The sequence below is a fragment of the Podarcis cretensis genome (assembly GCF_951804945.1).
Source record: "Podarcis cretensis genome assembly, chromosome: 15".
Lineage (NCBI taxonomy): Eukaryota > Metazoa > Chordata > Lepidosauria > Squamata > Lacertidae > Podarcis > Podarcis cretensis.
This window is the reverse complement of record NC_137185.1, coordinates 21,561,884-21,850,241: the sequence shown is the minus strand read 5'-3', so window position 1 is coordinate 21,850,241 and position 288,358 is coordinate 21,561,884. Positions and strand designations below refer to the sequence as shown.

Below are 288,358 nucleotides of genomic sequence, written 5' to 3'. Positions count from 1 at the left end.
TCTTAAGAACCAGTATTTTCTGACCCTATACCCAGGTCCATTTACCTACCTAAACAGCATCTACATATATTTGTGTATCTTCCTGTGCAGCACTCATGTTACAGTAATTCTCATGCCACAGTGTAACACCCCAGCTTTCAGAACGTACCTTATATATCCTGTTTTGGATTCTTTCATTACATTTTGGCCACATTCACACGATCCATTTAAAGCAGTGGCATGACACTTTAAACAGTCTAGCTTCCCCCCTTCCCCGAATTCTGGGAGGTGCCGCTTGCTAAGGATGCTAAAAGTTGTTGGGCAACCCCTATTCTCCTTGTTGAGCTACTGTTCCCAGGGTTCCCAGTGAACAATAAGTTATTGTAAACCACTCTGGGAATTGCAACTCTGGGAAGGAAATAGGGGCCTCCTAACAACTCTCAGCACCATTAACGAACTACAGCTCCCATAATTCTTTGGGGGAAGTCATGACCGTTTAGATTGGTATCATAGTGCTGCTAACGTATAGGCTGAATGTGGTCGAAGTCTAGTTTGCTGTTAGTGAAAACTGAGACTATGTAATGTGGAAAGCGAAGAGGACTGGAAACCACATGTTCTCCAGAAATTATTGATTCAAATAAAACCTGGGGTGGGGGATTGGCAGAACTTCAACTTCTTTTTCTTGCACACAATAAAAGTTGCAGATTAAAAACTAAACCTTTGCTGCTGAATATTTCTGCAAAGAGAGCAGAATGAGGCAAGAGGGTCACCGAGTGACAAAACAGAGCAGTCTGGCTTTCTTGGGGCTGATTTCATCATCTCTGCTTCTGCAGATTGGCCTCTCTGCCTTCTCCCCCCCCCCCCCACAGCCCCAGCCCCAGCCCCAACACAAACGCTGTCCAGCCACTTTTGCAGTACAGGAAACATCTGCTGGAAGGAAGGACTGAGGCTGGGTTACTTCAGGGCATTGGCCCACAGAACAACCCTGAAACTTAAAGCGCGTGCAAGTCATTTCAATATCTTTTCCCCACCCGCTGCTCCCACAAGAAAAGTTAACGAGAGAGCAGAGCTGCCTTTTTGGAGAGAAGAGCCTGAACGAGGAGTGTCCGGGGCAGGCCCTGGACAGGGTTCAGAAACTGCTGTTTCGTGCACGCCTTCTGGGAGGGAAAAGGCTGAAACCAGCTCTCACTGCTCCAGAGATGCCAGCAGACTCTTGAGAATCAGTAGAAGATTGGAACCTGGAACTGGACGCCTTACGTGATGTGGAAATCATTGCTGCCATGCCAGAGCCCAAGACGATTTGGACAGTGCCTACGTGCTGAGATGCAAATCCTGCCAAGAGTCCTGCAGACTGGGTGCCTGCATGTGTGACATTGCTGTAGTCTGCTGCGAGCAACATTGTTGGGATTTCTCCAGCTGAAGGCGCCACTGCAAAGCCGCTGGGCAACAGGAAGGCAAGGCAATACGTCAGTGAATAAACTTTTCTGAATGAACTTGTTTCTCCCAAAGCATCCTGCTAGAAGATTGATTATTCTTTTCTCTTTGCCTCCCCCTTCCCCTCCCACATGTGAGGTGGGAGTGGATAGTATTAATGCGCTTTTAAAGCAAGCATCTACTATTATTAATAATTTTGCTGAGTCCTGAAGGGAAAGTTTTGTTTTGTTCCTGAAATCCATGTACCCCTAAAGACTGAGAGTGAAAGGTGGCAAATGACATCATGGATTCTCTGTCGGAATGCGGAGCAGTTTGGAGTCTTCTTCTGGACCTAGAGGACAAGAGGCTTCTATGGTACCTGGAGCGCCTTCATGAATTCGCCGAAGATTATGGCAGCTCTGGATGGGAAGAGATTCCAGCTGTGAGTGTCGTCTTGCCAAAGCCATGCCTCCCTCTCACATGGATGTTCTTGTGCTAACTTCCCTCTGCTCACTTAGGTTTTGCTGGCATGCAGAATCTGCCTTTGCCAAATTTATTTCCCCTTTTTAATTCCACGTGTTTTAATGTGTATTTTGTATTGCCTTGTGTGTCGCCTAGAGGCATCGTTGCATGCAGTGATTGATGGATGCAATGAATAAATTTTAGAACTGCTTATCCTAATCCATCACAAACATAGGGAAGGTTTGGAATCCAGTAGTAACAGCCTTTATCACCCCCTTATGCGCCTCAGTCAAGTCACACTGAAAATGAAATCCCGGTTCCTTTAGCTTTCTCTGGGTTTTTGCAAAACTTTGGGTCTAGATTCCTCCATCTAGTTTACTTAGCCTTCATCTAAGGTTAGCGTCAACTAAAAACCCATTCTTGGCCTTTTGATAATTGTTTACCAAGCGACAACTTCAGGACATTTGTAGTTGTCTAGCGTATATTACTATGGAAACATAATGCGTGTGCACATGAAAACACGCACGCACACACACACACACACACACACACACACATATACATATATATGGAACACAGTTGTTATGCATTCAGCCTTTCCAAAATGAGATACAGCAATTAAATCCTTAAGGGCTTGACAGTTTGAGGCGGAGGGGGGCTCCTTCTGTGTGATTATGTGGCTGTTTTTATCTGAGCTGAGACCTCAGAAGTTTTTGTAATGCGTAAGAAGGTGTGTAGCCAGCTGGAATTCCTGTTCCTACAGGATTCCTACTTTATCAAAAATAAGAGAGATTTAGCAGGAATAATTCAAGTTCTAGCTGGGTTCAGGATGCATTGCTGCTTAGGACTACAGCATCACAACAAAGTTGCAGTATGCTCACTACCTTGAAACTTGCAAATTGGGTTCCGTACTGACACACAGGAGCCGTACCCCTTGTACATTCTTCCCAACGAAAGAACAGCTAGGATGCAAAAACAATTACAGATTGATTTCGAACTCCCAGCAGCAGCCCAGTTTTGAGCAAATGAGCTTTTTTTAAAAAAAAACAAACAAACCAGTCATCGTCCTGTAACCATTCATGGCTGCTTCTTGGGTCTGTTAATCCATTCACAATCGTGCGTTTCCTCCTGGCTGAACCAGAACTGGTCTGGGCTACCCCTAGCCATAAAAATGGTTTCTTCATTGGATTGATAGCGAGGATATATCTGGTCCCACCAAGACTCAAGCTGTTAGATTTCAGCGCTAGTTACACCAGCCTGAGTTGCCACCAATGTTGTGGAAGTCCCTTCAAGTTTTCACTTTTTGAGCATGTGTTTGTATATACTATATACAGCCGTACCTTGGTTGTTGAACGGAATCCATTCCGGAAGTCGGTTCGACTTCCAAAAATGTTTGACAATCAAGGCATGGCTTCTGATTGGCTGCAGGAGCTTCCTGCATGCAATTGGAAGCCACATTGGATGTTCAGCTTCCAAAGAACGTCCACAAACTGGAACACTCACTTCCAGGTTTGCAGCGTTCAGGAGCCAAAATGGACAAGTACCAAGGCATTCTGGATCCAAGGTATGACTGTACGTGGGTTGCCAAATAGCTTCCATTTCCCCAGAACATTCCAGATTAAGCTATCCATTTGCCATTATTCTAGTGTGACTACTTATTTATTTGATGGGAAATCCTATCCCATAATGTCTCCTTGCTCCATAACATAAGACTCCATCAATTCAAAAATTGCCTCCTGAGGATGCTATAAATGGGAACGTCCTGCCACATTTCCCATTATTTTATCCCTTATTTTATTATCCCTCCTTAACATGAAGTTTTATAGAACACCTATTATGACTCTTGGTTCAAAATAAAACCTGTGGCCACAACTGTATCCGTTTATCATATGAATGCTGTCCAGTATTCCACCTACAGATCTGATTAAATAAATCGCCTTGATAATATAAAGTAAGCCTAGGGCAAGACTATTATCTCCCCCACACCTTCTGCTGGCCTGTCCTCCTTTCTTGCCGCCTTGGTCCATGCCAAAACAAATTTTGAACCCTTGATAAAATAACATAAGGTTGTCCTGATTAAATGTCAAAAAACAGTACCTTCATTTTTAATTGTTGCTTGAAAAATGTGGATCCCTTTGATTAAAATGTTTGGGAGGCTTCTGATGCAGACTATGTCCTACCCTCTCCTATGGTGTTGGGACTCTGCTGTGATCTAGACAGAATGGAAAATCCCCATTTTCTTCTTCTACTCCTACAAGTTGTCACTCTCTCCCATATCTCCTATTGTTCCCCGCCATTATAAGCCCTCTCCCAACTAGCTTTCTTCTTCCCTTCTTCCTTTCTGCAGCGTTCTGTAGTGGGACAATATCTTCCTTCACCACCCACTGCCTTCCCCAAGCTTAGTTAGAGATGTTAACGTATCCTTATATAGTGTACCCTTCTTGCCGCTTTCCCTCTGATCTTCTTTACCTCCCTTTCTTTCTAATGAACTCTCCGCCATTCGCAGGTGCTGAGCCCAACCTACAAGCAGCGGAACGAAGACTTCAGGAAACTCTTCAAGCAGCTCCCCGACTCAGAGCGCCTCATAGTTGGTGAGTCCCCCCCCCCCCCCAGTATTTCCCCCCCCCCCCCCGTTGGTGAGAGCAGAGGTTTCGGTTGTGTTGTAAATGTCAGCCTTTCTAAGTCAGGATGCAGAAAGTTTCATCCCTGGCAAAGGTTAAGTATCTCCGAAAGAGAGAGAGGCCAGACCCTGGGTACCTGCTTCCCTTGTAGTAGAAGTTAAGATTTTTGGGGACATCATTGAACTTGGTACTCGTTTTCCTACCTGTCTGACTAATTGTCGTCCTTGGAATATACCTGGCATCAGTTTCATGGTGGTTCGGGGGCAGATGGTATGGAAGCCAACAGGTATTGAAGAAAGTAGCTATTCAAATTTTAAAGTTCGTCCTTTGCGCTCGTTTCACTATACTTTGGGTAGCTTTCTGTTGAACAAGTTATCTGCACCTACAGAGATGTTAGGAAGGGCAATTATTAGCAACTGTAAGAAACAGTCTATCTTAAAACGCTTGAAAACCTCTTAGTATCATTTTTCTTATCTAGCTTTCAGTTGGGTTCGTTAGCGAACATTTGGTAGTTGCTACTGTGACAGAGATGAAAACAAAACCTAGTATAATTTTTCCTATATGGATGAATTTTCTATATGGCAAACTGTTTTTCAATAATTGAAGATGGGAACTATCATAATGGAGAAGTGTATTTGCATCAGAAGGCTTTCTATGTGCAGATCCTCTTAGTCGACACGTAATAAATAATATAATATCTCAGATCTTTTAATTTTGAGGCAGATATAATAACTAACAGCAAGTAGTAGTGAAAATTAAGTACTTCTTGTATCCATGGATTGATATTTTCTCTTGTGGGACTATTTTACTTTTCAACTTGTTTTATTCCTTGTCTTGGACCTACAAAGTGTCTCTCCCTCACAAGGGACAATCTTGATACATTACTGGGAATAGAGGAGTTTGTGAGATTTCCAAAAAATCATGCTAGATGTACCCACTCCCCCTTTTTAAGAATTATTGCAGAATTGCTGTGCATCCTGACAGGGCAATAAATTAATAAGGAACCCAGGGGCATTCAGAGTAGATGGTGTCTGATAATGAATAAGTGCTCCTTATATTTAATTATTTTGATTGACATTTCACCAAAAATATCCAGGCTTGAAAGTGATAATGGACAGAGAGATAAACCTGTTTGCAGAAGTACTGGAGATCAAAAGAAACTGGGTTGAAAAGTGATCAGAACTGGAAACTGAATTAAAGGAATTTAACGTGAGCGTAAAAGTAGAGAAATCAGCTAAGATGAAAGTGGCCTAAATAATCTTGGTTATGTAAGGAGAATTCTGCTTACAAAATGTTTTAATTTGTGGATTTGAATGTGACTCGCATATGACTGATTATTGCTGTCATCACCCGATTGTTCACAAAGACAGATGCAATAGTAAATATATTGCAACATTTTGAGGACTTGAATCAGTGGTCTCCTCACTCGAAGAAGAAGCTTACGTCCTGGGTAATGGGAAAGAAACGACAGAAATTAAGTAGATAACTTCATAGTTGGTAACTATTAGACAGATTGTATGTGGGGACGCATGCCTTAATAGAGGGTTATCTTTTGTTCCTACTCTGAAACATGATCCAGAACAAACAAGAGTAGATCTTTATCAATTTATTAGTATTCTTAGGACCCAAACCCGATGGAAAAGTCCCCTTTCCTTGTGCTTCTCTGATAAGTCTCCCATATCTCCTGTCGTTTCCCACCACCATAAGTGCTCTCCAAACTAGCTTTCCTCTTTCATTCTTTCCTGTTTACACATTTAGCAACTGTGTGAATAACTTTTAAAAAGGAAATAGCAGTCATGGAAGCATAATTTGAATCAAGAGCCTTGTGTGAGAATGGGGGGCTGGCTTTAATCCATTGTCCCATTGGAGCTAACCCAAGTGATGTTTATTACATTTATATACACCTTTTCTCCCTGGAACTCAAGGTAGCACAGATGGTTCTCTCCCCTCCCCATTTTCTCCTCACAACAATCCTGTGAGGTAGGCCAGTGACTGGCCCAAGGTCACCCAGTGAGCTTCATGACCAAATGGGGATTTGAACCCTGCTCTCCCAGCATCTCTAACTTTGCTGGCTCTCATGCTGGATTGAGGCACCTGCTAGTTGCTTCAGGAGAAAAGTTTCCAATCACACTAATAGTGTCTTGTCCAGTTTGGCCTTTAGGTTGAACACACCATATTTTGAAAGCATAGAAGAAGACTTTGATCCTTGAGCCAACCCTTTGAGGATGAGGTCATCTTTTGTTCCACTAGGTCAGGACCTGTTTATCCTGCCACCCAACTATTTCAGGAATTAGTTTTCACAGTTCTTGAGGAAATGGAACAGAACCCTCCCCAGGGTACAGAACAACAAGATGGCTTTGAAAGGGATATCTTACATTAGGACAAGGGTCAGCAACCTTTTTCAGCCGTGGGCCGGTCCACCGTCCCTCAGACCATGTGGTGGGCCGGACTATATTTTGAAAAAACCAAAATGAATGAATTCCTATGCCCCACAAATAACCCAGAGATGCATTTTAAACAAAAGGACACATTCTACTCATGTAAAAACACACTGATTCCTGGACCATCCATGGGCTGGATTGAGAAGGCGATTGGACCGCATCCGGCCCACAGATTGCTGACTCTTGCCTTAGGATCTATCTAGGAGGCTGGTTAGGGTTGGATTAGTATAAGTATGGATAGTAGTAACTGCAAGGTAGAACAACTAAGAGTACTTTTGCTGCCTCCATTGGACACCAAACAAGATGAACTGAACAGAAATTACCAGTAGAGCTTTTCTTTGAGAAAGGAGAACAGTGGGATAGGTAGTAGTGAATACCGGGTTTTGAATAACATCTCTTCCCAGGAACTTCTATTTTCTGAGTTGCCTCATACAAGAACATTTAACCCTCACCAGGAAGAGCCTTTGTTTCAGTCAATAACTTCACATTAGAGCCATTCATCTTGATGTGTGGACCTTTTGATTTAAATCATTACATCTCAAGCAAAGAGTATTTATAGGCTTCTGGAGACTTCATTGAGAAGTTACAGTTGGTTAATTAAATGGAAGGAAATGCTGTATTAAAGTTTTTGGCACTGGAGTCTTCTACACAAGTATTCTACAAAGGGATACACTGTGTGTGTGTGTGTGTGTGTGTGTGTGTGTATTGCACTTCTTTATAACCCTTGCTGAAATACTTTCGACCAAGTATTACTTTAATCAACTAATACACAAATACACACATTCTCTCTCTATTTTCTTTTGGTAGGAGAGCAATGTCAACATGGGATTTTGCACGGCCCTTAGATGGCAGAATTTAAGCATACATTTGCATCATTCACATTTATTAGGATCAGCCACCACAAGCTCTTGTGAAGAATTAACATGCCAGGGGAACAGAGTGCATACTCTCTAACCAGTGAATGAAAACTATGAATTCACATCCCATAATTTCCACAATCATTACATACTAATAAATCAAAATTTCATTTCTGCATGATCTTGTTATGTAGTGACAACATATTTCAGGGCATGTTTGCAATATTGGGTGATGGGGGGGGGATTCTATTTATTTCCGAACAATTCTGAACATGTTGATCTCATATTTGAAAGTATATTTCTAATGAAGGAAGGTTAATTTCCTGTTTTAATGAAGAAAAAGTGATGCAGACTAACACCCATCTTTGCATAAAAGCCCAATGGAATCATGGAGTCATAGAACTATAGAGTTGGAAGGGACCCCGTGGCCATCTAGTCCAACCCCCAGACAGCTCGGACAGGCAGCCAGACAATTCAAAAGGCACAAGCTCCCTTTGTTCTCTGTCTTCTACCAATCCCTTGTAAACGTCCCTGTTTACTTGCCCTGTTCACACTCCTGATCGTGATAAGAATACACTGCTTCTGTTATGACAGTTTCCCATCCCATTCTCAAATGCACTCCTTTTGGCGCTTGCTTAAAACATTTTTGTTTTGACAAGCCTACCCAGAAGTACAGAACGTTTGTGGGTGTTTTGATTTTAGTTATTATTTGAATGTCTTAAATAACTGCACATAACTGTCTTTACTGATAGTTTTATTCTTTTTATAAACTTGCTTTGAGCTTGTTTCTATAATATATAAATTTAATGGGGAAAATATATAAAAATAATGTATAAAAATAATTTATCATACCGGCAGTTTTTATGTATCAGAAGGAAATAATGCTTACATCTCGTATTTTAATTCTAAGGCAGAGATGCAAAGTCAGCAATTTGTTCATCATGATCTATTTGGAAAGTACTGTATAGTAAGAACAGAACAAGATAAGTTTTTTAAAAAAACTTCTCTACCTCATTTTGAGCATTTTTTCTTGGGGTGTTCTGTTTCCTTCTATCTGTTGCTGGCTTCATTACTCAGGAGGCCTGCACCTCATTCCTGATATCTTTTAGGGTCATCCATAAAGTACATCCCACATCAAGAGGAATAAGGTAGAGGAGCAAAATAATGAAAGAGGAGGTACAGTGGTGCCTTGGTTCCAGAACGGCTTAGTTGTTGAACAAATTGGCTGCAAACCTGGAAGTAAGTGTTCTGGTTTGTGAATATTTTTAGTAAGCCAAATGTCCGACGCGGCTTTTGCAGCTTCCAATTGAGTGCAAGAAGCTCCTGCAGCCGATCAGAAGCCGCACCTTGGTTTTCTGACGGTTCCAGGAGTCGAAAGGACTCCTGGAACAGATTAAGTTCGACAACCAAGGTACCACTGTATAGACCATCGAGAGGAGGGTGCAAAGTGTGGCTGGGTAACATTTTTGAAAGGCAATGCTCTTCATCTTTCTCTCCCCCCCCCCCATTAAGCAGCCTCCCCAGACATACAGTGGTACCTCGGGTTACAGATGCTTCAGGTTACAGACTCTGCTAACCCAGAAATAGTACCTGGGGTTAAGAACTTTGCTTCAGGATGAGAACAGAAATGGTGCGGCGGCAGCGGGAGGCCCCATTAGCTAAAGTGGTACCTCAGGTTAAGAATAATTTCAGGTTAAGAACGGACCTCCAGAATGAATTAAGTTCTTAACCTGAGGTACCACTGTACTCATTTTTCACTTTATTCTGACAAATCTCCCAGGCGCCTTTCCTTTCAGTGGCTTCCCTTCACTATTTATCACATTTATTAGTCACCTCATAAGCAGGAGAATCCTCTGGGCAGCAAACAGTTGAAACAATTTAAAAACACAAGTCCAATAAAAGCAGATGAGTTTTCATGTTGCCATTATTTAGACTGTAGCGTTCCTGGCTGTGCTGTACTTATTTTATACCGCGTGTGACTCCCAGCTGTTTTTAGATTCCTAAGAAGTATGTATTGTTTCTGTTGGTGATGGCAACACCCTCTTACCTCTCTGCAGATTACTCCTGTGCACTTCAAAGAGACATTCTCCTGCAGGGCCGACTCTACCTCTCTGAAAACTGGATATGCTTCTATAGCAACATTTTCCGCTGGGAAACACTGGTGGGTGCCTTCCTTAGCCCCTCTACCAACGGGCTCATTTCAGGACTGTTCTGAAAATGTGTTTGCTAACACTTTCCTTCGTCTCTCTCTTTTTTTTTTTTTTTGCACAGTTGACTGTCCGTTTGAAGGACATCTGCTCTATGACCAAGGAAAAAACTGCACGGCTCATTCCTAACGCTATCCAAGTTTGCACTGACACTGAAAAGGTGCGTGCCAGAATCCTCGGTTCTTGATGCATCCGAAGAACTGAGTGCAGAGGGCTCTGCTGGTAGACAGAACTATTGAGTTGAGACAGACAGAGTTGGCCCCAGGAATTGACTGACATGGTGCAGAACTCCTCGGGGTGCATTTGGCAGCTACAAAAAGAAAATTTACTAGTAACATGAGCATAACGGTAGCCTGGTGGATCAGGTCAATGGCCCATCTAGTCCAGCATCCTGTTCTCATGTACTGGCCAGCTACATGCCAGTGGGAAACCCTCCAGCAGGACCCAAGCACAAGGGCACCCTCCCTTCTTGCGGTTTCCAGCAACTCGTAGTCAGAAGCATAACCACCTCCAACCATGGAGACAGAGCCCAGCTGCCATGGGTAGTAGCCACTGATATCTATTCTCCTCCTCCGTGAATCCAAGTGTGTTAAAGATGGGCCAGTTCTCAGTTTGGAGTGAGACAGTAAATTTTAAGGATGCTTCCATGTGAGGCCTAAATGGGTCATTCAGACCCAGTTGTCCTGTATATACATTTGGCACATTCACTTTCTCTCATTCCTGGTTTCTCAGTTCAGGCTGGCATTTTTGAGACGATGACAAAGTGTGGGTGCTACGAAAAGCATGTGTTCTTAACAGGGCTTTGCAGAGCCAGGCAGAGACCTGGGCCAGGTAGATAATGTGCCCCCCCCCTTTTTTACCCTGGACTTTTGCGCCTCCGCGTTCCCCCCAGTGCATCCCCTGCGATTGTGAATATGCTGACTGAGGCCCCCTTTGGAATCGGAGGCCCAAGCCAAGTGGCCCATATGGCCCCCCTCTGTCTGGGCCTGGTTCTTAAGTGGCACCAATTCCGCAGTAAGCTCCCATCTGGAAGAGAGTTGAAAGTGGTTTTTTGCTTCTCTTGAGAGGCATTTTGCTTCTCTTGATATGCTTTCCACCAGGGTATTTATATTTGTCTTGTTGTTCCTTGAACCAAGCAAGTTTTTGCAGAGTTTTGAGACAATGCAAACCACTGCAGGATGTGTTTACTGTAGGTAAATTTGGGGTGTATTATATACAATGAGCAGTGATCCTTCACTCAGTTTTAAAAAAACCATCTAGGCTCATTTGCCCCTATGAAGCCCTTAGCAAGTTCCCCTTGGAACTAATTCTTGGTCCTTGAAATGATGACTGAGAGTGCAGTCCTACAACCATATACCTGGGAATAAGTCCCATTGAATTCAGTGGGCTATATGTCTGAATAGACATGTATAAGAATGCGCCTATGCCTTTGCTCATTCTCCATCACTGTCTTACTGTTCACATTTCAATTGTAGATTCCTTGGGTAGAGGCTTGTTTCTCTTGCTGATAAAAACTCTCTAAAGTTTCACTTATGGCGCTGAATACCTTAATCATAATTTAATGATGTGTGCTGAGGGTGGTGTATCACAGGCTGTCGGTTTGGCAGAAACAGTTAAATGCAGAGGTCAACAGGTGAAAAGAACACTTGGACCAGCTCTGTGACATGCATACTGTTCCCTGGACCACCCTAGCTGTGGAAAAATAAATTCAAGGCTATGAAACGGATAGTATAACAAAGGGGTGTTATGTAAGTAGCTTACTGAGTCTAAGTTGCATAAGTAATGCATTTGCTCGTTTTGCCTTACTACCACCAAGCTTCTCAGTTCTCATATAATTTGCTTGGAAAATAGGAAGCTCTCTGCTTCACTTTGCCAAATCTCTGTTCTCCAACAGCACTTTTTCACTTCCTTCGGCGCCCGAGACAGGACATACATGATGATGTTCAGGCTCTGGCAGAATGCCCTTCTTGAAAAGGTAAATGGAGATGTGGGGACGATCCTCACATAGATATGAATGTGTTTATTTACAGGAAAAGTACAAACTCTTCCTTTTTGCAATACTTTATCAAGGAAGCTAACAATCAGTAAAAATCGCACACTATAACGGAAAAGCAATTAGAACAGTATAGGTAAAAAGGACACTATAACCACACATCAGCATTCTGAACATGAGGTACCACAGCAGAAAAGGCCCTGATACTTTGAGTTTACAATTTTTGAATGCTCCAAATACTGTGTCTTAGCGATGCTTACAGCACTCTTATAAAGTTCACCCGTATTGCCAGGTGTGATGTATGAGAGGCGGTAAGTTGATTAAGAGAACCCATTGATGATAATTGAACTGGGTACATCCTTGCTCATGGCTCTTTGGCTTTTTTAAAAAATAAAAAGGCTACACTGCACCACCTCTTTAATTAAACTTTTCCCATCTGAACTTTGCATTGTCCTGGACTATGAGCTTTGTCAAGCCTCACCAGAAGTTCATCTTGTTCAGGAAGAATGCACCGGGTTTTCATTTTTTAACAAATGGTTTCTTGTTATCACCCTCTTTACACAATCTCTCCTTTCCTAGCCTCATGGTTTAAAAACCGCAAGCTTCTTTCTGAATTCCAACACTGGTTAGAAATTTTAAGGCCCTGTTTTGATGATGTGATTATGACATGCCTGCCTGCGCACATCCCAACAGCTGTTTGGCTTGGCTTTCAAGGACGTCTTTCTCTTTTCCATCTCCCTTTTTTAGGGCTACCAATGCATTTGACCCTTTCACATATTAACTTTTGAGAATCCAGCTCTTTGTGTACAAGGCTTCCATTGTTTCAGTCTAAAAGCCTCAAGGGAAGTATATATACATGCATATATGCATAGATAGCTACCAGAGACTGTAGCCTGCTTCAGATCACTTTTTCTTTAAAGTATTGTTGGTGACGTGCAGTTGGTTTGGTTTTTTAAATAAACTCAAATCATGATGTTATTGACAATGGCTCCCTATTCTATGTTTGTCAACATGGGAATTATCTGCACTGTGGCTTCCAAACCAAGGCATCGGTCGCAAGAGCCTTGCATGATTTTCACATGTGATGACACATACAGTTTTTTGTTGGTGCATTTACTACAGATCTTGTGGCGAAGAAAATAGGTAGATGTCATAATTAGGTTTGGAGCCATAAGCAAGCGTAGTTCGCCTGCTTGGGTTTTGTCACCTTCCTATGGAGGGGTCCCAATCCACAGTGTTTCTCTCCACAGCCCCTGTGTCCAAAGGAGCTCTGGCACTTTGTGCATCAGTGTTATGGTAGTGAACTAGGGCTGACGAGTGATGATGAAGACTACGTGCCTCCTGACGATGATTTCAACACGATGGGGTACGTTGAGCTAAAGCGTGCGGAGACGTGTCAAACAAACTTTAGCGCACAAGGGTCAGAAGCTGGATCTGCCTCAGGCACTCACGTGGGCTGGGAATGCTGGATCAGGCCAGGGTGGGAAATATGCTTCATTTCTGTCTGACCTCACTATGTGCAATTTGCCACCCCCACCATGTATGCCTGTAACTTCATGTATCTGAGGAAGTAGATGGTAGTCTCCAAAAACATGCGCCACAATGCATCTGTTAGTCCTTAAGATTATAGAATCATAGGATTGTAGGGTTGGAAGACATCATCTTCCCCAACCCCCTCCAGCACAGAGATCACAGCTAAATAATCATTGACAGATGGCCATCCAGCCTCTCTTTAAAAACCTCCAATGAAGTAGAGTCCCCACCTTCCAAGGTAGTGTGGTCCAGTGTCAAACACATCTTACAGTCAGAAAGTTATGATCTCCTTTCTTGTAATGTGAATCCTTTGCTTCAGATCCTACCCTCTGGAGCAGCGGGGGGGGGGGGGAGCTCGCTCCATCTTCCACGTGACAGCCCTTCAGATATTTGAAGACGGCTATCATATCACCTCTCAGTCTTCTCTTCCCCAGGCTAAACGTGCCCAACTCCCCCAGCCGTTCCTCATAAGGCTCGGTTTCCAAACCCTTGATCATCCCGATTGCCCTCCTCGATGAACCTTTCAGCTTGGCAATGTCCTCCTTAAACTGTGGTGCCCAGAACTGGACACGGTACTCCAGGTGGGGACAATGATGTCACAAGGTTTCTTTCTTGTCCTGGCTGCAACAGACTGACTGAGCTCCCCTACGGGATTTTTTTTACTCCTTTGGTTTCACTCTCCGGTGCTTTTAGCAGCTGACTGATGTGAGGGCTGGCGAAATTCAACATTCGTCTCTGCTTCTTCTTTTAGTTACTGTGAAGAGATCCCCGTGGAAGAAATTGAGGTGAACGACAGCTCCTCGAAAAGCAGCATGGAGGCCAAACCGGAGGCGAGCCCTCAGCTTCCTAAGAAGTCTGTCACCAATAGTAGCACATTGACACCGACAGGAAGCAGCGAAGCTCCAGTCCCAGTAGGCATTATTTCCTCTTGCAGAGTTGCATCTTTGATCTGACCCAGTGCATTGGTAGGCAGGGGACTGCTATTTAACGTAGCTTCCCCAAATTAATTTCTGTCTTTCAATGTTGTTTTTTAGCCTCTAAATGCAGGGAAAGCAGTAACTGCCATGGTTCTTCTTCCCTAAATAGAGAAGGAATCTGGATTGTAATTAATCTAAATATTCAAGTTCCCAATGGATTTGGGTTGGAACACTGATGGTGGCTCTCTTGTAATCAACCTGGTGTGTGTATTTTGTTTTTAAAGCTGTAGATGGTTTTCTTTGTAGATAGTCCTTAATTGGTTTATAGTGGTGGATTTGTTTTTGTTTTTTTAAGTGTATTTACTTTTTAAGCATCGGTCTTACTATCTTCCACATACAAGTTCTGCAGCTGGGCAGATCGCCGTTCTCATTCTAAAGCTGGGTGCTGAAACATTTTCTCACGAAGGCCTGCCCACATCCTCAGAGCGCATTCCTCAAACGGCATGGCCAGTTCCTTCTCACTCAATTGCCTTCTTAGCACCATAGTCTCAGTGTTGTTCAAAACAATGTCCTCTCCCTAGACAGTCTTTTCCTTTCCTAATGTAAATTCAGGGCAGATGAAGTCCTTCCTCCCGCAGCGTATAGTTAAACTATGGAACTCGCTCCCACAGGATGCAGGAAAGGCCACCAACTTTGATGGCATTAAAAGAGGATTGGACAAATTCATGGAGGGCAAGGCTATCAACATCTACCAGCCACGTGGCTATGCTCTAACTCCACTGCCTTCTGCCAGGGCCCGGCTTGCCAGTTTCCCATGGGCATCTTGGTGGCTACAGTGGACTGGATGAGCCACTGCAGGGCTCTTTGTAGGTTTTTATGATCTTACTGCTTACCGTATTTTTCGCCCTATAGGACGCACCGGCCAATAGGACGCACCTAGTTTTCAGGGGGGGAAATCAAGTAAAAAAATATGATTCCCCCCCCCCCGCAGCTCTGGGAGCAGTGGACAGGCTGCACGCAGCCTGTGCGCTACTCCAAGACCTTCTCCCTGCTTTTGTGGGAGGTGGAGGAATTCCCCCACCTCCTGCAAAAGCCCACAGGAGCCCAGCGTGACTCCTGCGGGCTTTTCGACCAGGAGGGAGAAGGGACTGAAACGGGCAGTCAGTCCCTTCTCCCTCCTCGGGGAAAAGCCCCCAAGAGCGGCTTGCTCTTTAAAGGGTGCACGGCTCCTGCAGGCTTTTCTAGGAGGTGGGGGAATTCCCCCCCCCCTTGTAGAAAAGCCAGCAGAAGTCGCAGAGCCCCTTTAAAGAGCACACGGCTTTTGCGGGAGGTGGGGGAATTCCCCCATCTCCTGCAAAAGCCCACAGGAGGGTTGGAGAGTAGCGGGAAGGCGTCGCACGCCTTCCTGCTGCCCCCCATCCTCTGGGGCTGGCGATGGGGGAAGCGCTGCTTTCCCTACCGCCAGCCTCAAAGGCAGGTTGGAGAGTAGCAGGAAGGCATCACACGCCTTCCTGCTGCCCCCCATCCTCTGGGGCTGGCGATGGGGGAAGCGCTGCTTTCCCCACCGCCAGCCTCAAAGGCAGGTTGGAGAGTAGCAGGAAGGCATCGCGCGCCTTCCTGCTGCCCCCCATCCTCTGGGGCTGGCGATGGGGGAAGCGCTGCTTTCCCCACCGCCAGCCTCAAAGGCAGGTTGGAGAGTAGCAGGAAGGCATCGCGCGCCTTCCTGCTGCCCCCCATCCTCTGGGGCTGGCGATGGGGGAAGCGCTGCTTTCCCCACCGCCAGCCTCAAAGGCAGGTTGGAGAGTAGCAGGAAGGCATCGCGCGCCTTCCTGCTGCCCCCCATCCTCTGGGGCTGGCGATGGGGGAAGCGCTGCTTTCCCTACCGCCAGCCTCAAAGAGCAGACTCTCCTGGCTTCAGCGGAAGCAACGCGAAGTCTCCGGAGCGCAGGCTTCGGAGGCTTCGCATTGCTATCACTGAAGCCAAGGAGCCTGCATTCGCCCCATAAGACGCACACACATTTCCCCTTCATTTTTGGAGGGGGAAAAGTGCGTCTTATAGGGCGAAAAATATGGTACTTTTCTAATTTTATTTTTTAAAAATATTGCTCTCTTCTCTCATTCCCCACTTGGGAATCCCCCATACATTGGCCAGTATGGTTGAAGCTAAAGGGACTTGGAGCCCAAAACATCTAGGGGGCTTCACATTTCCCCCATCCCTACCATAAGTATACAAAAGGGAGGTGCCCCAATATAAATGGATGTAATAAGACCATCTTGCATATAGTGTGATGGTTGCATATGTTTGTACCCCAGTGTGCATAAGAGTACCAGAAGAGTTCCAGCTGAAGGTCTGCCAGGTCCGCCAACCTTCTTCCCACAATGGCTGATCAGATGCCTCTTGGAATCCCATCAGCAGGCCGTGGAAGTCAACAACTCCCCTCTCCTGTTTTTGCTTTCCAACAGCTGGTATTCAGTGTCATACGGCCTCTGAGCATGGAAGCTCCAATTATCCCCTTTTTGCTAATATCCATTGCTGGACCTTCCTTGAAGGATTTATCTAATCCCCTTCTAAGGACACAAGTCAATATAAGTAAGAATTGCATTTGGCCCCAGGCTCTTTGAAACTCGTGCCGTAGTCTCACAGGTTGCAAAACCATCTTAGTCCACATGGAAAGGGAATCATGCTAATTTTTATGGAGCAAGCCTAGGTCTTTCTGTTTCCACAGGGAACAATGGGAAATCGCTCACACTGACCCCATAGAGTTTCAGCCATGTTTGACAAGCCTCAGCATTGCCCTTAAGGCAGCAGTAACACCCTGATCTTTCTTGCACCTTTCCAGTATGAAGGAGTAGTTCCCGAGGAAGAGGAGGTCATTGACGTCCCCTCAGAGAAGGAGCTGACAATCGCAAACCTTATCGGAGACAAGATTGAGATCATTGCCCCCATTAATTCCCCCTCCCTGGACTTCAATGACAATGAGGACATTCCAACTGAACTCAGCGATTCCTCGGAAACTCACGATGAAGGTGTGTGACTGGCGGCTGCAGGTATTGTGGTGGGTTTAACACAGGCATCTCCAAACTCGGCCCTCCAGATGCTTTGGGACCACAATTCCCATCATCCCTGACCACTGGCCCTGTTAGCTAAGGATGATGGGAGTTGTAGTCCCAAAAGATCTGGAGGGCTGAGTTTGGGGGTGCCTGGTTTAACAGCTCCTGTAAGTGTCCCCTGCCCCCCATCTTGAATACTACAGTGGTACCTCGGGTTACAGACACTTCAGGTTACAGACTCCGCTAACCCAGAAATAGTACCTTGGGTTAAGAACTTTGCTTCAGGATGAGAACAGAAATTGTGCGGCGGCGCGGTGGCAGCAGCGGGAGGCCCCATTGGCTAAAGTGGTACCTCAGGTTAAGAACAGTTTCAGGTTAAGAACAGACCTCAAGAACTAATTAAGTTCTTAACCTGAGGTACCACTGTCTGACAACCAATTTGGAAGGCTCAGGACTTCCAAGCTCAAAATCCATCTGCTGGATTTCCAATGATGTCTAATATTCCTTTGTTCTTCTCTAGGTCGCATGTATTGCTTGATTACTTTTAGAGTTTGCATCATCATTAGGTTAATGGTTAGACAGTCCCAGCACTGTCCACCAAAAGCAACTGCCAGACGAGTCTGCATTGATTTCAGTAAGGCTTGTGCAGGAGATGTTCCTAGATTAGTGGGGGGTGGGATTCACATGAGAGTTTTAAAATGGATTTTAGCAATATTTCATAATATAACCAGATAAGTAATAACATAAAGTCAACTTAGTGTATAAAAGCAAGGCAAGGCATACAAAATTATAAGCATGAGGAATAATTACACCCAGAAGTAACTCAGTACAGTCATATTTCTCTAGATGATGCAGGGAGATGTTGTTGCATATCCAGATCTGAAACGTAAGAAATAAAATACCACCAAACAGAATAGAAATATTCAGGATTAGCCTTCTCTTTGGAGACATGTAGTTCACATGAGACTTTTGACTACTCAGGAACCAGATCAAATGGCAGAGATGTTAGAGCTCATTGAGTCCTCCTGAAGATCTCCTCTCACATTTTGCATTCATGGATCACTTTCGGAAGGGATCCCACAATCTTTTCCTACATGGAAATGTGACATCAGGTTTACTTAACTGTTTCAGGGATGAATCTGTGAGCAGGGTCAGCGTTGCCTTTGGGGTCCTGCTTGCGGACTCATCTCTGGAACTGACAATCTCAAAATCAGTGTCATGTTTGCAGGCATCGTAAGTGTTCCCCTGAGCCCAGACTATTGCGTCCAGGTGTGTCAGGTGAAAGACTGCAACATTAAGCTCTCTGCTTCTTTATACAGGGGAAGTTCAGGCCTTTTACGATGATCTGAATGGACGGCAGTACATGAACGAAGTCTTCAATTTTAGTGTGGATAAGCTGTATGACCTGCTCTTCACAGACTCTCCATTCTTGAGGGACTTTATGGAGCAGCGGCGGTTTTCTGGTAAGCTTGGGAACTCCTTGCCTATTTACATCAGTCAATAGTACTCTTTGGCACCGGCTAACATCATTTTTCTTTAGTCAAGCCTATCCAGATACGTGAAATGTTGACACTTCTCTCAACCTGTTTTTAGCTTTCTGTTGATTTGATTTTTTTTATTTCATTTTAATCTGACTGTTTCTAACTGTTTTTACTGATGATTTCATCATTTTAAACTTTCTGTAAACTGCTTTGTGGTTGTTGGGTTGTTGTTGTTGTTTACAATCAAGGGCTATATAAATTTTAATAAATAAAATGTTGCACATCCACACAACCAAAGGTCTTTGAGGATTTGTAGTTCTACAGCAGTTGCTCAAGATCACCAGCAAACCATTCCCTATGCCTCTCACAACATTGTAGTTCCCAAGATTTGGGTCAGAAAATGTGGCGGGGAGGGTGATCTTCCTGAATTCATTTTGTAACCTTAACCCTCAGCCAAAGTAACAATGAGGGTTTTTGTTCCATTGCCTGAGTTCTGTATCATGGTTTTTATTTTTTTATGACAATGGAAAACCAAGAAGAATAAAATGTTCTTGCTGGTGGGAAAAGGACAACCCCCCCACAATTCTTCCACCCCACCCTGCCCAGCACCTAATTTGTATTTTATTTGGATCATTGATATCACACATTTTCCTCCAAGCAGCTCAGATTGGGATATTGAGTCGGACGGGACATTGCCACACCTTCAGCAGAGATGCTCGTGATTAGTGGGGTTCTCTGGAGTTGTTCAGCTCCCCTGGGCAACTCCACCAGACTTTATCAAAACTCCTCCTAAGTTCTGCCAAACCCCTGTGAGAACATGTGCAAGTCTAATCGAAAACCTCCCTGAAAACAGTTCCTATAGAGCTTCAGCAAACCTCCCCAGATTCCCTTTGAAAATTCACTTAGATAAACTACAGGTACCTGAAACCCACCTGAGGACCATCTGGCCGGTCTCATCAGATTGCAGCGCCTCACAAATTAGAGGGGCCTCAGTGTGAATCCAGCCGTGGTTTGGCTCAAGTAATGTGAACTTTGGGCCTGAAAGCCCTGGGATGAAATCCCACCCCCTTCTCTCTCTGTGGCCTTGGGCAAATTACTATTTTTTGCCCTCAGTTTCCTGTTTTAAAAATGGGAACTTTTAATGGCCCACTTGATCAATGGAAGGGAGAAAGGATTTAGGATAAAAGGCACCACATGCATACCAAACAATAAGCCTTCTGTGTCCACCCTGCTGAGTCTGCCAGCTGGGGTGGAGGTGGGGCTGTGGCTTGACTTTGGTCATGGGAGTCGTTTTTATTTTCCCCTGGGAACTGCGTTGTGCTTTGCATTCTCACCCATTGGCCTTTGTTTTGAACATAAGAAGAGCCTGCGGGATCAGTCCATTGGCCCATCTAGTTGCACGTCCTGCTCTCACAGTGGCCAACCAGATGTTGTGATGGGAAACCCACAAGCAAGACTTGAGCACAGAAGCCCTCTCCCCTCCTGTGGTTTTCAGTAGCTGGTATTCAGAAGCACTGCTGCCTCCAGCTCATAGCTGTCAACCGTCCCTTATTTGGTGGGAAACTCCCTTATCCCAGCGCCGTGTCCTGCTGCTGTCCCTTATTGATAATGTCCCTTAAATTTCCCGGGTTTCAAAGGAAGCAGCTCCTCTCCCTCCCCCCCTGCCGGCCAGGGAGGAGGGAGGCTCCAACTGTGTTGCTTGGCTGCGTTGCTCACCAATAAGGAGTCTAAGAACAACTGGGGGGTGGAGCTTGCATGCCTTGTGCCGATTAAATTGGCCGCATTGCCTGGGGACTCGCCTTTGCTCAGTGCTTCCCAGCGGAGAGGTGATGGTGGTTTTCCTTGCTGCATCCCCTTGGCCGGGTTGCTGCGCTGTGGGAACCACCGCTTGAGGCTTTGTTTGGCTGCTGGCTGGGCTTTCTGCCTTTGGCTTGGAGGGGCTCAGAAGCTGAACATACCTGTGCCTGGAAAATCCCTTATTTTGGCTGCTGATCCCTTATTTTCAAGGCTGCTGGTCCCTTATTTTCAAATCTGTAAGTTGACAGCTATGTTCCAGCTGTGAAGGAAGAGTTTGTCCATCCTGGCTGGTAGTCATCAGTTACCTCCTCCTCCTGCTCCATGAATTTATCTAATCCTCTTTCAAAGCCATCCAAGTTGGTGGCCTTGAGTGCCTCTTGTGGCAGAGAGTTCCAGTGTTTAACTGTGCGCTGTGTGAAGAAGCACTTTTCTTTCATCTGTTCCTCTCTCTTTTCCCAGACATTGTCTTTCATCCCTGGAAGAAGGAAGAAACTGGCAATCAGAGCAGAGTTATCCTTTATACCATCACCCTCACCAACCCTCTAGCCCCCAAAACTGCCACTGTCACTGAGACTCAGGTGAGAAGCCCGAAGCCTGCACTGGGCTGTTCAGCTTGAAGTAAGGATGGTTCAGTTAAGGCTGCAGAGGCCCCATTCACATTATACATTTAAAGCACTACGACATCACTTTAAACAGTCATGGCTTCCCCCAAAGAATTCTGGGAGCTGTAGTTTGTTAAAGGTTCTGAGAGTTGTTAGGAGACCCCAATTCCCAGAGCTGCAATTCCCAGCGTGGTTTTATCAGTCAATCACTCTAAACTACAGGGAGCTCTAAGCTACAGGGAACTCTGTATGTAAGGGAACTCTAAGCTACAGCTCCCAGAATTATTTGAAGGAAACCATGACGGTTTAAAGTGATGTCATAGTGCTTTAAATGTTTGTTGTAAATGTGGACATAGACTCTGAGTGCATTCAGACACGGTGTATATTGTATTAATTTCCCTGATAATGTTAGCACTCCTGTCTTGTTTTCTAACGTTCCTTTCCTGCCGCAGTACCTGTTGCATTATGGAACTATGGCTTTTTTACCGATATACCAGCACATCACACTAAATTTCAATCACACGTGGTGTTGCACAGCAACTAATGTCATTGGACAGCATTGCTACTCTCCCGCCCTGTCCACACATGCCTGCTTCTGTTCCCCCATGATTCCCCCATGAAAATGTCAGGAAAGAAGTGTGTGTTAGTATAGCATAATTTTATGAAATAAATTATGAAATACATATATTGCCCCAAATTCCGACACTTTACTCCCATGATTTTCCAGGTTAAAGGGGTTGCAAACTGATTTTTTTTTCTAGAATCGAGTAACACTGAAATGAGCACCAAACCCATGCTATACCCCATTAGTTTTCCAAAAGCGACTCTTACATCATGTGAAAGCTCAGATCATAGAACCATAGAGTTGGGGTCATCTAGTCCAAACACTCTGCAGTGCAGGAATATTTTACCCGACGTGGGGCTCAAACCCACAATCCTAAGAGTAAGAGTCTTATGCTGTATAGACTGAACTATTCCATGTGATCACAGCCTCTGTCTGTTCTCTCTCTGCTTTCTCCAGACAATGTACAAAGCAAGCCAAGAGAGCGAGTGCTATGTGATAGATGCAGAGGTGCTAACTCACGATGTCCCCTACCATGATTATTTCTACACAATTAATCGTTACACATTGACGCGCGTTGCCAGAAACAAATGCCGACTCAGGTGGGTATGGCAGGGCTATAGCTTTGCGATATTAGCAAGGACTGTGATAAACGGAGTTGAATGACACCTGCCCAGATAGGTTGCTGCTGCTCATATTTCTAAGCTTGGAAATACAAGTCTCAGAGGCTAGTAACACTCAGTTTACTCTAAGCCAGGAGGGTGGGAGACATTTTTCAGCCAGAGGACTATGTTGTCTCGAGAACTTTCCAAGAGCTGCATGCCAGTGGAGGGCGAAACCAGAGGCAAAAGCAGATAGAGTGACACATTTAGGATTATGATGATTATATCGTCACCATCAATGATTTATTAATTGTCTTCTAAACCATCGTCTCAAGGCAATTTACACTTAAGAAAATTGAGAACAGCTGAAAACAAAAGACAGCAATTTAATACGTTGCTGAAAATGGCACAAGGCCTTTTAAGAAAGACAGACAGACAGAAAGAAAATTCCTTGAATTTGGAGCAAGGAGAGTATTAAATGTAGTTTCAGAGGAATACCATGTTTGGAAAACGTTTCACGTTGAAAATCCAAAAGCAGGTAATTGGTAGTAACAAATGCTCATGAGGCCAAAGTTACAGCTCTTGGAAGCGACCTCTTCTTTCTTTCTTTTTCAGGGTTTCTACAGAGCTACGATACAGGAAACAGCCATGGGGGCTGGTGAAATCTTTCATTGAGAAGAACTTCTGGAGTGGCCTAGATGATTATTTCCGCCATTTAGGTGAGATCTCGCTAGAGCAAGGGTTGGGGAAATTTGGCCCACCAGATGTTGTTGCAGACCAACCCCCATCAGCTTCAGCCAGCCTGGTCCAATGATCAGAAATGATGGGAGTCATAAAACAACAGCATTTGGACTGCAGACCACAGATTTCCTGACCCTGAGCTAAAGCATCTAGTTATGTTTCCATTTGTTTGTTGTGATGGGATGTGGCATATGACTGAAACTCCATAAAACTCAACCAATGGAGTAGATAAAACTAAGCCTTTGAAACATTTCGGATTGTCAAAAAGTTTCCTTTTAGTATTTTAGCCCTGCATGCTAATACTAAAGGTCTCCATTATTATCCTAATATTATTATATTATACCTGAAGGAGCGTCTCCACCCTCATCATCCAGCCAGGACACTGAGGTTCCCCAGTGCCAAGGACCTTCTGGCGGTTCCCTCGCTGCGAGAAGTGAGGTTACAGGGAACCAGGCAGTGGTTCTCAGTAGTGGCACCTCCCCTGTGGAACGCCCTCCCAGCAGCTGTCAAGGCAATAAACAACTATTTTACTTTCAAAAGACAACTGAAGGCGGCCCTGTTTAGGGAAGTTTTTAATGTCTGATGCTGTATTGTTTTTAATATTCAGTTGGAAGCCACCCAGAGTAGCTGGGGAAACCCAGCCAGATGGGTGGGGTATAAGTATGTTATTATTATTAGTAGTAGTATTAGTATTAGTATTATTAAAAATTGGTATACCACAGATCTCAGGGAATTCCCAACATAAAATTACAATATAAAAACCACAAAATACATAATAAAAATAAGAACAAAAGCAAATCAATAATCCCCCCTCTCCCGCATTTAAAAGGGCACCAGATGTCAAACAGCCAAAGGCCTAGTTAAAGCGGAATGTTTTCACCTGCCACCTAAATGGTGAACCAATGCAGAAAAGGCCTGTTCTGATATTGCCTCCCTCTGGACCTCTCATGTATTAATAATAGTATTGGTATTATAAAATGTATTGCCCACCCGTCATCAGCAGGTATGTTATGATGATTTAAAATTCAGAACTAAAAACAGTTTAACAGATTACAATCGAAGAAGTAAGAGTGGGCCCCTGAAAACACACATATCAGGTGTCAGCGAGGTGTGTTTTCAACATTCCCCAAAAGCTATATAGTGAGGGTTTGGGGCACACCTCTGCTGGGATGGAATTCCACAACTCAGGGGCTACCACAGAAAATGCCCTGTCCTGGGCCGTCACCACTCCAGAATTCTGAGGGAGTGAGAGGGTTTCTACGGAAGGAGGTGGTGTCTCAGATATTTGGGGACTGTGTTATTTAGAACTTTAAACAATTTAAACACCTCAGATTAGGCCCTGAAATGAACTGGCAGCGTATATGTACAGAAAAACAGCAACTGGCAGTTCTTCGGGTTCATTATATGTAAATGTATTTCTGTCCCTTCAAGCTACTGGCTCGATGGGGTGGGGTTGGGGAGGCTGAAAACAGGCGCTGTTGTGATGATGCCTGTGCCCCTGGCCATAACCCCCATTGTGGCTGAAGTGAAAGCGGTGCCTTCTCTCCATGACCGATACCTGCCCCCTCCCCCCGGCTTTCCCTGGCAGAGAGTGAACTGACCAAAACAGAGAGCACATATCTAGCCGAGCTCCATCGAGAATCCCCCAAAGTGAAGGCAAGCAAGCAATCCACAGTGCGCCGGAGGAAGCGGCCCCATACTCACCTGAGGGGGCCTCACCTGGAGGAAGTGCTGAGCCCTGTAACCACCCCCACAGACGAGGAAGCTGTAGGTCGAATCAAGCGTGTGGCAGGTAAGGAGCACCATGTGCAAATGGGGGCGGGGTGGGGGGACATGTTTAGGCTTATGGGATGGGCAGAGGCCCAGGTCCCTCTGAGGTAGTTTTGTTGAGGGTGTGGAATAGGGGTCCCTAAGGGGAAGTGGTTTTCCTAGAGTAGCGCTTCCCAAATTGTGGCGCAGGGTACGCGAAAGGGTTTCAAAAGGTAAATGGCACAGTATTATTACAACTATCCCGAAATTATCTTTGCCTGAGAAGGGGTACCCCAATAAGACTAAGTTCAAAATGGGGCATGTGGTTATTGTAAGTTTGGGAAACACTGTCGTACAGCGTTGTTGATATTAAACCATAGTGTGGGCAACCAAAGGAGGATTCTCTTCCCCAATATGTGTTTATTTTATGGAATGTATAGACCACTTGATTGTAAGGGGGGGGGGGGAACCATGAAATAAAACTATGAAATTATCAGACAAAACAAAACCACACATAAATGACTATTTAAAACATTTTTTAAAAATTTAAATCAGTGAGAAGCTAAAAACAGATTTAAACAAGTCTCAGTGTTCTACATTTCTGGATAGGGATTGCCTTAAGCAAAAATGTGTTCAGCAGGCCCCAAAAAGAGTACATGGAAGAAGCCAGCTAGGCATCAATAGGCAGGGAGTTCTGAAGCGTAGTTGCTGCCACGTCAAAAGATTGATTTATTACAAATGCAGAATGAGTATTATGTGGCATCTGTAATGATGACAGTTCTGCAGATCGAATATATGGGACATATGCCTTTGGGTGTGTTTAAGGGAAGGGACTTTACCTCTTCAGTGTAAAACGAATGCTGCTTTCCAGGTTCCACTCAAACACGGCATATCCCTGAGGAAAGTCCCAGCGGCTTCCACCTGCAGAGCGTCTCCAAATTGCTGCTCATTATCAGTTGTGTGTAAGTGATTCTTCGACCTGGTTTGTCAGTTTCCTTGTTCTGTTACTGCGCTCTATCTCTCCCTCTCTCTCCCCCTCCCTCCCTACATTTTAGTCTGCAGTCTAGTAGGATTATAATGGTGTTAAGAATTTTATTTTTTATTTTTTGGTAAATTGATCCCTCCCACTCATAGATAGTACTTTATTCGGCTATAAGCCCACAAGGTAAAACAAATCAATAGATAAAAATAGCATTTAACATTCTAAAATATCAACTAAAATATTTCAACGCATAATCTCCATCACACTACTTACAATCTCTAGATGTACCATATTATGGCCTTGAAGATAAGGATGGTGCATAGAGTTTACTAGGTTTTTAGTAGTCATGCAGCATTCCATGAAGTCTTTTATATGAAAGAACTGAAATCAGGAATCTGGCATCCTGTAATGTCCTATAAGAGTCAATGTCCTGGAGTAGATAAGCTAGATGTAATTCAGGTGGTTTAGCAACAATTTCCAGAATGATTGAACTCAAAATCCCTCCCACCCAGATTTTGAGGTATCCCAAGTCCATTCCCCTCACCCTGAATCAGGTTCGCATTCCTGGGGATCCTAGGAGGTGTTTTGGCATTAATAGATGTTGAAGAGGGAGTGGTTGTTTATGTGGGCAGGGGAAGAGCTGGGGCAGGGCAGATGGGGAAGGAGACAAAGCCAAGAAGCAACTGTGGAGAGGATTGCGGAATGAACTGCTTCTTTGCCAAGAGTCAATTGGGAAAAGACCCAGCATGTTTGGAAAAGAGGAATTCAAGGGTTGAGAGGGTTCAGGCTTCTGCGGAGCTTGCTTACGGTTTGCGATGTAATTGTGTGCCTTCCTCCTCCTCTCCAGAGAAAAATGGTGTGGCCCGTTTTTGCACAGGAAGCAGAGGAGTATAACTCTGCAACACATAAGCATTTAATGTGTTGTGACGATAATATGTTTTGCTCCGTTTGTGGCGTTTCCTGTTTTTGGTTAAGTTTGGGGACCTTTTAGCTGTGGACTGGTCCAATTTTGGAGGCAATAAGTTGTACCAGCTGAATTAAAAACAAGGGAAACCACAGCATCTATCATCTCCCCAGCTTCAAATTCACCCATCCAGCATTTTAAAATGCTGTGCCTGTTGGTTGGTCTGGAAGAATGTTTTCATTCATTTTTTAAAAGCAGAACTGTGTTTTTTAATAAAATAAAATAATGCCAGATAAATTGAACTCTACAGAGTTTTGGAATGACTTGACCATTTGCTGAATAAGACTCTGAACAAACACACACAAATGTGTGAATCTAGGAACTCATCTGCATTATACATTTAAAGCAGTGTCCTACCACATTAGAATGAATCTTTATTTGCATCAGCCATTGGCCATAGCAATAAAACAACAATACAATACACAAAGAATAGAAATAAAAGGTCAGTTATATAAAATACATTTTGGGGTTTTGAATCAATAGTCAAATGCTGGATCTTATTCTGATTGCCCCAGCTAAAAACCTTGCAACCTTTGCTGTCACCTGCTCATCTTGATCTGCCAAGAGAAAGGACACTGTGGCAGTGGTTTGGTGACCCAGAATGGACAATAAAAGAGGGGTGATAACCTCATTCCTCAAGTCTTTATAAAGAGTGCAAGCCAGAAGGGCATGCGCCACCAATTCGAGACTGCCATCTCCACAGGGACATAAGCAAAAAAAATGAGAGGCACAAATACAAGATGGGTGACACCTGGCTTGAGAGCAGTACATGTGAAAAGGATCTAGGAGTCTTGGTTGACCACAAACTTGACATGAGCCAACAGTGTGACACGGCAGCTAAAAAAGCCAATGCAATTCTGGGCTGCATCAGTAGGAGTATTGCATCTAGATCAAGGGAAGTAATAGTGCCACTGTATTCTGCTCTGGTCAGACCTCACCTGGAGTACTGTGTCCAGTTCTGGGCACCACAGTTCAAGAAGGACACTGACAACCTGGAACGTGTCCAGAGGAGGGCAACCAAAATGGTCAAAGGCCTGGAAACGATGCCTTATGAAGAACGGCTAAGGGAGCTGGGCATGTTTAGCCTGGAGAAGAGAAGGTTAAGGGGTAATATGATAGCCATGTTCAAATATATAAAAGGATGTCACATAGAGGAGGGAGAAAGGTTGTTTTCTGCTGCTCCAGAGAAGCGGACACGGAGCAATGGTTCCAAACTACAAGAAAAAAGATTCCACCTAAACATTAGGAAGAACTTCCTGACAGTAAGAGCTGTTCGACAGTGGAATTTGCTGCCGAGGAGTGTGGTGGAGTCTCCTTCTTTGGAGGTCTTTAAGCAGAGGCTTGACAACCATATGTCAGGAGTGCTCTGATGGTGTTTCCTGCTTGGCAGGGGGTTGGACTCGATGGCCCTTGTGGTCTCTTCCAATTCTATGATTCTATGATAAGCGTTTTTTGTGTGGAATCTGTTGGAATCGTCCCTCAAGTACAACCAAGGGCAAGATATTCAATCTTGTGAGCGTAAAAGCGTGTCTATATTTTAGAATTGCTAGGTTATGCAGATAGGGTGCCAGAGAGTTGAAATGGGAAGGTGGAAACTAGTCATACAATTGTGTCCAAGTTGTTCTGATGCTCAATATCAATAAGGCAGCAACAAATTAGACTGTTTGCTTTACTAAAACCCAAAGTGAGTAGCTGTTGTGGTGATAACCACAAGAGTAAAGTTTTTGATAGACAATTATAGTCCAGGCGCTCTTAAATTTTTGTGGCTTCCTCCAAACAATCCTGGGAACTGTAGCTCAAAGACCCCTACCCCTACTCCCCTCCTGGAGCTACAGTTCCCAGAGTGGCCTATCAACCCCTCTTTAAAGAGATAATTGGGAATTGTAGCTCTAGGAGGGGAATAGGGACCACCTCAGTGCCCTTAAAAAATGACAGCTCCCAAGGAGTAATAGTACCACTCTTATTCTGCCTTGGTCAGACCACACCTGGAATACAGTGTCCAGTTCTTGTTGCCACAATTTAAGAGGGATGTTGACAAACTGGAACGAGTGTAGAAGAAGGCACCAAAGATGGTCAAGGGTCTGGAAACCAAGCCTTATGAGGAACAGTTGAGGGAGCTGGTTATGTTTTGCCTGGAAAAGGAGACTGAAAGGAGATATGATAGCCATCTTCAAATATCTCAAGAGTTGTCACGTGGGAGATGGAGCAAGCTTGTTTTCTCCTGCTCTGGTAGATAGGTCTCAAACCAATGGCTAGCTAAAAGTCTAGCTATAAGACTGATTTGTCTGTTATGCTGTACAGCCTTAGGTACTTTGTTTGGTTCAGTTGCAGTTTGTCTCTACAAGCTGATGACTTAAACAGTGGTGCCACCTGCTGGTGGAAACCACAACCATTAGAGGCTCTGCCATCTAAGTCCACATACATAGCCTTTTGAAAGGGGGGGGGGGCAGGTTCTGCAAATGAAATAAATCAGATATCTATCCTTAATTTGCATACCAGGTTTTGATTGACATAAAGACTTTATTTCTGTACGTGCAAGCGGTTGTTGTTTATTGGTTCTGTTTGTTTTTGTTTTTGATGGTGCTCAGGAATTGGGGAAGAGAGTATTTATTTTCATTTACCTATTATCTTTCTACCCCACCTTTTCTCCCAAGGGGCTCATGGTGAAGGCATACATGGTTCCCCCTTGCATTTTATCCACACAACAGCCCTGTGAGGTAGTCTAGGCTAAGAGTCTGGCCCAAGGTAACCCAATGAGCTTCATGACTTTAATATAGATTCAAATTCTGGTCCCAGTTCCCTGTTCCAACATGCTAGCTACTACGACACATGGAAACCATGTCCTTGTTTTTAAAGGGTAGACCAGTGACCATGCAGGAGAAAGGGTCCTAAGGCTACTGGATAGCAGCCGGAAACTGCTCCTCAAAGATGTCTTAGTCTCACCCTTGCCCACTGTTGCACAAAGACCCCCTTCCCCACTCCACATGCCTAGTTTTTCTTCTCATTTTGCATCAACTCCCCAAGGAACTCTGTGGTTTTGCCTCTTGACACTGAGTGCTGGTTACATCCTGCCTTTGCTATCCTAAGCTTCTCAGGATTTGGAGTTAGCTGTGCCCTCTGGTACATGGCATGATGAGTGCTGTGCACCTCCCTGCCCCTTGCCCCACTGCTGCATCACCAATGTTGGGTGTCTTCTTCTTCTCTCCTCTTCGCTGCTCTGCAACCCCTCTCCCCAATATGTGTCTGTTGTGTGTCCTTTAGAAGAACTACCCCCCCTTGCGGTTTTCTCCTCTCTCAACTCTAGTTGTGTTTCTAACCTTCGCCTCCTCCCTCTTTTCTCTTCCCTGCTCCCATTAGGATTTGTTTCAGGTACCGTCTCCTCCTACTTCTTCTTCACCTTGATTTCCTCTCACCTGTCTCCTTCCGCCTCCCAGCCTGCTGGACTTTTGCTTTTTTTTAACGCTTTCTGTCTGTCTGATCTCTGCTCAGATCCTCCTGGGCTGTGCTTCTTTTTCTTCCCTTTTTCATGTCATTTTGTTGCTGCTCCCCAAAACTTAACAAAGAACCCCTCTTTTCCATTCAGCTCTCAGGTGAGGGTGGCTCTAGCTGTGCTGCGTTATTTCTGTCCTGCTTTAGAAAGCTCATGCAGCTTTTTCCACCTGGGCTGAAAGAAGACCTCCAGAAGGTGAAAGGAGGGGGCAGCAAGAGAGGAGGGGGCCTCCTATTCTGGCTCCTGAGCTCCCCCTGCTCCATCTGTTTCAGAAAGGAGGATGGAGGGGAGCAAGTCAGGTTCAGCCCAGGGACTCTTGACTTGCCGAGCTCCCAACACTGTATGCATGTTGCGTCAGAAGGGTGGGGACTGTGGGCTCAGCATCTCCTACAAGGTGGGCTTATCCCCACCTTACTCCCAAATCTGCTTTACCCACAAAGCCTCAAGGTGGCTTACAATAAATGCTGGGGTGTCAGGCGGACCAGATGTTTCTATAGTAAGTGAATACTTTGAAACTCTTCTGCTCAGGGTGTCCCCTCAATGTTGAAACTTGGGCATGTCCGATCATGAATAAGATATCCACGGTGAATCCATAGAATGGGTTCAGCATGCACAAATGCACAGGGCTTCATTTCATCACATAAAAAGGACAGTGAGTATCTGTCTGAGGCTTTTCAGAAAAGGGGTCCTCCTAGTTGTTGGGGCTTTGTGTGTGAGTTGGAGGAAGGGCCCCAGTCCAGCTTGCATGTCTTTCATTTTTCTTCTTTCCCTCTCCAGTCTGGTGCTTTTGGTAATCCTCAACATGATGCTGTTCTACAAACTCTGGATGTTGGAATACACTACTCAAACCCTCACAGCATGGCAGGGTCTACGGTTACAGGAAAGGTAACACACCCTACAAGCAAAATTTCACTCTGTCCCTCTTGTGGACAAACCACCATTGAAACCCAATAATGTAAAAAAACTCTGCACTGCCTCCCAGGGCTCATCTTTCCTTCTCTGCCCTGACAGGTTACCCCAGTCCCAGACTGAATGGGCCCAGTTATTAGAGTCCCAGCAGAAGTATCATGACACAGAGCTTCAGAAGTGGCGGGAGATCATCAAATCATCCGTGATTCTCCTAGATCAGGTGAGAACTTGCACCTAGAACCCTGGTATGGATGTGACTGACCTTTTTCCCTGCATGCCACCAGTTGAAATCACAAACCATTTGCCAGAGGCACAGGGGGATGAACATGGTTCATGTTTTCTACAGCACTGTGGAAGAGCTAATTACTCGTGGAAGGGAGATTTGAACAGAAAATAAAATGCTTCAGAGTCAAGAAGATGGGAAATCATTATTTTTGAACTTTAGTTAACTTGGCTGCTGATCTTGAAGCACAGATTTCCCTTCACCCTCCCCAAGAGAGCCTTGCACACTTTTTTAAACCGAAAGGTGCTATCATGGGGCTTCTAGCTTTTGCCTTGGGGGTTGCTAATTGCTTATCCTTTTTCTAGCAAATTAGAATACATTTGTGTGGTTGCAGACTCCCCACCCCCACCCGCTGGGCACCCATATGTCTTTCTGTGTGCTGTAACTCCCGCACTAAATGCACACAGCCAGTGGCTCTGATCCACCAATTTGCTTTCTCTGTGTGTAGAACATATCCCAGTGTGTGGTGACTTGGAGAGCCATATAAGTGAGACGCCTAAAGGCATCATTCACCTCAGAGCAATCAGCAAGCAGATATTTGGCCATCATGCTTGACACATGTGAGATGACTGGACCCATGTGTGTGTGAGGGAGATAGCTATTGTTTTTAAGACAACAAAACTGCGTAGTACCCTCACTTGGCAAGCTGTAAGGAAATGGGGTCTTGCCATCAGGAAAGGAAAGCCCTCAGAAAAGTGGGTACTTCAGGGAACCTCTGCCTACAGAGCAACATCAACTGCAGGAGCTATTCAATTTCAGTTGCATCTCCCTTTGCTTGTGTGGAGTTTCTTCCGTTAAAATGAACAGGGAAGTCTATATATGCAAGTGTGTTTGTTTGTTTGGTTTTTATTTATTTATTTATTTATTTCTGCCCCACTTTTTCCCAGAACTGGGACCCGAGGCAGTTTATGAAAATTAAAACGGAATGCTAAAAAATCACGCAAATATGATAGTTAGAAAGTAACTGAACTATAATTGAATTAAAACAATGTCAAAAGCAAATCTGTTAAAATATGGATTGAAAAAAACAGCACAGCAGTATTTGAAAGCTTCCCTTCCCATGTTTTGGTCTTGCAGATGAAGGACTCGCTAGTAAACCTCCAGAATGGAATTGGGTCCCGTGAATATCGGCCGGAGCCAGACGAGAAACGGAAACGGTTCCACTAGCAGACAGGAACCCAAGTGCGGCCAGAGGACTGTGTGCAATACATGTACATAGAATATATAAATATATATATATACAGAATATAAATATATATATATATATATTATATACAGATTTTAAAAGAGAGAGCGAGAGAAAAATGAAGCCTACGTACTGAGAAGAGAGAGTGGTGTGTTGATCTGACCTCCAGCACTGGATGAAATGGAGTGTCATCTGGGATAGGGGCAGGATGCGGCCGGGTTGTGCTCTCCCGGCACTGAGGCATTGTGGGAAAGTGCACCCCGTGCCATCCTGGGGCCCTCCCCCACACCTCTCTTAGTATCTGTTTGTCCGTCCGTCTGTCTGTCTCCCTCTCTCTCCGTCTGGGGTGTGTGTGTTGAGGGGTATTTCACCCAAAGGAAAGAATCAGAAGGCGTGAGATCCCACCCACTCACCCTCTCCTCCACATTTTACTGAAAGCGAGAAGCTGCTTATAGGAGATACTGTCTACTCTGGCTCTCAGGATAGTCGCTGAGGCTGGCAGGATGAACCCTCTTAACTGCTGCTATCACTTTTTTTCCTGGCAAGCTCTGTTGGAACGGCTCTGGGTAGCCCATCAACCAACTGTTTGCTTCACAGCCTCCTTTTTACAGGGTTATCCTTTTAATGCTGACCTGGCTTGGTGCATGCTTCCCGTACCCCTTTCTGCAACTCCAGTGGAAAATACGTGCCCCCCAGGAGGGCGTAGCAACCTCATTGTGTCCTGGAGCGAGTTTTGCAATACAGGTAGCCAGGGATTGCTTCTTGAACACTCCCAGGTTCAGCTCAGTCCTTGACGCTCATTCTCTTCAATGGGAGGAGTTAGGTGAATGTATACCCCCCTCGTTTTAGTTTGACAGTGTCCCCTTTTGGTGTCGGAGACCCCTCTGATCATTGTGCTTTTGCATTTCCATCTATGTATATCGTAGGAAACTGCTGCTTCACTGCAAGGGCTATACACATATATCCTTACCGGAGTGGGGGTGGGTCCCAAAGCAAGTTTCACATAAAGAAAAACCATCCCCCCATTTCCCTCTTCCCGAAAACAAATGAATTGATGGTACCGAGCTTGGATGCTTGGAAGTCCTCAACCCGGTTCATGAGCTCCTTTTGCATGGATTATTTGCATCTTTTGTGTCCCGCTGCATCCAGGAGAAGTGCAGAAAGAAAATCAGCCCCTTATTACTAAATGAGGAAATTGCTACTGCCTAAGCAGACAAATGGATCTTTTTGGCAGATGCAGCTGCTTCTCAAATGCATGACTGTCTCTAGGATAAGTTATAGGGACCAAGAATAGTCTTGGGGTGATGTTTCAGGGTGGGCAGGTTGGTAGGCTGCTGACGACTCTCTTTAATCAAGTGAAGCCCTCAAACACCCTTTGGTAGCAGAATCAAGCCCAGTGTTGGTGACCTAAAGCAAAACAAATACAGGAGAAATACAGAGTTTAGACCATATCCTGGCCACTGCTTTGGGGAAATAACATGCAAAACATCCAGTTTTAAGATGCTGGGAACTTTTCAAACAACAAATTAGAATGATCTGGAATTAGTTGGAGTCAAATGGCAGTTCTATATTTTAAAAGCTTTCTTTTCTTTTTAAGTGGCAATTATAGAAGTCAGGGCCCCAGAAGATTAAGCTCCTGTAGGGTTTACTTTGTTCTGCAAGAAGAGGAGGAGGGAAGATTGTTTTTCCACCAGTATAGACTTCACAAGAAAGTGTGGTTCACTGGTTTTTCTAACATATCTTTGTCAGCAAGAATCATTTCTGGTGGTTTGAAGGACAGGTTGGAAAGGCACCCCCCACCCCCTTTACAGGCTAGGTCCTAGTTCAAGGGCTGTTTTCCCCTCAACTGAGCACTGATCCAAAATGGCTGCCTCTTTATTTCAGTGAACAACGTGTCAAACTCTTTAAGAGGGTCAGACTTGTTCTTCCAAGATCCCACCTCCCGCCACTGCCCCCATGGTTGGACTGTGTGTTTTGTGAACAGAGTAAGGCACATGGAAGGTGGGGGGAGGGGAGTTTTACTTTCCCCCTCTCTCTGGAGTAATGGCCACATTGACCCCATAGAGTTTTCCCATGGCTGGGGATCTTTGACTTACCGACTGTGCAGGAAGGCAATAGATATCCCTGTCAAAGGGCACTGAACCTGCATGCATATCTCCTGTGTTCAGAACCACCCTGTTAAGTTTTGCAGAGCAAGCAGATTTGCAAGGACGAAGGAATATCCCTGTGTTTCTGCATGGTGCTGTCTTTGCAGCTGGAGGAAAGGCTTCTGCTGCTCTGGGGAGACAGGATTAAGATCCTAATTCAGTCTTACTGAGGCACATCTAATTTGGATTTTTTAAGGGATGGGGGATCAGTTACCCTCTAGGCATTGTTGGGACCTCATCTCTTATCAGCTCCAGCCAGCATGACCAGGGATGATGGGAGTTGCAGCCTGACAATATCTGGAGGGTCAAAAGTTTCCCCATCAGAGACAGGAAAGATGGTGTTTTCTCCCTTTGAACTGAGTTGGAGCATATAACTACCCTCCCTGCTGGGTTGCTCATTGGTGTTGCAAGGTAAAGATGTGCTGCCTTCTCTGTATTCTTAAGGATGCTACAATCTGGTTATCATTTATGAGTTAAAGGTGCAATGAGGATGCAGGATCTGTTGTACCTGCGCTCTTCCTGCATCCCACCCACTTCCTGGCAAACCATTCCTTTGAGGAAGGACATCCTTAGAGGACACTTGCTTTGCGACTGATTAGTTGCATTCTCCTGCCCCCAGTTGATACTGCGATTTCATCTCCACCGAGTTCAACATAGCTGCAAAGGACGCCAGCAGACCTATAAAGCAATCACCCTTGGGGCACAGATCAATTTGTTGTTCTTTTCTCAGGCCCATTGTCACCTTCTCAGTTTCATTAATTGGACTGACTCAAATACTTTTCTTTTTTAAAAAAAAAGCCTAACAAGTTATTGTGGAGGAAATGCTAGAGCTGAACACCCAGCCTGCACAATGGCCTTTCTGTTGCACAAGTGGGGGGTGGGGGTGGTTGGTTCTCAGATTTTGTTCTCCATGCCCCCCCCCTCCTAATTTCTTCTCTCATTCTCTGGCATCTCCCTCATGCTTACCAAAAGCACAGGTGACTCTTGTTTTTGTGCCATAACACCCCCTTCCTAACCTCCTCCAGATGTGCTAATCAGCCAAATTGGAGTGTTGCCACTCACCCTGACTTGCTGTGCTTCAGCCACACACCTTGTTGAGAAAGAGAGAGAGTGTGACCATTTCATCTTTAGCAGATTCTGCTAGGATATATTCTCCCCTCACCACTGGAAAAGAGGCGAAACCTGGTAGCAATTCACCTTTCTATGCATTCTGCCCTTATTCCACTTCCTTTTCTCCCCTTTCCTTCGAGTTCCCAGGCTCTTGGCACCCTCTAGGGCTGGCCTGGTGCTGCCCCATGCTTTTCTTTCCTCCCCATGACAGCAGTGTCTTCTGAAATGAATGCGGCTAGGGAGGCAGACTCCCTTCCGAAGGAATCACATTTGCACATGGCTCAGAGTATCTTCTCTCTCTGACCCATCTTTATTATTATTATTTTTAATTACCTCACTTTATTTTGGCCAGTTTTTGTTGCTAAGGTTTGAAGGACTGGCTTCCCAACCTGAGCTTTGCATTGGATTTTTTTTTTTTTTTTTTTGGGGGGGGTGGCATAATGTAGCAAAGGATTGGAAGCTGCTTGGGTGATTTCCCCATTGTTCAATCTCCTCTGGAGTTTGGGAGAGTGATTTCTGTGACTGCTTCCTTGAGAAATGAGCAGCCACTTCATTATAATGTTCCCTGTGTGGTGGTGCTGATGACCTTAAACCCACCTCTCTTCCTCCCCCCCCCCCACCTTAAGCATGAACATCTGGCTTAGTTACTGACAATTGTTTCTCAGATGTGCCAGTTTTCCTGACTACATTTCAACACCTTTATTGGTGGAGGGGTGGGGGTGGGGAGTGGGGTGGGGGGGGAGACATAAAGGGAACAGACCAGAGGCCCTAGCCCTTCCTCACCTCCCAAATATTTCCCACAGCTGGAAGGGTCTGTGGTAGGAAGACAAAATTCTGGCTGATGTGCAGAAGGACACCCCTGGTTGTGTCTGTAGGAGTTGTCTGGCTGTGTCTGTGTGTCTGACTCTGTAACTATAATAAAAACTTTGCGCTGTGCGCAAAGTCTAGTATACAAATTGATTTAAAAGGAAAAAAAACAACAACCACAAACTTGACTGCTAGAAACTAGGAGTTTAAAAAAAAGGCTACAAAGCCAAAATCTTAATGTAAAGTAGCTAGGGGGGGAAATGGAATAAGAGTATGAATAAAATATAATGAACAAAAGAGAGAGAAAAAGCATCATGTGGGTTCTTTTGCTTTTTATTTTGCTGTCTGTTTTCTACATCTCCTGTGCCTTTTCCACACACATCACAGACAGAAGACACAGTCTACCTTTTGAGTTGAAGACATCGTACACGATTACCTTTGTATGCCCATGTAAGGCATCCCACCAAGGGAGGTTGTATTCACCGTCAGAAATCCCATATGAACTACTGCATTAGAAGGCAGGCGGAAGAAAGTGTTATTTCTTAAAGAATTATGGAAGTAGTTGTGTGGGAGAGAAAACGTTAAGGGGTTTATCTTTATCATTCATTCTTCTGAAGCTTTCCTGGTTCCAGAACTGCTACTTAATTGCTCCACCTCAAGAGCTGAGGGTGTTACCAGATTCTATTATATCAGGTAAAGAATGCAGAGGCTGGATTTAGACTCAACTGGATTAGGCTCGGATAACTTCCCAAGGGTTAAATGGCAAATCATGGGCAAAATCAAGAAGGAGGCCCTAGTGCGAAGAAAGCTCCTCCATTGTTACTTTCTGCAGGATGTGATGGAGTGCGCTTAAAGTGGCCATGACAGCTGGACCCTTTGCCATGTGGAATTATGGGTGCTGCTTTGGTTCACAATTTGAGTAGCTCCATGAAGCGTGACATGTTGAAGAAGGTGAGTTACAGCTCTAAGCTTCAGATATAAGCTTCATAAATAAGATTAATGAATTAGTACAGGTATATGCTTGCTGAGTAGCATCAGCATTGCTATCCCTTTTTTTTGGGGGGGGGGGAGTAAAAAAAAAGGCTTACAGGGTTGCTCCAAAAATTACTGAGACAGGGACCTGGTTCACACACAACACTAAGCTAAACCATGATGTGGTTTGAATGAACCATTGTGGGCTCCTAGAGAGGAATCGTAGACTCATCAAATTTTAGAGCTGGAAGGTCCCCCACAGGTCATTTAGTCCAACCCCTAACGAAACCCTGGCACATGGCCACGCAACATCTGTTCAGAAACTTCCAATTGCAACGCTGCTCATTCTGCTGCTGTGACGATCTGGGCTCATGGCTTAGCTCTCCCCAGAGAAATGATAAGCATGCCAGAGGGAGGGAAGGGAGCATAACCCTGCCACTCATATTTGTAGCAACAAACCATGGTTTGCCATTAAGTCTACAGTGAGTCTTTGTGGTGGATTGTGGTCTTTAACTACAGCAAAGTACTTTGCTATTCATGCTTTTTCTAATACTGTCATTTACTGTAAAAGAAAATAATGCGAGTCTAGGCAATACAGTAGTACCTCGGGTTAAGTACTTAATTCGTTCTGGAGGTCCATACTTAACCTGAAACTGTTCTTAACCTGAAGCACCACTTTAGCTAATGGGGCCTCCTGCTGCTGCCACACCGCTGGAGCACGATTTCTGTTCTCATCCTGAAGCAAAGTTCTTAACCTGAAGCACTATTTCTGGGTTAGCGGAGTCTGTAACCTGAAGCGTATGTAACCCGAGGTACCACTGTAATCTGATCCTACCAAGCAGCTAAGCTTAATATTTGCCCCCCTGCACAGTCTTCAGATTCCTTTGCTGAAAAGAAAAATTGTGCTCAGTGTTATACCCCAAAACAAACCATTACCAGATAGAAGTTTAGATTTTATTTATGCAGACCTTCTAATGGGTGGGTGGCCTTTTACTGGCCCAGGGGAAGAAACCCACCTTGGCCCAACCCTCCAAGGACAAGTTGTGGCTGTGACCACCCCATGCTGTCTTATGCACAAAGGCAGACAGCCTTCCTCTTCAGCTGATCTGTGCAGATCAGTTAAGGGTGATGGCAGTGGGTCTTGCTTCCTCTTCATTAAAGTTGGTCTGATGACCAGGAAGTGAGAGATTTGCACCCCTATCTGGGTGCTGGGCTGGCCCTCTGTGTTATTTCCCCTCTTTCTTTGCTGCTGCCAAAATTGGTTGGGTCTTGGAAGAGAGGGCAGAAAAATATGATAGCGGGGGCAGATCAGGCCTGTGGACCTGGAATTACATCACCCCCTGCCTGATAATAAAATAGTATATGGCAATTGGAGGGCATAACATGGTACTGGCAGTGGCAGGCTTTGTTTGAGATTGGAATAGCTGAATAATTTTTTTCAGTGCCGTGCGGTTATTAAAAGCACAGTGCTTCTCTTTGAAATGGAAGGTTCACGTTGCCATCTTCCACCGATCCTTCAATTAGAATTGTCCATCCTGCTTCAGTCTCTCAAGTACATGAAAGGACACCTGACCTGACTTAAAGCCCCTACAATTCTGGGCATCTCGGCCACTGCGTCAAACACTAAGCAGAATTTAAACTTTCATCACAACATCATGTTTTGCAAAGTGGTTATTTGCCACTGCCCTCTGAATCCTGCTGGAAATTATTTTAGAAGTTTGCTGCTTGGGTTTGACTAAATCACAGAATGCCCAAGTTAACGACTCTTGTCCTATTTACACATAGTATATGACATACTATGGAGTGTTGCAACATGGAAATCACATACGATGCAAAGGGAGGGTGCTTCATGGCCACACTCCTACCCCAGGGCTCAATCTAGTATCTGTATAATATCACCACTCTTTTAGCAGTGCACTATGTACCTCAGAAACATCTCTGGCTCGAGCATTTCCTCCTTCTGTGCCACAGGTTCATGAAAAACTAAACAGTTCAATTACTGTATTGCTTCTGCCTGGCTTTCCATTTGCTCCTGGAGGTATTGGCCAAAACAGACCCACTGTTATCTGCTTCCCTAGGAAAATCTGGGGCATGTTCTGTGACATCTCTGGGGCATCATACTGAAATTAACACCAAAAGCAATGATGACTAAATGAATGCCACTTAATGCTGAGGAAGCTGTGATGTCTGAATGCACCCAAAGAAAGTCTGTGCTAGCGAGAGATGAGTGAGTATTTACAGAGTCATTGAGGTGATGGGCAACAGAGGAGGTACTGCACCTCTCCCCCCCCCCCCCGACTTTGCATGCCTCAAAGGAAAGTCTTTAACAAATGGGCTGATTGCTCAAGGAATGAGAGCCATGAAGTCAAAGCAGTGCGATGTTCCAGACAAACGGAAACAAATGTACACTTCCTCATGGTTCCTGGTCTTGGGCTCCTGCAAAACCTGGCTGCAGTGACTTAACTCCTTGTGTCTGCCGAGTCCCTGAAAACAAGGAAAAAGAGCTAGACTGTGATTCACCTTCCACTTTCAGAAGATTAGATGAAAACCTGCATGAGCAAAACACACACCCTGCTTGTAGAAGTCACACGTAGGAGAGGAGTTTTAGTGCATCACCAATTACCTACCTTTTGGATCCCCTAATTTTGTTTTATGTCTCTTGTACTTTGAATTCTCTATCAGGAAGACTGCTTTGGACTCTTACCTTCAGCAAAATATGTACAAGGGGGGAAATCTCAAGATGGCACCATGTCTTCTACTCCACAATCTCTGGAAGAGTTCTTGCTGTTAGAGTCACTTGGAACTATTGCAGACCTGTCTACGGCAATCCACATTCCACCCACAGATCATATCTGAACATTTTCAAATATGCTCAGTAGCTTCCTTGGGCCTTGAGATCATGAATGACCCCCATGGTGGTGCCTGCACACAGATTTGGATTTGCTAGGCAGCCAATGCCCTCCCCTGCTGCCATGTGATTTGCACAGAGCTTTTTCACCTTTTTTTTTTGCACACTGTATGCCTACGTGGTTTCATCTTCTACTCCTCCTCCACTGGCACAGCACAATTCTCCTTGTTTTCTGAAGGGATGGCGAGGTAGTCAGTCCTGGAGAGCAAGGTGAAAAGTGTACTTCAAGGAGAAAGTCCTGAACTGGCAATTTTAAAAAGAGGTTTATATGGGGAAGGACTTTAGCAAAGTAGGAAAGCACATGTGTGGCATCCAGAGCATTCTAGGTTTGAGCCTTGCTGAGCTCTCCAGTTAAAAGGGGAGATCTTGGGACAAAAGATCTTGGGACCAGACATCACCATCATCATCATCATCATCACCATCATTATTCTCCACCCATCTAACTGCTACTCTGGGCAGCTTCCACAAAATATAAAGGAACACAACAAAACACCAAACATTAAAATCTTCCTGAAACAGATGTGATGCTGATAATGTAGCTCACTTTTTGTTTTGTTTTTTTAAAATCCAGCATGGGAGATGAGGAGTCAGATTTGGACTGTGGTGTGTATGTGTCTGGGGTTAACCATTTGCCTCTGCCATCCGATAGAAATAGAAATCCTTACTGCTGCTACACCTGCTGTTTGAATGAGAGAAAATGGCTTTCCTCCCATTGCAAGTAGCTGGGCCCTAGGATGTGTGACTGGATTCAGATTCTGATTTGGCAGGGGCAAAGTTTAAAGCTCCCCCCGCCCAGTTCTAGTTCAAGGTACCTGTATCAGCTCCTGGATCTATCTTCTTTTGGACAGAGATGACTTTGCCACCATTTTAAAATCTTAGTCAATCATCTGGCTGCTGCATGTTGGACCAGCTGCTGTTTGTGAGCATCACGGAGCAGAAGGCTATCAATGGCTGCTAGCCACAACCCTATGCTCTGCCTCCACAACTGGAGGCAGCAATGCTTCTGAATACCAAGTGTTGGAAACCACAGCTCAGGTCCTTCTTGCACGCTTCCCTTGGGGGGCTCTGGATGTCAACTGTGAGAGCAGGACGCCGGACTAGATGGGTTCTTGGTCCGACCCAGCAGGGCTATTCTTACATTCTTATGTTCACTTACGCATTTTCCTGAGCAACCTCCTCTGCCTTGGCAACTTTCCTGTAGCAGTAGATCATTTCTACCAGCAGCCACAAAGTGAGGAAGACTAAGAGAATATACATCATTATTTCAGAGATGACAGATGTGAAGTCTTCTCCAGCTGTGTAGGGGACAAGAAAGGGAAAGAGCCACGTGAGCAAAGCCACCTTGGTGGGCCACAGAGCATGGTGTCCTGCTTTGCAGCCATCTTTTGGAAACCTGTGAGCTTGTGTGGTTTTCTATATCTTCCTATATGGAAGTAATTTGCCATGCAGAAACTGAGCGGCTCTCTTTTCTGGCTTGGACTGTAAGCTCTGTGCCAGCCCAGTAGGCAGTTGCATGCCTATCGGCTCATGGAATGGATTGTGCCAACTGGAAAATTACTGGTATCCTGCAGCCAGGAACCTAAACACACACAGTTCCCATTCGCCAGCTGGTGGTTGCAAACTGAGCAAGGATCCCACTGTACCACCACCTCAGTAGAACAGTACAACCTCAGGCTATTTGCAGAGCAATGTATAGAATTTCTTTTCCATAGACCATAGTGCCCCCATGTCATTCTTTACAATCTGGATGAAATACTCATGCAGAACATGATGTAATGCACATTATAACCAAACACTCCCAAGTGTTGGGAGGATCAGAGCTTTTGAGTAAGCAAAAAACGTTGAGAGGCTAAATGAAATGAAAGCAGGATCACCACTAGAACTGGGTGAGACAACTGAGGTTCTACCGTCTCTTAGAAGACTTTGTGGTGCCACCCACTGCACCATTGGCAATAAGGCTGACATTTGCACATGCACTTTAGGTGCAATTGAGGGGGGTTGGGCTAGATGACCCCTGGGGTCCCTTCCAACCCTATTATTCTACGATTCAATATGTTCTCCTTAGCGCATGCGCAAACGTGCAGAGTCGCTCAGATGACATACTTTGCTTGGGACAAACAGAGCTACGTCTGTGCCCATCCTGGAACCCTGACAGGCTCTCCTTTTGTTTCCTGTTTCTTTACTTCCCCATTTGCAGATGTTCTATATTGTGCTGAAGACAAGGAAACAGAACCACCAAGAAACTCAGGGAGGGATCTTCAGCAAGGGAAGGAGACAGAGGAAAATAAGGACACAGAGAAAGGGGTACACAGCTGTTGGCAGAGGGGGAGAGAGAGAAAAAACAATATAGACACAGCGTAAGGAATGAGATGCAACAGGAGGGAGCCATATTTAGTTCAACAATCATTTAGCGCTGCTTCTGTTGAAACTGGCAGTCTCAGCAAGCCATTAGAGAACAGCCTATGGACAACCCTTTCCCCCCAATGAGCCCAGTTTTGACGACTCATTGAAGTAAACTAAATGATGATGTGATTCCCTACAAGGACTTGGGACTTTTTAGTTCAGAGAAAAGACAAATAAGAGGTGACATAGTGGGCATTTATAAAATTATGCTTGACATGGAGAAAGAAGAGCTAACACTAGAATTAATGGACATCCTGAATGTTGAAAGATTCAGGATAGATTTGAGAGAGAGAGAGTGGGAGAGAGAGAGAGTAACTTCCTCCAACCAGAAGCAGTTATGGTCACCAATTGGAATGACTTTAAAAGAGGATTGAGTAAATTCATGGAAGAGGAGGTTTTCAATAGCCACTAGTGACCTTCATGGGTGGAAGCTGTAATACTTCTTATGCATATGAGATGCTGGAAGAGGAGAGCGCTCCTGCGCTTGAGGGTTTTCCATAAGCATCTGTGAGCACAGGATGCTGGACTAGGTGGGCCACAGGCTCTTCTTACATTCTTATGATAAACACTGTGGTGAACTGAGTTCAAATCTGGGGTGACTGGAGGTGGGAAAGAACCTCTACTATTTTTGCAGGTAAACAGACTCTGAACTAAAACTATAGTGCCATATGGAAGACATGAGTTTCCTAATGACCAAAAAGTTTTGTGGGAGTGGGAGGATTCTGTTTTAGAGGGTAGACAGAAGCAAAAGTCTATAGTTTTGAATTAAGGGACTATTTTAACATCTGGTCTAAAACTTGGCCAGTGTGGAATACAATGCCATATACATATTATTACACCAAGTCCATCACAAGCCCCATTTCATTACATTCTGCCTCGGCTCCCCAACAGTCCCTCGTGGGGAATGGTGACAAAAGGATGGTGAGATAAAGCTCCAAAATAAGCTTTGGAACCAAGTTTTCTGAAGGCAAAACTGTACACATGCAAATATTGCTGCTCGTTTGTTCAGCTCACTAACATGGAGTGAAAATCATTCAAAAAGATTTCAGGCCTAATTCTTCCACTAAATGTATACCTTGTATTTTAAAGGAAGTAAGAAATGAACAGGCCCTTGCAAGTTTGAACTGTGTGTCCCTTCTATGGATCAGAGAAAATGTCCACCTTTTCTCCCCCCCTCCCCCCACATAGTAGTCAGAGTAGTTTAAGGGTTATTTGGCATCAAGGCTATAAAATGCCATCCATGTTTAACCAGCCCCCACAGCGAGTGTCTCTGGGTCACCTAGGAAGTCATCCTTCAGCCTGCTTTATGGAATGCAGGCTATGTGGGAGAAACTGCTTGAAACTTGAGGAGTCTCTCCCCCTTCCTTACACAAAATACCAACTTCTGCATCACCATCTTGTGTGTGACTGCAAGAGACCCACTGCCAAGAGGCACCAGAATTAAGGGACATGCCCGTCATCCTTCATACCCTCCTCCACCACCGTGAGACGGATCAGTGTAGAGCGGGTGACAACTGGTCGATGAACCTCGAAGTTGAATTCCCGAGTGACATTGCAGGTGTAGATCCCCGAATCATTCAAAGAGATGTTGAGCACAGAGATGGACACATCCTGCATGTCTATGCTCCCGTCCCATTGGAGCCGACCACGGAAGCGGCTCCCAAGTTCCTGCTTCTCATTTTCGTACTTGTAGATCTGTAGTAGGGAGCAGAATAAGGAAGGATGCTGTCATTTTCAGACCTTTGTGCTGTCTTCTGTTGCAAGGAACAAAACCAGACTGCTGAAAATGTTTCTTTGGAAAAGTCTTCTTTTAAAGATCTTCTTCAGAGCCCTCGCTAATCTTAAACTCTTCTTCCCTGCTCCAATGGATATGGAATACAAAGAAAACATGTGACAAATGCATGTGTGGATTGGCATTTAATACTCTCCCTTTGAACAAGAAAATAAGGTGGCAATAGTGCAGAGCAGGAGAGAATGACACATGATCCCCAAGAATAAACATGAACAGATAGTCTCTTTGGATTATGCTACAGGGGCATCTCAACAGTAGTGTGGCCAACACTGGGTGCTTTGCCAGGTGTCATAACTGAGGTCTAAAAACAGCTGTCCTTGTGTGTCAGAACAGAAAAAGAGGAAGCAGTGCAAAAGCATTTATCACACCAATATGTTTTCTTCAGCTGCTCTGTGAATAAACTGGAGTTTAGCACTTTGTTTTGCCAGGATGATGAGTTCCCGGACCAGTAAATATTTTGGAGAGCTTCTGAAAAGATGTGTGAACAGCATTTAAGCTCTCAGGACATTTAACCTTTCTGATCTAGCCTGCCTGAAGCTGATGGTTGGTAAGATTCCTGCTCAGTCCTTGCAACTCTTTTAGGAAAGGAGATCTGACCTCCTCGCAGCAAACCCTCCTGTGCAGATCACCTAATAGGATTTGAGGACCCAGATGAGAATCTTGTTGGGAATAGCACCCTCATCAAAACATCTATTAATAAATGTCTAGTTATAGGCGAAGACCTATGCATTTGCAAATGATCCTCATTTTGCTGGTTTTCCCTGCCACCCATTACCTGAGATTTATCCTTTTCACCTTATTTCCTCCCACCCTTTATCAAGGAAGAGAATAACGTCTCCTGGTCCCTTTTTCCATTTCTCATCTCATAGGCTCATAGCTAGAGGCACCCAGTGCAATACTTACAGGCTCATCTATGCCCCCTTCGGTCTTATAGTACCACTGAACCAGAGTGTTGGCAGAAACCTCCTCTCGCTTCATGCAGGAGATACACAGCAGCTTCATGCGTGACCCTTGGACTGCCTCTGTCTCTGACGGTACTTCAACGCAGACTGAAGAGCAGACACCCACTGGAAAGCCATGGATCAGCAGCCCAGTTTGGATATGTGAGCATATAGTGCAATTGGGAGAGGGACCCATTTCCAAGATGGGAAAAAGACAGAGGAACACACAAACACATGGAGAGGGGGTGGAGCGACACAGAGAACAATCTGTTATTCAAGGCGCTTCTGATTCTCAGTGAAAATAAATCTCTTAATTCAACACTGGCATTCATTGAGAATGGATTAAATATCAGGATTTGCAAAAAACCTTCCATCCTATGCTGATCTCAACCAATAATCCACATTAAATAATAACTTGGTGCTGAATTTACTAGTGCTTTGCAGATTTATGCAGTGTCCCATCTCATTCCTCCAACACAGAAATCTGAATTGTGAGATTTCAATGTTGCTTTGATTATTTGGGCTACACTTGAAGCACATGTGACATACAGTCAACCAACCAGAGGTTATATAACCCAGAAGCGCAAGTTCTTTTTTGAATCAGAAAGGCAAATGTCACCTTTCTTTTTCCCCTCTCCCTCCCAGGTTCTTTTTTTAATATTATGTTCTTCACATTTCCCCAGAGACACTGCAAAACACATTATGAAAACCTATATTTCTATACACATGACATCTGTAAAAGGCTACTTCATCCTAAAAGCTCACAACATTTAAAAAAGGCAGAAGCATAAAATATGAATGATAAAATCCCCCCCTCAAAAGTCCTATCCCCAACACAGTATTGCAGTCTACCAGACTCGACAGAGCTTTTCATCACCATTCTTATGTGAGAATCAGGATGCCAGAATTAGTATCATTCTGGATCTCTTATACATAGCACAATTTGCGCAAGTTCATGTGAACAGCTGGCACCAAGTCAGATCCTACTCAACAGTTTGAATGTTTCCCTCTTAAGTGCTACTAGCCAAGCATGTAGATAATGCTTACTGTACCCTTTCTAACTGACACTGAACAACGACAGCTTCTTTTTGCTAAGCAAACAGTGCCAGTGTTTCCCCAAGAGACATGGGGTTCAGGAAAAACATCTCCAACTTCCTCGAGCCAAGAAGCCCGCACATTGCTCTGGGGTTTCATTTACATTACTCTGAAGAGCATTTTTGCACAGAACTCTGAAAGCATTTCTGAATCCCCTCCTGTACCATTTCTGTACACCTATGAGAATGTTGTTCAGGGAATGTAGAAAAGACAGCCATTTTAAAACTGAATGCACATTTTAGCCAAATTAGGAAATTAGGACACTTCCAACACCTGTTTATCCATTTTTACAGGCTTCATTCCCAGCTGTTCCTCTGTTGCCTTGGGATCCACAGTTTAACTGGGTGGTCTGACAAGGGACAGATCCACAGTCTAAGGGGTTGTTTCTCTGTAAGGCTTTCCAGCCAAACTGCTGTGTTCTAAGATACAGCATGGAATCCAAAGTCTTGCCTGAATACTGCTGGATTCACTATTGCAGCTGTATTTTGGAGGAAAAATGTAAAAAGAAGAAGAAATGGTTGGAAGCCCCTTGAAAACATCTTTGAAACTCAGTTTTGACATGGGAATTTAAAGGTACTTGGGCTGTTGCCTCCTTTTCTAAAGACTCCCTAGAGAGAAAGCAAGCTCCAAGTTTAATTCCCAGCATCTCCACCAGCCAAGCAGAGCTGGAAGAAACTCCTTGCCTGAAACCTTGGGACAATATTGATTTAGATAGACCAGCGATCTGACTGGTAGAAGGCAGCTCCCTAAGGCCCTCCTTGGGGTGGGGTGGGGGGAAGGAAAGTTAATATGAAAGTCATTGCAATTTGCAACCAATTTTCCTCCGGCTTCACTCCATATCGTGCACGTGCAGATCCAAGTGCACGAGGCCCATGGTTGCGCTTTGACTCTGTCCAACCGGGAAACAACCACAACCCTCCCCTTACTTAATTAAAGTGGTGCACAATAGCTCGCCATGGCAACCCTTCTCTCTCTCGAGGAGCTGCTCAGGCCCCCGGGGCAACTCGGCAATTAATGACTTCATAGAGGACCTTCTCAGGGATCCTTCCCACTGAAACGGAACCCCTCTCTCTGGCTGTCTCACAAATACACACGTTTCACATGGTTTCCTGGACCGCAGGCGGGAAGCACCTACCGCAAAGGACCACCACCAGCAGGGAAGAGGCGGCGGCCACCTTCGTTAGCGCAGCCATGGCTCCTGGAAAGGCAGACTCGGCTGGGTCTCCTTTCTCCACCAGATCTAGTAGCTTAGTCGCCGCGCAACTGGATCCGGGCGGGAGGGGGAGGAGGCGCTGGGCTGTAACCGACCGATGGGAGCAGTCGGGCCAGGAGGAGGCAGGGATCAGGGAGGGCAAAGGTGCACCGTTCAAAGTCACTTCTTGGCGCTCCTCCTCTAGCAAGGCTTTTCAGCACCAGGGAAAGAGTCCGCGGGTCGCCGCCCTCTTTGGACAGCTCCGCGCTGGAGGAGGCGCTGGGCTGGAACTCGCCGATGGGAGCAGATGGGGTTCCCGGAGGGCAGCGGCGCACTTTTAACTGACGCGGCTCCTGCGTAGAAGGTTTCAGCACCACGGACAGCTCCTGCGGGTCTCTGCCCTCTTTGGACAGCTCCGCGCCGGGCGGACAGGGTCGGGGTTACCTGGCGAGGGCGCCAGCGCCGGCTGACCCTCCCCAGCTGTGGGCATCACCAGCCCCTTGGAGGCGCCTGCGCTGCCCTGCCCCCGCCTGTGCTCAGCCCAACGGTTCGGGGGAAGGGAGGCGAGCGACGGAGGACAGCAGGGGTCTTTAGAGAGCCGCTGGGCCCGCTTCCTACAGCCCCGCGGCGCGAAGGGAGACGGGGAGAGGCCCGAGATGGAGGGGCTCCGCAGCCACCAACCCTCGCCGTCGCCACCCTCGCCGCCACCTCCAGCTCCGAGCCTCCCCACAGGAACAATGCATCTCAAGCCGTGTGCTGGAGCCCAGCCTCCTGCGCCGGCTCTGCGTGGCTGGGACGGCTTGTGCCCGCCTTACGAGAGCGCGAGGGGGGTGGAGGAGGAGGAGAAGGAGGAGGAGTGCCGCCGCCTCCCTTCTCCGAGCCGTGCCTGGATTGGGAACAGCCCCTCAGGACAAGCATGCGCAGACCTCTCTTTGGCAGAAGCAGGCGTCCCCCTCCCATCAGGAGAGCGAGACTCCCTTTTCCCGAAGAATTGGGGGTGGGTGGGGCGTTTCCTGCCTCTTTTCAAGCCAGCTGCTCCCAGAGCCTCTTCACATCTACACCACCCTTTCAGGGTTGTGCGTGGGGGTGGGGAAGGAACCATGTGCCACCTTTATTTTCTTGGATAAAAGGTGGGATATAAATCCAGCCAATCCATCACTAATTTAAATGTGCTTTGAATGTATGGTGTGGACGTAGCCAAATCCAAGGTTCACTTTCTCTGCTGAAATCTTTCATAAGCAAACAGCAGCAGGCAAAATGGAAAAAAATAATAATACCCTTTTCTGGAACAAAATGAGTCTGGCAAGGAGAGCAAAAGAGAAAGAGAGGGAGGCTGAAGGGACTGCTGCCTCCAGAGCCCCAAAGTGCTCATCGTCCTAAATGATTTCCATGCAATCTGATGGGATGTTCTTCAGTGTTTGAGTGTCAGTGCCTGGCATCCTTTTTTTTTTTTTTAAATATTTTTTATTCATTTTTCAGATAGATAACAAAAACAATACAAGACAGTATAATTTCAATCTCATCATTTCATACCCTTCTTTCTTTTGACTTCCCCATACCTCCCCATCCCTGCATCCTTGTTTAATAGTTCTTTAGCAACCCTTAGGTCCATTATCTTAATTCCCTTTCATAAAGATTCCTTTAGTTTTTTTGATTACTGCTGCAATTCTTTACCTCTTACCCCCTGACATCTTAACATTCCTCAATTTTACAATTATTTTTGAGATATATTTTAAATTTCTTCCAGTCCTCTTCCACTGTCTCTTTCCCCTGGTCACGGATTCTGCCCGTCATCTCGGCCAGTCCCATGAAGTCAATCACCTTTGTTTGCCATTCTTCCAGAGTGGTGCCTGGCATCCTACCAGTGTTCCCTGGCAGGGGAGCCATGCTTCTCTGCTGTGGTTTCCTAAAGGTGGTAGCTAGTCTGGAGTGGCAGCAGTGGCCTGTAACAAGTCCATGTGACTGCCATTGGGAAAGCTCCAAAGGTCACTCTTACAGCTGGAAATGCTGAGAAAGCCTCTGTTCTCATAGAGCCGGCTTGTGCCCAAAGGGTTTAGTGGCAGGAGCTGGCTGGGTCTTTTCCATCTGGAGAGGAGCCACAATTCCCATCACACGCATCTCCAATGCTGCAGGGCAGTCTGTGGTCAAACCTGAATGGATTTAGAAGGAGGGGATGCTCATTAGATCAAGCCAGGGTAGACGGGGATATACTGACAGATTGCTGGTTGATTTGCAGTAAATTGGCAAGGACTGCAGACTCTCAGTTGTTTAAGAGCAACAGGAACTAAATGACCTGCTCCCACCCAATTGCATTGCTGGAATGAAGAAAGATGTTGATGCTGCTTGTGGTTATGAAGGTGGCGAAAGTGGAGTGGGCATTTTGTGTGCTCAGTTCAGTTTTAGTACCCAAATCATATTCCTGGGCTCAGAACTATTTAATTTGTTAGTAAGTGTTTATCTTTTGCATCCAGCTTCAGCTGATGGATTTGGCTTGGGGGGGAGGGAGGGATCCCAGTAAAAAAGACACACACAAAGAAAAGCCAACCAAAGCCATTAGATGATTTTGCAACCATGTATTTCAAACCCCCCTCTCCTGCTTTCATAGAAGTAGAAAGTTCCCACCGCCTTGTCTCTGGCAACAAGAAAGTGCAAGAAGGGCCACTGGATGGCTGGCCTCCAAACTAGACCTGGCCAAGAGAGAGGGCTATTCTCAGAAACCCTAAGCATACCCAGCTGTCGTGTCTCTTTAAGCCAAGCCTACACATCAAAAGCAGTTCTCAGAATAAATGTATTACGCCGTAAATGTTACTCCCTTCCCTGGAAAGCAGTTGCTGCTATCTGAAGCAAGCAGGCTAGAAAACAGAGTTATATCCCTGCCTGGGGTTGGCTTTTAGAAGGCATCAATCAGCTCTACATGCCTGTCCTCAATGCAATTTCCACTTCTTTCGTACCTGGTTGTGTTTGTGGGCTTCATTGCATCTCAAGGCACATATTTACATAAGAGCAGATATGTGCTAAATACAAGGGATCATGTTTGCTTAAACAACACATTTTGAATTAATGTTACATGGCACCCTGTTCTTCGGTTATGTAAGAAAAAAGGCACATCTCCCTGAACATCTGCCAGGGGTGCCATAATTACTTGGTTGAATGCTGCCTGCTGATCCTGAATACATTGTCCATGATGGCTGGGACTGATGGGAGTTGTATTCCTCAAGAACTTGGAGGGCTGCAGATTCCTCATCTTCTTAAGCCCTTTCAACTCTGTCATTCTATTAGTATTATTTACAAATTCTTAATCATTTTATGCATACCAATTACATTTTTTTTTAAAAAAAAAACAAACTTCCATTTTTTTCTTCCCTTGGAGATATCAAAACTAAATAAAGCCTGGGAAACATGTGATCATCTATTTATTTGTTTTTTCTCTTGGAGTCATCTGCATTTTGTCTGCAGTTCACCTCATATAATCTATCCTGGGCCTAGTGGGTGGATATTGCTCAGCACTGCTTTATATAGATCTTCAGAATCTGTTAAATCAAGAGGCTTGCACTTTTGTCTGACAGCCATATGCTCACAGAAGCACTGTGAAGTCATGTCTGTTTGCAGCAGGCCAGGTTCCTGTCAGGAAATGCAAGCCCCTGGATGTGAGAGAGGATGTGGGCCAGCAGAGAGCATTCATCACAGAGCAGGAGCCGTTAAGGAAAGACAGGCTGTTTTCACCTGTGATTAAGAAAGAACCTGGATGGAACACTCTGACTCAACTCCTATAAATGGCCTACTTTCGCTCTCAGGAACATGGCAAATTTTGGCTCTCTGGAGTAAACCGTTCTGTCCCCAAGGCCAAGGCATGGTGAGTCTGTGGGTGCCAGGCAAGAATATGTTTCCTGTTCAAGATGTTCATGGCAAACGAAGTCCAGTAGGAGTTGTTTGTCTGTCTTACACCACCATTTCAAAAGGTGCCCAGTCATTGTGAACAAGCAGTGATGCTTTGGAGGGTCCTTTGACAATAACTTATTCATGATCCACCTTCTGACCACCATTTTAATCAGCTCCACCTCTTCCTGGCCACCACAGTTTTCTGGGCCTGAGCAAGAGGCAGAGCAAAAAGTAGCCATTTATTTATGTACAGCATTTGTCATTACATATCTACCCTCCTTTCATCTTAGAAGGCATACATGGCTCTCCCCCACCTCTCCATTTTATCATCATGACTGCCCTGTGAGGTAGGTTAGGATGCTGGACTAGATGGGCTGCTGGTTTTCTTAAGTTTCTATGTGCAGATTTTTTATTTTTTTTGGCTGATTCTCACTGTTTTAATACAGCGATCGCACTTGCTTTCATTCCATCCGACTGACATTCTGCGAAGAAAGAGCCAGAAGCTGTCATTAAAGTCACTGCTATCCACTCCCCATTTCCTCCAGCCTTCTGTATTCTCATTAAGCAAGTGCTCTTTTGCAGGAGAAAGTTTCCCCCCCACCCCACCAAAGGGCAAGAGGTCCCTGTATGGCTGGTGAAGGCTCAGCCCTCTTTGGTCTTTCAGCCAGAGATAGCACACACACACTTACACACACAGAGCGCACTGGAAACATTGATGAATATGAATTGTGAATGCTACAGAGAGCGGAACCGCTCTCTGTGCAGGGGTTGCTATGGGAACACCATCCCATCCAGGGCAACACAGGCACACAACACACACACACACACACACACACACACAGTCTGACACTTCTGTAGCAGAAGAAGAAGAGGGGGATGATCAAAGATGCCCAACATTTCTGCCTTCAACAATTCCTCTGATTTCTCTGTGATGCCTTATTATAGGCTAGAATCAAGAAGGAAAACCTGAGCAGGGATGCCTGGGCCTCATGCGGTTACTGGCAGATGGCTTCCCTGCCATCCATTAGAACAATTGCAGAAATGCCATTCATTGTGCAAAGAGAAATGTTAGCCATGCCTTGCCACTCCTGGCTGCCAGGGGGTTGAGAGAGACCCAGATCTATCAGCAGCTGCTCACCATTCATCATGTACTGGTGGGTTACTCTTTCAGCTGCTTAAATCTGGGGATAGGACTGTCCTGAATAGAGTCTGCCTTCTTCAGCAGAGGTCTCCAGGGGGCAAAAAAAGTACAAGGGCTCCAGCAGCAGAAGGGATGCAGTTCAGTGGTGGAGGATCTGCCTTAGCATGTGGAAGCTTAGTCCCTGACAGCAACTCTAGGTAGGGCTGGGAAGAGACCCCTGCCTCAAACCTTCTACTGGTCTGACTCAGTAGAAGGCACCGCCTGATGCTGCTCTGTACTAGACCAGGGCAAGAGCTCAGTGAGAAGGGCAAAGAATAAAGGGGAAGGCTACTGTGCCCCACCTTCTTGTTATTTCCTATATCTTTCCAATAAAAAAATTGCAGATCATTTCCACAAAATAGTGAGGGTGCTTTCATACTGTGGCTGTTTTCTAGTGGTATTTGGCCACACAGTAGCAAATTCAGGGCACTCTTTTAAAGTTGATTTGTGCAATAAATCAGCATCCCCAAAAGATGGGACTTCTTGTGAGATGATTTGTTTCAGGTCACCTCTTCTTCGCTCTTTCTCTAAACTAAAAAGTCCCAAATGCTGCAACTGTTCCTCATATGGAAGTCACTCCATCATTTTAATTGCCCTTTACTGAACCTTTTCCAACTCTACAACCAGAACTGTACACAGTATTCTTTCACGACCCCTGGCCTCAGAAAGTTGTGGGTGTTATTTGGAGGCACTCGCTGCCAAAAGAAAGGAAGAGAACTCCATGTTTCTTCTCTGTGTGTCTCTAGACAGATGGACCACTGGGACTTTCTCAGAAATATACAGAGAACAAACACCACATCCCATGCTTTGAGGAACAGTTCCATATGAAGCCATCTGTTAGCATGGCTGATCTTAGCCCATTCTTCCACCTATGGAGACTACAGGTGCTGGAAGGACCTAGTGGTGGCTATGACACAAAGAACAATCACATCTGATGTGTTTTATCAGTGCAGCTCTGCATTTCCATCCATAGAGGGTGAATGAAGACTCAGCAGGTGGCGCTGTCTCTTCCATGAAGCTTCCTTTGTCAGGCAGGATGGCTACAAAGATATGTAGTGAGCCTGATGTGAGTCATCAATAGTGCTCAGGTCAGGGCAGGTCTTATACCTTTCAAATTTCAGTGGTGCCCTGTGCAAGGCCAAAATTCAATACACCCCCCCCACTTCTTGTATTTTCTTCTGTGCATGCTCTACAGCATCCCTCTCAGTGTGATGCCCAGTGTGGGGAAACTCCTCTAAATCTGCCTCTGCTTATGTAGCCATCAGCATCATGTGAAAATGTGCCTGAAGATTGTCAGGCAAAGTGAGCACATTGAAAACCCAGGTACAATGAAACATACAAACAGAAAGCCTCTGCCCCACCAATGAAAAAAACATCACTTACCAACAACCAGTCTGAACAGAAATACCTTTCAGAGCCACAGTCTCTGCACTAATCCAGGAATTTGCCTTCCGAGCACAATATTTTCTTTTCCCAAAAAGCCAGTGGGGTCCTCTGATTCATAACAGGAGGACCCTGCACTCAGGGGGGAAAGGGACTGTAATTCTCCAGCCCATGCAGTGGCCCCTTGTGTCTCCATCTCCTTAGGGATAAGAAGCTCCTATTGAAACAAATTGGGGCTCCCCCCAAGGCCAATAGCAGGTGTAGAGGAGGGAAAATCTGGAAATCTGGGGGACTAGATTCAGAACTGGGCCCCCCAGATAGGCTATTTTTGGAAGAGTGAAAGAAAATCTTACATTCAAGAGAATACCAAAAAGTACAAAATGCTGTGACATTTCTTTGTAGGGGAGCTGCTGCAGTCCCTTGATCATTTTGGTTGTGCTTGACTGATTTAACCCATCAGCGTCTAGATACCCTACTGTACCAAAAAAGGTGAGGTTTTTTTAACCCAGCATCTAAAAGGTTGGATTGAGACACACTTCAGTGAAGAGGTAATTTCACAGGCAGGGAGGAGACACCCCCTAAAAAGATCATTCATTGACAATTCCAGGAATTCAGAACTGCCAGATCTCCTATCGATGAGGAAATGCCACTTATTTTCTCTAAATATTGTGTGAGAAATGTGCTTCATTGGTTCCTTAGAGATATTAAATTTAACAAAAGATGGGAATAGAGAGATGGCAAGAGAAATGATAGCAGAAGGCAGTGTGTGTGAGAGATCATAGGCTCAATTTGTGCTTCAGGTAAAGAACGTGATGGGGAGTGGGGATCAGAGATAAATTTGGCTCTTCAAAAACACGAAAGATTCAGATTCCAACGTGGGATGAAATCCGCCCATAAGTATTATAGTAAACAGAAAAGACAAGAGAGGACAATAACAGCAAACTCAAAATCAACGTTCATGGTAAACTAACGATTCCTAGCAGCCTAATACAACCTGGAAATGCTTCGATGCAAGTGAAATTCAGCATTTAGCCACACAGAGGCAGCAAGGAGCAGCATGAAAGGATTCCTACGGGCAACCATGGGTCTCATGCCATTGTCAGGAAGAATGCGGCAACAAAAGGACAACCTCTGGTCTTTTAGCAACAATTCTCAAAGGTTTATGGTATCCTTCTTCTGGGCATGTTTTTTAATGAGACTGGACTAATAAGACAAGCATTTCCTGATTGCAGCAAAAGTTTGTGCATCTCATGAGTGCTGAAATGAGTTTTTTTTAAGTGATCCCTCTTTGGGAAACTCTAACCTGAGAATGTGATGTGCTTCTGCAGCACCGACTTCTAAACATGTTTATAAAGGTTACAGCAGCTACTCGGAGAGCTAGTCTGGAAGATTCATGCATGCAAGGAGGGAGGGGCTCATGGCTCAAGCAGATTTTTAACTACTCCAGAGTGCTTAAAATCCCACCAAACAGCTGGCTTGAAACACTTAATAAGAACTTAAGAGCCACCTGCTGGATCAGGCCAAAGGCCCATCTAGTCCAGCATCATGTCCTCACAGTAGCCAACTAGATACCTGTGGGAAGCCTGCAAACAGGACCTAAGTGCAACACAACGTTCTCCCCACCTCTGATTCCCAGCCACTGGCCTTCAGAGATATTCTGCCTCCAGCAGCTGACAATGGATTCTCTTCATATTTCCTTCAGTTTGGGTAGCTGTTTTCTTCCTCTTCCTCTTCCTCTCTCCCCTCCCCAAACTCTACATTAATCCAGGGCTTCAGAACATCTGCTGCTTCACCAGCTCCAAGGAGTCCCAGGGATCCGAAAAACCCTCTCATAGGAGTGTTGAAGTCATGGTTGGGAGTGGGGGGGACCAGCTCCTACTGACTGCTGCCAAGATCTCAGTTCTCTCCTGACTCTAACAATTGCTGACCACATTTTCAACTGGCCTATTGACCACTGGGCCCTCTCTCTAATACACAGTCAGCTCCCATTACATTCTGCTAAAGGTGATGCATTACAAATAGACAGATCACAGATTCTGCACACACTGACTATTGCTGGAGTGTTAAATATTGGGGTTGAAAAAAATGACTGTAAAACAGATAAGTGGGATATGGTCAGAAAAATCTGGGAGTGGTTAAATTTGGTTCAGTGAAGTGAGATGCTGAAGAGCAGAGAGAATCATCAGGTGCAATTAGATAATTGGTGCCTGTTAACAGCTTATGGAAAAAGAGAACTGGAAATAACAGTGTTGGAATGGGTGACCTATTTTTTTCAAAGATATAATTTGCAAAGTAGGTATAAAAAGGGGAAAAATGCTTCCTTCCCCTTCTTAGCTGTTTTGATGTTAAAACAAAGGTATGTGTGGAATTGTTACTATTTGGTAATGTTATAAGCAAATCTATTTTTGTTTGTATGTATTTTTTATTTTTTTATTTTTTTATGTGTATGTGTGTGTATATATATATATATATATATATATATATATATATATATACTTTAACTTAACCATACAATGCACAACAGCTTAAATAGGTAAAGGGACCCTTGACCATTAGATCCAGTCATGGCCGACTCTGGGGTTGCGGCGCTCATCTTGCTTTATTGGCCAAGGGATCCGGCATACAGTTTCTGGGTCATGTGGCCGGCATGACTAAGCCGCTTCTGGCGAACCAGAGCAGCGCATGGAAACGCCATTTACCTTCCCGCCGGAGCAGTACCTATTTATCTACTTGCACTTTGACATGCTTTCAAACTGCTAGGTTGGCAGGATCAGGGACCGAGCAACGGGAGCTCACCCCGTCGCAGGGATTCGAACCGCCGACCTTCTGATCGGCAAGTCCTGTGGTTTAACCCACAGCACCACCCGCGTCCCTATGCACCATACAATGCACAACAGCTTTCTACATGTTAAATGTAGAAAATACACAATCAGGAAATTGTGTATACACAATCAGGCTAAATACATTCATTTAGCAACCACCATCAGGGGCTACAGATACCCGAGACACCTTCTTGCATTATGTGGCTGATCAGCCTGCTGTAATACAACTGCCACTTCTACATAATTTTGGGAGGGCTAGATTTATTGTGCAATGAAATTATTTTTTCTAAATAAATTTAAATGCCACTGTTTGGGATAGCTTAGTCATTAGAGCATGAGACTCTTAATCTCTGAGTTGTGGGTTCGAGCCCCACACTGGGAGAAAGATCTCTGTATTGTAGGGGGTTGAACCTGTAGATGACCCTTGTGGTCCCCTCCAACTCTATGATTCCCTGATTACACAGACATACAAATACCAATACCCATTGGAGGGTATTGGAGAGGGACACGGGTGGCGCTGTGGGTTAAACCACAGAGCCTAGGACTTGCTGATCAGAAGCAAGATGACCGCAACCCCAGAGTCAGTCACGACTGGACCTAATGGTCAGGGGTCCCTTTACCTTTACTCTTACCCATTTGTCTCCCTTCTCCACTGCCCTCTCACACCACCCCAGCTCATTCTGCAGGCTCTCACCTTTCACTGCTCTTGTGTCTCCCCTTGTTATCACCTTCCCACCCCCCACTGCCCTTTTATTTCTCCCGGCCATTGCTCAGGTCCCCCATCTCTCCCTTTCCCCTCTGGACTCTGACCTGTAGTGCTTCTCTCTGCCTTCCCTCCTTCCATTATCCCACAGTCCCAATGCCTTATTCTCTCTCCCCCCCCCCGCCCTTCTCTTACTGCCCTCACTAACCTCCAGCCACACCCCTCACTTTCTTCTTTTGTTTACAGTCATACCTCGGGTTACAGACACTTCAGGTTGCGTTTTTTTTGGGTTACGGACCTGCCGAAATCCGAAAATACCAGAATGGGTTACTTCCGGGTTTCAGGGGTTGTGCATGTGCTGAAGTGCTAAATCATGCTTTGCGCATGCACAGAAGCACCGAATCACAACCCGTGAGTGCATAGACATGCCGCTGCTGGTTATGAACACTGCAGGTTGTGAACGTGCATCTCGCACGGATCACGTTCGCAACCCGAGCGTCCACTGTATTTTTTTGTTTTTGAGTATTTGCACCCCTCTCTCCAGCCAAAAAGGCTCCCAGAGCAGCTTACAAACAATCAGAACAAGACAGCCTCTACCCTCAGGCTTACAATCTGAAACAAGACAACACATGAGGGAAAAGGAACTGGGAGGGAAGAGGAAAATCAAAACTCAAGCACCACTTTCTAAACAGTTGTCTAAACAGTTTTCTAAAGAGTTGTTTCAGGGGCAGGCCGTACCAGGTGGAGCTGGGCTTCTGGCAAAGCTGATGGAATGAGTCTTCTGCTTCCCATCTTTCCCACTGAGGCTGTCTGAGGCAATGGCTGTTCCCAGGTGAGGGTGGAGGGAGAGCTGATTCCATATCCGTAACCAAGGGGAAAAGAACTCCCATTTTCACACAAAAAGCACACTTCATAGCCCCCTGATGACTCTAGCAGGCAATATACAAATCAATATACAAATCAATTTGGACTTAAATATGACAAGCCCAGTCTAGAGCTGGAAGAAGCCAAGGGGAGGAAAGAGGCACATCTAACTGAAATATCTGGGGATGGGGAAGGAACTCGATTCAGATTGCATTTAAAGGTGAATCTATCAAATTCACTCTTGCAAAACAACATGAGAATTGAAAAACTGTCATGCTTCAAAATTCACGCTTCTCTGACTAACGTTTACACAAATGAATATATTAGGGTGTGCATAGAAATGACTATATTAGTGAAAACAATATGCACACAATTGAATTATATTAAAAGCAATTGCCTGCAAAAAAAAAAAAATGTGTACACTGGTGACCACTGCAATTAGGTGAAATTTGCAGTAAAATCCTGATGAATTTTCATGAGGATTCTCCTCCTCCCCCCTCCAAAAAACCTCAAATTGCTGCAGAAATGCGGAAAACTTTAGATTGGAGAAATAATGAGAAAGTGAGAAAAGCAAAATTGACAGAGCCTCCCACTCTTGACAAAACATTCCATCCCTAACAGCACAGGATAAAAAGGGACATCATATCTTTTTCCCACCCCCTCATGGCAAACCAGCCCCAGAGGTGAATTTAGGGGAGCACAACCAGCTTGGGTGCACTGGGCACAGAGCCTTGGGGATGTTGCAGAAGACTCTATCACTATTATGTAGAATTGAGTGTGAGAGGTGGGGGGAAGCTGAATTTTGGTGTTGCACAGGGCGCCACTGAAATTTGAGGCCCCAAGGACTTCCACTGCCAACCGGCTACTGCAAAGTCAGAAAAAAGAAGCCCATGCCTACTGTCATGCCTACTGGTGGCTGCATACAAGCAGCAGGCAAGGGCAGAGGCCCAAAGCGGGCAAAGCAAATGGATATGGCTCTTACCTTTGTATGGTAGGTGATGTCCCAGCCATGCAAAAGGCAATGAGGCTTCTCCATGCAAATCTCTCCATCCACACAAGCAAGAGGCACCACCCTGGTGAAAGGACACCTTCTAGATATGCAAAAGCACTTGAAGAGGGAGCCACTGAGAGGCATGGCTTGGGGAGATGGGGGTGTGGCCTGGGGGTAGGTCCTGAGGGTCAGTCAGAGAAGCCTGGAGGGCCAATTTCAGGCCCCTTCCTGAAACTGAGGATTCCCACCTGTAGGCTAGATGGGCAAATATCTCACCTAGCTAGCTTACAAATACACAGTGAGAAGCATATCTATACCTATATAATTTCAGGCTTAGTGTCATTACCCTCTTCCTGTCTCCCAGTTGTTCTTTTCGCAACCTGCATTTGCTAGGAAGATGCTTGGTCTCCTGTCCCACTGCCTGGGGAGGATGCTTTGTAATTGCATTAAAAATAGATTGCAGGCTGCGTACATTTACCGAGCAGCACGAGCCACACCTTTCAACAACGAGGCTGGCCAGCCATGTAAAACATTGTCTTTGGCTACAGTTAGGCAACTTGACGCGCTGTACGGAGTGAATCATTCACTGCTGATATCCAAAAGCCCTTTGTTTCCTTGAATGAAATTATCCACTTTTCTCTCCCCACACCCACCCTTTCCCTGGTCTCATGCGCAACATTTATTTAGGGCTGATAGTAGGGCAAGATCTGCCTCTGTGGCAGATAAATGGAATTCAGACGTGACACTGCTTCCAGCATTCGCAAGGTATAAACAGGATGGAGATTTTTTTAAGTGACTCATGATTGGCAGCCATCGATTTTGGAGGGCACAGGCAGGACAGTCAACGGTATTTAGGTCATTAGTCCAGATCAAATGCATTTAGCAGGAATAGACGACCATTCTTATTTGTTGGCATTATGTGGCCTACATTGTTTTGGGTCAGTAGGTTCTGCTGGGGCAAGGAAGCATTCGTCGTTTACCCTCAGTGAAGCAAGGGGTTAGGGAGACTTATTCAAGCCAAGGGCTGCAGTCTCTCAGGGAGAACCTTCTGGAGGGTCACACGACAGCATGGGCAGGGCTAGAGGAAAAATGGGTGAAGTAATGGGTGTGAGGGGACGCTGGTGGCACTGTGGGTTAAACCACTGAGCCTAGGGCTTGCCGATCAGAAGGTCTGTGGTTCAAATCCCCGCAACGGGGTGAGCTCCCATTGTTTGTTCCCTGCTCCTGCCAACCTAGCAGTTTGAAAGTACATCAAAGTGCAAGTAGATAAATAGGTACTGCTTCGGCGGGAAGGTAAACAGCATTTCAGTGAGCTGCTCTGGTTCACCAGAAGCGGCTTAGTCATGCTGGCTACATGACCCGGAAGCTGTACGCCGGCTCCCTCGGCCAATAAAGCGAGATGAGTGCCGCAACCCCAGAGTCGGCCACGACTGGACCTAATGGTCAGGGGTCCCTTTACCTTTACCTAATGGGTGTGAATTTCCTCTTCTTCTTCCTCCTCCTCCTTCTCCTCATTCTCAGCCAAGTAAGATTGTCTTCCATAAACATAGTCTTAGTGAGTACATAAGTGACTGTGAAGGCCAATTCTGGATCCACACGTTCTTCCACATTGGGGACATAGGTTTCCAGGTGGGAGTTGATCATGGTGAGGGTTTGCCGAGCGTGCCTTCCTCTTAGCATGTCCTGAGTTTGAGTGTCTTCAAAGCCCATGACACCTTTGGTAAAGGCTGCTCTCCAATTGGAGCGCTCGCTGCATGTGAATTTCCTCTGTATGCTTCTGTTTACACACCTCCATCCAAGTAAACATTAGGCCGTTTAACTGCTTAGACACATTTCAGCAGATCTGGTGAGGGGGTGTGACCTAGGAAGACTTCCGAGGGCCAGCTATAGGGGCCCTGGAGAGCTGCAATTGGCCCACAGAGGAGAATTTCCCCACCTCTAAGCTACAGCAATGAACCAAGGTTACATGGAATTCCCTTGTTGCAGTAAAACCCTTACTATGCTTTGATTAACTTTTGCAAATGACAGAACAGTTATTATAATTAAATAAGTTAATACCAAGAAATCAGAAACGTCTAAAGATGGCCGTTAAGGAAAGAAAAGAATAACTCAAATTGAGGTGGTGGACAGAAGTCAACACAAAAGGCTAGAGTGCTTAGGTCTGATAATTCAGAATAATAACCATGGGTTAATGGTGGAGGGAAAGATATTTAGTTATTATGTATTTTTAATTCTTAGTTTTAGTTTGAATTTTGGATGGAATTTATCTGTGTATGTATGTAAAGCAAAACTCAATAAAAATTATTAGAAAAAAGAATTCCCCTGGGAAAGTTCACTCTAATTGGCAACATGCTCTTGACTTATCTTGAAATTCTGAAGACATTTTCCTTGAATTTGGTCCTACTTTTGACCAAACCTGGGTGGTGCTTTCGTGGTCTGTTTTAAAACAGGCACAGCAGTGGCTAACGTGGGCAGATCAATGATGCCAAGCCAGCTATCAGAACTAATATAATCTTGAAGGGCTTTGCCTGATGCACCTCAGTGAAAACTCTTAAATAGATGGAACACATTTTATTCAGTGTCGAGCGACCAGTGACCAGCAAATGTGGGGATGACACAAAGCAGTCAGTTGCAATGCTCCCATGAAGGATATTGTTTGCTGAGGCACAGCCGTGACCTTATGTAAGGTGCAAGGCAAGCTATCAGTCTAATGGGATCAAGGCACGGGCATGTCTGCCTGTCAGTACCTGCTCCTTTAAGTGGCATTGGCTTCCTGTAATTCATTCATTGCCAGATGCTCAAACAATATCCCTACACAGGTCTTTCCCCTCTTGTTAAACACATAATCGAGGAAGGAGAATGATTAGGAAACCTAAAAAATTTCACGGGAGGAACGAGCAAGCATTGAGATCACCTTCTGAGGCCGTCCTTCATGTGCCCCCTCCTTGAGAGGTCCGAAGGGTGGCAATATGAGAATGGGCATTCTCTGCAGTGGCTCCCCATCTGTGGAATGCTATTCTCAGGGAAGTTTGCCTGGCGCTTTCATTATACACCTTTAGGCGCCAGGCAAAAATGTTCCTTTTTAGCCAGGTCTTTGGTTGATCTGATTTACATCCTATGCCCTTTCAAGATGTGGGTGGTTTTTTTTTTTAGGGGGGGGGCTAGTGAGTTGTTGTTTTTATTTTTATTATGTGGTCTTATATCTGGATTTTGTTCTGTGGGCTGTCCTGGGACCCCCAGGTATTGGGCAGTGTATAAATTAAACAAACAAACAAACAGAGAACTTGTATTAGTTATGATATATTCATATATTTTCTGTATTTTGGAAAGTGAAGACAGTTTGGCCGTTGCTATTGTTGCTGTTGTTGCTTTTTACCCACCCTTTACTCCAAGGTCCCAGGGCAGGTTACAATGATTTAAAATACAACATTAAGAAAAAATATGAAAACAACTGAGGGCTCATCCACACTTTTTTGCTTGATCCACATTTTGATCATAGCGTGTATCAATGTTTCTTATTGTTCCATGTAAAAATCCAAAAATCAGTGAAAATGCTCAATTGGTTCTTTATCAGAAAAGCAGAAAATCTGAGAAAAGATTTTGCTTAACCAACCTTCAATTCGGCGGGTAAGATCGTATTTTTTTTGCAACGTACGGCTGCAGAACTAGGAGAAAAGCCCTTGTATCCAGTAGAATTAACTGATTCACAATCTGATCGAAATACAGATTGTAGGATGAGTCCCTACAATCACAGAAATAAGATGGGTGCTAAAAATATGCACCTTCCCTTCAAAGCAGGGGGCTGATCCAGCAGAAGCAATCACTGAATTGCTTTTTATAGAATAGCACCACACACTAGGACCCTCGTGCCTATGGGACCACCTCTCCTGGTATGCACCACGGAGGACCTAAAGGTCCACAAATAACAACACTTTGGAGGTCCCAAGCCACAAGGTGGTTAGATTGGTCTCAACTAGGGCCAGGGCCTTTTCAGTACTGGCCCTGACTTGGTGGAACACTCTGTCACAAGAGACTAGGGCCCTGCGGGACTTGACATATTTCTGCAGGGCCTGCAAGACAGAGCTGTTCCGCCTGGCCTTTGGTTTGGACTCAGTCTGACCCTTATGTTTCCCTCCCCTTATGGTTTTGATTTATGGGCTACTACTAAATTGAGGCTGCATTTTAAATTGTATTTTAACCTGTATTTTAATAAACTTTTTGTCTGTTTGTTTGTCCCCCCCCCAATTATGTTTTATTGTAATTTTATTGGTGTTAGCCACCCTGAGCCCGGCTCTGGCTGGGGAGGGCAGGGTATAAATAAAAATGTATTATTATTATTATTGAGTAATAGAAACATAGAGTTACAAGGGACCCAAGGGTCATCTAAAAGGTAAAGGGGTAAAGGGACCCCTGACCATTAGATCCAGTTGTGACCGACTCTGGGGTTGTGGTGCTCATCTTCCTTTATTGGCTGAGGGAGGTGGCGTACAGCTTCTGGGTCATGTGGCCAGCATGACTAAGCCACTTCTGGAAAACCAGAGCAGCGCACGTAAATGCCATTTACCTTCCTGCTGGAGTGGTACCTATTTATCTACTTGCACTTTGAGGTGCTTTAGAACTGCTAGGTTGGCAGGAGCAGGGACCGAGCAACAGGAGCTCACCCCATTGTGGGGATTCGAACCGCCGACCTTCTGATCGGCAAGTCCTAGGCTCTGTGGTTTAACCCACAGCGCCACCCGCGTCCCTTAAGGGTCATCTAGTCCAACTCAAATCAGTGGTCAAGTAGCGAGCATCTCTTTTTGCCTGGTGCCTGGGTGATGGACTGCTGCTTTGTGCATCCCATCTGGAGGCAACCAGAAGCAGAGGAGGAGGTCAGGGCACCTGCACCTCGAGGGTGTTCCTGCAGGGAGGATGCTGGCAGATGCAGTGTGCATGTGATAAAAAAACGGCGTGTCAGGGGCTCAGGAGCAGAGGCACAGGGGAGAGAGGAAATGGAGAGTGAAGGGGAAGAATCTGAGGGCAGCGTAGGGGAGTATGACAGTGGCACGAGAGATTCCATGAGCTTCTCCAGCGCCGAGGGCCAGGGCAAGGGGGGCGCCGAGGGCCAGGGCAAGGGGGGTCCCAGGGGGGATGCACCAGAAGCAAGGGGCCAGCGGGGACTCCCAAAGCAGCAGCGGGAGATCAGGACCAGCTCTCCCACCAGAGCGTAGTGGGGGGAAAGAGTCCCATGTATCAGGGCCAGCGTCTCCTCCAGCAGGGAGAGAAGATGAGTCAGGACTGACCACGCCTCTATCGGAGAGTGAGGGAATGGAGGGGAAGTCAGGTCCAGCTAGCCTCCCCGAAGGGGGAAGCAGTGACAGGAGCAGTGTAATGGTCAGGAGAAAGGTTGCCGGCTGGGCGCGAGCACCAAGTTCGAATGTACAGGTGCGCGGGACGGCAGAAAACCCGGATTGGGAACCAGGTCCTAAAGCCTGCCGGAGGGAGGGGGAAGACTCAGGGGACTCAGCGTCAGAAGAGTCTAGAAAGGGCAAGACCCCAGCGGACAGGCGGACCCAGAGGAGGAAAGAGCAAAGGAAGAGGTGGAGCAAGGCTAGGGTCTTAAACTGGTGTCTGGGGGGGGAGGAGATTCAGACGGAGCTTCAGCAGTCTAGAGTTTGAGACGTAGAGCTGCGCGCCGCGGTTTTGAAATCGAAACTGAACTTCAATAAAGACTTTTGTATATAACAACGAACTGGCGTTGGTCCTTTGTGAGCTGGGACCTCGGGCAGCTCTGACACGGCGCTTTGCTGAAACTCCCTGGGCCTGTCTTCCTCTGCACCTCCACTACCCTGATTCACAGCTCAAGCAGCAGCAGCAGTCTGGAAGCCTGGGAAAGTGTAGGTTGTGCTAAGAATAAGGCCAGGATGGCCGGGACACTGCAGAGCAGGAAGGGAGATCAGCTGCTCCCGTTTGTCCCACTAGCAGCAGATCCCACTATTAGCCTTGGCACAGGAAAGGGAGGTTTGGAAAAGAGGAATGCTTTTTCCTGCCGAAAGGAGGCCAATCTGGGCCTGGTTTCAGCTGGCATTTCCGATTGCAGCAGCAGCAGCAGCAGCCCCGAATGCAATGTTCCCAAGCCCAGCCCTGCAGCGATCAAGTTCTTGCCTCACGTGTGACCTCCTTTTCTTTTTTCCAGGGTGAAGATCTCTGGGGAGGGGCAAGAATGGTAAGCCGGCACACACAGCTCCCCTGATCAGCTTCCCAGCACGTTGCAATTAGGTGATTGCAGCCGGCAGGCTGGATCATGCACCTTTCACGTGCCTCACAGCAGCCCTCTTGGAATGGGAAAACAGGCGCTAAGTGGGGCACCCACTTAGAGGCGAGATGTGGAGGAAGAGGAGAGGGCAAGGAATGTATCATTATTGGGATATATTGTTTTCCTGCTCACATCCCTCTCTCAGGTGGAGAATGCTCACTTCCCCAACCAGTTCCCTCCCCTGATTTTGCAATTAGCACCAGAGGGGAAAGGGACAAGATGGGAACAGTATTGCAGATGGGTCCCAGAATAGCAGAAGCAGGCAGAGCTTCTGTTAGCATTGGATGGAAGCATGCAGCATGTGAGAGAGCCGTCAGTGGTGGCCAGACTTGGCCCCCCCAGCTGTTTTTGGACTACAACTCCCATCATCCCTAGCTAACAGGACCAGTGGTCAGGATGATGGGAATTGTAGTCCCAAAACAGCTGGAGGGCCGAGTTTGGTCACCACTGTGCTAGGTGGATGGGTGGACAGTATTGGTGGAAGGATATGCCTGGGGAGAGTCCTGACTCCAAAATGCCTGGCTAAAAGGTTTATATTTGCCTCTTGGGGAGCATTCAGTACATTGAATTCAGGGGAACTCCAGTGTTGGCTACCCATCTTGGGCTGCAAGAAATGTGACACCTTGTGATTTTCTGAGGGTTGTAACACTAGGTTTACTTTCAAAAATACGCCAAGGACTAATGCTGCAGGCATTAATTCTATTATACATTCTTATGGTTTTTTTGTTTGTTTTTAATGCTATGGTCAGTTTACTAACTGACTGAAGCTGCAGCAGGACAAGGTCTTGTGAAGTACAGTCGTACCTAGTTTGTCGAACGCCTTGGTACTCTTACGTTTTGGCTCCCGGACGCCGCAAACCCAGAAGTGAGTGTTCCGGTTTGCAAACATTCTTTGTAACCCGAACGTCCAACGCTGCTTCCGAGGCTTCCGATTGGCTGCAGGAAGCTCCTGCAGCTAGTCGGAAGCAGCGCCTTGGTTTTTGAACGTTTTCAGAAGTCAATCGGACTTCTGGAACTGATCCCGTTTGAGAACTGAGGTACGACTGTAAAAGACTTCACTGCCAAGGCCACAGAGACAAGCCTTTTTCAATGTGCAGTGAAGCAAGGCATGGCAGTGGTCCTCAAATGCCCACCCGGTCTACAATTGGCCTCTTGTTTTCACCTGTGAAGTGTTGGATCCCCCTTGTTGCTTCACAGTGACCTGGCGTTGTTCTGGGTCTGTTCAAAGGAGGGCATGCCTCATCCATCCTTTCCCCTCATGTATAGATTTGTGGAGGCTGGCATTTGCTATTTATGAACATGCTGACACCAGAGAACTTTAAATATAGGCCAACTAGTCATGCTATTGTGATAAGAAAGCAGCATGCATTCCCACTCTCCCTTCCCTTCCTGAAACACACACACAATGCTTGGCTTCATGGACATGACACTGGTAACAAAGATGCAAACCTCCATCCTTGCCCACTTCAGAAATTCCCTTAGACAGTCCCATGGCATTTGTTGCACCATCGGATTGTTCAAGGATGTGCACAGCCTTCACCTCCCTCCCGAGTGACCTACATATCAGACCCAAACAAATTAAGAGCTGACTAATAGTCTCGTTGACCGTAGGAGGTTGACTTGGTTATTTTGAGCTTAAGAAATTGTCCTTGTCTGCTTCCTGATGGATGAACCTAAATGAGCTGCAAGCAATATAGGCTCAGTAAGAAATACATACAGCACTTGAAATGAGCTCCGTAGTCCATGGCAATATAGAAATGGATTCTGACTTTTTTTCCAGGCTTATGCCTGTGGGGTGACATCACGCTCCTTGTTTGTTTCAATCGAGCCAGGGCTTTCCCATCAAACAAAAATTAAAAAAGAGAAAATTGCAAAAAAAAAAAAAAAAGAAAAGAAAAAGAAAAAGTAAAGGCAGAAGAAAAACAGGTTTGCTGAGTTACAGTCATGGAAGTTGAATCAGCCGCGTTTGTGTGGAGCCTTAGAAGTGCACAAGGGTTTTTGACATTCTGCAAACTCATTTAAAAAGTCAAGTTTATTTCTACAAAACAATACAATATAAAACATAAAAAGGATGGAGAAATAAATGACAAGAGCAGTGCAATATACAGGGAACACTGAGACTTCCTCAAAGAATAAAAAGTTCCAGAATTCATGCTACATATATTGCCAAATATCTATAACTGCCAGTGCTCTGTGGTTTTGTAAGTCTTTGTTGAGTGCATATGCAATAAAGTTTTGCCAGGCAGTATGAAATGATTGTGGGTTCTTTTTTCCTTGCACAACTCAGATTTTCTGTGCCATTTCTTCTGCTTTTGCTGTTCAAATCATTCTGCACCATGCTGTTAAGTTTAGGCTATCCAGATTTTTCCACTGCCAAGTGATGGCTTGCTTGGCCAGAATTAGCAACTGTGAAATCACTTCCTTCGAACTGATATCCTTTTTAATGTCCTGTAAACAGAGGAAGCAAAAATAATTCTGCAATAAATTCAATATCATAGCCTGTCATACTAATCAGTTTCTTACATACATAGGATGAAAACTTTCATTTCGGAGTGCATTCGCACTGGAAAGGGACATTCTGGAAGTTCATTAAAAACAAAACAAAAGCCAAGACCATCATTTGATAATCTAAATGGGAAATGCTATAGAAAGATAACATTTAAATCAGGGATGACTAACCTTTGCCAGCCATGTTTAAGGTTAGGCAACTCTCTGAGGGCTACAGATCATGCACATACTCTTACACACCACGCACAGACACTCACCAAACATATAGCAAGCACAAACCCACACACAGGAACATAAGAAGCTGAGTCAGGCTACTGGCCCATCTTGCTCAAGGCTGTCAACACAGACTAGCATTAGCTTTACATTCCTAGCCCTACCAGGAGATCCAAGGACTGAATCTGGGACCTTCTCCATGTAGCTCAAATGCTCAACCACTGAGTTACAACATACACATACATACATTCTCTCTCACCTCCTCCACCCTGACCTTCATCCTAGCAGAGAGCTAAGAAGTTTAAACCTCTCTTCCGCTCCGTGCTGGGATTCGAACACAGGTCCTCTCCCCACCCATTCAACAGGTGATGGATCTGGTGATCATGCAGTGGATCGATTTCTCTCTTCACAAGGCCAGGATTTCATACTGTGCAAAATAAATAAATAGTGTGTAAGACGCACAAGACACAACATGGCATTTGCTCACCCCAAGGTCATGTGGCTCAACTGGTAATATGAGAATCATACAATCACAAAATTGTCAATTTGGAAGTGACCCCAAGGGTCATCTAGTCCAACCCCCTCTAGCACCACCTGAGTTTCCTGTGCATCAATGAAGCTAATCAGTTTAATTTGAGCTTCTGGCTTGGTTTTTCTGACCTGGTATATTAATTTTATTTCCTGGTTGTGATGTGCAGTCCATACTGTTGTAAGGGTTGCATTTGCTTTTGTTCCCTGGGTAGACCCTTGACCTCAGGATGGTGCATAATAACAGTGGATTTCTTGTGGGGGACAGGGATGAGGAACGTCAGAGAATTCTGATGAAAACGGAAGTGGAAATATCCAATGTTCACTTACTGTATTTGTCCCCATGTCCAGAATGGAAATCAGTCCAGCAAATATGATAAGTATTTGCTGCTGCTGCTGCTTTCAGTCTGCAAGCAGTGCACAATCGGTCACATCCATCCACCCCACCATTTGAATAGCATTTCCTTTGAACTGAAATGAGTGGGGTGGAACAATGTAACAGCAATATAACTTACATAATTTATGTAATCACGGAAGAGGGGTAATTTTCACCACAGTTGACAGAGAGACAAATAACATGGTTTTGGCAAAAGGGGAACTGCAGCAGAACGGAACCCTCGCTGCATGCGGCTCATGTGGGGCAGAATGGAAAGTGATGCCTCCTTACATCCCTAGGAGGGACTGGCTTCTCCAGCTGTGGGGAGAAGGGTATAGCTCAAAAATGATGGAGCTCAGATCTGATGCCGCGATGGGTAGGCTCAGCCTGGCCCCATTCTGAAGGTGCACACGGGAAAGACCAAGGCTCAGTGGAAGAGCATCTGCTTTGCAGGCAGGATCTGGTCCCAAGTCTCATCTCCAATGGCATCTCTAGGTAGAGCTGGGAGAAATCTCCCCTGGAAACGTTAGAGAGCCACTGGCAGTCTGGGTAGACAATTCTGAGTCAGATGGACCAATTGACCTGACTTGGTATAAAAGCTAATACTTCCTGTATTCACATGCCATATTTGAAAATGATGGGGGAACGCATGTACAGTGGTACCTTGGGTTACATACGCTTCAGGTTACAGACTCCGCTAACCCAGAAATAGTGCTTCAGGTTAAGAACTTTGGTTCAGGATGAGAACAGAAATCGTGCTCCAGCGGCGCAGCAGCAGCAGGAGGCCCCATTAGCTAAAGTGGTGCTGCAGGTTAAGAACAGTTTCAGGTTAAGTACGGACCTCCGGAACGAATTAAGTACTTAACCCGAGGTACCACTGTATATACCACAGTCATGCAAATGAAAACAACAACTACATTTGAGCTGGTGTGGTGTAGCAGTTAGAGCAGGGGTCAGGAACCTTTTTCAGCCGTGGGCCAGTCCACTGTCCCTCAGACCATGTGGAGTGCTGGACTATATTTTGAAGAAAAAAATGAATGAATTCCTATGTCCCACAAATAACCCAGAGATGCATTTTTATTTACACATTCTACTCATGTAAAAACACGCTGATTCCCGGTCTGTCTGTGGGCTGGACTGAGAAGGCAATTAGGCCGCATCCGGCCCATGGGCCTTAGGTTGCCTACCCCTGAGTTAGAGCATGGGACTAGGACTTGGGAATCCAGGGTTCTGGCCCTTGCTCAGCCACGAACATCACTGAGCGACCTTGGTCCAGCCACTGCCTCTCTCCCTAACCTACTTTGCAAGGTTGTTGTGGGGATTAAATTGGGGGAGGGAGAGCCACGTATGCCAGCTTGAGCTCCTTGGAGGAAAAGGTAGGATGTAATTCAGACAGATAGCTAGATCAAGCAAAACAAACAAACAAAACAATAAACTTAGCAAAATATTGCAGCTTTTTTACCCTGTCCATTGCCTGCGAAGACCAGCCACCCACAGGAAATCCTTGCGTGCTTCCAGGAGAAGTCTAGCTTTGGAGAGGGATTACCTTCATGGAAGAGGAACACAGAACAATGTCTATAGACATTCTCTCAACTTCAGCGAGCCAGGATTTAATCCACAATAATCTGAATCCTTCAAAGATTATAATCCAATGATTATATACTGCGCGCGTGCACACACACACACACGATTCTTATGACACCTTATAAAACCGACTATTAGGCCATGGCACTGGTCAAACAATATTCCAATCAATACACAAGGCACGAGGTGGGAAGGCAAACAATGCTGGGTGGAGTGAGGAAATGACCAGACAAAGCATCTTCCAAGGATAGGAGGGTGGATGAGCATAAAGCAAGGGGAAATCCTAAGCACAAAGCTTGACCCCATTGTAAGGTCAGAGAACATTTTGAAATCTCATGCTGGAAGATCAAGGCTGAGGCTCTGCCTTTAAAGGAAGGACTGATTTATTATTTAAATGTACCCAGTCACTTTCCCTGGAGAAATCTGCCTTGAGGTTCTGGATCAGACCTCCATGCTCATCCATGCACCGGTGATGGCTAGGCATCTTTAGCATGTTTACATCAGCTGTGGATCACATCCCTACACCATCACCACTGTAGATGCAAATCGTGAGTTCCAGGAACCAAGCTCACCCTTCCCATCTTGCTGGCTGGGGCTGATGGGAATTGGTGTCCAACAACACCTGGAGGGCTGCAGGTTCCCTACCCTGGTTTACAGGAAGCACTTAGGAATTCTCTGAAGGATCTGACCTCCTTCTGGCTCTGTTCTGCCACTCTGCGGAGGATGAATTCATGAGCCTGATTCCTGGAGCTAACAATTGGCACCTGCACTGGGAATGCCACAGTGACGCAATCCATAACTAATAACTTCATTATACAGGTTTCTGTGTCAGTAAGAAAACCAATGCCCATGTTTATATAGTACTCTGGGCACCTAGTTTTATTCTGAGACTGTTGTTCCAAAGAGAGAGAGAGAATGAATTTGCCATATGCTGAGACAGACAACCATTGGTTTCCAAGAGGATCACATGGTCTCACCTTCTTGGCTCCACCAGGTTCTAGCCAATGGTTCACCCTGCTATGTTTATCTCCAGATTCAATGCACAGCATGTGGGTTGTCTACAACAATTGCTGGAACAGCTCCTGAGCCAACAAGCCAGATGAAGCAAAACAGAAGGGCTTCCAGCCAAGGAACTACACATGACCCAACTTGTACACCATGCCTGCTATCCAGCAGAAACAAATATGAAGTTCTCATTTAACACACACTTTCATGGCTAGTTTTTGGGAATGATGAGCAGCCCCATAGTAGTGAGTCCATCTATTCTGGAGTAGATGTCTTCTATAAACACATACACCACACGAAGCTGTAGTTTCCATGGAGGGACAGGTGGGTTTCTGCCAGGCCTAAGAAGGCTGAACGTGACCTCAGAAGGTCAAGATTTGGGCTGCAGCACTGTGGATCCCGTGAAGTCAGTGCCGTGAAGTCAGTGCCGTGAAGTCAGTGGATTAGAAGGACTAGGCTAGTACCCTAAATGTTCCCCTAGTGCAGCCTTTCTCAACCTGTGTGTCCCCAGATGTTGTTGAACTACAACTCCCATCACCCCTAGCTAGCAAGGCCAGAGCTCAGGGAAGATGGGAGTTGTAGTCCAACAACATCTGGGGACCCACAGGTTGAGAACTGCTGCTCTAGTGCCTTCTTCTCAAACCCAGGAAGCTTCTGCCAATCTTAGGGAGGGAGGTGTGTGCTCTGATGGGTTCCAGAGACCTCCCAACACCTTCCCAAAGTCTACCCAGCTTTGAGAAGGAGGCAAGAGGGTGCCAGCATCCTGTTAGAGCCTTGACACCTCCTTCCCAAAGCCTGGGAAGCTTCTGTCTGGCTTAGAGAGGAAGCACGATGCTCACATGTACCCCATCCCCAATCTCCCTAACTGTTCCCCTATGAAAAATGTCACCACACACCACTGGCCAAAAATATGGTCTCTCCATGGGGTAGAAGTAGGAAGTAAGCTGGGTTGCTGTTGTTTCTTTAAAGTCTGGCACCAGGGCATTAGCAGATGGAAACATCAGGAGATACAGCTGAACGTAAGAAGAGCCTGGTGGATCAGGCCAATAGCTCATCTGGTCCAGCATCCTGTTCTCACATAGACTGGCCAGTTGCCTCTCATGAAATATCAGGGTGATATATGACAATATAAAAGCATAAGACAATCACAAAGATGACTTACTTTTCAAGAAAATTTTAAATGACTGTGCAGATCTGTTGGCATCCGTGTGCATGAACAATTTCACCAGAACATGAACTACTAATTTATGATTCTTCAGTGGAATATCAGGAGGGATAAAATCATCCCCTGATCCCCACCTAGGGTGGTGGTGTTATGACAGGGTTGCCATATTTCAAAGAGCAAAAAAGAGGACAACTTCTTGGCAACTTCTACTTTTAACTACAGATTGCTATGATGACTCTCATTTCACATACTCATGAAAAAGAGGATGTTTCCTGGAAAAACAGGACATATTTGACCCATGGATTTGAAATGGCAACATTTCAGTTGCAATTAAAACTATTAGCCAAAACGCTAACAAGTTATGTAACGTGTTATTTCACGTAGCTGGAAAATCAGTTATGACTCTTAACAAGTGTGAGTGCAAAGAGAGGTTTACTGGTCCATGTTTTTTTGTTCTTGTTTTTATCATGTATTTTGTGTTTTATGGATGAAGAGCAGTATACAAATTAATTAATTAAAAGTTTTTAAAAATGCTGTACCAGTACTGGTTTATTCCACACACTTGGAACTTGTGATGAAAGGAAAGCAGAATTGCTGTTTCCATTTTGCAGGTTAGGCAACTGAGGCAGGCCAAGAGAAAGGATTACTTGAGTTTCCTTCCTGCTGTTTAGAACACTGGTTTAACAGTCCTATGAATAATCTAAATCTCTTGCAAATAGTTGTTAGCAACCATGAAAGCAATAGGAGAGTATGATGCTGAGGCTGCAGATGTAGCCAACATTACATCTGACCGACTGAGCATCCCAGAAATGACTTTCGGGAGAATTTAGTGTAGGGATGGTCAGCATTCTAAGCCAGGGGTCAGCAAACTTTTTCAGCAGGGGGCCGATCCACTGTCCCTCAGATGTTGTGGGGGGCCAGCCTATATTTTGGAAAAAAAATATGAATGAATTCCTATGCCCCACAAATAACCCAGAGATGCATTTAAATAAAAGCACACATTCTACTCATGTAAAAACATGCTGATTCCCGGACCGTCTGCAGGCAGGATTGAGAAGGCAATTGGGCCAGATTCGGCCCCCGGGCCTTAGTTTGCCTACCCATGTTCTAAGCAAACTGAATCCACACCTTTTTGACTGCTCTATGGGTTGGAACCAGGGCTGCCATATTTCAAAAAATAAAAACCAGGACACGCCAAAAGTTCTTGAACTTTTTTTAAGGAAAGTCACAAAATTGATGAGCTTTTTTTAGGGAAATGCCAAACAAAAACACACAGATTGATGTGGAAATGGGGCAGAACAGACTCTTGAATGAACATGTGGAATGGACACAGACCAGAAATAGACTGATGATCTACAATTCAGAGTGATACTCCTCTGTGTGTCACAGATAGGTGAATGATAAGCCTCACCATTGGGGGAGAGCCATTTTACCACCCACTTTTACGAAAAAAGAAATGAAAAAATCTGATGTTGTGCACTCTCACCCAAAGGCTGCACAACAGCAATGGTACCTTAAGATACAGTCTCTTAAAGAGGCAGTAGTGAAGCCACTGTTATAAAAAAACAAATTTAGATCCAGTGGTTTGGGAGACCTACCTCCCACTTTCAAATATTCCGTTATTGAGCAAGGTAATGAAGTGGGAGGTGAAAGAACGGCTCCAAGCCGTGTTGAATGATACTGGTTGTTTGGCTCCATTCCAATTTGGCTGCAGGCCCAGCTCTGGGATCATAACCTGATGACTTACATTGAAGAATGGATTGGGAGAGTGCAACCCTACTGATTCTCCTGGCCCTCCCAGTGACTTTCAACACCAACAACCATGTCCTAACAACTCTCAGCACCCTTAACAAACTACAGTCCTCAGAGGGAAACCATGACTGCTAAAAGTGCTATCACACTGCTTTATGTGAATGTGGTCTTGCTTTTGCTCATCTGATGTTGGCTTAAACTTTAAGCATTCCACCAGGTAGCTTACAACGGGACTGTTAAATGACCATGTGAAACTACTCTTCTTCCTTTTGGCATGGAGTTATCATCACATAAAAACAAATTAATTGCCATGTTAAAAGAAGCCTGGTCTGAACTTTGCCCTACTTCCCCCAGTGACTTGGAAGAGCCATTTCAGTTGTGGCGGCACTTGAGTGCTTTGGGCTAGGATGTCCATGTGCTCTTCTCACCTGTAACCCAAATATGGATTGTTATATGCCATGCCAATCTCTGAATGGTGTGAAATTCCATGGGTACCAGGCGTTTTGCCCAGGACTGGTGGTGTCTTTATGATATATGGTGGTTGACCTTTTTTTTTGACAAAGTTGTTGCCACACATCCAGATTTTCCCAGGCATTTTGCAAATAACTGCAATATGTCCGGAAAATTCCAGATATATGGCAACCCGAGTTTATGTACACATATACAACCAGGGCCTGGAGGAAGGAGAATACCAGCATTACACTCTAAGAGGGCCCTCTGCTTCTCTTATAGGTGCAGTGTGCTTGGGTCAACAAATTGAGAAATCAGCCATGTCCTCTTGTTCGCCTTTGTCCCAGCCATCCCACATGGTGCTTAGACCCCTGCTTCCTTTGCTTGCCAAACCAATTGCAAAACTGACACCTTTCTCCTGTTTGCTTACGATTTCCACTCTGAGATCCTAAACACCAACACACAGCTGGAGGAGGGTCTTCATCCCTCCTTGTCCAGTACATCTTTGCCCTCTTGGTGGCTTCCTGGAAGGGATAATAGCTGGCCATCATCAGGCTTTGTTCTTCCAGTGACCCCCATCCATCCACCTTAATTTGCTGAGCTAGCCCGTCTCATAAGCATGAACTAAATCCAGGGTCTTCCATGTTTAGCACAATTGAATCAAACCTTGATTAATTCTAATTTTTACTAATTCTAGGATTTATGGGTGACTTGTACCCACAGACTCTGGCCCCTAGAACATATAATAAAATATACAAAAAATAACCACAGAGAAAACAATGCACATACTTTCTTTCTTTCTTTCTTTCTTTCTTTCTTTCTTTCTTTCTTTCGTTCGTTCGTTCGTAAATGCTTTAAAAACATTAAGTCATCAAATGCCCCTGTGATTTCTTTATCCACCCTCTATCGATTTCAAATTCCTCCATAATGCCAGTGTGCCATTATTCTCTATACCTTTATCTATGCAGATTAATAGCATATGATATTACAGCTCCTTTAGCCATGCAGATTAATAGTGCATGATATTGTAGTTCCTTTAGCCATGCAGATTAATGGTATATGATATAATAGTTTATACAGGTACTCTAAACACAGTTGAGCAACTTGTCGAAGTTGGGTAACTTGTGATAAGATGGAACATGTTCAACACAGTGAGAAAAAGCAATCGGTAGTACTCAACTAAGAATCACTCCAAGTAGACCCATTAACATGAATGATGTTTGGTTCTTTAATTTCAACAGGTCTACTCTGTGTAAAACTTAGTTGAGTGCCACCCAATATGACCACGTATGTATTTCATGCTTTTCCACTCAATTTGCATTTAATAAGCACCTAGACTGGTTCTGAGCAGCAGTTGCTGATAACTGGAATAAATCAAATTAGAATTTGCCACCAAAAGGAAGGAAGCAAAAGGTCAGCAGCAGCTAATTAGTCATCATTGTGTTATTTAACAAGGCTGAATTCCAGAAAGATGGATGGTGCCAATCAAGGGCAGAGCAAATGAAACTTTGGTGTCAACTGGGCACAACTGCAAGGAAATAAAAAGCCTTCCAGAATGCAGAATCCTTTTTGAATGTCATTTGGCTGAATCTCACCCTCAATGTTGACCTTCATTTTAGAGGACAGCAAACTTTGCAGGCAAAAGAGTCTGTATAGGTGACCTCCGCTTTCCTGAGCTCTCAAGCAGAATGTCTGAAATCTCACTGATTAAGTTCTTGTAAACATGCAAAAGGGCTCCTGAAATTTCCATTGACACCTGTTGCAAAACTAAGAGGCAGCATTTTGGAAGTCCCAGCTTCCAGGCAGAATGCACAATTCCCATGCCAGGGGATTGGCAACTCGAACCTGCCAAGCCACAGGGTTCAGATTGCAACAACAGCAACTGGAATGTGATGGAAAAATTAATCGCCTCTTTCAAGTTTCTTTATACCTCAATTTGACTCCTCCTTGGCCGCCCTCTAATAGAGGCCAGGAAGGCAGTCAACAACTGTCTGCAATTAATTAATTATCCTGCAGAGATTGGCACACATCCACATGTACAGTATCATATCAGGGTTCACAATGCCAATCTGTTTGAGAAAATGGAATCTCAGTAAACAGCTCGAGTTCTCCCTCAGTGCTTGCCTGCGGTGTCTTTTACAGTCAAACAGACACAATGAATCAGGCTGGGAAACGAGAGGAAAATGTTAAGGAATAGCTACATCAAACACATAGTCTTCAGGCGATTGTTCTTGTTATTTTCAGGCTCCAGACATGTGTTGAGGCTTGCTCACATCTGATGCTTGCCCTCCGTTGCAAAAGTACAGGGTTTATTGTTTTGCTTGGGCAGCTTTTTTGGAGTGCGGAAATCATTTCACAGCTCTGTTTCATTAGTTTTCCTGCAAATAAACCCCTCTGCAGGACAGGGCCAGAATAAGGAAGCCAGAAGCTTCAGGTGTCAGATGATGGGAGTTGTTGGCTGGCTGGGTGGGGGGTGGGTGGGTAGCAGCTGCAGGGTTTTCAGACAGCAGCAGGGGACACTGTTCTGTCTCCAGTGCTGAAGTAAGACCACTGGACTGGTCTGCTTCTGGAACACTGGGATAGAGGTGCCATCTCATCCTTTTATTCAGAACATGGATCTGAACCGAGTTGTAGGATCTCCATATCTCAAAGATTTCTATTTCAGACAACTCTCTGGGTGGAAAAGGGTTCAGAGAGATAGCAGGACTGTCTTGCCCTGTGGTGACATGGGTTGCAGAAGAAGAACAACTATCTACTTGATCAGCTGTTGGTGCAGAATCCTTCATCCCTGGACAGCAATGGTGACAAGGCTGGAACCACAATAGAAGAGATGCAAGTAGCTGCAACAGACCATCATAACATACGCTGAATTAGCTGTGGTGGCAGATAGGGATGGACCGAACTCTCATGTCCAGTTTCTCATCTTTCCCCCAGTCCAGTCTTAAATTCAGTTCTCCATATTTCTGTGTTTGTTTGGTGTGGTTTTTTTTAAAAAAATCCTCCTGAAAATTTGTCAGCATTTGAGTGAGAATTTCTCCTAATCAACACATTTTCGTATGTGGTTTTGACCAACGTATACAATTTGCAAGCAATTTCTCATAATATAACACATCTTGGTATGTTCTTTCCCTTAGTATATGTATTCTTGTATATGTTGGTTGGTTGGTTGGACAACCGCATCACAAAATTTGGAAATGTGTGAACTTCAGAGGAAAGATATTTGTTCCAGAATGTGAATTAGGTAGTTTGTCGTTTAAATGCAACCAGAATCAAGTTTCTCCCACATCCCTACTGGCTGCCTATGTAAGGCACAGGTCAAGTAGCTTGGCTAGGCTGCCTGCCAGTTGGAATTCCAGAACTGCATTCAGGGCTGATCCAGACTTCCATTCTTCCTGTGGGTTTAAAGCACTGGTCAGTTAGGTTTTTTTCCTTTTGTGATGCTACTTTTCCTGAGAAAACCCACTGTTCACTGCTGAATCAGAACAAATGTCAATCTGCAGAAACCTGGATTGGCATTTGTTCCAATTCAGTGGTAAACAGTGGGTTTTCCCAGGGAACAAGGCAGAGGACAAAAGAAAAGGCTGCTTGGCCAGTGCTTAAAAATCATGGGACAAGCCCTCTGTTTTCCCTTTTCCAGCAGGGGTTTGAAGGTTTATGGTATTTCTTTTAAGGTTTTATTGTGCAATTTTCAGTAGGTTGCACTTTATGCATACTGCTTAGAAATGCAAACGATCAAATGGCACATAAATATCTTAAAGAAATAAAATAATAGATAAATTATTACACTATTTCAAGGAGTTGCTCAGGTATCAGCAGTACTGACTCTTTGTGGTGTTGTAAAATAGTGCAAGACTTATTGCTAGTCCTACATCTCTCTTCTCATACTATATATTTTACTAATTGCATTTATAGCCCACCTTTTCCTATAAGGAGCTCAAGGCAGCATACACGGTTGTCCCCCTCCTTAGTTAAGCCACACAATAACCCTGTGAGGTAGATTAGCCTGAGAGGCAGTAACTGGCCCCACGTCACCCGATGAGCTTCAGGGCTGAATGGGGTTTGAACCCTGCTCTCCCATGTCCTACTCAGACACTCTAACACATGGGTTAGCAAACTAAGGCCTGGGGGCCGGATCTAGCCCAATCACCTTCTAAATCCAGCCCGCGGATGGTCTGGGAATCAGTGTGTTTTTACATGAGTAGAATGTGTGCTTTTATTTAAAATGCATCTCTGGGTTATTTGTGGGGCATAGGGATTCGTTCATTCCCCCCCCCCATATAGTCTGCCCCCCCCCAAGGTCTGAGGGGCAGTGGACTGGTCCCCTGCTGAAAAGGTTTGCTGAAAATTATATCAGACTGGCTTCTCCTCCTCTTCCCTTTAGGGTGCCTCCCTCTTCATCCAAGGAGGGTGGCAGGAACCATTAATCTGCAGCAGTGCAATGGCAAGGGCTGTACTGGCACAGCATTGTTTGAGCCCATTTCTTAAGAACTGCAGATGCTCTCCCCCCCCCCCCATTCCTTGCTAGCTTCCTTTCCAAAAGGTGGTGATCATTTCTTTATTAACTGAACCAAGTGGCAACAGTGCTTCTAAGCAGCTGCAGAAGTCTTTGTGGGTCCCACCCACACCTTATGCAACATCACCGGATCCTTGCCAGCTGTGCTAAGGGATGCACAGTGGTGCCCAAGATGCTTTCTTCTTCCAAAGCAACTGCTCAGGCTGCAGTTTCCAGTCCTATGGGGGGTGGGGTGGGAACATGCCTATATCTTTTGGCCCATTGGGCGAAAACATCTCAGATTCTTTGGGCCTAAATGGCCTCTAGGAAGAGGTGGCAACTACCCTCATTCTTTGTGTTGCAACTGCAACTCATGGTAGCAATGAGTGCAAGGTAAATTGAGGAAGGAGGAAGCAAAGGAATAGGCTGCCTTTTTATGGTTAACATGATTTCCACACCAGATTGATACTTGGGACTGTAGATAATTACATAATTAACTCTTCATGCAAAATCATATTGTGACTTCTTTTGCTATGCCTTTTGCGCCTTTCTAAAAATATAGAAACTGAAAACTCTCATGATTCCAGACCTGGTGTTTATCTAACAGAATAAAAGGTGCTGTAGTGATCAATCCCTTCCCCCAGGGAACTCTGGGATTTGTAGTTCTTGGAGGTGAATAAGGGTCTCCTAACAACTCTCAGCACCTTTAACAAACTACAGATCCCAGAATTCTTTGGGAGAAGCTGTGGCTGTTTAAACTGGCATCAGACTGATTTAAATATGTGGTGTGGATGTGGCTCAGTGTCTGACCATGCGCTGCATGGTTGGCATTTGTGAGACATAAACTCTGGCCACTCCTGAATTAGTATGATCCCCAGGAGATCTTTCAGCTCCGTGCTATCCTAGCACCTTGGCTTCCTGACTTTGCAAGTGCCTTGTGTCCATTCCCCCAGCCACTCACACCAAGATGTTGCCCAATGCAGCCTTGACACCCTGATGCAGTGGTGCAAGGTCTCCTGCAGCTGGGATTGGCACAACGTCCCATGCATCATTGCAACATGATGACTCAGGCCACTCTCGAGGTGTGCCAACCCTAAAGCCTAATTTTACCTGCCTTTTGGCTTGTATGGGGGAGGGGTCTAAAAGGCTAGCTCAGGAGACTGCAATCCTGCATCTCAGTGCATGTGCAGATGCCCCATTGAAATCAGGGGGATGATGTGCTTGGAGGACAGTGGCCAAAGGTTGGTTTGTTTGTTTTAAATATAAGCCCCCTTCCATCTGCTAATCTATTCAAAGTATTGCGGGGGGGGGGGGGGGGACAGACACCAAACAAACCACTGTTCTGCATGCTGTCCTAAATGTTTCTATTGGGATAGCATGTTCCATTACCTATTGAAATCCTTTTGTATGCACTGTTTAGCTAGTGAATCTTTGTTAGAGAATAGATGTTACCTGTTCCAATGTCACATATACACAGATACTTGATGGTAAGAAAATAATAAAGTTGTTTATTGTAGGAAATGCGTAATTTGAATAGAAAAGCTTCTAATCTAACTAACTAGTCTAGAGAAAAACAAGGCCGTCATGCTGGCACCTTTGATCTCTCAGAGGCAGATGCACACTTAGGGGTTGGCGAAACTGGCACACACTGGGGGTGCAGACTCAGGCGGGGGGAGACATGAACTAGGGCTGCCATATTTCCATTAGTTTTCATTTTGGTTAAGTGTGTTCATTTTAAATAAGTGTGTTTACAGTGTTATGTATTGTTCTTTGTTTTCTTTGTTTAATTTCTATTTTTTGAAAAAATTAATAAAAATTTAATAAAAATAAAAAAGTGACCAACCAGACACAAAGGTTTGAGTTGTTTTTTTGCAAAATCTCAAAATAAAAATGAGTTTTTGAGCTATTCTTTATGAAATTCCACCAAATCTACACTACTGACATGGGCTGCCATATGTCTGGGTTTTCCCCGACATTTCAGCAATTTTCGCCCAGACGCTGTTTGCGAGGGCTGAGTACCAGGTATGACCAGGAAGTTCCAGAAGTATGGCAACCCCAGGTGAAGGCACATAAAAACCACCCCAGAAAGCTGTCTCCAGTTATGTGTGTAAGGTTTTGAGAGGCACAAATACAAGATGGGTGACACCTGGCTTGAGAGCAGTACATGTGAAAAGGATCTAGGAGTCTTGGTTGACCACAAACTCGACATGAGCCAACAGTGTGACGCGGCAGCTAAAAAAGCCAATGCAATTCTGGGCTGCATCAATAGGAGTATAGCATCTAGATCAAGGGAAGTAATAGTGCCACTGTATTCTGCTCTGGTCAGACCTCACCTGGAGTACTGTGTCCAGTTCTGGGCACCACAGTTCAAGAAGGACACTGACAACCTGGAACGTGTCCAGAGGAGGGCAACCAAAATGGTCAAAGGCCTGGAAACGATGCCTTATGAGGAACGGCTAAGGGAGCTGGGCATGTTTAGCCTGGAGAAGAGGAGGTTAAGGGGTGATATGATAGCCATGTTCAAATATATAAAAGGATGTCACATAGAGGAGGGAGAAAGGTTGTTTTCTGCTGCTCCAGAGAAGCGGACACGGAGCAATGGATCCAAACTACAAGAAAGAAGATTCCACCTAAACATTAGGAAGAACTTCCTGACAGTAAGAGCTGTTCGACAGTGGAATTTGCTGCCAAGGAGTGTGGTGGAGTCTCCTTCTTTGGAGGTCTTTAAGCAGAGGCTTGACAACCATATGTCAGGAGTGCTCTGATGGTGTTTCCTGCTTGGTAGGGGGTTGGACTCGATGGCCCTTGTGGTCTCTTCCAATTCTATGATTCTATGACAAGAACTGGGAGCTGAGCAGTAGAAGAAACATCAGGGCGGTATAAAGGTGGACTGCTGGAGACTATGGAGGAGATGACGTATATTTGTGTGGCACAATCTACTTTTAACCATGAATTGCTTTTTTTTAAGGCACCTGGGAAAGTCCCCCTCTCAGAGAAGCATCTAACTCTTCCTGCACCCATCTGGCAGCATCCTCTTGGCTATTTGTTATCAGCCAAGATGAGTAGAAAGAGTGAACATGCTATCAGCTGAGGCTAAGCTTACAGGTGATAGGCACTGTACAGGTAACTTTGAGAAAAGGTGAACTGCTATCAGTTCAAGGCTAAGATTGTTCCTGGTCTATGAAGTGGTATTAGGATTTCTTATCAAGCAATGTTGTCTCCCTCTCTTTCCAAACCTAATGTACATAATGCTGCTCTTGTTCAGTGTGAAGTCCTCAGAACTGATGAGGCAGATAGAAATGATTGACGGCATCTGGCTCTTGGATATTCGAGCTGATTGCTGATGGTTATGACTCACTGTCACCCAAGGCAAAGTGGACTCTCTTCTTTCTCCATGAAATATACAACTTCCTTACTCCTCTAAGAGCAGCTGCAGAACCTGCTGAGATGGCACAGCTAAAATGTCAAAGCGCGGATAATGGTTACCACGATCACAGGGGTTCCTTTATCTCTGCAAAGTTACAAAACGCTAAGATTCCTGGTTTCCTTTTTAATCAATTATTCTTACTGCTCAATAGACTAGACTAAGGCATTTGCTTCTTTCTCATTCATGTTCGGAAGGCTCATTTGTGCAGAAGACACCTTTCTTCATACAGCACACTCCTAACCATGTCTACTCAGAAGTAAGTCCTACTGAATTCAGCAGACCCTCCAAAAATTTATCCGATGAAAACAGAGATGTCCCCCCCCCAACATTTCTCTGATGAAAATAGGGATGTCCTATTCCATACCCTCCAATGAAAATAGGGACATCCTAAGGAAAAGTGGGACATTCTGGGATCAAATCAGAAACTAGGGACACTTGGAGGGTCTGGTTCAACCTGGCTTATTCCCAAGTAGGTGGGGATAGGATGCCAGCCTTAATGATCAGTTTACAGATAGTATGTTGGTTTGATTGACTTGCATTCATATCTGTGCTGGTATGTCAAGCTTTAAACCTTGCAGAAACTCCTCTGTTAATCCCAAAGCAACAAGGAAGTGACATCCTGGGACTTGGCCCACAGAGTATCCTCTGACATCAAGGATTTCCTAGTTATTGAATACCTTAGCTGCTTTCTCCATCCAAGGCAAAGAGATGATGATGATGATGATGATGATGATTATAAACCAATAATATAGTTGCCTACAAAGCAAAGATCAGTAACAACAGGGAGCAGAAGAGGAGCAATAAACAAAGCAGAATGAGTCATTAATATGTTCAATGATTAATTACTTAATCACCAATACAGTGGTACCTTAGGTTAAGTACTTAATTCATTCTGGAGGTCCGTACTTAACCTGAAACTGCTCTTAACCTGAAGCACCACTTCAGCTAATGGGGCCTCCTGCCGCTGCTGCGCCGCCAGAGCACGATTTCTGTTCTCATCCTGAAGCAAAGTTCTTAACCTGAAGACTATTTCTGGGTTAGCGGAGTCTGTAACCTGAAGCGTATGTAACCTGAAGCATATGTAACCTGAGGTACCACTGTAATAAATTTCTGAAGGTCAGCTGAAACATGCATGCATACATAGGTAATTTTATTTTCATGCCGCTTTTCCATAGTTTAAACAACGCTCAAGGAGGCTTGCAACATGAACGTAAATACATAATCGCAACATAACAAAAGTAGTCACAACCTATAAATGAAACATAAAAAATAGTAGGCAAATAACAAGATTCTGTCATCCCAGGGCCGGATTTAGGTTTAACGAGGCCCTAAGCTACTGAAGGTAATGGGGTCCTTTATATGTACAGCTGTCCTTTGTCAACAACAAATTGTCGCTGTCTTTTGTGTTGAATATATGGTATATGGTAATTTATGGACCTAATAGGTATCTAAAGCCATTTGCACATAACAAAATATGTATTTTATCAAAGGAATTGTTGAACTGAAATACAATTAAGAAGAAGTATATTTGGGGAGGGGCAAGAGAGTGGGGCTCTAAGCTATAGCTTGTTTAGCTTATACGTAAATCCGACACCGCGTCCTCCCTTTCCATGCACAGTAACTGACAAGACTGGCCACTGAATCTTGCTTTAATGCGAGCAATGGAACAGTATCCTTTAGGGCACCTGCAGCCAGCAGACTTGTTCAGGGGTTAGAGGTCAGGCATTTGACATATTTAGTTCTGATCTCTGACAGAGGAGAATGGCAGGGAGCCTCTAGGGCAGCTGGGGGACTGCCTTGGAGCATATTCCACTTGAAGTGCTTGCATCACTGAGGACAGGCCGACACTATGCACTAAAAATATATTACACTCACATTTAAAACATACGGCATCCCCCAAACAGAAGGAATGGCCTGCTGTCTGGAGGCCTCCTAGCACCTGCCACCTGAGGTAATTGCCTTACCCTGTCTAATGGTAAAGTCAACCGTGTCCAGTTATTCCGTCTTTGTGCAATCCAAAGTAGGACCCATATGAGTTGACAACCTAGCACCTAATGTGTTTTACACATTTTGCCCTGAGGCAACAATCCCTTTCCAAATGCTTACTCACTGCTGGAGAAGCCACGTTGCCATCTGATTTCTCTGACACATGTCAGTATTTGTAGTTCTTTGAAATGACCCTTCTGCTCTAACAGATATGCAGTGGTACCTGAACCATTTGCAGCTGATGTAAGGGGCAGGCAGTTTCAGCTATGCAGGTACTTCCTGGTGGCAAATAATTGCCGTTGCTGTGTTGAAGCTGGTTGTCCACTCTTTGTCCCATAAAACAACATAAAAAGACAACATAAAAAGGAACAATTTTACTGTGACGTCTTTTCCTCAGTGTGTTGCAATGTGAATTTATTTATTATTTATTTATTTATTTATTTATTTATTTATTTATTTCATTTATTTTTGCATTTATTTTTGGCAGCATGCTGTGCTGAGCCTCCATGAAGAAAAACAGCCACAACACCAAGATACTGGATTTATGGGTGAATATGGTGGTGGTTTACCTTGGGAAGCTTCCTTGAGTTCCTAGCAAGGCACAAATGGGTTGCACATAATGCATTTCTTGAGGATTCTTCATATGGGGCAGGCTTGGAGCCAGAGTGTTGAGAGTGTAAGCAACAGAACCTAGCTTTCGTTGTAGAACCATTAGGTGTTCTTTCACCTCCACCATTTCTGTGGCTCTTACTCATACCAGGAAGTGTGAATCTCCAGGTGATATGAGACTAAAACTTCCATCATTCCCAAACACTGGCTATACTGGCTTGGGATGATGTGAGTTGCAGTCCAGCAATAACTGGAGAGTACCAAATTGGCTACCTCTTGATTTTGCAGGGATGGGGAACCTCCAAACATTGATGGATGCCCATCTTCCCATTGGCCATTGCTGACTGGGATCATGAGAGCTTGGATCCAATTACATCTGGAGATCAACAGGTTCTCCACCTTTGACGAACACACACACACGCACACATGTGCAGATGACTGTGCTGGAGCAGAAAGGGAGAAAAACACAAAAATGCCGCTGCAAAACCACCCACCAGCACTCCATACTCGCCTGGAGCAAAATACCTGTTGTAGCAGTTGTTGGAGCCAAGCAGGTGTTAGTGGCAACCAGCAACAGTGAGATATCTGGATGCTGAAGGGATCACTTAGAGACACACATTGGCTAGGTCACCTGATAAGTGCTGCCCATAAACAATACTACAGATTGACACAGTTGGCATAATAATAATAGATGTAGCAAAGCACTGTACCTGTAAATATTGTAAATATCTGTTGATGTCTCCAGATGAGAGGTGAATCAAATGCTATTCAGAAAGTCTATGGAACTTGCTGGGTCTGAAAGGTTACTGCTTTGCTGTTCCTATTGATTGCTTCCTGTTCCTGAAACTAATTAGTTATCAATTTCCTGTTGTGCTCTTCTGTTTATTCTCACTGGGTTTTAAAACTCCATTTGGTTAATGCTCATATTATCATGGATTTTTAACACGTGGATTAAAATGTTTTAGGGATGCAAATGTTTTAACACATGAAAATAACACATGCTTGGGGAAGAGTTTATTTTTTCTAGATAGCTTGAGAGTTGCACATCCAATTTCTTGTGAAAGCACCCTACTTCAGCATCACACGCTGAGGACCCAACTTAATCCAAATAAGTTATGTTAAACTGCATTCATTCATTCATTCACCCACACATTTTTCTTGCATCATCTCTGGTAAGATTTCAATAGTAGCTGAATCATACTGAGGGATTTAGAAAGTGTGAATCAGGTTTTGGGAAGTAAGAAATGAACACTAGCTCATTCATATACCATTATTCATGCATACATAATTTGCATTTAATTTGGTTTTGGCTAATTATAGATCCAACTTGATTTCACCAAGATCAATAGGTGTTTCAGAAGTGAACCGAAACTCTATTTAACAGCAAACAGGAGGATTCAAGAGAATCACCTAACATTTCCTTCCCATATTACCTCTTTGTACCTCAGCATTTGTGAAGAATACACATAAGTTTATTTTGCCATATGTACATGGAGAAAGTCAGCTTGTGAGTTCCTTACAAATAATAGCTAATGGGTATAGCTTTAAAAGTTAGCTTTGGTTTGCAAATGTCAGCTTCCGGTATTTTATTTTCAGTTTTCTAAACTTTTTATCTGATTCAGAGCATTTCTTTTATATATGCAGTCATATATTCACAAGGTTCCATTTATTATAAGTGCACACCTGGGTATTATTAAGTTGATTTGGACTAACACTCCCCCCCCCCCCATTTCACATCCATATTATCATGGTTTCATGCAAAGCTGTTGCGTTCGGAGAAGGAATTAGCAACCATTGTATAGATCAGCCTAGCCATTGAACATTATAATCAAGGGGTCCTGGAAACCAGTTTTAGGTTGCTAGGTAAAGGGTTGAAGAAAAGACCCTTCAACATAGCATTTTCGGAGCTATCACTTGTTTCGTGTGCAAGACCAACTAGTCAGGAAGAGCCACAAGATTCCACTGCCAAGGACAAGCCGGTGGTACCAGGATGAGGGATCTAGATTTGCTAGGCACTGGAGAACATTTGGGGAGCAGGCTGTACAAAGGACAGATGCTTCACCTAAACCAAAATGGAACCAGGCCATTGGTGCTTAAAATAACAACAACAAATGGATAGAAAGCAGCTTTTAAACCAAATTGGGGTGGGGGAGTCAATGGGAACTGAGAAACATCTGGTTTGAGATAACTGATCCTACAGAGATGGGGTTCTGAAAGCGTATACTCTCAAGGAGGAAGAGGATAGAGGGGAAAAGACTGTCACGATTTTCAGATACACTAAATGACTGTCCTATTTATCTACCTGCACTGGTGTGTCTTTGAATTGCTAGGTTTGCAGGAGCTGGGACAGAGCAACGGCAGCTCACCCCACCATGGGGATTCAAACTGCCGACCTTTTGATCGGCAGGCCCAAGAGGCTCAGTGGTTTAGAACACAGTGCGGCCTGTGTCCCACTGTCCTATAGAACACTTAGCAAGAGGAGATGGGCATTCATTTTATAGAGAGTGGTATCCAGGCTCCAGTTATTAGAGATGTAACTATTGAGCTGGAAACCACTGGGAATCACCATTAATTCACCACTAGGAATTACCAGAAAAGGGAATATTAAGGGGAAATGTCAGAAGATGGGATTTCTCTAAAATAAGGTAGTGGGTTAAAAAGGAGTTGAAGGAGAAGTCCAGAGTGTTGAATCTCTTCAGGAAGCCAGGAGGTTATTTAAAAACAGTATGACAAAAGCCTTGATAGTATGAGTAAAAAGGGCACATGGATACCAGCCAGGGCTGGATTTACATATAAGCTAAACAAGCTATAGCTTAGGGCCCCACTCTCCTGGGGCACCCCCAAAAAAATTAAAGGAAAAACAACAACTGGGTATACATTTCCAAAATATAAGATAAAAAACAAATAAAAGAAAACCTACATACAGCAGCAGTGTTTTGTGTTGTGTAGGCTTCTATGATGTATGTATTTTGTTATGTGGCTTTAGATACCTATTAGGTCCATAAATTACCATATAGCATATATTCAACACAAAAAACAGAGACAATTTGTTGTTGACAAAGGACAGCTGGACATATAAAGGGCCCTATTACCTTCAGTAGCTTAGGGCCTCATCAGACCTAAATCTGGTCCTGATACCAGCATAGCTCAATAAGGAAGCTATAAAAGGCTGAGCTTTTGTTAAAAAAGTATGTTTTGTACAAATGAAGGAAATTAAAAAGAGCAAGAATTCTGGCCAAAAAAGAAAAAGAAAGGAAGATAATAATAATGAATGCGAAGGAAGACTCTGAGGAGCAAATTGCTGAGGGTGTGTTTGTGTGGGTAGCAGTGAGAGTAACTGCTCCCCTCTGTGTGGCCAACACTGTGACCCCTAAATCAGTCTGCTGCCCTTGCAGATGCCGGAGGACATGGTGATGTCACTACCATTGATGTAAGAGTCAGCTTCTACTCCAGTTGGCTTCTGTACATGTAATGGAGAAGTGATACCATCTTTTCCTTTGCTTAAGGCCGCAAAATGTATTGAGCTGCCCAAAGCTTCCCTGGGAGATATTTTTGCAAGCAAGGTGCCACAACTGGAAAGGTAATGGTCTCTGTAAGCCCCCACATGACTTAGTGGGGCACCAAGGGGATGATCAAAATCAGTTTCCATAACAGAGGACTAGGAACCAGGAAGCTACAGATCTGTTGAGCTAATCTCTTTCCCAAGTAAATTGGTAGAGGTTGATTATATAGCCAACAGGCAATGTTTACAAAGGAGGAAATGAAGCAGTAAGGGTTCCCAAGTATCATCAGTGGGGTTTTTTTTTAAATGATCTGGAGTCAAAGGTGAGCAGTGAAATAACCAAATTATCATGATGTGAAGTACTCCACAAGTTGTCTCAACACCATATAAATGAGCAAACAGAAAGGTAAAAGGGAATCAATGTATGGGAATGAAGAATGAGACTTATTTCTTATATATGAAGTATATAGGGAAAATCCTCATTTCATACATTTCTAGGGTCTAAATTGGACATGTATATTTCCTGCAAAAGAGATTGGGGTCATGGTGGACAGCTCAGAGAAAAACACCCATGCAGTTTACAGCGGAAGTGAAACAGACAAGGATGGAGTTTACATTATGTAGTTATTAATGAGGATATTGATGGTGAAAGTGATAGAACTATTGATGCTACAATACCTTAGTATAAATCCAGGAATTAATTCAGCTCAGCTCACATTTTAATGCAAACCTAATCTGCTCTTCCTGAACCAATACACCAATGATATATTGAATATTTGGTATAATTTTAGTTGCCCCATCTCAGAAACAGTGCAGAGTTGAGAAAGTCACAACTGAGGCTACAATCCTTCCCTGGGAATAGGTTTCAGTGAACACAGTGTCTTCTGCACAAATATGAACATAACTGAATTGTGAAATGATTGTAACAGTGAAGAACTTTCCCTATAAGTAAAAGCTAAAGCATTTGAGGGCTCTTTAGTTCAGACTAAAGAATAAGGGGACCATGAAGGCAGGTGTAGATAACATGATGCTTATCAGATGTTATTCATTACAAATCCCAATAGCTCCAACTAGCATGGTCAATGGTCAGGAATGATCAGAACTGTAGTCTGACATCTGAAGGGCACCATGTTGGCTACCCCTGTGAATGAGGTTTATAAAGTTCTGAATTTGGAAATAATGGACAGAGACATATTTTTTTCTCCCTCTGTCCTAAAATTTGGGGCGACCCAATGCAACTAATCAGCAACAGATTGAGAAAATGCAAAGGAGCCCCAATTCACACAACAAACAGCATTTTTTGTTCTATAATCCCAGTAGGTATACACTGAAATAAGAAATAAGGAAATCTGCTAGACTCTTCTTTCCCACTGATTGCCCTGTTGTGAACAAAACATTCATTACACTTTTACTTGATTTCTCTTGCCTTAGCATAAATGCCTTAGACTTTAGGAAACTGATCTTTCCTGGTTTGCTGATAAACATCACTCAGTTTTAAAATAAGTAATAAATCTTCCCCCCACCCGGAGCAGGTTCCATTCCTCTTAGAGAACTGCTGAATACTACAACATCAACCCTGAAAAAAATATATAACTCTGCCTTGTGATTGCTTGCTCTTGTAAAGTCTTGTGGCTTGCATTCTTAAGATTTAAGGGCTGCAAAAAGAATCCTAGCATTTTCTAAGTATCTTGAATTACAATGATGCAGATGAGCCCAACTAGGTGTTGCCAGACCTATGACAGTCCACAAATTACTTTAAGCCATCTCTCCTCTCTCCTTGTACTCCCAGCACATCTGGAAAGGAAGGCAATGAAGTGTGGGGATTGATTTCCTTTAGAACAAAGCAGGGAGTCAAAGTGATGTCTTGAAGGAAGCTCATGAGTAGATCAAAAGATGCTAAGTTGCCCTTGCTTCCTCGTGGAGGAAAAAGTATTGCCAAAGCGTAATTAGAAGCCCTGACCTGGAACTCATATGCCCATTACTGAGGTATTTTTCCACCTACTATTTGATGAAGCAGAGAATGGGCTGGCCTCAGACAGCTAAAGAGGTGTGGCTTGGCAACATTCATAAGGGCCAGCAGGCAGCAGTCTCTTCCCACAGGGCTCTGGAAGGTGAGCCTGTCCTGTCTAGAGGATGCTTAAGTGTGGACAAGAAGCCAGCTAACATTAACTCTCCTGGAGGCTACAAGCCCTGTGAGCTTGTGTTCCAGCATTGCTCCCTCTCAGAGCTCATTGGCTCTTGACTTTTTCACCCAAGAGCCTTCACTTGGTACATTTATTTGGCTGAGAGACATCCATTGCTCCACCAGGTCAAAGAAAGAGGAAGTCTACCATGGGGAAGGTGAGTAAATAAGGGATAAAGACAGCAGATATTCCATAGCTGGTTTCTCTTCAGTTCTGGGAGCAGTTGGCTTCTAATAATTGAAATATGCCTGTCCTCTTCTTTCCCAATACTTTGGGAAATTTTTAAGAAGAGAAGACAATTTCTTGATTAAGGTCAGGGATGTATCCACTCACTCACTGAAATTAATAGGCTCATTAACTTCAGTGAGTCTATTTTGAGGAGAACTAGCATTGGAGGCAACTTTTAGGCTGCAATCCTAATCCCACTTACCTGGGACCTCAATAGGACTTACTTCTGAGTAGACGTGAGTCTTGCAACCTTAGTTCTGTGGCAAACGGAAAAGTTATTTCATATGGAGATGTAAGAGATTAAATTCTTCTGCATCTTTGTGTAGAACTTTAACCTTTATAATTGGATGGGAGGAGAGGAACAGGTTTGTGTGTATTTGTAATTTACTACACATACACAGGATTCTTAGTGAATTTCTATCACAGATTGCTGATCAGGCTGATAGCAGTTTAGCACCAGAAACCCTACAAAATCTGGTGTTCTCAAGTTGTTCACCTGCTTGCCCAGTATTTTGTATTCTGACTGGCAAGTGGCTCTCCAGGACAGATGCATTTCACATCACCTGACTCTTTTAACTGGAGGGGTTAAGGATTGGCCATGGGATCTGGAAAGCACATGTTCAGATGTTGAGCTTTGGTCCTTTTCCTGAGCTCACTAGGACTTACTTCTGAGTAAATCTATATGATTCTGCTGCATGTCGCATTCCAAAACCAAGAGTGCTTAAACTGATTTGTTTTCCCCAGCAAGAATCAAACTATCAGCAATGTTACTGAGGTGTCAAGTTGAAAGAATCCTCATAACTTATTCCAGAGATTAAAATACCAAATAGGGTTTAAAGGGCCATTCAGCTAAGTTGATCAATTGCAAAAAGAGAGAGAGAGCCCACCTTAATACAGTGGTACCTCGGGTTAATAACTTAATTTGTTCCGGAGGTCCATTCTTAACCTGAAACTGTTCTTAACCTGAAGCACCACTTTAGCTAATGGGGCCTCCTGCTGCCGCCGCACCACTGCTGTGCAATTTCTGTTCTCATCCTGAAGCAAAGTTTTTAACCCGAGGTAATATTTCTGGGTTAGTGGAGTCTGTAACCTGAAGCGTCTGTAACCTGAAGAGTATGTAACCCGAGGTACCACTGTAGTGGGAAATATCCCACAGTGCACAAGGTTGTTGATATGTATCCCAGGTTTCCTCGATCTCGGCCCTCCAGATGTTTTGAGACTACAATTCCCATCATCCCTGACCACTGGTCCTGCTAGCTAGGGATCATGGGAGTTGTAGGCCAAAAACATTTGGAGAGCCGAGTTTGAGGAAGCCTGATCTATCCTCTGCTAACTAAATATCAAAATGGCACCCACAGTATACCAGGAGCTGTAGAACACAGAACTGGTGCTATCCAAGATCAGCAAGTCTGCAAACTTTATTCTGCAGGCAACATGGAAAGAGTCAGAAAGCAACAGAAATAGATGAGAGTCAAGTGGCTGGGAAGGAGCAGCACCAGAAAATTACTTTCAAATAATGGAAATAGGATGGCAGTTAAGGATAAACAGATACCAATGTTTTTGCTGGTTTCTGGAATGCCAAGAAAACCCAAACAGAATAATTATACTTGCATAAATCGAATTACTTGTGTAATTCTTGCTGTCATTTCAGTTCCAATTTGGTAGAGAATCCTGAGTATTGGAGCCTTTTCATACCTCAGTTTAATGTGGATTGTGAACTCCTTGTGTCTGCTTAAATTTCCCTTCACCCATGTGGTGTTCTCCTCCAACTATGTCTACCCCACACTTCCTCCTCCCTAGATCTGGAGATTCCCCATGCAAATTTTGTAGCTCTCGTATTCAGTTTTTAAAGCATAGAGAATCTCTGGAATTAAGAGGAGGCAAAAGTATGGGCCACCAGAAGTTGGAGAAGAATGCCACTTGGATGAGGGGGAATTGAAGGAGGGGCTCACAAAGCACAATAAGCCAAGGTATGAGTGGGCCCTAAGTTTATAATGCAATCAGGACAGGTCTAGCTGATAGACACATAGGTTTGGGAAAACAAAAACAAATTTGATTTATATTTTTAATATTGTTACTAAAAGTATGTTATCTGAAGACATTGAAGTGCACACATGTTCTGAGCTCAGCTCTGTGCCAATAAGCAAGCTATGACCTGATCCTCAATCACCAGGTATGACTATGCCTTACAAACTCAGTAATAGATAGGTAGCCGTGTTGGTCTGCCATAGTCAAAACAAAAAAAAAATTCCTTCCAGTAGCACCTTAAAGACCAACTAAGTTAGTTCTTGGTATGAGCTTTCGTGTGCATGCACACTTCTTCAGATACCATATCTGAAGAAGTGTGCATGCACACGAAAGCTCATACCAAGAACTAACTTAGTTGGTCTTTAAGGTGCTACTGGAAGGAATTTTTTTTTTGTTTAAACTCAGTAATGTAATCCTCAAAGAATCTGCTAAGGAATGGGGTCAGCCAATAAGCTGGCTATTCTACAGAACAGCATGCAGTTTATGGGCCAATTATGATCTGGAAAGCTATGTATATAAAAGTTGATGAGCTGAGATGAAAACAGGAAGCCAGTCTTTGGAGCAGGGCAAGCTATTGGAAAAGAGGTAACAGAGAACAATGGCATATCTATACATCCAAATTAATTGGAATGGGTGGGGCAATGTCCATTGCAGAATAGAATGGGTGGGGCAACTACCAATAGCTTGTGTAGATTGACAAGAAGGGTTGGGTCAATGGCTCAGTCAGGAGTTATCTGGAAGAGGTAATACTAAGAAGTAGCCAAGATTTGTGATTTGAAACAACAATGTTGTGGGCAACGCACACACATTGCAGCCTATTCTATTGGCGACCAATGCCTCTTTCAAGACTGATTTCAGACAAAGGGAAGCTTGTGGGTGCCAGGGAAGGCATCTGTAGGTGAAGGGGCACCACATTGGTGACCCCCCCAAACTATCATATTTAATAATGTCTACACTGTTGGTCATAGATATTTTCTACTTTAAAACTAAACAAAGCATCTCCTCTGGAATCTGACTCTGAATTTCTCACTGAGATGGGGGTCAGCATTATGATAATTTTAAAATCTCATGTCGCTCATTATTTATGGCTAAACATATCCAAATTATTAAGCATTGCTTATTGACTTTGTGGAATAAGTTCAGTTTTAATATAGATGACTTCTTCAATTTGGACCATTTCTTATTTCAGGCTCTGCAGAATATTTGTAAAGTTGTGTGCGTGTTTATTTGAGAGGGAGGAAGACATGCGACAGTGATGGTTAGCTTACTGGGAACTAATGAGAATATCAGTTAGAAAGCAACAATCTGAAAAGGTTTTTTGTGTTTTGCTTTTTTAAAAAAGAGGTTAGGTTATTAAAAACATGTCCCAAACACTCTCTGGATATTAAGGAGCCAAATTACCTGGTCTTTTCTTCAGAGAGGCACCAATGCCTTAGGAATGTACCATAATTCCATTTTGATTTCTGAGCATATGCATGGCTTGCCACAGCTTTTATTTCCTAACCTTTGTTCTTACTTTTTCTCCCCACTAGTTTACTGATGTGTGCATTGATAAAACATAGCACCAAAGATCATATTGATGCACCCAATGGGGCGCATCTGAGTGCATGCACTATGTTTCATCACATGTTCACTTGTGCATATCAGTAAGGCAGATAATAAAAAGGCTGACAGTGAAAAGTTTCAGCTTAACTGCACATTCCAGAATTAATTTTAGAAATGCTCCATGTTAAATCAGAAGGGAGGTTGAAACACTGGAGTGGAATTGTACCACTTGCCCTGCTCCCTGACTGTTGGGTATTTCTGCTGCCCCCTTATGACAAACCCATAATGCTAAGTACGTTTCCGAGCACAATTCAAAGTGTTGGTGCTGACCTTTAAAGCCCTAAATGGCCTCGGTCCAGTATACCTGAAGGAGCGTCTCCACCCCCATCGTTCTACCCGGACACTGAGGTCCAGCACCAAGGGCCTTCTGGCGGTTCCCTCACTGCGAGAAGCCAAGTTACAGGGAACCAGGCAGAGGGCCTTTTCGGTAGTGGCGCCCTCCTTGTGGAATGCCCTCCCACCAGATGTCAAAGAGAACAACAACTACCAGACTTTTAGAAGACATCTGAAGGCAGCCCTGTTCAGGGATGCTTTTAATGTTTGATGTATCATAGTATTTTAATATTCTTTTGGAAGCCGCCCAGAGTGGCTGGGGAGGCCCAGCCAGATGGGCGGGGTATAAATAATAAATTATTATTATTATTATTATTATAACTCAACCCATCTCTGCTCATTTACATTTCAGAAAAAGCTTGACATCTACTCTATTGAGATCAGTGGAGAAAAGGATTTGGAAAAAGCAGACAAAGGAGATGAAAAGTACAAAGATTTGAAAGGGAATAAGAAAAAGAAGAACACCGAGGACCTGAAAAAAGAATTGGACTTGGTAAGTGACTTCAGGCTGCTCCATACTTCCTTGTTAAGCTGTCCCGGGACAGAGCAGATAGGCTGAAACCAAAGTCCTAATCAATAGTTTTCTTGGGGAAATCGGGACAGATTGTAGTGCAGATCTTTCAGTCTTGAATGGGAAATCGTTAATTACCTTTATAAAATACATGCTCCAAAGGCCAACAAAGGCACACTGTTTTGTATTGCTCTACCAGCAGTGTTCCCGTAGTGCATTTAATCTTTCAACACTGATTTTATGAACACTGACTAATTGCATTTCAATTAGGTAGGCAAATGTGGGTCATTGCCCTTCTTTTATTAAGCTGCCACCTCCAGCCAGCTGGAGGATCCTGGAGTTTTAGGGATCCACTCCCTTGCTCTGAAGCTATGTTGAAAAGGAGAAGAACAGTGGCCCAGTGGAAAAGGCATCAGTATGACAAGGAATGGGCCACTCAGCTAGAACAGCCAAAAGCCCCTTCCTGCCCAGACAACATGCATGTTAGATCTGCATATCAGGAAAGGGCGCAGTGGCCCTCTCACTACAATATCATGGATTTATGTAAAGTCAGCCAGTCAGTCAGTCAAGGAACTGTCTTGTTTGTCTCTGAAAAAGCTGTGCAATCCCTCCTCTTCCTTCTGCTATGGAGAAATTATCAGTGGAATCTCTACTTTTCTTCTTCCTTCATGCCAAGTCCCGTCTTGTTAAGCTACACCCAAGATTTAATCAGAAGGCCAATACCATTTGCTTGAAAAGTGAAGCAAGTCGGAAGAGATGTCAGTTCTTGGTTTCAGCTCTCCTGACTTTTCATACTACTGCTTTGAACCTCTTATTTATCAGAAGAGGGTGAATGCCATGTCAAACTGAGTAACAACATACATGATTCTTACCCTGACCTTTAGCTCCTGGTGCACCAGTGCCAAAGTTCTTCCATTACAAGTACATACCTGTGTGAAACATTTTCATTGTGCTTGTGTCAGTCCATGTGATGCTGTAAGTTTCACTGCAGTGGGGGGTGGGATGTGGGTATGATGATGTACCTCTAGTGCAGCCTGTGATTTGTAAGCATTGGTTTTCCCCCAGTTGTGCTAAATGCCATTTGGGGAAGGGCCATAGCTCAGTGGTGGAGCATGTGCTTTGCATGCAAAAGACCCTAAGCCCAATTCCCAGCATCTCCAGGTAGGACTAGGAATGACCCCTTGCTTGAAACCCAGGAGAACCCCTGCTAGGGAGTGCAGACAGTACTGAACTAGATGAACCAGTGATCTGACTCGGTGTAAGGCAGCTTTCTAATTTCATCTCTGCATATCTTAGGGATTAGTCATGCGATCTGAATGATGGGCTGAAGCACTGAGCAATGACTTGCCTCACAGTTAAGTCATAGCTAGCTTTATTAAGAAGTCTTCCTTAATCCCTGTGACACATTATGTTGTACAAAAACAATGGAGGAGCCTACAAAAAACAACAACAGCTGTGGCTCTCGTTCAGTGCTTTCCAAGAAAAGATTGTACAATCAGCTGTTTGAGATGCTTATATAAAAAGATATCCTTTCAGATTTGCTAATCCAATGGTTTTCCTTACATTCCACAACTAACTGGATGGCGTTAAATCTTAAAGATACAAATGGGGCCATTGTCCTCAAATGCAATGCCTCTTTAAGCCAACAGCTCCACATAGGTTTACAAGTATGTATTAAAAAATCAATCAATCACAGATTAACTATGGATCTTCTTCTCTTGATGAATCTGAACAGGCAGAGTGACAAGTTATCAGCCAGCTCATATTGAGCAAGCAGTACGGCTAGCTTCCACTGAATTTTTCCGAAAGCAAAACACAAGATGAACTCAAAGGTTGCTGCATGGGCAAAAAGCACAGCAGAATTTCATATTAAGCTGAAGAGTTTTAATAAGACTAGAAAAAAATTATTTGCTGGGTTTCAAAAAGTTTAAGCTGCACCCAGTGCCTGAATGTTCCAATGTGCAAATAAAGTGTTGACTGTGGCATACAATTTCTGAAAGCCCCGTGTTGTTCTTTAAAAAAGCAAAGCTTGTTAATCTCTCTCTTTTTTGCTGCTTTAGGATGATCACAAACTCAGCATTGAAGAACTAGAAGATAAATATGGCACAAGCATCACTAAAGTAAGTGAATATGGGCAAGAGGCAGTCATCAACAACAGGCCCACATATAAGTAGGCAGCAAGCATTATAATTCACTTAATTCAAGGATGGTGCCGGAAACAGTATTTGTGCTATTTCTGGGAAGAGTATTGGTGTTTTTGCACCAATAGTATTTACGCAGTTGCATGCTTCATGGGGTATATTGCAACCATCAGCTGTAATTATCTGGTCTTAGTCTTCAGGATGAAGCAGGGCATAAATTTACGTAGACTTTAACATTTAGACTGCTGGGTACATCAACCATTTTGTCAAGTTTTTTAAAAAATAAATTATGGCACTTAAAATTCACTTTTGAACATAGGCTGTGCTCTTTCAGGATTTCTAATTTAAACTCAGAATGGACTGAATGACCTAATAATGCCACCCCTTTTCAGTTCTGCTGGCACTCATTCAAATGCCCATTTAGTACCTTTGTGTGTGTGTGTGTTAATGAAGGCACAAAGAGTCTGTGTTTTGTCAGAAATTATACACAGATGCTTTTTATTTTCTGAAAAATGTTGCATTTTATACACACTTTTAATGCAAAACACACATTTCTTTGCTCCCTTTCCTGCATTGCAAAACCTGGGGAAGTGTGTAATGTGTTTCCAAGGACAAGCATTTGGGAGTGTCAGATCTGCTGCAAAAAGTTGGCAGAGCAGAAGATCCTCTTCCATCCCTAATCCCAACTATGTGCTTTGTGTCTCCTACAGGGTCTTCCAAGCTCAAGAGCTGCAGAGGTTCTGGCCCGAGATGGCCCCAATGCACTTACTCCTCCTAAATCTACTCCTGAAATCATCAAGTTTCTCAAGCAGATGGTAGGAGGGTTTTCCATCCTCTTGTGGATTGGAGCTATACTGTGCTGGATTGCCTTCGGGATTCAGTATCTTCATCATGATGCCGGGGCATTTAACAATGTAAGTATTATTGCAGGTTTATTGTGCTTTATGTAATTCTCATGGGTGTCACCCGTGGTTCTCTTTACCCCCAAGTCAAGGAGCATGGTACCCAAGGCCACTCAAGGAATTTGGGCACCTGAGGTGGAACTCCTACAAGAGCCAGACTTGGACCTGGGAGACCCTGGTTCAAATGCTGACCCAGCCATGATGCTCATTGGGTGACCTTGGACCAATCGCTTCCTCTCAGTCTAATCTATCTCACAGGGTTGCTGTGGGGATTAAATGAGGAGAAAGAAAGAGCCATGTATATGCCACCTTGGAAAAAACCTGTGGGGTATAAATGCAAAAAAAAGAACAAACCACAATAAATTAACTAACAACTTACTGCCCTTCCATGACACTTAAGCCTCATTCCACCCAATGGTAGGGGACTGTTTTCCCCCTCACCACCCAATGGAAAACCATTGCAAAAATTAAGAAAAACCACACTTTCACATTCCTGATTAAATAGCTGTCTGGAATTCTTATATAAGCTTTGGCATTTGTATGGTTTTAGCACAATTTCAGCAGGTGGCGCTGTGGGTTAAAGCCTCAGCGCCTAGGACTTGCCGATCGAAAGGTTGGCGGTTCGAATCCCTGCGGCGGGGTGCGCTCCCGCTGCTCGGTCCCAGCGCCTGCCAACCTAGCAGTTCGAAAGCACCTCCGGGTGCAAGTAGATAAATAGGGACCGCTTACCGGTGGGAAGGTAAACGGCGTTTCCGTGTGCAGCTCTGGCTCGCCAGATGCAGCTTTGTCACGCTGGCCACGTGACCCGGAAGTGTCTCCGGACAGCGCTGGCCCCTGGCCTCTTAAGTGAGATGGGCGCACAACCCCAGAGTCTGTCAAGACTGGCCCGTATGGGCAGGGGTACCTTTACCTTTACCTTAGCACAATTTCTAAACCAATGTATCTTGGTCAGAATTGAATGACCTGGTGCAGACCCTGAAGACCACCTGTTGTCATTCAGCTATATGTGTCCTCCGTATGTTTGTGCAATACGTCTTGCCTATAAATCTCTGAAGCGTTTCGCTGATAATATGCTAGGTATTGCTCTTCTCCTTGCTGTTTAAACAAGTGCATTCACACTGTTTCTTGAGTGCAGTTACAAAATTATTTTGCACCAAGTGGGAAATGGTAAAAGTCTTGCTGTTTTTAAGCTAACTTGAATCATCTTTTAATCATTCAGCTCTACCTGGGAGTGGTCCTTGCGCTGGTGGTTGTCCTCACTGGGATGTTTGCTTATTATCAAGAAGCTAAAAGCACGAACATCATGGCCAGCTTTGGTAAAATGATCCCACAGGTGAGTCTTCGGTAGTGCTCAGAATATCAATGTATTTAAAAACCAGGTAGTCATTGTAAAGAGTATTTGCCACCATATTAGAGAACATACCAATGTGCAGACAAAATGGTAGAATTAGGGTGGCCACATTGCTTAAAGAGAGGAAATGCATGACCCCAACAAGGGGGACAAAAGAGAACACAGGTTTCCATAAAATGCATATAGATGAAAAATTAGAAAGTATTACCATAATTTTAATGGGAAAACAATACCAGCATAGCGGCGAAAACTTTGACTAGGTCCTCTGTGCGCCTGCTCAACCTGTTGCTGTTCAGCTGCTAAATGTCAAAGGGCATCTTCAAGCTCCACTCTTCCTTCCTGGAGTTTTTAATCTTCAAACCTGACTTAGATCAGACAGCCCATCAAAGAGGGAATGTCTTCTGGATAGTCTTCCATGCAGAAGACTTCAGTGTAAAGTAGGACATATAGGTTGGAAGCAGGCATCACATTCTTCCTCTTGTGTTGTCAGCACAAATATTTCAGGTTGCCTAATGGAAAGATCTCCCCTCTCTTTCTCTTGTGGACTGCTCTGGACGTTCTCCAGACACACACCCAGCTGTTTTTTTTTGGGGGGGGCAAAGTGGGGAGAGAAGCCCCATTGCATTTGGAGGAGTCTATGTGCTGGCTCCTGCTAGCACAATTGTTTAATTGAATCCTGCTCCTAGTTACCATATGCAGATCTCCAAGTAGCTCAGACCACTGAATATATTCCAGCAATTGCATGTGTACAATAATCAGTCTAAGAGTTCCACCTGACTTTATCTGTTTCATTTTGTTTTTTTCTTACCAGCGAGCCCTTGTCCTCAGAGATGCAGAAAAAAAAGAAATTTCGGCAGAAGAACTGGTAGTGGGTGACATTGTGGAAATCAAAGGTGGAGACAGGATACCAGCCGACATCCGGATAATCACCAGTCAGGGCTGCAAGGTAGGAACAAAACAAAACCCAGTTTTGAGCCAAAGAAAAGAGAAAGAGAAAACCCAGCCTCTTTCTACACACCAGGGACGTGAAGAGGCATGTTCAAAGAAAGGATAACTCAACAGCTAAGTGAAAAAGAGTCTAAAATTAGACACTCCTTTTGAATTTGTATGAGAAATTGTCCTCCCACAAAGAGCTTGATCATTAAAATTATGGCAATAATCACTGCTCGTTGTATGGGTTGTTTACGCAATCTTGCAGTGATTGTGATAACAGCATCATCATTTACTTAAAGTTTGGTTTTCCTTACGTGTCAGTAGGTAAATCCCAGGCAGAATAAATTAAAGGGGGGCAGCGGGAAAAGCAGCTGCATAATGAGTAATGTATTATATGCTTGCTATTATCCCATTTTGCAGTGAATACACCTTAATCTAACAATGTTAGGTGAATAGGATGCGTGGCGAACATATCTGGGATTTCTTACCAGGTCAATAAACCTAAAATCAGTCTGTTCTTTATGGATGCAAATTGTCTGAATTAATAATTTGCATATTCATCCTCATGAGAAAAAGGTGTTATGGATGAGATCCTGCATGAGACCCAGAACAAAGGGATAGGGATGAGACAATACAATAATAATGTGATGATGTGAATGTTTGTGACTGATCCACAGGTGGATAATTCTTCCCTCACTGGAGAGTCAGAGCCACAATCTCGCTCCTGTGAATACACTCATGAAAACCCACTGGAGACCAAAAACATTGCTTTCTATTCCACAACCTGCTTGGAAGGTACGTATTTAAGTGGCTCCCCCAGTGGTGCCATTCCATCCAAATTCCACATATTTTGTGCCTATGTAAAAGCTACTTCAGCAGGAGTTAACATCAATATTTTCTCATTCCTTCTGATATTCCACCATTTAGTCCTCATCACCTTCTGAAACTAAGCCTATGTGTATAATGGAAAGCATGGGCATACTCTATTAAGACCATTTTCTTGACTTTCCTTTCTTTTCTCCCCATTTGTTGAATTTTAGATTGTAAGATCTCTGGGGAAGGGAGCAGGTTCAGGTTGACATCCTGGAAATAACTGTGTACATTGATGGTGCCCTATTAATACTAACAACAACATGCTAACATTACCCTCCAAATATGCAGTTATGTGGAGCTGGTGTACAACGTAAAAACATTGTCTTGGGTCCTAACATTGGCTTATCCATTCACACCTGCAATGCAACCCCCACAACCATATCCTACACCAATCACCACCTTGTCTCCTAAAGGAAATTCCCTGCAGAAGGAATGGTGAGGTGGGAAAGCCCTGCTCCAATAACATAAACTGTTCATGGAAAGAAAATTTGGATTCAAATCAATGATTTTATTTTAAAATATGACACACACATGCCCACATTGTCTTGTTTAGTCAGAAATCCAAGCAGCATTTGACCTCCCCAAAGAAAAAAAGCTATATTTTTGATTGAACTAAGACATCAAGGAGAGTAGAAGAGGGGATTATCAAAAAGAGTCAGGAGTATTAATTGGAAAGTTTGGGGGGGGGGTACAATTATTTTTTTGTTTTTTTTAAATGGCATTGGTGTTCAAATGAATAAAAATTATTTTGTTTGTTGATAATCAATATTTTACTTTCTCCTTAGGAACTGCTACTGGCATGGTCATCAACACAGGTGACAACACCATCATTGGACGCATTGCTTCGCTGGCTTCTGGTGTTGGGAATGAGAAGACGCCTATTGCTATCGAGATAGAGCACTTTGTCCATATTGTGGCTGCTGTCGCTATATCCATAGGGGTGGTTTTCTTCATCATTTCCGTCTCCATGAAGTACACTGTCATGAAGGCCATCATCTTCCTCATTGGCATTATTGTGGCCAATGTGCCCGAAGGGCTGCTAGCCACAGTCACTGTAAGTACTGGCTCACAACAGCCACCAGTATCTTTGTACTCATGCATAACAATTCATGACAGTACATGCTACTGAAAACGGGGTGCATAGGACCTCTACCTCTCCAACACATTATTAAAAGGGGGTGCATAATTATTAATGGGCAAGGCTGGCACTATCTATTGGAACTATGGTGGAGAGTGACTTTGGGTTCCTGGATAAAAACACCTCCATTGTCTAAACCCACAACTTATTCTGAATCTCTTTGGTTATATATTGATCACCTCTCAATATTTTTGGCTAATTTCTTGCATTTCTTTGTTTTGTCTCTATTTTAATATCCATTCAAAATACTTGTGAATGCCTTTTTTCCTGGATCTGCTACTGATGAATCTTACTAGGATGCTGGATTAGATGGGCCGTTGGCCTGATCCAGCAGGCTCTACTTATGCTCCTTTGTATTATATTATGTATTTTGCATTATATTATTCTGATGAATACTGTACATGTGAGGAAATCATCTAGCAGTGTTATTCATGTAAGAGTGGGCCCCTTGGACATACTACTGTTACATGATAAGAGTGTAAGAAAAGCTCTGTTGAATGAGGACCATCTGGCCTAGTATTCTGTTCTTATAGTGGCCAACCAGGTGCCTATGGCAAGCCCATAAGCAGGGCATGATTACATTAGACCCTCCTGCTTGTTGACATAAAAGCAGATCAACACTTGCTAAATAAAATGTCATGTTCTGATCCTCTCATCCATGTTGAGTACTTCTGCAGATGTCAGCATTGCTGAACTGATATGTGCATGGGTGTGATCAAGAATAAAATGTGTACAGGTGGGATTAGCAGGAAGAGAAGCCTACCATCATCCTTTGTATGGAGCTGTATGAAATGCTTCTCTGCTTTTATTTATTTCAGCTATTAAAGTGCTGTGCTTTCTCCCACATTTTTAGGTAGCTTTGTCCCTAACTGCAAAGAGAATGGCCAAGAAGAATTGTCTGGTAAAGAACCTGGAAGCTGTTGAGACACTGGGCTCTACCTCCGTCATCTGCTCTGACAAGACCGGGACCCTTACGCAGAACAGGATGACAGTCGCCCACCTTTGGTTTGACAATGAGATCTTCTCCGCTGACACCAGTGAAAATCAAACAAGTAAATAATCAGTCAAGAGGCTTTGGAATGGGAGGAGTAACAACATGATTGCTTCCTATTTTAGAATGTGGGGCAACTGTCTGCTGAAACGTTATATAATTTTTACCACTTTCTTTCCAGCCCAGACTTTTGACCAAACATCTGGCACATGGACGGCGTTGTCAAGGATTGTAGCCCTTTGCAATCGGGCAGAATTCAGACCAGGACAGGACAGTGAACCTATCATGAAGGTATTTACTAATTCAATGAGAGCTGCTTTCTTAAGAGGATTATCTGATGGGTTTCCAGGGTTTTCATCTGGAAACAGATGTTTTATTGTAAGTTGCGTATAGCATCTGCCCTGTCCTGTTTCCTTCTAAAGTGACAGAAATAGGTATGGTTACACCACTATTGGGAGAAAACAGGCTAGCACAAGAACTTTCAGGCATTTAATTTACAAGCAATAAACAGGCCTCTGGTCCAAGCAAACATAGCACATTGCGCTCTCATTCTTTATGTGTGATTTCAATAATGTAAACAGCTGGATCAAAAGCATTTTCTCTATTTTAAAATCAGTTCATACTCCAGTCAAAGGTCCGAGATGAGAATTCTCATACAATGCATTTGTTGAGATAATTAATCTACAGGTAGAGCATGAGGACTCAGCAATCAAGTTATTTTATTTTGCTGACAACAATCAGTTTTAAACCAAGAAAATAAATACTTAGTGTCATATTGCTCAAGAAGATCCATAAAAAGATTAGAAATTTCTCTACTATAACAACAATATTAGGAGACAATTTAGAATACATTACAGCTATAGATCTCTCATGGATTACAGCCACTAACTCACTCTCTTCTGAGAGTCTCAAGAATCTCAGCTTTTATTTACATGCATGAGTCCCTGAGGAGAAGGATGATTATAGCAATCTTGCCCAATTATTGTTCTTCTTATGTAAATATGATAGTACTTTGCTACAATGCTATAGAATGCAATCAGAGGAGCAAGCTATATAACACAAAGTGACCTAAGTAATGTCCATTGGTTAGAGACTGAGCAACACTTTTGCTGAACTGAATTTTCAAAAATGTCCCCCAGAGAATTGTGGTTGGAGATGCCTCAGAAACAGCTTTGCTGAAGTTCTCCGAAGTTGTTATGGGCAATATAATGGACATCCGGAAAAGAAATAGGAAAGTGACTGAGATTCCCTTTAATTCTACTAACAAGTTCCAGGTAAGCTGTATGTCTGAGAAGAGACTGGTCTCTTAAGAGCTGTTAAGAGAAAATGTTGTGCCCCATGAGCTATCAAGATAAAATCTGAAAACTGGAAGGACCAGTCTGATGAATTTGTGTCTGTGGTGGAAAAAAAATATTGCTGCAATACTCAAGTAGAAGTGTGTTATTAATTTCACATAATTCACTGTATGTTCAAAAATAAGATGTAAACTCCAGTGGCAATCCCAGAGGCTAATCAGCACAAAATCTCTTCTTCTGAAGTGGATTTTTGTGATTGCTATTCTACACAGCAGAAATAACAACTGCCTTGAACATATGCAACATTGTGAAGATGGGCCATATTTAAACAACTGTACTTTAAAGCTTGGTAGAATATTTACCATAGGAAGGCTGTCATAGACTAGGGCTAAATTCATATGGGAGTTTATTTCATTTACCCGATGTTTCCTTAACTGTTAATTTCTGCATTATGTCTGGGCTTTCGCAACATAAAGGCATTTCAAGAAATATAGCAGAATATAGCTCAAGTTGAGCACTCATTGCCATGTTAAATGCTTCCAGAAAAAAGTAGATTTGGAAATAACATGGAGTTGAGCACGAAACTAGTGCTATATTCCACTGTTTTTCTGGAAGTGGCTTTTATGTTGTGTGAATGCTCAAATATACAGCAGAGATTACCAGTAAGGGAAATGTCAGGGAAACAGAATAAATTGCCATGTGAACACAGTCTAGAATTATATCTGGTGGCCACCTTGGTTTATCAGATCAGTACAATCCCCCCCCCCCATGCCATTCTTCCTCTGGGAGCATTAAATTCAAAAGGCGGGATTAGATCCAGGCACTTGTTTCAGCGTTTGCATTTGCATTGCGTTCCAGCTTTCCATCCACGAGACTGAGGACCCCAATGATAAACGCTTCCTGCTGGTGATGAAAGGGGCACCCGAAAGGATTCTGGAGAAGTGCAGCACCATCATGATTAATGGAAAAGAGGAGCCCCTGGATGCAGAGAGAAAAGAGGCATTCCAGACGGCTTACATGGCACTGGGAGGCATGGGGGAGAGAGTCCTAGGTGAGCCGAACACTTGCAAAAAAACATGCACAGAGAGCAATGCAGCAGGCAAAACATTAAGTGCAACAATCCGGTGGGAGGGTGGGTTGGAACCACAGTGATACTAGAGAAGCAACCCCAACTCCTTGGCCATTCTGCTTGGTGGCATTTAATTATGAGAATGTGCTAAACGAGCATGGGAAGTGATATATAAACTGTTGTTGGCTTGGTGCATTTTCTTGAGTTTGATACAGGGGTCAGCAAACTTTCAGCAGGGGGCCTGTCCACTGTCCCTCAGACCTTGTAGGGGGCTAGACTATATTTTTAAGGGGGGAAAATGAATGAATTCCTATGCCCCACAAATAACCCAGAGATGCATTTTAAATAAAAGGACACATTCTACTCATGTAAAAACATGCTGATTCCCAGACCGTCCGCAGGCTGGATTTAGAAGGTGATTGGGCCAGATCCGGCCCCCTGGCCTTAGTTTGCCTACCCATGGTGTAGGGACTAAACCTGCTATTTGTCCTCCTAGTGATTGCTTCCTAAAGTAAAAGCTTAGAACCTATACATCTTCCTACTATAAATTCTAATTAATGGTTTTTCATATGCATTCCTTGCATGCATTGCTGTGTTAGCTACTATCCACGATACAGTAAATAAGATAGCTAGTTAGGAAACACAATGGCTTTAACTTGCTTTCTCATCAGTAACTCCCATTGTTTTGACAGCTGGCAATCTATTTAAAGAGACAGGATAACGATCATTTGATGGTCAATTAGACCTAATAAAATCCTTTAGTTATCGTAGGATGGTATGTCCTTTCTCCCCTCTCGCTTCTTCTGCTTAATTATTTTGTTGTGGCTGTTATTATTTTCAACTCTAGGCTTCTGTCACTTGTACCTGCCAGAGGAGGAATTTCCAGACACCTATCCATTTGACACTGACTCCATGAACTTCCCCACTTCCAATCTTTGCTTTGTGGGGCTCTTGTCAATGATTGACCCCCCTCGATCCACTGTGCCAGACGCTGTCATCAAATGTCGGAGTGCAGGGATCAAGGTAGGCTTTCCAAAAACCAGCACCGTTGGAAATGCTGGATTGCCAAAATGTCTGTGGCACTTTCCCCAAAATGCAGTGCTATTTTTCTAGAAAGAGAGGTGCTGGATCTCGCTGAACACCTCCCTTCTTCTCTTATAATGGTAATGGCACCCACCTGAGAGGTGCCAGAACTGAGTTCTGGTGAGTTTGTGCTAAAAAAGGCCCCACCCAAATGTATAGTAAGTTAAAAAGAAATTAAGGATGTATGTAATGTCAATGCACATTAGCAGATATATGCATACATTTCTGAAAGAGAATGTCCATGCAAAATCTTTATGTACAAGCAGTGGGTAGATTTCATTCAGATGTTTCTATCTCTTCATTGCTGATCATAGAATTGTAAACCTGGAAGGGACTCTAAGGGCCATCTAGTCCAACCCCCTGCAATGCACACGGTTTTTTGGAGTGGTTAAAGAACCATGGCAGATGCTACAAGCCGTATCTTTAATTCGGCTCCTTCTGATAATGAATCCTGCTTATTTGGCCCTTTCCCCCCCCCCAGGTGATCATGGTCACTGGTGATCATCCAATCACAGCCAAAGCCATTGCCAAAAGTGTAGGCATCATTTCAGCCAACAGCGAGACGGTGGAAGACATTGCCCAGCGCCTCAAAATTCCCGTGGAGCAGGTGAACAGAAGGTAAGGATGGCATAGACCCTCTCTGTCTTCTTAATACATCACACTATGTTCCTATGGCCGTGGTGGTCGCCAGCTTGATTGGCTTTAAAAGAGAATTGGAAAGTCTACCAATGGCTGCTAGTCACAATGGCCATGCTCTGCCTCCACAGCTGGAGGCAATAATGCTTCTGAATACCAGTTGCTGGAAACCACAGAAGGGGAGAGGTGCTCTTGTGCTCATGTCCTGCTTGAGAGTTTCCCACAGGCATCTGGTTCACCACTGTGAGAAAAGGATGCTGGACTGGATAGGCCACATTCTTGATCCAGCAGGCTCTTCCCATGTTCTCATGCTACTCTGTTTTTAATGCACAGTCGATGGTATAACTCACAACAGGGGTGGGGAGCCTCAGACCTAAGGGTCAAACACAGCCATTCAAACCTCTCTATGTGGTCCTCAGGACCAGACCCACACAGCACACCCTTCCCAGCCACACACACCCTCTCCCTGGATCATGCCTCTCATCTGCACCACTGTCCACCTCCATTGAGTGTCTTTGCCTATCTGGGATGTGTTTGGGAATGCCTCTTGCTCAGATGGAGGGCAGAGAAGGGTGTGTGAATATGTAGAAGCTAGCCTACCATACAAATGTAAACTTGACATGTGCTGCTCCACCCACCTTTGTCTCTGGTCCCACCCACCACTAGCAAGTGGCCCCTGAGATGTTGCCTAGAAGGAAAAATGGTCCTCAGGCTGAAAAAGGTTCCTGATCCCAGACTTTGAACAATCTATCCCCTTATCCCATTTGAATGCTCCCAGACCAGTCAGTGGCCATCTGCCGTACCACATTTTTCAGGAGTAAGGTTTCCTTCCTATGCTGTGTAGTAACTTGAATAAATGAGCTTTTTGCTGTTCCCTAACACACCAGTTTAGATTTAGTAAGATATGTACGCATGCCATTTTTGAACTCGGGGCTGCAGCAACTTTAATTGAGACTGCCTCTGGTTTTTGCAGCGATGCCAGAGCTGCTGTAGTTAATGGCATGGAGCTGAAAGACATGACTTCAGAACAGCTGGACGACATCCTGCGCAACCACTCAGAGATAGTCTTTGCCCGAACTTCACCCCAGCAGAAACTAATTATCGTGGAGGGCTGCCAAAGGCAGGTGAGTGACTCTGGCGAGAGCAGAAGATGTACTTTTGGTACCAAAAGGTTGCATCCGCATGATCTTCCCCTGGAACACTTCTCAGTGGAAAACATATATAACAGCAAAATACAGTTCCCTAGTTTCAATCCTGCATGGAAACAAACAAAGTCCTATATTTAAAAGGCACAAATATTTTTTCTCCATTTTGCCGTTCATTAACACCCACATCCAAAGTAATATTTAGCTTTCTAAAGGATGAACAGTAGAAAAAAGGAAGTGTGCTGTATGCATGCTCTATATTTAGTTACCAGAGCCTATAAGCTCTTAGGCACAGTATTATTTATAACGAGTCTCAATGCACTAAGTCCCCCGAGAACAAGATCCCCAGCATTTGCCTTAATCAGGTTTTCCGGGTTTTCTCTCTGCTTAATTCAGCTCACAATACTCTAAATTCCCTTACACTTAGACGCTCTGACCTTTCCTAATAAGGACGCTTGGTTGCATAAATCTCACCGAGCAGATATGGATTTGGCCAATCAGCATATTTAGCTTTCTGCATAAATCCAATCTATGCTAGCAAGAAGCAAAATGCCACAGTAACAGATTGGCATTAAAAGAGCTGAAGGGAAGGGGATCCCTTGATACTGCAAATTTTGTAGTGTCTGAATTCTTAGTTATCTGAAATTCCCAATGCTGAAATCATGTCTTGACTGCATAATGTAAGCAAGCAAATAAGCCTTGATTATCTGAATATATTGGTTGTGCTCTGGATGTCTGGACAGTTGAAATTTGCCCTGTACAAATATCCACAACCAAATTGCAACAAGAAATGGCACTATTGCTCACAAAAGACAGAATAGGAATTGACGTCTGGCTTCATTCCTGGAAGCAACACAGGCAGGAATAAGAGAACTTTACAAGGCAAGGTCAGAGGGACGCTTGTGCAACTAGTATTTATATTTTTGCTCAGTCGCTGGAATGGCTGTGCCTTCTGAGCTGCCCACCCAGATCCTTCCATCAAGTTGTTTTTGAAAGAGCAACATTATTGTTCAGAGTAACTGTACACAGACCTCGACACTGTATTTAGGAAGTTCAACATAGCAGAAGTCAAGCAAGGGCAGGGCTGTGAGCACAGTTTCTATAACCTCCTGTGGTTCCTATGTTCTCAAGGATGCAGTGGTTGCCGTGACTGGAGATGGTGTCAACGATTCCCCAGCTCTGAAGAAAGCTGACATAGGAATTGCTATGGGCATTGCTGGCTCTGACGCAGCGAAGAATGCAGCTGACATGGTTTTGCTGGATGACAATTTTGCTTCTATCGTTACTGGAGTGGAGGAAGGTAAGATGAGGCCTGTGGCTCTGATAAACAGCCTTAAAAGTCAAGCAGCATATGTTCAGGGAGAGGTGAATCACATGAACGCACAGGTGATCAGCAGAATTTGGATGCTCTTGGGGACAGTTTCTGCAAATCTGGAGAGGATTTTGCATTCAATCATAAACAGTCTTTACACAACACATGAGACTTGTTCTCCGTTCCCCTCTGGTTCCCATAACCTCTCAGCCTATCCGAGCTCATGCTGCAATGTTCAATCCCAGAAATGTTCAGAACACTGGAAAGCTGTTGCAAGATTGGACCACTTTTCATAGCATTCCCATAGACCTGTCAGCTCTTCACCACTATCAATATGTGGAACTGGTGTCTCAAGGTGTCCACAGCTGAAGTCCACCTAATCTTCACTATTGTTGTGGCTCTTTCAAATGGAAATCCTATTTTACCAATGCCAATGATAATTTAATCTTAAAGCCTGCTCATTTGCTGTAACTGATGCCAGGAAAAAGGAAATGGCAGCCCTACGAAAGGCTTTTGCAGCAGAGCACTCCAGCACTATGTTCTTCATAATCCATATTTTATAGCAGGAGCAGATAAATTAAGAAGCTCTGCATATCTCCTTTCCTTTAGCATATTTTGCAGCACTGCATGCCACATTTACCAAAACATGACAGACTTATTCCCCTTTCTCTCCTACAGGTCGCTTGATCTTTGACAATCTGAAGAAAACCATCGCCTACACCTTGACCAAGAACATTGCAGAGCTCTGTCCTTTCCTGATTTACATCATGGCCAGCATCCCACTACCCATTGGCACCATCACCATCCTTTTTATTGACCTCGGCACAGACATTGTGAGTCCTTAACATCTGGAGAACAAACATTTACAGGGTTCAGTTTGTACTGCAGCTTCATTTGCATTTTGCAAAACATGAGGGTTGCCTTTCCTGCTCTCTTTGCTTTGGGGAAGGAAACTGAAGGCTTACCAGAAGCGTTCCTTAATCCTAACCAAAGTGTTCCTTATTTGATTGTTAGATTCTCCTGGCAGCATGAATTGCTTTTTTGTGCAATATTCAGTAATCAAAAAACATGAATTCCAGAATCTTACAGGATACTGACTGGGACTTTCCCCTCTCTCTCCTACAGATCCCATCTGTCTCACTGGCATATGAAAAAGCAGAAAGTGATATCATGAAAAGGAAGCCACGACACAAGAAAAGGGATAGGCTGGTCAACCAGGAGCTTGTCACATACTCCTACTTGCAGATTGGTACGATGGGCATATTTGCAAAAGTGGTAAACGGGGAGTGGTTTTGAATCGGTTTATGGCTGATCTCTGATATGATCTTGGAGCAAATCCATAATTTTGTTAACCGAGAGGCAAAAGTCTCCAGGAGAGCTATTGTGATATACATTCAGCCATTCGTTTTTGTCAACTTTTTTATCTCCTACAAACTCCACTCCCCCCCTCAAACCATCTTCTTTTCTTCTAGGACTGGTGCAGACCATCGGGGCCTTTCTGACCTACTTCACAGTTTATGCTCAGCAGGGCTGGCTACCTCACACACTGCTCCACATCCGAACCAGCTGGGAAGATCCATTTATAAATGACTTGGAAGACAGCTATGGACAGGAATGGGTAAGGCAACTTAGCTGAAGACACCAGTTAGAACTTAGCAGGACTGACACCAAGGGTCACCATAGCTGGGCATGCACCAAGAACTCACACTACCCAACAGGGAGCCCCCTGACAAGAACCCCCTTGTCGTCTTGCTCCACTGATGAGATAGATTCTCTAAGGGAATGAGGCCATGGGGGTTGTTTTGTGCAAGGGCCCTCAAGAACATGGAGCTGACACCAAATAATCTTTATCTAATTTAATTTAAACCATTTATATACCACAAAACTACAAAAATCTCTTAAGTGGTGCAGAAAAACCAAAATAAAATGGTGAAAGTCAGTTAAAATTTCAAAACCAGGTTTCAGTTAAAATGTATGCTGGAATAACAAAATGTATTCAGTAGGCACTGGAAGTTCAGCAGAGCTGTTTGACTTCAACTGGAAGGGAGTTCTGTAAAATTAGGCCCACAGTTCTGAACACATGACTTTGTTGCAATAGGGCAAATAGAGCCACCTCCTAATTTATATACATAAATAGCCTTAGTGTTGCATGCTATTTTCTTTCTTTCATTTTTTAAAAAAACACTTTTATAATGTTTGTTAAAACTGCTTTAAAGCAGATTTAGCAGACCTGCAGAATTTTTGACTCTCATCCTGGTTTTGCTGTCTGCCTGAACTGCAAAGAAAAAAAAGGGAAGGCTGTCAAGCCTTTTTCTATCAAGCATGGCTTGAGGGATGTGTTCAGCTTGCTGGCTTACAGATTATCTATCACTTACTTAACACAGATGTCTCTCCCCACCCACCCACCCCAAATTTATTGTTCTTCTGCAGACATTCGACCAACGGCAAATTTTGGAGTACCATGGCTACACGGCCTTCTTTGTCAGTATCACTATTGAGCAAGTGGCAGATCTGATCATCAGGAAGACGCGAAGGAACTCCATTTTCCAGCAGGGGCTTTTCAGGTATAACTGGAGTCTCAGATGATAGGATGACTTTGGAACAAATCTCCACCTCTTTCCTTCACTACTGACCACTGTACTCTTCTTGCGGTAGCCATTCTGTAGAGCTACAGATAAAAAGAACCAGTGGTCAGATTATCCTTTTGGAAATAAGGAAGTTGGAATTTAGGATAAGTAAATGGGAGAATAAGATGCATCTACATACGTCCCCTTCTGTTTTTTTGTGACCAACAACCTCTAATGGTTTTGCTACATCAATTTTTAAAAAGTCTTAATTGATTTATTTAGACACACATGCTCTCATTTTGGCTCATTTTGTCTGACACTGAGAAAACGTAACAGCAGAATTAGGGTCGGGGGAAGGTTTTATTTTTCTTCTTCCAAGAACATGTTCGCTACACAAATTGCTACAAAGCCAATAAGAACTGAAGGCAACTCATGATGAAACCCATTATGGGTACACAATACCTGTTCAGTGACCTCACAGTGATAAAGTCAGAAGAGACAAACGTTTCAGCTGAACCTAATAAGGCGAACAATTTGGCTTCCTAAACTGAAGAAGTTGGAGAGAAAATGATTTTGGTCGTTGCTAAAGTGTAAATATCACAATGGAAAAATAGATCCAGTAGCAAGGTTGTAAACCTGGGTGATCAGAGAAGATAAACCAGGCAACTCAATTTCACACATCAAAGGCCTGGGTTATTCCTTTGTGCACCCATTTCTAGGACACACACTCCACATCTGACATTGCACTTATGCATTAAGATAGTCTGTACTATTATAGACATAGGTGAGGACAAAAAGTTAAAATCTATTGTCATGAATAATGACAGTTCATGTTCATAGCATCTAAAACATTTAATCACTGAATGTATTTTTTCCCCTTCATAGGAACAAAGTAATCTGGGTTGGCATATTCTCCCAAATAGGAATCGCTGCAATTCTCTGCTACGGTCTTGGAAGTGTTTATGCCTTAAACTTTGCACCCCTCCGGTGAGTTCATTTTTGATCCAGCAAGGGGGGTGTGTGTGTGTGTGTGTATGTATGAGAGAGAGAGAGAGAGAGAGAGAGAGAGAGAGAGAGAGAGATACCTTGGGGCTGTATTATTAGGACAAGAACACCAACCTTACTGTGTTCTTGTTCTTATAATATATTTGCTCTGTCCACTGCCCAGCTAGGCTCTCACTGGCAGGGTGGCAGTGAGAGCAGAGGAACACTGTTGCACTCCTCTTTTGCAAGCCCCTAAAAACACACACCTATTTGGGGAAGGAAATAAATGGGTACCAGCTCCTGAAGTGGATTAACTGCTCTTTGGACTTGTGGCAAATTAAGGAGCGTGGAAGGCTTAACTGCCCCAGCATGCCCTGGTTTGGCCCTAGTCATGAGTTCTGACATCATCAATAAGCATGAGGGTTATGGAAGTTGACATGGTGGTGGGAAGGAAGGACCAGTGGCGTAGCGTGGGGGATGCAGGGGGGGCCGGCCGCAACATCTGGGGGTTAGGGTTAGGGGGCGCAAATCCATGGGTTAGGGGGTGCAAATCCATGGGTTAGGGGGCGCAAATTACTTGCCTTGCCCCGGGTGCTGACAACTCACGCTACGTCACTGGGAAGGACCCAACCCTGGATGTCTCCCTCTGAGGCCAGAGCTCTCACTCTAAACTCAGAAAGAGATCTGTGATAGCCCTTGTGAACTGATGTCTCCTATAGCCCCTGTTATGCCCTTCCAGAGACCATATGATGGAAGCCTAAGTCAGCTGAATAAAGTCCTAAATAAGTGTTGAGTCACTCCCTGGTCTTGGGTTCCTTGAAAGACCTATGCATGGTTTTTGGTCATGGTGAGAGTTTTAATCCTACAACCATGGCGCCATAAGCACTGACCACAATGCCAGGGACATCATGACCGCAAAAAGGGTGCAAAATCCTAGAGCCATGCCACAATGTCAATTGCTTTGCAGAGATGTTATAATAATTGAACTGACTGTATTTTAAAAGCAATATCTGATGCCTAATACTTTGCTTTCTAGGTTTCAGTATTGGTTTGTTGCTGTTCCTTTTGCCATCTTGATCTGGGTCTACGACGAATTCCGCAAGCTGTTCATCAGACGGTATCCCGGAAGTAAGTAACATAGCATTTTAGAATTTCTACACTCGTTTACTGCAGGTAGCATTGCATTTGTCAAAATAAAAATAAAAATAACAAAAAATCTATGAAAGGCACCAGATGTCCCCTCTGGTCAGGAATTCCACTTTGTGGTACATGAATCACAAGTTAGATTCATGAATTACTGCAGGACCTCCTTTTATATTTTAACCAGCAATGTACAGATTTGGAAAGAATTCATAGAGGACATTGGTTGGTGGACTGGTGGAAATCTAGGAAACCATACCATTTTCAAGGACATTCAAACCATGCTTTTCTAGTTGCCCTAAATACATTTGGGAGACTGGGTCAGGCAAGGCACTACATGCTCTGGATGCCTTCATTCTGTGCCACCCATAGGAAGAGGAGTGGGAGAAAGGGGGAAAGCTCTCATACATGTACCATATGGAAGCCTTGGAGTCTCCATGATCTTTCTCTTCCAGCATTGGTACTAGGGGTGGAGAACCCCAGGTCGGTGAGGGGAGGCAAATGTGGCCCTCTGAACCTCTCTGTCTGGCCCTTGGTGTCTTGGTGTGCTCCACACACACCCTTCCCAGAACATGCTGCTCTCCTTGAGCGTCTGTGTTTGTCTGGAATGTGTCAGATTCTGATAAGGCCTTTTTGCTTGTTTGGGTGAAGAACAGAGAGGCATGAGAATTGTGTGTGTGCAGAAAGCTAAAGGGAAAATTCACATGTGGTTTTTTTCTGTCCTTCCGTTACAGGCTGGTGGGACAAAAACATGTATTATTGAAAGCGTCTCCGTCACTCGTTTCTCCACCCTGGAGACGGCAACTTGGTTATCTCTTCTGGCAGCGGCTGCTTGAAGGTGCTTGCCTGTGCAATATCAACCAATTGCGAAGGAATCTCATCAGAATTGAGAGAGAGAAGTAGGAGATCCGAAGCAGATCTGAACTGTACTGTAAAAGCTTACCCTTGGGTTGCCAACTTGAATGCTATCTATTTTTATAACACCTAACCCCTTCTTGTTTAAAGTGTGCAACTGTCCAAAGGAAAGGAAACCCCCTTGTATATAGAATGAAAGAAACCGCCCGTTTGTCGCAGCAATAATATAAAGGCGCTGTCTTGCACTAGGTTTCTTAAAAGTTGCATTTTTGTTCATACGATGTCGCCTACAGCAGTCCAACTGTGAGCCTGCTGGTGCAAACCAGAGGTGGGGTTGCTGAGGTTTATGCTGTACAATCACAATTTGATAATAAAAATAACTTTTTACAAAAAAGCTCCTGCTTCTTCTGTCTGGGTCTTGATTTATTTATTATTACATTTATACCCCACCTTTCTCGCCTCCTCATTCTTCATGGAAAAGGCTACAAATGGCTACTCACCAGGCTGGTGCTTCACAGAATCGCATAATTTGTAGAGTTGGAAGGGACCACAAGAGTCATCCAGCAATGCAGGAAAATTTTGCCCAGTGTGGGGCTCAAACCCACAACTCTGAGATTGAGAGTCTCATGCTCTACCAACTGAGCAATCCCAGCTGTCTAACCCCCACCCATAGTGATCACTGCAACTGCATCATCTGCTGGAACACAGCTTGCCCTTTTCTGCACAAAGAGCTTAATCCCCATTAGGTGGTGAAGAGGATATATTCAAGACCTTTCAAGTTCTGCTTTTATTGCTGTCTGTAATGAAGGCAGCATTCCAATCTGAGACTTGGCACTGCAGCAAGTCTGAAGCAAAAGCAAGAGCCATGATGAACAGTGTCTGTACGGCTACCAGGAGTTACATTTTTGGAACTCCTAAGTCAAATGCCTTTAATGCCATTCCATACTAAGTTGTTATGGAAATGGCCCAACCAGTCCATCCTGCTTTCCTTTTTCAATTGCTCACATTTGAAATCCTTGGCTTTCCACCCTGCCCCGCCCCTCCTGTGCTTTTATAAAGTGTGTAGGAGTCGTTGGTGTAGTGTTTTTTTTAAATTGAAAGTGCAAGTTTCAACTGGCACATCCCAAGCTCCTCTCTTCCCCTTCCAAATGTTATGGGAATTCATCTCTAAACTCTGATTTGCAAATGAATGGAAAGTTTGCAACTAAGAATCTGGCTTCAAGTAATGCATTCTCCTGTAACAATGGGCTCTTATAGATGTGCCTTAACGGGCATCTGTTTGTCATTCATAAATGTCACTGTTTTTATGTGACATGGGAACATAGCTGTCAACCTTTCCCTTTTATTGCGAGGAATCCTATTCAGAATAAGGGAATTTCCCTTTAAAAAAGGGGAAAGTTGACAGCTATGCATGGGAAGGCTTCATAGTACTGAAATAAAGTACCAAAAACGTACCCATTATATTAATCAGAGCCAAATGGCATGCGTTGCTGATGCAGTCAGCCTGGGGAACACATCTTTTCTGAACACTTTTCAGTTAGGTCTCCACCTTGGTAACAAGACCACGGCTGAATCTAAACACATATAAAAAATGTTGAGAAAATGCTTTTTAATTTTTTTAATATATATGGAATTTGCCATTAGCTCACCAGCGCAATCTAGTGTCACTTATGTACAATGCACTTAAAGCACTGTTAAAATGTTATATTTGCAGCTGTATAGCTGAGTCCCAGCATGGCAAAAGTTGCTTTGATGCTGGGGTTCCCAGTGTGACACACTTAGATTTTGGTGCATTCCAATCTTCTCAGAATCTCCCAGTATTTTAATTTTAAACATTTACGGTTGGGGGCTTGTTTTCAGTGAGTAGATGGTTTTTTGGTCTATGTTTTGTTTTGGGGTGTGTGCAGGTATTTTTCCTGCTGTATGTGTGCGAAATCAGCAGATTTCCTTCTATTTGTGGGATCCCACAATGTTTCTTTTTTAGATTTCCACATATGACCCAGGCTCCAATGAACAATCTTTGTGAATATGGTGGAAATGATTTAGACGGACATCGTTTTACACCTAGGAACCACACAGACACATTTGGATGAATAATTCCTATTCACAGCAGCAAGCAAAAGTTCAAACAAGGTGATGGTCACCTGGCTTCAAAGTTGGCAAAGAAGTGGCTTTGTTTTACTGTTTGTCAGCTGGCTCCTTTGCTGGATAATATCCTAACCTGCTCTGTGCTGTTGCCCACTATGGGCCCCTTTGAAATTAAATGGTCTGGTACGTTCCCAAGAAACACTTATAAACAGAAACACCACATTCTTGTGAAGGAACAAAGGGAGAGCACAGTTCACTACTTTACCTGAGGATACTAGACCTTTCACATGGAAAAAATGCCTTATCTTCATCAAGTCTGCATGTGGCTGCTCCATCTGCTCAGATCAGAACAAGATACAGACTTGTTTCCACCGAAGCTAAATCAAAGCAGTATTGAAAACCGCAATGCACATTTACAGAGTTTAAATCACCCCCAATTTAACTTTCTAGCAGCCTAATTGCAATAGAATTTGTGTGTGAAGATGCCGAGGTGTCAAGTGCCATTTATTTTTGAGAGTGCAGGTGAACAAAATGTTCCAAGGAAGTCAGAGAGTATTGTTTCGTGCAACCCCAATCTAAGCAACACATCCATTGTTCCTTTGTGACTGACAGTGACTGTATATTTCATCAACATAGCCCCTTAAGGCCCATGTCTGTATCAGAAATTAATTCCATGACCATTCCTGGCTCATTTATGTTATGTAATGGTATTGTGAGCCACATGGAGTGAGCTATGCCCCCAAAAGGCGGCCTATGCATTTATTTAAAAATAAATAACAATCAACTTACAGGCCTCTCCTTTCTCAGCTGTCATACAAAATGGGGAAGGTTAGGCTACTATGATGAATTTATTTATAACAATGAGAGGGATCTGCAGCTTCTCTTATTAATGCAACTCCATTCTATATTCACCTACTCTTAAAACATTGGCAAAAGAACAAAGGGTTTTCTCTGGCAGGTCTTGATAGACCAGAGGATTTGTTGGCTGTGATTCCTGCATTGTAGGAGTTTGGACCAGATGATCTTGGGGTCCCTTCCAACTTTACAATTCTGATTCAGTGATATTTTTCTTAAAAAAGAGGTGCGGGAATTCACCATGAATGCCTCCCTGGTTCTCTTAGAATAGCAATAGAACTCACCTGAGAGATGCCAGAACTGAGTTCTGGCGAATTCCAACTGAAAAAAGCCGGACTGATTCTATGATTTATTGTAAACTTTCTCTTCTACTTCAACAAGCACACCACTTGATTACAGCAGTTGAGGAATGTCCTGATCTGAAGCCTATCTTGATAACAAAAAGGCAGAGAATGATTGACACCTGTTTTTCCACTCCATTTACTTAGAAATTACCCAGACAGCATTTGTTCGATCACTCCCAACTCCAAAGAGAAACAGATCTCTTGGAAATTAACCTTGTAAACCTTCAACTTTGAGAAAATCCACTGGAGTTTTCTAGTTTCCTCTTAAAAGAGGGCCTCTTTCTCTCTCAACTTTGATCTTCAACATAGCCCCAAACTGTTTCAATGCAGCATGCTATACAAAAGAGAGAGAGAGAAACAAACCTTCCAGTTCTGATGATTGCAAACAAAAGCATTGCACGCGCAATGTTGCCAGTGCTGAATCAAGCTCTGAAACCCAGATGGAGTTGGGCAGAACTTCATATAATTATGGAGATAGGGTTTCAATGAACAACCCTTTATAATCTACTAGTTATCTAACCTCCATTCTCCAGTCATGCTGTTTGCAAGAGGAAGCTGCTATGCACCAAGCCAGATTGCTGGCCCATTTAGCTCATGATTGCCTACACTGACTGGCAGCTGCTCTCCAGGGTTTTAGAAAGGGGTTTCGTCCAGTCCTACCATGAGATGCCAGGAATTGAATCCGGGACCTTCTGCATGCAGTGCATGTGCTTACCACATTCAGCCAGTCCAATATTATTTGCAGCCAATGTTGGTGTCATCCATCTTCAGAGACAATAGAATGTGCTGCCAGGGGTGAAATCAAACTGCTGTGTTAGCATCACTGAAGTGACCTCCCTGGGGTACAAGCCTGGACAGTGTGTATGGAGGTCCTGGATTGCCCAGATGACAAGACACACCCTCTCAGCCTCACTGATGTGGTCCAAGGGAAAGGATAGCAATACATTTGGCACCAGCTTGGCTGCAGGAGTTACTGGAAGAAGGCGTACAAAGTACCATCCAACCATCTTAGGAACTCCACTCTGGACTTGTGTATGGTTTTCTTCTTAGCCTTTTCTTCTCCCGAAGATATCCCACAAGGCAGCAGACTGGACACACACACACACACACACACACACACACACACACATATATATACAGTGGTACCTCTGGATACGCACACCTCTGGTTGCATATCCTTCAGGTTACACACACGGCAAAACTGGAAGTATTTTTCTGGGTTTTGCCACACACGCATGTGCTGAAGTGCTCTACGATGCCACGCGCATGCACAGAACAGGCACCTTTGGTTGAGAATTCCTCGGGATCTGGCTGGAGCTCCAGAATGGATCCCATGTGCAACCGGAGGTACCACTGTATCACTACACACCCACACACCCACACAGCCAAAAAACCTGCACTAAGGTATTCCAAGAGTGAGATGAAGCACATTGATTTTCAGAAGTGCAGATTATCAAAACTTAAAATTCAAAGGTTCCTCCAACTACTTAGATTTTTAAAAGTCCCTTGACAGTCAACACTGCTTTGGGTCAAAAAGTAGCCTGCAACTCCCATGCTGCTATAACCAAAGTGGTGTAGCAGTTAGGACCTAGAAGACCAGGGTTCGAATCCCTACTCAGCTATGAAATTCACTGGGGCCACCTCGGGCCAGTCATTGCTTCTCAACCTAACCAGCCTCATGGGTTGTCTGGGGAATTACTGTATTTTTTGCTCCATAAGACTCACTTTTTCCCTCCTAAAAAGTAAGGGGAAATGTGTGTGCGTCTTATGGAGCGAATGCAGGCTGCGCAGCTATCCCAGAAGCCAGAACAGCAAGAGGGATTGCTGCTTTCACTGCGCAGCGATCCCTCTTGCTGTTCTGGCTTCTGAGATTCAGAATATTTTTTTTCTTGTTTTCCTCCTCCAAAAATTAGGTGCGTCTTGTGCTCTGGTGCGCCTTATAGAGCGAAAAATACGGTAAATGAGAAGGGGAGAACCATGTACCAGCTTGGTCGGAAAGAAATGCAATACAATAAACTAATTTTTTTTAAATGTCAACATTAGCCAATAACCATTTAGTTTCAAAGTCATCTGACTGACCTAAAAGAAGTCTGGATGGAACAGAGGAATTTATTCCTTGGTGAACTGTATTTTGGATTTTGTTGTATTATTTCTAAAAATATTATTTATTAATCTGTTCTTTGGAGAAGGTCATGACCTGGTTTCTCACATCTCCATACATCATTCCTTAACAGTCTTGCACCATCCTTGGTATAGCAGCTTCCCTTGACTGTGAAATATCACCAGTGTGCTCAAAAGCACCATCTCTTTTTATTACTATTTCTAGGAGGAGTAAGATTGGAAACAACTCTCAGAAATAAGCCTTGGGGAATTCTGGTGCAGAATGGCTGTAGCACTGGCTGACTCACAAAATTGTTCCTACAACGGTTGAGGCAAAGAGCGAGAAACATAGTGGAGAATGCCTTTTGTTGAATTAACCTTAGTCAAACTTGTACATATTGAGACAAAAAGAAACATCTGGAGGATCACAGGTTCCCCAACCCTGTCCAATCAAGCACATCTACAGTACAATGTTATAATCCCTGTTTACTCAGAAGTAAGTCCTACAGCATTCAAGGCACCTTATTGTCAGGTAAGGTGCCTAAAAATTCACATTTGCACAAAGAAACAGAAAAAGGTATACGTAGGGACTCAGCTAGATTGGTAAAGAAAAAGCAATTTATATGTGTTGTATATGCAATATAACACTGTGCCACCAGATGGTGCTGTGGAGTCCCGTTTTTACCTACCGGATTTCCCTGTTTAAATGTACGCGTTTAACTGAAACGCTTTTTTGATGTGTCTAGATCCAGCTTTGGTTCGAGCGAGAGGCAGCATTTCAGCTTAAAGGCTTTAGTAAGACATCAGAAACAGATTGAGGGAAACAGGGGACAGGATCTGATTTATATACACTTCAGCCAGCCCCACCTCACACCTGATTGGCTGTTTTGTGCCAAGGCAGCGAATTATAATGCAGGCTTCAGAATCCTGGCCTGCCTTGTTATGTGGACTCAAGCTCAGAGCAGGGGACACGCTGGAACATACATGAACAGGTGCATTTCCACAAACTGGAAGAGATTCCGATTTCAGATCCAACAAGAGATCATAATTTTCTGCTTTGTTTTGGAGAAGCAACAGGCGTTCTTGTCCTGCTGCCGTGAGGCGAATGATTCCTTAAGCCTACAGTGGAAAGAGACAATAATCATGTAAGCACCAACGCGTCTGTGAACAAGGTGGTGAAAGCAAATACTTCATGCAAATATGGACAATAACGTGAGATTTTTGTCAAGTTTGGTCTCTGTATGTAAAACAAACCGTACATTCAGAGAATGGTCATTAAATACTTATTTATTTATTTAATTCATAAAATTTATATACTGCTTGATGTTAAACAACAACAATCTTCAATCTTCAACTAGCATTAAATGATGACATTGAGGTGATACATATAACCCTTTAAAATCTGGTTGTGACCATGTTAGGGGGAAAGCAACCCATTATTCATTGAATATGTTTTAAGCTTATATCTCAACCCAGCAGTTCACCTGAAGCAACTTGCAGTGCCTGGCCGTTGTTCCTTGACTGCCCCTGGACAATGAAAAGACTGGCAGTCCTCAGGGAAGGAGCTGCTAGTTTTGAAATTCATATGCTATAGCTGGGTTACAATAAGTAAACCAAGTTGATTATGGATTCTGAAGGTGCTTGTTAATCTCACTTGGCTAAAAATGTAATTCCACTTCTCCATATTTAACACATGCCATCTTTCCTGAATTGCTCCTCTGAATCCCTTCCAACTCTACTCATTTTATGATTCTATATTAGCCATCAAGACTCACAAAAGGTCATAAACTGGAGGTTCTCTTTAATAATTATAAGCTCACCTTCAGCAGCTGGGATATCCAAGGTTGCTTTTTTGTTGGTCTTTCTGGATTTTACTCTCGGAGAGGGGACTTTGCGCTCTTGCCAGCTCTCTAGCTTAGCTTCAGGTAGGAGAAATATATAATTCACCAAAGCAATTCAACGGTGCAATGAAAAAGCGAGATAGAGGATCAGCAATTATCTAACTAAGGGAGCAGTCTTCTGCCCTCTGGCACAGTGGCTGAAGGTCCTCATGATGCTACAGACCACCCTCTGTGATGCCACCAGAAGTTTCCACACAGCAGTGATGGAAAGCTCTCAAACCACTGCTATTCTGACAGCAGTATAAAATGTATACATAAAAGTTTCACTCACCTATTTTCCACTGAAATCAAAGGGGCATAAAACCCTTTACCCCTTCTTGGTTGCATCTGAAGGTGGAAGATCTAAAAAGGGACATGTGCATGCAGAGTGTACAGCTGGACCTTTTACAAACCTAGTTCCCAGTTCCAAAGAGGCAAGCCACATTTCTGAATAGTTATTGTCCTACATTGAAAATGGGCATGTCTCTTTGGCATGGGAGGTGTATTTTTGTCCAGAGGCACCGATCCATCTTTGACAGGGCCAACTAGGCTCAGGGACAGACAAAGCTTAGCTTCTTTCACTGGCAAGTGCACACAGTTGTCAGTCCCTGGGCCCTGATGGCAATTCTGGCTGACTACTGACATTCAGTGGCGTAGCGTGGGTTGTCAGCACCCGGGGCAAGGCAAGTAATTTGCGCCCCCTAACCCGTGGATTTGCGCCCCCTAACCCTAACCCCCAGATGTTGCGCCCGGTGCAGCCGGCCCCCCCCTGCACCCCCACGCTACGCCACTGCTGACATTTGCATGAGAAGAGAAGACTCCCTAGAAAAGACCCTGGGCACAAGGAGAAGGGGACGACAGAGGACGAGATGGTTGGACAGTGTTCTCGAAGCTACCAGCATGAGTTTGACCAAACTGCGGGAGGCAGTGGAAGACAGGAGTGCCTGGCGTGCTCTGGTCCATGGGGTCACAAAGAGTCAGACAAGACTAAACGACTAAACAACAACAAACTGACATTTGAAGATGCTTTTCAAATTGCATAGATAAATGGAGGCAAGTTCACCCACCTACCTAGGAACTTAGCATTAATGACGGACTCATCTTTCAACAGAGGTGTAAATACTCTCTTGGAAGGCCTTTCACCTCCTGGAAAGGGCAAAAGTAAAGAACAATTATAGTGTGTGGTTAGGGGTAGGGATGGAATGTCCTGTTTAGCAGTCAGAATAAAGCGCAAGAGTTGAGCTATCTGGCAAAGACATGGCAGAACAGCTGCCCATCACAGCTGTGGCTAGCATCGTTGTTCTAACTAAGCACATTCTATTAGAAGCAAAACTTATTTTCAGTGGGTTCTCACTCACAAGTAGAGCTGGTTGAAAAAATGGATTTCCACAAATTCTCACATGAACCAATTTGATTTTCATCTCTTGGACTAGAGTGTAGATCAGAACACTAGATTTTTCCAAATTTTGCAATACTGTTCTTGGTTAATTTTTTTTTTAACCAAAAGGAGCTTTAAAATGTATATAAAATCGGTTTAGAAACACGGGCATTGAGATTCGGTTTAGAACACGGCATTGGAGTTGTCTCAACAAACATGGATAAGGCACAGAGACAAGTGATCTCAAAAGAAGGGAGACTACCAAAGATCTTTTTTGAAATGACTGAAACTCTGGACTTGATTGATATTTGGAGAACAAGGAATCCTCTAGAGAGAGAGGGAACTTTCTTCTCTGAGGCAAAAATGACATGGACAAGAATAGACCAAATTTGGATTTCTAGTAGTCTGGCGTCAAGAACAAAAAAAGTAGAAATATGCCCAAAAACTTGCTCCGACCATAATGCGGTGAAGATGGAGATGAAACTAACAACAACTGGATCCTTTAGATGGAGAATGAATGACACCCTATTTAAGGATGAAGAGATCCATAAGAAGGCCCTTAAAACATTAAAAGATTATTTCGAGATTAACAGGAAAACAGATGTGGAGAAAAGAATAATTTGGGACACAAGCAAAGCCGTGATGCGAGGTTTCCTAATTCAACAGAACTCTATAAAGAGGAAGCAACAAAATGAGAGGAAGGAAAAAATCCTAGAAAAAATAAAAGAAGGAGAGAAGAAATTGAGGTCCAAACCAAAGTCTCATGAGATTCTGAGAGAAATAAAGTTTTATCAGATGCAGTACATGGAGCTTATGAACCAACAAATAGAATGGAAGATAAAGCAAAAGAGACAAAGAACCTTCGAATCAGCGGACAAGTGTGGGAAACTTCTGTCATGGCAATTGAAGAAAAGGCAGAAAATGAACACGGTAACCAGTTTAGAAATGGATGGGAAAATTATCCACAAACCTAATGAGATAAACAATTGCTTTCAAAGCTTTTTTAAGAAATTGTATGCACAAGGGCCAATTAATGAACAAGAAATAGAAGAATTCATCAGAAAATACGGCTTACCAAAAATTCCAGAACAAAGTAAAAGGACTCTAAATGAGGAAATAGAACAAGAAATAGAGGGTGCCATTCAAAATATGAAATTGGGAAAATCACCAGGACCAGATGGCCTGACGGCTAAATACTACAAGATGCTGAAAGAATGTTTAATACAACCATTGAAGGAAGTTTGCAATGAAATCCTGAAGGGGAAAAAGGCACCTGAATCGTGGAAAGAGGCTTTTATCTCACTTATACCGAAGACAGAAGCTGAGAAGAACCAGGTTAGAAACTACCGCCCTATATCTTTGCTCAATGTGGATTACAAATTTTTTGCAGACATTTTGGCAAAAAGATTGAAAAGAGTGTTGATAGAGGAGATTCATAAGGACCAAACAGGCTTTCTCCCAGGGAGATATATGTCAGACAATGTGAGGAACATTATAGACATTTTAGAATTGCTAGATGTTGACATTAACAGGAAAGCAGTCCTGATTTTTGTAGACGCGGAGAAAGCCTTTGACAATATCTGCTGGACTTTTATGAAAAAAAATCTCCAAGGGATGGGGGTAGGTCAAGGTTTTGAAAACGGTATAGGTGCAATATATTCTCAACAAAAGGCCAAGCTAATTGTAAACAATGTGGTTACAGAAGAAATACCTATAGAAAAAGGTACACGGCAGGGATGCCCAATATCCCCTTTGCTTTTTATATCAGTCCTGGAGGTTTTGTTAAACATGATTAGAAAGGACCAGTTGGTTAAAGGAGTTCAGGTCGGAGTTAGACATTACAAGTTAAGAGCATTTGCAGATGACCTAGTATTGACTTTGCAACAGCCAGACACTAGTACTAAAAGAGTATTAGAATTAATTGAAATATTTGGTCGAGTAGCAGGTTTTAAATTGAACAAACAAAAAACGAAAGTGTTGGAAAAAAACTTAACAATGGAAGAAAGAGAGAGTTTTCAGAATGAAACAGGCCTGGAAATAACAAAAAGGGTAAAATACCTGGGGTTAAACTTAACATCCAAGAATGTGAATTTATTTAAGGATAATTATGAAAAAACTTGGGCAGAGGTTAAGAAAGATCTGGAAATATGGTCAAGGTTGAAACTTTCCTTGTTAGGCCGAATTGCTACTATTAAGATGAATGTATTGCCTAGAATGCTGTTTTTATTTCAGACGTTACAGATTTTGGACAGGATGGATTGTTTCAAGAAGTGGCAGAAAGACATATCAAAATTTGTCTGGCAGGGCAAAAAGCCCAGAATTAAATTTAAGATTTTAACTGATGCGAAGGATAGAGGGGGGTTTGCCCTGCCGGACTTAAGACTTTACTATGAATCGGCAGCTTTCTGCTGGTTGAAACACTGGCTACTTCTTGAGAACACTGACATTTTGGACCTGGAAGGGTATGACAATAGTTTTGGTTGGCATGCATATTTATGGTATGACAAGGTAAAGGTGTACAAAAGTTTTAAAAACCATATTGTGAGGAAAGCATTGTATAACGTTTGGATTAGATATAAAGATCTGCTGGAAAGTAAAACCCCTAGGTGGGTGTCACCAATGGAAGCTAGGGAAGTAAAAAAGCTTAATATGGACTCTAAATGGCCAAAATATCATGAAATTTTAGAATATGATGGTGAAAGGGTGAAACTTCAGAGTTATGAGAAACTAAAGCCTAAGGTTCGAGATTGGTTGCATTATCATCAGATAAATGAGACATTTAAACAGGACAGAAAAATAGGATTTCAGAAAGAGAAGTCAAAATTAGAAACAGAACTGTTGGAACCCAATACTAAGAATTTATCAAAAATGTATAACTTGCTGTTGAAATGGAATACACAGGATGAAACGGTGAAATCAGCTATGATTAAATGGGCACAAGATATCGGTCATGATATTATGTTTGCTGACTGGGAACAGTTATGGACCACCGGTATCAAATTTACTGCATGTAATGCTTTAAAAGAAAATATTATGAAAATGATCTATCGGTGGTACATGACCCCAGTCAAGCTTGCAAAAATTTATCATTTGCCTAACAATAAGTGTTGGAAATGTAATGAGACTGAAGGCACTTTTTACCACCTTTGGTGGACCTGCCCAAAGATTAAAGCTTTCTGGGAAATGATCTATAATGAAATTAAGAAGGTCCTTAGGTGGAGTTTTCCTAAGAAACCAGAGGCTTTTCTCTTGGGCATGGTTGGCCAATTGGTGTTAAAGAAGGATAGGATTTTCTTTATGTATGCCACCACAGCAGCAAGAATTCTACTGGCAAAGTATTGGAAGACGCAAGAACTACCTACTCTGGAAGAATGGCAAACAAAGGTGATTGACTTTATGGGACTGGCCGAGATGACGGGCAGAATCCGTGACCAGGGGAAAGAGACAGTGGAAGAGGACTGGAAGAAATTTAAAATATATCTCAAGAACAATTGTAAAATTGACGAATGTTAAGATGTCAGGGGGTAAGAGGTAAAGAAATTGCAGCAGTAATAAAAAAAAACTAAAGGAACTTTTATGAAAGGGAATTAAGATAATGGACCTAAGGGTTGCTAAAGAATCACTAAACAAGAATGCAGGGATGGGGAGGTATGGGGAAGTCAAAAGAAAGAAGGGTATGAAACGATCAGTTGGAAATTATGTTGTTTTGTGGTACTTTTGTTATCTGTTTGAAAAACGAATAAAAATTATTATTAAAAAAAAAAGAGATCCCATACATGCTGAAATACATGTTTTCTAATAAAATACTTTACATTGTTAAATATGTTTTTAAATATGGTTTTTCAGGCAGATTTTTCTTTATAAAATCATAGATACATAGGAAAATGGGGTGGAATGAAAGCATGCAAAATTGACTCAGAGGTAAAATAGACAGATCCACCTATCCTTGCCTCTGAGTGACAGGCATAGGATTGGCTGCAAAGAACACTAGAAGTAGCTACACTTTGTGGACCCAAATGCAGAATTGTAAGCAATAGGGAACTGCTCACCTTCTTGCAAAGTGTTTCAGGGCCCACAGCAGCAGACCTTACAGGCAAAACTGTGCATTTGTGCACATATCTGTACATGCACAGGTAAAGGTCTAAACTTGCGGTCTAAACCACTAAGTCTCTTGGGCTTGGGAAGGTTGGCAGTTTGAATCCTTGCAACAGGGTGAGCTCCCATTGCTCGGTCCCAGCTACTGCCAACCTAGCAGTTCAAAAGCACATCAAAGTGCAAGTAGATAAATAGGTACCGCTCTGGCGGGAAGGTAAACGGCGTTTCCGTGCACTGCTCTGGTTTCTGTCATGGTGTTCCGTTGTGCCAGAAGTGGTTTAGTCATGCTGGCCACATGACCCAGAAAGCTGTCTGTGGACAAACACCAGCTCCCTCGGCCTGAAAGCGAGATGAGCGCCACAATCCCATAGTTGCCTTTGACTGGACTTAACCATCCAGGGGTCCTTTACCTTTTACCTTTACATGCACAGATAGTACCGATTCCAGTGTGCATAAATTATCATGAGAACTGGATTCAGACTTCCTTGGTTTTAGGTGCACATTGTGCAGTTGTACTGCCATACCTGTCCACATGGGAGTCTAGAGATTTGGTGCAAGCGACCTACTTGTAACACCCAGGAGCACATAGGCCTCACGTTCCCCCAGAAGCTCAGTTGCGGAACGCTGCTTGTTCTGGAGTAAATTCTTCACCTGCCCACTCTCGTCTGCTAACTCTATATCATCTGAAACACATGATTCAAGAGCTGACAAGTGTTATTCATTCACATGCTATCCCTGTTTTTTTCTAACGTAAATTTTGAGCTTTCTGCACGTGTTCAATTTGTGTCAGGCCTTCTCTGAAGAATGTGCTTCTACATACCTTGGAGGCTTTAACAGAAAGGCAAACATGCTCACAAGGAGACTGGATGTCTGTGTCAGAGCACTGAGTGCTGTCTCAATTAGCCTCCACACTCCAGGATTTGACAAAGTCTCTGCTGGATCAAGGTGCTTACTATCAGTGAGTGTAACCCACTGAAACATCTAAATGCATGGATACACACTCTCCCCCCCCCAAAAAAAACACATACAAAGTGCACAAAGATTTTTAGCTACTGTACCTTCGTCCTCACAGCCACAGCGGCGTTTGATGCCGTCTAGGAGACGCTGGACTTCACAGTGAATGTTAAAAATGTCTGCCCTGTTTTCTACCATGTAAAAACAAAATGCTAAAATTGATTTCATTTTTTGAAGAAAAATAATTTTAACCATTTATATGCCACCTTTCAGTAAAACATCTCCCAAAGTACCTAACGATAATGAATTTAAAACATATGCAAGGTTAAAGCCAAGGGAAACAGCTGTCATTCACATGCTTGTAACCTCCAGGTTAGACTAATATAATGTGCCCTTGAAGATTGCAAGGAAACTGTAGTTTAGCTGAAAATACAGCCTGTGGGGTTGCTAACTGGGTCCAGGTGCTGGAAATGTGTATCCCCCTGTGTTTAGACAATTGCACAGATTCCCAGTCTATTTCAAGATGCTGGCTCCCACCATCCCTGGCCATTGGCCGTGCTTGCTGGGGCTGATGGGATGTGTAGTTCTGCAAACCTTGGAGGGCAAAGGTTCCCCACACCTGTTGCAAGACAACAAAGGTTCAAGGCCAGAAGGTCACTTACCACCATGAAGCACAGTTACAAACATTTCTGCTGAAAACCTGAAGGGGAAAGGAAGAAATGTGCCATGAAGTCAATATATAAAAGACTGAGCTTGATTATGCTGTTGAAGTCTCTGACTCCTCAGCAAATGCCCAGGAATTGAGAACATGGAGAGGGGAAAACATGCTATTCTTCTATGCAGCATTAGAATGTAGCAGGACAACCCACAAATGCCTGCTGACCCAAGCCATCACTTACCTTTCTGGATGATGTGACAATGGCAGGCTGCTATCAGTAGCCCTAATCCAAAACTGGGATGGACTGATGTAGCTCACGGAGCCAGGAAAACGTTGGATGGTCAGGTGTAAATTGCCACCTTTGTTCCCAAATTCTGCACCAGCCTTGCAAATGAAAGTGATATTGTAGCTGTTTTCCAAGCAGCCTGAAACAGCATGCATGTGTCTTTATTGCTGAGTGCTGCTTGGGTTTGTTTCCGTCTCCATGGGTGACATGTTGCCCTAACAATGAGCCTGGTAAACAGCAGCAGAGCCAATGAAACCTTCTCTCTTTTCTACCAGTCATGTAAATATTACCTCATCCTCCACGAGCAAAGAACCTGCCTTAATGTACTTCTATGTGGATGAGGATCTCAGGAAATCTAGGATAAAGGAAGTGCTTGGTTATCCGAATAGGTCTGAAATGAACAGCATTAGCATACTCTCCAACATTTCTCCAATGAAAATTGGGGCGTCCTGTTCAAGAGCTGGACCATAAAGAAGGCTGATCGCCGAAGAATTGCTTTTGAATTATGGTGCTGGAGGAGACTCTTGAGAGCCCCATGGACTGCAAGAAGATCAAATCTATCCATTCCGAAGGAAATCAGCCCTGAGTGCTCACTGGAAGGACAGATCCTGAAGCTGAGGCTCCTATACTTTGGCCACCTCATGAGAAGAGAAGACTCCTTGGAAAAGACCCTGATGTTGGGAAAGATGGAGGGCACAAGGAGAAGGGGATGATAGAGGATGAGATGGTTGGACAGTGTTCTCGAAGCCACAAACATGAGTTTGACCAAACTGCGGGAGGCAGTGGAAGGCAAGAGTGCCTGGCGTGCTCTGGTACATGGGGTCACGAAGAGTCGGACACGACTAAATGACTAAACAACAACAACAACATCTAGTAGTAGTAGTAATAATAATAATAATAATAATAATAATAATAATAATAATAATAATTTATACCCTACCCATCTGACTGGGTTGCCCCAGCCACTCTGGGCAGTTTCCAACATATACAAAGACATCATAAAACATTAAACACTATATACCTTCCCTATAAAGGGCTGCCTTCAAATGTCTTCTAAAGGTTATATAGTTACTTATCTCCTTGGCTCAGAGGTTGCACAACTCCATACTGTCCAGCATTTCTCCAATGAAAATAAGGATGTCTTGCCATACCCTCCAACATCTTGCTGATGAAAATAGGGATATTCTAAGGAAAAGTGAGACATTCTGGGATCAAATCAGAGACCAGGACAGTTTTTGTAAATCTGAGACTGTCTCTGGAAAAGAGAGACACTTGGAGTGTCTGCATTAAAGCATGGGGAACCCACCCAAGGGGACTCACCCAATTAAAGTACAGGATACCCCATTATGCTACTTCGGGTGTCATGTTTCTCAAACATAAAGTGTGTTAGGCCCTCTTAGTTGTAGCAGGAGGCACTGAGGCTGCATCCAGAGGGCAATTTATACTGTTTTCATTTATTTCCTTACCTGATAATTTCCAAATTTCACATGATCTCTTATACAACATAAAAGCCACTTCTGGAAAAATCTAGCAGAAGTTTAGCACTCATTTCCACAGCATTTGCTTCCAGAGGGGGGGAAAAACTGTCTCCAACCCCGGTTACCCAGAAAAGCACGGGAGTTTTTTGTGTGTTGCAATTTCACTTGACCTCTGGGAGGTATTCCAGCACACAGCTCTATTCCCGTCATTGAAAATTTAGTGTGAAAAGGCAGTGTAGCAATAAAAAAGCCACAGTTCCATAACACAATGGGTAATGCAGTGTAAAAGGAATGAACATTAGAATCTGGGATAGAATCTGAGGCGCTAGCATTATAATCAGGCAAAGTAACACAATAATCCCCACATCCGAATGCTCTCCAAGTAGTGTCTGCTTTGTCAGGTGGTTCGGCTGTTATAGATGCTCATAGTGACTATTGTGATACTCGTTACAGGATCAAACAGAATTTATTTTCCCACTGAGAACATGAAGCATGAGGCACAACCACAATCCTGATTCCTCTCACATTTTGAATATTTACATGATGATTTTCAGATAAACTACCTAACAAATATTTCTCAAATGTGGCATTATTATATTTGCATTTTTATCTCCCATGGAAATTAACATTTTTGCTCGACTTTACAACATAATGCACGTATTTTTCAACTGCATCCATCAGATTAGCAGTTATGGATTCTGCAACCTTTCAGATGTCCACCCACTCTTTGGGTGTGTATCAGATTAATTCAGAACTGTCATTTTGTCTCCTTTGAAGACAGAGGTCCTCTGGCTGGGACGGGGCGATATGGGATTGAGGGGGCAACTCCCATCTCTTGCGGGGGTGCAATTAGTGCCAGCATCATCCGTTAAGAGTTTGGGTGTAATCTTCGATACCTCCCTCTCTATGGAGGCGCAGATTACAGCTATAACAAAGGCGGCATTTTTTCATCTCCGCCAAGCTAAGCAGTTGGCTCCTTATCTCTCTCGCCCTGACCTAGTCACTGTGATCCACGCAACGGTCACCTCCAGACTGGATTATTGTAACTCGTTCTATGTGGGGCTACCCTTGAGACTGACCCAGAAACTCCAGCGGGTGCAGAATGCCGTGGCAAGACTCCTTATGGGGTCTTTGCTGCGAGATCACATTCATCCGATACTATACCAGCTGCACTGGCTCCCGGTGGAGTACAGGATCAGGTTTAAGGTGCTGGTTTTAACCTTTAAAGCCCTATACGGCCTAGGATCCTCGTACCTACGGGACCGCCTCTCCTGGTATGTCCCACAGAGGAACTTACGGTCTGCAAATAAAAACATCTTGAAGATCCCAGGCCACAGAGAGGTTAGGCTGGCCTCAACTAGAGCCAGGGCCTTTTCGGCCACGGCTCCAATCTGGTGGAACGCTCTGTCACAAGAGACTAGGGCCCTGCGGGAGTTGACATCTTTCCGCAGGGCCTGCAAGACAGAGCTGTTCCACCAGGCCTTTGGTCAGGGCGCAGCCTGACCCCCCTTCTCTGGCAATCTGCACAGAATTTTGCTTAATGGTTGCCGTCAATTTGATTTTAATTAATTTTTATAATGAAATGTTTTTAGAATCGTTGGATTATTTTGATTGTTGTTAGCTGCCCTGAGCCCAGCTTCGGCTGGGGAGGGCGGGATATAAATAAAATTTTTTATTATTATTATTATTATTATTATTATTATTATTATTATTATTATACTGTAAACAAAACTGCCATTTTTCAAACTTCCTCTCTGTGTGTACACATTCCATACATACCTTCTCTTTCATGCAAAGTCATCTTGAGCCAGAACTAACCACCTTTCCTTCTGTTCATTTTTGACACCTGCAATGACCAAACCCTGTTTTTGGCTTCCCTTCTCCTTTGAAAAAGTTATTGCCTATTTTCATTTGAAACTGGCAAGTACAAAGAAAATCATGTGCACATTGGATTATAACTCTGTAACTGCACAATACTCACATGATATTGCTCACAACACATCAGTAATGCACATCTACTGAGCACTTAAAATTTCCTTCCTAGATACTAACTGGAAAGGAAGGAGCAGTAGCAGGCAAACTGGTGAACTTTTGAAAGTTACAACAAAAGTTGAGAAATCCCCTCACTGCCATTGAAAGCCCCTTCTCTCTGATCCCAAATATTTTAAAAAGAGAAATGATAAGAAGACCCCAGATTGTAATCCACATGCCCTAAAACCATTTGGTATCCAAAACAGTTGCCTCCAATTTGCTACTTGGATTCACCCCTACTGCAATACTTTAGGTCCCAAGAGATTTAGGTATTTAAGTAAAGAGTTGATCACTCCAGCAAGAAATAAACACAGTCGACTAAATGCTCCCTGCTGGTTCAGAGTTTTGGCCAGTCTCCCCTCAGCTGCTGAGCTGACCACCATGATGGATTTTCAGACAATGAGCCAGTTCCGATTCAACGTCTTTGATTTTCTGCGCAATGAGACTTCTCTTGATTCCCAGCAACACACTTTGGTCTCTCTTGGCAGCCCAAGATTCAAGATGTTCCGAGAAGTGCTGTGCTTTCTCCTCAGGAAGACAACTTGCAGACTGTACAATGGGTGGGGAGGAAGGAGAGGAAGTGGGAAACAGGCAGAAGAAAGCCAGTGAGTTGTCCTGAAGCAATTACTGGAATAGTGGTTGAGGAAAGATGCTGTAAACCAGGAGATCTGGGTTCTCATTACTCTGGTGCTACTCAAGAAGAGCAAACCAGACTGTGTGGCCTCCTTCCTCCAGTTCTGATGCCTTACAAAGCACTTGCTTCAAGTTTGTGACTGAAGAGTGTTCAATGAAGGCAAGCCAACCTTCAACCAACTGGATGCCCTCCAGATGTTTTGGATATGCTGGCTGGAGGCTGATGGCGGTGGTAGTCCAAAACATCTGCCGTGGAACATCTGGTGGGGAAGGCTGATGTAAACAGATTATCTAGTAGATGTTGAGTGAGGAACTTCATCATAGAATGAGTGAGATCTGTCTGCCCAGCCTCACTCTCTTGGGCACTAACTTACAATTTCCTGGTTTTTGTCCACCACATGCCCCAGAGTGTTTCAATAAATGTTCCTTTGCATTGCCATTTTTATCATTGTAGACATAGGGATCCATGCAGCAAGCACACTTGTCATATGATGTGTGTGAAGTGAGTTTGAAAGAGGGATGCGAAATTACTATTCCCTAGTTCATTCCTAGTCTTAAACCCAATGCCCAGCCTTATGGGGCTGTTGTGTAGATGTTGGGTTGTTGAGCACTTTGCATACAAGGAGCACTGTCAAGGCATATTCACCTGCATTTAAAATAATAGTCATTTGCATCACTGCCCCCTGCAATGAAATTGTGGTATGCACATACTGCAAATGAGGGTGACTCCTCTTGTGCTCTGAGTTCGCGGTCCAGATGTTCCTCTTCTTCTTGGATTGTTAAGGCCTGCAATGTCAGCTGGAAGAAGCCCTCATTCAAGCCATCCAGCATCTCCTCCAGCTCTTCAATCTTCACCTAGAAAATGGAAACCATTAAGAAGAAGGAGGCCAAATGCAAGCGAGGACACAGCTGCTTTTGGAACAGTTGTGTAGAAGAGAGACTTTCATCATTTGCAGAAGGTCATTTCTTACTGCTAAAAAGGCAAGAGTAGCCCTTCTGAAAAGGACACAAGAGCCCTACCCTCTAATGCACTTGGGCATGCCACACAGATGCCCAAATTGCACATCATTGGTAGATCCATGGATGGAACTGACCTATGCTTCCCTCCCCGCATCATGTCTCTTTGATAACATGTTGATGTTATCCACAATGCTGTTAAACCACAATGCTGTGTCATTGCAATAGCCTTATCCTGTCCTCAGTGAGTGACAGTCTATGAAACATGAAGGGTATTGTATCATATTATATAGCAGGGTGGGGAACTGGATCTGACCAGCAGGCTGGATCTTGACCCCCCCCCCCAACACCATGGGCTGTTTCCATTCAGTGGTCAGATCTGCCCATGAGTCAACAACCTATTTCACACACATTATGTCAAGTGAAGCATTTTCTTTTGCCTGAATGATCTGAAATCAAACCATGCAGGCAAAAAGAGGTTCCATGGGTACTCTGGTCGGCTGATGGGAGGCTCCTGCAAAACCCACTTCCACAAGGAGCCTTTGCCTGCCCTCCACCTGATGAGATCGGTATAGTCTGGGTAGGCATGGCTTGGGGAAGACAGCAAACCAGAACCACTGCTAGGCTATATTAGGCCTGCAGAAAGGAGGTTCTCCACAGCTTTCACAAGTACACAACAGAGACATGGGCCAGTGTCACCCATGTATCTCCCTTAATAGGTAGTCTGGGGTCCAGAGCCTTCCAGTCTTGGAATAACAGCTCATCTAGAACCAGGGGTCATTTTGCCCATCCTTTTACCTTTTGGCAAGCCCATTATTGTTTTGCTCAGAATGGCCAAGTGCCAGTCATCGTATAAATAACCCCTTCCCACCCTATCTGCATAAGGGGGGTATGAAAAGGCAGCCACCAGAAAACAACACATTTCCATAAAAAGGGTCTGCACATCAGAGAAAGACTCTTCTAGAACTGGAAGGGTCTTCTTCCACTGGTGGATGGTGGACAAGCCTGATTTACATGGCCCCACCTACTAGAGCAAGTAGGAGGTGCAATGGGACAACTCATACTCCTTTCCACTGTAGAAAAATGATATTGACACAGCAGACATAAACAAGTCTTGCAAGGGGCTGAACTAGATGACCCTTCAGATCCCTTCCAACCCTACAATTCTATTATTCTAAGTTACAGGAGGTTGAGCCAAGTTGATTTAAGGTCAAGTGAGCTACCTGAAGGTCAGAGGAATCTCCTGCCCAAGTCTTCCTCTCACTGCTGTGTGCTCTTTCCTCAAGTTGCCCTGAAGTTTCCATTATATTTTGAAGCTCTGCTTGCAGCAGGAAACTTCTGTAATCTTGCAATCTGAGACACACAGGAAGAGAGGGGGAAAAAGGAAAGTAGGATTTTCTGTGTGTTGCACCTGCCTGCATCCAGAGGGCTAGCATTAAGCTCTCTGTCCATGCTTTGAAATGATGGAAAGAGGAGAGAAAAGAATTGACCTGGTTAGAGAGCCCTCCTGGAGCAAGGCATCCATTAGGTTCCCAATATCATCTATTGTGGCTCATTCCTTTATCGGAGGGAAGAACCACATGACGGAGAGGGTTATATTAAACCAGTGCTGTACTCCCAGACCAAATTGAGTTAGGGGTGGAGTGCAACTGCTACTAACTCATTCAAAAATTGAGAGATTCTACACTTGCTACTACATCAGAGCTATTTGCAGGATGGGCCTGTTTAGAAAGTGAACAATCTGGTTCCAGAGAATCTAGCTTGCCTGAAATGGCTGCTTTGCTTCAGAAGGTTATTGAGCCATTGCAGACATCCTGGTGGCCTAAATCAATCACTGAGGCAATGGAGGACGCTGTCTCACTGGAGCCAGTGGACCTTCAGCTAAAGCTGAATGTTTGAAGATTCAGGTCAGATTTTTTAAAAAAGCACTTTTTCACACAGTCCATAGTTAAACTATGGAAGTCACTCCCATAAGAGGCAGTGATGGCCACCAGCAAAACAGGCCTGGACAAATTCATGGAGAAGACCATCCATGGCTACTAGCCATGATGGTTGGATACATTAATGCATCTGAATACCAGTTGCTGGAGATCGCAGGAAGGGAGAGGGCTCTTGGGCTCAAGTCCTGCCTGCAGCTTTCCCACAGGCTTCTGGTTGGCCACTGTGAGAAGAGGACGCTGGACTAGATGGGCCACTGGCCTGATCCAGCAGAGCCCTTATGTTCTTATGATGTGTGTTGGGCCTGGAACACCCTAAGGAGATTCCTTTACCCATGGAGGTTTTGTTAGACATCACCTTCCTCCTACCTTGTCCACATTTTCCCACTGCATGGCTATTTCTGACTGCTTCTGCCTTCTAAAGAATAGGAAAAATGCTACATGTGTCCAATCTGACCAACCCACAGATGGATGAGGAAGAAAAAAAACCTGTCCCCAGTTTAGTTTTGATGGAGCTCAGTCAGCACCCAGCTGCTCCAAGCTAAGCAGAACCAGAACTGGAGGCCAGTTATACCTCCAACTGCCAAGCATGAAAATTCTAATACTAATTTGCATACAGCTGACTTGTTGCTGACAGGTCGGCAGGTGCAGGCTGCACAGAGCAATGAGGTCATAACAAGATCGGCCAATGTGGAGTGTTTTCAATTTACACCATTGGGCCAGCAAAAAACGTAAGAGCATGTTTTCTTAGAAACTCTTTCAGCCACAACATCGTCTCTTAATCCTCTATCTATTGAGGACATAATTGATGCATAATTGAAGACTGAGAATAATTTCTGAGAACTATGAGATATCCCCGTGGAAAAGAATGGATGTTGCACAACTGCACTGCTGGGTTGATTGCCTGTATTTGGTATCAGGATATTACCCAAGGGCAGAGTCTGATTCATTGCTTGTAAGGGAAGATGAGATCCTGTAGATAAATGAATGAACGGTTTTTGAAAGGCATTTTACTGCAGGGATATCGCCCTACATAGCTCCAGTTATCTAAGCGATTCTTCTGAGCAAGCTTATGTTGCATATGGTATGTGCCTCTGGCATCATACTTATTTATTTACACAGACAATCCTCAGATGTTGTCTATTGCAATTCTGTACTCCCAGAAGCTGCTTCAAAAAATGCAGGACAGGGCTGCTGGCAGGCTGGTCCTGGGTCCTTATAGCATGGGACTGGCCCACCCATGAGGCAATATGTGATGAGACCATGTTGAGTGGCAGGATCCAGAGGGGCAGCAGAGCATTGCCTGCTGATGTTGCCAGAAGTAAGATCTGGCTTCTCTTCAGTAGCACCTCCAATGGTGCCTCTACAGCAGCTTCTTGTTGAATTAGAGACAGTACTGATCTCCTCCTATCCCTAGGGAGGAAATGGGCAGGGGCTGCCCTTTCGGGTCTCCTAGGATCTGCACCTATCCAGCATGATTCAGAGAGAGCCCTGTGACAGCCTTTGTTTCCCACTTCAACCACCAGGTGAAGTTGATTTGATTCCCCTACTTTCCCAGTGTAGATCTTTATCCCCCCCACGCCCATTCTTGATGTATATCTTCTTGATGTATATCTTCATTCACCCCTTCTTCCCTAGTGTGTGTGTGTGGGGGGGGGGGTTGCACCATTTTGTGGTTTGCCACAGGTGCCGAAATATCTTGCCCCAGTCTTGTTACTGCATCACAGCAAACACTGTTTCCAAAGTAAAATAAATGATAAACTCTTGCCTTTGCAATTTGAGACTCTTTGTCTGGCCCTCCAATGCACTTGCTGCCTGTGCCTGCCAGGATCTGACCCAAGCCTGATCCTGTCAGCTTACCACTTGGATCCCTCTAGCCAATATTTCTACAACTAGGAAAGGAGAAGATGGCTGCACACATACACCATACATTTAAAGTGTGTTTTCCACTCCCAAAAGAATCCTGGGAACAGTTTATCCAGGATTCTTTCTGGGGGAGGCAGAGAAGGTGCATGGTGTATATGCAGCTGATACCCTTATTCACTGACTCTGCCTGGCACATAGAAAACTATAGTGGTGGTAAGGTTTCTTTCGGACACAAATCTACAAGCATGGAGTCAACTAATGGACATTGACAGATGCCTCCTTTTTCCAAGAGTCTTCTGTTCCTTGTCAGTAGCCCAGTTATCAAGAAATGGGGCTCCCACTATTAGCAGTTTACTCCACACAAACCCTTCCTTGAAGGAGATGTCAATAGAATTATCTGAGCTCAGTGACTGTTCTCAGAATTATCTCTAAGCTCAGTAATTGTTATCAGTGATGTAAATGAAAAACAGGACCATTTTCAGATAATATATATGTACCGATATTAAATACACAGACAAAATTCATTACAAAGGGCTAGCTTCCTCTATTTCGGTGAGATAGGGAAGAAGGAATTGGAACATTATATAAGCTAAATAATCAATTGTGCAACTGAAAAATGCCCTTGTTATTGGAATATATGCACTAATATTGCAACACAGCAATATGACACGAGTACAATTATTTGTCTGTCACAATCTTGGATTACTTATCTAGTGAAACCAACATCAGCTACCTTTCCCGTGGGTGTTGCTCAAGGAAACGAGAGTCAGGCAACATTCGGAGACTCAGCAGTTCTTCAAAAATCGACCGAGCAGCTAAACAAACAGGCGAGCAATTTTTCATCGGATTCTGAAAGAATCAGCACAGAAGGCAGAACTTTTAGAGGTCCTAATCAAAGGGTCTATTCATCAGAAATATCGAGCGCCCAAGATTTTGCTGACATCGTGGGATTATTTTTTTATTTTTATTTGCATCCAGCTGCTTTGAAATTCAGGCTTTTGGGTTTTTCTTTTCACAACCCAAAAGCTGGGGGTTGAAAACAAAAGAACAGAAAGCATACACAGAAGTTAAAAACTTCCAACTCACATTCTGCAGCCTTTTTCTGTAATTTAATACTTCTAACTTTTATTTCTGATTGTAGTAATAGGTAGGGATGCCTGAGAAATTAGATTCTGTGAATCCTGATCTGAATTATTATGTGTTGTTGTTGTTGTTGTTGTTGTTGTTGTTGTTGTTGTTGTTGTTGTTGTTACATTATATCCCACTTTTCATCTAAGGAGAGCAAGGTGACGGGTACAATTTTCTCTTTCTCAATTTCATCCTCTAAACAACCCTGGGAGGTAGGTTAGGCTGAGAGATGGCGACATGTTCAAGATCACCCAGTGTGATCTTGGAGATTTGAACTTTGGTCTCCCAAGTCTTAGTCCAGCAATATACTGTAACCATTACACCACACTGGATCAATTGGCCTGATTCTAAAACTTCTATTCAGGGGTCAGCAAACCTTTTCAGCAGGGGGCTGGTCCACTGTCCCTCAGACCTTGTGGGGGGCCGGACTATATTTTTTGGGGAAAATGAACGAATTCCTATGCCCCACAAATAACCCAGAGGTGCATTTTAAATAAAAGCACACATTCTACTCATGTAAAAACACACTGATTCCCAGACCATCTGTGGGCCGGATTTAAAAGGCAATTGGGCCGGATCCGGCCCATGGGCCTTAGTTTGCCTACCCATGTCCTATATCATGTACAGTGGTACCTCGGGTTACATACGCTTCAGGTTACAGACTCTGCTAACCCAGAAATATTACCTCGGGTTAAGAACTTTGCTTCAGGATGAGAACAGAAATTGTGCACCGGCGGTGCAGCGGCAGTGGGAGGACCCATTGGCTAAAGTGGTGCTTCAGGTTAAGAACAGTTTCAGGTTAAGAACGGACCTCCAGAACGAATTAAGTACATAACCAGAGGTACCACTGTAATGGATAGGAATTCGGGGATAGAGAAAAGAAACTACCTCTTTGTGCAGCGCTTAGTTCAACAATGGAACTCACTCCTATATGGGACAGTGAAGGCCACCCACATGAATGGTTTTAAAAGAGGATTGGGCAAATCTATGCAGGACAATGGCTATTAGGCATGATGGCCATACTGCACCTCCACAGTCAAAGGCAGTAATCCTTCTGCCTACCAGTTGAGGGCTCTTGTGCTTAGGCCCTGCTTGAGGGTTTCCCACAGGCATAGAGTTGGCCACTGTGAGAACAGGATGATAGACTCATTGGCACAATCCAGCAGGTTCTCCTCATGTGCTTATGAATTCAACTATCCTTCCGATTTTGTGCTTCTCTGAATTTGGCAAGATCATTTGCAGCTCATGCTCCAGAACCATTTTAGAAAGTGCCATTTACAATTTAGAGCCACATTTGTAGTGCTACAGCATGCACATCTGGCCGGAACACCTGAAAACTTATTACCTTCCCTGCTGTCTCTTCTGCTCCCCAAGAACACTGGAAAAAGGCATCAGCTAGGGCAGCCACTGCTGTGTTGAGCTCTTTCCAAAAGCCAACGTTTGGAGGAATAGCTTCCTTAGAGCCTGGGAGAAAGATAAAAAGACCGATCTGTGTCATCAGAATTCTTTGAATCCTCCAGATGTAGCCTCACTCAATGTGGAAGCCCCTTTCCATTAGACACTCCCATCTGGAGATTCAGAGTTTTGTTCAGTTCACTGTCCCTTGCCACAATATTACACCTTTCTGCATGCAACCATCCAGGCCAGATGAGATGTAGTTCAGGAGAGCCAAGCTCCAGACAGATTTTTTTTAAGCTAGCTAAAGTTTGAACCACAATTTTGTCCAATTACTCATAGCAGTCAAGCGATGAGACTGTTTTGAAGATTCAGTAAGCTAAACCCATCTTCAGCTCGCCCTTTTGGAAGCCTGTCTGCATTATTAGGCAGGGCTTGTGTGATGCAGATTTAGAAATAGGCAAAACCTTCAGCAGAGCATCTCATAAGCCAGGAACCCACACCTCCATTGTGCTATTGTTAGCATAAGGCACAAACAAGGAAGAGGCCAGACTCTCTCCTGTAATATGCTCTGCAGATCTAGTTCTTGGAGCTGATGTTTCTCTGCTTTCCTCTGCCATGATCTTGCGCAATGAAAGGTTAAGGAAGGAAGTGAAGAGACAAAAAAGATCTGCAAAAGGTCTTTTTGTCCTTGCTTACAATATTACCCAAACAGCAGAAGAAGACCGAGAAAGGTAGAACATTATTGGGGAAACTATCACAATGAAACCAGGGACGCAGGTGGCGCTGTGGGTTAAAGCCTCAGCGCCTAGGGCTTGCCGATCGAAAGGTCAGCGGTTCGAATCCCTGCGGTGGGGTGCGCTCCCGCTGCTCGGTCCCAGCGCCTGCCAACCTAGCAGTTCGAAAGCACCTCCGGGTGCAAGTAGATAAATAGGGACCGCTTACCAGCGGGAAGGTAAACGGCGTTTCCGTGTGCGGCTCTGGCTCTGGCTCTGGCTCTGGCCAGAGCAGCGATGTCACGCTGGCCACGTGACCCGGAAGTGTCTCCAGACAGCGCTGGCCCCTGGCCTCTTAAGTGAGATGGGCACACAACACCAGAGTCTGTCAAGACTGGCCCGTACGGGCAGGGATACCTTTACCTTTACCTTTATCACAATGAAGGAAGTGTTGTGACAAATACCTGCTACACAAACAGGATAAAAAAAAAATTCCCTGCACCCAATTATGCGGAAAGGATATCATTAGATCACAGGGTGTAGCAGCCTTCTTTGCATTTGACATGGCAATTGTCAGAATTTCATCATTATATTCCAGGCATTCAAATCAGCCTTCAGTACTATGAAGTACATGCTTTTGCATGCAGAAGATCCCTGTTTCACTCCATGACATATCTACAGTTAAAGGAGACCTGGTATCCTTTAGCTGTAGATATCATGGAGGGAACAAGGGACCATGTGAAAAAATACAAACACTGGGGATTGTTGGGAAAAATGGCAGCCCCATGTCAAGTTCTACCTCCCCTTGAATAATGTCTGAACATCTTGGCAATACATAGAATCACACTCAGAAAGGACTCTGAAGGTCATCTAGTCCAACCCCTGCAATGCAGGAATCTCAACTAAAGAATCCATGACAGATGGCCATCCAACCTCTGCTTATAAACCTCTAAGGAAGGAGAGTCCACAACCTCCTGAAGGAGACCATTCATTTCTTTCACTCCTATTTTTTATCATTGGGTAGAGGGGACAGAGAAATCCACATCAGAATGACATTAGGACAGGCAGTAGTAATACTAATACTAATACTAATACTAATACTAATACTAATACTAATACTAATACTAATAATAATAATAATAATAATAATAATTCATTATTATGGTCAAAGACCAGTTCAAGAGGACAGGCAGTAAATAATTGAATTAGATCATGGGTAGGCAAACTAAGGCCTGGGGGCCGGATCCAGCCCAATCGCCTTCTTAATCCGGCCCGTAGACGGTCCGGGAATCAGTATGTTTTTACATGAGTAGAATGTGTCCTTTTATTTAAAATGCATCTCTGGGTTATTTGTGGGGCATAGGAACTCATTCATTATTTTTTTCCAAAATATAGTCCGCCCCCCCCCCCCCAAGGTCTGAGGGACAGTGGACCGGCCCACTGCTGAAAAAGTTTGCTGACCCCTGATCTAGATGTTTCAGAGCATGAATGTTGGCACAAGGCTGTCATTTTCATTGCACTGCTAAATTCTGCCACCAGGTGGCAAGTATATATATAAAAAAGAACATGTCTGGCACTTTTGAATGCCTCTGTCAGTCAGAGTTGACAGTGCTGGGTTGGATGGTCTGACAGCTTCCTTCCACCTAACTATACCTGCTTTGATGTGTGCCATGGCATTCAGCAGCACCGTCACAAAACCCCCAGCACTCTCCAGGTGTGATGAAAGTATATACAGGAACCTGTTGGTGGCATCATAGTAGGAATCTCTGGCAAACTGAACCTCCGTAGGGCCTTGCTTGGGTACTGCTTGAGCCAAGAGGAGAACCAGCGCTGGCAAAGAGAAGGCTCTTCCCAGAAGGCGTGTGACAGTGCAGGCAAAGCGGTAAACCACAAAATGGCGAGGTGAAAGGCTGGTGAGATCAGTGGGGACCACAGCATCAACAGAAGGTCCTGAAGAAAGGCAGCCATTATCTATGTTTTCTCCTGGAAAAAGGGGACAGAACAATGGAAAGTTGGCACTGAAAGTCATTCTATAGTCAAGGACAGTGTTTCCCAAACTTGGGTCTCCAGCTGTTTTTGGACTACAACTCCCATCATTCCTAGCTATCAAGACCAGTGGTCAGGGATGATGGGAACTGTAGTCCAAAAGCAGCTGGGCAACCAGGTTTGGGAAACATGGGTCTAGGATCATGGATGAGGAACCTTTGGCCCTCCTGATGTTGCTGAACTACAGCTCCCATCAGTCCTAGCAAGAAGGCCGATGGTTAGGGATGATGGGAGTTTTAGTTCAGCAACATCTGCAGAGCCAAAGGTCCTCAAGTCTAAAAATAGCATTATTCTGAAAGTATGAAATTGTTCTTTATTTCTGGATTACCTCAGTCCCTAAAATAGCCTTATCCCTGTATTTGTGAGATGAATAGGGATGTTTGTAAAATGAATAGGGATGTTTCAGGAGTTAGGTTTTTCTTAAATGGTATATTTAGAAACATATATATCTCTGACAATGAAGGCAGAGCATTGCCATCATGGCTAGCAGCCACTGACAGCCTTATCCTCCATGAATTTGTGTAATCTTCTTTTAAAGCCATCCAAAGTTGCTGGCCATCACTGCTTCCTATGGGAGAGAGTGCCGTGTTCATTTATCTGTCCTGGGAGCTTTCGAAGTTCAGCTTCACTGGACGTCCACAAGCTCTAGCATTATGAGAAAGGAAGACAAGCTTTTCTCTATCCACTATCTCTGTGCCATGCATAATTTTATGGCTCCTATCACATCCGCTTCTTAATCACTTTAAACCAAAAAGTCCCAGATAGCATCTTAAGGGTTAGCTGCCAGAGACAGTCAGATATAATATTAACAGCCGCCAGCGTGCACATGAGATTTGCTTCCCGTCCCCCCACACGTTTCCTGCTTAAACCCCCATAGGTAAAGGTAAAGGGACCCCTGACCATTAGGTCCAGTCATGGCCGACTCTGGGGTTGCAGCGCTCATCTCACTTTACTGGCCGAGGGAGACGGCGTATAGCTTCCGGGTCATGTGGCCAGCACAACTAAGCTGCTTCTGGTGAACCAGAGCAGCGCACGGAAACGCCATTTACCTTCCCGCCAGAGTGGTACCTATTTATCTACTTGCACTTTGACGTGCTTCCGAACTGCTAGGTTGGCAGGAGCAGGAACTGAACAATGGGAGCTCACCCCGTCGTGGGGATTCAAACCACCGACCTTCTGATCGGCAAGTCCTAGGCTCTGGGGTTTAACCCACAATGCCACCCGCATCCTTTTTAAACCCTGGAGATTTAAAGATGGAATGAAGCAAAGGGGAGGAATCACCAAATCACTTCAATGATTTGCATGTGTTTCTATGCATCATTCCCACATCCTCTCTGAGGCAATCCCAAGAAACACAGGGATGAAGGGTATCAGAAGATGCAGGAATCAGCTCTATCACCTGGAGAAGGAGGCGAGTGTGGGGGCTGCTGGGATGTCTCCAAAAACTGCTTGATCTCGCCCAGGGTCTTGGCAAGGGGGGACGTCGCCATCAGGGCCTCTACTTCCAGCTCACTTACGCAAGCAAGCATGCTGCTTTTGCGAGGCTGCAGGTCCAACCCTGACAAATACAGACAAGGCATATATCAGCTGAAGGTGCTGCTTGTAGACTCAGAGAGACAAGGATGAGGATGATGACTTCATGCAGATTACTAAATTCATGCAGCGGGGAGGGGCTGTTATGTAACATACTGTCACAAGGGTCACTTGCATGGCCTGAAAAAATGACCTGTACATAACTGATGCTCTGAAGCTTGCAGACCGCATGCGGCTTATGTTTCCATCTAGTGGCAGCTCAGGAGAACTGCACCTCCCAACAACCGCAGACAGGGAGAAACTAGACGGGCAATTAGGATTTCCTGTGGTTTTGTGTGTATTATTTTAAACTAAGCCACTGCTCTCAAGATTCTGCACGCTTTGAAAAGCGGTGTTTTCAGAAAGATTGTTAACCATTTCCTCTCTTACCCTGATCTAATTGCCCCTTCCTGCTGTTAACACATGCACTTGTTTTGTTCTCTGAAGCCAACAGCAGCTTCGGAGGAGCTTCAGCAGGGAAAGGGTATGGATGTTTAGGATACCAGATTCAAGTGCCGATGTTTGCAAGAGTCCTTTGTGTCTGCAATTTTCACAGGAAGGGGGGGTGGGAATCACTTTTCAGGGGAGCAAACGAGAGTCCCACCCAGCCACGCAAATTGCATGTGTGCACTGGGGTCATCGTGTGTACCTGGGAATGGACAGATATGTCAGTGGATTGGGTATGTGGATTAGAGAAAGGAGGTGGGATGGCTCTATCGACTTTTGTTTCAGGCCACAAACACATTACCCCAAAGGGAATGTAGCCCTCAAGGGAAGTGGGAGGTTCTCCTTCCCTGTTTTATAGCCAGGTAAAAAGGCTGCACACATCCTTACCTTGGTCTTCACAGCCACGAGAGCTAAGTGAGGCCCGTTTCCCACCAGAGAGCACACGCTGTGTCAGGGAGCTAGTACCCTACACAGGAAATAATGTTCAAATATCACAGGAATGAGAGACAGAGATAGAGATAGAGAGAGAGAGAGAGAGAGTGCCAAAGGGAGACCTTCATTCTTACCGGGCATCTTTGCTGAGTTCCAGCTTGCTCTCGGATAGCCAGGCCAGATCCACTAGCCCCATTGTGCCCCTGTGCCCCTTCTGGCTTCACTGTCACCTTCCCAAAATGGATTTTTCGCAGCAAAATCCCCAGGACTTTCATTAGCTCTGTTGCCTCCTGCCACTCAGAACCTAAAAGAATTCAGCAAGGCATTAATCAGTTAATACGGCTTCCTTAACAGCCTGTAAGCAGCTGTTTTCATGCCTCTTGGAGATTTGCTCATGAACACAGCTACATTCGGAGCAAAGAAGCAAGCTCCATGGGTCACCACAAGTGTCACAGTGAAATATCCGTAAGAAAAGAGAACATTAAAAGGTACAAAGGAGAATTTTAAAAATGAAAAACACACCGTTATTTGCTTTCACATTTTGGTCAGTTCTAATGGGTGCCTGGCACTTGTAGAAAATCCCTTTTTAAAAAAATGGCAGGGAAGTGTTCCCAGCTCTCTCACCTGAGTAGCCCTTTGCTTGCAAGACTCCAGAAAGCTTGATGGAGGAGCTCTCACTTTCTTGGGTCTCCTTGGCTGAACTGAAGGTGACCTGGGCTCTATCCCTGGCGACTGTGGACCTTTCCATGCCCTTCAATGCATCCATATCCAGTGTCTGTACCAGATCCTACAAACAGAGATCAACAGCCTTAATGCTTTACTGATGTCTCAGATTTTATGACCTCGTCAAATTGCTTTTGCCTTCACTGGGGAACATTACATTGCTTAGGAAAATAGGAAGCTGCCTTATGGAAAGGTCAGACTATTGCCCATCAAACTTTTGAGTGACAGGGGCTTTCTAGGGTCTGAGGCAGAGAGAATGGCACTGGGCCCTGTAAACCAGGGATAAAGAACTTCAGTCCTTTTTTTGCCAGGGGTGCGTGGCAAAAGTGGCCCTCCACTCCTCTCTATCTGGCCCTCGGGACTCTCCCCACACCACACCCCTTCCCAGCCAGCCACACCCTCTCTCCATAGGCCACACCCTTCAGGGGCCCTGCTTCATTTGTTGCTCCACCCACTTTATCTCTGGTTCTGCCAGCCACTGCATGTGGCCCCCAGAAAGTGGCCCAGAAGAGACTGCTACCTTTGGATTGAAAAAGGTTCACCAGTCCTGCTACAAACATTTCCTAGTGAGCTGCTCTGGAAATCTGAATCACTCATCTCCTTAACCAAGACTTTCCCTTGGTATGTCTCACCAAGCCTCACACCAGACCTACCCTGTCTCACCTCAGTAATCCAGTCTGCTGTTTTCCCCTGCCAGCCCATTCACGACTATGCCGCCTGTTCCTGGCCCACAAGCCCATTGCCACATGCCAGGGCCCAGATTTCATGGTGGCCTGTTTCAAGCCAGACCCCAGGCCTGACAGTCCCCTAATTCCCCATGCAGCCATCAGGGGGGCGCCTCCTTTCAGCTTCAAGCTTATTGTAATTTAGCCACATCAATGGCGCTTGTAGGTGTGCATTAATATATGCTAGGGCAGAAACATTTAATGAGGGCCAGGGATCTAAAACCTGCCAATGTTGAAGGACCTTGCCTGAGCAGACAGACTCAGGGGCAACACCTCTTTGTTGCCCAGAAGTGTGAAATTTATTGCTATATTCTGCCCCAGTGGAGTTTTGGTACCTACATCTAGAATGGCCACCACCATGTGATTGGTCAAGAGTCATGATCTAGCTAATCTGGTCCATAGATGGGCAGGTGCATTATACCGGTACCTATTAGTAACCCATTCAGGGGAGTGCAGTGCTCCAGTTCGTTGGAAATAAAGTGGGGTCAAAAGCAAATGAGCAAATATATTTCTACACATATGCTTCCCTCCTCACAGCACTGACCAAAAGACTCTGGATTTTCTGGCTGATGCCTCGGTAGAAGGCCAGGACATCTGCCCGGTGTTTTGCTAGCTGCGATGCCAAGTGAAGGTTCTGGTCCTCCAGCTTGTCATACAAAGTGCGGACGCTGAAATCTTCCAGGTCTTTTGTTGCAAACTGGTCGCCTGAAACAAAGGCAGCTTATCCATTTAATTGACTAAGACCTTCGGTATAAAGGAAAAAAAGCTTTGCAGTCCTTATATTGATTTATTTCTTTGTGGTGGGAAGGGAGAAAAAGAAGCTCAGAAATGGAGGGGCTCTTCTGGTAACTCTCCCTTCTTATCTTGTCTTCAAAAATGGCATGGGATGAATGGTTGGGACAGAAGAATCCAGGTTCAAATGCATGCTCAGCCACATAGCTTGCTGGATATACTGGAACAATCTCTCTCCCCCCCCCCCCCCTTCTCTCTCAGTCTAAACTACTGCACAGGATTTCTGTGGTGAAACAACAACAACTGGATAGACTCCATGAAAAACCATCCTGATAAGAACATAGGGAAAACTCAGTTGGATCTGTACAAAGGCCCATTGAGTCCAGCTTCCTGTTCTTACAGCTCCTACCCAGATGCCTATAGGAAGACAAGAAATAGGATCTGGGTGCAACCACCACCGGAATTCCCACTTGTGGTTCCCAGCCAGTGGTATTTAGAGGCCTCCTGCCTCTGGCAGTGGAAGCAGAGCAGCCATTGATCACTTTATCTTGACCTTGGGATATGATCTTGCCAGCCTGTCTCACCTGATGCTGAATCTTGTTCCATTCCAGCCCCAGGTGAAGACCTTTTTGAATCCCTTGAAGATCCTCCCTAGAAGTTGGGGACTGCACACAAATGTGTTCAGACATCCTTTCCCAAACTGGTGTCCTCCAGATGTTGCTTGACTACAACTCCCATCAGTCTGAGCAAGCATTGGCCTATATGGTTTTGCATGTACAAAACCATCTGAAAGGCACCAAGTTGGGGAAGGCCATGTGAAAAAGAGAGTGTGTGACACATCATTGAATGAGAATGAATAGAAGTGGGAACAAGCTTAACCCCCATAGAGCTGTTTTAGGGTTTCCGTTTACCCCCTCCTTTTAAGGTTTTCCCTGCTAAACATTTGATGCTGCCCGTTTGTACCTGGGTGATGTCATGTTAGCTACACAACCAATGCCATTCACAGCCTGAACTTCAGGAATACAGGGGAGTTCCTGCAGAACTTTGGCTAAGTGGGTCAAAACCTGAAATCAGTCCCCAGAAAACCACAAGGGTGGAAGCAAATATTGACAGTTTTCACAGCGTCCCTAGTGAGGTGCCCTAGATACTTCCAAAGTGTTAATTATCAGCTATTATTAGTCTGGTATGATGTGCGCATGACATTCAAGCCTTTCAGGGTGCAATATATGTATATTTGTGTGCTCATTTAAATCCTCTTTATAGGTTCAGAAGTTACTCTTGACCACTCACAATGCTCATAAGAATGGTCTACCAGTGTGAATGGTATTGTGTGAACTAGGAGCACACAAATTTCAGAAGCAGCAATGGCCATTATCACTAATCCTTCAATGCGTACTTTTAATTATTATTTGGCTGAGATCTGCAAATTCACAGAGGGCACCACTTGGGCATTTGTAGTTCTTAGGTGAATTACAAAAGTTCCCAAGGTGGCCTTTTCATACATCAGACTTGTTTGGAAGCCTGATCCTAGGTCCCTAATGAGTTCATGTGCATGACACATGTATTTGCAAGCACAATTTTGCCTCCACTTTTAATTTTCAGGTGTACACATCAAACATCCTACATCTACAACTTAACTGAGAGAATTTAGTAAACGAACTGTCAGGGTGACAGTGGCAACTGAAATGCCCTGCCTTGATTTTTTTCAGTGATTTTTTTGTAGCGGAACCACCCCCAAAGAGTGTAAACACTGCCATCTGCTGGACATAGCTCCACCTGCACTATTATCAGTAAACGCTTCCGCCTTGGAGATCTCACAGACTTACATTTTCATCTGACAAAAACAAAAGTTACTGCGCCGTGGTGAGTTATCTGGAGAACAGGCAAGCATGATCAATATACCTTTGCCAAACCTGTGCCCTGCAAATGTTTCAGACTACAACACCCATCAAGCATAGCAATTGTTTAATTTGGTCTGGGGATGATGGGTGTTGTAATACAAAGCAACTTGAGAGCTCCAGGTTGGAGTAGGTTGGTTTAGAGGGAACCAGTGGGGAGTGCTAATCCATACCCACATCAAATAACCCCACAAATTCTGAAAAAGTCCAGGAAACCAGCCACCAGTGCTTATGTGCCATTGCTATCAAGCGACTGATGTTCAGTTTTAAAATGGCCCTTGCATGTGCAAATGAACAGTATTTTCTCTTCTCTGAGAGGCGTGGCACCCCCAAAGCATCCCATGATGGATTATAGCTTCAATTACAGCACATGCCTTGCTTCAGTGTTTTGTGGTTGCTTTGGCAAACTTGTTTTGGGTCAGAGATTTCCCATGTCAGGACTGGTGATCAAAATCGCTTGCCAGCATTTGGGTGTCTGTGTGGGAGGGGGGAATATGCAACATTCACCTGCCTGTTTGTGAGAGCACCGAGCCTAATCTTCCAAAACAAAGTCTTACCTAATCCTGGGAAAGTTCCCTCTCCTGCATCAGGTTCTTCTCCAGATCCCTGGGAGCCAAGAGCTTCATAGAACTGGATGCTACAAGAACAGGGGGAGAAATGCACACGAGAGCTTGAGAAAGTGCCTCTTTTAAAAAGGCTGTCTCTTGTGATGAGACTAGGGATGGGAAGATCCGTTAACTGGGATTACTCTCCGTTTCTTATTTCCCCCCTCACTCATTGAGGAGAAGGCTATCCGTGGCTACTAGCCATTACAGTGGTACCTTGAGTTAAGTACTTAATTTGTTCCTGAGGTCTGTTCTTAACCTGAAACTGTTCTTAACCTGAAGCACCACTTTAGCTAATGGGGCCTCCTGCTGCTGCCGCTCCGCCGGAGCACGATTTCTGTTCTCATCCTGAAGCAAAGTTCTTAACCCAAGGTACTATTTCTGGGTTAGCGGAGTCTGTAACCTGAAGCATATGTAACCTGAAGCGTATGTAACCTGAGGTACCACTGTTTGGCTATGCTTTGCCTCCACAGTTAGAGACAGCTGAGGTAGAAATTCTGCAAAACCCATGACCAGGAAGGCCATTGCCACTATGCAAGTGTGCAGCCTGGCCACAAAACTGACAGTAATCCATTTTGAAGGAACTTAACTGTCCACTGGAGTAGAAAACAATCCCAGATAAGATGCAAGGAGGGTTATGTACAGCAAACAACAACAACAACACCATAAGTTGAATAACTGTTTTTAAGAACTATATTTGGGTGAAGTGTTGAGGTGGCAGAAGGTGGCAAAGTGTGGTTGAACAAACAGCCAAGATTATGTACATTTCCCAAATAGGGGGTGTGCTAATGGAATGCTCTCACAGACTCTTTTGGACTCTGTCCTGTAATACATGACTGAATATAAGAGTCTGACTAATTGGGAATCTGGTCTGAGCCTCTGTATTGAATCTCCAAAGAGAATTTTCTCCCATGCAGTAATGCTGCTGAATACCACTTTCTGGGAACTGCAGGATGGGGTAGTCCTCTTGTGATTGGGTCTTCCTTGCAAGTTTCCCATGGGTATCTGGCTGCCCACTGTAAGACCAGGATGCTGGACTAAGGTGGGCCATTCGCCTGACCTAAAAGGTTCTTCTTATGTTCATTTATTCACATTGACACGTCAGTTTATCATTTTTAGTTTTATTTTTTAAAAACACACAATCTGCTCTTGTTTGTTTTAGGAACTAAATTTCTGTTTGCTGCCCCGAGTCAGGATGGCAGGAGAAATTCAGTTCAGTTTGCTTTGATAGGTGAACCTACCTAATTTACACTTTTCAGAACAATGCATGAACCAATGCATACAGGCGTCTTATGAAATTTGCACTTTTCCTAATTTTGCAGTGTACTTTTAAAGTCAAGCAATGTGTACAAAAAGGTATGGATTGGGCTAAAGTATGCATAAAGCTGCACATATTAGTGAAAAAAGCCTGTCCAACGCCACTCGACGCACCCTGGGGCCGCCAGGCCTGATGGGGGAAGGGGCAGGCCGCGCGAAGCGGTGCTGTCCCCCCATGGCCCACGCCGCCACCAGAGGCACAGGGGCGCAGCCAGAGAGCTCCCCATGCTGCCACCCGTCACCCTGGTCTGCCCAAGGGAGGGGATCCCCTTTAAAAGGGGATCCCGAGATCTAGTGCTCCCCACCATCCCTTTGAGGCCCTGTGGCCGGGGGGGGGAGGCCAAAGACCCTAGGCCTACCTTTGGAGCAAGGAAGTCCAGCAACGTCCTTTCTGAAGAAGCTCTGGAGCCAACTGATGATTCCCAGATAAGATCCTCCCCCTATTGTGTGGGCAGGGTGGTCCCTCCCCCCTATCTGGCCTGATCACCTTGGCAATACCTCGCCAGGCAGGATTGGGCAACTGGCTGAGGTAGACGGAGACCTCCAGGTATCCCACCTGGGGAAGGCAAAGCCAAGCCTGTGCTAATGGTGCCGCATAGGGTCCGGGGGGCTGCGGCTGCACATGAACATGCAAAGGGCGTCCCCCATTTAATGTGGGGAGTGGTCATGGGGGGGAATCACAAACTGATGTGGAAATGTGAAGAACTGAAGACTGAAAAAAATAGAATCTGAGAGACGCTAGAATTGATGCCCAAGGTGGCATCGGTGATTAGGCTTCCGTCACTCACCTCTCTTTAATGAGCACATACTCCGGGGGGATGTGTGGCTCTCCCAAGCTCCTCCACCGCGGCTTCCAGCTCTTCATTGGGTTTGGAGCAGAGCTGGGATGCCTCAGGAGAACAACTAAGGCTGTCAACACCACAGTGAGGAACCCCAGGATGAAAAGCACAGCTGAAAAGGCAGGAGAACACAGTGGTGATTAAACGAAGGGAAATAGGTCACTACAATTTCTTCTCAGAGGCCTGATGGTGGTCTAAGGTAAGTTCTTGAGTTCCCTTCCACTTTATCCAGGTGGCATCCATTAATGGTTCACTGCTCATGCTTCCACCACCTGCTTAACTCCCCCCCCCCAGCGTCCCAGCAGGCATTTCTCTATGGTTCAGGTGCCTCGTGCTAGTCCACACAGCTTCTTTGGCTGAACTGACCATCCTTCAGAGGCAGCAGGGCTAAGGCTGAAGAGGAAGAGTTTGCAGCAGAAATGGGGAACCTGTGTCCCTCCAGGTGCTTTTGGACACTGTGGATTTATTTGAATTAAGTTTTAATAGGCATTGCGTAACGTGTTCTGACATTTGCATTGCAAAGTGCATTGTATTTGGTGTATACTGTATAGTGGTACCTCTGGTTAAGAACTTAATTCATTCTGGAGGTCTGTTCTTAACGTGAAACTGTTCTTAACCTGAAGCACCACTTTAGCTAATGTGGCCTCCCGCTGCCGCTGTGCCGCCGCCGCACAATTTCTGTTCTCATCCTGAAGCAAAGTTCTTAACCCAAGGTACTATTTCTGGGTTAGCGGAGTATGTAACCTGAAGCGTCTGTAACCTGAAGCGTCTGTAACCCGAGGTACCACTGTATAGGAATTACAGCCCAGCGACACCAGAAGAGACAAAGGTTCTCTTCTCTCATAAGAAGAACCTGCTAGATTGGATCATCTATGTCAGGGAACTGCCATCGGAGCCAGAGGTGGAGGGAAGGCTCCAGAGGGATGCCGGAGAGGGTCCCAGTAGGGAGAGAGGCAGCCCATCCACTGGGGAAGGAAATCAGCGTAGCACCAGTGGAGGAGGGGGGGCAGATGGGGGAATCGGAGAGAAGGCTCCAGGACTCCTTGCCGGAGACCAGCGGGGAGAGCACAGGTCCTCCACTGCCCACACCCTCCCTGTGCAGAAGACTTCCGCGCAGGGAGAGTAGGAGGAGACTGGGCATCAAAGAACCTCTTTGCTGGAAGAAGTTCAAGAAACACCCACTGACGGATTCTGCCAGCGATTGAGACAGCCACGGATGGGTGGCTGTCCGGACAGAAAAGGTAACCCAGCCAGGTGTGGTGCCAACTTACGCACAATCAACCCCTAGAACCATTACAATCTACTCCTGCATTTTGTTCAATTATTTACTTCTTTCCATCCCGTATTTTATTCCGTGAGCTGCCCTGAGATCTTATGATGAAGGGTGTTATGTAATAAATCTAATAAATAATTAAATAATCCAGGTGCCTGTGGGAAACCTGCAAAGGCATGACCCGAACACAAGAGCACTCTGCCCTCCTGTGGTTTCCAGCAAGTAGTATTCAGAAGAATTACTGCCTCTGGCTTCAGTTCTTATGGAGTGGGACAGATCTGTCTATGGCTAGATGGGAGTTATAAGTCGAGTAACATCTGCAGAGGCACACGGTCTCTCTCCACTCTGGGTCTTTCACTCCACTTTGTCTGCTGCGACAAGGCGACCCACAAACTAAGGCCTTTCCTTCCATGCAGAAATATGGGTGTGGTTCAGTTGCGAGAGCATTGGAAACAATGCTTAAGTGTCTGGCATATTTGAGGCACAGAAAGGAAAAACAAGTCATCCTTAGAACTCTTGGACAGAGAATACTTCTTGAGATCACACTATGCCTAGCTCTACTTTGCAATCCAGACCAAAGCAAATATTCCATGGTGTGTTTATTTTGACACCAGCGCATGCTGGAAACCATGACGTTTGCTGCTCTTATGTAACAAACTGAATAAAGCAAAGCCACCTATTACTTGCATTCTTAAGGCAAGGTGTGGCATACCTGGGCTGCTCCTCATTGCTAGCTCCACCTGCTATTGCTATGCAGCAAAGAATTGCTTACACAGGAGGAGGAGAGTTGCTGCAGCAGAGGATGGGAGACCAGAAGTCTAGAGACTCTGTCTTGTTCCTCTGCTTGTATAAGCAGATTAACTGCTACAGATAATTAATATGAATCAGTCACCTCAAGTCACCTTCCCAAAGGGCGTCTGCTTTCTCATGATGCATGTTGCAAGAAGTCAGCTCTCCTTACCTCTGGAAAAATATGCCAGAGGGGCAACTGATATTATAAAGGTGAGCGGAGAGGCCAATATGGGATGGACAGCTGGTTAATTGCAGCCTAGTTGTGTTGCTTTGACTGAAAAGGGCAAAGTCCACAAAAGTTTAAGGAGCACATACACAGCACTTTGCAAGAGCCACACTATAGACCTAAAGCACATCTGACACACATTTAAAGCACACGACTTTCCCCAAGGAATTCTGGGCACCATAGTCCCCCCCCCCTCCTTTCAAGACAAACTACAGAGTCATTGTCATAGTACCTGCAATAGCTGCCCAGTCTGGGGCGACATTCAGCACCTGGTGCTTCAAGACGCCCTGCCGAGCCAGCTGGAATGGAGATGAGGGCTGGAAGGGAGCTGCAAGGGGGTTGCAGCTCATAGTCTCCTCATTCACCACCACGATCAGCATCCGATCTTCAATGGCATTATCCCGGAAGACGTACGTCCCAGGCTCAAGGAACACGTGGGAGAATCTGAGGAAGGGAGAGGTGTGCTGTCTTAAACAAGCCCTTTTGCTCTACTGCATTCCGTCAATATTTAATATTACCCCAAAACTAAAGGTATCAAGGGGGAGGAAAAACCTTCAAGCAGTTTCAGTTTTATTCACAGCATGATCTCAATGTCGCTGAGGCCATGGAGATTCTGATCTACTGACTGCAACAAATTATTTCTTTGATTATTGCTAGATTATTCTCCAAAATGATAGAGCTCCCCTAGGAAGAAGATGGGAAACATTGTTCCTCAAGCTTTCTTCCTTGCAAAAGGCATTTCATGCCTCTTATCAGTTCCTTGAGTGGAGGTCTTATTGATTCTCTGAGGGTTGTCAAGTGCATCAGAAAAGATTCTGTAAAGTTAATGGAGGCAAGAGAGATGTAAAATCAGAGATCACTCGTGAGCCAGCTCCAAAGAGAAAAGACATATTGGAGAGATGAAGACGTATGAAGTACCGTATTTTTCGCCCCACAGGACGCACCGGCCCATAGGACGCACCAAGTTTTTTTGGGGGGAAATAAAGAAAAAAAAAATTATTTTCCCCCCAGGCGCTTGTGGGGCCGGCAGCGGGGAGAAGCGCTCTTCTCCCCGCAGCCCGCCTGCAGACCAGGTCCGGGGACAGCGGGAAGACGCGCTGCGCCTCCCAGCTGTCCCCAGATCTTGCGGGGCAGGCAGCGGGGAGAAGCGCTCTTCTTCCCGCCGCCCACCTGCAGATCAGGTCCGGGGACAGAGGGAGGACGCGCTGCACCTCCCAGCTGTCCCCGGAGCTTGCGGGGCAGGCAGCGGGGAGAAGCACGCGTCTCCCCGCCATCAGCCTCCCCGCTGTCCCCCGACCTTGTGGGACTGGCGCTGCGGCTCTCCTGAAGCCTGGAGAGCGAGAGGGGTCGCTCTCCTGAAGCCTGCATTCGCCCCATAGGACGCACACGCATTTCCCCTTCATTTTTGGAGGGGAAAAAGTGCGTCCTATAGGGCGAAAAATACGGTATATGTCATCCATGCAGTATTTTACATGGGTAAATTAGAGATGTCAACAAAATTAAGCCCTGATTTCTACAAACATGGCAAAACTGTTACTGGACTGTACAGCTTCAGACTGCTGGTGTGGACTGTGTGACTGAATGCTACCCCACAGTGGAGAAGAGCTGTAAGCTAGCCTTCTCACTGATAATCTTGTGCAATGCCTGAAGTTCTCAGCTGTAGATAAAGAAAAGCAGACTGAGAATCACTCTGGAGCTTAAGGAATATGAACAATATTTCCTTAGCCTATAGATTTAAAGCAATTAACACAGCCAATTAAATTAACAATCCAATCAGTGAATGACTTTCCCTGACTCCCTTCAAAACGGAAGACCACAAATGACCAAACCAACACCATCATTGGTTAACGTGACAACCACATCAACAGAAGGGGAATGATCATTTTCTTCAGTTTATTTGCTGCCGAATTCAACCCCCTCAGCTGGCAATGCGCTGGCAGAATATTCACTGGATTCTTGGAATGTGTGATCCACAACATTGTATGGCAATGTACTCGGGGTGACTAATGTGGTTTTTTTTTTAATATCACAAAAAAGTAAGAAATAACAGCTAATATTCACATGCATATCAGTCCATTATTTTATTTTTTTTAAGTTCTCTCCCCCCTTAAAGATCAAAGAGTTGGCTAGCCTGTCAGACATCTCTGGGGAGAGAATTTTACAAGGAGAAGGCTCTGCCTCTCTTCTGCATTGGTCTAACTTCAGAGGAGAAAGGGGCTATGAACAGGACCTCCTCTGAGGGTCTTGGTAGAAGGGAAAGCATTCCTTTGGTAGATACCTGGAGATGTTGAGATGAGTTTCTCGAATGAGGTGGTCCAGCCTTCTGAATGCACCAAAATCCCAGTGGGGGTTGCTGTTGTAGAGGTGCTGCTTTTGATAGACAGGGTAGTGACTTGTAAGGCGGTCTGGTAAGGAATGGGCACAGAGTCAACACCATCCAAGAACTCAAGAGTGGATACAAAGCCAGACTAAGGATGCATAAACAAACATGCTTATCTCTTGAATGGCAAGCCCTCTGTGGATCTGCATTTTGATAAGAGAACTGAGCTCAGGATCAATTTGGGTCCCCTCTTTCTAGCAGAAACAAAATGTGAAGTGTAGGTGGTACATGACCCCAATCAAGCTTGCAAAAATCTATCATTTGCCCGATAATAAATGTTGGAAATGTAAAGAAATTGAAGGTACATTCTTTCACCTTTGGTGGACGTGCCCAAGGATCAAGGCATTCTGGGAGATGATCTATAATGAACTAAAAAAGGTACTTAAGTACACTTTTCCTAAGAAACCAGAGGCCTTTCTCCTGGGCATAGTCGGCCAATTGGTGCTAAAGAAGGATAAAACTTTCTTTATGTATGCAACAGCAGCAGCAAGAATACTCATAGCAAAGCATTGGAAGACACAAGATGTACCCACTCTGGAAGATTGGCAGATGCAAGTAATGGAATACATGGAGATGGCGGAGATGACTGGCAGAATCTGAGACCAGGGAGAAGAATTGGTGGAAGAAGATTGGAAGAAATTTAAAATTTATTTACAGAAATATTGTAAAATTTTTGAATGTTAATGGTACTGAAATGAACAGAAAGGGTTCCAGCGATGAGGTTTAAAATAAGATTGGACGGATGATTAGACAAATAAATTGGACAAGAATTTGCTGATATAAGTTTTAACAGGGATACAAAAAAGGGAGATGAGAGGAAGTCAAGAAAATAAGTTAACTAAAGTTGCGGATTAAAAAGAGGGATTTTTTGTGTTCTTTTTTCTTCTTTGTCTTTTTAAATCTTTTTAAAGATGGTTTTGTTTTTTAAACTGTTTGTTAAACTGCCTTTTCTTTTTTCTAATGTATTATATAGTTTGGTGTTTCTGTGTATCTGTTTTTGTTCTTTCTTATGTTTGTTCTCTTTTTAAAACTCAATAAAATATTTATAAAAAAAAAAGAAATGTGAAGCGTAGCAATTGCAAAGCCAAAACTGCTTCTTCTTCCGAAGACCACAGCTGACAAATTCATAGAGGGTACAGCAATGGATGCCTATTCCAGTGTTAGAGGCAGCAATGCTTCTCAATACCAGTTGCTGGAAGCCCCAGAAGGGGAGAGTGCTCTTGCACCTTGTTCCTACCCTAGCCCTCCTCTCCCCACCCCCAGCCTTATCTGGGACAGATCTGTGGGCAAGGAGGTGGAGTGAAGAGAAGCAGCAGCCCAGTTCTATGAGCCCACTTATGCTGCATTGGATCTCACCCTTCATCACAGGAAGCAATTGCATATACTCACCATAGGGATTGATGCTGAGCTGGAAAAGGATGGCATCCCCAACAGCCAGACATGCAACAGGGTTTGGAATTGTGGGTAAGAGTGGAGCATGTTGAGATTGTGCAGCCTCTCCTTCCCGCCGATGTCTATGCCGCAGGGGAGGCAGCTCTGAATCTCCTGGATTGGAAAAGTTGATGGAAAGGGGAGGAGCTAGTCAAGAGTTAAGGAAAGATGCTTATTCTGTGGGTAGGTGGGAGGACTGGACCACAAGTTCTTACAGAGATGGGAACCCACCAATGTTGTGGGTGAGGAAACCATCAATGTCCAGTAACACACTTCTATATTCCCTTCATTTCTGACTCACAGGCCATTGCAATGTATCCCTTTTCAAAATATATGAAGGTTTTCTCATGTGATGTTTGATCTGGGATTGACCATTCACACATGCACGTAACAATACAACATTGTTGTGATGAGGAACAAGTGTAAACTAGCTGGCTCATAGATCCAAAGTGATTTTAGTGGGGGAGGGGGAGTTGCACAGTCTGTGGGTTGCCTGCAAAGGGTCCATCTCACACTTACTATTTTCAGGCATAGTGCTTATGGAAGACCTAGACTGCAGATGCATAATTCAATGCACTCCTGTCACTAAACTGTGGCGTGAGACATCTTACCTGCCAGGAAAGTGTCCAGCATGTCTGGGCTGGAAAGCAGGAAGCCAAAAACTCCACTGGGACCAAAGAGAGCCAAATGCACCTGCTGGCTTTTCTGCACATGTTCATCAGGTCCCAAGGTATTTGGTAGCTCCTGCAAAGCAATATGGTGTTGTTTGTCTTACAGTCTGCTATTTATCTTAAGTTATTTGTTGGAATTCTCTGAGTTCCCTATATAGTCCCCAGCAGAGTAGTCCTAGAGAAACTCTAAGCCTTAGGTCACACTCAGCATGTATTTAAAACAGCATCATACTACTTTAAACCATTCCCAGAGTTTAACAACAAATCCCTCTTCAAAAGGAATTGTAGCTCTGTGACAGGAAATAGGGGTCTAGGACTTGCCGATCAGAAGGTTGGTGGTTCGAATCCCTGCGACGGGGTGAGCTCCTGTTGCTTGGTCCCTGCCAACCGAGCAGTTCAAAAGCACGTCAAAGTGCAAGTAGATACTGTAAATAGGTACCACTCGGTGGGAAGGTAAACGGCGTTTCCGGGCGCTGCTTTGGTTCGCCAGAAGCAGCTTAGTCATGCTGGCCACATGACCTGGAAGCTGTATGCCTGCTCCCTCAGCCAATGAAGCGAGATGAGCGCTGCAACCCTAGAGTCGGTCACAACTGGACCTAATGGTCAGGGGTCCTTTTACCTTTATCTTTAACAACTCTCAGCACCTTTATAATAATAATAATAATAATAATAATAATAATAATAATTTATTATTTGTACCCCGCCCATCTGACTGGGTTTCCCCAGTCACTCTGGGCGGCTTCCAACAAAGATGAAAAATACACTAAAATGTCACATATTAAAAACTTCCCTGAACAGGGCTGCCTTCAGATGTCTTCTGAATGTCAGGTAGTTGTTTATCGCTTTGACATCTGATGGGAGGGCATTCCACAGGGTGGGCGCCACTACCGAGAAGGCCCTCTGCCTGGTTCCCTGTAACTTGGCCTCTCGCAGTGAGGGAACCTCCAGAAGGCCCTCGGAGCTGGACCTCAGTGTCCGGGCAGAACGATGGGGGAGGAGACGCTCCTTCAGATATACTGGACCGAGGCCATTTAGGGCTTTAAAGGTCAGCACCAACACTTTGAATTGTGCTCGGAAACGTACTGGGAGCCAATGTAGGTCTTTCAAGACCGGTGTTATATGGTCTCCGCGGCCGCTCCCAGTCACCAGTCTAGCTGCCGCATTCTGGATTAGTTGTAGTTTCCGGGTCACCTTCAAAGGTAGCCCCACGTAGAGCGCATTGCAGTAGTCCAAGCAGGAGATAACCAGAGCATGTACCACTCTGGCGAGACAGTCTGCAGGCAGATAGGGTCTCAGCCTACGTACCAGATGGAGCTGGTAAACAGCTGCCCTGGATACAGATTTGACCTGTGCCTCCATGGACAGCTGTGAGTCCAAAATGACTCCCAGGCTGCGCACCTGGTCCTTCAGGGGTACAGTTACCCCATTCAGGACCAGGGAATCCTCCACACCTGCCCGCCTCCTGTCCCCCAAAAACAGTACTTCTGTCTTGTCAGGATTCAACCTCAATCTGTTAGCCGCCATCCATCCTCCAACCGCTTCCAGACACTCACACAGGACCTTCACCGCCTTCACTGGTTCTGATTTAAAAGAGAGGTAGAGCTGGGTATCATCTGCATACTGATGAACACCCAGCCCAAACCTCCTGATGATCTCTCCCAGTGGCTGCATGTAAATGTTGAAAAGCATGGGGGAGAGGACAGAACCCTGAGGCACCCCACAAGTGAGAGCCCAGGGGTCTGAACACTCATCCCCCACCACCACTTTCTGAACACGGCCCAGGAGGAAGGAGCGGAACCACTGTATGACAGTGCCCCCAGCTCCCAGCCCCTCAAGACGGTCCAGAAGGATGTTATGGTCGATGGTATCAAACGCCGCTGAGAGATCCAAATTAACAAATGACAGCTTCCAGAATTCTTTGGGGGAAGCCACAACTCCTCAAATGGTATGATACTGGTTTAAGTGTATGATGTGAATGTGGCCTTAAACATCCATCTGCATGCAGGGAGAGCCATTCCCCTTCAGCCCTGGCATTCTCCACTCACTCTTTCCTGAGTCCCGTCAACACTTAGAAGCAGCTCCCTCTCTGGACCAAATCTCAGGGAAATCTGTGGAGCTCTCAAGAGGCATAGCCGATCACATAGCTCTTCAGCGGAGATGTACTGCTCACAGTGGCACCTGGGAAGCAGAGAGAAACCGTGCTGCTTCTGTCTGAATTGCCATTCCAGGAAAAGAAGCTTGAAAGACTTACTTTCATATAAGCTGGGAGTCAGCTGTGTCTGCTAGTGCCAGAACTAAGAAATATGCAGATCTCTGTGTTGTGAGATGCAGGGGCCACAGGTGAAGAATTATGTAGGCAGTAAGGCAGAGTTAAGGAACCTGGTACCCTTGAGGTGTTATTGGAGTTGACCATTGATGGTTGGCCATTGACCATGCTGGCTGGCACTGTTGGGAATTGGAGTCTCAACAACACATTCCTGCAACAAAGGGTTCTTAAGCTCTGTCCATTGGCTTCCCCTGACCTGGGTCATTGTGGAACTCCGACTGAAAACAGTGACAACAATATCCCACCTTTCATCCCAAGGTCCCAGGGCATATTGCAATTAAAACACAATATCAAAAACAGTTTGAAAGTAACTTAAAAATCCAGAAATGAGGCAGGTCCTCACACTGGCCTCCAAAACAATCCAGGGACTGGAATAACTCCACTATGAGGAAAGGATATGATGTTTGGGCTTTTTAGTTTAGAAAAACAAGATAATTATAGAGGTATATAAAAATCATTAATGCTGTTGAGCAGAGAAAAATTCTCCTCCACTAGTAGCTAATGGGGTCATCCAATGATGGGAGATTCAGAGAACTTATCCACATACTGCATAGCTAAGCTATGGTAAGGTTACTAGACATCCCCGTTTCCCGGGGACAGTCCCAGGATTTACAAATCAGTCCCCTGACAAAATCCTATCATTCCTAATGAAGTTGAAAAGTGTCCCCGGATTCATTGAAAAAAAAATCTGGTAACCTTAAGCTATGGGATTTGCTACTACAAGGTGTAGTTATGGCTACTCACATGGGTGGCTTTAAAAGGGGTTTAGAGAAATTCATTCAGGGTCTGGGCCAAGAGGGCTTCCAGGGAAAGTTTGGATAGCCAGAATCACCAGTGACATCAGTGAGGGAGTAGGGAAACTCCATCAAGCCTCTTCTTATGAGAATTCCAAGTGCCACCAAGCCTGATGAAAGGAAGGCAGAAAGGAGCAGCCCTGTCCTCTTGGACCTGACACTGGAGGGGGTACCAGTGGTGGATGTTGACATGGTAAGGCTGCAAGAATGATCTGGTAACATCTCCAAGCAAACAGACATGGAATTTGGGCATGAAGTTTACGAGACTGAGATGAAGTCCATTCCATACATATTAGGGCAGAAAACATAGGTTCTGCCATGGTGTGGGGATCTGCAGCCAATTCTGGCTCTCTAATGGGCACATCTTCCTCCCTCTGCTCCTTTGAAAGGAAGGAAGGAAGGAAGGAAGGAAGGAAGGAAGGGAGGGAGGGAGGGAGGGAGGGAGGGAAGGAGATAAATTTAATTTGAAAAAATAAAAACAATAAATCTGTCTAAATGTATCTGCTTCCAGATGTACTTTTAGGGGGAAGTTATTTGTAAATGTATAACCTAAATGTGGAAATGAAACATTTTTTTATTTCTGTCTTGCCTTCTATGCAGAGGCTGCTGACAAGGGGGAAGAGGCCAGAGTGCTGATGTCTGTCACATCACACTTAATCCCATTTGAAAAATCTGAGCAATGGTAAAAATGCATAAGAATTGGCCGAGATTTACACTCCCGATTGCTGAGGAGAAGAACTTGTCTCTCTGGTACCCAGTAATGCTTTCCTGTAAAGATGGTGCTTACATGCCAAGTTCAGCGTGGAGCTCACCACTTGCTGGACCACAGACCAGAGAGCAGTTATAGTGCTCAGGAGACACACACTTGCGGGTGGATGCTAAGCGAACCTCCCAAGGAGCGCAGCGCTCCTCTACCTGTAGAAGGGGAAGAAAAGGGGCAAGTCAGACTGGTATAATGTTTATAAAAGATGCCTCTACAGAGCATCACACATGCAACAACAGCCATTGTGCATCACCTGGGGCTGGCAGTCCTGGTCGCTGTTGCTGTCAGGTGTTTTCTTCCCTCTCTCGTCAAAGTAAAGGTATCCCACCTGGCAAATGCAAGAGCCATCAGACTCCTGGAAAGCCCGATTCAGACCATGGCAGGTACAGCTGGTAGCACCTTGAGGAGGCAAGTTGAGGTTCAGAGGGAGGTTGACTACTCATCTAAGAAACATGGCAGCGCATGCACTCACTCCTTATCTGCAGATGTTTGCACATTGCAGAAATGAAGCCCTTGTGCAAGCAGCTCCAAATGATGCTAATGAAAGGAACTGAGCCAGGGAACAGGTGGACTCACCTGGATTGGATGTCGATGAACTGCCGCAAGGAAAACACCCGGTCTGAGCTGGGAGGTGATTGAAAGAGCCAGCGGGGCAGGGGTGGCATTCCTCCAACTGCTTGGCTAGGCTGCTGTTCCCATAAGTACCAGGAGGACATGGCTTGGGGGAAGAGGTCAGGTCTGGGCAATAATACCCCTGGGGGCAAGGATGCTGGAGGTAACTTGCAGTACCTGGGGGGAAGAGGAAGAACGGGAATTTCTCACTCTATAAACAGCACCAGCCTAGACAAAACCAGTGGTATAAAAATGATGGGTTGTCTTCAGTGCTTGACCTACAGACTCGTTGAAGTTAATGGAGGTGACTAATGGAGGTTCATTCATTTCAGTGGGTCTACTCTGATGCAACCCAATGTTCTTTGGCTTCTGGCTCAGATTTTAAATGTGGCATTTCTTAAAGAGATGCTCAAAGGATGCTTTCTTCTTGTGTCCTCCCCCAGCAAACCTTAAAACCAATTTCTTAACCATAACCATCTCCCTGTTCTCTGTGGTGTCATGTGGAACAATCACCTTCAGGGCAGCTGAATCCCGGTGGGCAGGGCCGGCAGGGTGGAATGGTGTCCAGGTTGCCACCATAGGTTCCAGCAGCGCATGCCCTGCAGCTCTTCTCAAAGGAGTCTCTCAGGCCTGTCGTGTTCAGGGCTGTGTAACCAGATTGGCACAGGAGTGGATGAGCACTGCCAAGAGGGCAGTAGTGGGGATAGACACACCTGAGAAATAGAAGCAGGGCTGAGGATGGTCAGAGAGCAAATAGGATTTCCTGTGAATAGTTCACATTTCTGCTGCAGATGGAAAGTATCCCCCAATGGATTTATATTTTCACTTGCTCATTCAAGGTAATGGAAGATAGTCCATGTTTAGTACTCATTTCTGTCTTAGTTAACACTGATTCCAGAAGAAAAAAAAATTGCAGACCCCTTAACCTGGAAAATCACAGGAATAAAGGTATACAGGTATACTGGAATATAGTTCTTCCCTGCTATTTCAGAGGACAACAGAGGCACACATGCATGGAAAGGGTGGCTCGCATTTGAGTAAAAATGTCAACAGGGGTGTGGAGCAAGCCTCTTTCTATTACAGTGGTACCTTGGGTTAAGTACTTAATTCGTTCCGGAGGTCCGTTCTTAACCTGAAACTGTTCTTAACCTGAAGCACCACTTAATCTAATGGGGCCTCCTGCTGCTGCCACGCCGCCAGAGCACGATTATTGTTCTCATCCTGAAGCAATGTTCTTAACCCGAGGTACTATTTCTGGGTTAGTGGAGTCTGTAACCTGAAGCGTATGTAACCTGAAGCAGCTGTAACCCAAGGTACCACTGTAGTTTTGTGTGTGTGTTTTTGTTTTTGTTTTTGTTTTTAAAAAAACCTTCTCCTGTTAAATAAAGCTTTTTTTGGGGGGGGGGGGGGTTGATGCTGCAACCCTATATACCTTGAAGAAAAGCCCAGTAAAGACAGGGAAACTTATTTCAGAGTAAACAAGCACAGGGTCACAATGTTAGCCATACTGAGATGGTCCCCACTAGGAAGGCTATGCTGAACGGGACACCCAAATTACGTGTGTGGGATTTTGCAACTCTGAAGCAGCTTTACAGTATTTATGAAATACACAAAGTTTTTGATGGGTAGGGGGTCAGAAACCCCAGAACGATATGTTTTGTTTTAAAGCATGAATTTTCCAGAGGCGTGGAGACTTTGCCTCCTGTGAAATATACTCACAGCTGCCCCGGAATGTTGTATGTGGATGACCCTTCTGGACAGTAATACCCAACTGGACACAGGGGAGGAACCCCTGTGCGGGGTCCGCAGTAAGAGCCAGGCCTGCATATCTGAGGACTAGGTGAACCTATAGGAAAGGAAACACAATAGATGTCCCACCTGCGCTATGCATTTAAAGAAGTATCCATTGGCTTCAAGCAGCCACAGCTTCTGCCAAAGAACCATGGCCAGTTCCCTCACTGAACTACAACTCCCAGAGTTCCCATGGAGGAGGTGTTGAGTTTACCCCTCACAGAATGACAGTTCCCAGCAATCCTCAACAAACTTCAGATCCCAGAATGATTTGGAGGAAGCTATGTGCTATGGAAGTGAGAGCTGGACCATAAAGAAGGCTGATCGCCGAAGAATTGATGCTTTTGAATTATGGTGCTGGAGGAGACTCTTGAGAGTCCCATGGACTGCAAGAAGATCAAACCTCTCCATTCTGAAGGAAATCAGCCCTGAGTGCTCACTGGAAGGACAGATTGTGAAGCTGAGGCTCCAGTACTTTGGCCACCTCATGAGAAGAGAAGACTCCCTGGAGAAGACCCTGATGTTGGGAAAGATGGAGGGCACAAGGAGAAGGGGGCGACAGAGGATGAGATGGTTGGATAGTGTTTTCGAGGTTACCAGCATGAGTCTGACCAAGCTGCGGGAAGCAGTGGAGGACAGGAATGCCTGGCGTTCTCTGGTCCATGGGGTCACGAAGAGTCGGACACGACTAAATGACTAAACAACATGTGCTTTAAATGTATGGCATGTACACAAGAGTATTGTTTCAGCCTACTTGTCATGGGTCTTTGCAAGTACAAAACACCCAGAAAGTATCACGGGGAGAATGCCCAACTAATTACTGAAACCCATATTGTCAGCGCCATGATGCTCAAGAGTTGATGCATGATAACATCTCACCTGGTGGGCATTCATAGCCTGGTTCGCAAGGTATGCCCTGGATGTTTGGTACCCCCGACTTGGCTGGGTCTGGGCAGTAAAACCCAGAAGGGCAGGTGTTACAGTCCTCCAAAGATGTAGCACCAGGCTGGTCCCTAAAGGTGCCAGGTGGACAAAGGAAAGCCTCTCTTCTTCCTGGGCACCAATGGCCAGGAGCACAGGGATAATCTCTAAAAGCAGCAGCTCCTGTTGGACGAAAGGCAGGGAAACAATTTAAGGTGGAAGGGGGCAGGAAGAGAGAACCTCACTATAACACCCCTGCTCAAAAAACATGGTTTGCTTGTGGGGCAAGCTTAACAGTTCTCAAGGCCCGTTTCTCAAAAACCACAGGGAAAACATAGGAAACTGTCTTATACCAAGGCAGACTATTTATCTACTTAGCACAGTCTACTCAGACTGGCAGGAGCTCTCCAGTGCAGAATTCCTACAGAATCACCAACTGAGCTGATCCTTTCTAAATAGAGGTGGCAAGGATTGAACCTCAACTCTGCCGGTTGGTCATTATAAGAACAATTATTTCAGAATTGGCTCTTGAGTTTGATTTCCTTCTCTATCCTCCCTGTCTTTTCCCCCTTGTGTGTTATGTGTTGATTATTTTATTTTAAGATTGTAAGCCTGCGGGCAAGTACTGTAATGGAATCAGAGTTAGAAGAGCCCACAAGGGCCATCTAGCCCAACCCCCTGCAATGCGGGAAACTTTTGGCCAACACAGGGATTGAACCCATGACCCTGAAAATAAGTCTCATGCTCTCCTGACTAAGCTATCTTATATTTTAACAGATTGCATGTAAGTCACTCTGGGAACATTTTGAAGAGCAGAGTACAAATATGCTAAATAAAACAACAACAATGAAGTTCCTACAGGTTCCTACTGTTAACATTTCTGTTTCATGTCATTTAACTTGAAATTTCAACCACTTCCTGGATGGGGAATCTGCTCCCTCATGCTTGAGCTGAACAGGAATTTCGCAGATGGAGTTCAGAACTGGGCCTCATTGGGGGCTTACCTGTGGCTGCACACAGATGGTCTGATGAGCAGGGCTGGCAATCGATAGGGTTCTCAGTCCCCATTTCTGTTCGGAAAGCCTGCCTCGGGCACTGAGGGAGAGCCCGGGGTCCACCGAGTGTGGTGTGATTCATTCCGTGGCAGTCGTACCCATAAGGACATGGGTGGGCTACTGGATCCCCTGAAGAGAGAGGGAGAGAGAAGGTCTAAAGGTGTTCAAAGGGATAGACTTGCAGTGCTTAGGGCAGGGATGGGGGACCTGCAGACTACAGATGTTATCAGAGTACAACTCACAATAGACTCAGCCAGCACAGCCAATGATGTGAGTTGGAATCCAATGACACACAAAGGCAGGCAAGCTTGTTGTCCCTGGTTGGGTGTGCATGATATTTGAAAGGAGAGGGGGAGGGAGGGGATGCCTCCCACAGGTGTTTTGGGAAGGGGATTCCAGGAATAAATTCTGACCTGCTTTACACCAGCGGCCTGGTGGGCAGGGGAGGCAGTTTTCTCTTTGTCTTGCACCTGGGGCAGAGCCAATAGTGTCATCTGGACAAGGAATGGGTGCCTCTGAGCCTTCTGGGCAGTAGAATCCTGGGTGATAGGTAGGAAAAACCCCACAGTTTAATGCCTTGTGGTAAAGATTAGGGCCGAGAGATCCATCAGTTTCAGTTACTCCTTTTTCCACTCTTGAGTTTGGTTTTTCACATTCCACATTAGTTTGTGATCTTTTTTTTTTTTTATAAAGACCTCAAGAAGTTTCAGCAACACTTTTGTGTGAATTTCTCCGAATATTCAGACACACACACCAAAAAGCAGGGATGGATCTATATTTTAAATTCCTGGATGCCAATATCACATTATATTTGTGCAATCCAAAATAAGATGAAATTACATTTAGCCTGAAATCCTACCGCACAAAGGAGTTCAGTGGTGCTTACTTCTGAGTAAACATGCTTAGGACTGGATCCATAAACACCAGCATCAAAACTTTCAGGAGCTGGTGATTTTTAAATCCCCATTTCTCATTGTGTTCTGCCTGGACTGAATTTTGAATCACATGTGCTTGCTTCTTGGCAGACTGCTTAGTTACCTGCTGGGCAGGGTCCTGCACACACCTGCCCCCAGAGACAGTCTGCCAGGGGGCTCCAGGTGAAGTTATGGCCCTGTGGGGTGGCATCTGAGCTCCCTTCTTGGCAAAAGAATCCGGCAGCACATCTCCCCTCCACTCGTCCTCTCCTAGTGCAGAGAAAGTGGTAGGAATTTATTTAGATGGCAAAAAGGTATAAAACTATACCTTTTCAATGCCACTTTTCAAAATTAACTCACAGAGCAGTTTACAGTATAAAACCAGGGTTGCCAACATGCCCTCTGGCCCCTTCCATAACACCCACAAAAGGTCTCAGTAAATATGCCGCCAAAGATCTACACAGTGTACGAGAGACTGTTTGCTCTTCCTGCTTGCACTTGCCTTTACTGATTGTGTTACTGATGCTTGACCTTATTTACATCCCTGGCTTTATAGCTGTTTTCATGGACTGTTTTGTGGGTGCAAAGAAAGGCAGGATAAAAACAAATGCATTAAGTAAAATGAAATGAAGCTAAACAACAAGAAAGAGGAAAGAAGCAAAGCAGCACAATATGGCACAGTGGAATTTGCTGAGCCAGTGGAAAGGATTCACCACTACCTGCAGAAGTGACCCACAGGACAGGGAAGACATCCTCTCTCCTCCTGAAGGCCAGACATATCCACAGGAGTAAACGTGCCGTCGGGACATGGATAAGGAAACAAAGTACCTAAGGAAAGGGGGCAAATAAAAAACACAGATCAGTGAAGTATGCAACAACTTAAGAAGAGCTCTGCCAGATTACATCAAAGGCCCATCTAGTCCAGCATCCTGTTCTTACAGTGGCTGGCCAGATGTCTATGGGAAGCCCATAAGAAGGACCTGAACACAACAGAACTCTCCCCAATTGAGACTCCTAGCAACTGGCATTCAGAATTTGTGAATGAAACTTTAGGTGATGGGTCAGTGACATCAATCAGTTAAAGCTTGTGACCATCTGGTTAGTGTGCTGCCATTTGTACCTTCAGGACAATAGGAATGTGGCGGACAGCGTCTCGGCTTCCCTGTGGCAGCCTCATGGCAGTAGAAGCCTGCTTGGCAGGGGAGGCAGTGTTCTGAGCCCCGGTTTGGTTGGTATTCACCAATAAGGCAAGCGGCTGGATAGGCAGCCCCAGACCGGCAGAAGTGCCCCTGGAGACCAGAGAGAGAGAGAGAGAGAGAGAGAGAGAGAGAGAGAGAGAGAAAGGAGGGGGGAATGAGACAAAATAATTAACTAACTGCCCACACACAAACACACAAGCTGTCTTCTGCTAAGCCAGACCATTGGTCCATCTAGCTCCATAATGCCTACACTGATTGGCAACAGCCCTCCAGGGTTTCAGGCAGGGGACATTCCCAGCCCTACCTGGAGATGCCTAGGGTTGAACCAGGGACTAACCTCATGCAAAGCAGATGCTCTGCCACTGTACTGTGACCCTTTTCTTAAGCTATAAGACCATAGGAAGCTGATCAATACCGAATCAAGTCCATTTACCTCAGCATTGCCTACACTGTCTGGCAGCAGCTCTCTGGGATTTCAGACAAGAATTTTCCCCAGCCAATAATTGTTGGATAAACATTGTAAACAACATAATAAATGAATCCAATAAACATTGTAAAAACATGGTAAGTTGAATCAGACCGTTGGCCACCTTATGCAGTATTGTCTACACTGGCTGGCAGCAGCACTCCAGGGTTTCAGGCCAGGGTCTCTCTCAGCCCTACCTGGAGACACCGGTGCTTGAACCTGGGACTTTCTGCATGCAAGTAAGGTGTTCTACAGTTGTCCCACAGCTTCAGGTTGAGCACAGGGAAAGGCTGCAGCCGGCATGGCATATTCAGGGAATATTCAAGATCTAATCCAGAACATCTGGAGGGCACCATGTTGGCTACTTCTGGTTTAAACCCTTGCAACAGACCACCAAATCAGACCCACCCCCCATGGAGTGGCAACCCCCAGAATGCTCAGCTGTGCATGTCTCTGGGCATCTCTCCCAGTCTCACCCAACACTAGTTTCTATTGTTTATCTTCACCAGGTGTGGGGGACCTGTGGCTCTACAGATGTTGATAGACTACAACTCCCACTGTCCCTCCCCACTGGCCATTCTGACTGAGGATGCTGGGAGTTGGAATCCAAAACCAGAGGACAACAGGCTTGCCAATGCTTTTTCTTTCTTTTTTTTACACACAAATCAAATTGCAGCATCTGTGGCTGGGTGGGGGAGAAACATCCCATGGCTCATTTTTCTGATTTCATTTTTTTATTCAGGCTAGGTTGGGGAACTGGTGGCCTTTGAGCTGTTGTCATCCCTGACCATTAGACATGCTGTCTGGGAGAATTTCATTCCAACACAACACCTGGAGAGACTAAGGGCTTCCTCCACACAAAGCAACCCAATGATAATCAGGTTCACATAAATTGCAATAGCAAATGACAGAGCACATGTTCCAGACCTCAGGGCAGAGAAATGCTGTTGGGCTGAATGAGCTGAAGTTTGCCGGGCAGTAGAAACCAGCAGCACACGGTCCAGTAGGTGAACTTAAACCCACTCCAGCACAGAAGAATCCTGGATAGCATGGGACGCAGCAGTCTGGAGAGGAACCTCCTACAGGACACAAAAGCTGGCAGAGATCAGTTTAATCTGGAGAATGAGGAACATAGGAAGCTGCGTCACACTGTTGCTGCTTTATATCGGTCTCTACAGCCACAGCAGGTGCTGTAATTCTCCAACAGAGAATTATTCCTGAAGCTGCACTCTTCCATTGTCTCCCAAGACGGATAGATGCCAACAACAACTGCAAAGCACGGCCATTCTATGAGATGGTTGTGGGAATGCACTGGAGCCTGAATAAGTGGTAATGTGTACATAGCCTAAAACTTTAAAATACAAAAGGTACTGTGTGAAGATCATCCAGGTCTGTTTTGCCTGTGATTTGAGAGTTTGATTTTCTCCATCAAACCAAGAGGTTCAAGCCAAGAATACAAGTTACTTTAAAGATTTTAGCTTTGAAAGGATGAAAGTGCAGCTGTCACTTTGGCTCACGTTATGTGGCTAGAAAGTTAGTGGGCTTTCTGCTATCTCTGATGGAAAAAAGTTTTAGCTGATGAATGACACATCAATTAACTGATTGACTGAATTAGCTAGCCAATTAATTTTAAATGCATTTGCATATCATCACCAGCTCAATAAAGAGACAACTTCTGAGATATCAGATGATAAGGCTATTTAATAAACAAAAGCCTACATGTGGTAGAAGAAAATGCAATTTTTATTTATTTTTGCTTCTATTAAAGTAATGTATCAAAACCCAAACTGAACAAGATTTCCCAAGAGGCAGCTTCACTGATTAAAATATGCCCACACCAATTCAAAATAGTTCCCATTGACTAATCAGGCAAGGCAACCTGTGGCCCTCCAAATGTTTGTAGAATAATAGAATTGTAGAATTGGAAGGGACCATGATGGTCATCTACTCCAAACCCCTGCAATGCAGGAATCTTTAACCGACATGGAACTTGGACTTTCCAAACCTTGCTCAATATTGTCTACACTGTCTGGCAGCAGCTGTCCAGGGAATCTTTACCCAACATGGGGCTCAAATCCATGACTCAGATTCAGAGTCTCATGCTCTGACTGAGCTATCCCCCAGAACTGAGGGGAGTTGTAGGCCAGGAGCAGCTGGAGGCCCCACAGTTTGCCTACCTTGAGCTTAGCCTTTAGGACTGGGTTTCAGTGCTTGCACTTGCTCAGCGCATTGGGACTAGGTTGCTGTCTTCTGTGACTAAGGATGGAGATGGCTTTTAGGAGAGAAAGGTGAGCCCTCTGTAGGTGTTCAGTTTGAACTTGTAAAGGGGCAAGTGGGAACATGAACGGTAAGCCACACCCCTCCAAAGGATGCTGCATGTGCCAGGCAATGCACAACCACCTTTAGTCTGAAGGGGGCTGCCCTATTTGTGTGTAAAATTATGGAACCCTTATTGACTAGGATTTCCATCCCTGTATTAGAAATCCTATTTGTGAATAAGGCAGCCTCTTTCAGAATAAAATGAATGAAGACATTGTCTAGGCAATGTGTTTGGTGTGCTCAGCGCCATCAAGGATGTCCCCATTTTCTTTCTGTTTGCCCCTTCATGTGTTCAAACTGAATGGCTGGTCCCAACCACACCATACATTTTAACACTCTGATACCACCTGATTAGCCTTGGCTGTCCCCAAAGAATTCTGGGAACTGTAGTTCACTCAGGGGGCTGGGAGTTATAAGGAGGTTGCTCACAGAGCTACAATTCCCAGTGCCCTTAAACTATATTTCCCAGGATTCTTTGAGGGAAGCAGTAACTGTTAAAGTGGTATAAGAGTGCTTTATATATATGATGTGGCTATGGCCACTGGAAGAGGCTAGAGGGTATCCATGCACCCCCTCATAAAGCTATGTGGGTGCTGTGGGGTCATGTGTGGAATGAGGGACTAAGCTTTCTTCTAGCTGCTCTCACACACAAAATTAAACAGCTTTGAATTTTCTGCTATCCCACCTGATTTGTGGGCAAGGCGGGGGAAGTAAGAGTTTTAGTATGAGTGTAAGAATTGGCAAGAACAGTTCAGCACACCTCCTTTCCACCGATCCACTGCTTCAGAACCCCTCTGGGTATCTTGAAAAATGTGGCAGTGGGACCTTGCATTTGCTGAAATAACATTTAGTTCCACCCTAAAATATGCTTGTGTCTGCATGTAACCTTGCAAACCTTGCTCAGCATTGTGCGCACTGTCTGGCACCAGCTTTCCGGGGTTTCAGACAGGTGACATTCCCATCTCCACCTGCAGATGTTTGGGATTGAGCCAGAGACCTATCTGCATGAAGAGCAGGTGCTCTGCCACTGAGCTATGACCCTTCCCCTTCATTTTTCCCCTCCACTGAAGAAGAAATTTCCTCCCACTGAAAAAGATTTGGCACATTTCTTACATGCTAGGTTACCAACTGGGCTCCTTGCGTTCAGAGAAAGTCAGGTGCGGCAGCAGCTGAAATTTGAACATGGAGTACCCATGCTGCACTCACCTGTAACATTATTCAGAGTGCCCACTGGACAGGGAACGGGGAACCAAGTGCCTTCTGGACAATAGTGCCCCCGTGGGCAGGGCCCATTAAGAGGAAATTCAGGTGTGCTTTGTGGGACAGCATCAGAGGCTCCCCCTGAACAGTAATACCCAGAGGAGCACAGACCTGCCAATTGGAAAACAGAACTCTTAGGGGCTGTGGACACATCACACGACGAAGTGGAAACAGTGTTAAGGTGCCCCTATTAATGGTTAGCTCAGAACAGACACCTTGCTCCTGCGTTGTTCACATATGTATGGATGAAGGGTCCATACCTTTCTGGGGCAGGGGGAAAGCCAATACTTCTAATTCCTCTAGTATGAATGAAGGTAAGGTAAAGGTAAAAGACCCCCGGATGGTTAAGTCCAGTCAAAGGAAACTATGGGGCTGCAGTGCTCATCTTGCTTTCAGGCCGATGTATGAACGGACTACTAATCTGACAGAGGCGAAGAGAAATCTCTTAATAAATCAGAGATGTGTGCTACTACTGTACTTCATTCCATAACTTTTATTATCTGCAACAAGGCAACGTCTGAATCTCTCTCTCTCTCTCTCTCTCTCTCTCTCTCTCTGTGTGTGTGTGTGTGTGTGTGTGTTGCTGTATGTATGTTAAGGGGCATGTAAATAGAAAGGTTAATGTGCATATCAACTGAGAACTGTGCATATTCACCAGGTTTCATGGAGAATGTGCACATAACCCTTCCACAAAGAGGGAATTGTGCACATTACCTGGTCAATACAGTATACATATTCTCCAACAGACCTTGAAACATGTGCTTATATGGATATAATTTTGCAGATTTTCTGGTCATTATGCATAATCCCCAACAGGCCTTGGGAAATGTGCACAGCATCCATTAACTGCTATCAGTGGCATCCTGCCTTTGTAAATCTTCACCATTTTTTAAATTTATTCATTGCTTTGCACAAGATGTCTCAAAGCATTTTATACATCTATAAAATACAAGTCACTTGACAACAATTTAAAAACCAAACATTGGGAAGCAGGGAATACAATAGAAGAAGGTTCCAAATAGCTTCCATGACTACCAACCATTCATAGGTAACTCCCCTAGGAATGTGTCTGATTCTCTCATAAAGCCATCTATGTTACTGGACGCCCTGTGGCTGAACATTACTAGGACTTGTGAATCACCTCAGAGCAATAACTAACCCTACCTCTTACCATCAGGTTCCCAGTTAGCATTTCCACTGCAGTACCTCCCAACTGGGCATGGTTTGCAGGCATTGGAGGAGAGCGCCCCCTCCAGGGTGTTCAGAGTCCCAGCAGGACATGGCAAAGGGATGGCTGTCTGGGCTGGGCAGTAGTAACCTGCCAAAGCAAGAAAGCATTAGGGGGTTGTGTGTATACATTATATTTATAGTGTAAAGGGATTGGTGGTTGAGTTGGGCAATTTATAGGTTCCTTCAGCTCAGTAATTCTAAGTTTATAAGATCAGGGGTCTGGAGAACTGAAGGACTGAAGGACTGATTTAGACAAGAGTCCCCATTTGCAGGGGTGGGGCTGGAGAGCACATCTGGAAATGTAAGACGATAGATCCATCCCCAAACAAACAAAACAGAGAGAGTGAGGTGCAGGAAGAAGGCAACTCCCCCCAACAAAACAACAACCAAACCCTAAAAACATGAAGGGGGATAGTGGAAGGTATTGGTACTTGTCAAAGGTGTGAGTTTCTGGCTTTGCTATGTAAAATAGTTGGCCAAGTACAGACTATTTGTTGCTAATGGCTAGAGGCCCTTCTGGAAGGAAGCATGTCTTTGCCCCCTCTGTGGCAGCTGTTGTCATCCAGCTATGTCTGTGTAGATCAAGACTGCAGATTGAGAGATGCAAGGATCTTGTATGCATGCTGGGTCCCTGGAATGTGTGTCATTTGGAGAGTTGCAGCACACAAGGATTTGATTCAAAGGATCTTGAAGGGGTGTGGGACGGAGAATTATCATGGTAACTTAGGAAAGGACTTGTGCATCATAGTGTATAACACTGACAGTCAAGGAAAGGGGGTAAGGAGTGCTTTCTACCTCTGGCAAACAGTGTGCCTCCAATCAGTGGAGTTAAATGTAATCTCTCAGTGTCTCACCTCTGGGGCAGCTGAGTGGCTCCACAGTAGCAGCATAACGGCAAGCTGTGCCCGCTGGGCAAGGGAGGCAGAAGCTGGCCCCGACCATGGGGCTAAACATGCCAGGCTCACAAGGAACTTCCAGAATGGCACCCTCAGGGCAACGGAATCCTCTAGGGCATCTGTACCCATGAATCCCATCGCTGGGGCAGGGAGCAGCATTTCCCTCAAGGCAAACACACCTACAAATATTACATAGGAGTATCTAAGGCAGAAGTAGCCAACACAGTGATCTCCAGCTGCTGTTGAACTCCCACTTTCATCAGCCCCCTTCAGCATGGCCAATGGTCAAAGAGGATGGAAACTGAAGGTCAGGGAGATTTGGAAGGCATAACTTTGCTACTCCTAATCTAAGGTTCGTCAAGACCCTTGGCCTACACTGGAAGGACAGAGTCCGATCCCCACCTCTAGTTTAAGGCATGCTTAAAACCTGGCAGATGGCTGCCTGAGGAGACATGAATGTAGAAAATGACATAATTTTTATGTAATGTTTGCAGACCAAAACGCCCCCCTATGACAGCCAATTCTGTTCATATGATGTCCATTCCTGACCTCAGGTGAACATGCAAACAGCAGTCATTTCCATTTCCATTTGTGATGGGATTCTCCACATCCCTGCTCTTTGCATCTTAATAATGAGCCCTAAGACACTCTCAGAGGAGAACAAGAAAAAACATAGTTATTAGGCCCTTCCCAAACACTACCTCTCAATTTAGGGTTTTCCTTTGGGTTCATGCAGAGCGATGGAGATTTGATGTTTCTCCGGGACTGGATTCAGATTACCACTCTGCCACTATCAGTTCAATGTGTTTTTGGATCTCTGATGATACTCTTTCTCCCAAATACCCAGGACAGCCGCGCTTCTTTTTATCCAGCTCTCTCTACATCACTCATGTAACCCCTATTTATTTATGGAGAATATCATGCGATCAGAGGCTACTGTGTTTCTTCACAGTGAGCTTGCCTGCAAGTCTTGGCTTGCTATTCAGTCAAGGGAAGCAGCTGTTACAGCCTCTTACCCTTCATTACATGGCGCCATCTGGGACAGATCAGACATCCCTGATTGGCTGCAGTAGAGTCCAGCTGGGCAAGGCTGGCACTCACTCTCTGCTTTCAGACCCAGAGAAGCGGAAAAGGAGCCAGGTGGGCAAGGAACAGGATATCCAGTCCCATTGGGGCAGAAATGCCCAGGAGGACAGATGTCATTCCCAGTTAGGAGGAAGCTGGCAGAATCCACCTGGAAAAAAATAAAGGAAAATAATATCAATGAGAAAGAAATGTGGTTGGTAAACAATTTTGATGAAACCAAGTCTTAAATGTGAGCTTCCAATAAGATGATATCACTGTGCCAAGCTGATTCAGATAACATTTCTCAAGTAATTGCACATCAAAGAGCCTATTGATTTTCTCTCAAGCTTCTTCTGTGAGCCACAGAGGGGTGTAATTAACTTGGTAAAATTGTCCAAGGTTGTGCAATTTGCTTTTTTTAAAAAAGTTATCATGAAAATTCATCGTTTTAGTGTGAATTTCTCCCCAAAACACAATTTTGTAAGTAGTTTTGACTAACATGCACATTTTTGCAAGCCATTTACCTTGATAGAAGGCATTTTTTGTGCATTATTTTCACAAATATAAGTATTTTTATTTATGCAAAAACATGCCTAATGTGCAAAATTTTGCATGCTTTTTTGGGGGGGGTTGGGAAACTGCATTGTGAAATTGGAAGATGTACATATTTTGAAGGATAGCTGCTTTGGGGTCTGCATCTGGGTTCAGACTGTGAAAATTAGCCCAACACATTTGACACCCCTAGTAATGAATCAATCCTGCTTCTTGCCATTTACACTCACCCTCTGTCTCATGGGAGCAGGGCTGACTGCTCCCCTGGTGCAATAGTAGCCTTGATGACAAAGACCAGTCGGTTGGGACTGCCCAGGAGAAGAGCAGTACATTCCTTTTAAAAAAATAATGAAGGAAAGAAATCTGCAGTAAACATGGGGAACACAGGAAGCTGCTTTTTACCAAGTCAGGCCAATGGTCTGCCTAGCTCAACATTGTCCGCACTGACCGGCAGCAGCTCTCCAGCATTTCAGGCAGGGAGGTCTCTCTACCTGGAGATGCCAAAGGGGATTGAACCTGGGACCTTCTGCATGCAAAGCAAATGCTCTACCACTGAGCTGTGGCCCTTTCCCAGTGTGCACAGCATTTGTATGAGCAACCAAGAGCTAGACTTCTTCCCGCTATTGTCTTACCTTCTTTCTTGGGTGGGCTGCATGCTCCTTGCCCCAGTCCCTCACTTACCTGCTGGGCAAGACTGACAGTCAGATTCCTCAGCAGCACCAGCCTTGGGCCCATTTGTGCCTCTGGGGCATGGGTGTTCTGTGCCAGATGTAGTGCCAGGGGGGCAAAAATGCCCCAGAGGGCATGGCCTGGGGGCCTGGATAGCAGCAGCTAGGAATGAAAGAGCAGCTTAGAAACTTCTTGCTAGCATTTTTTCTAGGACATTATTATATTGTGACAATTGTGTGGACAATCTCCAGCACTCTGCTCCGAAAACTAAAACATATAAAAGATAATAAAGTGATAAACGATGCTATAATTAAAATCAATATAAAAACAAATCTATTAAAAATGTGGATAGTAAGCAGCACAACACCATCAAAAAGCATGCTGGAATAAAACAGTCTTCATCTGCCGGTGGGAAGACAACAAGGAGGGATCCAGTTTAGCTTCCCTAGGAAGGAGTTCCAAAGTTGGGGAGCAATCACCTGGGAAAGCCCTCTCCCACATTCCCATCAAGGGTGCCTGAAAAGGTGGCAGGACTAAGAGAAGGTGGGTCTCCTCAAAGATATCAGAGGCCAGGCAGGTTCATATGGGAGAATATGGTGCTTCAGACAGCCTGGACCTAAGCCATATAGGGCTTTATAGGTCATAACCAGCACTTTGAATTGTGCCCAGAAACAGACTGGTTGCTGGTAGAGCTGTTGTAACAAAGGAGTCATGTGCTAACATACCTGGAGCTTAGATTATATCTAGTTCTTATCAAGCGTCTGTTCTTATTTACTTGCAGGGAGATAATATGATGGTGAGCATTCCTCCTGCATTCATCCAGATTTGCCTGTTGTGTGTTTATACACCTTCTTGGTAATCCTTCACTGATTCTGCACTTTTCAATGTGTTTCACTATCACTTTCCTAACTCCAAAAAGTCTATTTATTTTTCAAAGCAGATTTGTTGTGCAAGGGCAACAGAGCACCTTCACACGTATTAAATGTGCCAACCTAAATTTCCCAATTATGTGCTTGATTCCCTCCTGCAAAATACTGACAGTCTGGAGGTGCTCACAGACACATGGAACAAGCTATCCCCTGCACACAAATCATAACAAGCAACTATCATGGACACATTCCTCCAATTTCCTCACTTTGGTTGGATGATTCACAGAAGAATCCAGCTGGGCAGAGATCACATGACTCCTTCCCTTCCTCCAATTGATAGGTTCCTTTCTGGCAAGCTGCTGGAGCCACAGATCCTTGAAGGCAGTAAAATCCACGTTGGCACCGATGGGAAGCGGGTGTGGCAGAGGTCTGTCCTGGGGGGCAATAGTATCCGGGCATGCACATCCCTTCTGGGGCAGCCTTTCCCAGCCCTAAAGCCATTGTGAGGAAAAAGAAGGCTGTGTTTCTTTCCATTAAGAAACCAGCTGAGAATCTGTCAAGACACCCCCTTGCCTCAAAAGGGGGAAAAGAAATATTCATGCACATACCACTGCAGAAATGCCCTGCTGGACAGAGCTTGCAGTCTGTGGGATCCCATTTCCCACTGTGGGGATTGATGCTTCCTGCAGGGCATGGAATTGGGGCCCCTGTGCCTTTGGGGCAGTAGAATCCTTGGGGGCAGAGCTTCTGGTCAGGATGCGTGGATAGCGAATCACAGTAGTAGCCGTGGTGACATATCCCTGCAAAGGAGAGAGTGTCAAAGACCACCACAAATCACTGGCGAGCCATAATAATAATAATAATAATAATAATAATAACAATAATAATAATAATTTATGATTTATACCCTGCCCATCTGACTGGGTTTCCCCAGCCACTCTGGGCAGCTTCCAACAAAATATTAAAATGCAATAGTCTGTTAAACATTAAAAGTTTTCTTAAACAGGGCTGCCTTCAGATGTCTTCTAAAAGTCTGGTAGTTGTTTATCTCTTTGACACCTCATGGGAGGGCATTCCACAGGGTGGGTGCCACTACTGAGAAGGCCCTCTGCCTGGTTCCCTGTAACTTGGCTTCTCGCAGCGAGGGAACTGCTAGAAGGCCCTCAGCAATGGACCTCAGTGTCCGGGCAGAATGATGGGGGTGGAGATGCTCCTTAAGGTATACTGGACTGAGGCCGTTCAGGGCTTTAAAGGTCAGCCCTTTGAATTGTGCTCAGAAAGCAACTGTGGGGCTTTGTTTCTAGCAGAAGAGGTGCTGGGTCTTAAGGCTACCTGGAAGTCACTTTCTTTGACCTCCCAGATGCCCTGCTGCCTAAAGCCAGACCTGTGCATGGGGATGGGGAAGTAATTTTCCAGTAGGTCCATGGTGAGAGAGTACATGGTGTGTACTCAGAGCCTTTGCTCGCTTTATTAATTTGCAGATTGCCAGACTCCCAGGAAGGATTTTCCTCGTGTCCCATTGTGCAGAAAATGAGCTGTAATTTCTAACCTAAGCCAGTTGCTTTAAATCATCCACCCACTCACCCCAAACTCCTTTGCAAATTGCATATCAGATATAATTATTTTCTGGGTCAGAAGCCAGGGAAAAAAAGAGGCTGCTTGATTAGTGCAAGGCAAACTTAGCTCAATGTAGCTTGCGGGGTGGCGGTGGTATATTTATAGAGCTTTCTCTTGTTTCAGCATCCAAATTACACTGCGTGCTCTGGAAGGTGATTAAAGAACTCACCAGAAACTCTGGCCAGACCTTCTCCTTGGCAGAAGCTTCCTCCAGGGCAGGGCAAGCAGGCATTGAGGGACAACATCCCAGGTTGGGTTAGAAAAGTCCCAATCGGGCATGGCGTTGGGCTGCTGCTACCCAAGGGGCAGAAATGCCCTGCGGGGCACATGTCTCCACTTTCCTCGTGAAAAGGGTTTGGTACTCGTGCATTCAGGGCGCAGTAATACCCAGGCAAGCAAGGACCACTTGGGGTAACAAGACCTAGGAAAGAGAGAGGCTTTATTTTACTTTATTTATATTCACATTATTATACTGCTCAAAAGCTCTGGATTGCACATAACTGGTGAGGATATTGCATTTAGATTGCATTTGGGGATTTAGATACACACTATACCTTTAAAGCACTTTTTAAAATAAAAAGAATAAATTGTATTAGAGTTTGGCAAATGGGATACAAAAATTACTACCTATTTAATCAGAACTAAAATTTTAATCTAAATAAAAACACAAACCAAAAAGAAAAAGAAAAAGAAAACAGAGAAAGTGAGGATGAAGAAATAGAGAAGGGATAAGGGGGAGAAAGGGAGAGAAAAAGAGGAGATAATGAAAGAAAAAGGAAGGGAGGAAAGAAGGAAGGAAGGAAAAGAAAGGAAAGCTAGCTAAGAAATTTCTGATTCTTCATCAGTCTGCTATATACAAGCATTATTCAACTCATCCTCTCCAACATAACACCCAATAAAACTACTTTCTATAAACCAACATTATCTTCAATCCTCAAACCCAAATGTCATTGGTTTATTTTCTTTTTCATGCAAAAATTCAATGAGAGGTTTCCAATCTTTAGTGAATGTTAGCAATGACTTTTCTCTGATTAAACATGTCAATTTCACCATCTCAGCTAAGCCGATTAATTTTAACAACCATTCCTTCATAGTTGGTAATGACAACTATTTCCACCTTTGTGTGTATAAAAGTCTCACCGCTGTAATCATATACTGAAACAAAGTTTCATAGCCTTTTCCTAATTGCATGTATTTGTATACATTTTTTTGGAACCTTTAAAGGACATTTGTAGCACATTCTTTCCCTCAAGGAATCCTGGGCAATGTAGTTTACCCTTCACAGAGTTACAATACCCAGCAATCATTAACAAACTACAGTGCCCACAATTCATTGAGGAGCACACAAAAAATGTGCTTTAAAGGTATACTGTGTGTGCAGCCTTAAGCATTACTTCTGTCAGGAAGACTATACAACTGTGGCATGTATTCTTTTTGTAAAACCTGGCCCTAAGGAGATGGGCCTAACCTAAAACAAGATGCCTAGTGTTTGAAAACAGAAGGTGCTGCAGGCATGCCTCAGTTGCAGTTTAACTTAAGCACAGAATTTCATTACAGGTACTGGTCACAAGTCTAGCACTCCATCCACCAGGTCGACTTGAATGGCAGCTTTCAAAGAAAATCCACTTTCACCAGGATTGCCTTCCAAATAGGCATGCTTAGGATTACAGCCCAAACCGAAATCTGCTTGTTGTCTCCTTGACCTACCTGGGTTTGCACAGAATTGGCCTCCAGGACAGGGCGTGCATTCATTGCAGCTGCTCAGGCCTGTCTGATTACTGAAGGTGCCATTGGGGCATGGGAATTGCTTGGCAGTTTCCGTCCCAGAGAGACAGTAGTACCCAGGCAGGCAGTCCAATGGCTTGACCACTCCCCGCGGAGAGGTGTTTTGGGAATCCTGTGCTTGGAAATCAGGATCACAGAACCTGCCAAAAAAACAGACCATGCCTCCTATAGTGTTACATTTTTGTGCATACATTGCTTGGCTAGAGAATTGCCTTGCAAAATTCAGAAAAGTGCAAATTTTAAAGGAAGTTTGCTTGCATTGCAGTCCACGTATTGTTTTGGAAGGGGGAAATTTAGTATGTTCACCTTTAAAAGTGAACTCAGTGGAATCTTTCTCCCTTCCCTGGTCTTGGGAAACCTAAAGACTAGCAACTGCTATGCAGACTGCAAAGAGAAGACGGAAGATAACAAAAAAAGGGTGAAGGATCCCACAAACTGTTTCACTTACTTTCCTGCTGGGCAGACTTTGCACAGGCTTTGACCAGTTTCATCCTGGTATTTTCCAGGGGGGCACGGTTTGGGCTGTGGGCTGCCCGTGGGGCAATAGTGACCAAGAGGACAGAGGTAGTCTATGGAAAAGAGAAATGGGTAGAAAATGTTGCACCTGTGTGTTACTTTAATGGGCACCCTCAGCAGCTATAATGCAAGGAGGAGTGTGAACTTCAAGCATTGCAGAAAAATAACTAGAAAATTTACAAGATCAATAAATCATCTGCTAGCACTGTTTCTAATTCAGAAGCTGGGCTTGACACATGTGATGCTTGCTAGCCTAGTTTAAAGATAAAAAATGTTCATATGCACCTTTTGATATAAGCAGTGCTTTTTTTCTAAAAAAAATATGTTTAGGGGTACTCTCATTTTCCTACTCATATTGATGGGGCCAAACTTAGATTCACAAAATGTTTAAGGGTATGCATACTCCTGCATCCCCCCAGGAAAAAAAGGGCTGGATATAAGCCAACGACCAATTTACATGTGACAACATGCATTGCATCAAACCCAAAGGTGACTTTTAAAAAGGCAAAAAATCTGCCCTAAATGTGCACAGAAGTGGCATAAAAGGCACAAAAACAGCATCTAGCAATCCCACAAGCTTTCACGTCCAAATGGCTTGGAGTTTTTTTAAATTTGAAGACAGCTGTATTTCCTTAGTTTCTTCACAGTCTAGAAACCAATCTCTTGTTTCTATTCACATTCTTACTGCAACACAAGTGGTGGCCCTTGAGCACATCACATTTTCCTACCTGGATTCTGGGCAGATACTGATCCTTCTGGGCAGAACCAGCCTGCCATGCACAAGCCCTCTGGGGAAGTTTGACCTTGGAGGGAACAGAACCAGCCAGCCACACAAAGACGGCAGTCTTGCAGTGCGTCACCACCGCGGTCACCTAGAAAGGAGCCTGTAAAAGGGAACACATGTTTGCTTGTGTCTGTTACCTGCCATACTAATCTGACTCGGCTACACAGAACACAGCAGGGACAAGGCTAGGCTGCAGACTTTCCCCTGACATCATCATTCCAGGGCTGGATTAAGAACTTTAGAGGCCTTAAGCACTTAAAAAAAAAAATGGTGCCCCATATATACCTATTTCAAAATATAAACAATAATAAACCATAAAATAAAATTTTACCAGATTCTAATTTTGTTGTATTCCTAAAATTAATGTATATCATTAATCTCTATTATTACTATGTTATTATTACTATTTTGTAATTATTGCATATTTGTGTATGTAATCTTTCCATTTATTGTGGGAGCCTTTTTTGAGGGACCTGGTTCAGTTGCCTCATGTAGCCCATGGTAAATCTGGAAATGGATGACCTAAGCATGTACCTATTTTGCTTAATGCTTAGCCCAGCCCAGCCCTGCCTAGTTCTCTATACAGGGGAGACTTTTCATGGGGGACCAGCTACTAATCCCTAACACAGTTTAATGCTCATAATACATCATTAAAAAGCAAAAAAAGCCATGCCAGTTGATTTGGTTAAACTGGCCCTTGATAGCTATAATGGAAATACAGCATTCTGCATCAGTCTGGGAGAGAAGAGGGATTTCTCTCCACTCGCATGTGAGAAAACAGATACAATCAGAATCCAATAGGCTCGCTCTTCTCTTCATTTCTGTTTCTGGGAGGTACAATATAAAAAATATTATGATTTGGGGGAATCCTTATTTTCTGCCAATGATGACAAAACCTAGGCTCAGCCTGAGAACTGAGTACATAGATAAAGCAGAACTTCAGAGTTTCAGTTAAGCAAGTAGGCAATGCTAGGTACAAGCCCATGATCCATATTTGCGTATTTCAGATGTATAGATGCAAATTTAGGCTGATTTCAGAGGGACACAAACAAACACACACTTGCTATCAGGGCTGACTCTGAGCTACAGGAGGCAAACCCAATTTTCTGGACCCAACATACTTTATGTGTAGCACCCTGCTTGTGGTTAACGCTTAGCTGGAATGAAATATTCAACGCAGCAATAGAGAAATTAAAATAATAATTTATTTGTCAGACAAATAAATATGAGGCACAGTGGTATATGGTTACCAAGCTCTGGCCTGGCCTCTTGCCATTCTGGCCAGCACTTATATTTCCTTAATCCAGCCCCCTTGCTCCTCCTGTGGCTGCCTCTGTCCAATCAGCCTGGTTGAAATTCCTATTGGCTATTTGCTAGAACCAATCACAAAAGATACACCCATTTCCTCTTGTCCTTTTATGGGAATCAAAAAGCTATATATTCTTCTATCTATAAATGACAAATAAGTAGTAATATATCTTACATGTGTCTCAACAAGGAATCTTAATTACCAGCTCACCTCTTGCCCTCCTTGCCCTATTGCCTTCCAAAACAGATGGTTAATCTTGAATTTTTATCTTAAACATATGTCAAGGATTTTGAGTTCACATCAACATTGAGAGATCTCCTTCATTTGAAGGTTTCTAAACAAAAGGCCTGACAACCATATATCAGGAGTGCTCGATGGCGTCTCCTGTCTGGCAAGGGGGGCTGGTGGCTGACTTAATTTCAGGATAGTTACAACTCTTACAACTATATGAAATAAGAATCTAGCATTTCTTAAATCCTTTGCATAATTATATTTAAGCTAATATATTTAATACATAAATAACCTTTTAAAAGGAAAAGAAATCTTAAAAGGATCTTAGTTTAAGAAAGAAACAGCTTTAGAAAAGACTTCCCAAAAATGTTCTGTTTCTGCCAGCCAGACCAGTTGCTTTTTCACTGCTCTTGACCTTTTTAACCTTAGGAAGAAGATATGGCTCATTTTACTATTTATCAACCCTTAATTTGTAGGGTCAGTGTAACCTTGGCTGTCAGCCTGTAATTCCCTTTTTACGACTTTGAGAATTGTTTTCTGCTATAAATCAGGGGGCCCCCTTGTCTAGGAGTAAAAACATTGCCAAGGTTCTTAGGCAGCTGGTCTTCTGCCTGGCATGAAACATTTGAAGATCTTTAAGCTCATTTTTAAAATACAAGCCCTGATTAAACATATAAGCTTTGATAAAAATGCAGGCTTATGATTAGATGCCTCATATGGGGATTGTATCCTCCACAAATTAACAAGGTAGGTAGCTGGAGTCACAATGGCATTGGGCTTTGCAGTGTGCCCAGCTACCCTGTAAGCAAAGATTTTAGAAAAACAAAGAGGAGGGAAGGAGATCCTCAGCCAGGTGGAGTAGACCTGGGGTTTGCCCCTGCCCCTGCCAATGCCCCTGATCTCCAGAACTGATTATGGCATCAGTGCTTTGCTGAGCAGCTACTTTGGGACCTACCTGCGAGACATGGAATGGGAGAAGAGCTTCCCTGTGGGCAGACATGGCCTCCAGGACAAATATCTCCCACTGCCCCATCTATTGGGTTGGGGATGGTGGAGCCCCCAGTGCAGTAGAAGCCGGCATCACAAGGGCCTGAAGGCGCAGCCAATTCTGAAGAGTCACAGTAAAAACCTAAAGAAGGAGGGAAGAAGAGCACATTCAGATTCAGCATTTGTGCCTCCATGGGTCTCCCATTAACTAGCTATTGGAATGAACCTCTAAGCTAAGGCTAGAGAAGCAACAGGATGATCTGTTCAAAGGCATGCCTAGAACGGGGCAAAGCCCCAAGAGATCCAGATTTGCTGCCTTGGGGTTGTAAATATACTTTGTTTGCAAGTAAGGCTTTGGGAGAAATGTTGAATTACAGGGCTTGGATGAGAAATAGTTGAGTAGAGGAAAGACCAGGGGTGAGGTGAGAGGCTCCCTGAACAGAGAGAGAGAGACAAGCAAGCTGCACAGTCAATTTCTGTGTGGTCTATTTTCTGCAAATTTCAGCTGGTTTGCATAATTATATCTTTGCATAATAAACAATGATATAATTGAACCCCTTGTCTGCACACACAGCCCCTTCAAGCCACCCTTTGTGGTGTGAGCAGCCAAACCAGGAAGCTTCTAATTAACCAAAGTTTGAAAGTATGCTCTGAAAGGTTAGTGAGAAGTATATCTACCTGGAGTGCAAGGGATGGGAACAGGAGATCCCTCCGGACAGAATGCTCCAGCAGGACATATTTGAATTAAAGCCTGGACAGTGGATCCTGCTCATGGAATGGAAAAGACAGCGTCTGAAAAGTATACATCCTGACTATGGGCAATAGCTTGTGCTTCAAAAATTAAAATTCAGCATCCAGGAGACCCAAAATTTATGCATCTATATAAAAGCTGATTTCAAACCACATAATTTATTCTGTGTGGACTGTTATTTTTGCCATTTTGCACTGTCTATTTTGCATTATCATCTGTCTTGGCCAGTTTGGGGTGTGTGTGTGTCAAGAGACACAAAAGGACCCCATCCAACCCACTGGAAATCTGATAATAAGCCAGCTTCTCAGATTTAAGCAGGCATTTTGCCCCTCTGCTCCACCAGCATATATTTATCTTCACAATCTATATAAGCTTTAAACAACAATAAAAATGGAGTTTCCCAGGAAGTGGAATTCTACTGCCAGTAACATGTAGGGCTGCACTGATGTTTACATGTTAACCTTTTCTGTGCAAAAATGTGCCACCACAAAAATGTCTCTGTCCCTCTTTTGGCTCAGCCTAGCACCACGGAAACATAATCAGCTACTGCCCAGTAAGGAAGTCCCAGCCTAGATGTTCAAGAGGAAGGTATGGAACATCTTTGCTCTCCATGGCACCTCCTGCATCTGCTACCAGGGCCTAGGCTGCGAGAGACATAAGCAGCCACCACCACCCAGTGAGGACATCCTGTCATCTGTGGGCCTAACATGTAGCTGCCTCAACAGCCATGATACTCGGCTGCAGAATGGCATTTGTTGGAACACTGGAGAACAAGGCGAGGGGGGGAGGACTTATATACACCTTTGCCCTGCTGTGGTGACTACTGTAGCACTGTCTGTTTATTAAATATATTGTAGACCACCTTGAGAACTTTGCTAAGCTAGCAGGGTATAAATATTCCTAAATAATAAATTAATATTCTGTGCTATTGTGCCAGGACAAAATATCATTTTCTCCCACCCACACCCAAATGCACCATTATGCAATCAAATGTATTCTCCAATACCAGTGTTGTTTCCTGGGGATACCGGCTTGCCTGAAGTTGACCCAGGAGGGCAGTACCATCCGGGCATGCACATGCCATCTGGGCTTACCAAGCCCGGCTTGGAGCAAAACTTTCCAGGAGGGCATAGCTGGCAATCCAAGATAGTCTTGATGTTAAGAATCTCACTGTAGGTCCCCCTTGGACAAGGGAACTGAGTGGCAAACTTTGTACCACGTGGGCAGTAGTACCCTGGAGAAGAGAAGGAGATTGCCAAAATTGTAAATACCAGACTGTTAAAGGACACTTTTCCAAATGCTCAAGGCAATTTGCATCAATCCAGGAATCAAATTCACAAGAACACACACACACACACACACACACACACATATGCATGTTGTGAAGGTTACATATGGGCATCAGTAATGCCAAAAGCAGGGACCCATTTACATACCAATGCAGAAGTCTCCCTCTTACTGCCAGCACAACCAATGCTGGAGTTGTAGTTCAGTTTCCCCATCCCTGCTCATAATGCTAGAACACATGGACATCCAAGGAAGCTGAATGGTGGAATGTTTGGGACAGACAAAAGAAAGGACTTCTTCATGCAGAGCACAGTTAAACCATAGAATTAGCCCCTACAGGAGGCAGTGATGCCCATCAGTTTGGATGGCTTTCAAAAAGAATTGGAAAAATTCTGCAGTCAGTGGCAGTAATGCTGGAGGTCACAAGGAGGGGAGAGAGCTCTGGTGCTTGGGTCCCGTTTGCCAGTTCACTCAGGCATCTGGTTGGCCACTGTGAGAACAGGAATTTGGACTACATGGGCCACAGGCCTGATCGAACAGGGCTCTTCCTATGTTCTTACATTCTGACTGAGAAGGAATCATAAGGAAATCAGACCTGACCACCAGCAAATACTTCCTGCATAGGAATAGACCAGAGTAGGCCATATGGTGAAGCTTCACAGGTCAGGATGATGCAACGTTCTAAGCAACAGGTCACACAGTAGTGATCTAGATCTAGATGCAGGCATCTAGAAGGCCTTCAGAGCATTGGACTGATGCAGTTCAAAGAAAAAGAAGAAGCTGGAAAGTTACTTGTAGTGCTAAACTCACCGACTGGGCAGTTGGTGTAATTAGCTGAACCAACATCACAGTAAACACCTTCTGGGCATTCCAGACATTGGACCATTCCCCAGAAGGGGCTGTAGCTTCCCGCTGGGCATAGCTGTGGTCTTCCACTCCCTGAGACACAGTAATGACCAGGTGGGCATTGTCCCCCTCGGCTTGTTACCTGGAAATATACGGTAAGTGCATGGCATCACTGCAGAACAGAAGTGGGGAACCTGTTTGTTAGAGAGCTGGATGCAAACATGACCAACCTTCCTCATGACACTTTGACAGCTGGGTGGGGTTACCCACCTGTCCATCACCTCATGTAATATGACACCAGGCACATCATAAGACATCAGGTATTTCCCAAGCTGTAACTGCAAAGAAAGAATCTTCCTTTGCAGATGTGGCTTGAATTCAAAAAGTGTCAAATTCAAGTCATTTGGAGTGTGTTCTCATAAGACAAATGATAAAGAGGCGTATAGAAAATGGCTTCTGCTAGGAATGAGATCATCTGATACCTCCTGAAGTAAACTTCATGGAGAGAAAGATGGGGGGGGGGGGAATGAAGGGATAAGTGTAAATTCTGAGTTGTCCACTCTTCCCTTAGTCTCTCTTTTGAGAATTTTTATTTGCAAATATAACAGAAAGGAAGGTTGAAACATCACCAGCTGACATTAACTATAAAATCTTCCACCAGTGCTTCCTAATTTAAACTTCCTTCTACTCCTGACAATTACAAAATTATCATTATCAGCATCAACATAGCTCACCAGCTGAGGTCTTGGAGAAACAGCTCCTCCGCTGCAGTAAAACCCAGCATGACAGAGACCAGAAGGGGAGGCAAGCCCTGTCCCATCACAGAAATATCCTGAAATGGAGCAGAAATATAAAGCAGCTTCCAGGGTATGTGGATATCATCATCAGTGGGAAAGGGGAGAACCTGTGGCCCTCCAGATGTTGTGGGGGTCTGAAGAAATCCTGTTTATTTGAATTACGCTTCTTTGAAAAGTATTCTGACTTTTGTGCTGTTATGTACATTGTAATGTACTTGATGGAAAAACTTTTCTTTCTGGTTAACGTTTAACTGTCATTTGGGGCCTTCCAACTGCCAGTTGGAATTCTCAGTATGCAAAAGCGAAGGAGGTATGCATATTTTGATTGGTGGCTGCAGATTTAGAATCTTCAGTTAAGCAGTGTGATTGGATGGGGCTGGATTAGAGGACTCAGAAGAAGTGTATATAAGGGCAGGTGTTAGGCAGCAGAAGTTAGTTGGTTGAAGATGTCTGAATTGTTGGGGTTCATGGAGGCAGCCAGAAGAAGATGATAGCAGAGTGAGAAGGCAGTAGATGAAGAGGACTGGGTAAAGAGAAGGGAGACCTGAGTTGCAGATGGAATGGCTTGGTGGCCAAATACTTGCTGGGGTAGATGGATCACTGGGCTTGGGCTGAGGAGGCAGCGCTGAGGGGAGAAGAGAGAAGCAACTTTGAATGCTGGTCTATGGCGACTTGTAGGAGTACCAGAGAGAAGATTTCCAGGGCAATAAAGGCAAACCTATGTTTTAATAGGTCAGTAAAGATTTGGGGGGGACAGAGCCTTCCAGCGATTGTAGTTATTGTGTTGGCGAGGCTTAAGTGAGGTGGAGAAGTTAAAAGGGTTAAAGCTGGAAACCTGCTTCCTTCAAGCTGTCTTAGCATAAAATGGTTGAATATAAGCTGTTGGTGTTTAAAGTGACAGGAACAAGCTAACCGTGTATGTACACATTTAAAGATATGGTACTGTTTCAAAGTAACAAGACTGTGAACTTGATCATTATATTTAACAAAGGCATTTACATTTATGTTCTACAAGATAAGTTACATATTTGGCTTTGTACCATGCCTACTAGGATTGCCATATTTGAAAAAGTTGACCCTCCCCCCCCCCCCAAAAAAAAAAAAAAATCTAGGGAGAAAATGTTTTAAAGCTATTTTTAAAGAAATTTGCTAAAATGTACATTTCCAGCATGGGTTGCCATACATACAGATTTTCTTGGAGATCTCAGCAATTGCCGCCTAGACACTCTTAACCAATGGCTATGTCCAGGAAATTCCGGATGTATGGCAACCCTAACCTATACCTCCAGTGTTACTAGAATATTGGTAAGTCAGAGGGAATAAGTGAGACTGAATTGAGACAGGTGCACAAGCTTAGGAGAATCAGTGGAGAGGGAGTTGGGCTTTGTTAGAAATACCATTCTTCCTTTGCTGCAGACTCCAACTGCCATCAGCCCAGCCAGTAGGGGTAATACTCTTTACCCAGACATTTGGTGGTTGAAGACAGAGAAGAAAAGCTGTTTAAATAAACAGATCTCATAAGGGCTCTAGGATGGAAAAAGTCCTAAACTCATATTTGTGAAGAGCTCCATCTCCTCACTGGGGCTCTGAAAGCCCTTTGGATCCCAGTGCAATGCTGGAAGCTCTTACAGGAACCATTAGGATTCTAATTCCTTAAACTCTTCATTGTACCTGCACGACACAGAAGACAATCTTCAGTCTTGGTGTTTCCTGTAGAGTTGCTGTAGAAACCATGAGGACAGGGTTGGGGCAAGGCAGATCCTTCGGGGCAGTAATGCCCCTTTGGGCATACATTTCCAGCCAGACCATTTGTAGGTGTTGGGGTGGTAGCTCCAGTGGTGCAGAAGTACCCCACCAAGCAAGGACCTGTGACACGAGACTGACCCATCAGGGCACAGTAATGGCCTGGAACAAAGATTGCAACCCACTGCTATTAATATAGATCTATAGATATGAAGAATACAAAACAGAAAAGAGCACCATCATCACAACCAAATTCTCTGTCTCAAATTAAATTTAAATATTCAGTCAAAATTCGGTATAAGATTGTAGCATGAAAGCACAAAGTTAAAGGGCCATAGCCAACATTTTTAGTCCAATAACACAATGGCTCTTGTGCTTGCAGTTTTTATGTTGCACAACAATGCAATTGCAGATCCAATGCAATTGTTGTGCAAGTGGAAACTCGCTGCCCAACAGATTCTGCTGTCTATCATACAGCAAACTTGCCATCAACCTGCTTCTGCATTCTTTTGAGCAAAACCGTTCACCACGATTCACCAAAAGTCATGTACACAATCCCTGGACATAAACCAACTTACAATTGAGAACCAAAACGAAGCAACACTTTATCTTAAATTCCTTTTTGTAGATAACAGCACCATCAGAAGAACATAAATAAGAGCCCACTGCTGTATCAAATCAAAGGCCCATCTAGCCAAGCATCCTCTTTCTCACAGTGCCTTGGGAAACCCACCAGCAGGACATGAGTGCAATAGGACTCTCCTGCTGAATATCACCAGCAACTAGCATTCAGAAGCTATGCCTACTACTTTGCATGTTAATAAAAAGTGAATCCCACTGAGTTCAATCAAACTTACTCTCAGGTGAGAACATGATTGTTACTTTAATTACATTGAATACTTCCCTCTTAATGTTTTCACAATTAGAATCCCCAAGCTATGCAGCATTCCAAAGGGTTCTTTGAAATCCGCTGTTGTTGGCAGAATAAAACACGAGTAATTTAATCCTAAGGAAAGTTGGATGCTTACACAAAGAAAAGCCCCCACGATGATTGTATGTTTAAATGGCAAACCGATTCACACAAATTGGCATACATGCTCTTCAACAGATATGGTTCAAAAGGGCAATAGACACACACTTTTAAATTATTTGTTTGAAAAGCAAAGAAGGGCTTGTACGAGCAGCTCATAAAATTTCCATTGTCTAAGCTAGGAGACTCTTCATTTTCTTTAACAACAGAATCAGTGCACATTCTGTGGTTTAACATTTTGATCAGGGGTCATATTTTTCTGAAGAAATTTGGAAAGGGTAGGTCCTTTCCATGGATTTTAAAAAGAACCTTGAATATACCTACAGTGACATAAACACCAGTTCTAATCCAGTGCCAGTAACATAACGCCCCATTCTCACCTAATGGAAACAGCCATATTTCATAGGCTTAATTAATATTTAACTAGGGGACAGGGGTGTCAACTTGAATAAAATATTGGGGGTGGGGGCAAGTAAGCCCTGCCTTGCACAATCGATCACATGATGTGGCACACACACACACTTCCATTTGAATGGCAATGTCCATCAACTTTGGAGGGGCCTGCCCCCCCTCAAATATTAGGAGTTGGCTCCTATGCTAGGGGTTATGTCTACTGCAGTAAAAGGAAGCAGATATTTTAAGAGCTAACAATGCAATCCTATGCATGTTTACTCAGAGGTGAGTTAAATAAGTCCTATTCCTAGAAGGGGGGGGGGTCATTGTTTAGTCGATTAGTCGTGTCTGACTTTTCGTGACCCCATGGACCAGAGCACACCAGGCACTCCTGTCTTCCACTGCCTCCCGGAGTTTCTTCAAATTCATGTTGGTCGCTTCTACCACACTGTCCAACTATCTCATCCTCTGTCGTCCCCTTCTCATAGGAGTTCATTGAATGGGTTCCTGGCCCAACAACAGGATGTTCTGAGCTGAGATACCTACCTGGATCACATGCTATGCAGACAGATGGATCACTGCTTCCTGTGTTTGCATTGTAAGTCCCTTGGGGACATGGGAACTGGGTTTCTGAGACAGTGCCTATAGGACAGTAGTGGCCAACTGGACATTTGTTCCCATCCAAAGAGGAGGAATTCTTGGGACAGAAGTACCTGCGTCCAGAAAAGAAAAGGGGTGGATAGGAAGAGAAGTTCAATTTCTGCAGCCAACACTTCAGTCTTAGTACACCAAGGGATCAGCTGGATGAGATGGTACCTGATAAGATCCCCACACTTTGAAAAACCAGCTGCTTTTAATGGGCTTCAGTGGTGGCAGAGGGCTTGAACATCCCTCTCACTAAATTGCCCACTGGAGCTGCAGCCAGTTGCTGCCCTTAGCCCCATTCTTGGCCCCTGCTGTTGCTAAAACTGTTTCTGTTTTTGCAGGTGATGAATGATTATTGTTCTCTTTCTTACCCGCTAGGGCAGGGGAGGCAGGTGGCTTGCCTCTTTAAAGGATTATACGACCCTTCTGGACAAGGCAAAGGATTGGCTGTGCCCCGAGGGCAAAAATAGCCTGGAAAAGAAGCAAAGTGTGAAATCAGGAATGCCCCTTTGAAGCCAGAGGGGAGGAAAGCACATAAAGGCAACAGCAACTCTAAAAACAGCTCACATAAGAAAAGGCCTTTGGGATCAGACCAATGGCCCATCTAGTCCAGCATCCTGTTCTCACAGTGGCCAACCCGATGCCTGTGGGAAACTGCAAGCAGGAAAATAGCACTCTGCTCACCTGCAGATGTATTTAGAGGCAGAATGCCTCCACCAGTGGAGGTAGAGTAAATCCATTGTGGTTAGTAGTCAATGAGAGCCTTGTACGCCATCAGTTTGTTCAATTGTTTAAAAAGGACGGCAAAATCCCTGAAGCTTTGGAAGACCTCTGACTTTGGTGGCTGAGAGAACCAAGAAGCATGCTGGGAATTCTCTTCCCAGCTATTACCCCCTAGCTGCAATTCCAACTCCACAGTACTAAGATTCTATGAAGATAGAAAGCTCCTTCACACTGAATCAGGCTGCTGATCCATCCATCTCAATATTTTGAAAACTGACTGGCAGAAGTTCTCCAGGGTTTCAAGCAGGGATTCTTGACAAAGCCTGGGACCTTTTCTGTGGAGTGTGGCAGGCAGTTTGATCAATTTCATGAAGTGGGGAGGGGTGGTGGAAATACCTCTGGGACATGGGCCTCCTGTCTCATCCATGGCTGGTATGTTGGGGACTGTGGACCCCAGAATGCAGTAGTATCCTTCTTCACACAATCCTGTCGGTGCTGTCAGACCAGGAGTGTTGCAGTAGTGGCCTGGCAGGCAGGGAGAGCACTTGGTCTGCAATAAATTAAGGTGGCCAGAGATACTTTTCAAATGCAAGAGTCATAGCTCACCTACCTCTTTTGGGTCTGAGGGCACATCTGGAATTTTGAGAACGTGGGTGAGACCCACAAACCAGTGGTCCTAGGGATGTGGCCTTATATAAAATGGCTGCCACAGTATGGCTTAACACAAAATGGTTGTCACTTCTGAAATAGTAGAAAGGGGGACAAACAGGGCCACAAAAGGTGTGGTGGGCACTTTTCTCACTAATGAAAAAAGGCACCTACATCTGCCACTGCTGTGCTTGCTCAGAAAGAGAGACTCTTTTCACCTTTCTTTTGTTCAGAATCGAAAGGAGGGTGGGTATCACATCAGGGTATTCAATTAAATGTGCACATGTTTGATGGGACATGTTCAGTGCTACAAGCTAGTGCAAACTGGAACTGAACAAGAAGAGGCAGCATTCACTTTTGCATTGTGGGGATATTTCAAGGCCTTTCACGGGCAATATGAGAGGTATTTGTGGGTACATTAGCACCCATGGGCACCATGTTGATGACCTCTGATCTATGCCCTTTTACATGGAAGCTTAGGTGGAAGGGAACAGGCTACAGTTACAGCAGGAATTTTCTTTCAAGCATTCAATGCATTCTTGATTTAAACACTGTCTATGTTTTTATAAAAATTACTTATAGGCTGCTTTAGTGGGCATAGCCCACCAAAGCGATCTTACCAGTGTCATAAACTGACAATGGTAGAAGTGTTAACAACTGTTTTAAAAAGATAGATTAGTTAAAACTTAAAAAAAGAAATGTCCTGCCCCTAGGTATGAATTGCGACACTGCTAAGAGGATTATCTCTTCTACATTAGTTCTTCGGACACAGTCATCAGGGAAAGATGGGTTTTAAGGCCCACTTCATAATCCACAGTGGCTTTGAGGATGCATCTGAAGGGAGAGACTTCTATGTTCTGGGGCCACCATGAAAAAGGTCTCCTCTCTTATTCCTGCAAAGTGAATTTGTTTTACTACTAAGTACAATAAAAGAGTGTGTGTGTGTGTGTGTGTGTGCACGCACACGCACACGCACACGCACACATGCACACACAAGCTCATGCACACACTTGCACACACACACAAGCATGTGTTGACTCTTAAAATGGAATAACAATGCTTTTGTGATTGTAATTCAGAGCACAACCTCCATTTAACCACTATTAATTGTATGGGGTTTGTTAAGGATCAGTGAATTTATAGCCAGTATATACGAAGGATATCCAATTCCTACAAAGGATAGCTATAACTGTATTTTTGCTTTTACCTCAGAGATTAGCTTGGTGCTAGCGGCAAATGTTCCCACAGGGCACTGCTTGGGAACAGCTGTGCCCCTTGGACAGTAGTGACCGGAAGGACATGGGCCAGCACTGTGATCTGTGATCAACAAGGGGGAAATAAATTAGGTGGTAAGAATAGTGCCAATAACATACGGGTAAAGAAAAAGAAGAAGTGAATGGTAAAGATGAGGCTATTTTAAACAATCCAACCCTTTAATCCACTGTACTAGAGCTTGGAAAAGTACAAGTAATAATAATTTTATTCCATAAAATTTTATATACTGCTTATTTTTTTAGAAAACAGCAGTTTACAAAAAGAATAAAATAACAATATTATTAGTAAAAACAAAAAAAATTAACAACAGTAGACTAAAAACAACATCATTCTAAACATCTGGGTAGACTCGTCTAAACACTGGAAGTGCCTGCCTGATGTCAATATGCAGGGATTTCCAAAGTGTAAGTGCTACCACACTAACAGATTTATTTCTTGCACATGTGGAATGGTTATTATGCAGCACCTGTAACCATGCCAGTTCCATACTGATCACATTGATTCAAATGAAAGAGCCAATACCATTGAGCTGAACCTCAGGATTGGGCCGGTCTGAACCCTGGGTGCAGTAATACCCTTCCCAGCAGTGTCCTGTAACATCGGTTGCATTGTGGTACATGCAGAACTTTCCTCCATCACATGCTCTGCAGTCGGTATGACTACCTATCCCTTGGACAGGGCTGTAGGTCCCTGGGGGGCACGGCTGCCAGTTTAAGCCTGTTCCTTCAGGGCAGAAAAAGCCTGGAAGGGAAGGAGACATTCATGTAAACTGAAAGCTGTTGGGACAAACAGCAAACTGTTAGCAAAAGGGGAAAAAAGAATCACATCAAGATTGTTTTTATTTAAGTGTTTCACCATAGATGACACATGAGTCAGTAAAGTAGGGGAAGCGAGATGCAGATGAACTGGAGGAACTCTGAAGTTGCAGACCCTGGCCCAAAACTCTAGTTCCCCAGTTAATTTTAGAATTTAATAATAATAATAATAATAATAATATTTGTATCCCTCCCTCCCCGGCCGAAACCAGGCTCAGGGCGGCTAACATCAAATATATAACATTGGTATAAAACCAAACAATATTTAGATTACCTCCTAAAAACAAGTCAGGATCAAATTAAACTCTACCGTAATTAGATGGCTTTCTGCAGTATTAGGGTTGGGGACAGTAAATGCTCATCAAACCAGAATTCAGGACAGAGCAAAACCAGGAAGGGAAATATGGGGAAACCATTCATTATCTAATGGCCATGGGGACTAGAAACATGCACTTGCAAAATGGAAGCACAAATAGATTACAAACTCTGGGACACAAGGACAGCTTTGTGCATCGAGGAAGCCAAAGACTCACCTTTGGGACACAGCTGTGGCAAGTGGCCAGGGAGACAATACTTCCCCTCTGGGCAAGTGTGGCACCATCCTTGTGCATGTGTTTCTGCCATGTAGGAGCCAGGTGGGCAAGGTGTGGGGCTTTCACTGCCCAGGGGGCAGAAGTGGCCCATGGGACAGGGAGCACCTGAGATCCCATCCGTGGGCGTCGGTGTGATAGACCCTGTGACACAATAAAACCTGCCAGAATGGCAAGAGAAAAGTCATTTTATTAATAACGAAGAAGGATGAGATCATTGCCAGAGTTCAAAAAAGCAAGGAACCAGGCCACAGGAAACAATTCTCTGGGTGAATCTGCCCTCTGACTGCAGCAACAAGTGATGGCTGGCTTTTGCGAAACATCCATGACTGATCAGCAGTGGGGACCAGAAAAAGGAATGTCTAAACTTATTCAGTCTGCTACCTAGAGTAGCCAGCTCACTTTGTCTAATGGTAGAGCCAGCCTTGGATGGGTAGGAGGAGGTGGCGGTGGCGGTGGCAGCAGTAGCCTCACACAGAGAGAATGGAAAGCTCTTTCCTGGCCTAGGGCAAAAGAATGATTGAGAACTTGGAACTGGAAGAGAGCAGAGCAAGAGAATGTATATAAAGAGGGCCGAGAGAGTAAAAGAGTGGGGGGGGAGAGAGGGAGAGGTGGAGAATTGGGATCACCTAGGGGGTGCTAAGAGGCATAGGGGCAGCAGGGGGGCCCTGGAGGTGTAAATGGCTATCATTTTAGTTGTATTAATTAAACTAATTGTTTTTTAAAAAATAAATGTGCAATTAATCATTACTGGTTTTAATTTTATTGTGTTATTATCGTTCTTAGTGTTTGCGCAAACTGCTATTCTGAATAATGCTTTATAGGTATATATAATGAATAATGTAATAGGTATGGGGCACTGGGGATGATGAGTTTCTGGAACCAAGGGGGTGGTGGTTTGTCAAATTTTGGGAACCACTGAGCTATAAACATGGTTGATGCCTGATCAGAAACCTGCAGTCTATTGACTATGCTGACATCAAACTGGAAGGTGGAATCTGGCAGTGTAATTTGTATTTGTAGCTGGATATTTGCATTAAATCTCAAGAAAAGTGTATTTTGTACATACCCCACTGCACACCATCCCGAAGGGGCCACGAGGCCTGTGCCATTGCAGTAATGCCCCCCAGGGCAAGCCTGACAACTCTGGAGGTTTTGATTCCCTTCCTCACCCGACCAGGTTCCACGTGGGCAGGCAGATGGAACAAGAGTTCCTGGAAGGATACACAGATGAGAGAATCCCCCTTTGGGTACTGAAACAAGGGAGCTGAAAACAGCAAGAAGGCTCTTAAGGGGCATCTAAAGGAATACAACCATGACAAAAGCAGTTAGTACCTGAGAGGCAATAATGTCCACGCGGGCAGGGAAGTCCAGACACTCCATCAGTTGGGTTTGGAGTCCGAGCACCTTCCTTGCACCAAAATCCTGCAGAGCAATCGCCTAAAACAGGGAAAGGGGATTATATGCTCTTTACTGGCTCAAAGTCCAACATCAAGACAGGGAACCTATCCCAGATTTTTATTATGTGTGTGTGCTTCATGAGTATAAATAAGAGTATAAATAAGAAGTATATGAATTATTTGAAGAGCAACTGTAATCAACAAATTACGCTAGTAGGACTACAAGAAGTTTTGTAAGGAGAAATATACGAAGTGTTACAAAGTAGAAAACTATAGAGATATTGGTTATGAGTTTGAAATGTAATAGGGAAGATAAGAAATGCATACTGAGAAATTAGACTGGAGAATTTTCAGACAGGATTGATGGAAGTCAAAAATTTGAATAAGATGTAAAAGTATGTTTAATTACTGTTGAAAATGATATGTTTAAAAAAAAACTAATAAAAATTATATATTTTAAAAAAAGAGTTTTGCTGTTACTCAAATGAAGTGCAGTACAGTCATACCTTGGGTTACGAACACTGCGGGTTGTGCGTTTTCAGGTTGCGGACTGCGCCGAACCCGAAAGTACTGGAATGGGTTACTTCCTGCTGCCGAGAATGCTGTTTTTATTTCAAACATTGCAGATATTGGACAAGATGGAGTGTTTCAAGAAGTGGCAGAAAGATATATCTAAATTTGTCTGGCAGGGCAAAAAGCCCAGAATAAAATTTAAGATTTTAACTGACGCAAAAGAAAGAGGGGGGTTTGCCCTGCCGGACTTAAGACTTTATTATGAATCGGCAGCTTTTTGCTGGTTGAAACAATGGCTGCTTCTTGAGAATACAGACATTTTGGATCTGGAAGGGTTTGATAATAGATTTGGTTGGCACGCATACATATGGTATGACAAGGTAAAAGTACATAAGGGTTTTAAAAACCATATTGTTAGAAAAGCATTATATAATGTTTGGATGCGGTATAAAGATTTGTTAGAAAGTAAAACTCCCAGGTGGTTGTCACCAATGGAAGCCAAAGAGGTGAAAAAACTTAATATGGAGCCTAATTGGCCAAAATATTGTGAAATTCTAGAACAAGATGGTGAAAAAGTTAAATTACAGAGTTATGAGAAACTAAAGCCTAAAGTATGAGACTGGTTACATTATCATCAGATATATGAGGCATTTAAACAGGACAGGAAAATAGGCTTCCAGAAGGAGAGGTCTAAACTAGAAACAGAATTGTTAGAACCCAATACTAAGAATTTGTCAAGAATGTATAATTTGCTGCTTAAATGGAATACACAGGATGAAACGGTGAAATCAGCTATGATTAAATGGGCACAAGATATTGGTCATGATATTATGTTTGCGGACTGGGAGCAGTTATGGACCACCGGTGTTAAATTTACGGCATGTAATGCCTTAAAAGAAAACTTAATGAAAATGATTTATAGGTGGTACATGACCCCAGTCAAGCTTGCAAAAATTTATCATTTGCCCAATAATAATTGCTGGAAGTGTAATGAGACTGAAGGTACTTTCTACCACCTTTGGTGGACCTGCCCGAGGATTAAAGCCTTTTGGGAAATGATCTATAATGAAATTAAGAAAGTCCTAAAGTGGACTTTTCCTAAGAAACCTGAGGCTTTTCTTCTGGTTATGGTTGGCCAATTGGTGCCAAGGAAGGATAGGACGTTTTTTATGTATGCTACTACAGCAGCAAGAATTCTTCTCGCAAAGTATTGGAAGACACAAGAACTACCTACTCTGGAAGAATGGCAGACGAAGGTGATTGAATATATGGGACTCGCAGAGATGACCGGCAGAATTCGTGACCAGGGGAAAGAGACAGCGGAAGAAGATTGGAAGAAATTCAAGATATATCTTAACAATTATTGCAAAATTGAGGAGTGTTAGATGTCAGGGAATAAGAAATAGAGAATTGCAGCTGTAACTAATAAGTAAAAGAAAAAGGAATGTAATGAAAGTGAATTAAATAATTAATTATTGGAGAATTGCTAAAAAAATGTTAAAAATTAAGGATGCAGTAAAAGGGAGGTATGGGGAAGTCGGAGAAACAAGGGGTATGAAAACAGGATTATGAAATTATACATGTTGTATATGTTTTTGTTTGTGTATGTGAATGTGTTGTTTGTTCTTATTTGTGTTGGAAAACCAATAAAAATTATTTTTTTAAAAAAAGGAATGGCTTACTTCCAGGTTTCAATGATCGCGCATGCGCAAAATGGCGTCATGCGCAGAAGTGCCGACTCGCGTCACGTGCGTCCGCAGATGCGGTGCTGCGGGTTGCGAACGTGCCTCCCACACGGATCACGTTCGCAACCCAAGGTATGACTGTAATTAGCTGTCAGCATTCCCTGAGAATCTATCTCACCAATGCTCAAGATAGGAAGTTAGGTCTGTATCCAATTAAATCTTCCACAGAGTAGATCCACTGAAATTAATGACTGCATTTAGGCATGCTCATTTACAGTGGTGCCTCGCAAGATGAAATTAATCCGCGAGTCTCTTCGTCTAGCGGTTTTTTTCATCCTGCGAAGCAAGCCCATTGACGGCTTAGCGGCTTAGCGCTATTAGCGGCTTTTAGCAGCTTTTAGTGGCTTATCGGCTTAGCGGATAAGCAGATAAGCGGCTTAGCGGCTTAGAAAAAGGGGGGGGGAAACCCCGCAGGAACTCGCAAGACATTTTCGTCTTGCGAAGCAAGCCCATAGGAAATTCGTTTTGCGAAGCACCTCCAAAACGGAAAACGCTTTCGTCTAGCGGGTTTTCCGTCTTGTGAGGCATTCGTCTTGTGGGGCACCACTGTATTTTAATGGGTCTACTCTGAGTAGGACCAACATGGGGCACAACAAGTGTTATATTTCTAGAGGAGGAGATGCCAGAACTCACTATGAAAACCTCATTTATAATGGCAATGGCATCCACCTGAGAAGTACCAGAACTGAGTTCTGGTGAGTTCCAGCTGAAAAAGAGCCCTGGGCACAACTCACATGAAGCTGCCTTATACAGAGTCAGACAACTGGTCCATCTAGTTCAGTATTGTCTACAATGACTGGCATTGGCTCTCCAGGATTTCAGATGGGGGGATGGAGATCCTACTGCTATATGAAGATGCTGAAAAATGAACCTAGGACCTTCTGCTCTACCTTTGAGCTTTGACCCTTCAAGCGTTCAAAAAAGAAGATAAAGGACCACCCCTCAAATTTATCAGACTCACTTCAGTAAAAAAGCAAGGTAAGGAAATAAATGACTTCTGCCTCGGGCTCCCACATTGAATCACTCTGTAGAGGAATGCAGCCTAGCAGGTAAGTTAAGTGGCAAGAGGGGTATTAGCACAATAACTAAGTAGGATATTATGCAAATAGCAAAGAAAGATATAGTATAAATGAACTATATTAACAGACCATCGCAAAAAGCAGTAGAAAATAAATGAAAGTATATACACATACCACAAAGTATATTTCTGAATGGTAAGAATGTAAAAAAAAAAAAGGAAAAGGAAAAAAAAGGAACAATATTCCTATAAATAGATAAAAGTACAGATTCCCAAACAAGCAATTTGAGCCCCTGCTGAATCAGAAGTCAATTCTGCTCAACTGCAAATCTGCTTCATAGCTGTTAATGATCCTCAGCTGACTTGAAATCAAAATGCTTCAAGGCATTGCTGATATGACTAGGAAAATTGTTCCAAATCTAAGTTGAATCAATTTCAAATAAATATCTTGTTCATATGTTAAAAGTAAACCAAATCAAGCTCTCATTCTTCAATCCTTTGAATGGCTTAACCTGGATTTAAGCACCCTTGTACGCCATGGGACTTGCCTCCAATTTAAACACACTGAGCAGAGGTAGCCTTCCAAATGTTGTTGGACTCCAACTCCCATCAGGCCCAGCTACCGTGGCCAATAGATGGGTTGGTGGTAGTCGTAGTCCAACAACACTGGAAGCATCACCAGTTCCCCATCTCTGGTTTAGCATTTGCTCCCTAAAACATTTTTTATAGCTGCTACCTCAATTCATTGTTGACTAAAGAGGTGGTTTTTCTTTCTCTCCCTAGGTCAGGAGGTCCACTCTGGAGATACGACTTACCTGTTGGAGCTGCTAGCCCAGGAGATGAGCAAAATTTCCCTGGTGGGCAGTTTTGACATTCCTGGATCTTCTTTAGCCTCTGTCTGGGTCCAAACGTCCCTGCAGGGCAGCTGTACTGTGTAGATTGCTGTGTGCCTGGTGGGCAGTAATAGCCATGTGGACAAGGGTAGACAGTGAAGTCACTGAGAGGACCCTGGTGATTGTCACAGTAATAGCCTATAGAAGAAAATGGAGAAGGTATGGCCATTAGATTTAACTTAAAGGGGAAAAAAGGATGCATATCACATACCAGTTCCTCTGTAAGAGATGGAGATTTTGGATGACTCTCAGGTAGGGATGTAGAAATGCAGCTATTTCCTTTCCTACCCATATTAATCACAATCAGCACTGTTTCCATTCTGCTGCAATGCAGTTTCTGCCCAATGCTAGGTTATTTGTCTCACTGCCTGCTATTTAACGTAACTATGTAAGCCTTTACATGAGTTACGTAACTTACATTCATTTCAGTGCAAAAAAAATCAAAATCAAAGTATGCAAAAAACCCCACAACATTTATGTTTGTAGACTTAACACACACATCCCAACAACAATGGAAATGAATACTAATTATATTCGCTTGGCAAATTTCAATTCCTGAACATAAACTAACATGAGATTTGCAGCAGTTTCTGCTTTCTTTTCCATTTTTGTTGGGATTCTCTGACACCTCTACACGGGAAAGATTGGATCTAAATTAATAATAATAATAATAATTTGCATTCAGCTAAATTCTATTTAGTGTAGAACCACTAAGATTAATAAACTGAAGTCATTTGCAATAACATCAATGGGTCTACTCTGATTAGGACAAGTTATACAGCCCCCCCAAAAAAAAAAATATATGGTGGGGTGACAACTTAAAGTAGAGTCCTTTAATATGTGAGCACCCCTGTTTGAATTCTTGGGAACAAAACTTAGGTGGCTGATGGGATGGTAATAAAATTCAAAAATTAGAACATAAAATCAATTACTAGTGAAAAAGGCCCCCACTTTTTTTTAATTAGGATGCTTGCACTAAAGGAAAACATATTGTTGCTTTTCTTCGTATTCAGTCTTGCAACAAAATAATTTCCTTTCCTCTAAATGGCATCATGAAACTACTCAAAGCAGAACTACTGTAATTAATGGACCCGAGTTAATAATGTCCATGGGTCTACACTGAGTAAGATCATCATTGGCTACAACCTGCCGTTTTCACTGGCTTTGTTATGCCAGCTCTGCATGCATAGTTTTCACTGGGTGAAGTTTGCCAGGTATATCACATAGGCTGTAGGGATGTTGAAGAACTCCCTTGAAAAGGAATGCAGAAATTGCCACAAGTCTCATGTTCACCCAAGGTCAGGAACAGAAATCAGGCAAGCAAATGAGAGCTGCTATATTGCTAGGGACACGGGTGATGCTGTGGGTTAAACCACAGAGCCTAGGACTTGCCGATCAGAAGGTCAGCGGTTCAAATTGCCGCAACGGGATGAGCTCCCGTTGCTTGGTCCCTGCTCCTGCCAACCTAGCAGTTCGAAAGCACATCAAAGTGCAAGTAGATAAATAGGTACCACTCCAGTGGGAAGGTAATCGGCGTTTCCGTGCGCTGCTCTGGTTCGCCAGAAGCGGCTTAGTCATGCTGGCCACATGACCTGGAAGCTGTACGCCAGCTCCCTCGGCCTATACAGCAAGATGAGCGCCGCAACCCCAGAGTCGGCCACAACTGGACCCTTTACCTTTATGTTGCTATCACTATTTCTTTTAAGTCTGTGAACATCACATAAACAGTCACATTATTTTCTGCATTGCTTATGATGTTTCCTTTCCTTTGAAATGCCAATTCCAGATGGAAATCACTACCTCCTTCCATTCCTAGCTTTCTGCCAGGCTCCGCCTCCCCACCCAGCCATTTCAAGCTCGACAACAACTGCTCCAGAAGGTTCTCCTGTGCTACTTCCCTATTACCTCAGCTCATTCCTGATTCACTTTGGCCACTGTGTTTTACCTTCCCAGCATTCTCCGGTGGGGGCCTTCAGTCCGGATCCTTCACAGTAAAACCCAGAGGGACAGAGCTGGCACTCTGAAAGCATACTTTGCCCTAGCTGATTGGAGAAGGTGCCAGTCGGGCAGAGGGTGGGTGCTGAAGACCCAACAGCTACAAGAGAAAACAATGGAAGAGGGAGAGAGTGAGCAAAGCTGCAAGAAGAATAGAGACAACAGAGTGGTCCAGTCCAAGAAACCTTGTGGCTGGAGACGAGAGACAAGATGGTGCCTCCTTTCTGTTCCAAATACAGAAGCAGGCTTTGACACTGGTGATGGGATAGCATCCTCTCTTTCACACCCCCCCCCCGAGGCAGCAGGGCACTTTGGAGAAGGGCAGGAAAGGCCATGTGTAAACAAAGGAAAATGGTGGGGCGGTGTAGGGAGGGAGTTCAGGAGGAACATCTGCCCCATTTTGCTGCCCCTCACCCAGCATCCACTACCTGAAGTGGTTGCCTCACTCTGCCTAATGCCAGGATTGGCCCTGTAAACAATTAACACAAGCACTCTCCGTATCTCAAGCACCTCTTTCCAGATTTTCACATTACAGTGGTACCTCGGGTTACAGACGCTTCAGGTTACAGACGCTTCAGGTTACAGACTCCGCTAACCCAGAAATAGTACCTCGGGTTAAGAACTTTGCTTCAGGATGAGAACAGAAATCGCACAGTGGCAGCGGGAGGCCCCATTAGCTAAAGTGGTGCTTCAGGTTAAGAACCGTTTCAGGTTAAGAACGGACCTCCGGAACGAATTAAGTTCTTAACCTGAGGTACCACTGTATTTTCAGGCTATTTTTTAAATAAAAAAAATTAACACATGGTAACATATTTATCTATTACATTTATGACAATCCCTTCTTTCAAATTGCCCTATTGTATGGAATTATTTGGATGAACAAGAGCTGCAATATTTTTTTGCAGCATGCTATTTTTCTGCTCAGGGTCCCAACCACTTCAGTTCTGCTTTGCTTCCCACCCAATTTTCTGTCTCTAGACTAGAGATACACACGGCAGTAGGTGCCTTGAGGGCAGATGTTGCCTGTAATTTCATCCAGTGGCTTGGGAGAAGAGGCTCCACCTGTACAATAAAATCCAGCAGCGCATTCCCCACTTGGAGCAGACAGACCTGATGAAGAAGAATGGGAGCATGAGCGCAGGGACAGTTTTAACATATGCTAATAATTCAAGAGAAGCTAATAGTAAAAGGTTATTTATTATTTGTATTATTATTATTATTATTATTATTATTAAGAGCATTTACATATGTACCCTATATTTCTTCAAAGGAGCTCAAACTCACTTACATCCTTTCCCCTTTCCCAATTTTATCCTCATGTCCACCCTGTTAGCCTGAGAGGCAATGAACAGCCCTAGGTCACTCAGTGAAATGTCATGGTCGAGTGGGGATTTCAACCCTAGTCTTCCAGTTTTCTAGAAAGGAGAGACACTTTTGCTTATAGGTATGTTTGGAATTATCTTTTATTTCTAAGAAGATGGATACGTGCTGGACTTGCACAAGATATTATATGGAGTTATTTGGATGTATCATTGTTTATTTTTGTACCTGCTTTGGAAGAAAGTTCTGCAAGTAAAGTTTTTGAATCATTTATGGGTCTAGGCAATTTTCATTCCAAAAAGAGTCAGTTTTTATGCAACCCGTTGCTTCTAGCTGCACAATATTTATATCCACTGAAGGCAACACTGAGCTAAATGGACCAATGGCCTCTTGATATAAGGCAGCTTCCTATGTCCCTGTACCCCAAAGAATTTGAGTGTTTTAGGATAGCAAACCACACACAGGAAAGCCACCTGCAGCAAGCCACCTTCCCTCTCACTACTTAGTCACCATCCAGGCAAAATGGGCAAAGGGTTCCCCTTACCGGCTGCATTGCAATAAAAGCCTGGAGGGCAGAGAATGGGCTCAGGACTGCCTTCTGGGCAGTAGGACCCAGGGGAACACTTTGCTCCTGTCGCAGTGGCTGGGCAAAGGCAGTTGCCATTGGTGTAGTTATCCAGGTCAAAGGGCTGGGGGGTCCAGGCAGCTGAAATGCAGAACCAACCTAAGAGAGCAAAACAAACAAATGGAATTTGTGAGAAGTAGAAAGAAATATATGTTGGAGGAGCAGCAGGAGGAGTTAATATTTATTTATTGCTTTTGTATCCCATTGCTCTTCCAAGGAGCTTTATGCAGTGTATATAGATAGCGTCCCCATTTCATCCTCACAACAACCCCATGAGAACAGGTCAAGAGTGTGTGATTGGCCCATAGTTGCCCAGTGAGCTTTGTGGCTTAGTGGTGATTTAAGCCTAGGTCTCATACATCTTAGCAGAATGTTGGAACCACTAAACCACACTGCCTCTCTTCAGCAGGAGTGGGCTGTGTGGTGTAAGAGAGAACAGTGTTGTCAGCACTATGCCTTTATCTCTGGTTTCACCTAACAAAATGGGCCTGAAAACATTTAGAGCAGGGGTCAGCAAATTTTTTCAGCAGGGGGCTGGTCCACTGTCCCTCAGACCTTGTGGGGGGCCAGACTATATTTTGAAGGGGAAAAAATGAACGAATTCCTATGCCCCACAAATAACCCAGAGATGCATTTTAAATAAACACACACATTCTACTCATATAAAAACACCAGTCAGGCCCCATAAATAACCCAGAGATGCATTTTGAATAAAAGGACACATTCTACTCATGTAAAAACACGCTGATTCCTGGATCATCCGCAGGCCAGATATAGAAGGCAATTGGGCCAACACATGATTTAGAAGGTTGTTGGTGTTTTGAGTGAATATCCTCAAAGTATGTTAAACAGACATCTATGATTCTATAGCTCCTTGTGATCCCACCTCCTGCCCTCCCTTTAAATATCACCTCACCCACCCCTTTCTGTTAATTATGTTTATTTGCAGAGAGATGGGGAATCTGGTACTCTTCAGACATTGTTGGACTCCAACTCCCATCAGCTGCAGCTGCAGGAATGATGGAATTTGTAGTCAAACAAATATCCAGAGGGCTACCTTCACATTCCTGCTTTATCACAACCCACTAAGCCCTTATATCCCACTAAAACAAAATCAAAGTACGTGTAGCTGAACTGAATTCAATGTATGTCCTTTGGTTTCATCTCCTTCCTCTTCCTCTGTTCCCTCCCTTCTATCAAATGTTAAGATGGTCAGCCCCTTGGGGACAGGGAGCACACTGAAAGTGCTGGGGTATGAGTAATAAATAACAACTGTGATTTAAAAAAAATACTCCACAAAGGAACCAAGAGTGTCTAACTGCTTGTGTTTTGAATGTCAGTTTTGGGAAATTATAGAACAACTGGTTTCAGGGATCTGAGAAGGATGAGCCAGACAGCGATTCCTTCAGAGTTGGGAGGTGGACCAAGTTCAGTTTTGAAATGTCAGGTAGACAGAGATGTGTTTCTGCTCAGATTCCTCCAACCTCACCTGCATCACACTTCCCGGACACCGTGGTTAAGTTTTCCTTCCCGCAGTAATGCCCAGGGAGACAAGGCAAGCAGCTGTCCAAACTTTGGGTCATGGGATCTGGGTTGTAATAACCTCGAGGGCAGGGAAACTTTGTCGCAAACTTGGTTCCTGAGAAGAATGACAAAAACAGAGGTGGTCATAACCAAATCATCTGGCAATGTGCCGTTCTTGCTGTGTGTGTTTTTGGCCTACTGGTATATTTGTGTCTGGAATGCAGACAGGAACCCACAGGATGAAATTATCCTCTATACATTTTTTTAAAAAAATCATAATACTCCTCACAGGCAGAAAATTAGCATGTCAGGAATATGACAGTGCTAGAAATCTTCTGCCTGACGTCCTAGTTTTCTACTTTTTTGTCTGTCTAGAAGAGCATGCTGTGGTGTAAGCTGAAGCTCCCACCTATTAGAGTGGCCACTTGTCCTATTTTAAAGATGGCAACCCTGTATTTCAAGGAATGTTCTAACCAGCCCAAGTCCAGTTTAAAAATAATCCTTCAACAGGGCAAATATCAGTACTTAGTACCTGCATAGCTGATTGAGGAGACACCCTTGAACACAGTCTTCTCCACTATGGCGAATTGCACTGTACTCTTATTTAAATTTTAGCAATTATTTCTACATTTGCATCTATACATATAAATCAGAACATGAAAATGTTATGCAGATCTGCACCTTCTTTTGATCTCCTTTTTAAAAAGTGATGCACTTCCCCGGGGGACGGGGGGTTGATGTAAAAGTGGCCACCTTAAGTGGTATGTTCTAGGCTTCGGTTTAACAAGCTGTGTTATAATTTGGCAGTTCTCCATACAATGCATCTTTGAGACAGCCAAAATTGGGATAGTCAAACACAGCCATCCATATCCACAAAAGCCATTTTAAATTGCTCTGCATGGTCACTGTCACATAAGGAGACTGGCTTTCAGCTGCATCCTTGATGCTGCCACAGGTCTGATCCAGCTCCACCAAAAGGAACACAGCGGTGCTTCCTGTCCAAACAAGCAAAAAATCCTGGCTCAGCCACCTTCTTTCTGGTACCTTGCACTGCTATGCTACTGTCAGCAGATGGAGCTCATGTATCTGGATATATTTTGAAGCTCTGCAAATTTACTCATCCTTTTCCCTTGGGAAATCTGGTCGAGCTCTTAGCAAAAACACTTTTCCAGTTAACTTTTTAAAACCTTTGTTCTCCAAAGGGTATCTGAGCAAAGAGATTTCAGCACTGGCATTTAAGCACCTTCTACTGTCTGGACTGCAAAACGTCAGTCTCATGAACATCTTGTTCTTGACAGCCATGACAGATCTCACCTTCAGGACAGTAGAAGCCAGGTGGGCATGGGAACTGACTGTAGTCGGTGGTATTTTCAGGGCAGAAGTAACCAGCTGGGCATGAGAAGCAGCTCGCTTGCCCAGTGAGATTGTTGTAAGTTCCCGCAACACAAGGAAGTGGCTGGCTGGTTCCATCTGGACAAAAATGGCCCATGGGGCAAGGGCCTCCTTGATCTGAAAATCCTGCAATAAGGAAGAGTAGAAAATCTATAGCTATGTTTCTAGACCGCAAGCCTTTGGTAAAAAAGAAGACACCAGCAGGGAAGCATAAGCCACAGCCCTCAATTCCTTTTCTTATAGAATCATTGAATTGTACAGTTGGTAGGGAAATTTCTAGTCCAACCCCCTGCAATGTAGGAAAATATTGCCCAATGTGGGGCATGAACCCATTACCCTGAAATTAAGAGTCTCGTTCTCTACCAACTGAGCTATCAAAGTGGTTTGTTTATTTCATGTCATGAAATGCACATACAGTTAGGGTTCCTAACAGTGCTGGCTGTGGGCTTAAGGGAAAGAGACTGAGTTCAATATCAGTCTCTCAAACAAATGATGAGCTCAATGGTGCCAAAGCTACAAGCACCTTATTCAGAGGGCAGTGTCTTGTTGAAAACCCCACCATTGTTTTGCAAGGACACTCAGGGAATCTGCATTATCAAGACAACCCTGACACACTCACCTGTGGGGGAAGGAGAGATGGCCCCGGGAAGGCAGTAGTAGCCAGCAGAGCAGGGACCAGAAGGGGCTGTGAGTCCAGCAGAGAGGCAGTAGCGGCCAGGTGGACATATTGTGCAGCTGGACTCAAGGGAAAGGTACAGCCTGAGAAAAGATTAGCAATTTGCTACCAGGCCATCTACAAAGTGCTTGTGTTGATACACAAAGCCCAAAGCAAATGGGGCCCAAGATGCCTTAAGGTCTGAGTCCTTATTTTCCACCTTGATTGGCAAAATCCTCTGATGGGGCTTCCCCCCGCCCCTGAGGTTTGGTTGGCCTTGTCAACAGACCGAGCTTTTAGTGCGGTATGTGGCACTCCCTGCCAATAGCAGTTTGGCATCCTGACTAGGGATGAATGAATCTGTTCATTTCAGTTTCTCTCTGTTTCTCATTTGTCCATCTTTCACTTTGGTTCTCCCTATTTCTGCATCCATTTGCATAATTTCTCTCTGTGAATTTCTCCATGTGGAAATTTGTGTAGATCTTTGCTTACATTCCTCCCTAATGCATGCCTAACATGGCCATTTTTGCAAGCCATTTTCTCCATTGCAATGTAGTTTCATAATGACTTCTTCACTCATATATGCATTTCTGCAAACACTCTTTGGTCCCAGAACTGAAGCATGAAGTTTGGAGAGGTGCAAATTTCAAAGGACCTTTTTAGTTCAAGAAATGTGCATTAAGTAGCTACACATTACTAACATAGCTGTCGTTTTCCCTTTTTTAAGGGAAATTCCCTCATTCCGAATAGGATTCCTTGCAAGAAAAGGGAAAAGTTGACAGCTATGATTGCTAAGCACATCTTCTCCCCTACCTTTAGTCCTGGCACTGTGAATTTATTATACCCATATTTATTATACCCAGTTCAGCCAATCCAGGGGCCCAGTACTGCCCATTATTCATCTTTCTGCAGAAAGAAGCAGGCTCAGCCCTAAAATTAGGCAGAATAAGGTCGTGGCCTCAGGTGGCAGGTGTGTGTGTGTGTGTGTGTGTGTGTGTGTGTGTAACAGAAGACAGAGCAGTGCACTGGGTCCCCAAAGGTAGCTTGACACTCTCTAGAATTGGGACCTCCAGCTTCCTCTAGTCAACCCCCCCGCAACACAGAAATCACAGCAAACAATCCAACCAGCACCTTCAGAGATGTGGTGGAGGGTGCTGTCCCATTGCCAGTGCTGAAGTCAGATTCATCTACCAGTCCAGCTGATTTCTGTACATAGAGTTAGAGGTGGGGTGCTGTCTCATCCTCTGCCCCAGGGAACAAAATGTTTTGGGCTAGTCCTGGGAAGGAGTCATTCTCCACCGCACAACCACACACCGTCTTCAAGGCTCATACCTGTCCGAGAAGGTGCCTGCAGGGCATGCCAGAGGGTACTTGGTTCCAGCTGGGCAAAAGTGTCCAGCTGGGCAAGGGCCTCCAGCACTCATGGGAGAAGTTCCATCTGGGTTTGGGCTACTGGAACCTGCAACAGCAACATAAACCCAATCCATGACACAGCTGTATTGTGTAACTGGGACAACTAAGCAGTCCATCTGGTTCAGAACTCTGGGCACAAAAGGGAATTTCAAGATCTAGGTGGGGTAAATATCTGAGGCATTATCTTTTGATTTGGTTCACTATGTTTATTTATTGTTTGCAGATCTACTATGTTGTTGTATTTTAAATAAATATAGCATTTTTTTAACCACATGGATATTCTTCATGGCTGCGCTGGTAAAAAAAAAAATACAAGACACCGAAAAATGATCAATACCTGAACTGCAGAAGAAGCCTGGCAGGCAGGGGCCAGAGGGAGCAGGCAATCCCCATTCACCGCAAAACATCCCTGCGTGGAAACACAAGGAATCAGATAACCAGCTAGAATGACCTTCTACCACAGCACAATGAAATATGATCCTGTTGCTGCAACAGAACAGGACATGCTTTGATTTCATGTCTTGATTATGAGAGCCAGTGAGGAGATTTGTCTGCATATTATAAATAAATTGTGTTGGCAAACCAGCTACAGAAGGAGGGCAGGGCAGGGGGAGTTGGATTTTGCAAGAGGCACAGCTAATAATAATAATAATAATAATAATAATAATTTTCCCCAGCCACCCTGGGCAGCTCCCAAGAGAATATTAAAAACATGATAAAACATCAAACATTAAAAACTTTTTCAAACTTCAGATGTCTTCTAAAAGTCAGATAGTTGTTTATTTCCTTGACATCTGATGGGAGGGCATTCCACAGGGTGGGCACCACTACTGAGAGGGTCCTCTGCCTGGTTCCATGTAACCTCACTTCTCGCATGGAGGAAACAGCCAGAAGGCCCTCGAACAAAACAGCTGCAGCATCTGTTATTTTCCTGAAACAGTTTCTCACCTGCAGGACACAGCTGGCACCTCTCTGCTCGGTCACTACCAGAAGATGGGTTGTAAGTCCCAGGTGGGCATGGATGAGGAGAGGCTCCAGTCTTTGGTGGGCAGTAGAACCCAGGTGGACAGAGGAACCGTACGCCATTTTTACAATAAAGGCCAGCTGGGCATGGGAAGCACTCCTCCAGACCTGAGGAAAGAAAAGGAGAACTGAGTTGTTCCCTTGCTTTCCACATTCTGTACTTTGAAATGACCTTCGCTTGCTCTGCCTACACACAGAGAGGCGCGCGCGCGCACACACACACACACACACACACCTGTATTTCTCTCTGGGTTGGCTGGTGCTAAAATGACAGGAAGGCTGGCTGTCAACTTGTGAGTCATATTCTCAAACTTGAAAATACAAATCCTGGGAGCTAGAACTGCTCCCCTCAAGCATGAGACAAACTTAAAAATGTGAGAATTCTTCTCCAGCTCAGATTTAATTGCCAATGGTCTTAGGAAAATTTAGTTTCCCAGGGTTTCCTTGTGGCCTGGTGCCAGAGAGGGGAGAAATAGATACCTCCCTCCTTTCCTTCCTCCCAGTTGCAGCTGCTAGTTGTTAGTGATGCTAAAGCTAGACGCTAAGTTAGCTCAGAGGAGGAGAGAAAAGTATCTGGGAAATCAGTGGATGGGAGGAAAGAGTTATGAGGTGGGTAGGCCTTGAAAATAAGCCAAGCTATTTTCTGAATTCTCAGTGAAATATCTTGGGTCAATAATTCTGAGTCAATATGATTCAAGCTAAAGGGAACTTGCTGGTCACTATTGACTGGAATTAGACTGGTATTTTGGCTCAGTTTCCCCCCAGCAATTTGGGTATGTATGTGTGAAAATAAGCCATTCATGAAAATAGAGGGAAATGGGAGAAAATTTGCTAGAGGTGTTTGGAGTTATGGGGGAAAGGTTTGGCTCACTTAAATGAAGCAATGAGTTTATGTCTCAGATACGTTTAAACTTTACTAAAAGTATTGCATGCTCACCTACCTAAAATTTAAAAGTTAGAAAATGAAGCTCACCGTTTGAGTAAGATGAGCAAAATCCTTTCTGCATACATACAGTATCCCAAAAAACATTCTATTATTTCTTCTCCCTCCCCCCATGAGCAGAATTTCCCCCCACCCTTTTGTAGGAGAACAAATGGTCCCCTGAAAATGCAGGTGAAAATTCAGCTCAGTGTTACCACTGACAACTCCTACAAGCCATGTCTGATGGACACAAAGAAAGAGACACCCTGCCAAACATGCACTCCTGACCTGTTATTGGGCTGTATTCCCCATCTTGGCATGGAGATGGCATTGAGGAGCCTGCAGGGCAGAAGTGGTTTTCGGGGCACAGGTCTCCAGTTGCCCTGTCTGCTGGCCTGGAAGTTCGAGTCCCACCCCTGCAATAGAAACCTGGAAGCAGAGGGGAAGTAGGTTATATTAAACTGCTAGTTGCTGCAGGAAGAAACAAAAGAGAATCTGCAGAAGAACATAAGAAGAGCCCTGTTTGATCAGGCCTATGGTCCATAGGGACGTGGGTGACACTGTGGGTTAAACCACAGAGCCTAGGACTTGCCGATCAGAAGGTTGGCGGTTCGAATCCTCACAACGGGGTGAGCTCCCATTGCACGGTCCCTGCTCCTGCCCACCTAGCAGTTCGAAAGCACATCAAAGTGCAAGTAGATAAATAGGCGGGAAGGTAAACGGTGTTTCCGTGTGCTGCTCTGGTTCGCCAGAAGCGGCTTAGTCATGCTGGCCACATGACCCGGAAGCTGTACACCGGCTCCCTCGGCCAATAAAGCGAGATGAGCGCCGCAACCCCAGAGTCGGTCACAACTGGACCTAATGGTCAGGGGTCCCTTTACCTTTACCTTTATGGTCCATCTAATCCAAATTCCTGTTCTCAGTGGCTAACCAGATGCCTGAAGTAACTGACAAGCAGGACCCAATCACAAGAGCTCTCTCCCCTCCTGTGGCCTCCAACAACTGGAATTCAGAAGCATTATTGCCTACAGTAGCCATCATGGCTAGTAGCCATCAATAGCCTTCTCTAAGAATTTATCCAGTCCTCTTTTAATGCCATTGTAGGTTGGTGGCCATCATTGATTCCTGTGGGGGTGAGTTCCATACTTTAACTATGTGCTGCTGCAGCAAACACATGTTGGCCCAGTTGGTACATAATTCCAAATCAAACTATGGCTTAGCAAGAATGAGCAGGTGCACAGTACCCATAGGGGAAATTGCAGCTGTTTCATTCTTCCCTTGGTCATGCTGTGGCACTAACTACAGACAAGCCATAGTTCAGCTTAGCATTACATGCAAATCCGGGTTTGGGTTTTGTCTCACTCCATATTAACCATGAACTCTAAAGCAATGATTTTGCTTAGCACAGGGGTAGGAAACCTCATGCCCAGGGGCCAAATGTAGCCCCTGCCCCAGATCTCTCTTCCTGGACCCCAGGACTCTCCTCAGATCACATGTCTTCCTGGGTCATACACCTCTTTGAGTACTTTGAATGTGTCATTGAAATGTGATTAATGTCTCTTGCATGCCAGGCTAGAGTATGGTGCTTGCAGGAATAGAATGTCGTTTATGGTAGAAAGGTGAGGGTTGTCCCAAATGCAACTTTCATGTGGCCCCCAGACAGTTGCTTTGAAGGGAATGTGGCCCTTGGGCTGAAAAAGGGTCATAACTCTGCTGTTTTAGTGTTACCTATGAAGGAGTCTGGTAAATTGAGGTTTAGCCCTGAGGGCCAGTTCACACAGACATGCTCACCACAACTACTTATAGTTCAGTGTCATAGATATTTTTGTGGGCACTACTTGCTACAAACATGGAAGGAAACAGCGTATAGGCTGTTGCATACAATATGCAGAAATTAAAACATTAAGTTCTGCAATATGACTTTACTACTTTGTAAGTGGCTTTGGGTCACCTTTCATGTGAAACAAGAAACTAACAAGTACAATTAGGAATAGAAATGACAATATACAATGGAAAACAAGCAAGGAAACAGCAACAAAAGGAAATGGTTGAACGAAGGTCTGGGCCAATCTATATAAGGTGGTATATCTATTCGTGGCTCTGCAATTGCACACCTTATCTTCTCAACAAGGATGTGAGGTAGGATAGATGGAAAGTGTTGGTTAGCACCAGCTCTCCACTTACATACTGGCAGATATTGAAAATGGATACATATTATGCGCACACATAAGCAACAGTGTTTGCCTTTCCCTCAGGGGTGGGGCATTATTATGAGAGGCCCCTTTCAAGTTGTCAGCAAAGAAGCTTCTGAAGTGCCTCTAAGGAAACCACCCTTGCCTTCTCTCACCTGGAGCACATGGACCTGTTGGGGAAACACGGCCTGGACTGCTGCAGAAAAACCCTGGTGGGCAAGGCAGGCACCAGCTGGCATCCCGGCCTCCTTTCTGCTCATTCCATGTCCCCACCGGGCAGGGCATTTCCCTGAACTGCTTTGTGCCAGCTGGACAGTAATGCCCTGCAGGGCAAGGGCCACCAAAGGGGAGGCCAGCCTTGGAAAAGAGAAAAGTACAGTTGTAATGTAATGTAGAACATGCATTTCTCAAGATTCATTGAGAAGGACCAGCATGCCTTATATTGGGGACAGCCCAACTCTGGAGTCAGAGCCACTACTGGAAAAGACAGAGAACTGCAATCAAAGCACCTGGACTTCTTTTTAAGCCTTCCCTAGAAGCAACTGACTGTCAAAGGGCTAGCTGAATTCTCATTGGCTCAGAGGCCTTAATGAAGTCACCAATGAATTCCAGACCTTTCTAAAGAACCATGATTTCTTTAACTGCCTTCAGCCTCTGTTTTGTATGTTACATCACATCCCTCAAGTAGTTCTGAATAATAGGGATCTGTTCTCTTACAGAGAACAGTTTCGAACTATTTTCTGATATTTGCACCTGTGCAACTTCCGATCACGGCTTCGGCATCTCTCTCACCCTGCAGTTGCATTGATCTACCTGCATCTCTCTTGATCGCTGAAGAATTGATGCTTTTGAATTATGGTGCTGGAGGAGACTCTTGAGAGTCCCATGGACTGCAAGAAGATCAAACCTATCCATTCTTAAGGAAATCAGCCCCGAGTGCTCACTGGAAGGACAGATCGTAAAGCTGAGGCTCCAGTACTTTGGCCACCTCATGAGAAGAGAAGACTCCCTGGAAAAGACCCTGATGTTGGAAAAGATTGAGGGCACAAGGAGACAGAGAACTAGATGGTTGGACAGTGTTCTCAAAGCTACAAACATGAGTTTGACCAAACTGCGGGAGGCAGTGGAAGGCAGGAGTGCCTGGCGTGCTCTGGTCCAGGGGGTCGGACACGACTAAACGACTAAACAACACCTGCATCTCTCATCCCTTGGGTCTGGGCAGAGGCATAGGTATCAGATTGCAATCTTGATAAAAAAGTGGGAGATGGGAACCCAGACAGGACACCAGTTCCACACTTACCGGGGAGGCACTACTGGATCCTTGGAGACAGTAATATCCTGGCTGGCAGGGTCCTTCAGGCACTGCTAAGCCAGATTTGCTGCAGTACATGCCTGCTGGACATGGCTTGCAGGTGCTCATTCCGGTGCCACCCAAGATGTTTGAGTAGGTACCCTGAATAAAACAGGCGGGAGGTGGGGGGGGGAGCCAACACCACAAAAGAACAATGTATGTCAAAGGAGAAGGGAAAGTCAAGGCACATGCTCTGCCTGATTTTCTGTCTCCCTGACTTAAAACTATATCAAAGGTTCACCAAAATCTGATCTGCAGACCAACCCTGTGAACATTTGACTTGTCTTTTTTTTTTTTAAAAAAAAAGGAGACCTCCCCTTCCTATGTAAGAAGACCAAAGGCGTTTGAAACTGCAGGTTTGTTTCTTGAGTATGGAGATGTGGCTTTATTGTTCTTTGGATCCTGATAGGAGAAAACCATTAGGCTGCTTCAACATCTTCTGCAGTTACTGCCTTCTGGTTCTTTGGGACTTGAGAATTTTGGCCAACATGGTATGACTAGGTCTGGACTGTACATCAAACTGCAGGTGTGTGAATAGTTCCATATCTATCTATCTATCTGGCATAAGACAGCACTTCAGGCAAGTTTGTTCTGGATCCTGGTAAGGGTGATCACTAAAACCATGTATTTATTTCAGTGACTAACAAAACAGAAATTTTAAATTCTTATAGCAAAGTGATGGTGCCGTTTTCAAGGTGGAAGCTACAGTGCTCTGAGGATGGAATGCTAAGATAAGCGATGCTGGTACTATTCTCCAGGTGGAGTCATGAGGTGTTCATGTGTCCAGTGTGTACATAAGGACAGTTTCTGCATGTACACCCTGGACACAAAAACACAATGGCCTTCCGGACAGTACCAGTATCATGTAGGGCTCTTCCACAATTCCACTTTTCACATGTCTAGAAAGTACAAGTCCCAGTGGTTTTGCCTTTGCCCCATTGCTTTCTTCTGGGAAATCTGCTCTTTAGTGCTAAATCGGAACAAACAGCCATCTGCCGAAAACCCGGTTGCTGTTTGTTCCAAGTCAGTGCTAAACCACAGTTTTCCCAGTTTTGGGGTGTGTGTGTGTGATGACAACAGGGCAAAATGAAGGTGTGGAAAAGCCCTTTGTTTCTGTGAACAAAGGCTGTTGAAGCATTGCATCCTCAAAGCTGTAAAAAGGCCACCTTTGAAACAGCAGTTGATGAAGGTGGAAGCAGAAACATTTTGCTGTAGGAATTCAATATTGCTGCACTCAGATAGCTAGTCAGGGAGAAAAGTCTAGCCTAGAGTGTTGCCGTATGTGAGTACTCAGTACAGTCTGAACAGGTACAGCCCAGACACAAGTTGACAATCTCAGTAGGAACTGGGCTTTAGACAATGTACACTGTCCAAAAAAATACCATTTACGATTTAAACAATAGCAACCAGAATCTGGTAAACATATATTTTCCTGTTCCTGCAAATCTGACTTTAAAGAAATAGATCAGGTGCTTTCCCATGTGTTTCCCTTGAAGCAACAAATCACTCAGACTCTTCTGGGGTCATGCAGTCTCTCCCACACTAGAAAATAATTATCATGGGATTTGTTTGAGCACAAAAATGTTAACACGTGGATATGCGTGGTGTGACATCATGCAGATCAGCGTGACATCGTTCAGATGCCAAAAACATAACACCCCGGTTTATCTCACAAAAGCAGAATAAATGTTTGGTCCAGGAATCTGTTGACATACGAGTCCTAAAAGCTCCTATTTTTGAACATGCCAACTTTAAAACTAATCCACTGATAATGGCCAGGATTTAAAAGAAGTAAATGTGCACAGAAAAGCCTGAGTAGCTGGTTTTGTTTTGTTAGTTTTTTGCTGCAGGTGAAGAGATAAGCAGCTCCCCAATTTCAAAAGTAGCTTGTCTCTTCAGCAGTAGGAACTGCTGAGGTATAAACAGGGAGCAAAACCCTGGCTATGCATGCAGTCATCTTCTTTCCCTGCAACCCTTTTGGAGCTTGCTCTGGTGATAAATTTTCATCTGTGCATTTAGATTCAGGACTGAACTTTGGATTTTGAATATTCATTATCCATTGTAGCTCTGGAATCAGTGATGAAATTTGTTCGTTTTAATTTTATTTATTTATTTTATAAAATGTATGCAGTGGCGTAGCGTGGGTTGTCAGTACCCGGGGCAAGGCAAGTAATTTGCGCCCCCTAACCTGTGGATTTGCGCCCCCTACCCCTACCCCTACCCCTAACCCCCAGATGTTGCGCCCGGTGAGGCCAGCCCCCCCTGCACCCCCCACGCTACGCCACTGAATGTATGTACTGCTTGGCTGTAAACAACAACAACGCACCTCAGTGCGGTTTACAGAAGAAATAAAGCAATAAGTAAAAATAATTAAAAACAGCTATTTAAAGCATTCAAAAAAGAATTAAAATTAAAACAGTAAGCTAAAAACCAGATTCTACCTGCCTGGAGAGGCTTTCCTAAACCAAAATGTTTTTAGCCAAACTGAAAAGAGTAAAGTCAGGGTATCTGCTTGATGTCAATAGTTAGGGAGTTCCGAAGTGCGAGGTCACACTAAAAGATCAATTTCTGACAAATGTGGAATGAGTTTTATGTGGCACCTATAGCAGTGCCAGTATCACATTTAGATAATAGAATGTGTTTTCTGGATTCCCCATGGCTTTTCTAAACTGAGAAATCTGTCACAACTCTAGAACTTACCGTTGGGCAAGGAACAGGCAGCGTACTCCGAGCTGGGCAGTAATATCCTTTGGGACAAGTCAAGGGCTTCACCAGGCCAGTGTGATTGCAAAACATCCCCGCAGGACATTCCCTGCAAGAAGACTGGGCTAGACTCTAGACAGAGGAGAGATGGAGGGAAAAAATCTGTCAGGCTTCAGATGAAAACAGGGAAGGAAAAATCTATCTGTTTCGAACCCTCCCTGTTTCTCGCTGTTTCCAATCTTAGTATCAGTTTGCTCCATTTCCACACCAGTGTGTGATTTTTATCTTTTAAGAAACTCTGCATAGACTCATAGAATTGTAGAGTTAAAATGGATCCCAAGCATCATCCAGTCCAGCCTGCTGCAATGCATGAATATTTACATGCATTTTCATGCACATTGCTTCTAATGCACATATATTTTACGTGATTTTGCCCAACATATACATTTTTATCAAGCAACATAATGCCTTGTTGTACATTATTTTCAGAAACACGTTCACTTCTGCGTGCTCCTTTCTCTGATGTTTGCATTGTTTCACACAGTTGTGTGTTGTTGTTGTTACTTTGCCAGAGAACTGTATTGCAAAATTCAGAGAAGTGCAAATTTTTGCTGGAAAGCTTCCTTCCAGTTTCTGTACTTCTTCGGGAAGCGCAAGTTAAGAAGGTTCTGAATGAATCTGTCCCCCATCCCTGTAGATGAAATGGGAGCAGGAAAACCTAACATGTGCCCCTGCTACTCTGTTCCAAGGCTCAGCGATTCTCTAGTGGGGTGGAAGAGATTAAACTCCTCTTTTGTGTTTCTCTCGTGTGGATTGATTTGGCTCACAGCCAACTAACCCATCAGCAGCTACTGCAGATTTACTAGGAAAATCAGGGAGACATTAAAGAGCGTGAAGTGGCTAAGAATGAACAGATTACACACGAGGGGAAAAATAGGGGTGTTGTCAAGCAATTACAGTTTTTAAAAAAAACAGATTAATCACCTGCCTTTTAAGCAATTAATCACTCAATTAATTGATGATAAATACATTAGAACATCCTATTATAGGTGCCTTTTTGAGACACTGAAGCATGGGCAGATTTACAACTTCATAATCAAAATATACCACTCTCTGTTAGAGCTTGTAAACTAGGTTGGAAAGTAGTGGACCACCTACTGGATAAGACCCACGGGCCTGCAGTTCACCAACCCGGCATTAGGCCAATCTTACTATGCTGCTTTTCATTTCCTTATTCAAGCAACACAGTGGAATTGCCTTAGAAACAAGCATGCCCTAAGTCTGCAGTACTGCTGATTAAAATTTTCCTCCAACTATTAATCAAAGCAGCAGCAAAGACAAATCTAGAGTTTTTCGGATCCTGGCTATTCATCTGTTTTGTTTGACACAGCAGTGATTCAGCCCTATCTGACTGATGCTAGGGGTTAAGGAGAATGGGGATGGGGTGTCATTTAAATTCTACTCAGTATTGATCCAAAGTAGATTCCAATGTATAGTTAGCAGAGTGACAGCTTAAACACGTTGCAGGATCCCCCCAAAATAGGCCAGAGGCAATTATATTTCATCCAGCAGAGCTTTACAGCTACTGAAGGCAAATGAGCATAATGGTCACAAATCCAATACATTCAGGATTGGCACTGTCCATAAGAAATCCAGTTGCAGCAGACTTATACTTAAACTAACAATAACTTCTAAGAAGTCTAAAACCTTAACACTAAGCATACAGAACACCACACCAGACGGAAAAGAGATAGAAAGAGAAAGTGAGTGAAACCCAGGCTCCTTCTGACCTATTATTATTTCATTTTATATTATTGCCAGCTGATAAAGAATAACCCACAGGTGGCGCTGTGGGTTAAAGCCTCAGCGCCTAGGGCTTGCCGATCGAAAGGTCGGCGGTTCGAATCCCTGCGGCGGGGTGCGCTCCCGCTGCTCGGTCCCAGCGCCTGCCAACCTAGCAGTTCGAAAGCACCTCCGGGTGCAAGTAGATAAATAGGGACCGCTTACCAGCGGGAAGGTAAACGGCGTTTCCGTGTGCGGCTCTGGCTCTGGCTCTGGCCAGAGCAGCGATGTCACGCTGGCCACGTGACCCGGAAGTGTCTCCGGACAGCGCTGGCCCCTGGCCTCTTAAGTGAGATGGGCGCACAACCCCAGAGTCTGTTAAGACTGGCCCGTACGGGCAGGGGTACCTTTACCTTTACCTTTTAAAGAATTATCACTGAAACAGTTCATTATCCTGGAAGAACTGTTCTGTCTGCTGCTGTGCTCAGAGCACCCTTTTGTGATGTTCAGAGCACCCATCACCTCATGTTTGTAGGATATTGACTATGGAAAGGCATTCTGCCTTCATTTCAGTGATCTTTGACATTAACTCCTACCACTCCTACCATTCCTGTTCATGGAACATTTATTTAATTCTTATTAATTTGTGACTCCATGCACATATTATATGTCTTCTGTTTATGAATTTTGAAACAGTATAGTGTTATAAAAATATTGTCAGTATATTATTAACCGAAGTCTTGCTTGTTGTTGTTCAGACTTTTCTGTTTTGCAACACGGGATTTTCTTTGCTGTCTATTATTATAGTTAGCATGACCTTGACTGAAAGAGATAAGAGAACCAGTTTAAACCAGCTATACTCAGCTTCTCTGAAGGAATAACCCAAACATCATGAACCTTCTACTTGCTTCTTTCACACAGAGAAGCTTCCAGAACCCTCTTGAACTAAGTAAAATAGGAAACATCTTTACACATCAGAGCAATACTTTCTGTACTAAGAAATGCAAGATGACAGTGGGAAGGATATCTAGTCCACCTGCCTTCTGTGCCAAAGGGCAGAGTCATGTCCATTTTTCTGCCCTCAGTTGTCTCTGGCCCTACCCACCACTTGCATGTAACCCATGGAAAGTTGCACCAAAAGGCATGTGAAAATTCCCTCACCCTATTTTATAAAGTGACCAGCTGGAATTTTGTATTGAGGAATATGGATGGTGCGTGACTGTGTGTATTACTGGTTGAACAGTACAATGTTATTCTAATAATTTCTTATCTGAGTATTAATATATTGCATGGCATTTCAGTTTTGCGCATCACTTGGGGGTTCTCTTGAATATAAAGCGATCAAGACACTTCCTAAACACATTCATCCAAAAACAGCTGTAGTATCTATAGGTCAGGTTCTGCTTACCGGCTGAAAACTCCCAGGAGCGCAGGGCTCTGGCTGGATAGCCCCTTCCAGGGTGTAGTGACCTTCCTTAGCCATCATCTGGGTGGCTGTTTTAGCAGCACCAGGGCAGAAGTAGCCGGGTTTGCAAGGCCCTGTTGGAGCTTGAGGGTTTGTCCCATCACAGTAAAGCCTAGTATTAGAGGAGAAAATGTAGTCTACATTGGAACTCTCTCATTCACCGAGCACTGAGATAATCTGCTGAGATCCTTCCCTGGGTGCTCTCAAGATCTGGCATGGGTTGGTGATGAGGTAGGGATCCCTTTGGTGGTGCCATCCTGTGTATAGATCTCCCACCCCAGGGAAATTCACCTGGAATTTTTTTTGTTATCCTTTTGGCACCAGGTGAAGGATTTTTCTTTTTATTCTCACAGGCCTTTAAAAGTGCTTTATGGTCCTGAGCTTGAACTGGTTTCAGCTGCTGCTCTTAATTGCCAGTTTTTATAGAGGTGGTTACTTTATTCCATTTTATTCCATTGATTTTTATTGTTTTTAGACTCTTTGTAAACTGCCCTGGGAACCATGTGGGCTGAAGTGTCGTCTAGGAATCCCCCATAGTGAGCAAGCAAGTAAATCCATAGATATGGCAAATCCGCACGCCCAAAATTGTGCTTATCTTAGAAATTGATTAACTGGAATTCCGTATTATCAGCCTTTGGGACCATGGATTTCCATGGTAAAGATTGATGAACAGACACAATTCAAATGCCTTTTTAAAACGATCCAGCACACTTATGGAGGATGCATAGTCAACAGCAAGTTCACATTCACACCATACATTTAAAACACTATGATGTCACTTTAAACAGTCATGGCTTCTCCCATAGAACTCTGGGAGCTGAAGTTTGTTGAGGGTGCTGTGAGTTGTTAGGAGACCCCTGTTCCCTTCCACTTAATGGAGGCAATGTAACTTGAGTATTGGGGAACTAGGACACACCCAAAAGGAATGTATATCACTTAAAAGGCCTGCTTTGTGAACTTTCCAGGGCCTTCTGGCCATAGCTGTCAACGTTTTCCCTTTTTTAAGGGAAATTCCCTTATTCTGAATAGGATTCCTTGCAAGAAAAGGGAAAAGTAGACAGCTATGCTTCTGTCTGGTGGTTGTTTGAAGGATGCCCCCCTCCGATCCTAGAGCCTTCCTGATGAACGAAGGAATTTTGGATCCAGAATATCCAAGACCATCTCCACCCCCCGAGTGCTCCATTTTGGGGCCTAACATGGATTGCCAATGGTAATATGCCCAGCAATTGATCTATGCCTGTAGAACTTCTTGCGGGCATAGCTGGAAGCTCCATGGTGGATGAAGTTCTCCTGATGATGCTCTCCTCCTCCATCATTGTTCTTGCTATTTCCATTGCTCTTTATTAGATTTCCTACCTGCCAATCACCATGAGGTCCCAGGAGGAGTTACAACAAAGTTTAAAAAGTGGGGTTTGGGGGTAAAAAGAAAATGAGGTGTTCATTCTCATATATTGATACCATGGACAGGGAAAGCGAAAGAGGCGATGGTACTCTAATCCCAGTGAGTACCATCACAAGAAATGAACCAAGTTTAAAACAAAATGCAGTCAAGATAAATGCAGTCCTAAAATATCTCTCTCAGGTGCCAAATGTCCAGGTAAAGAGGAGAATCTTTAGCATTGGCAGAGATTCACCTGAACTCAGTCCTAATCCCCTCTGGGCCAGTCGATCTGGCAGCTTGATTGTTAAAGTATTTATGCAGTATATATCTACAAGCCATTATGTTCTGCATGTCACCTGGGCTTCAACCTGGCCCAGGGGTCTCTAGCCATTGCAGGTCACAGTCCTATTATTGTGCAGGTAAGCGACATTCACCTATAGGATGAAGAACTCACCCAGGTGGACAATCCAAACACTGATTCAGGTGCTTCAAACCACTTGTGTTGCTGTAGGTTCCTGGAGGGCAGAGAGTGGTGATGGATGATCCAGGTAGGCAGTAGGCCCCAGGCGGGCAGATATTCCCCGTGACTCCATCTGTGGGCTGCTGGATTTGGGGAATGGAAGAAACAAGACTGCTCTTGACTGGATCACCAGAGAAGCTAATGAACAGCCCAAAGGTTCTGTCCTGAGACTTATATTATTATTATCAATTTGTAATGGCATAATGACAGAACAGACTTCAAAGCAGTTCACAAAGTATAAAAAGCACAATGTAAAGCAAACTGCTAAAGCTGAAATTCCTGCTTAATTAAATGTGACCAGCTTGGCTATTCAACCAGATAGCTCTAGTTAATCTTCAGTTATGAAGTATTAATTGGTCCTGCATTCAGGATCCAACAATTGAAAGGTTGCTTTGAGTTCACATGGAGTGGGAAGGCTGGGCGAAGCCCCTTCCCATACTGGAAATCAGGACTAGGGAATCTTGGTTTCTACGAGGGCAGCATTCCTTTGCAGGCAAACCAACCAAGGGCCACATGGCAATAGTTGGTGGAGCCAAAGGCTGTATTTAGTGCTTTTTATATTGTAATTGTATGTTGTGAACTGCCCTGAGACCTATGGGGTCTCAGGTATAGGGTGGTATACAAATTTAATAAATAATAACAACAATACTCCCCACTCAAATGAAAAAAGGAAAGAACTGTATGTTGGTATAAGCACCCCAAATTTTGTCACTACTCCCGTGATTTTCTGAGTTCGTGGAATTGCAAAAGGACTTCTTCTGGAACCTATTAACATGGAAATGATAACTAAGCTCGCACTAGATTTCACTAGGATTTCCAGATTTGCATTTTGTGAAAGCTTAAATACAATGCAGAAATTAACAGTAAGGGAAACATTGAGGAAACTGAATAAATTGTTAAGTGAATGCAGCCACTGACACCCCTCCATTTCCATCTGGGCAAGCCAGAGTCATTGTTGTTGCTGTTGTTGTGGTTGTTATTTTATTTTATACTCTGCCTTTTCCCCTGATGGGATTCAAGGTGGCTGACAGATAAAAATATGAACATCTAAAAACATAGAAACAATAATAATTAAAAAACAATTAAACACTGATAGAATTAAAACTATATACCTATATAAAGGTAAAGGGACCCCTGACCATTAGGTCCTGTCGCGGACGACTCTGATCGGCAAGCCCTAGGCTCTGTGGTTTAACCCACAGCTATATACAACCTATTAAATAGACCTGATCAAGGACCAAGAAAGGCACCAGGATATGTAGAGCAAAGCTGGTGAGGGATGTGTCTTGGGGAGCCAGATGGAGAGGGATGCCCCTAGGCCTAAGGCCTGCTATAAATCTCTGCTATAAATTTATCATTGGCCTAGAACGAGGAATTCCACCAGCATTCTTTGGAAAGGCCAAAGAGGGAGACTTACCTCTGAAAAGACAGAAAGATCCACACAAGAGATTTACTTACTGGTGACACCGCCCTACTCCAGCAGTAGAAACCAGCCTCACACCGACCACTTGGGGTTGTCTGTCCAGGAGCACTGCAGTAAAAACCTGCTCTACATGGGCTGCAGTCTTGCAGGCCTGCCAACCCCTTCCTGTTGCCATAGGTGCCCGCCGGACAAGGCTCAGGCTGGGATTGGCCACTGACACAGAAAGACCCCTAGAAAACAAAGCCACCATCTTATGGCCATTGGTCCCAAGATGCATAGCCTCTGTACTAATGGTGAACTCAATCTCTAAGTCTCAATCTCTTCTGCAGCCAAAAACAAGGGGAGGTACCAGAAGGCTTGAGAAAACCTCATGAGAAGAAGCAGAAGAAGAAGAAGAGGAGGAGGAGGAGGAGGAGGAGGTTAAGAAAAATCCCGTAAGTGTGGAAAAATCTCCAGAATGACTTAATGAGGACGAAGCATGCTCAATGGGGCATGGGATGCTGGCTGACTGTTGGACGAAAAGGGGGAAAACAGAGGAACTGGAGTGGTGATGGGGAATGGAATGGAGTATCTGGGGAGAGGGCATGGCTGGCTAGCTGGAACCCTGTGCAACATTCTGATGCAGGTACCACCCCCCCCATTCCACTCTTCCCCAGCAACTTACCAATGGGCATACTTTGGGTTGGGTCACAGCAACAGAGTCACAGTAGAATCCAGCTGGGCACGGTTTGCATACATCTCCTCCCCCCACAGTGGAATTATCCCAGTAGGAGCCTGGCAGGCATGGGAAAGAGAAGGGGAACCCAGTTCCTAGAGGACAGGTGTATCCAGGGGGACAAGTCCCAGTCTAAGAAAGGAAACGCATACGGAGAGTCACACACAAGTGGGCTGTTAATTGGGTGAAGTTCTCATGGTAAGGATGAGAGAATCCAGCCTGACAACACAATTAGTGAGGCAATTATACAATCAGGAAATAGAAGGGAGGGGCGTGTTGCATAAGAATTCAAGGAGAACTGGGAGGGTGCATGCTTAAGTAGAAGACAGGGCATGAGTACTCACGGGCTGGGATATTCCTTGGGATTCTCGCCCTCCCCTGTAGCAGTACTTGCCCTTGGGGCACAGCAAGCACTGGTCAGCTCTGCCCAGTCCCCTCTGGCCACTGTAAGTCCCATTAGGGCACGGCCTGGCAGGTGGGTGCTGGAGGCAACAAGAGGAATGAAGCTGATTCTTGAAGAAAACAACAGCAATAACACATTTAATACAGTACTTTAGAGTGTTCAGGCTCAATAAGCTCAATTCTAATTGTGCAGCTTCCTCTTCCACGACAGCTGTCCTATTAACATAGCAAAGGTAAGAAAAGTGTGTAATTGTGAGAGGTGCCTGGGCTGAATAATGTAGCAAATCAGGGTTATTTGGAGGTCTTTTCTCCTCCCAAGTTGACACATGAGGTCAATCATCCCCACAGGGATCAGTGTCCCTGTGAAGCCATAGAGTGCCTTGTTGCTGTTTTTCTGTATCTTCTTCTTCTTCTTTTTGTACAGAATAGCTGTGCATTTTTATATCACTCTTTATTTCTCCATGGGCTGTGCAAGAAATGAGGCTGTCCAAAACATTGCCTGGTTGTTTGTTTAGCACAGCAGTGGAGGATTGTTATATAGATATATAGATATATAGATGATATATAGTTAAAGGTTGAATTTAACTGTTGTTGTTGTTTTAAAAAAACCTACATTGTTCTGCTTTAACAAAAAGGACCCCACAGCTCTTCAGAGTCCTACAGGCAGTGTTCTAGACAGTGTTCTGTTGTACAATTTATATCGGAGGCCTATGGCTTATTGAAGATCTCAGACAGGGCTTAAAAATCCTATTGCAATGCATCAGAAATTAGGGTCAGTGTGAAACTGCATATAGGTATATATCTCCAAGATATCATAGAGGAAAGCAAATTTATTTTTATTTCCATCTATTTGTCTACAATCTGATAATCTTAATCCACTCTGGACGGGCTCCCATGTCTGTAAATTTCATCCACTTTGGCCAAAAAGTGAAACAGTTATAGTAATTTCTTGATTTCTCTATCATAGTGAACCGGGAGACACAGAGCACCTCAAGAGCCAAACTATACATTGAATGGGAGATTGCACAGAGTGACTCAGAAAGAAACCGGAATTTTTAAAAAGTGGAAACCTTCATGGGTGCCCTAACACATGTAGGTATCAGGTTGGCAACTCCTGCTCTAGACCCGTAGGCATTAAGCTCTCTGTAGCAATTTCATTCCATGGGATCCCTGCATAGAGGATCATAGGAAAAGGGGACAACAGTAAGTAAAGATGATCAAAACGAAGTACTTACAACATCACCCCGTGGGCAATAGTAACCTCTTGGGCAGGCATGGCCACTAGCATTTGGAGCAGCTGTCAATCCTTCAGGGCAAAGCAGACCTGCTGGGCAGACCATCGTAAGGAGCATAACCTCCCTGCTGGTGTTGATGTGTGCACAGTAATGCCCAATGAGGCAGGGTGAGCAAGAGGTGGATCCAGCGTCCTGTACAACAGGAGGAGGGGATTATCATTGTAGCATCATTTTAAGCTCAGAGCTGGACTAATGTTGACCTACCTTTCAGAGTTGTTGGAAGGATTCCCTAGGGTATGTACAATGAATCCAAAGGAGAGGCAAAGGTACTTTGACAATAGGATAGTCTGTTGAAATGTGACCCAGTTCACTCACCAAGGATGGCATCAGATAGGGCCAGGGCCAGCAATCAAATTCACATTCTGTGGTGTTAGACCCAGAAGTGCTATAAGGGCAGGAATTTAGGGTTGATGTCAAGGCCCTACTAAGCAGAATGAGCAGGAGGCTCAAGGATGAGAACCCACTTCATCAGATGTGTTCAGTGAAGCAGACTTTGGTCCACAAAAACTTATGCCACAATAAATGCGTGGCTCTTTAAGGTGCCACAAAACTCTTCATTGTTTTGGCTATGACAGACCAGCAAGGCTGCTCCCTGCAGTGAGAAACAAGGCCTTTCCTTTGGGCAGCCTTTCGGAATTGGTGGGGAATCGTGTCCCTCACCCAACCTTGCTGAGTGCTTTTGCACTCAGGTCAGGCTTGTGGGCTTTCCATAGTCATCTAGCCGACCACTGTAAGATCTGAATGCTGCCCTAGATGGGCCTTTGACCTGATTCAGCAGAGCTCTTCAGATATTCCGATATGGAATGCGGTGCAAATGACAACTGGTACCATTGCCCTAAGTTCAGTCTCCTAGCAGCTCCTGCAAAACGAAGCAGGGAGAAGTTGCAAATGAGCAGATCAACATTTCTTCCTGAATCTCCCTTGCCTGGATTTCAAGGCCGTTATTTCTGCTTCCTCTATAGCCTCTGCGGTATGCTCTCTTAAGTCTGCCTCCAATCGCTTGTCGACCTGCCTCTCTATTTTAAAGCAGGTCTAGCCTTTTTTCCCCCCTAGAAATAATCCCTGTGAGTCTTACTTACTCAACTTACAGCCCAGGTAAAAAGACAAAACAGGTGAGACAATCTATGCCTGTCTATCACAGGGCTCTAACTCATCATTCATTCCATATCTCTGATCGCAAAAATGGTTCTTCTAAAATGATAAATTGCCCACATTCTGAAGCTGCAGAAAAGTAGCCTGGATGGGAACAATACATGCATATAACAGAGAGCGAAAGTGTTTTGTTTTTGTTCTCCATCAGTATGGAAATGTTTCTAATCACAATTTAGCCACAGAGTTTGCCATTTGCTTGTTAGAAGACCCATGCTGCTCATCTCCAATTTTGTGGCTTTAACGTTCCTTTTCTTTTCTTTTCTTTCCTCTTTTTTTAAAATCTTTGATGGCAAAATGAACATTCAATTGAATTGTAATTTCTACCCTCCCCAGGAGCCAACCAGGAATAGTAAAATATGCTTCCTTCTTTTCTGGAGTTTTAACCTTCCTGACAACGAGGAGGAGAAAATAGTCCAAATGACACATTTCTTCAAAATGGCAAGTGGCCAGCTGGGTGACCAGACCCTATTAAAAATTACAGCAATTTCTATGTCTACTGTAATGTATCTTTAAAAAAACACCCCAACCCTCCTATGATTTGCATTAATGATTATGGATGGGTTACTAGAACACTGTAGAGCTAGTTCTATGCTGTGGGTGGGGCTGCTTGCTAAAACACAGCCTTCAAGACCATTGCCTCTCCAGCTGCAAAAATGGACCCAGAGATGGTCGCTTTTCATCTGTTACCATGAAACAATCTAAACAAAGGCCACCTGGTATAGCCTGGCTGCAGTTAGTCAACTGTAAAAATTGGTCATAATTTTAATGCAAATTTATCCTAATATTATTGTATGCAATTTTATTTAATATACGTACTTTTGCAAAGCAATTTCCCTTAATATAATTCATTTGTATATCTTATTTTTACCAGTACATGCATTTTAATGCAAACTTTTACCCTAGCATATGCATTTTTCTACCCGTTACTCAGCAGGAGAAAATGCATTGCAAAATTCAAAGAATTTCAACTCTTAAAGGATGGTTGTGTTTCAGTTTGCCTACTGTTTTTAGGTAGGTTTGAACTGAACCAAATTTCTCCTCCACCCCTATAAAGTCATTCCCATTGCCTAAGAAATCTGGTGGTACTTACTGAAAATTGGCCAGCTCCACATGCATATGGAGTTATGGTGCCCAATTCAGGGCAGTGATACCCTCCAGGGCAGGGTATGCAGTCACTAGTTGATTTTGCTCCTTGTTCTGAATGGTAAGTCCCCCTACATAAGGAAGAAGGAGAAGACAGAAGACAGTTACCATTAAGATTAGCCGGGGAAGGGGAGATTCATCAGTGCTGCCATCTGGTGGCAAAAAGGGACCCTCTGCTTTGTGGTGTGGGCTTCCTGCTCTCCCTTTCCACTGCCCTCAAGTGGGGTTGCCTCATTTCCTTTATTAGCACCACAATGAGATCTGCAATTATTGTCCTTTTAAAAATGGTCCAGAGTTCACAGGAGGGCATGGGGCACAGAAATGCTTCTGGGTTTAATAGGTTTGCAATATAAAGTGAGGGATGTGGGTGACGCTATGGGTTAAACCACAAAGCCTAGGACTTGCCGATCAGAAGGTTGGTGGTTCAAATCCCCGCGACGGGGTGAGCTCCCGTTGCTTGGTCCCAGCTCCTGCCAACCTAGCAGTTTGAATGCACGTCAAAGTAGATAAATAGGTACTGCTCCGGCGGGAAGGTAAACGGCATTTCCGTGTGCCGCTCTGCTTTGCCAGAAGCGGCTTAGTCATGCTGGCCACATGACTCGGAAGCTGTACGCCGGCTCCCTTGGCCAATAAAGTGAGATGAGTGCCACAACCCCAGAGTCAGTCACGACTGGACCTAATGGTCAGGGGTCCCCTTACCCTTTACCTAATATAAAGTGACTGTCTAAAACTAGGTGTCTTTTATTTTTTTATTTTTTAAAAGACAAAGATGGAAAGTTTTTGCACTAGGAAGCTCCTATGTCATTGACTCATTATTGTAGCTTACCTAGCATTATAATTAATCTATTGTGCTTCATGTTACAATATCAAAGTATTGCCCAGTATGGGTCGTATCCAATGGTAGTCATGTTCAGAGTAGACCCACTGAAACTATTGAACACAACTAACTTGGATCTTTTAATTCCAATGGGTCTACTCTGAGTAACAAGTAATTGGCTTCGTTCTTCTTCCTTTACTTACGGTGGGCAGAGCACTGGTTTGGCAGTTCCTTCTGGGCAGTAAGCTCCTCTGGGGCAAGCGACACAGTCATCCATTTTACCATTCCCAAGCCTGGTGCTGAAGGTCCCTTCTGGGCAAGGGAACTGAGTGCTTGTCTGAGTACCTTTTCCCAAAGAGAAAGAGGGAACAGGGCAAAGCAAATGCAAAAGAAAGCTATCTTGAATGAAGTAAACTAAAAAGTTAGTTCATTGGCAGAAACAGTTTATTGTCATCAGTGATATTTCTATCCTGCTTTTCTGCCAGGGAACTCAATGGGGTTCCTGGTGACCTCTCATCTAGGCACTGATCAGACACAGGCCTACTTTGCAAGGTTGTTGCATCATGTGTTCTCAGACCGTGCTCATGAATCAAGCTTTGTTTGATAAGATAGTCAGTCCAAGTGGGACCTGCAACAAAATGTTATAGTATAGGCTGCTCCTGTTCAGGGTTCCAGTCAACCAGACCTTTCCCTTTCTCAGGATACTGTATCCCACCACCCTATTTTCCTTCCCAAGAGACACAGAGACACTGTGGTCCCTGAGAATGTTGAATCCTCATTGGGCTGTTTTGATTCCCCACCGCCCCACCCCCCAAACACCCTCCAATGGTCTTTTTCCTCCCAAAGTGCTTTGAAGCATTTCAGACTGTGCCATTCCTTCAACCCTTGTGTACAGAAGGTGCCATTTTGACAACACAAATCATCAGAACTTGGAGACTTGCTAAATTTGCTATTAGCTGGTGGGGTAACTGAGAGATACATCCTCAAAGGTACCAAAGCAGGAAACCCCAGGCTCAAATCTCCTAATTGATCAGCCTTGGGGAGGGGAACAGTGAAAGCCCCCATCCCAGCTGAGATCCTAGGGGAGCAGCTGACCCTTAGACAAGGCAACTCTGGGATAGACACATCAAAAGTCTGTTCACAGCTAGGCATATTCTCACACCGGGAGAGGAAAGGGCTACTGATGACTACAAGTCACGATGGCTATGCTTTGCCTGCATGGTCAGAAGCAGTAATGCTTCTTTATATGAGTTGCTTGAAACTGCAGGGTGGGTGGGTGTGCGCGTGTGCGCACGCACACACATGCTCTTGTGCTTGGGTCTTGCTTGTGGGTTTCCCATAGGAATCTGGTTGGCCACTGTGAGAACAGGATACTGGTTGGCCCCATCCAGCAGGGCTGTTCTTACATTCTTATCAAGAGCATTCCTAAATTTGAGGCTGCCCAAAACTGCAGCATGCCATATTGGCCATGTGTCTTACTCTTTTCCAGTTATGGCTGTTCTTGAGAGCCAAGACATTCAGCTAGGCACAACATAGGTCTGGCAAAGCAAGGCAGCTCTTGCGTGTCCTTATGGGTGAGTTAACTAAAGCATTGGCAGCAAGCTAGAACAGTGGAAGGCATTTGGAATTCCAAAGACTCATGTCATATACCCAGTTTTAATATCCATGTGTATCTGAAATTCTGGGTGGGTGAAAAGATAGGCTCAACCCTCTTGAGTGTGTGTCTTGATGCTTGCTTCTCTTGGACCCATGCCCTCTTATTTATTTTTTTCAAAAAAAATATATTCATTTTATAACACAACTAAATAACACAAACAGGAAAACAAACAATAGAAACAGATTCTTGCCTTATCCTTATTTTTTCTAAACATTATTAGGTGGGCTTCCCCAAGTCCCCCCTATCTGATTTTCATTTTACCTCATCTTTAGCAGTTTACATATATCATAATTTCTAATCAGTTTTTTTTTTTATCACACTTACTTTAACCACAAAAATCTTCACAATTTATCACTTGCAAATAATACTATTTTAAAATGCACTATCTTCTACTTCTAACCCTACAGCCTAAATCCACTTCCAAAGCTATTCTAAGAGGACCCTCTTAGGGGCCCTGATCCTACCAAGCCCCGCAGTGGTCCTAATTTACTGGAAAACACACATTTTCCACAAAAAAGGCACTGGGAAAACATCAGTCATGACCAAGGGTATGAAAAACAGATAGCAACCTGGTCAATTTCTCCTTACCTTCTGGGCAGAAGTGACCAGCACTGCAGCTTCCAGAGGGTCCATGAGCCCCTGCCATGCAGAACCATCCTGCTGGGCATGGAACACACTCGTCTTTGGCAGCTAATCCAGTCTTGTTGCTCCATGTGCCAGGGGCACATTTGTACTGGGTTGGGTGCTTGGTTCCTGGTGGACAATAGTGACCAGCTGGGCAGGGGACAGGGGGCTTCTGCTTCCCTCCTGTGCCTGCAGAAAGACAGGTGGGCCATCAGCAGTGAAGCCCAGCCCAACACATGTAATCAAGGTCAGCTGCCCTGGTCAGAACTGCAGCTAAAGCCTGAGTGGGGAGCTGATATGGGAGAAAGGAATAGCTAGCTCTTGAAACAAGTCAGGGATGGGAAGCATCTTCAGCCTGAGGGCTGCATTCCCTTCTTGGAACCATTCTCAGGGCCACACACCAGTGGTGGTGGTGGTGGTGGGGCAATGAATGTAGAAGGATCAATGAATATAAATCTTGCCTTTCTAAAGTAGCCTAGTTCCTAGGCACACTCCCCTCTCTATCCTCCATCCAGGATAGCCCCATTGGTTGCAGCATGGAGCTGATAACACCAAGGTTGCAGGTTTGATCCCTGTATGGGACAACTGCATATTCCTGCATTGCAGGAAGTTGGACTAGATGATGCTCAGGGTTGCTTCACAGGATTCTATGAAAGCAAGTGGCATTATCAGCATTGAAGGAGGCATTTTAGCCAGGAAAAACACTCAGGGAGGATAGCACACAGACCAAGGAGAGAGGGGATGGCTGGGGAGGCAGTGTGGCTAGGGAGAGCCCCAAGGACCAGGTAAAGGCTTACAGGGACCATATTTGACTCCAGGTCATGAGATTCTTCACCCCTGAAACCAGACCCAAGAGCAATAATCATCTTTGCAGTTCCCCCAAACGGAGCTGCTACCCACAATTCTTTGGTAGAGAATAAGGAAGTCATGACAGCTGCAAATAGAAGTGTACAGAATATCTGGCAAGTAGGCAGTAAAAAGAGCCGACCTCATCTCTTCCTCAAGTCACTAGTCCCTGGCAACGTTATGTCCCACTAGCTAAGAGCCGCTTCTCAAATGGCAGGTCTGATGCTCAGCTTATCCAAGTACAGAATGGCATACCTCTCGTGCAGACAAATCGCTCTGGACAGGTTTCACACTGGGATTTATCAAAGAGGTCAGAGCGGTTGCTGAATGTTCCTGGCGGACAAGCGTTGCTGGGAGCATGAGGGCTAGAGGAACCAACCGGGCAGATGTATCTGACAACATAAAATATACTCAAGTCATAATCGGATAGAAAGAAGAGAGAGGACTCAAAGCTCCCAGACTACTGTGCTTTGCCACTAGGAAACAGCTTCTCAACTGCCATGGCCTCTGCTCTTGTTGTGTGGAATAATGGGGTTGCCGTAGTCACCACTGTGTGACATCACTAGTGAGGAGTGACACACCTCCCATTCCCTGCCTGTCCTTACCTGTTTGTGACCAAATAAATATATTTATTGCATCACTGTAGCACTCACCACTGAAGTCCTCTGAACAGTATACAATTATTATTATTATTAACCACAATCCAACCTTGTAAAAATGGGCTTTTTTCAGCTAGAACACACCAGAACTCAGTTCTGGCACCTCTCAGGTGGGCATCATCGCCATTATAAAAGAACAAGGGAGGTGTTCATGGTATGCTCTGGCACCTCTTTTTCTAGAAAAACAGCACTGCGTATGACCAATGGTCAGAGGCAATGCTTTTTTTCTCATAAAAAATGTTTAGGGGTACTCTCATTTTGACTCAAGAAAATTACCATTTTATAGTTCAAATTGGGAAAAATAAATACAGTAAATGGACAAAAGTACAAAGATTCACAAAATGTTTAGGGGTATGCATACCCCTGTGTGCAGGGACGTAGGTGGCGCTGTGGGTTAAAGCCTCAGCGCCTAGGACTTGCCGATCGAAAGGTTGGCGGTTCGAATCCCTGCGGCGGGGTGCGCTCCCGCTGCTCGGTCCCAGCGCCTGCCAACCTAGCAGTTCGAAAGCACCTCCGGGTGCAAGTAGATAAATAGGGACCGCTTACCAGCGGGAAGGTAAACGGCGTTTCCATGTGCGACTCTGGCTCGCCAGAGCAGCGATGTCATGCTGGCCACGTGACCCGGAAGTGTCTCCGGACAGCGCTGGCCCCTGGCCTCTTAAGTGAGATGGGCGCACAACCCCAGAGTCTGTCAAGACTGGCCCGTACGGGCAGGGGTACCTTTACCTTTTATACCCCTGTGTACCCCCAGAAAAAAGCCCTGGACAAAGGTAATGGGGAGAGGTGTCTGAAACATCTGGAGGGCTTTAGATTTAGAAAGGCTGACCTGGGACAATTTCTCTAAGCAGGGATGGACAATGTTATAGCCTGGTCAATGGTCAGGTATGGTGGATGTTGGAGTGCACCTAGCAGTACTTGCTGGGGTAAATTCAAGGACACTTATTCCTCTGTACATAAGCTGCAAATATGAGACTGCTGATATGAATAAAGGCCATAAGAAAGTATCCACTTTCCCCTTTTCATTATAGTACTTTCACTAGCATAGAAGCCTATGAGATCCATTGGAAGGAGAGGCACCATAGCATGCCAACTATGCATACCATTTTAAAGGCTCCTGCTTTCAAGCGTATTCATTGCCACAGCAACAATGAATATATATATATACTGGCAATATGACTCTGACTGCTACTGCTATGGATCTGCTTCACTGCCGGAGTGCTCCCAAAGACAGCACCCAGCTGTGAAGATACGGCTTGAACTCAATGGGAAGAAAGATCTGCCATTTGTGAACGGTGAAAATCATGATGATGCTTCTCTTTCAACAAGGAGGAAACTGTTGCAGAGGACCAAATGAATAATGATAGGCCATCCCTGATTATAAACAGTGGCACAGCTCAAGTTCCAGCAAAGGAAGTGACTTCTGTGCCTTCCAAAAGGCTGATCACAAGTCTGAAACTAAGGGTCAGCCCTTGGTTGAGAATCTTCATGTTTTAGCATCAAAGCCAAGGCCATTCCTACAGAGCTCAAATAAAGTTCAAAAACAGTTTCTTGCAGATCCTTTTCACTAGAAGCTGTATGCCACTAAAAAGGAGAGTTACTGTCCATTCAGTGTGCGAGGAAAGCTGATGTTGCATCATTCTTGGGGAGAAAGAGACACATCTGCCTAAAGGCAATAAAAAATCTAAAGCCATCTGTGCTTTTGGGCTTCAATATGTTCGGACTTAAACACGTGAAGCACAGTTTGAGCTTAAAATGTGAATTGGAAGGTGTGTTAAACATTTCTTTTCTTTTTTTCTTTTACTAATATAAGGCAATCAAGATTGCACATCCAGCCATCTGTCATGGCAATGAGATTCCTGCATTGCAGTGGGTTGGAATAGATGACCCTCGGAATTGCTTCCAACTCTATAATTCTATGATTCTATGACTCCAGTGAGCCAGTGTGGTGTAGTGGTTAGGGTGTCGGCCAAGGGCCTGGGAGACCAGGGTTCAAATCCCCGCTGGGGGGCAGCCACTGTCTCTTAGCCTAGCTTATCTCACAGGGTTGTTGTGAGGATAAAATGAGGGAAAAAGCTACACACATCACCTTGAGCTTCTTGAAGGAAAGGTGGGACATCACATCACATCACATCACATCACATCACATCACATCACATCACAACACAACGCAACACAACACAACACAACACAACATAACATAACATAACATAACATAACATAACATGACATAACATGACATAACATGACATAACATATATTGGTCTCAGGGTCTTTGTGCCTGCTGTAGACAATACACTAAGGTATAGTGGTTGGATTAGGACCAGGGAGACCACAATCGTTGGTAACCAACAATTGAGGAGTGGCAGGTGAAGATGATGGACTATGCGGAGCTAGCCAAACTGACTGTAAGGATCTGGAACCAAAGTGACCAGAAATTCCAGAGAGATTGGAGTAAATTGATTGTATACTTAAGGGATCATTGCAAAAAGATGAAGACACTAGCAGGACTGATCTAAACCCTGTAACACATTATAAAAATAGTATCTGACCATGGATAAATGGAAGGATTTGGCATGTACTGAAGGACAGAAACTGACAGTAGAAATGCGTATGCAATTTATTAAGAAATTGGAAACCAGCTGAAGGGAGGGAGGGAAGTCATGAGCTTGGCGGAGCAAATGTTTTAGAATGGTTATTATAATGTTGTAATATTTTATGTTTTTAAATGAAAATTAAAAAAATTATATTATAAAAAGGAGCAGGGAGACCAGGGTTCGAACCCCCACTGTTTAGGTGGTCTTGGGCCAGTTACTATCTTTCAGCCTAACCTACTTCACAGGGTTTGCTGTGGGGATAAAATAGCAGTGGCGGCAAAGCATGTACATCATCTTAAGCTCCTAGAAGGAAAAGTGGAGTGTAAATGTAAACATAATTAAGAATTTTAAAAATAAAGTGTTCCAAGGCTTGGGGACCAGGATAGCTAAAATATTATCTCACCCCTTGCATGCTCAACCAGCTGCTGTGGCACTCTGCAGAAGAGGGTCTCCTGCAGATACCAACTTATGACAAGGTTTGTTCCATACAGTGTAAGAATTGGGTCTTTAGTGTAGTGATACACGCCCTTTGGAATTCCTTCCTGTTAAACATCAGACAGGAGCTGTCTCCAATGTCTTTTTGGTACCTGTTGAAGTTTTTTCCCTTTTCAACAAGCAAATGGGGATATCTTTCTCCTAGTCTGTACTGGATCTGAATTTTTTACATCTGAAATGGTATTGTTATTATTACTATTATTAAAATTTATGTACGGCCCTTCATTCGAAGATCACAGGGTGGTTGACAATTGTTTTGAGGTATGGGAAGTGATTCACAAAGAGAATCAAATATAGAAGCAAACCCTGCTCAAGCGGGCTTCCCTGAAAGTAAGGAATATAAAAGAAGCAAGCACAGCAATACTTACCCAGCCATGCACTCAGAGTCTGGCTCAGCCAAGCCAGCTTGGGTGCACGCTCTCCCTGCAGGGCAAGGCCTGCAGTCTGCAGATTCATCTTGCCCCTGGAGTGGATTGTGGGTCCCCGAAGGGCATGGGCTTGGAAAATTTGCTCCATTTGGGCAGAAATATCCCGCAGGGCACTTCAGGCACTGTTTGACTCCTGGGTGGGGAACAAAAGAAAAAGGCACTGCAATGAAGACAGCACCTACTGTTCTGCTGTCTCCCAAGGAGACCTAGTTTTTGGGAGAATGCTGTGAATCCTGCCAGCAATTCTGAGCCCTGCAGTAAAACGGCTTTCACTTGCAAACGTCTTCAAGCTTGCAAAGCAGTAGGGTGCATTTTCAAGACAGCGTAGAAGATAACTGACTGCTCGGTGGCCTTTAACTACTGGATGGGCACACACAGTGCCTGAATCAAAAGGTTGCGGCTTATGGATGCTGTGAAATGTCCCTAAGTCCTCTCTCCTCTCTCTGTAATTCAAGCAGTTGTTCATGTGTACAATCAGGGGAGTGAAGGGATGGATTCTACACACCCCTTCATGGATCAATTCAAGGTAGTTACTCTAAAGGCAGAACTATATGTGTGCATGTTAGCTGATCAGGCTTAACTAATGCGAGGTATAAACCTGTGATCTTGGGTATCTGGTGAAACAATCACACGATCGAGACATCTAAGTACACACACACACACACACACACACACACACACACACTGAGGTTCCTTTGTGGTACATCCTGTGGGCAATGCTCAGTGCATTCTGTGGTTCTGCATCAGGATGCCGTAAGAGCAGAAGGCAGCAAGTCCAGAACTTCTGGTTTCCCTTTCAAATTAAAAAGTTTTTAGTCTTTGTCCTGCAAAGAAAATAGCCATTAAGGTTTGCGGTAGGGAATGCCTGCTGAAATCTCAAAAGTGCATGCTGTCAAGAGCTCTGGGCAGGGCTTCTCTCTCTCTCTCTCTCTCTCTCTCTCTCTCTCTCTCTCTCTCTCTCTCTCCAATGCCATTGTTTGCTCCTCCCCAAAACAACAAGAAGCCAGATACAATTATGCAAGCTAATTTTGTTTGCTTTGCACAATTTCTATGGATTCAGCTTTCCTTGGCACAGAACTTGGATTATCCAGAGTCAGTATTATGATGTTCACCTAATAATCAGGGATGATGGCAATTGTCATTCAGCAAAGACTAGGCATTTGGTGCTAGTTAGAAACCCCTGTACATTATTATTATTATTATTATTATTATTATTATTATTATTATTTTATTAGGGGAAAATTACAAACTGAACATCCCCCACTCCAACCCGAAGGCATAGCTCAGATATAAACAATAAAAGCAAAGTTCATACAAACCCTGAAGTGGAGACAGACTCATACCTGCTAATATCAATATGAAGGAAAATGCTAGCACAACCATATATTACAGAATACAGCAGGTATCCTTTGTCCTGTCTTTGTTCCTGTGCTGGATAAATGGCCACTGGTTGGCCATGAAAGCCTCTCAGTTTTTTTGCCTTTTAGCTACACAAAGTTTTGCATCAATTTCACAGAAAACTCTACACCCCAAATTACATAATACCATTTTTGTACATTTAAATGCTTTGCTTCTCTCCACTTGCTAGCTATCAATATCCTCACAGCCATTAATAAGTAACCAATTAAATGTTTTATATAATAAGTGCTGGCTTTCTCCATTGAATATACCCAAGAGTGCTATTTCAGGAAGTTGCTGTTTTTTAAACAGATTTTTCCAGTTTTGTTGTTGTTATTATTTCTATAAATATATCATCTCAGAACTAGCAACTTTGGCACAGTCCCACCACATATGCGCGAAGGAACCATGAGCTGCATATCACCTCCAGAAAGCAGGCAAATAGGACTTATCCATTTTAGTTATGCTATATAGAGCCCTTCCTTGTGTTCTTGAACAGTGATGCAGAATCAAGAATTAGGGAACCCACCCCATTCCCACCAGCAGGTGGCATGATTGGACTAGCTGAGCTTTAAATATCATCAGTCTGTGGTTTTCGCCAACCCCCCCCCCCCCCCCCAATATGAAAGTGATAAAAAGCAGTCGGGAATTTTGCTCAAAGCCGATCATATGAGAATGAGAAATATTAAACTCAAAGTAAATATACCAGCCTGTGAACGCTTGTGGGTATCGGCTGGCTGTTGTCTCTTTGTTAATGTAGTTAAAAGCGAGGACACCCGGGGCTGGGACTTCAGAGAGCCAGGTCTGTGCAAAAAGCCAAGCCCACTTTCGTATTCAGAATGGAGAGCAATGAATGGGTTTCACAGACTAGCGATAGACTTGGCGCAAACACTCGGATACCTGCATGAATGACAAACATCCTGAATGGGTGGCGGGGTACTTGGAACTGTGTGACTTAAACAATGGAGCCAGTGCATGATGGGCGCAGACTGGGAGGTTGGCAAGATGAGGGGGAGAGAAAAATAAATGAAGTCTGGCTGGAACTACCCCCCCCTCCTAGCCACACATTCAGTGAATGCATTGCCATAGGGCAAGAGGAATTGCCGCCCCCTCCCATAAGTGTAAAACAACGCACCCACACAAGCAACTTTCCATTGTAAAGACTGGCAGCACTTCTAACAGTAGAACATTGGAAGCTGCCTTATACTAAGGCAGGCTGTCGGTCCAGTTAGTTCAGTATTGTCAACACTGTCTGGCAGAAGCTCTCCAGGGTTTCAGAAGAGGAACATACCCAGCCCTAGCCAAAGGATTGAACCTGGGACATTCTGCAGGCAACACAGATGATCTAGCACTGATCCATGTCTCTTCAGAAAATAAAAGTCTGGCATGGAATAGGCTATGAATCAACTATTGAGGACTTATTTACAGGTCTTTCCCAACCTGGCCTGGGAGGGTGTGGCTCTCACTGACTCCAACTACAAAAGCTGAGGCTGCTGAACAGACTATTGTTGATGACTACTTTTGTTATGTTGTAGTTATGTATTCTTTTCACCTTGCACATGGTTTGAACTGTGGAAAGGCGGCAAACAAATAAAATTGTGTATGTGTGTTATCTACATTTCAGCCACTGTAGTTCTGGAAGAGGAAGTGGAAACCCCTCTCGGCATCCTCCTCAAACTACAGCTGCCAAGATCCTGTGGGGGAAGCCTCCAAGCTAAAAAAGCCAATGCAATTCTGGGCTGCATCAATAGGAGTATAGCATCTAGATCAAGGGAAGTAATAGTGCCACTGTATTCTGCTCTGGTCAGACCTCACCTGGAGTACTGTGTCCAGTTCTGGGCACCACAGTTCAAGAAGGACACTGACAAACTGGAACGTGTCCAGAGGAGGGCAACCAAAATGGTCAAAGGCCTGGAAACGATGCCTTATGAGGAACGGCTAAGGGAGCTGGGCATGTTTAGCCTGGAGAAGAGGAGGTTAAGGGGTGATATGATAGCCATGTTCAAATATATAAAAGGATGTCGCATAGAGGAGGGAGAAAGGTTGTTTTCTGCTGCTGCAGAGAAGCGGACATGGAGCAATGGATCCAAACTACAAGAAAGAAGATTCCACCTAAACATTAGGAAGAACTTCCTGACAGTAAGAGCTGTTCGACAGTGGAATTTGCTGCCAAGGAGTGTGGTGGAGTCTCCTTCTTTGGAGGTCTTTAAGCAGAGGCTTGACAACCATATGTCAGGAGTGCTCTGATGGTGTTTCCTGCTTGGCAGGGGGTTGGACTCGATGGCCCTTGTGGTCTCTTCCAACTCTATGATTCTATGATTCTAAGTGCCTGCAAATGGGTTTCCAGATGTTGATGGACTACCCATCATGCTTGACGGGTGGCCATGGTGGTTTATGTTGATGGGAGCTGGATTTCAAGGAAATCCCAGCCATGCAAACACATCCGAGGTGTGAAGCGGGACTGGTGAGGGGTGTTTGGCCTGGGGAGTGTTCTGAGGGCCAGACAGGGAATCCTGGAGATATGCATTTAAACCCTGCCCCTCAAGTCTGTTCCCTATTCCTGTTGTATCTGGAGGGCGTCAGCAATATCTAGGCAACACGATGACCATGTACATACACAATAGACAATCTTTATAGAATTCCTTCAAACCATAATAAGTACAAAATGAAACTTTTAGTATCAAAATCTTTAAATGAAGCGAGGTACCAGACTTTGTAAGATGAAAGACAAGCTGTGAAGCTTTGTGTATTCAGCAAATATAATGTCCAACACTGAACAGTGATTCCGGATATTGACTACTGTTTTGTAGAATTCTTCGTCGGCGTGGTGGGAGGATATAGAATTGCTTCATAAACCCATCTTATTTTGAATGAATGTATGTAAATGAAAATATCAAATGCTGTGGAACAGTGCTCGTGTAATAATGTAGTCACTGCTCTCAGTTGGAGGGCAGCAGTTTGGGGATGGCTACCCTAGGTGGATTCATGCAATAGGTGCCAATAAACACCTGTTTCAAATCCTGCCAGAGAAACCTGGGAGTCTCGTCAACTGAGATAACAGCTTAGAAAATGGCCTGGGATTGCTCTGCCGATATCTGCCCCAATGACATCATTCTTATCCATTATCATTCATTTCCAAAATGGATAGTTTAAACACTAGAATTCCTGGACATCCAATGAACCTGAATGTTGGGAGATTCTGCAGAGAGAAAAGAAATCCCTGCACACAGCACATAGTTTAACTATGGAATTCACTCCCCTAGGAGGCAGTGACAGCCACCAACTTAAGTGGCTTTAAGATTAGACAATTCATGGAGGAGAGGGCTGTTAGCCATGAAGGCTGTGATCTGCCTCCATGGTCAGATGAAGTGATGCTTCTGAATGCCAGTTGCTGAAAGCCACAGGAGGGAAGAGTGCTCCTGTGTCTGAATTCTGCTTGTGGGTTTTCCACAGGTATCTGGGTGGTGACTGTGAGAACAGGACATGGACTAGATTGGACTCCCTTAGGCCTCATCCAGCAGGCTTTGCTTGTCCAAGAGAAGGCATATGAAGCCCCCTCCTGTCAGCTAGATACAGTAGACCCTCCAGATATGAACTTAATTCATCCCGGGGGTCCCTACTTACCCCCAAAAGTCCATATCTGGAGGTGCCACTTCTGCGCACGCACACAGTGCAATAGAGCACTTCTGTGCATGCACGTGCAGCAAAACCCAGAAGTATACACTTCAAGGTTTGCCGCATTCATAACTCGAAATTACGTTACCCAAAGGCAACGTAACCCGAGGTACCACTGTACCATTATTTTCACTGGAAAAAGAAACGTATCTCATTCCACTCACTAGCATGGTATGGGAAAGAATATATAATCAAAGACAAATGACAATTAACAAAATAAATGAAGTGTGTGCAGTTTGTGATGCACCACCATCGGATTATTTTTTTTAATTGAGTTTGCCCAATTACTCGTTAATTTGCAAAACTCGTTCACATTGAACAAGCTTCCCCGCTCATTATAGCATGACTTCTGAAAACTCCACTGAAAGGATAATATTTGATAATCCAGACGGTAAGTGAAAAAAATAAATAACTTAAAAACAGAAAGAAGGAAAATAAATTTGAGGGGGGGGGAGAGATATCTGCAAGTTGGTTTCAAAATGAAAGAAAATGCAGCAGCCAATCTGATGAGTCTGGCGTTTTTTATGTTTTCAATGCCAGTGAAATAAAAATGGATGGAAGACATGTATATGTTGATGTTGTGGAATCCACAAAAGGACCTGTCCTGGATCACGATGCTACAGGAATCAAGATCAGGGATCAGCCTAATACTGCCTGACTTCAGCAGGCAGTGGCTGTCCGAGGTCTTGGGTAGAGGTCGTTGGCCTCAGGGATTTACCCTGTGACCTTACATAGGCAAAATGAATGGTGTACCACCATGCTACAGCTTGGCCACCCTCCTTTTGCACCCATTCTCCCTTTCTTGTTTTCCTTCCATGCACAAAAAATCCTGCTTCTTCTGCCACTAGCACCTGGTGCAAAAAGTCCTCGGTTCAATCCCCAGCATCTCCAGGCAGAGATGACAGAGAACCACATCTAAAACCCTGGAGTTATTGAAAACAACTCCTGGAATCAGCTGTGGAGAACGTGGGGCCTCTGCCCAAGGAAGGCTTAATTATAAATATTCCTGACTTTTGTGAAACTTGAGGACACTTGTTACCTTGCCAACATATATTAGAAAACGATCAAATTAGTTTCCTCCTATGTAGGCATTCTGTTCAGCTCTGTATATACTGAGATGCATAATTTTCTACATCCTGCACTCCTTTAGTTACCAGATAATGATAGTGACCATTTATACTTGCAGTCGCCAATTAACTTACACTGTTGTGCTCCCTGAGTTGAAATCCAACATGACCAGCACACACAAAGCATGTGGGATACATATTCATAAAGATGCCCTCTGCTTCAGAGGAGGCTGTTCATGTAGTCAGTTTCATTTAAAATAGGTTTATTTCAGTTATAGGTGTTATCCATTAAGGCAAATGCTATGACAAAGGCCATTGGCCAAGCTATCAATCTCCTGTCCTAATGGACATCAAGTGTAAGTAAAATAAACCTGTGTTTTAATGGAATGGATTCCATCAGCTACCTAATCTCTCTACAACAGGGTTCCCATGGGAATATGCTGCCATCACAATACGGAGAGGCATGAAAATGTTTGGAGGCAAATGGGATAGAAAGTGGTAAGTCTACCTCCCTGCTTACCTGTTTATCTTCCACTCTGCCAGCTTCTCCGGCATCCGTATTCTAAGCCCCCATCGGATAGACTCCTGAGCTCTGATACTAGCTTGCAACAATAGACTTGCAGGCACAATAGACTTGGAGGCTTCAATGAATCTGACCCAGAAATCCTTCTGGTCCCTCTCAAGACTCACACTTTATCTCCCTGCCTACACTTCAGTGCACCAATTGCTTATGCCTGTCTGTTCAGATGATGGAGAATGTTCACAGTGACCTTGCGCTATTGAAGTATGCATTACACCAACTGAGCCAGGAAACAACTATTTCAGTTGGAAAATCTGGGGGCAGAAACTCATTAGGTATGTTAAGAAGAAGCAGAACCATTCCAAACGGAAGTCACACCAGTGTGACAGTGAGCAAAGGCTGCTTTGGGTTACATCCTAAAAGTAATACACTGCTTTGGGTTACATTAGCTACATTACAGCAGCTAATGACTTTTAGGACTTCTTAAGAGTAAGGTTCTGTACAATAAGGGTGGCTAAACTGTATCCTTCCCAATGTTTCTAACCTACAACTCCCATCATCCACAGACAGCATGGACTAGGTGCTCACATTAGTGTTTAAAACCACAAATGACTTGGGTCTGAAATATTTTAAAAAACCCACAACTTTATCTCCATGAGCCTTGCTTGGGTACTAAGATCTGTAGATGGGGCTCTCATGGTGGTCCCACCACCCTTAGTAGAGCAGGGAATGGTGGCCCAGGAGAGTGCTTTCTCTCTGGAACCCCCTAAATTTTGGAGCCCCTACCCCATAGAGGTGTTCGTGTCATCTTCATCGCACAGCTTCTGCAGTCTGTTGAAGATCCACCTCTTTACCTTGGCCTTCAACAGTTAAAGCATTTTGTTTTGGAGGGGACCCACCTCCTTTGCTGAATTTATACAGTTCTGTTCCATTTAGAGTGGTTTTCCTTGTTTTATAATTGCAATAGCTTTATAGGTTTTCATTCTATTACATATTCTATTGTAACAACCTGCCCTGGGGCTTTATGCTGAAGGACAAGTAAGAAATCTTACCAATAAATAAATAAGGAGGTTAGCACCCCTGCTGTAGAAGAACGGTCTATCCCTTCTGCTCTTAGATGTTGATGTTCCTCCTATCAAGCAAGTAATAAAGTTCTGAAATAGCAATTTTGCCTCCTTGAATCATGGGTGCAAATTGTCTTCTATAGTTCTGGCTTACTCGAAGTTCTAGTGGCATCTCAGTGAGATTTCAGTGCCTTGGGGCTATCTAGCACCTTTCATGAACCTTCAGTGACTTCCAAGGAAGTTACTACCCAAGTTAACACCTTGTTTTTTTAAAAAAAAAACAAAAAACAAAGAAAGGAAACCAATAATTCTCAGAAGTCTCCGTGTACAAATTTCTAGGAAATTTCCTTGGTGTCTAACATGCCTTGCTTTATGCCAGAGGGTAGTAAATAAGCACTATAACTGTCAGCCACTGTAGAAGAGCCTAATTAGTGGTGTGATTTAGAGCTGAAACAGCTTTCCCCATTGTGCAAAACAGAGATAATATAAGGCACGAACCTGAAAAGTATGAAGAAGAGCCATCGCTGGGCCTCGGGAAACATTCCTTGGGCTCAAAGCTTCCAGCAGGGCATGGAGCTGTCATGAGATCATCAGCACAGAAGTGGCCTGCAAGATGAGAGAAGAATATAAGTAGAACTTGGCTGCTAGATCAAGCCCAATGGTCAAATCTAGTCCAGCACCCTGTTCTCACGTGGCTGATGAGATGCCTCTTCTGGGAAGCCTGCAGGCAGGATCCGGGTGCAACAGTGCTATCCTCACTTGGGTTCCCCAGTAGCTTACATTCAGAGGCAACCACTGCACCTCTTGGGACCCAGCCTACAGGCCCCTCCAATAGCAGGCCCCTCTGATAATGACTTCAGGTAAGAGTCATCTCCCCAGTAGACCTCACAAAGAGTCTAGTCACAATCAGGAAACCTCATACTTGGACTTTACCACTTCAATCTGAAAGTGGGGCAGCACACATGCAGATGTTCTGCCATAGGGAAATATCTATCTACCCTTTGGAAATCACTCATTCAAACAATCTTCCCCACCTGCTATCTAAAGGGGTACATGCTTGCAAAAGTCAGTTAAGAACAATATTTGGGCGTGATGCACCCAGAAACTAACAATATAAAATCCAAACCCTCAATATCTAAACAATTTTTAAAAGACACATTACAACCAACTTTTTAAAAAGCTGCATTGATTACTATTATTAACATTATAATATATTTATTTATGTCCCGCCTTTTCCTCTGACAGGACTCAGGGTGGCTTACAGATAAATACTTGGTTGTATTCATTACAATATTTACCATAATGAGGATATCGCTAGTAACAACTCTGCTTTTGGATTGCAAAATGTTGATAACAAAAATAGCAATTAAGAAGCCAAAGCAAATTGCTAAAAGCAAGCGGAGCAGCAGATGAAAATCCAAAGCAAATTTGCCAAATAGATTTAAGGCCTGTTGCAATAAGCATGTCTTCAGAAGGCACTGAAAACCCAACAGAAAGGGTCCGTTCTTGAAGCAGGGAGTTACGTAATCCAGGTGTAGCGACAAAGCAGGCCTTCCTTTGAACTACGAAACTTGGCTTACTTCTAGTTTCTGTGCATTCCTTCAGACACTGAACACTGACCTGAATTGCACTGTCCACATGGCATCAAATGAAGCCTGTTCACTGGCTCCCCCAAGTACTGTGTGGATAAACAAATCAGTATAATGCAAAAAAAGGGGGGAGAGTCACCTGAAGGGCAGAGCTGGCACTGAAGGGCTCCAGCAGAGTGAGTGGATTCCTGGGCCTGATGCACCTCACCCAGGCCATCTGCAGAGCAGGCACTTCCATTACACTTTGGACTCTCAGTCTGCCTGGGAGTTGGGTCCCAAGAGCCAGGGGGACAGGGGAGGGGCTGAATGGTGCCGGCATGAGGACAAGAATATCCTGAAGGAAAAAGCAAAGTGACAGGATGCGATGTGGTGGACAAGGGATGCATTCTTGTAGCACCTGCTTGATTTCACTGTAGCTGGTGAGATCAGCGAAGGGACAAGATGGTGTCTATGTTGATAGGAATGGTTCAGAACCTGCGGAGAATGGTTGGCTGGCTAAATGCACTATTCCATTCTTCTTAGTTCTCTGACAACATTTGAAAGTTCTTTCTTTCTTTCTCTCTCTCTCTCTCTCTCTCTCTCTCTCTCTCTCTCTCTCTCTTTCGCTCTTTCTCTCTTTCTCTCTTTCTCTCTTTTTCTAGAGCTAATGGGCATAAGATGCCAGATTTATTTAAGATAAAGAATGGTACCACACTCCCCTGAACACCAATAAAATGCACACCCACAGTCTGCAGAGCAGTAGGAAACTAAGTGATATCAGAGGTCAAGTCCTCTCCCTGCTCTTCTCCCTAATGATATTGCTTAAAGCAGGAGGTGATGGAGTGAGGAGATATCAGGTCATGACGGTAGTCACTATTGCAAAGCGTCGATACCTCCACCTTCCCTCAGCAAAGTAGTTGAAAATCATGTTGCTTTGCAACGTTCGAAGTGAAATCAGAATTAATTTGGAATTAACATCCAGGGAGATATTGTTTTCAAAGTAGGGATGGAACAGCTGTTAATTTCTGCTTCTCTCAGTATCTCATTTACTCTGCTGCAGCACTGCAGAACTAGTGCCTGTCAAGGCCACCAACGGGAACAAAGCTGCCTATTGTGAAGGTCAAGGGAAATGCATGCTCTATGCAAAGCCCACATTCTGTGACTGAACCATGGCACCTCCCCTCCTTCTTAAAGGCTTCCTGTGTAGAGCAAGGTGCAGATCCATTTCCTTCTTCACTGTGATGGGGGAAACTGCCCCTGTAGAAATTTTGCCTTCCATGGGGTTCTTAAAAGAGCAGAAATCCCAGATGGGATATGGAAGCTCCATGTTAGGATAATCGAGGGAAGGACCAAAGCTCAGCGGTAGAGAAGAAGCTTAGTGTGCATTAGGCCCTGGCGTCTTGCCATTGATTGGTTCCACTGGTTATATTAAAGCCATGATGGCATCACAAAATGCATGCATCCTGCTCTTCCCTTCTGTTTGGGGATACTGCACCTTTGCCAAGCTCTAGACCTGACTAGAGAGATCAGTCCTAGAAATGGGGCCATCATTTCCACATGCTCTTCCTCCTTGGCTCCTTCTTATACTCCCTCTTCAAAAGTAGCAACTGTATTCCTAGATGCTTACATACTTCCCAAATGTCCTGACTTCTCCTCCTTTGAACCTCACATTCTGATAACTCAGAAGTTTCAGTTAGCCTCCTGCTGGCCTCCTCAGGGTTATACTGCCCTTCCCTTCCTAAACAGGATGCCCAGATATCCCAAAGAAATCTCAGCATTTTCCCTAAGTGTGTCTGGGTGTGGTGTCCCCCCTCCCACAAGTTTAACCTCAAGCACCTCTAGCTAAAGCACCTTGGGGTGCAGGATTGGGAAAGACCCCACCACCACTGTTACTGAGAAGTTGGGAAAGCTCCCATCAGTCAGGGCAGCAACCTAGGTTACTAAAGGTTTAGCACAGTATAAAGCAGCTTCCTACAGCCCTACTTTGGACAAGGACATTTCCATCTCCTATGCCATTCTTCCTCTTATGTGGGTATTTGCAAAGCCTTGCCCAGTTCTCAACTTTATCTTACTCTAGAGCTGGACCACAGTGTTATTCTAAAGCAGCAATGCTGCAGCAAGCAAAGGCCCCAGCAGCTCAGTCAGCTGCTTGTGGCTGCAAAGCCAGACAGGATGTTTGTGACTGTTGCCATGGGAACAAAGGGGCAGTCCATTCTGTACTGAGCACCGGATGTTAGCTCAGTGTGTGTGTCATATGACCTGTACAGGATGTACATGGGTGGAGTTTGGAGTTTCTCTCTGTTTGTTGAAAAGAGCAGACATGTTTTCTCTGTACTGAAGTAAAGACAGGAATAAAAGAATGTAAGATACATTTCTGTCTGAGTCTGATTCCCCTCCCTGGGGATATGCTGGAGAGCAGGGAGGAGGAGAAGCAGTTTGGTGTGTTTTTCTCACAGCCTGAGGAAAATCGCCGGAACGGACCTCGTGTGTTTTTCCTACCGGGAGTCGCCGGAGGGAGGTCAAAAGAATTCAGCCGGTGCCTGGAGAGATAGGCACATACCTCTGACCGACCCTGAATTCGGACATTGGTAGCAGTTGACGGTTGCTACGATCCATGGGAGTCTGCATCAAGGAGACTGTATTCATCCCTCTCCATGGAAGCCTGAGATGGAGGCTGATTCTCTGCAGCTAGAAGCTGACCAGAAGAAGCTGAAAGCCAAGCTACGGAGCCCAGGTATGAGATTTTCGGGCTTAAGAGTGTGAATGCAGATGGATTAATTCTCTGCTTCATGGGAGCAACGTTTGGGAAAAACAGCTCCGAGAGAGAAGAGTCTGCATTCCAAACATTCCTGTGGTTTTTCCTGTCCAAGGAAAGGAATGTGGTTGCTTAGCAACGCAGGCCAGTTTCAAGATAAGGGCTGGAAGTCAGGCTATGCCCAGATAGGCACAAACAGCTCGTGTTTTGACTAGGCCCTTACAAAGGAACTGTTGGAAGGGGACTTTCCAAGCCGCCAGTGTTATTGCTGCCAGGTGCACAGAGTGTAAACAAGCCAGCTATTGGATTTTAGAGGCTTGTGTTTGAGAGTCAATGCAAGGACTCAAAATGGATGTCAAGAAGGGAAGCCTGCCTTCTCCACCCCTCTTGACCAGTGACAATTATGCATCTTGGTCTATTAAGATGAAGGCCCTGCTGCAGAATCAGAGACTGTTTGAGGTGATTGAGAACCCCATCCCTGCAGCACCAACGCGTGCTTGGGAGTCACAGGATATGAAGGCCAGAACCGCTATAATTCTGTGCGTGTCAGACTCTCAGCTTATTCATATACAAGATTTACCGCACGCGAAAGATGTTTGGGACACGCTGAGAAGGACACATCAGAGAGATGCAGGTTCTTCAGCGTTGCTGTATTTTGAAAAGCTGACTAACCTGAGGCTTGCGCCTGATGGAGATGTTCAAGCGCACCTGACGGAAATGAAATTTCTGCGTCAGCAGATGGTGGAACGCAATTTCTGTCTCCAGGAGGAAGTGTTTTGCTTCATGGTGATCAACAGCCTGAATCGGACTTACAAAACCGTTGCCAGTCAGCTGGGGTCTCTCCCAGCGCAAGATCTAACGTCGGACAGGGTCTTTGCCGTGGTTCTGAACGAACATGACAGACTTGCTGCCCTGGAAGTCAAGGACAGGGGGAGGGAAGAACGGAGTTCAGACACCCCCACTGCTGTAGCTACTGGAGACGCCGTAGCTTTGAACGTTGTCCGATGCCACAATTGTGGACAGACTGGGCATCTTCAGCGGTACTGCAAGAAGCCACGTCAGAACAAAGGAGTCAAGGGAAGCTCCACGAAGTCTGAGGCGTCAGGCAGAAGTCATGCCAAGTCACAGGCGAAGCCTGCAAAGGCTTTGATGTCCCTAAAAGCCACACCACAAGTGGGGAATTCCTTCGTTTTAGACACGGGAGCGACGGTTCACATGACCCGTCGTAGGGATTTGTTTTCGTCGTTTAAGAAGCGAAGCTTCGTTGTACAACAAGCCAACGGTCAAGAGCTGGAAGCCACCGGAATTGGGACTGTGTATCTTAAAAGTCTGAACTTGACTATAAACAATGTTTATTTGGTTCCAGAGTTGAAGTACAATCTGCTCAGCGTTTCGCAGATTGCCAAGAAGGGACTAAAACTGTCCTATGATGATCAACACTGCGAGATCTACAAAGATGGAGAGTTGTATCTTTCTGCCAAAGAGAAAGATGGACTGTATTTGTTGACTTTTGATCAAAGTGATTACATGGAATGTAATTCTTGTGATTCTAACATGATTTCTTTTGCAGGTGTAGCTGAAAAGAACGCCAAGCAGGTGACCTCAAGGGTCGACAGGGCATTTCAGCGGGTGTATGCTGATGTGATTGGTCCTTTAGCACCATCTAGAGGCAATGCGAAATATTACCTAATATGTGTTGATTCTTTTACAGGTTTTGTCTGGATTTATCTTTTGGAGAGACCGAAAGAAGCCTTAGAAAGGTTTAAAGAGTTTTGTGACAAAGTTAAAAATATGCATGATGCTGACATAGATTGTCTTTGCACAGATGAGAAGCCAATTTTTCTCTTACAGGATTTCCAGAGGTTCCTGAAGAAGAAAGGGATAAGACACAAAATTGCAGCTTCCGAAGAAGCTTGGAAGAGATGTGTCTGTGTTAGGGTGAACAAAGAATTGCAAAAAGGAATGGAAGCGCAATTGCTTAGTTCACATCTGCCACATGAGTACTGGGCTGAGTCGCTAATGTCATTTTGTTACACGTGGTTGAGAAAGTTTTCAAATGAGTTGGGAAGTTCTCCTTTTGAGAAACTGTTCCACAGAAAACCTTCTGTTGCCCATTTCAAGGTTTTTGGGTCTCATGTGAGGACAGAAGCTCCGGGTGGAGTAAAGAATGCCAGAGGCATTTTTGTGGGTTATGAAAAGGGTCTCTACAGAGTAATTTTGTCTGAATCTGGAAAGGTGATTCTCACAAAATTTCTAGAGAGTGCTCCTGAACAGGAGCGAGTGATTGTTCACACATTTCCCACAGGAGATGATGGTGATTCCGATGATGATGATGATGAGTTTGATCTTATTGAGTTCAGTAGTACTGATGATGACAGCGATAGCTCAGACAGCTCAGTTGTCACAGTCATTGAGAAGAAATCTCACACAATGACTAGACCCTCAGAAGAGGAGGATGAACCACTGATTAAGCTTAGTACTGGTTCTTCAGAGAGTTCAGAGGCTGAACCAGAAAGCAAGGGAGAGCAGCACCTCTTACGTAGGTCTGAGAGAGCAACGAAGGGTGTACCACCAAAGAGGTATTCACAAGAGTTTGCTAACCTAGCTATTGCATGTGTTGCTGTTGTAAACGACCAAGGTCAAATTGAAGCTGTGTCTGAGTCAGAGACAAAGGCACAACAGAGAGTTGTTAACCAAGGTAATGCAGAAGCACTCATTCCTTGGAAGTCACACAACCAGAGAGGTACATTGGTAAAACCAGTGGCGGGTAGTTCCAAGGGTGGAACTGAAACAACAGGGGAGTGTTATACATATAACAACTGTTTGTTTTCTTCTCTGGATGACGCTTTGCTCGCAGCACGCATTGATACTTTAGGGGGAGTATGTTATTCTAAAGCAGCAATGCTGCAGCAAGCAAAGGCCCCAGCAGCTCAGTCAGCTGCTTGTGGCTGCAAAGCCAGACAGGATGTTTGTGACTGTTGCCATGGGAACAAAGGGGCAGTCCATTCTGTACTGAGCACCGGATGTTAGCTCAGTGTGTGTGTCATATGACCTGTACAGGATGTACATGGGTGGAGTTTGGAGTTTCTCTCTGTTTGTTGAAAAGAGCAGACATGTTTTCTCTGTACTGAAGTAAAGACAGGAATAAAAGAATGTAAGATACATTTCTGTCTGAGTCTGATTCCCCTCCCTGGGGATATGCTGGAGAGCAGGGAGGAGGAGAAGCAGTTTGGTGTGTTTTTCTCACAGCCTGAGGAAAATCGCCGGAACGGACCTCGTGTGTTTTTCCTACCGGGAGTCGCCGGAGGGAGGTCAAAAGAATTCAGCCGGTGCCTGGAGAGATAGGCACATACCTCTGACCGACCCTGAATTCTGACACACAGGACAAATTACAGCCCCTTCTTCAAAATGTTGAACTCCAGCCAAAACCCATTACACACACACACACACACACACACACACACACACACTTTCATTTATTATATTTCTGTGCCACTTTTGACTCACAATGCTCATAAGCAAAAAATAACAATAGCATAATAGAGCATCATAAATACAACATAAATAGTATAGAATAATTAACAAATTATGAGTAAAACAACCACATTCTATAAAACACTATTAACAGAACAACTAAAAAATAAGCTAAACAGCAAACCCACAACAAAAGTCATATAAGATTCACAAAGCATTACAGCACTCATAATCTACAAAACAATATTAACAAATTAGCAACCCAAAATAAAACACTGTTGAATTCACACATACTCTCTCCCCACCCCCATGACTCATAATCTTCCACTGAGTTCATCAAAAGACACTACACATAATGCCCATGGCAGTAGCTCTGTTCTGAAGGGTCCTAGGGCTGGATGGTGGGGCAAGGCAGGTGATGATCAGCACAAAGTCTCACTCTGCTCATATATGTGTATCTGAAGAAGTGTGCATGCACACGAAAGCTCATACCAAGAACTAACTTAGTTGGTCTTTAAGGTGCTACTGGAAGGAATTTTTTTATTTTGTTCTGCTCATATATATATGTGTGAGTTTTAGAAGCCTTTTCTAGGCTTTGTTGCTAATATTAAGAAAAGACTGGTTTGCAAATGTTTCATTATGTCAAAAATGGCCAATTTTTGTAGACAAAGACTGTGTCTTGCTCTGCCAGAACTGCTCTGAAAGGACAATATTCTGTACCAACCTCTAGAGATTGCCTTGGTGCCAGCACACGTTCTCCTAGCTCCATATTTTGCACAATGAATGCTCCCAGGAGCAGGCTGCTCTCTATTCATCGGACACTAATACCAGAAGCCGAAAGCCTGGAAACCCAAGACCCAATGTTATCTGATTTCCATAACAGTGAATTACAGACCACTGCTGGAAGTGAACCACTAAGGCTTTTCATGAAACATCAATCATTCCATTTTGCCTTTTATCAGTCGACATCAAGGCAGCCAGAATACAGGAACACTTCATTATTTAATTAGGAGGATCCTCATTACGGAGATCAGAATCAAGTTACTGACTACAGTGGCACAGTGGGAGGTACCTGGATGTGCTCATTAAATACTTTGGCTTCCAATGGAGCAACAAGTCATGAAGAAGGGGAGAGCCTGAAACTCCCCAGCAGATGAAACTTTGGGCCTGGAAGGCCACGAAGCAAACAGCTCCGCAAAGCTTTAGCTGCTTTCATCAAGGAGCTGTCCGGTGCTGAAAGCTACCCTGATGTATTGTGACCAGGGATGCTTAAGAAATTTGATCTTCACAAATTTCAAAGCAAATCAACCTGATCAGCCCCTCCTGGACTTAGCATGAGGATTAGAACATAGCTATCTGCCCAACACAATTCTTGGCTCAAAAAAATGCACAAGGTAATATGTCCAAAGGTGTACTTTAAGTTAAGTTTTAAGCTACGCATTTAAAACAGAATGTTTTTATATCAGTGTAAATCAGCTGATTGTTAGCATAGCATTGTGCACAGAAGCCTCAATGGTCAGCTGATCATCAGGGCTTGCAAAGCAGAAGAAGAAGAAGAAGAAGAAGAAGAGTTTGGATTTGATATCCCGCCTTTCACTCCCTTTTAAGGAGTCTCAAAGCGGCTAACATTCTCCTTTCCCTTCCTCCCCCACAACAAACACTCTGTGAGGTGAGTGGGGCTGAGAGACTTCAAAGAAGTGTGACTAGCCCAAGGTCACCCAGCAGCTGCATGTGGAGGAGTGGAGGCGCGAACCCGGTTCCCCAGATTACGAGACTACCGCTCTTAACCACTACACCACACAGTGCTAGCAAAGTCCTAATGATCAGCTGATTCTTGGTGCTTGCAAATCACCATGCCAGGGGTCCCATCAGCTGATTGGTGGTGCCTGAAAATATCTTTGTGGCCCAGGCAGACCTTTACCTGCTCCACACTCAGTGTCATAAATGATGTCAGATGTGGTCATGGCTTGGCTAAAATGGTCTCACGAGTCGGATAGGGAGGCCTAGTGGGCTTTACTAGGTCCATGGGTGAGGAATCCTCACCATCGACACCCTGTGTTTTTCCTTGTCTTAATTTCCACTTTTCCATTACCTCCCTGGAATGCAGGTACCAACCTTACAGCCTTCTCCTACCACCCTATTCCTGTGTGGGAGACAAGTCCTGATATTGCTGGTCGTGTGACCCTGGTCTTCGCTGAGCCTTTTCTTCCTTGCCCACCCAGAATTCCCAAGACTGATACTTTTATAGCTTCACATTTATTATTTCATACTAGAGACAGATAATTTAGAATGGGATAAAAAGCGAAACCGGCAGAAGCTAGAAAATGTTTCGTCAACTCACCTTGATGAGAGTAAAAAAATAAAAAGCCACTGGTGATGCCTGAAGTGCCGCTGAGTATTTTTACATGCCACCAACCATTCCTAATATGCCTGGCAAGCAGGCAGCACTGAAGCCTTGCAGTTATCTCTGCTGTGCATTTATGGGTTCTAGTTCATACAATTTGCAAAAAAAGAAAACTCCTTTGATTTTGGGTACTTGTTCAGATCACACTACCAGCCTGTTTGCAAGTGCTTTCATATAATTTGGCAGAGAAAGCCTTGCCTATGGGTGCAGTGGAGAAGAATGCAGTTTTAATGTAATATGAATTTCATAGTGTGTGTGTGTATCATCTATCTATCTATCTATCTATCTATCTATCTATCTATCTATCTAAAAATAAAAACTCACAAGGGTAAGCCACATGCATTTGCTTCCCATCTTCTTTCTCCCCATAAAAAGTGCTTTGGTGATTTTCACAGATAACTCTTCTCCCATCTCCAGTGGGAAATAAATTTCCAGCATGAATTATTTCAGATATTTGATTCCCTTCCAGCCCGATTTTATGCTGAGAGACAGTGTGCAGTGGGAAGCAACCTCTAATTCTGGTTGCTTGTCTTTCTCTGTAATTTTCTGAGCCATTTCAGCCAATTAATCATCTCTAATAACATTCTACGCTTTCATAATTCTCAAAGGCAATTGTTGCTTTTTAAAACAAAGGTCTGAGCTCCCCTCTGCCCATCCTCCTGTCATATTTGGTTCAGTGCTAATGTCACAGTGATGAATTTGCAACACCCCGATCATTCCCACAATGACAGGCTAGCGATATCCTGAGGACGGGATTATCAAGACGTCTCTGGAATATCAAGCAGGGGGAGGTGTGCAGTAGTTAAGAGCAAGGAGCTCTTTAAATGGCTTATGGAGGACAATTGAGAATTCACTTATTTACTGGTGGAGCACATCTAATCTCCCAGGCTTTACTTTCAGCTTTCCTGAAGACTTAAAAAGTTGAGCCTGCCAAGTTGCTTCAAGTCATAGAAATGTAGGGCTGTAAAGGACCTGAAAGTCATTCAGGCAAGCCCTCCCCCATTCAGGTGGGCTGGCCTGACCCACAGATTCTCCCAAGCTGAGGTTATTACAAATCAATAAGTTGAAGTCACACAGAATTCCACTTCAGCATCTGCTGAAGACACAGGGAGAGACGTGAAACAGACACAAAGACCTTTCCCCCCAAACATTTTTTCCTTACACTGTTAAGAAACTCAAAGCTATTTTACTGGGGAACTCCTGAGATGGACATCTGGAGCTGACTGGGAAAATGAAGCTTCATTTCTTTTTAATTGCAAAGTGCATTAATTGTGCCAAAATCTGGAGCCCCAGATCAGAGCACACAAAGTTATTAATGATTATGGCATGTCAAACCAGGGTGTATTCACACACACTTTTTAATATGCTCAAGTCCTCATTTTTTCCCTAAACCTCACGTCTCTCTCTGGGCTGCCAGAAATCACTTTCTCTGAGTCTTTGGCAGAATATGAGAGTCACCATTCATAGAAAAACAACCAGGGACTTTAGCATTTCTGGCTGATTCAGCCTGTCTAAATATTGAATAGCATTTATTGTGTTAACCCATAGACCAAAGCAGAAACCTGCCTAAATATTGTGTGTGTGGCCTCCTATCCAGTCAATGATATAAGAACAAGGCTTTTATCTCATATCACTGCACTTTTTACTATGAAGAAGAAAGGGAAGATTACCTCTTTGTCACACAGTATTGTCTTGCTCTCCTGGGATCAACATGGAGCAAATGAAACCTAATTGCTGCTGAAATATCTTCACGACTCTACTGCCCCCAGACTGTCACTGAGCCACTGCTTTAATAAGAACTATTTCAAGGGTTTGGAAGCAAAAGCAGAGAGTTACTATTGATCCAGGGCCTGTCTGTGTTTTGCATCCAAGGTGGCTCAGAAGAACAGCCTACCTGTTGGACAAGGCTGGCACTCTGGACTTCCTTCCATAGAGAAAAAGCCAGGGAAACAGGCTCTGCAAAAGGTATGGCTGGGACTGGGCTCGTGACCACCTGGGCAATGCTGAAGAGAGAAAACAGAGAACAATTTGATGAGGGTGCCTTTCCCCAACACAAAATTATCCATACAACCAAAGCCCAATTGATCCTTAATACACAAACAAAATAAATTTGCAACCAAAAATAGAGTTAAGAGGGACATTAAAAACACTATGTATGTATGCATGTATGATTACTTATTTGTCACTACCATACAATTAAAAAGACAGAAAGAAGATACAATATCAAGTTAAAATACATCAAAATATTAGAAAGTATTATTAACTAAAAGTGCTTATACTATATCAACAGAAAAAGGACACATCCTATTCTTCTCATCTAAAAGATGAACACCAATTAGGAGATCAGCTAGCATTAGGTGTGATACTCTATACCTGTATCTCCTGTCCATCAGGGCAGACATATCCTTTGGGGCATTCCTGACACTCCATCTCTCCAGCAGGCGAATACTGACCAGGGATGCACTTTCGCTGTAGACCCATCTGTGAATCACACCGGTAGCCATCTGGACATACCTGGCACCCAGCTCGGGTGCCCAAGCTGATGTAACCATCTGGGCAGGCCTGCCAAGGAAGTTATGAGCCATTAAGAGGTGTGCTTTTAAATGGAATGGTGTCCCCAAAGGAGTCACAGAAATGCTGCGTTCCCAATTTGCCATTACTGGAACCAAGATCTTTATGAATAACATTTCACTAGCAGGCAATGTCTGGGTATCTGTGACACAACTCATGAACAAGCATTTGCCCTTTATAACACCAACACTTTTGCTTCCATTTCATGATCTCTTCTTGCTTCATGTGCCAGATCTTTTGCCAAGCCAGTTTTAAGGTCAAGTTACTTACATATAAAACCTAAACAACTCTGGACCAGGAAACCAAAAGGACTGACCCCCCCCCCACCTGCCTGGGAACAGGATAAAGATGAATAAATGGAACCCCAGTTAGCCTTGCCGTGGCTTGATGATGATTGACATGTCATAATGTAGAGGTGGGATTTTTCACTGGTAGTGCTGGTGTTATAGAATGCACTCTGTTGACATATACTCTGTATTAGAGAGAAGGATAAACTCAATGAACTCTTTTTATTTTATTCTGGCAGAAGATGGAAGCAGCGGTGTTTTGTGGGAGCTTACTTGGCACCAGGAATATTTAAGAGGGAAAGAAAGAAAGTCAAAAGCAGAAGAACTGCTGTTCACATTTTGCAGCGCCCAAGATGTTAAGAAACAACCCAGACACATCAGAAACAATCCCATAATATTCTTTTGGGCTCACGTCAGTTACGAGCAGCTGATGCAAGAGTAATTTCTCTTAAATAGCACTGCAGAGATGTGTTAATCACAGGATCTGGGAACACGCCCCATGTTTTGCCTGGCAGAGGGAGAACAACTGAACATATTATTTTAATTCAGAACATCTAATGATGGGGATTTTGATACCCGGATGATGAAAGTTGCACTTTTTAACTTAGAGACCGCTATCTTCTATGCCAAGTACATTTAGATGGGAGGCAAGGATGGATCTCGACAGGAGCCTGCGTTACCAGCCCCTGAGTTTACAACAGCCTCCAGCTGGCTCTATATGCTTTGAAGATGGCCCTGACCATCTATAGAGCCTCATTCCAGGAATGTCTAGGCCTTTCAGCACTGCCACTTCACATAGTTGCTCCCTCATGTTAGCTGCAATATTCAGCAGAGCACTATCCCAGCTGACAGGTTTTACACTGTGCTCTACCTGCCCCCCAACCCATGATAAACTGCATGAGATCTGTCTCCCGCTCTGCTCCTGAGTACACTGTGGGCTCCTCAACACACATGGGGGGGGGGGAGAGTGAAAGAGAGAGAGATTGCATCCTTTAAATTTTATTTCAAAAATCAGCTGCTAAATATTTAACTGACCAATTGTGTCACAGATAACTCAGTTCTGCCCTCCTAAAATAAAGCCTGACTACGGCCATGGTGGGTAGGACTCCCTGCCTTATTGTTTGAAGAAACAAGAAGGATTCAGCAATTGAGCACCCTCTGAGTATGAACAGAAACCCCATTTTAGCTACTGACTCTCTCCATACTCTCCTCTTTCCCGTCCTGTTTCATTTACCTGGCAGGATGCACTATCTTCCTGAGCTGTAAGTTGATTATAGGTTCCTATGGGGCATAAGCGTGGAGCTATCTGACCTCCTGGGCAGCTGCAAAGCAAAGCAACAAAAGTTTGAGTCCAACTGACCTTTGGCTCCTTGTGAGTTTCCCACAGCAAGGGCTAACCCTCAGCTGAACCTCAATTAGACCTAATAGGCTGACTCTCATACTATCACCCTATAGTGGGACTCAAAGTGAAGGTTTTCTTCCAGTTCACTCACAGGAATGTAGCTTTTTAGGCTCAGTAGGTAGTTTTAACTAAAGTACACATTTTTTGCAAGCCATCTCCCCTGATATAATGTATTTTGTATGTTACTTTCACCGATACATACATTTTTATGCACGCTTTAACTTTGCATGTGCATTTTGGCAAACACTGGTTGCAGAACTGCAGCAGAAAATTTAGGTAAGTGAGAATTTCAAAGGATAGCTGTGTTCTGGGTCACATATTGTTTCAGACAGTGTGGCCTTGATATATTTGGCTTTAAAGGCATACTAAATCAAATTTCTCCTCCATCCCCATGATCTGCAAAATTTTCCAAGGTCCTTCTTTCTAACACTTTCATCCCATTCTAAATCCATCCTTCACCCAATGCTGAAATATTGTCCCTTACTATCCTGCTTCTCCTCTGTCCCCTCCCCCTCCCTTTATGGACTCCCCAATAATGAATTGTACTTTGTATGGACCTCGGGGCTGAGCCCTACTTCCTTTTCCTTTTTGCCTGGAAACCTCTGTAAAGTGCCACCTCCCTACTAGCCTCTTCTGAGCACAGAAACAAACCGAAGCTTCTCTGGGATCCCTTTATGCATTTCTAGTTTCATTGTGTCACACACACACACACACACAATCACTGGCCTAAGGTGCTCCCTTACAAGAATCCAACAGGGCACTCGAGGCAGTTGCCAGAGGTGTGGTAGTATCCTTTTGAGCAGTTAATGAGGCACCGACTCTTACAGATTATATCTTCATCGCTCATGGAAAGAGAGAGAGTTCCTGCAAGAAAGAAGAAAATGGTCCCTGGAGATGGCAAGCACAGCAGAGCCAGGATACTAGATCTAGCTTCCCAACAGAAATTGTCTGAAGGCATGTGAGGCCACCACATTGCTAAAGCTAAGCAGGTCTGGATCAGTACCTGGATTGGAGAGGAACTGGGGACCACATCTATCTGTCTGTCTGTCTATTGCTTTTATAGTCCACCATTCCTCCAAAGATCTCAAGGTGGTCTACATCGTTCTTCTCCTCCCCATTTTATCCTCCCAACAACACTGTGAAGTTAGTTAAGCTGAGAGTGAGTGACTGACCCAAAGTTACCCAGTGAGCTACATGACCGAGTGAGCATTTGAACCCTGGTCTCCCAGATCCTAGTATAACACTCTAACCACTACACCCCATTGGCTCTCACATGTACGCTGTCTCAGGTTTCATGATAGAGGAAAGGCAGGATACAAATGCAATAAATAAATAAATTGACCCTCTTTTTCTTCAAGGAGCTCAAGGTGGTGTACATGGTTCTCACTCTCCTCATTTAATCCCCACAACAACCTTCTGTAGTAGTTTAGGGTGTCAGGCAGTGACCAGTCCAACGTCACTCAGTGTATTTCATGGCTTAGTGGAGATTTGAACACTTGTCTCCCAGGTCTTAGTCTGGTCCTGTATGCCACAATCCTCTCAGTTCAGAAGGTCAGAAGAAAGATGTTACGACTCAATGTCTGGAAGACATGGCCTGGGAGATCTACCAGCAATCCTAGCAATGGGGAGGTTTGCAGTGTGGCTTCTGGAAAGGCACTCAACACATGTCCAGTGGCAGTTTTATCACATCCCAGGACACAACCTTGCTATCAAGGAAAGATTCTGGAGCTGGTCACAAATCCAGCTCTGCCTAACAGAAGAGCAGAAGCCAACCTGAGAATCCAGAAATACAGTATGGCTTCCTTCGGGGGGGGGGGAGCTGACACCTGCTTCCAAGAGACTTCAATGCAACTTCAATAATAATAATAATAATAATAATAATAATAATAATAATAATAATAATTTATTATTTATACACCACCCATCTGGTTTCCCCAGCCAGCAAAATATTAAAACACAATAGTCTGTTAAACATTAAAAGCTTCCCTAAACAGGGCTGCCTTCAGATGTCTTCTAAAAGTCTGGTAGTTGTTTATCTCTTTGACATCTGATGGGAGGGTGTTCCACAGGGCGGGTGCCACTACCGAGAAGGCCCTCTGCCTGGTTCCCTGTAACTTGGCTTCTCGCAGCGGGGGAACTGCCAGAAGGCCCTCGGCACTGGACCTCAGTGTCCGAGCAGAGCGATAGGGGTGGAGACACTCCTTCAGGTATACTGGACCTTTCCCTTTGGGCAAAATGAAGATAATCATACCGCAAGATCCTTTGTAACAAAAACAAACAAAACACCCTTTTTGAAAGGGTGGAATTCATGAATCAACAGTTTGTATTAGGAAATGGGCCTCCTGAACCCAAGGTCTAAAGATTTTAGTGTGAGCACTTGACACTAAAATAATTCTTTTCTTTGTCCTGACATCATTTCCAAAGCTCAGCCAGTGAGAGCCTATTAGTTTCAATCTAACGAAGGTCTAGCCCACGATCCCTTTGTAACTGTGCCTGGTGCTATGCCTTTTGGAGGACTTGACTCTCGGCACATGTATTCATTATTTGCTTATTAGGCAAGCTGCCCGACAAATGGTGGAGATGTTTGATGCCGGCAGCATGGGCCAGACTGTTCTTTCAGAAATGGACTTTTCCCTTTCAAACATGCAAACAGAAGAGAGCAGAGCAAAAAGGGACAGGATTGTTCCACTGCCAGAAATTTACTAAGCATGCACAGAAATTCAGGCTACATGTACACCATACATTTAAAGGGCATTTAAAGCACACCCCACCCAAAGAATCCTGGGAAGTATAATCCCTGAGTCATAATTGCAAGCACCCTTAACAAACTACAGTTCCCAGGCTTTCTTTTTGGGGGGGGGAGATGCACTTTTAAGACATAGTAGGCTTATCCATACTATGTAAGGAAGGGGCAGGGATAACAGAAGCATCTCACTATTTAAACATACTGAACAAGAGAAAATGCATTGAATGAAAACAAATTTGCCAAAAGATGGGTGATTTTTATTTCCTTCTTGAATTACGATGTAAAACTGTATTCATTGTTCCCCCTTCTAAACTTTATGATTAATGAGTATGCACTACATTTATCTTCTGAATTATTATTTTTTAAAAATCTCTATTTTTAAAACAACAACCACCACCAAAAATGCCAACAAGCCATGTAAAAGATTCTTGACTCGGGGTCTTGTCCAGGCTTAAGGAACGAAGGACAGAATGTTCCCTCAAATCTTCTTCTTTTTTAAAAAAAGAAACAAAACGAAAACAAAGACTGCATATGCACACGGTATATTTACAGCACACTTCAACTCTTCCCCATCCTGGGAATTGTAGTTTGTTAAGGGTGCTGGAAGCTACAGCTTTACTATGGGTAAACTACAGCTCCCAGGATTTTTTTGGGGGGTGCTTTAATTGTATGGTGCATATGCAGCAATTTAGGTGACAGTGATGAAGGAGGGAATGAACACATTAAGAAAAATTGAACATACCTCTTGAGAAGAAAGCAAGGGCAGAAAACCAAAGGAACCAGCTCCAAAGTTCAGCCATCAGATCCAGGGAAAGCTGGCTCTGCCTGGCATGGGAGAAACCCAAAACCCATGTAAAAAACTGCCAAGTTCTCTTGCTGCCCCAGCAACTGATGTTTCCTTTGCCGGAGCCAAACGTGTAACCAAATCTCTCCTGGGTAATCACTTTCCAAAAGAGCCTGAAGTGAAATGAACACCGAGCAGCGGAAAAAGATGACAGTCCCCCCCTCCCGAGGTCAACGTTGTAAGGATGACCCCAGAATTCAAAAAGGCACAGCAGAGGCACTGGCAAAACGCAGGCGTTTCAAAAGCAGCCCCAAATTGTGACAGCCCTGTGGATTGTTTTAAATTCCCAATGTGATCAGCTGCTAAATTAGGCAAAGCCACAGAATTCAGGCCTGCTAAAGGCTATTGGGTAGTAGTCAACTCAGGCTTTTTTTTTTAAAAAAAAAAAAATTATTAGATTTCCCAAAATTATAACGAATATCACATAACAAAACAACAAACAAAAACAATCACAACGTAGTCAACTCAGTTTTACTCAGAGTAAACCTGTTGAAATAAATGGTCCTAATGTAACCATGTTGATCTATTTCAATGGGCCTACTCTGAGCAAAGATTTATTGAATACCGCTCATTGTCCACAACTGCAACAATTAAAGCTCCATGTTCAGAAGCAGTGTATATCTGACTAAGGCAGGGTGGGCACATCCATCATGTCCTTCCTGTGAGCTCCCCCTGGCACATCCAGCTTGCTGGAATTGCACTGGAGGCAGAGAGCTAGGTAGGATGGCCAGAGGCAAGGGTGGACTGCACTCCTGTATATTAAAGTAGCATATAGAATAGTGATTCCCAAACTTTTGTGGACCACTGCTCCCTTGGTTCCATATATTCATCCCCAGAGCCCCTTACCCTATAAAAAGCATTATTCCAAATAGGAGTTTGCACCACACACTAAAGAAGATAAGAACACAATAAAATTTAAAACAGTAATGATTAATTGTATATTTATTCAAAATTAAAACTATTTAGTTTAATTAGTTCAATAAAATTGATAAACTTTATCCAGTGATACCAGCTTTCAAAGTGTGGTAGTCATCGACACCTCCAGGGCTCCTCTGCCTCCCCCTTACCTCTTGGCACCCCCCAAAGTAGTGTCCCCCCAGAGGCCAATACTGCCCATTTTGGGAACCATTCATATGGAATATAAAATTTGGACAGATAGGTGGTTGGAGGTCATTAACACTGGTAGGGTGGAAAGCAAGGAGACCAACAGAGCCAGTGACAGGCTGAACTATTCCCTGACTTGTTATAAGTAGACAGGCAGGTGAGAATTGACTGAGCTTTGTGGAACACATCACCCTAATGGACCAGACTCTACTGCATGGGCACACAACTAGTCAATATTATACCAGTCAAACTGGTATAACAGCAACAAACTCTTTGGGTGGAGGGACTGAGACTGGGTCATGGGAAGTAACCTAAGATGAGGCAGCTCACGGGACAGGCCAGTGGCCAGAACCAATGAGCAAGTCACAACCAAAAAGTCCTCAGGATCAGAGAGCAGCAAGTAGAAAGGATGAGAACAGGCTAGCAGGTCATGACTCTACGCTTAGCATTAGCAAGTGCCTGGGCTAGAATGGGGAACCTCTGCATAGTGACCCCATATAGTAAACTAGAAGATCTGCAGCTTGGATCATCTTCTCAGCTGAAAGAATTCTGGAGCTCTGGCCTGGCTCTGGCCACATCGGTTGCCCATTGGACAGGAAGGGCTATAAAAGGCTTCACGTTTGATCTGTTACCTTCCTCAGCTCTGATTAGCTCAGATATGGCACTTGGGCCATGCACAGAAGTTTCCCTGTTTTGATCTCCACAATGCTGGAGGATATGCTATGTTCAAGTTCACTAAAACCCTGTCCAGAAGCAGCTTTTGCAATTACATCATGGAGATAAGATCCTTCAGTAATAAGAATAAAGAAAAGGTTGGAACTGGGCTGCTTGATGTGAAAATGGGCTGATTGCAATGACACAAAAGTCTGCCCATTTTCATCTGTGAAAAATTCTGGAGAGTACAAAATACACACGTGCCAACTGAACAGAGACTTCTGAAAGGAACACATGAGCTCAGCAGGGAAGAGAACACCCTCCTTCAAGACTCTGAGATGCCACCAAAGGCCTCTGCCACCTGCCCCCTCAGCTAACAAGGATGCCATCTGTTGCACTTTTATAAAGTCTTTAATTAAACTCTTCCAATACATCTCAGATGCATCTGTTTCCTTCCACCCTATAAACAATTCCTGGGAATATCTGCAATTATCTTACATTACAGACAAGAATTGCCAATTAAATCTTTATCAACACAGTGTTAAAGAGAGGCAGCCAGCCAAATTCACTGATATAGTTTCCCTACCCCTCCTCCTCAACAGCTAGCTAGCAGTTGGAGAACACCTGTGGCTTTTATAGGGTGGGGGGTGCAGATTTGCCAACCAGACAGCATCATTTTGCTAACTCAGTCAGGACAGCTGAGTTCTAGAACAACTAGTGATGCAGATCTGCAGACTTCTCAAATACTTTTCTGCCTTATTGTACCAGATTGGCTTTGCCAGGCCTGATCCAATGCATGCCAGGTTCTACTGTAGTTCTGTCAGATCCACAAGATCCCACCATAACTCTTCCTTTAACTATCCAGAATCCTTCCTTCCTTCCTTCCTTCCTTCCTTCCTTCCTTCCTTCCTTCCTTCCTTCCTTGTCTATATTTTAGGTTATTACATGTAAGGTAATGCTGTGGCTTGAAACTCTACTCCACCCCAATCATTATAGCATCTTACTTTTGGATTAACAATAGTAATGTAGTTTCAATTCTCCTTTTTTCAACTCTCCACCCCCACCCGGGGAAAAGAAGAAGCAACTTGCTTGCCAATCCCTTTGGATGCAAGACGAAGTCATTTGCATCTTTTGTACGGGCTTCTGACTGGTGCTGCACCCTGTAATTTTAGCCTTCCAGAGCGATGTTAACACCTCGGGAAGAAGGCAGATCTGACAAGATAATGACATCTCCCTGACAATGATGTCTCAGACACATTTGGGGACAGGCACAAACAGCGCCGATGCTATTTTAGCACCATTCACCATTGAAGCAAGCTTCGCATTGGTGACAAGGATGGTGGGGTGGAAGCTGACGGCAATGAGAGCTGGTGGCATGACCTATTGCATACATGCAAGCACATTTCAGCCCAGCCCACGCAATCCACAGTCAGCCTCTGTTCCAGGAAAATTGAAAGCTGCGTCATTTGCTTTACCCTTATAGATTCTCATTTGCTTGGTTAAAAGCAGTAAAGTATAGTACACCCTAGTTTTATTTTGAACACCCTTTGTGCATGCTAATCCTTTCCCTCAACAATTTTTGCAGAATTACACTAACAGATTATAGAGTCAGTAGAACATACATTTAGCCAGTGTGGTCTAGTGCTTCAAGTGTTGGACCTGGGAGACCAGGCTTTGAATCCCCACTTAGCCATGAAGCTCACTGGGTGACCTTGGGCCAATCACTGCCTCTCAGATTAACCTACCACACAGGGTTGTTGTGGGGTAAAAATGGAAGGGGAGAATCATGTGCACTACCTTGAGCTCCTTGGAGGTCATAGTATACAGTGGAACCTCAGGTTACATACGCTTCAGGTTACACACCCCACTAAGCCAGAAATAGTGCTTCAGGTTAAGAACTTTGCTTCAGGATAAGAACAGAAATCGGGCTCTGGCGGCACGGTGGCAGCAGGAGGCCCCATTAGCTAAAGTGGTGCTTCAGGTTAAGAACAGTTTCAGGTTAAGTACGGACCTCCGGAATGAATTAAGTACTTAACCCGAGGTACCACTGTATAAACATATCCTTGTTTACAAGGTCCACGGTATGTGCAACAATTTAAGCAAAAATCAGTTGCTTACATGATTGTTACTGCTGCACAATTAATGAAAAAAGGAGACTCTGATGAAAGAATCTCAGCTTGAGCTGTGCTGAATATTCACCAGTCTGAATTTCTGAGCCAAAGATATGTAGCAATTTTGGTGGGGTGGAAATTCCCACCTTCCTGGATGAATTACAGGGGTGACTAATTCCTATCAGGGACTATGCAATGAGTGGGGTTATGTCACAATGGTATGTAGCCAGTCAGATATGGCTGCATTATATTGCATCCATGAAGACTAATGAGGGCATCTGTAAGCTATTTAAGGTGAATATGGGAACATCTCTGCAAGAAGTTCTGAATAAGTGGTGGTGGTGGTTAAAATAAGGATGAGCAGCAGCCAAAAAAAGAATAACATTCAGAAAATATATGGAATTGTTTTAGTTCTACCTTAGTATAGTGTGAACAGAGAAGCTGGAAAGGCCAGATACCTCTTACTGGATCCTTGATAGGCTACTTGCAAGCATCATGTCCAGGATCCATTGCCCTGCCCATGGCCTATTCGCATCTTTTCCACTTGTGTGTCCCCTCTGCCCCCACAGCCTGATTTAAAACCACATCAACAAGTGACATTACCTTGCAGCTTCTGCTGTGTGCAGTATCATGGAAAGGCACATAGGGGATAAAAGGAGAGGATTAGGAAGTGTGTTTTGTGCATTGCTCATGGGGTAAATAAAGAGATGAAATGCAAGGCAATCAGGGATTTCAGTTTGGTGCTGCTATTTGAGAGCATTGGCAGGATGATTACTCTAAAGATTTAGTGAATCAGAGCACAATTTCTGGAAGAGAACTCAAAGGAATTGGGGCTAGGCAGTGCAAAGAATCTATGTCAACGTAATGCTGTAAGAATTCATTATAGGAAGCTGTAAGGACATAAGGTGAAGAGGCCGTAATTTGTTGTTCAAGGAAAGTCAACATCAAGAGATACAGAAGTCTGACTGTACAACAGTTGATTGAGATGGGAAGAACAGGGGGATATATATCTTCCTATATCTATATTTGTGCAAGACTGTCATCACACTAAGGTTTATTCTGCACAGGTATAGGTGGGAAGGAGGAGGAGGAAGTCCTTCACCAGAAGCAGGAAGAGGTTCTTGTTGTGGGGAGATACATGAAGGCAGCCAGCAGTCCATTTTCCCAGAGAGCCTGCTTGGAGAAAGAGGCATGAAAGGAGGAGTGGGGAACAGCAGCAGCAGCAGCAAACTCAGTCTGAGGTGAGGCTCCAGCTCCCAACCCTCTCTTACCCTTCTCCTCCTTCCCACGTCCTACAATGTATTGGTACTAGTGGCGAAAGTCAGCAAAAAGGAGCTCAACCCCAGTCATGACAATGTTAATAACAGCTATGATAATAGCTGTGATTCCTGCACTGCAGAGTGTTGGACCCTTTGGGTGTCTTCCGATTCTACAGTTCTATCATTCTTTAAGATCTCAGGAAGAAGCAATGGAGGGGGGGGATGTGAGCAAATCTGAACTTAGGACACAATTCAGACTCTGTGCTACTACTGCATGCATTGCCCTGCTGTTCTTGTCAATGGTGGAAACTTGAGTGTGGTGGGGGGCGGCAATCGGAAGCAATCCTTGCACTAACCTGACGCTGGTGCAACCATCAGGTTTGTATCAGACCCAGTGTTGGACATTAATGGCTGTGAGACTGGCTCAAGCTCCCTGGGATCCCGAACTGTTTCGAACCTGCCCTTTCCATTGCATAATCCCATTGGCAGCAGTTGGCAGGAGGCTGATTCAGCCAAAAGAACTAAGTGGATGAGAACCGCTGTTCAGTCCACACACACACACACACAGTGCAATGGGAAGATTAGATTGGTATGGTAACTCTTACTCAGAGCAGGCAAGGAGAAGAAATGGGATACATTTCACACTGAAAGGCAAACTTACCTGTGGGAGTCATACCGACACTTACCTGATTCACACTTTTTGAAACAAGATGTGAGCAACCATCTTTTGAAATTCACGCATTTTGGAATTTTGCAATGCAGTTCTCAAGCAAACAAATGCGTGCAAAAGTGAATATCTTAGAAGAAAGTGTGCACATGAATGCATCTATCAGTGAAAATTACTAACAAAAATCTATTGTATATGGAGAAATTGCTTTGCAAAAAATGGCTTATTAGGCAAAGCTGAATACAAAAATGTATACATTGGAAGAAATTTGCACTAAAACACTGGTGAATTTTCATAAAGACTTTGAAAAGCAACACAAACTGGTGTGGAAATGTGGAGAGCTGCACTGAAGATTGGGAAAAATGAGAAAGTGAGAGAAAACAAAAATGCCTATTTCCTCATCCCTACTTCAGAGTAACGGGACGCAGGTGGCGCTGTGGGTTAAAGCCTCAGCGCCTAGGGCTTGCCGATCGAAAGGTCGGCGGTTCGAATCCCTGCGGCGGGGTGCGCTCCCGCTGCTCGGTCCCAGCGCCTGCCAACCTAGCAGTTCGAAAGCACCTCCGGGTGCAAGTAGATAAATAGGGACCGCTTACCAGCGGGAAGGTAAACGGCGTTTCCGTGTGCGGCTCTGGCTCTGGCTCTGGCTCTGGCCAGAGCAGCGATGTCACGCTGGCCACGTGACCCGGAAGTGTCTCCGGACAGCGCTGGCCCCTGGCCTCTTAAGTGAGATGGGCGCACAACCCCAGAGTCTGTCAAGACTGGCCCGTACGGGCAGGGGTACCTTTACCTTTACCTTTACTTCAGAGTAAGCATGCATGGGGCTAAGTTGTAAAAAATATAGATGGACTGGTGTTTATGATACAACATAAAATCAGAAGACCCAGAGATGCTTTGCTTAGCTGCAGGGCCTTTGTGTACTGTATTCTGACCCAGGGAGATTCTTTCCCCCCATTCCATTTAGTAATGGAGCGATAAAACCTGCTCTATAGAGGGAATTTATAATGGAAAACACTGCCAAAGCCTTAACTAGTGCATTTTGGACAGCACCCTTCAATAAACTCTGTTTCAGGCTGAATTATTCATAGCTAAATGGACAGAACTCTCTCAACAACAAGGTTAGACCAATAAAATACATGTATTGTATTCCCAAGCCTGTGAAGATTATATGTTTTCTTTGAGTGCTCTGGGCCTTGATAACCAGTGGCGAGCAGAGTAGATGGATTGGGATGTTACATGCTGTACCATTTGCACTGTAAGTGGGTAACATTCTCTCAATATCTAGGACAAAAGTTTGAGGGTGTGCTAATCTCCTTCCAGGCATCCCAGTGTGATGAGCAAGGAGGCAGGGAAAGAGAGAAATGGTTTTCTGGAAGCAAATTGCCTTTATTAATATTTAATTGGTTCTCCACAACCACCCTAAGACCCTTGAAACTGTTTACCACAATGCAATCATTTTCTCCATGACCAGTGCTATTTTCTTAGAAAAAGAGGTGCTGGAACTCACCAGGAATTCCTCCCTTGTTATAATGGCAATGGCGCCCACATGAGAGGTGCCAGAACTGAGTTCTGGCAAGTTCTGGCTGAAGAAAAGCCCTGTCTATAACTAAACTTGAAGGGACGCAGGTGGCGCTGTGGGTAAAACCTCAGTGCCTAGGACTTGCCGATCGCATGGTCGGCGGTTCGAATCCCCGCGGCGGGGTGAGCTCCCATCGTTCGGTCCCAGCTCCTGCCCACCTAGCAGTTCGAAAGCACCCTTAAGTGCAAGTAGATAAATAGGTACCGCTGTATAGCGGGAAGGTAACGGCGTTTCCGTGTGCGGTGCTGGTGCTGGCTCGCCAGCTGCAGCTTCGTCACGTTGGCCACGTGACCCGGCAGTGTCTTCGGACGGCGCTGGCTCCCGGCCTCTAGAGTGAGATGAGCGCACAACCCTAGAGTCTGTCAAGACTGGCCCGTACGGGCAGGGGTACCTTTTATAACTAAGCTTGAATGACATTTGGGAAGCAGGGTGGAACCACTTGAAGGTAAGGTGGCACATGTATGTAATGGTCCAAGGGGGATTTACACAATGGAATGACACTTCACTGACTGTGAACTGCATGGGGTTGGTCATGGCCGAGGACTGAAAAAATAATAATAACAAAAACGCTGACACAAATGACAAACTTGAAGCATGGACCACTTCACAGAGAGCCCATGTGAGGTAGTGCAAAGAGTGTCATAAAGCTCACTGGGTGACCTTGGGCCAGTAACTGCCTTTAAGCCTAACCTATCTCACAGGAATGCTGCAGGGATTAAATGAGGATGAGGAGAAGCATGTACCACCTTAAGCTCCTCGCAGAAAAAGGTGGGCTATAACTGCAGTAAATAAATTAATTAAAGATAAGCATAAACAGAAACTAGCAGAGAGGTGAGAATGAGGTGACAAGGGAGAAGTGAGGAGTTCCCTTTTACTAGCAGTGGAAGGACTAGGAGCTCTGAGTTCTGAGATTTCTAAAGCTGTTGATGTAAACAGCCATTCATTATATTATCTCTCTCTCTCTCTGACTCATCATAGGCAGCAGATTGAACTTAAAAGATGGTTCATCAATCACCAAAACAGTAGCAGATGAATGCCAGAGAGCCACAATCCAAATTTAACAATTATACTATGGGTAAATGTTTTAAAGCAAAAAGAATGGCATCAGGATGCAAGCATTTATCACACTGTGGCAGGGGCGTAGGAAGGGGGGGTGGACAGCCCCAAGTGTCATCCCTGAGGGGGTGACAAAATGGCATACCGTGGGGAGCTGCACTCACTGTGGGGCCTGGTCTGCAGCGCACCTGAGCCACGTGTCTCTCCTGGGAGTGATGCCGTGGGGCTTGCGTCTGCCAGGTGGACTCTGTGGGCAGCTCACTGTGGTGCTCCCCTGGGTGGATTGTCGCAGCGCCCCCGTGTGTGGATCGCTGCGGTGCCCCCAAAGGCAGATCGTCCCACCTCCACTGCTCCGGGTGCTACTTACGCCCCTGTACCATGGGTGACATTTGTCCAACAACGGAGAAGAAGGATCACACACAGGACATTTTCTGACCTAGACAGTTTACGGTTCAGAGCAGGGATGTCAAACCTATGGTCCTCCTGGTGTAGTTGGCCATTATTTCTCATCAGCTTCAGCTAGCATGGCTGATGGTCAGGGATGATGGGAGCTGTAACCTGAGAGCATCTGGTTCCCTCACATGCCCTAAAGAGTTGCTGCTAGTCAGATGGCACCACACTGGGCTCAATGGCCCACTGGTCTGATTTGTGTTGGTTCAAACAAGTACATTAATCACTCCACGACTCCAGCATCAAGCAACATCTTCCATGTATGAATGGGCCATTGCAGAATGAAACATCACAGATCAGATCCATATCTGACTTGGGTGTTATGCATAGCAAGAAATATGCATCTCCTCCTCCAGTACTTCCAAAAGCTTCAGTAAGCATCCTATGAAAAACTGTGGAACTGTCTCCCACAGCAGGTACTGATGGCCACCAACAGACAGCTTTAAAAGAGGATCGGACAAATTTATGGAGGAGAAAACTATTGATGACTATTAGGCATAAGACTCTTAATTTCAGAGTTGTGAGTCTGAACCCCACATTGGACAAAGGATTCCTGTATTACAGGGAGTTGGACTAGGTGACTCTCATGGTTCATTCCAACTCTACAATTCTATGATGGCTATGCTTTGCAATCACAGTCAGAGGCTATATGCTTCTGAATCCCAGTTGCTGGAAACTGCATAAAGGGAGGGTGGTCTTGTGTTCAGGTCCTGCTTGCGGGTTTCTGGCATCTGGGGAGCTACTGTGGGAACAGTATGCTGGACTAGATGGACCAATGGCTAGATCCAACACCCTCTTGAACCATCAAAGCAGCAGTGGCAATGACCAAGTTAGCAAAAAGTCACAAATTATTTGCTTCCTTTTTTCCAATTTATATAGCACTCAATTGTTAAAAACAAAACCCTCAAAGCAGTTACATGGAAGTATGATTTGAAATCAAGAGGTCACCCTTTAGTGGGTAGTAGAGAGGCCAAAGGATGGGGAAGTATTGGAGGGAGGGAGAGAGGAGGGTGGCAGGCTTAAAATATACTATGTGGCAGATGATTTATCAAAGGCTCCCAATGTTACATTAAAAGGGCTGCACATCGCCCGTCCGAGGTGCTCAGTAATGATTCCTCCACCCTTTCATCCTAAAGCAGCGATAAATTAGAAGCTCCTAATATCTGAATCTGAGGATCCCATTAAAATGATTTACAGCCTCGTTGGAGGCTGCGTTATTCACAGGGCAGGATGAATGAAGCCGATGTGTCCGTTCTGCCAGGAGGCAAAACTTAAGGCTGGTCAGATCCCATCAGGAATCTAATTGAAAGATGGGAAGCATTTTATATACACACATTTGGCACGGAATACCACCCCCTCCTATGCACTGCCCAGGCGCTGAACACGCAAGAGCAACAGAATTTATTTGCAAGAGATACCCTCGGCCTCATCATTACTCACAGCCATGTTCTTTCCCTCTCTCCCTCCCAGATCCCTCTATCTTGCATGCATAAATTGCAGCTACTCCATCCAGTTATTGGAAGTTTGATTCATTGACTCTCTCCTTCTCTCCCCCCCCCCACCTCTGCCCTTCCCCAGTTTTCCTGGTGGGAAGGTGAGTGTGGCATTGTTGTTTTTTGGTGAAAGGCCAAAAGGAAAAACTTGCCCTCTGCTTATTTATATATATATGTGTGTGAATAAAAGGACAAGTCAAAGTAAAGGGAAAGAGGGGAAGGGGAGCCTTCTGGGGAGACGTTGTGCAAGAAATAAGGAAGAATCCATCAATGCTGTATATCTATATCTATTGATATAGATAGGGTGGTATACTAAATGATAATAATAATAACAATAATAACAATAACAACAACAACAACAACAACAACAACAACAACAACAACAATAATAATAATAATTTATTATTTATACCCCACCCATCTGGCTGGGCCTCCCTAGCCATTCTGGGCGGCTTCCATAGAAACCAAAAATACAGTAAAATATCACACGTTAAAAACTTCCCTGAACAGGGCTGCCTTAAGATGTCTTCTGAATGTCAGGTAGTTGTTTATCACTTTGACATCTGCTGGAAGGGCGTTCCACAGGGCGGGCGCTACTACCGAGAAGGCCCTCTGCCTGGTTCCCTGTAGCTTTGCTTCTTGCAATGAGGGAACCGCCAGAAGGCCCTCGGCGCTGGACCTCAGCGTCCGGGCAGAATGATAAAAGTTCCTCTCCATTTTGGGCCTTGTTGGAATGGAGGAAGTTTCAGTTCTCTTCCCTCACATTTTTAAAACTTAAGAACAAAAGAACATAGGAGGAGCCAGTGTCCAATGGGTGTGCAGATCACACTGTATGAAGTGTTTTCAATATTTTTTTAAAAAATCAGAAAGTGTCTAGGCTTTAAAAATACATTTTAAAACACACACCGGGAGAGCAGTTCGCCTTTTCTGAACCTGAAGCAAGGTGTCTTTTTCACTTAAGAAGTTCTTTGCCTCCTTCACCTGACTTTGTGCATCCTTTAATGGCAGGCATTGTTCCAAAGGAAGAAGCAAGCTGTGACTACTGAAGTGCAGCTGATCGATCCTGCAAAAAAAATAAAAAAGAAAGTGCTGTTATTGGCTTTTTAAAAAATGCTTGTGCATATGCTTTGTTTCTTAAAGTTGGAGCTTTTCTCTTTTCATGACTCACTGATCTGCTCACACCGGTTACTATCCTCCTTGTCAGGCCCCCCTCCTATCATTATGGTTAATCCCCCCCCTCTTTTTCAAATTCCTACAGAGGATTTGTTTCACATCACTAGAAGTAACATAAAACTTAAAACATAAAAGATAAAACAAACATAACATAACATAACATAACATAACATAACATAACATAACATAACATAACATAACATAACATAACATAACATAACATAACTGGTGGTATTCAACTAAGTTTTATGCCAAGCAGATCCGCTGAGGTTAATAGACATGGCTAATTTAGATTCATTAACTTCAGTGGGTCTACTTTCAGTAGGATTTAGCAGATTACAACCCCCATTTTCTTGTATTCCCTGCTATCTATGTGAACAATTAAAACTAATATTTGAAAAATATTTACTATGTGTTGGGATTTTCAGCTTTGCCATTTAGCTGGTGAATGTTGAATTTCAAAGCCAAAAATAGAATTTTCCAGGTGACTCTGAAATTGCACTTCATAAATTGAGATCTCCGAATCTGTCGGTGTCTCACCATCATCACTGCTGCTTTATTTGAATGCTGCATTTTCCATCCAAAAGATTATGTTCAAGGTGGCTTACAATACTGAGAAAAAGAATGCACCACAAAATAAACACCTGCAAGAATAATTTCATAGTAACAGCAACAGTAAAATAGCAGCATACAACAAATGTAACAAAATTTGAAACCCCCAACATTTCAATACGATAATATATGGCAGCATTAGACCTCCTGGAAGCTGCAAAAATAGCAAGAGAGCTTGAACAGTTTCATCTTGGTCCTGGATATAACAGTCCCTTTGGCTCTGTCTGCTACAAATTAGCCAAGAATCAAGCTACAGTAGTGTGATCAGATGTCTAGGCCCTGGTTACCCAAAGGGCTGCTGCCCCTTTGACATTGCCCTTCAGGTAGACGTTCATCCCATGACATTGGTCACAGTCCCTCTCCTGCAACAGTTTCCTGGAAGACAGGTGCTGGGAACATTCCACACTCCAGCTGTTACTGACCTATAACTCCCATCAGTCCCAGCAAGCATGTCCAATGGCGAGGAATGGCAGGCATTGTAATACAGCAACATCTGAAGGGTCAAAGGTTCCTCACAAGTGTTGTCAGGCTTCCAAAGGCAGAGGGTGGAGGGTCAGCTGGAATGATTCCTCCAATGACATTTCTCCACCTCTTGATGATTTTGGCAGGCATCAAATATGAAATATCAGAAGCAGTTCACTGTCAAATAATACATGGGATGTTATCTGTCAATCAACATTCCACCTGAGTCATTGATGTCTGTAAAATGCAAAGTATCATGGCACGTTAGTGGTTAGGGTTTTGGATGAGAACCTGAGAGTCCAAATCCCCACTCGATCAAGGAGCACACTGGGTGACATTGGTCACTGTCTCTTTTAGCCTAACATACCTCACTGGGTTGTTGAGGGGATAAAATGAGGAGGGGGAGAACCACAGATGATGATGATGATGACGATGATATATTTATACCCTGCCCATCTGGCTGGGTTTCCCCAGCCACTCTGGGTGGCTCCCAACCAAATATTAAAAACACAATACAGCATTAAAACAGAGCTTCCTTCAGATGTCTTTTAAAAGTAAGATAGTTGCTTATTGCCTTGACATCTGATGGGAGGGTGTTCCACAGGGCAGGCGCCACTACCGAGAAAGCCCTCTGCCTGGTTCCCTGTAACCTCACTTCTCACAGGAGGGAACCGCCAGAAGGCCCTTGGTGCTGGACCTCAGTGTCCAGGTTGAACAATGGGGGTAGAGACGCTCCTTCAGGTATACAGGACTGAGGCTATTTAGGGCTTTAAAGGTCAGCACCAACACTTTGAATTGTGCTCGGAAATGTACTGGGAGTGAATGCAGATTTCTTAGGACCGGTGTTATATGGTCTCAGTGGCCACTCCCAATCACCAGTCTGGCTGCCACATTCTGGATTAATTGCAGTTTCCAAGTCACCTTCAAAGGTAGCCCCATGTAGAGCGCATTGCAGTAGTCCAAGCGGGAAATAACTAGAGCATGCACCACTCTGGCGAGACAGTCCGTGGGCAGGTAGGGTCATCTTGAACTCACTGGAGGAAAGAAATTGAGGAGAAATTATGGAGCAACCATAGCATTTACAGTAAATGTTTATCACGAGAATAGGCCTGCTCCTCACACTTTCCGCCTTTGGAATGTTGTCTTTACTTACTGAGAGCCTCTTGGTCACAGTTCATGTTAATTGTGTATTTTTTGTGTATTTTTTGTTTGTTTTATTACCAAAGCTTGGGTTACAAACAGTCCATACAAGGCATCTGAGGTTTTTTTTTTTTTAAAAAATCCCCTGTTTAGTCTAGTGTGAAATTGTTTTCAGGTAGTGATTAATTCCACCCTGGCATTCCTCCCCCTTGTCAGATCATTCACACTGTTTGAGGGAACACTTTACTAAATGGTACCCTTCCCTTATCAGAATCTCAATTACAGCTCTGTTGTATCCCAATCAACTCATGCTATAGGAGGGTGGCAAGTTGCAGCCATTGTCCCTTACGGGTGTTCATATCCATTTTCTTTGCTTCTTAATTGTCAGGTAACACATGAGCTTATCTGAAACAAAATAGATGACATGATGAGGCAAGATGCTATTTGCTTTGGTGGCCAGGGAGGTGGGGAGAAAGGTAGCTGAGAGTTAGCCTGGGGTGGGCTTAAAAGGTCCTGGAAGACCCTTTGAAGCAGCCTGGAAACACTAGCCAGGTGCAGAGGTGGAGCTAGCTGCTCTGGGGGGTGGGGTGGCTTCTTTAACCCACCTCCTGTGCTTGGTTGATTCTCTTATGTCTGGTGTCATGTCCAATTTGACATTGTCCCGTTTGGAAACAATGGCATTAGTCATGATCAGCTTGTTCTATTCTTTTCAAAGGGTAAAGGTAAAGGGACCCCTGACCATTAGGTCCAGTCGTGCCCGACTCTGGGGTTGTGGCGCTCATCTCACTTTATTGGCCAAAGGAGCCGGCGTACAGCTTCCGGGTCATGTGGCCAGCATGACTAAGCCGCTTCTGGCGAACCAGAGCAGCACATGGAAACATCGTTGACCTTCCCGCCGGAGCGGTACCTATTTATCTACTTGCACTTTGACGTGCTTTCGAACTGCTAGGTTGGCAGGAGCAGCGACCGAGCAATGGGAGCTCACCCTGTTGCGGGGATTCGAACTGCCAACCTTCTGATTGGCAAGTCCTAGGCTCTGTTGTTTAACTCACAGTGCCACCCGCGTCCCTTTCAAAGGGTTAGTCTTGACAAATTTTAAGTGGATTGGAACCCAAAAGTTTTACATGGGTTTCCCCTGTCATCATCATCATTTTTTTAAAAAAAAATCCTAACTTTTGCAGCAGGAGATATAGCACGTTTTCTCAGCAAAGCAGAGAATGAAAATATATAGAAAGGTGAAAACAACAAATTACTAGAAGCTTCCTGGGAATAGATTCCAATGAATGGGAAATGGGATTTTTATAATCTCTAAGCAATTTGTTATTTTGACCTTTGCATATTTTTTTGCAAAGCTAAGGTTGGGTGCACACTTTGAATAAAGTGCACTGAGAGTGAGTGATAACAGATTACGCAGCAGCAGGGAGCCTCTTGCATACTAACAGCCCATTTCTGAGTATATCTAATGTGTGTGTCTGTGTGTGTGTGCATTTGTTTTGCATAGGGTACAATTTTTTTTGTAAAGGAAGTGTTATGCATGCCCTTGGATAAAAAAGCTCTTCAAATCCAGCAACATTTACAAAGTTTTCTGCTCAGAACTCAAATTCAGGCTTTTGAGTCAGAAGGTGGGGTTTGGCTAATCTCATGCAATATGCAAAACTAGCAACTTTCCCCCATTTCAAAGAAGGATGCACAAGCATCCCTTTGCTTGAAATGGATCGAGTGTTTGCCCGAAATTGGCCTGAGCACTAGCAAAAGCCCAAAACTTTGCTTGAGTGCTTGAGACCTTGCAAGAGGCCAAATTGATTTTTCCACTCCCTCCACTACAAGGGCCCATAATGCTTCCTTTTGGTGGGGGAAAGGAGCCTTGAAGCTACTCATATGTGATGCATGGGGAGGATCCTTTCTTGCTGGAATGGGACCCAGACAACAGCTCCCAGCACTCCCATGTGGTTCTATAGGCACTAATTTCCATCAGGGAGAAGACCATATAGATGCCAAAGGACTTTCTCCCTGGTAGAAATGGAACAGCATCATTTTCCTTCTAGGGAAGCTGCGCTTTCCCAGTTACATCCTCAGTGAGAAAGAATGCTCTGCCAGGGATATGATACACCTGCTACTTTCTTTCAAGCAAGAAACCACTACCTGCCTTCATTTTTTACCCCCAATATCCCAAGATAGTTTGGCTCTTGGGGTTGCTGCTAGTGGAGGACGTGGAAGAAGATACTTGATGTCTGAGTCAAGGTGGCGCTTGCTGGCTTGGATGTACTCAAGAGGAACTGAACAGGGGCACCCACTTTTGTTGACATCATTTCTCATGACACCTCCAGTTTCAATTTTTTTTACAGACTGGCAGCAAGGTGTGCCAGCAGATTGAAAGTTACATGCCTCTGAGCATTCATCCACGCTTCCACTTGTTCTGCCACTTTCCCACTTTTTACTGCTAGTTGACAATTCAATGGTAAAGAGTGTGTTTTTCCGGGGAGAGTGGCAGCACAAATGGAAAACCACTTGGAACTGTTCCTAGAGAGCATGGGACAAGGGAAACACCTCTGCCCCATGCTTTCTAGATGCGGGACAAGTGAAGTGTGAATGAACCCTGAGTCACCTGCTATGGGATGTGAATCCAGAGGCTCAGAATTACATGTGGAGATGTATATGGATAGAGTCTTCCCTCTTCAGCATGGATGCCAACATAGTGAATAGGTATACAATTTAGAACGTTGTTGGTTCACAACTCACCGTAATTAACATCTCGCTAGGCTGCCTTAGGCAAGACACCATTATCCCAGCTTCAGCCCTCCTCCCTCGCAATAAGTATACTGGCCTTACAGGATTGTTGTGAGAACTGCTGCATATCTAGCAGGCCCTGCCTGCTGCTGGAGAGGAAGCAACATGTGCCTCCCTCCTTCACCCACCAAAGCCAAGATATATAATCAGACCAATTGGTTTGGTCTATGAGGCAGGAAAGTCCACGTCTCCTCTGCTGCCTGATGCATCTGCCTCGCTCTGTTTAATGGTAGAGCTGGGCCCAAAGTCTTGATTGACTGATTGATTGATTGATTGATTGATTGATTGATTGCAATGCTCTCTACACGGGTCTCCCATATTGGGATCAAACCTGCAACCTTGGCATTATGTTGTTTGGCTATAGCTCCCACCAGCTCTGGTTAGCACAGCCAATAGTCAAGGAAGATGGAAGTTGCAACCCAGCAATAAATGGAGGTCTCCCACCCCTGCTTGTACTCACACAAGGCTGCTTGACCATTAAGATGAGCATGACCCCAGCTTCTGAAAAGAGAAGGGTAACAATGAAGAACAGGGTCTTTTTTATTATGGCACCTTGTACAGAGAATGCCTCCTGTCCCTTCATCCAGATCCTCCTTTGCTCACCTTTAGAAAGAATATAAATGCACCATTTTCCCCCTGCTGCTTTTAACATGTTTTGATGCTGCTGTTTATTTGATTTCTGTTACTGATTGCTTTCCTTATTATTTGTTTTCTCTCTCGCTTCCAAATGCTTTATAGTGATTTGTTTTTATATGCTGTGAGCTGCCTCATTAACCTTTTTGGTTAAGAGGTGGGGTATGAATACAACAAACAAATACAACACAAGCTGCTCTGCAAATGGAAAGCCCTCTATAAATGTGCAGCAAGGAACGCAACTGATGAGCAGTGTACAATTAGTGCTTTGTCACAAAGTCTGCTAATGGGAAGGGGAAGTTTATATGTAGGGCAGGGAAGGGCAATGATCACAACACAGTAGGGAGCGGTGAAGGCAAAATGTCAGCCTGGATAGCTCCGTTGGTTGGAGTGTGGTGCTGATAACACTAAGGTTGCAGGTTTGATCCCCCTATGGGACAGCTGCATATTCCTGCATTGCAAGGGGTGGGACTAGATCAGGGGTCTGCAACCCTTAAGACAAAAAGAGCCACTTGGACCCGTTTCCAAAGAAAAAAAAACTGGGAGCCGCAAAACTCGTCATTATAAAAATAACTTTTTTGTCACTTTTTTATTATTTCTTTGTTTGACCCCTCAGAATTACTCCTCCTCATAGAAATAAACGTTAAATTAACAAGTTACCTTTTTGTGTGTGTGTGTTCTTCACTCCCCTTCAAAACAGTGACCAGCGTACATGCCCCCTTTCAATGCAGTGACCAGCGTACATGCCCCTTACAATGTAGCAGGTGGGCAGGCGGGCGGGAAGGTGACGTCGGGAAGGTGCGTGACTAACGCACGCACCGCCCCCATGTGACGTCACAGCCAGTACAGCGCCCGCCACAGTGGGGAGTGTCGGGGCGCACAATGTGCCTCCTCCCCTCGCTAGTATCCGCCCCGGAGCTGCGGCAAAGGTGTAAAAGAGCCACATGCAGCTCCGGAGCCGCAGGTTGCCGACCCCTGGACTAGATGAACCTTGGGGTCCTTCCCAACTCTATCATTCTGTGATCTATGAAAATGTGGCCGAGATCAGCATTGCCTCTATGTCAGTTCCTGCCTGGTGCATTGCCTATGCCATTCCATCAAGAACGAAGGATCATGAGATCCTTTGGGTGAAGGGATTTCCTTCCTTGAGAGAAACCAGTGCAGGGGGTCCATTCATACCTGAGGGTCCCTATAATTCTCATAAGAGGAGGAGAGAGCCTTTTAAAATAAGTCAGCCACTGGCTCTGTTCTTCTGATCTCCACCAGCAAAGTATTGTTAACACACTGGGGATAACCAGCTTAATATTCAGGCCTTAGTCATTAACTTTCCCTTTAGCATTGTCTGGATTCCTTCATTGTCTGACTTTCCCCAACTGTCTCTCCTAACTGACAGTTAACTCCCAACTGTCATTCCCAACCAGCCAGAACCTCTGGCCCATCAGACTTTGTTGTTTCTCAGGCCTATTGAAATGAATTCAGCAGAACCAAGTCCCATTTATAAATATAAAAAAAGTTTCTCTCTCTCCTTTCAGAGCCTGCCACCAAGCAGCTACTGCTAAGTAGGTCTGCAACACAGTAACAGGCCTCCAATCCCATTCCTAGAAAGGCTCTGACTGTGGCTGATGACCTTGACAGACACTGTTAAGTGTCACTACCTAATCTTATTCCTCCAAATTGGTGTGAAGCCAGGACTCAACACCGCATTGAGCTGCTGACAAAAGCAATGAATTTTTTGCCTTGATTTTTCACTACAAAGCTCGTGTTCTCCATAGAGCCACTGCTAGCACAATACATAGCAGAAGCGATTTAGTCAATCAATTTAGAACAAGCTTACTTGATTGGAAAGGCAAGCATGATTAATTGGGAATAGAGGTCAATTTTTTTTAAAAAAAAAAGTATTTTCTTTTTAATTTATATTCTTACTTATGTATTTAGCCTGCCTTTCTTCTATCATGGAACCCAAGGTTGTATACATGTGGCTCTGACACAATCTCTCATCTGTGCATTGGCTAGGTTTGGCCATGCTTAGCTCTATGTTACTTCAGACCATACTCTGGGGATGGAGATTGGTTGCATCTTAAAATGCATTCCCCTTTTGCTTCCATACACAGGAGAAGATGCCTCTTCTGTTACAATGCAATAAAGGTGCTTGGAGGTATTCAGCTGGCTGTGTACCTGACTCCAGCCCTTCTTTACAATGCCATCTAGCCCTAACAAGTTGACTGGGTGGACCTTGGAGATTATTAATGCTGCAGCCACCTAGAGGGATACAGTTGTGTAGCTACATTTTAAGAAATCTTCTCAGAACCTTGAAGGTCATCAATTAGCCTAGTTGCTAATATTCACATTCGGGGCTAGATGCTCAAGTTGTGTGGTGGCAGTACGACTCTAGGATGTCTTGGATGATTCAGTTCAGCCTTCTCCAACCTGGTGCTCTTCCAGGTGTTTTGGACTTCAACTCCCATCAACCCCAGCCAGTCTTTTAATAAGACACTGATAAGTGAGGGCTAACACATGCTCTCATGTCTGATTTCCCTTCCCTGTTTCGGCAACGCTAATAAAAGGGGAAAACTTGGGCTGAAACTTGGATGCTAACTAATTGTTAGCATTGTCCCATTAAGGGGTAGATTTGGACCAGGACTGCCAGTTGCTAATGATAACGCTTAGTCTGTTGGAAGTGCAACACCAGAGATCATTCAGTCTTTAATTTAAGGGGTTAATTTAGTTCTCAATGCTACTCAACTATCCAAGGGCTGT

General features: G+C 44.3%; 5 protein-coding genes and 3 long non-coding RNA genes across 36 annotated transcripts in view; 4 read left to right on the top strand and 4 right to left on the bottom strand.

The window, feature by feature from the left end:
* The window catches only part of GRAMD1B (GRAM domain containing 1B), a 214,431-nt gene extending 178,023 nt beyond the window's left edge, over positions 1-36,408 (top strand). For all 12 annotated transcript variants that reach the window (XM_079954674.1, XM_079954677.1, XM_079954670.1 and 9 more), the window contains 16 exons: positions 4,361-4,445; positions 9,831-9,934; positions 10,045-10,140; positions 11,875-11,955; positions 13,224-13,339; positions 14,258-14,417; positions 17,264-17,450; positions 18,794-18,937; positions 21,212-21,330; positions 22,376-22,518; positions 23,134-23,237; positions 24,848-25,051; positions 25,880-25,970; positions 31,222-31,329; positions 31,456-31,573; positions 32,714-36,408. In XM_079954674.1, coding sequence (XP_079810800.1) covers positions 4,361-4,445; positions 9,831-9,934; positions 10,045-10,140; positions 11,875-11,955; positions 13,224-13,339; positions 14,258-14,417; positions 17,264-17,450; positions 18,794-18,937; positions 21,212-21,330; positions 22,376-22,518; positions 23,134-23,237; positions 24,848-25,051; positions 25,880-25,970; positions 31,222-31,329; positions 31,456-31,573; positions 32,714-32,803 — 1,950 coding nt within the window. In that variant the 3' untranslated portion in view covers positions 32,804-36,408. The remainder of the gene's footprint in view (positions 1-4,360; positions 4,446-9,830; positions 9,935-10,044; positions 10,141-11,874; positions 11,956-13,223; positions 13,340-14,257; positions 14,418-17,263; positions 17,451-18,793; positions 18,938-21,211; positions 21,331-22,375; positions 22,519-23,133; positions 23,238-24,847; positions 25,052-25,879; positions 25,971-31,221; positions 31,330-31,455; positions 31,574-32,713) is intronic.
* SCN3B (sodium voltage-gated channel beta subunit 3) lies at positions 35,761-60,180 on the bottom strand. Of its 5 annotated transcripts, none has more exons than XM_079954871.1 (6): positions 48,133-48,272; positions 45,865-46,028; positions 44,639-44,864; positions 41,923-42,061; positions 40,857-40,964; positions 35,761-40,342 (listed from the first exon to the last, which is right to left on the bottom strand). In XM_079954871.1, exons 1-5 carry the CDS (start codon positions 48,188-48,190, stop codon positions 40,898-40,900), a joined length of 654 nt encoding a protein of 217 aa, XP_079810997.1. In that variant the 5' UTR covers positions 48,191-48,272; the 3' UTR covers positions 35,761-40,342; positions 40,857-40,897. The 5 variants fall into 5 exon arrangements, with proteins under 5 accessions (XP_079810997.1, XP_079810996.1, XP_079810998.1 ...); XM_079954870.1 differs by having other exon boundaries at positions 35,761-40,344; positions 40,862-40,964; XM_079954872.1 differs by lacking the exons at positions 35,761-40,342; positions 48,133-48,272 and adding exons at positions 50,052-50,339; positions 60,003-60,180 and having other exon boundaries at positions 40,825-40,964.
* An 8,201-nt stretch (positions 60,181-68,381) lies between these two features.
* Positions 68,382-72,354, bottom strand: LOC307203676. The gene is made up of 3 exons (XR_013833325.1): positions 72,088-72,354; positions 71,394-71,477; positions 68,382-68,754 (listed from the first exon to the last, which is right to left on the bottom strand). It is a non-coding gene; the product is annotated as an uncharacterized lncRNA (long non-coding RNA).
* A 19,630-nt stretch (positions 72,355-91,984) lies between these two features.
* ATP12A (ATPase H+/K+ transporting non-gastric alpha2 subunit) lies at positions 91,985-117,600 on the top strand. The gene is made up of 23 exons (XM_079954501.1): positions 91,985-92,243; positions 96,633-96,773; positions 98,852-98,911; positions 99,643-99,846; positions 101,054-101,167; positions 101,997-102,131; positions 102,796-102,913; positions 103,777-104,045; positions 104,983-105,181; positions 105,302-105,411; positions 106,260-106,394; positions 107,274-107,466; positions 108,332-108,507; positions 109,049-109,185; positions 110,177-110,327; positions 111,480-111,648; positions 112,339-112,493; positions 112,786-112,909; positions 113,133-113,278; positions 114,091-114,224; positions 115,113-115,214; positions 116,248-116,339; positions 117,086-117,600. The coding sequence occupies exons 1-23, from the start codon at positions 92,235-92,237 to the stop codon at positions 117,112-117,114; spliced, it is 3,102 nt and encodes a 1,033-aa protein (XP_079810627.1). The 5' UTR covers positions 91,985-92,234; the 3' UTR covers positions 117,115-117,600.
* Positions 114,136-132,509, bottom strand: LOC307203657 (uncharacterized protein). 6 transcript variants are annotated; one of them, XR_013833311.1, is made up of 8 exons: positions 131,800-132,509; positions 131,563-131,600; positions 131,005-131,091; positions 130,513-130,629; positions 125,545-125,619; positions 124,414-124,512; positions 123,461-123,712; positions 114,136-114,328 (listed from the first exon to the last, which is right to left on the bottom strand). XR_013833311.1 is itself a non-coding variant. In XM_079954627.1 (7 exons), exons 1-7 carry the CDS (start codon positions 131,997-131,999, stop codon positions 123,636-123,638), a joined length of 693 nt encoding a protein of 230 aa, XP_079810753.1. In that variant the 5' UTR covers positions 132,000-132,509; the 3' UTR covers positions 122,943-123,635. The 6 variants fall into 6 exon arrangements, 4 of the variants coding, with proteins under 4 accessions (XP_079810753.1, XP_079810754.1, XP_079810755.1 ...); XM_079954627.1 differs by lacking the exon at positions 114,136-114,328 and having other exon boundaries at positions 122,943-123,712; XM_079954628.1 differs by lacking the exon at positions 114,136-114,328 and having other exon boundaries at positions 122,943-123,712; positions 130,543-130,629; positions 131,800-132,000.
* Positions 132,079-283,155, bottom strand: LOC307203588 (uncharacterized protein). Of its 8 annotated transcripts, XM_079954466.1 has the most exons (92): positions 281,855-283,155; positions 281,002-281,278; positions 279,717-279,857; positions 273,396-273,466; positions 265,578-265,698; positions 264,667-264,754; positions 262,948-263,136; positions 262,469-262,577; positions 252,102-252,296; positions 250,872-250,979; positions 242,590-242,782; positions 238,729-238,865; positions 237,592-237,816; positions 235,550-235,691; positions 234,477-234,600; positions 232,175-232,366; positions 230,882-231,019; positions 230,487-230,669; positions 229,858-230,052; positions 228,334-228,482; positions 226,442-226,610; positions 223,249-223,383; positions 220,498-220,650; positions 219,353-219,554; positions 217,294-217,434; positions 216,009-216,191; positions 215,398-215,469; positions 214,980-215,106; positions 213,612-213,751; positions 212,915-213,118; positions 211,566-211,715; positions 209,996-210,175; positions 209,125-209,241; positions 208,082-208,231; positions 206,059-206,274; positions 201,903-202,007; positions 201,637-201,781; positions 200,511-200,728; positions 199,685-199,903; positions 199,095-199,204; positions 197,636-197,789; positions 196,888-196,987; positions 196,418-196,584; positions 194,377-194,610; positions 192,643-192,740; positions 191,873-192,050; positions 190,782-191,009; positions 189,703-189,789; positions 188,993-189,166; positions 186,442-186,597; positions 185,646-185,766; positions 185,120-185,337; positions 183,582-183,833; positions 182,404-182,595; positions 182,062-182,286; positions 180,939-181,088; positions 180,488-180,591; positions 179,657-179,874; positions 178,599-178,819; positions 177,686-177,832; positions 176,461-176,625; positions 173,863-174,014; positions 172,391-172,559; positions 171,990-172,098; positions 171,395-171,540; positions 170,770-170,895; positions 170,306-170,485; positions 169,260-169,484; positions 168,309-168,435; positions 167,103-167,302; positions 166,554-166,766; positions 166,231-166,376; positions 166,002-166,129; positions 164,140-164,272; positions 162,035-162,167; positions 161,382-161,570; positions 159,891-160,017; positions 157,845-158,056; positions 155,271-155,433; positions 153,118-153,197; positions 150,475-150,635; positions 149,107-149,269; positions 148,617-148,786; positions 148,438-148,516; positions 147,431-147,589; positions 145,639-145,968; positions 143,220-143,338; positions 141,480-141,595; positions 138,167-138,296; positions 136,698-136,841; positions 132,917-133,029; positions 132,125-132,199 (listed from the first exon to the last, which is right to left on the bottom strand). In XM_079954466.1, the coding sequence occupies exons 2-92, from the start codon at positions 281,070-281,072 to the stop codon at positions 132,163-132,165; spliced, it is 14,175 nt and encodes a 4,724-aa protein (XP_079810592.1). In that variant the 5' UTR covers positions 281,073-281,278; positions 281,855-283,155; the 3' UTR covers positions 132,125-132,162. The 8 variants fall into 8 exon arrangements, 7 of the variants coding, with proteins under 7 accessions (XP_079810593.1, XP_079810592.1, XP_079810594.1 ...); XM_079954467.1 differs by lacking the exon at positions 281,855-283,155 and having other exon boundaries at positions 132,079-132,199; positions 132,866-133,029; XR_013833309.1 differs by lacking the exons at positions 132,125-132,199; positions 281,855-283,155 and adding an exon at positions 135,102-135,239 and having other exon boundaries at positions 132,916-133,029.
* On the top strand, positions 192,789-208,026 carry LOC307203670. Of its 2 annotated transcripts, XR_013833317.1 has the most exons (5): positions 192,789-193,232; positions 196,360-196,469; positions 201,748-201,894; positions 206,027-206,100; positions 207,923-208,026. It is a non-coding gene; the product is annotated as an uncharacterized lncRNA (long non-coding RNA). The 2 variants fall into 2 exon arrangements; XR_013833318.1 differs by lacking the exon at positions 207,923-208,026 and having other exon boundaries at positions 206,027-206,116.
* LOC307203675 lies at positions 239,112-240,822 on the top strand. The gene is made up of 2 exons (XR_013833324.1): positions 239,112-239,145; positions 240,161-240,822. It is a non-coding gene; the product is annotated as an uncharacterized lncRNA (long non-coding RNA).
* Positions 283,156-288,358: the final 5,203 nt, after the last annotated feature.

Excerpts from the sequence above, each read along its gene's own strand:
- SCN3B (XM_079954871.1), bottom strand. The coding sequence starts at position 48,190 with ATGGCTGCGCTAACGAAGGTGGCCGCCGCCTCTTCCCTGCTGGTGGTG. Across the intron at positions 46,029-48,132 it reads GCTGGTGGTGGTCCTTTGCG|TGGGTGTCTGCTCTTCAGTC; the intron begins GTAGGTGCTTCC and ends ATGGCTTTCCAG. Across the intron at positions 40,965-41,922 it reads GAGGTTGCTCAGGAAAATGC|GACTGACTACCTCGCCATCC; the intron begins GTAAGTGAACAT and ends CTTGCTCTCCAG.
- ATP12A (XM_079954501.1), top strand. Across the intron at positions 108,508-109,048 it reads GTCGGAGTGCAGGGATCAAG|GTGATCATGGTCACTGGTGA; the intron begins GTAGGCTTTCCA and ends CCCCCCCCCCAG. Across the intron at positions 112,910-113,132 it reads ATACTCCTACTTGCAGATTG|GACTGGTGCAGACCATCGGG; the intron begins GTACGATGGGCA and ends CTTTTCTTCTAG.
- LOC307203657 (XM_079954627.1), bottom strand. The coding sequence starts at position 131,999 with ATGCATGCTGTTTCAGGCTGCTTGGAAAACAGCTACAATATCACTTTC. Across the intron at positions 125,620-130,512 it reads TGTGCTCCTGGGTGTTACAA|GAGGTGAAAGGCCTTCCAAG; the intron begins GTAGGTCGCTTG and ends TGCCCTTTCCAG. Across the intron at positions 124,513-125,544 it reads CATTAATGCTAAGTTCCTAG|CTAAGCTAGAGAGCTGGCAA; the intron begins GTAGGTGGGTGA and ends TCCTACCTGAAG.
- LOC307203588 (XM_079954463.1), bottom strand. The coding sequence starts at position 281,072 with ATGTTGCTGTATTACAATGCCTGCCATTCCTCGCCATTGGACATGCTT. Across the intron at positions 263,137-264,666 it reads AAGATAGTGCATCCTGCCAG|GCCTGCCCAGATGGTTACAT; the intron begins GTAAATGAAACA and ends CTTCCTTGGCAG. Across the intron at positions 179,875-180,487 it reads CTGCTCCCATGAGACAGAGG|GTGGATTCTGCCAGCTTCCT; the intron begins GTGAGTGTAAAT and ends ATTTTTTTCCAG.